The sequence below is a fragment of the Sinohyriopsis cumingii genome, chromosome 2, assembly GCF_028554795.1.
Source record: "Sinohyriopsis cumingii isolate HCF-2022 chromosome 2, ASM2855479v2, whole genome shotgun sequence".
Lineage (NCBI taxonomy): Eukaryota > Metazoa > Mollusca > Bivalvia > Unionida > Unionidae > Sinohyriopsis > Sinohyriopsis cumingii.
Window position 1 is genome coordinate 38,177,573 of NC_142962.1, and position 203,513 is coordinate 38,381,085.

Sequence of the window (203,513 nt, forward strand, 5' to 3'; positions counted from 1 at the left end):
ACTTTTTCAATACGGAAGCCAATCAACACGCCGTTCTACCCCATTTGCCTGAGGCTCACTATTACGACCCCGACAACATGCGTACCGAACAACGAGAAGCTTTCTACGCTTGGTACCAGGCTCACGCCTCGGACCCTTTCGACTTTCAGGAAGAAATGTTAAAGTATTGTCGTTCCGACGTGGACATTTTACGGCGTTGCTGTGGAAAATTTCGAGAACTGTTCATGGAACACGGAGGGGTCGATCCTTTGAAAGAAGCTTGCACCATTGCCAAAGCGTGTTCCTTAGTGTATCGACAACGATTCATGCCTGAAAAGACCGTGGCTGTCATCAGTCCTCAAACGACCCACTTTGTCAAACGTCAATACTCGGTCAAAGCCCTACGCTGGTTACATTACTTGTGCGACAAGGAAGACAAGTGGATTCAGCATGCCCGCAACGGAGGAGGCGAAAAGACCATCGGAACGTATTCGGTCGATGGCTGGGACTTAGAAAACCCCAAGATCGTGTACGAGTTTAACGGTTGCTTATTTCACGGATGTCCCGTCTGTTACCCTGACCGTGGCACTAAAAATCAGTTTTTGCAACGAACCATGGAAGACTTGTACCAGGACACTTGTCAGCGACGCCTAAAGTTGGAACAGCAAGGATACCAAGTGGTGGAAATGTGGGAACACGAGTACGATCACCGTATGAAAACCGATCCCGAGTTTAAACGCCTCGTGGAAAGTTACCAGTTCATGGACCCGCTGAACCCGAGGGATAGTTTGTACGGAGGAAGGACCAATGCCACCTGTTTGTTGTACCAAGCCGACGAAGAGAAAGGAGAAGAAATCAAATACTTGGACGTGTGTTCGCTGTATCCCTACGTGTGCAAATATTGTCGCTTTCCTGTAGGGCACCCGCAATTGCTGACTGAACACATCGACCTGGTCAACATTCGACAATACGAAGGCTTGATCAAGTGCAAAGTTTTGCCTCCCACGAACCTATACCATCCCGTCTTACCTCACCATTGTCAAGGCAAACTGATGTTTCCCTTGTGCCGTACTTGTGCCGAAACGTGCAACCAAGACCAACCTTGCCATCACAGCCAGGAAGAACGTGCCTTGACGGGAACCTGGGTCAGCGTAGAATTGTTCAAAGCTCTGGACATGGGATACCAACTGTTAGAAGTGTACGAAATTTGCCACTTTCCCAAGACACAACAATACCACAAGGGTGACCCTACTCAGAAAGGCATTTTCGCCGACTACGTGGATGCCTTTTTGAAACTGAAGCAAGAAGCCAGCGGCTATCCTTCCTGGTGTCACACTCCCGAAGACCAAATACAATTCAAAGAGAAATACTACGAACAAGAAGGCATCACTTTGGACCACATCGAGAAAAACGAAGGCAGGCGATCGTTTGCCAAAGTGATGTTAAATTGCTTGTGGGGTAAAATGGCACAACGACCGTGTTTACCCAAGACGGAATATTTGACAGAACCTTCCCGCTACTTCCAGATGATTCACGACAAAACCAAATACATGAAACACGTGGACGTCGTTCGAGAGAATTTGATCTTGGTCAATTATGAAGAAGATCTGGACTTTGTGCAAGACGACCCTTTTGGAAATGTCATCATTGCGGCTTACGTGACAGCCCATGCTCGCTTAAAATTGTACGAAGCTTTAGAACTGTTAGAAGAACGCGTCCTGTACTTTGACACGGACAGTTGCATTTACATCCATCACCCGATTCAACATCACCCTAACATCGAAGGAGACCGTTTAGGAGCCTGGACAGACGAGCATCCCGACGACAAGATTCTAAGTTTCGTCAGTGGCGGTCCCAAAAATTACGGCTACGAATACCGGGACAAACAAGGAGAAGTGCACACGACGTGCAAAGTGAAAGGACTGACTCTGAATTATCGTACCAGTCGAGTGGTCAACTTTGGGGTATTGAAAGAAGCCTTGCAATCGGGAGAGGATGGAAACTTTAAAGTGACCACTCACCAACCGAACAAGATTGTACGTTTACCCACTCACCACATCGTCAGTCGACCCTTGGAAAAAGTCTATCAAATCGTGTACCAGAAGCGAGTTCGACTTCCCAATCATTTCACCTTACCGTATGGACACGTTGGTATAAAACATTGGTTGTAAGAGGATAGTTACCCCACCAGAAAGATGACTTCGCCACAGCAAGAATCGAGTGAGAAACCCGATGAGAACTCCAAGTTCAAACCCTACCATTTTCCAGTCTTCTTACCTGACTATTGTGATTGTGCCCGTCGATTGGACACGTTTCAGAAATGGCCTACGGATAGGGAAGGATTACCTTCTTCGCATGTTTTAGCTAGAACAGGATTTGTCTACTTGGGACCTGAGTCAGGATTGGGATACGAGGTACAGTGTTTTGCTTGCGGACTGAAGTTACGAATGGATCTATGTATCTATAAAGATTCAGCTATTCTGGAACATACTCGATGGTCTCCGCACTGCCCTTACCTTTCTATGGCCTTTCCACCCATCACACTACGGTACAATGTTGACGGTACCTTAGAGACGGTACCTTCCGAAACAAGACATAAAAAACGTAAAAAAGGAAAGATGTACAAGCTGGAGACTGCATTGAGACTAGTATAAAAAGGGGGCTATGGTCAAGATCGATAGTTCATTGTGACTACCAAGACCGAGCGAACAAGATGAATACTTTGAAAAAGACATCGTTCCAGTTTGGGGATTGTAAAAAAGTTGTATCTTCCTCTAGTGTGACTAATATTGGATGGATAAGACCCATGCATTGCGACGGAAAATGTCCGGAAGGAAACTGCGATTGTCCATGTGGTTACCATTGTAATTGCGTAACGGAGTTTGCAGACGAGTGCGATTGTGAGCCTTGCGATGGGACCGATGCTGTACCTTGTGACCTGAGCGATGCCGTAAAGCATCATGGGAACTTTAGTGCCCCTACCCCTGTCATGGAAAGTGATGCTGTGCGTGTCAAACCTGTGGGATGCGAAAGCGATGCTGCTCGTCCTCTTGAACATTTTACTGGGTTTCGTTTTAAAGGGGAATGTCCACCTTCACGTCTACCCCCCTACGGATGTCATCCAGCCCTGAGCAAACTCCTGTTCCTGTCACCCAACCCTCATCGAAACGAACCTGTGAAAAACGAATATTCGTTTCCTGTGCGTTCGTCGGAATACTGCGACTTTGAAAATCGTCTTCAATCGTTCAAAGGAAAATGGCCAAAGTATCTGGGAGGACCGACCCCCGAAGAATTAGCCAGAGCCGGATTTTTCTACTTGGGCGAAGGAGATAAAGTCAAGTGCTTCAGTTGCGGTGTGTCACTTCACCACTGGGAACCGCAAGATTCGGCCTACGTAGAACATGCTCGATGGTCACCGAATTGTCATTACTTACCTTTAGTGGGACCGAGACATTGAAGTAACTTCTTACCATAATCATCTGTTCATGGATACTTTACAAGAGAACATTTGTGCTTTGCCTGTGGAGTTGAGAGAACGCATTTACCGAGAGCTGGTCAAAATACAAGTGAAACGTAAAGAACAATTGCATCCGATACGTCACCGGTGTTTGAACCACTGGTACCTTCAGGCTATACAAGGACTGATTCAATTGAAAGTGTTCCATTGGACAGACATTGATCAACGATCTCCTGGTTATAAAAAGGATTGGTTTGGTATGGACGATTCTATCTACTACATTGTAAACGTATTGCATCGAATTCCAGAGGAAGAGTTAACGAATTACCAACATCTTGAACACAATGTCAACTTGGTGAAAGAGGAAACTTCTGAACGAATTGTAATGTGTAGATTAGTGACTCAACGATTTAAATTTGACACTGAAGTGAAACCATGTTTGTGCAAAGAGTACATTTCTTGTGTCAGACCAAAGAGGATTTAGTATGACCTATTCATGGATACTTTGCTAGAGAACATTCGTGCTTTGCCTGAGGAGTTGAGAGAAAGGATTTACCGAGAGCTGGTGAAAATACAAGTGAAACGTAAAGAACAATTGCATCCGTTACGTCACCAGATCTTTAACCACTGGTACCTGAATGGTATAAGAGAACTGATTCGTCAGAAATTCTTTCAATGGTCAGACATTGTTCAACACTTTGAGGTCGCTAATGATCGACATGTTCATAATTATGGTTACTTCGAGATTCACCTAGTACAACGCATTGAGGAAGACAAGTTAAAGGATTACAAACATATTTTACGTGGAATCTACTTAGAGGAAGAGGAAACACCTAAACGAACTCTGACGTTTCGGTTACAGTATGCAAGATTTAGATTCCCTACTGGAGAACGAAGATCTCTGGCTAGAAAGTACGTCTATTGCATCCGAAAAAAAGAGAATATAAAAACAGGCTGCCATGCTACGGTTTATGTCACATGTCATCCAACAGATTCCGTGGAAGGAACTCAATGACCATATTCAAACCGTGGATCATTACCATCAATTATTACAAGAACTGTATCCATTCAATTTGGGACGACAAGTGGTGTGTGTCTTAGTGACTTGTTTTTTGGGATTTCGTTTACCAGCCGATTCTTTGTGGACTCTTTACGATCAGTACTTACCACCTCCATGGCCTTAAATGGTCACGAAAAACTCCTCTTGCTCAAAGCCTTGCGTTTTCATCTGGATACTTCTCGACCTCTACGGGAAAAAAAGATTCGTCAACTTTTAGCTACCCAAGACGTGTATGACGATGTGTGTGTAGCTTGTGACTTACATCCCCATTGGACAGATGTCCGTGCCTGGAAAGAATGGGATTTTGAGGCTTGGACCCAAGAAGTGGCCCAGTATGCACGAGAGTTGTTCAAGGAAAAAAGTTACTTTTCAACCCGTGTTAGTGACGGTGCCAGAAGAACCCGTCACCCAGGACAGGACTGTCGTGGACAGACCTGAAAGACCCTTTCGGGAGGACACTTGTGTGACCTTACCCCCTGTTGAACTGGTTAGAACATTACCCAAAAGATGTGATTGTTGTACAGACACTTGTGTTTATTCCACGTTCATCGTTATCATGTGCCTTTTATCCTTGTACTTAAGCCTTTGGCTTTTATGTATTTTTGTCTTTCGTATTCATGTTTGAAAAAAAAACATTCAATAAACGTGTTCTGAAAAAGTATATAAACTCTTGTCTTGTTTGTTTTCGTGTCACAAGTGACATTTCTCACACCATGGCTACCTCTGCTGTCTCTGCTCCCTCTTCCTCTACTGTCAAAGTCATCGACGAACACTTAGATCGTGCCAGTTGGGAGGCTTTGTATCTTCGCCATCCCTTTAACATGCTCATTGCTGGACCTAGCGGTTCAGGCAAAACCGAATTCGTCAAACGTTTGATCGAACATAAACATCATTTGATCGATCGGCCCCCTCAACGGATCGTGTGGTGTTACAAAGAGTGGCAATCGGCGTACAGCCTCTTGCGTGAAAGTCAAGGCGATTCCATCGTGTTTGTGGAAGGCATTCCTAAAGAAGACGATGGCATCGTCTCTGACTCCCGTCTAACCCATTTGGTCATTTTCGACGACATGTTAGGAGAAGACGAAGAAGAAATTAAATTGTGGTTTACGCGCAAAGGGCATCACCGTAATGCCAGTGTCGTTTACATCACCCAAAATTTGTTTCAACAAAGTAAAGCCCATCGCACCATCAGTCTCAATGCGCATTACGTAGTCTTGTTTAAAAGCCCTCGAGATAAATCGCAAGTGCAAGTCTTAGCCAAACAGTTAGGAACGCCTTGGCTGACTCAGGCGTACGACGATGCCACTCAAACGCCACACGCCTATTTACTCGTCGATTTGAAACCTACGACCCCCGAGGATTTGCGATTTCGTACCCACTTGTTTCACCACTGGTGCCAAGACGGAGGGCCTGTCCTGTACACGTCTCCGTCCTCGACTTCATTTCACTCCTCCCATGAAAAAAATCTATAAAAACCTCAGACCCTTTTTCGTCTGTCTCACACAGTGTGAACATGACGTCCCTTCAGTCGCATCTTCCCGTCAAATTGATTCGTGCCTTGTATGGCATCAGTCGAGAAAAAGATCCACAAACACGAGCCCGTGTCTTAGAAGCTAGTCTCAAAGAAGTCTTACGATGGTTCACGGTGACGGCACGTCAATTACTCCAAGGAATCATTCAGATTCCTCATCAAACCCAACGCTTTTTCGATCGAAACAAAGTCGCTTTGGTCCAACTGGCCGATCCCCGCATCGACACTCAAACCAAAAAACAAATCATTTTGAAACCTGGAGGGAGCGGTACTCTAGGAGGGGTCATCATTCGCTCACTCTTAAGATGGGATCCTAATGCCCCCAAAGTTATCCCCAAGACAAAAGTCCAACGAAGCCCCAAGAAGAAAAAGAAAAAGACCAAGTCCCCAAGAAGAACTTCTCCAGTGGCGGGACCCTCCTCTTACCAGACACCACCACCATCACCCCGGAAAAAGAAAAGAAGCCCCAAGAAAAAGAAACAGAGAAAAAGTCCCCAGAAAAAGAAAAGTCCACAGAAGAAAACTAGTCGCAAGAGAGGCACTTCGGCCAGGACGCAACCTTACACTCGCAAGCCACGACCTGCCACAACGTCTCCGGCAGCCTCACGTTTGTCCACTTCTCCGTTGATGTCACCAGGAACTGAAGAGTACTTGGAGACGTTGATTACACCAAGAACTTCTCCGTTAATGACCCCCAAAAGAACTTCCCCAGTGGCAGGACCTTCCAATTTAGCGGCAGTGGCTGCTGCTCACAAAGTACCTTCTCCCAAAATCAAAGTTCAAGAAAGATCGGGCATGTTACAAAGTTTACTGGATTTGTCCAAGCAAGAACTGGCTCGATTTAGTCCGTTACGTACCCCTGTACGACGTGTCATGCCTGTCCTCAAACTGATAAAACGTAAAGACAATCAGTGGCGACGCGTTCCAGTATAAAAAAGGCCTGTGACCGAGTAGGGTATCAGTGTTTTTAGGTGCTCCTAAAGACTCAAAGATGTCACCCTCCAGAAAACCCCAAGGAAAGAAAAGAAAAGGACTACCACCACGTTTAGCCAAACATGGGGACCTGTTATCTGTCCTGTCCAAAGCTTCTCCACCCCTACGAAAAAAACTCATTCAAACAGCCTCCAAAGAGGTCATCGATACCGTGTGCGAATGTTGTTTGAACGTTTTGAAAGGCACGATCCCTTTGTCCAAACACCAGAAACAATGCTTAGGCAAACATCGTCACGTTCTTCGGAAAATGGTTCAAAAGAAAATTCCCATTCGTCAAAAAAAGAAGATGTTGGTCCAACGTGGAGGCATTTTACCTCTCTTGTTAGGCCCCATACTGAAAGGAGTCTTGGGAACCATGTTGGGAGGACTGATGGGAGCAAGATAAAAAGGCCTTCGGAAGTCCCAAGATCTCAGAATTCACCCCTGACAACCCCATGGAAGGACGAAAACTAGCTTTAGTGCCTTACAAACGATGGATGGAATACCATCGGTGGCAAGAACAACGCACCCCGCATTTACCTCCCAATCCCAATTTGAGCGAAATGTCCCAGTTATAACACGAATTGCAATCCTTGCTGGATCGCCAAGATTTGTCCGAAACAGAAAAATCGCAAAAGTACGGTCAACTCTTGCAAAGACTGCAACTCTTTCACCAGAAAGCTTTAGACGAAACAGCTTTACCCACTCTGAAAGATTTTAAGACTTTGATGAAAAGTCCAGCACCATCACCAGTACCAGTACCAGTACCAGTACCACCAGTACCCGTGACCAAGACAGAAAAAGGAAAAGAAGAAGAAGAAGAAGGGTTTCAAACTCCACCAGAAAAAGTACGCAAGTTAACAACACCACCTACCTCCAGAATTGGATGGATTAAAAAGATGATGGCGACCCCTTCTTCCTCACAAGAGAAAAAGAAAGTGAAGACAGAAGTGAAGACAGAAGTGAAACAAGAACCGATATCCCCTGCTCAGACATCCTCCTCCTCTTCGACACCTATTGCTGGCCGCACACGCAAAGCCTTGCAATCCAAGAAAATACCCCAAGAGAAAAAGAGTAGCCTCTTCCAAGAGTGGGTGCCTTATTAAGACACCAATCAACACAAAAAAAATGGAAAAAGTCTTAGCTAGCATTTACTACGATCCCTCCCATCCTGCAGGTTACGCAGGAGTTCAAAAATTGTATCGTGCTGCCAAAACGCGACTGAAAAGTCTCCGTTTACCTCAAGTGCAACGATGGTTACAAGAACAAGCTACCTACACTTTACACAAACCCATTCGACGCAAGTTTGCCAGAAGTCGCACCCGAGTGGAAGGCATCGATCATCAATGGCAAGCCGATTTAGCCGATGTCTCTCATTTGGCTAGCTACAATCGTGGCTACAAATATTTGTTTTGTGTCATCGACGTCTTTTCCAAATTTGCCTGGGTCGTGCCCTTGACTTCCAAATCGAGCAGCGAGTTAGTGCGAGCCCTGCAACGGGTGTTGAAACAAAGCGGTCGTCACCCTCTTCGATGGCAAACGGACAAAGGCACCGAATTTCTGAACCAAGCTTTCCAAAAAGAATTAAAGAAACGTGACATTCATTTTTTTACCACCGAGAATCCCGAAACCAAAGCCAGCATCGTGGAACGTTTTCAACGCACTTTGAAAGAACGCATGTGGAAATATTTTACGCATCACCACACTCTGAAGTACATCGACATCTTACCGCACCTGGTGCAAGCGTACAACCAATCTTACCATCGAAGCATCGGACGTGCCCCGCAAGACGTGACTCCCGACAACGAAGTGCTGGTGTTCGAGCGCCTGTTCGGTACGTCCCCGACGAGGGCTGTCCCCAAGAAAAGTGGAGAGTTGGCCGTAGGAGATTGGGTGCGCATTGGCAAAACCAAACGCACTTTCGACAAAGGTTACTTACCTAACTGGACGACCGAATTGTTTCGCGTCACTGGACGAGTGCATGGCCGTCATCCTGCCGTCTATAAATTGGAAGACATGAACGGAGAAGTACTCAAAGGAACGTTTTATTTGCCCGAGTTACAACGTGTCACCAAAAAAGAAGACGACGTGTACGACATCGAAAGCATTCTGGAACGCAGAACCCGTAAAGTGGGCAAACGACGTGTCAAAGAAGTCAAAGTACGTTGGAAAGGATATCCACCCAGTTTCGATTCTTGGATCGACGCTTCGCAAGTCATCGACTATAAAAAGAAGAAGTGACCATCATGCCCTTTCACACAGCAGACGCAGCTACGTCGACCAGTCCTTCTTCCCCTAGTTCTTCTGTGCAAGATTTACAAAAACAACCCTTGTGGGTGTGGTGTGGAGAACGTGTGCCTAAAACGCAAATCGTCTTTTTCTGCCAAATCTTCGTGGTGTATTGTGTCATCGGGGCAGCCATCGCCAATTTGAGTTTGCAACAAGGAGACAAACAATTGTGGACCATTTTATTGAGCAGTTGCATCGGTTACCTGCTTCCCAATCCCTCCCTGAAATTCTCCTCGAACGGGAACGTTGTGTCCAGTACCAGTGCCAGTCACCACTCCAACAACCACAACCAGAACCCCATTTTGGGTGGAGACACGCCTCTGACATCCAGTAATATCCCCTCGGACAGCCACAGAACTCTGGAATTATGAGTCACCAAAACCAATTTTACTTAACCTTACCCAGTGACAGTTCCATGGAGGTGTTTCCCAACAACACGTTGTGCTGTTACACGGCCAAATTACCTCAAGCCATCCCCTTAGATCACGAAGCCCATTGGGAAGTGGCTTTAGTGGAAATGATTCACCCAACCCAAGTCCACAATATCACTGCCCAGCAAAATTGGTTTAAGGTGGAAGTTCATGACAAACAATTGCAAGATGAGTTGGATAAGATTGGCACATATACCAATAAAACCTCTGATGACAGAACTAAAACAACCACCTACAACTTGTTCATTCTCCCAGGCTATTATTTCAGTGGTCATCATTTGGTCAGCGCCATAGCCTCCAGGTTTAATGGCGTGTTCCATAAAGCTTTGAGTAATGTCCAAAAAAGTGTCACCCTGGAATACCACAAAATAGCTCGTCGCTTTCTGATGAAATTTTCTGAGGGGTCCAAAAAATTCATGTCTTTCTTATTTTGTCCTGAATTGTTTGACATATTGGGCGGTGACGTGGAGCTGAGGAAGACAGGAGAACAAAAAAAAAGCCCCGAATTACCAGTCATTCATGACAACGACTCTTTTGCCAGGTATTTTCGTTTCCCGGTAGAACTGAACCAAGGACTGAATTTGATCTTCGTGTACTCCGATGTGGTGGAGTACAACGTGGTGGGACACACCTCCGTACCGTTACTACGTGTCATTCCTTTCAAAGTGGATTCTGCCACAAACGCTGACGAGGAAGGTGGAAACACTTATCACGTTCACCGCGAATTTGTCCATCCTCACTATTTGCCGGTCAGCAAGTCGTATTTGGACACGGTCAACATTACTATAAAAGGAGATTTGGGACAAAATATTCCATTCACCAAAGGAAAAGTCACGGTGAAACTCCATTTTCGAAAACGGTTCTCTCACGACTCGTAAGCAAGTCATGTATCCAGTGTACCAAGGGGTGGCTCGACAGCGAGGACACGGTTTAGGAGACATGTTAAAATCGGCCTTTCGTTCGGTGGCCCCAGTGTTGAAACCGATGGTGACACGAGGATTGCACGCCTTGAAAGATGCGGCACTGACGCAAGGCAAAGAATTTCTCCAAAATGTCATCATCGACAAACAAAACCCTAAAGAAGCCTTCATGAGGGCAGGCAAAAATGTCTTGCTGCAAACGGGAAAAGACATTTTGGGCCGACGAGACACACCTATAAATGCCCTGCACGCTACCGAGTCAGGCATTCAGCAAGGACAAGGCAGAAAGAGACGAAGAAGAAGAAAACACCCTTTCACCAGACTTCAAGCGAGAAAGGCCAAGAAAAGAAGAACCGTTCGAGACTTAGACGTTTTCGATTATTGAGACACAGAACAAAAAAATGATGCACCGAGAGTCTTGCGCTTGTTCCAAGACGGAACTGGATCTGTTTGCCATGCCCCCCACCATGATGACCATGCAAGAATCTCAGTGGGTGGAATTTCACCCCGTCTCCTCATTGACCGATTCCGCTCCCATCGAGTTTGAAATCAAAGGACAGCCCGAAGATTACATCGATCTGAATAGCAGTTACTTGTACCTGAAAGTCAAAATTCTAGATAAGACTGGAGGTCCTATAGACACTGAAGCAGTAGCTCCCGTCAACAATTTCATGCATTCCTTGTTCAGTGGAGTGGACTTGTACTTGAATAACAAACTGGTCAGTAGCAGCATGGATACTTACCCTTATCGTGCCTACCTGGAAAATCTCTTGACGTACGGAATAGATGCCAAGAACACTCATCTCAATTCCTGTGTGGTATGGGAAGCTGACGAAGCAGGCGAGTTTGAAACATTCGAAACTGATACAACAGCCAAAAAAAACAATGCGGGATTTATAGAACGAAGAGACAGAATCAAAGATGGACAGAGTTTAGAACTGATGGACCGTTTGCATTTGGACATGTGGTTGCAAGAGAAATATTTGCTAAACGGAGTGAATGTTCGCCTGAGACTGAATCGGAGCAGTACCGCTTTCCATTTATTGGGTAATGCTGACGAGTACAAAACCAAAATCCTAGAAGCCAGACTCTACGTACGCCGTGTGGAAGTGTTACCTAAAGTGGGAAACGACATCAGTCAGACGTTGAGCAGAACGACCGCCAAATATCCCATACGACGCGTGGAAGTGAAAACCTTCACCATTCCCAAGGGACAGCGATCCATGATCGAAGATCATCTGTTTCAAGGACAGTTACCCAAACGTTTGATCGTTGGTATGGTCGAGAATACAGCCTTCAACGGAGCTGCCGATAAAAATCCTTTCAACTTTGAACACTTTGACGTGTCTAAGATCGAAGTCAGTCGCGATGGTAAGACCTTGTGTACCCGACCTTTTGAACCTGACTTTAAAGAGAAGAATTATTTGAGATCGTACTTGTCCTTGTACGAAGCCACCGGTCAGTTAGGAACCAACACCAGTCACGGTATTACGTACGAAGATTATGCAGGAGGCTATGCTTTGTGGGCGTTTGATTTCACTCCAGACCAAGGCAGCGACGAGGGACATTTCCACCCTATAAAATCCGGCCAGATTCGTGTGGAACTTCAGTTTGCAAATCCTCTGCCAGAGACAGTGAACGTCATCCTGTATGCAGAATTCGATAATACCATAGAAATCAACAGTTTGAGAGAAGTCATTCTAGATTATTAGAAGCCATGGAAGACTGTTATCCCTCTTTACAAAGTGAAGAAACTTTGGACATGAAATGTGAGGAGACCGTGGAAGGAGAATCCCAAGACGAAGAAATTGTCATGATGAAGTCGAGATGGCCAGAACAAGAAGCCCATTTAGTCTCCTGTTTTGCCAAACACTTGGTCGACAAAATGACGGAATTGATCAAGAAAAATTGCTATGGATGTCAAAACGATCATCCCAGTCAAATTCAACACGATAAATGCCTGATGTTAAGTCAAGAAGAAAAATTGGACGAGTATCTGGACGAAGCTTGGAGTCTCATCTCGAACGAAGACGTGTTGCACCAGTGGTATAAAGACTTGCGTGAACATTCTTGTCCACCATTAACCACTCAAGAGATCCATCGTATCGAAGCTCTCCTGAATCAGAGTGAGGAAACAGAACGAATAACCGTTTATTCCTCAGACATTTTCAAGCAAAAAGTCAGGATCGAATTGACAACGTATTATTACCTGTGAAGAAGAAAAAAACAAACACAAAACAATGGATACCTGGGAACTTTATTACCTTTTGAACCACAGTTCGTATACGTCTTCTTGGAATCCCGTCGTCTGTGCTAAAGATGAACTCCCTCATCGCAAACCTAAAGACCATCAAGCTTACGTGATCAACACGGACGACAGTCATCTCCCAGGAACCCACTGGGTAGCCGTCTACTTTCCTCAAGAAGGATGTGTGGAATATTTCGATTCGTATGGATTGCCCCCTTTGGAAGACGATATCATCGACTTTATGAGAAGAAATGCTCAAACCACCCGATTCAATAATGTGAAATTACAAGGCACAGATTCCTTGGTGTGTGGACAGTACTGTGTGTATTTTCTGCATCATCGGAGCCTGGGCTATTCCTTAGAACATTTAGTGACTCATTTCGATCCTCGTTCTTCTGCTAGAAATGATGTGAAAGTAGATCGATGGTTTTGTGACCATTATGTTTATCTTTTGTCTCAAGCTAGGAAACGTAGTGTCCATCAATGGCCTAATGATTTCCAACAGTGGAAATCACAATTTCATTCACAACGTTGTCAGCCCTGTTTAAAGTAGATTGTGAATTGAGAAAAAAATGTTTGTGATTTGAAAAAATTGTTTGATGTTATAGTGTTGGATTATTGTTAAAAATGTTAGAGTTGTTGTTTAGTGTTAAGTGATTTTTGAATAAAAAATGTTGTGTTTTGAAAAAATGCTTTTGTCTTTTGTTTAGCTATAAGAATGTTGAATTGATGCTCTTTCATTTCTTACTATCCCTCTCATGACAATCACTGAACGTTGCGAATCGAAAACCGTGTGGGGGATGTTTTCCTTCACGTCCGCGCTTTCACTTTAAGAACCGGGGTTGTTTCCAGTCTAACCATCCATTGTCGACTCATCCTCCTACGAAGATGTGCTCCAAACTAGCTAAGCTCAACGAAGCCTACGTGAATTTGCATAGGGTCAGACACAGTCTGATACCGAAGCCAGAAGAAATAGAGAATGTGAGAATGTTAAAAATCACTGAAGACCTGATAGAAGAGCTCTTCAGAGAAGAAATGAACAAGGAGAAAGAAGAATGGACAGAGAAGTACAGACTTCAGAGACAGCAGCAACAGCAGCAACAACAACAGCAGCAGCAGCAACAACCTGAAGCTGACAGAGGCTTTGTCGATTGTCGTATCGACACCAAAGAATTCTTCTTCTCTTTCCGAAGAAGCAGACCTATTGCCAGAAAGTCTATCCTCAGAGGACATCGCATTCTTAGAAACTAAAAAAGAATGCCATAGCAAAAAAAAAAACAAAAAAACCAGCCCTTTTCAGGGCTACCCAATACTCTAGAAAAGAAATAACTATTAATTTGCCAATGTGTGTAGGTAGAGTAGTGTGAAAATAAACACTAACTCTTTCTTTAAAAATTTTGAGGGTATGTGTTGGTGTGTTATTGTGTGTGTAAGTGATAAAGTAGGTTGGTGTGGATAGTAGATTAAAATGATGTTAGTTTGTTTTTTTGGGCTGCTTGAGGTGTATATTTGGGGTTAGATTGGATTGCTTTGAGTATGTGGATAGTCTATTGAAGTGATGGGTAGCATAAAAAAGTGAGCGAGTGTTTCTTTTAGGTCCGCGCGTTGTTGTTTTTTTTTTTTTTTTTTGGTCATGATCTAGGTAAGATGAATTTTATGTTTTTAGGGGATGTTTTCCTTCACGTTCGCGCTTTCAGTATAAATTGAAACTCGTTCGGCAGTCAAGCTACCCTTGTTGATTGATCAACACAGCCAGAAGAATGACTAGCAGAATAGTGAAACTGTTAGAACTCCAGATGCACCTGGAATATGCCAGGCGCATAGTAAACGAACTATCAGCGGAGGCTATAGTAGAAGAAGCAAGAGTAAAGAAGGAAGAGGAGGAGAGAAGAGAGAGGGAAGAAGAGGAAAAGAAAAGAGAAGAGAGGATGTCGTTCAATATTCCCGAGACAGAGGATTGGGGTGTTGAAGCGAATCATCCTCCCTCTGCGCTTCCCAGAAGAAAGGTGAAAGAAGACTGGGGAAGAAGATGCGTGTGTGGCGCCAGGCCAGGAAGGTGCAACCATTAGATAGGTGCATCTGGAGTTTAAAAAAAACAGCCCTTTTCAGGGCTACCCAATACTCTAGAAAAGAAATAACGATCAATTTGCCAATGTGAGTAGGTAGAGTAGTGTGTATATAAACACTAACTCTTTTTTAAGATAGTGTGAGGGTATGAGTTTGTGTGTTTGTGTGTTTGTGTTTGTAAGAGCTCAGGTATGTTTGTGTGAATAGTAGATTATGGGTTTCTTAGCGTATGTGAAGAGTATAGTTAGGGTTTGATTATATGAAATGAGAAAGTAGGGGGATGTTTTCCTTCACGTCCGCGCGATGTTTGATCATCATCTAGGTAAGATCAATTTTATGTTTTTAGGGGGATGTTTTCCTTCACGTTCGCGCTTTAAGTATAAAACTAACAGTGTTAGCCATTGGAGCCCATTCTACGGAATAAGCAAACAAGAAGATGCCAGCAGCTTCAGCTTTGTACAACAACCTTATGGGAAGTTGGTATTGGATGGTGGATGGATTGAATGTAGCAGAAAGGCTTGAACAGGAATGGAGGCATGCAGTGACAAAAGACTTCGTCTCAAGACAAGTAACCAGCCTCCACTTAGCCATCGATATAGTAAAAGAAATGATAGAGGATGAGGAGAAGAGAATCAGAGGTTTAATTAACCCACCGTATGTGAAAGTGGGTAAGTTGAAAGAAGCGATAGTTTATGTGACAAGTGTAAGGTGTTTTTTAGAAGACATTGTGGAATGGACAGATTGGTCTTTTGTGAAGTGGGGCTTAGACAAGCTTAAGAAAGCGGAAGAAGTAATGAGGAATGTGCTGACCGAAGAGGTCAAGAAGATCAAAGAAAAGTGGTCAAAGGAAAGAAAAGAAGAAGAAAATAGAAAGAAAAAGGAAGAACTAGAGAAACTAAATGCAAACTGGATGAAAATCCAAGAGAAGTTCCGAGCCATGGGTCACCCGGACTGGTTGCCGGAAACAGAAAAGAAAAAGAAGAAAGGAATGATGGACAAAATAAGAGGATGGTGGAAGAAGTTAAGAAGTTAAAAGAAGAAGAAAAAACCCAAAGGCCCTTTTCAGGGCCCCCATATTTCTCGAAAAGAGATAGCCTTTCCATTGCCTACCCCTTTTTTAAAAAAATTTTTTTAAATTTTTTTTTTAAAAAAATCCCATGTTAAATTCCCCTTGTCCGTAGAGTGACCCACGATTTATTCCCATGTTCAATTCCCCTTGTCCGTAAAGTGACCCACGATTTATTCCCATGTTAAATCCCGTTGTCCGTACAGTGCCCCACGATTTTTCTCCATGTTAATTTTCCCTTGTCCGTAAAGTGCCCCAAGGGTGTTTTTAATGCTAATTCCCATTGTCCGTAAAGTGCCCCCATTCACTACTCACAATTATTTACTTACGCGCGCATATACATTCGGAAGAGGAGCGTAAGTTTCTAGATGAGGTATTCACATGGATGAGGTCAGATATGTAGCATAGTGAACAGATTTAGTGTTTGATTCTGGATCGAAAAGGGTAGCCAGTGAGGGTTAAGTAGCAGGGGTAAGGTGTGCTCAGTTCTTCGTATTCTAAGGCTGATCCGAACAGCTGTGTTTTGAACTTTTTGAAGATTCTGTAGTAGATACAGAGACAAACCAGATAGAAGGGAATTACAATAGCCCAGTCTTGAAAGTACTAAGGAACACATTAGTGTTTTAGTATCATCAATTGAAAGAAAATTGCTCATCTCCTGATATGATACCTGAGAGACAGAGAGACGAGTGTCATAAATAAATGAAGAAATAAAGCTCTTCGTTAATTAGTTACTTAATCTCTAATAACATTAAAAAATTGGGCTTTTGTAACATTTGGCACTATTAGTTTGTTGTTATCTAAGTTATATCACCTATTATAAACACTTCGTCAATTTTGTTCGACTTCTCATCACGTGGTTTTTAAGACGAAGACGTCAATAATAAAACGACGTCACGTCAGTAGTTACTTCTCCTCATATCATCTTAGCAGTAACAACGAAGGCATGTCCTGCTTAATCAATGTGAAGAAAAATATTGACATGAATGTTGAGTTTGACATCACAACGAACCTTTCCTTCGGTGACACTCTACTTTCAATATGCTGTCAAGGCACCGAGAGTACTTTGGAAGGTTTATTTTTCGTATTATTTTGCCTTTTATTTTCTGCATTTCGTAAAAATGTTTTTCAGCTTCGAATACTCCTACCGCCTCTTAGAAACTCACATACTAAATTTGCATTTTGTTCCTATGATCCAAAGAGAAGAAATCTAAGAACCACGAGACACCGCACTCAAGCTGAAACATTCTTATATTATTTTTATCGATGGAAACAACGGTCTTCCAAATGAACCTCCTCTGTGGGAATGGGGTTGAGATGGATAGCGCTGTGGGGCGTGGAGGGAAATTCCTCAGAAAGGAATGGGAATACGCTTCTTTCCAGCAAATTATAAGTGTTTGCTTGCTTTCAAACATCTGTCGTATTGACTTCTACAAATTGGTAATTTTCGGATCTGATCGTAAGCCTATGATATCTAAATCAACCGTAGTTTGTTTACCAAGGGAATGAAAATCTTGAAAATGTGCTGAGGTATTAAACTTAAATGTTTGGCATAAATGAAAAGGAATCAGTCTGTAAGGATTGTCATAAATAAAGACAACTACCTGCCTTTAAATAAAAGTTGCTGGAAAGCACACGTCATTTGCAATTGACATAATTTGATGAATATCTACTTGGATGGTATACATTTGCATTGTAATTATAGCAAATAATGAAACAGGCTTTTGTAGTTATATTTTGGTATTCAACTCTGTACTAAATTACATATTTAATAGTTTAACCAAATCATCATTATCTACAACCTCCACGAACAAGTATGAGTACTCTAATATATAGGTATTTAACCCTTTCACCTAAACTTCACTTAGCACTACCGTGCATAAGTATGAATATTCAAAATATCAATATTAACCCCCTCCCCAATCATTTATTCCCCAATCTCAAAATCGATATCAACCTTTCTATCATGTAACTGGGTCTATGTTTTATTTCTAATAACGAGCTTTTTTAGGCTGTATGCCACAATATATTTATTATTTATTTTTGTTATTTTTTATTTACGAATTTTCTTATAAAACGTTTAATGGCAATCGAAAACATATTAAAATAAAAGTTTTGAATTTTTTTTTGGTAGGTGTCCAACAACGTGAAGACCTTCACCGAGAGGCTGCACCATACAATTTCAATACAATCAACGAAATAAAATATGAACAGTCTGCAGACCGAGAGTATTCAGTTGACGATGTATGGAACTTATCTTCAAGCAAAAGTGATTCAGCAGCTTCTGTTAATAACACTGAGAGGTTTTCTGATAAGAAAGTTATCGAACTTGAGCACAAACAACAATCAAAGGGTGATGACGGCTCCCATACCGAGGCTTATTATAACTCAGGAGAAAGTCGGAGAGTACTTCATGCTGGAGATATCAGTCCAGTACTTCTCAAAACTTTTGGGTCTGATGTAGAAATTACGCCGACACAAACAAAATTGGATCAAAAACTTCATGAGAACACCATAGCGTGTCACAGCTTGCTAAACTTGCCCACGAGAACAAACGACAGGAAAAGAAAATCTGTCAAAGACACTGACAATTACATTTCAGAGAAACGCAGACTTGAAGGCGCTACGCACATAACAGCTATTAGCTCTTATGTTCGACAACACGCTCACCACAGTGGTGCTCAGAAGATGGATATACCACAAGAATCAACAACATCATGTGATGTTGCTCAAGAAAACCGTTTAGTTACGTATGAACAAACCCAGGAAAATGTTTCTAAAACATTAGAAGAATGTGGACAGGAGGTTCAACCCGACCCATTCTATGAAGCGAGTAATGTGAAAATTAATGATTTTGGTTTTGATCCTGAAAGTGATGGAAATATGCTGTCTACCCTTAAAGCAAAAGAGTATGACATTAGCGAAGAGAAAGATAAACTAGAATCTATCTATTCTGATCCTCACAGAAATATTGATCTTCAAGCTGACCTTGCGCTCTCGTCATCCTCATCCTCAGAATCGGATGGCGAAAACAACAATGTACGAAATAGATGCCGCAGAAAGAGGAAACGCAAGTATGAACAAGATGAAGCTGGTCAACCTGAACAAAAAGCAAGATGCTTCAGCATCAGATCAAAGTTTCCAACACAAAGATCAAGACTACAGCCCCATTTCCTCGAAGATAATGATATCCTTATAGGCAATCTCTTTGGTAGACCAGCTAAGAAAGAAAACAGTGGCGCGGATGAGGAGTACTCCAATCCATACTGTCATAGCCAAGAGTTGGGGAGTTCCTGTAGCAAAGAATTTCTATTTGCTGGAGCAAGGGTTGACGATCCTGGAGAAAATGTCGGGTGTCCTAGAGATACAAATCCAAATGAGAACCATGAGTCAAGCACCGATACTTATTCAGATTCATATTTTGAATCTGATTCCAGTTTAGACAATGCTGATACCAGCTTTGAAGAGGTGCAGGATCCAGACTTGTTTCCAATGAAGATCACTCCCATTGAGAGGAAGAAGAGAGTGCTTCCATCCCTCAGAATAACTCTGCTTACATACAGAACACTGAGGAAGGCGTGTGAAAACGGTTTTACGTGTTGTGAGGAGTACTGTTGGCTCGACTGGCCCACTGCTTCATTAATAAGAGCCATGTCTGATTTCAAATGAATACAGAACCCTTTCTACCTGTTCTTATGCAAAATAATTTCGATATTTAATACAGTGTACATTGACTAATGCATTCTACTGTACTTCTCTTTTCTAATAGGCTTATCTTTAGGGTCTGTTTTATTGTTTTAAGGATTTTTAAGAAATCTACAATTATTCGCTTTGTAAATATGACACAATTAAAATAGATACATGTGTAAATAAATATTCGACATTTTACAACTAGGTGCTTTCCTTATTATTATAATTATATATTTATCGCAAGACGCTCAGTGTTACGAAATACCTGATATGGCAAGGCTAGACCACCATAGATTCCAGTATTTATCAGGTGACGTGTTTGGCGCACCCTAGTATTTTTGTAAATATACCTTTTCCTTGCATCGCGTGACGCAAACATTGCTTGTGCGTCACGTGCGTAATACATGTTACCTCGCGCGATTATATGTATTACTTAGACATCTAGATTTGGACAGCTATTAGAGGGAAGGTCTTTGTACGTTTTGCTATCTGGACCCGATCGCTATTATATGTTGCCTAGTTCGAGCCAACAAGTTGGGTGGGTTACATTCTTTTTAGTTCAAATTAATGTTCAGTTTCGCAAAACACGTTCAATGTTATATTATATGCTTGCGAGTTTTATCAGACTTTTAGTTTAATTGGCCAAGAGGTGTATGGCTTATGTAATTTGGTAGCGAGAGCTGGTACGATTCAGATTATTCACAGGAATATGAGCATATATGCAGTACTCCTGTTTGCATGCTATTTTGTCACTTTTATAACTAATATTGAAGACGTTTCAGCATATCGTATTTTTTAGCCAATCGATGGTATGTCATTCGTATATTACAGGAAGTTGTACAGAAGAAACTATTTCGGGTGAGTTAATATTGGTTCATTTGAAACGCTCAGATGTTATTAATCTGAATGATAATAATCAGAAAACAGATTATTTGGAAAGTTGTTTTCTCATATTCGACTAACTAGGGGTGAGTGACTAGGTGTGGATAACTGGGTGCGGACTAACTAGATTATAGCTAGAGGCCGCTGTAGTAAGGAGAGATGAAAGACCGCCATGAAAGTGCCAACTTGTGTGCGCATGGAAAACCTGGTTGGTTAAAGTGACCGAACCGGGAGCATCATATGAAATGTCAAGTAAACATTGGTCATATGTATGAGAAATGTCATTATAGTTTGACTATAAGAGAAATGTAATTCTAGCGTTTGACTATGAAGAGAAATGTTTGTATAGTGGTTGACTATAGAGACGAGAGGCACGGTAGTGTTCGACTACCTAAGACAACGTCATTGAGTTATTGAATATTCCGAATAATTATTTAGTTCATCATTGTTTTTCATTGGATCCAAACTATGTACCTTTGTTTTTATTTTAGTGTCCTGTTTATTTTATATTTTATTAGTGCGAGAGGATAATACATTATTTTCATTGTCACTCACATACGTGTTTGTTATTTCTTAAACCCCATTCAGTCTGAAAGGGTGATAGCTCGATTACGTTACGCTGATCACCAGATGACATGTTTGAAGAAGAAAAAAAACTTGAAAAATTGTTTAAAATCTTTTAGGGGCTGAATACAAATGTCAGTCAGGAATAAGAGACTATTCCACTTGATCCAGTAATATGCTTACATGCGATTGACTGTTGGTATGCTAACCTTAAAGTTTGGCATGTATCGTATGGAAGGCGTATATTGCTATATGGCAATGTATAATTTAGGATGTCTTTATGGAACATCTGATCAGACAACAACAAAGCCCTGAATCCAGAGGATCAAAAAACATATTCATCTAATGAAGGTCAATTCAAACTCCTCAAAACGAGTTATACTGTCAGACAAAATCTAAGGCAACTTGATGCACTTAATGGTAAAACCCGTAATTTCAAAAGACTGTTAAGAATATTCAAAGAAACCTTTGGAAAAACCCATTTCATTTTTTTTTTTCAGTCTTCCTGATCCAGTGCGTTGATCAGAAGACCAGGCTCTTCATAATGTAAAGATGTCGAGTACAAAATTCAGACTCCAACTTTAAAATCGCAAGTCAGTTATTATACCAAAGTTGAGCAGATCTTCATCGTCGAAAATTTGCATGCACGAGTAACACTAACACAGTATATCGGCGAACAGGAAGCACTTACTTGAAAAAGGTAAAACCCGAAATTTCTTAAGAGTGATACAAAAATATTCCATGCCGTCTATGGTAACTCTGTTCTCCAAATTTGTTGATCAAAAACTTACTCAAATTTGAAAATCCGAAATAAAATATTATTTAATAGTTGAGTAGATCTACATCGTGGCAAATTAGCATGTCCATACAGAAATCACATTTTCCTGAAAGCTTTGTTTTTCACTATTCAGATTTGAATTACTGAAAGTACAAGTTACTCAGCCGTTCAGCTTGAGATTTAAAGTTTTATGCTCATACACGTTTGATAATGACAAGTTTTCCCAATGGTTATGAAACCTGAAATGCAATACACATATGTAAAGCAAGTCTGTTACGGGTTAATTGACCACCGCAACTTAAAGTCTATATTAACAATTTTAGCTGTGTTGACATGAGCAATCGAGGTTCTGCCGCGTACAATATTGCGAGTAATGCTGGTGGAAAGTATTATGGCTATGTATGCTCCAAATTTTTTAAATTAAAAATCGAGATTCAAGACTTTTACAAATGCAAAAAATAAAATCTTATGCAACGAATAACTTACCAACTCTGGTACAAGTCGAATCAAACTGCAAAGATCCATCAGTACTGTCCAATAATACGCTGGCAGATTTGGGTCTATGCTTTTTGTAAGTTGAAATCAACAGATAAAACATTGACCCTGAAAATTTGTCCTCTCGTTTCTCTGTCAGTCGACTGGGGAACACACTACACAAAACCGTTTATTTAGGCAATTAGAAGTAGACCCAAACAACATAAATATCAAAACAACAAGATGTAATTTTATACATTCCTCTGCATGTAGTTCGTCAAATAAAATCATACTTGGTGCCTGTGATAGATGACCAGGCTGTGATATCTGAGATGTTGAAAAGTTGAGCTTAGATTAAAATTTCCCAGGTCACAAATATGAAGTAAATTTCAGCCTGTACGCATAATAAAAGCTCCAAGCATCTGAGAACTCCTCGCTGTAAATCGATACGTTTGTGAATATAAAAATAATAAAATATGCTACAGTTCACCACTTCGGTCGTCCATAATTTCATAAGTACCTGTAGTTTTTAAAATGAAATTTTGCATGAAGCCATCATTTACATAGATGTACATTGGGGGAAAAAAAACATTCATGGAAATCGGAGATAGACACTCTGGTATCCCTGGGTGACTTGGCATGGAATGACCCAAGCGTATTGAAGGCTTCTTAGTGAAAAGCGTGTGACCCTTCAAATCATCACGCCCCCCCCCCCCCCCAGGTTTCTGGTGACTGTTGGAACAATGATACTATGACTATAGATTTGAGTACATAAGTACTCAATATTTATTGGAAAAAGTGCACTCGGGTAATCCCAACACCATACCAGACAATGAAAATGTTTTTGTCCATATGTCAAAAGGAATTTAATGCTTCAGCAAGGGGTTTTCTGACCATGGAATTGAAAATTCTTCGCTTGGATTTATATTATCACAAGTCGGAAGATTTTCGCGCAAAGTAGAGTAACATGTCGTACAAAATCATCCAAAGTAGAAGTTCTCATCTAGTACACGCAGCAGTGCAAAAATCCCCCGTACCCGTAGACTGTTATCCTTTGGCGAAATTGGCATATATTAAAAATATGGAGTGGAGATATGGAATGGAGTGGCTGAGTGGGAGGTTTCGTTAATGCCTTGAATTTATTAATGAAGTGATTGACTTTTTGCTTCCAGCTTATGCACGCGTCATTTTTTTTAATTACAGGCACTGTGTTTTAAATTTAAATATGTATACATAGACCGTGGAACTATATAGCAGCTAAATTAATGAGAGAAAAAAAACCATCTGAAATGATCTTTAACAAAGTTGATTGGCGAGTTGACATAGAATTCATTTTTAACAAAATCAGAAGATTAAATTTGATGCGTTCCATTTAGTATTTTTTTAAAATATATACTGCAACCTGAGGCTTGTTTTTAGTTTTGGGATAAAAATGCCCTACCGAATGAAGAAAATGTCATTCCATTAGAGTGAAACAGAATTTTCCAGAATGAATCAGCCCTTGTTCTCTTTGTAAATTTCCAGGGCACCAGTAAAGGCCCTCTTATTATATTTTTCAGTCGCCACGTTGCAAGGTCGGCATTGTCGCCGCTTACGCTAGCCAGCACGGGAATTATTGTCTTCTGTGTTAAATAGTCCTCCTGAACGCCATGACTATATGTTAATCGATATTTATCACCGTTTAATTTTTGTTGTTGCAGAAAATTGTTCCGTACACCTGGTGTTTGCCTTGATATTTTATTTCTCCCTTCTTAGGGTGAAAGTATGTGAAGTTTGTTGTATTAATTCCATATCCTTATTGTATTGCAGTCTAAGGACTCGCCTGCCAATCATTTATTCACTTATCTATATCGTAAATTGCGACGCATTCCATTTCATCTATCGTATTCGCGTCCTTTTTATTTTGTTTCGGATAGACGTCCCAAAATTGTTCCCAATAATTAGCACTGGTAACTTACTTTTTGGTTGTTGTTGTAGGGTTTAACGCCATTTTTCAGCACACGATAGGCTATACATGGCCCCAGTATTAGGTGGCGCTATACAGTTTCGCATTTTGCACTGGCTATTTAAAAAAGACCTTGTATATCTTAGGTATAATGCAAAGAACCTTTAATTCCCTTTATTTTGGTGTATGATTGATGGGTGTACTATGGGTTATAGAGTATACAGCTTGGCCTTACTTCAAATGTGCACCTTTCAAAAAAGTGCTAGCTCTACTTGGTCATTTTCACTTCCTGAACTTCAGAGGTAAATTGTATAAAAAAGAGCCGATAACTTTTTTTACATTTTATATATTTGGTAATTCATTCATTGCACTTTCAGAAGCTGGTATTGTCTAGTCTGGCAAAGTTCATTTTCCCTATTTTAATAGCTGCTATGTATAGTGTACTTTAGACTAATTCAGACTGATTTTTTAACATAAGGGAGCAGTCATTTTAGTTAGCAGTGTGCTTAAATCATGTAAAATTTCCAAAAGTACAATATCCAAAAGAAATATCATCCACATTACATTAATGTAGCATAGAGGTATGCAAACATTCTCTCCACTGTGCATGTTTTAAATGCGAACTACTTCACCTTACATACGTCACTCTTTCAAAAGTACATATTACCTGGTGAGCGCCACCTTAATGGTAGAAGAAGAACCCCGGAAAGAACCACCGACCCACGAGACGCTACTGGCAAGCTTTCTCACATAAACACATTGGCTGAATTCGAGACTCGAACCCACGCAGACAGAGGTGAGATGAGTGATCCGTAACGGAGAGCGCTTTAGACCACTCGCGGCCCCCTTACTATTTTGTCTTAAATTATGAGTCCTGTCTGCATTTTAAGGCTGGTTTACTTGTGTGTTTTTTTTCTTTCTGTCCCGAAAGCTTGTCATTGCTTCCTTTTCAACGTTTAGTCTTAGTTAAACACCCTTGTAAAGTGTCTTTTCGCTGAATAGTTATATTAGCATAGGTTTAGTCCACTCTACATCTGCTGCGTAATAACTTCGAAGTTTTGTTGCTTATCTAAAATCTTTCAGAAGATTTCAAGGTAAAATAAAATGTCTAGGTAAGGTGTGGACAAGTGTGGCAATAACAAATCTCCCTGGTACACTAACCCAACCTGTTCATTCTGTACGCACTCTAAGAAGACAGCTGTCCATTTTGTAGCCTTTGGTTTGACGAAATATGAGATCTCGCGAAGAGTGCACGAGCCAACCAAGCGAGGAAGAAGGTATTCTCGTCTTCGTCAGTTCTCTTCCTCAGGGTCCCATAGAAAGATTATACAAGTCTCCTCAGAGACTCCTAGGATTAGTGGTCTACATTCGAAAAGAATGTATAAACGAGTGGAGAGCGAGTCTCATCCTCCTGAGTGGGAGAATCAGCACCGTCACCATTCTGTGATGGCAGAGAGTAAGTCGCGCCATTTCGAGATGGAGGATCAGGCCATTTCTGTACCACTAAAGAGCGAGTTGAGCACTCCCGTCGGGGAGGAGTACCAACCTTTTGCGTCCAAAGGGTAGAGAGCACGTGGCGCTACCTCCACAAGGGGGCCCATCACCCAATACTGACCCAAAGCTCAGTAAGGGCTGATTGTGAGTTGCGTCCTCCCTTCCATAATGAAGAATCGTCAACCGTTCAGGCCCAGGGACCCGTTGTTAGCTACGCGATACAGTCCCTTGGGAAAGGGAGTGCTCAGATCAAAGTCAATCCGATCCGAGTAGTCTGCATAGGCCTTGCCCGACGAAGGAGGATTCAGCCGATCAGTAAAGCTGTGAATGAGAGTCACCGCCTTTTGCCAGATGTGTCCTAAACCTTCAGGTTCTCGCGACTCCAGAATTCGTTCTACTTCGGAGAAACGTTCTGGGGCAAACTCTCGACTAGATCTCATGCTCTTTTCATATTCCTAAGAGTCCTTCCTGGCCCACTAAATAACCTTGTCAGTGAAGCTATTCAATCTCTGCATGAATGTGTCAATGGATACTTCCACGGTCTTACTAGAATAAGAACGTTAAGAACCTTCTGAGAGCTGCCCCCATGGAGACTAGAGATTGACTCTTCTTTCAGAGGGTTTATCCCCTCTGAAGGAAGAGGGCTTATCCCCTCTATGGCTACTCAGGACTTTAGAAACCATCAGTACGGGTTCCTTGAATCCACTTAAGACTCTTCCAAATCAACCAAGAAGCGGAATCATCCTGACAACTCTTAGGCTAAATTCGGTAACACTGCGCAATCCTTGTGTACCCCCTCCCACCGGCAGGCGGTCCCTACAAACATGCGCCGCAAGGGCACAAGAAAGAAGTTCGCAGGTCCTACCCCCTTTCCTCTTTTTTTGGTTACCGTTGGCGCCAGACTAAGCCTCTTTTCTGAGTCTTGGTTAAGCATGACGGTCGATTGTTGAGTCATTTCTATTGTAAGAGATAGTTACCGGTTTAGGTTTCCTGATCCCCCTACAACAGTATGTGTGTGTGATATGAATTTGTAACGTAGCTTTAAACATTTTTCAGTCATATCACAACGATATCGGCAGTGTGGCAGTTTATAGTGATGTATAACAATGGGGCACCATACCGAAGACATGTAGCACGATGTCCCACCCAGTCACACATTATCCCGACACCAGGCCGACCAGTCCTAACACTGACTTCTTAATGCTGAGCGCCTAGCGAGGCAGCTGCTAGTAACATTTTTATAAGTCTTTGGTACGACTCGGCCAGGGTTCGAACCCACGACCTCCCGTATCCGAGGCGGACGCTCTAACTATTAGGCCACTGGAGCGGTCCCCTACAATAGTAATGTATCCCAATTACTTCCGCCAGTTAAATCTGGTTCAGTTAAAAGAAGAGTCCATTCTCTTCTTTGGAAGGACGCAGTAGAGAGGACGTTTAAAGGCCAATCTCGAACCTATTCCCGGATTTTCCTGGTTTAAAAAAAAAGCGGGTCAAGTCTCATCTAAATATCGACTTTTCCTCCCTAACATATTTCTGATGGAGGAACCATACAAGATGGAAACCACAGTCTCAGTCAGGAATGCCATAATACATGACGATTGGGCAGTTTCCATTGCTCTTCAGGATGCATACCTTCACATCCCTATCTTTCCTCCACACAGGAAGTACCTCCAATTTTTTTCTATGGGAAGGTCTTAAACTAATGAGGCCTGCCATGTGGCAGCATTGAGGTCATCAACAGAAAGTAAAGCTTGTCAGTACATGCACAATCTTAATTAAAACAGAGTTGAAAACACTGCTGAAATACAAATTGGCTGTTTACCATATTAGAGGTATTATGCAAACCTTTTCTTTTTTTCTGAACTGGAAAGCTACTAGAACAGCAATGCAAAATTATGTGGTAAATATTTATTTGGAAAGTAACACAATTTACATACCTTGCATATTAATAAGAAGGTTCTACTTTAGTCGAGCTGCTAAAACAAGGAAAACTTAATTTACAAAAAAAACCACATCATCAACATCAGTTTTGTTATTTATGGCTGATGTTACCAATTATCCTCTCTGTTGTCCTGTAGGCTAATGAAAAAAAAAAAATGGATGCAAGAATGTACCACCAATACTTTCAAACAAAAATTCCAAGTTTAATGAAAAGGAAACTACAACTGGCAAGCAATCATCAGACGTAAACACTAAAAATAAGAAAAGGAGTATAAACAAATTCAGAATGCTTGTTACTTGGCTACAAATATTTAAAGAAATCTTTGACCTACAAATATAGAGTACTATATTAAATTTTAAAGATGAGATGTTACAAAAAAACCCACAGCTAAATAAAAAACAACATTGCAATTTTCTCATGAGAAAATGTAATAATATAACTTGCATGATTTTAGTGTTCTCAGCAGAGAAAGGATATGTATTAATTTCAATATAAAACAAAGTAATACAAGTATCCAATAGCTCAACTTTTAAATTCACAAGCAAATTTTAAACAACACCTTTAACAAGAGTTTCTTGAAGTGATTAATGCTCTACTGAATGAAAAGAATTTCCAGGAATCCAAGACAATTTCTCCTTTTTAACTGTCTAGTTTTCAAACCATCTTCGATATTCTTAAGCAATAACAAGATTTTCACTACAGCTGCTATATCAACAATACTGGAGGTTGGATTGGCACCATTTTCATTCACTAGATCAATTAAAATAACATTTCAATTTAGGATCAGCTAGGTCTCACAAGAAATGTATTTGTGAGAACCCCATACTGATATAGCCATCCATTTTGGGAGGCAAGGAGATAATAGTTTTGCAATATCACTTTCTACTTTGGAAGAATAGAAATAACAAGAATTTAAAGATAGCTGCTGTGGTGGCTATACTGGATGTCAGATTGGCATAATTTACAATTAAGACCAACGAGATATCATAACAAGTCTTATAGTAAAAACCTCATGCTGATATGACCATATAATCTGGAGTAGTGACAACAAGATTTTCATGATGGCCACCCAGTGTTGGCCATGTTGGATATCAGATCAGCATCATTTTCATTTACAACAAACTGGACCTCACAAGGTCTTCTGGTGAACACTTGTCAGCATGACTATCTGTTAAAATATGATAAGATTTATAAGATGTTCTATGTCATATTCTATGTGAAATCAGCACCATTTTTAGTTCAGGCCAACTTGACATCATAAGAAGCCTTTTAAGTGAAAACAATGTCGACATGACCATTCATTCAGGAGAAATAGCAATAACAAAATTTTCAAGAGGGCTGCCATGGTGGTCATAATGGATATCTGAGCAGCACCATTTCATTAAGGAGCTAGTAGACCATGTGATAAATGTGTTAAAAATTTCACGGCAATCCTGCAAGTTGTTTATGTGGAGTAGCGGTAACAAACTTGTACTAATGGACAGATGGATGATGCATAGCAGACCATCCATTAAGTTCTTTTGACCTATGACTGGAACCAAAAAATAAAGAGTCTCTTGTTCACAATCAAGCCGTTCAATGTCTTAAAATGTTAAGTTCCAGTAAAGCCTGAATTTGTGGTCAAGAGTTTCATGGCTTTCACACAAATTGATTTAGTATTGCCAAGTTAATGTACCAGAAACACCTGCCCTATTTTATTCACATATATTATTGATTATTTTATGACATTTTATATTTATCATGCCATTTTTCAACATTTTCATGAAATTTTAATTTTAATTCTAAGCTTTTAAGTACAAGAAATATTCCAGTTGGTAACATGCTCATTCACTCTCATTTTTATGCACTGTTCTTGCTCTTTAATGAACTGCTCCATGACCTTCACAAGTTCAATAAAAATTAGATATGAAATATGGCAGAGCACTAACAAGGTAATCAAATCACATGGTTATGCTTGGGTTCTGCTCATTACCAAACTTCTCCAAGATCTTGATGATATAAAGCACATTTTCCAAGTTGTATTAAAATCAGATCAGAAGTTAAATCAGATCAGAAATATGGCTTCCAGAATGGTAACATGCTAGACCAATCAGATGCAAGGATCTCACTCTTTATCGAACTCTTCTGATTTCTTGATGATATAACCATATATGCCAAGCTTGAAGAACTCTGAACAGAAATGTGGCCTCCAGAATCGTATGAAATCATCCAATCAGATGCAAAATCATCTCATTAATATGCATGGATCATGCTCATTATCAAACATGTCCAAGATCTTTATGATATAAGCTCATAAACCAAGTCTGATTGAAAGAGGATCAGCAATGTGGATTCAAGAGTGGTAACAAATAATTGTTGACAGACAACACAAGATACAAGATGCAAGACACGTGTGGGCCATACCATAATCTCACTTGTTATTACAGCCAGATGAGCTTATAATTCTGGTAAATTCTTATATAATTTGCAGTTTCGTCAGAAAAAATCTTGTCACCTACTCTAAAGAAGCCAAATCAAAATCCTCAACAGAACATGAATCTTAAGGGTAGTTTTATACATACTTGAACGATACAAGATGCTGGAAAATTGGTCAAAATATTCAGATTTTTCTTCTTTATTCCATAAAATTTGGCTTCTTGCATGAATTTCCAATAGCCCAAGCACGATTTATAGCTGCTGGTTGGGCTAGAGAATTGTCATTATATATGTTAAGTTCACTTATGAAAGTTAATTTATCAAAAAAGTAAATTTATTATTATTACAGCTTTAGGTCTAAGAGTGTAATCTACACATTCTAGTTTATCACAAAATTCTGCACTGATAATTGTTTTTTTATATTATTTAATGACTGGAAATACAAGGGTTCACAGTGCATTATGCTCCAGTGAAATACTCATGAATTTAATGGTCTAATTATTTCTCTCCCCTCCCTCCATTCAGTAAATAAGACACCATTAAAAGAATTGTCAAGCAACAACAATTTTATAAAATGGCTTTAAAAACAATACATTCTATTAAATACAAAACACACATAATTCAAACTTCCAACCAAAAGGTTAACATTTGCTACATCCAGCTAAATGTGGACTTTCAAACTTCTCAACTTTTACATCATTTCTGATAGCTTGAACAATAATATATTTGACTGAAAATATAATGAATCACTATACCTCAAGATCATAGTTTCATACAACAATCAGGATATAAACCTTTTATTTTTTTAAATTAATAATTCTCATCAATGAAAAATAAAAGGATGCTACTGTCATCAATCATGACATTTTATTAAAGCAAAGTTCTTCAATTCTTTTGCACAGAATAACTAAACTTAAATCAATAATGGTAGTTGTTTATTACAAAAAGTATGGAGTAGAAATGCACAGTTATTTCATAGCAACATAAAGGTGATTCTGAATTAATGCAACACAACAGATGGGAGGCTCATGTAGCAACTGAATATGGACTAAAGGCCAAATCCATATCTATTCTAAGTAGTGTTCCAGCTAGAAAGAAATGAAGGTGTGCTTTGCCCCTAAAAAACCTAGTCCTTCTTCCCCCAGTGTACATCCATTTGCCTTCTGGAATTGCAAATTTAACAGCTTTATTAATTAAACTGGTTCTTATTGCTTAATTGACTGCAAATCACATTATACTCAGATTAAATACCGAGTATCAGGTATTATATTCTTGCCAGAGTTCAATGTTAAGACCAAACTGTGTTACTACATGCCGTTGGGCTTAGAAATGTCCATCTCATTAAAGTTCCCTAGCTTATTAAAGACTTGGACAGTTAGTTCTGCCACATTGAGAAATAAGTGTCAAAGCATCAATATTACAGGTATGGGCAATTTTGTAATATACATTTATATTTTTAAAATAACTCCAATGCAACTATTAAAATTTTACCATGGTTGTTCTAGGGATTACCACCTATGGCACAAAAATGCATTGTGAATAATGTTGCCTTTTCCAGCTTGAAAATCAGAAAAGGTGGTTTTATCTTCATTTCTTTTTTAAATAAATACTGTCACTGTTTATCACTATGTGTTATATTACCTGAAATATGACTATGTCCAGTTTTGTTTTTATGTGTAATTAATAATTAATGAGTGGCTATACATGTACTTATCAAGTACAATCTACATTATAATACACAGATAACCAAATTACATATACCTAACTATAAAGCAGAGGTTATATGAAGTCGAAAAGTGGCTTCATATTATCTGTCATTCTCTGTAAGCACAAAACAATAAAACCTGTTACTTTATTAATTACAAAGTTATTTTTTCCCCACCTTTCTCTTGGAGCTGGGATCCTATCTAGTACAAGTTAATGGTCTGAAAATTGTAATATAAATGTGAGGTGGGGGTCACTTGTAAAGTGTGCTTACCTGGTAAATATAATTTACTGGGAAATGTGGCTCTTTTTCATAAGTGACACTGTGTACTGGAGGAGGTATAAATTTAATCAGGTCTATGATATTTGCTTTGTTCCATAATAAATGGTATTTATTAATTTATAATGATTGTTGTTTTGCATGTATACTGCTGACATGTTATCAGCTAAAGATGGTATTTATTAATTTATAATGATTGTTGTTTTGCATGTATACTGCTGACATGTTATCAGCTAAAGATGGTATTTATTAATTTATAATGATTGTTGTTTTGCATGTATACTGCTGACATGTTATCAGCTAAAGATGGTATTTATTAATTTATAATGATTGTTGTTTTGCATGTATACTGCTGACATGTTATCAGCTAAAGATGGTATTTATTAATTTATAATGATTGTTGTTTTGCATGTATACTGCTGACATGTTATCAGCTAAAGATGTGTATTTATTAATTTATAATGATTGTTGTTTTGCATGTATACTGCTGACATGTTATCAGCTAAAGATGTGTATTTATTAATTTATAATGATTGTTGTTTTGCATGTATACTGCTGACATGTTATCAGCTAAAGATGGTATTTATTAATTTATAATGATTGTTGTTTTGCATGTATACTGCTGACATGTTATCAGCTGAAGATGGTATTTATTAATTTATAATGATTGTTGTTTTGCATGTATACTGCTGACATGTTATCAGCTAAAGATGGTATTTATTAATTTATAATGATTGTTGTTTTGCATGTATACTGCTGACATGTTATCAGCTAAAGATGGTATTTATTAATTTATAATGATTGTTGTTTTGCATGTATACTGCTGACATGTTATCAGCTAAAGATGTGTATTTATTAATTTATAATGATTGTTGTTTTGCATGTATACTGCTGACATGTTATCAGCTAAAGATGGTATTTATTAATTTATAATGATTGTTGTTTTGCATGTATACTGCTGACATGTTATCAGCTAAAGATGGTATTTATTAATTTATAATGATTGTTGTTTTGCATGTATACTGCTGACATGTTATCAGCTAAAGATGTGTATTTATTAATTTATAATGATTGTTGTTTTGCATGTATACTGCTGACATGTTATCAGCTAAAGATGGTATTTATTAATTTATAATGATTGTTGTTTTGCATGTATACTGCTGACATGTTATCAGCTAAAGATGGTATTTATTAATTTATAATGATTGTTGTTTTGCATGTATACTGCTGACATGTTATCAGCTAAAGATGTGTATTTATTAATTTATAATGATTGTTGTTTTGCATGTATACTGCTGACATGTTATCAGCTAAAGATGTGTATTTATTAATTTATAATGATTGTTGTTTTGCATGTATACTGCTGACATGTTATCAGCTAAAGATGTGTATTTATTAATTTATAATGATTGTTGTTTTGCATGTATACTGCTGACATGTTATCAGCTAAAGATGTGTATAAATCAGCCCAATAATTAAAATGTAAGTTATCACATTTTTTATCTTCATTCTTTATTCTAAAAGACCTGCTCCCCACCCCCACAAAAAACCCTTATCTGTTCATACTGTTAGCTTTGATTAGTTTTATTTTTCTCAAAAATACTACTCATTTTATTACAATTTGAGAAGAAAATTTCAACGTAAATTTTAACTCTGACAAAGAAATACAGCATTGTGACTCTTGGCAAAAATCCCTTCTTACAAAAAAAACGTCTTTTGTCAAGAAGCACCCTTATCTCAGTTCTTAGTGTAAGAAATTTCTGGCTGGAACCCTGCTATGGATACATGATAAATGAATTAATGAATTTGATGTTGGACATAATTTAAAAAAGTTATTCTAGTCCTTCATGGTTTTCAATCCAAAAAGGCACACTGACAGTTGGCAAAGATTAAATAAATGTTTAGGTCTGTATTTCTCCCTTTTACAAATAACTGCATTGTAAACATTTGATCTTTCAATAATAATACTGGTGAAATTAAAATATCTGTAACAGCTTTATATTCCAATAACAATAGAGCATATTGTGAATTATTTCAGTTTTTAGATATACATCAAAGAAATGGGAATGTTTGATCAGTTCTTTTCAATGTTGATGTAGACACATTAATTACTGCCTGATTTTTTGATACACTAAAATCAAATGGTTCAACTTTCATACAGATTTTATAAAGTGAGTGAAGAAGAATATCCTTGTTAAAAAAAGAGACAAAAGCTGTTTGGATCTCTGGTGGTGGTCTCATTAATGATGATGTTATAATTCATCTTTCTTTCTGTCAATCCAAGTCTTGACAGAATCAATATCTTGGTCTACCTCATCTTTATTATAGCTTGGCAAAGAGCTGAAAAAGGGATAAAGGCATTAAACTTTCAGTATTTTCTTATCATGTATTTATTTACAGTAAATACATTCCATTCTGAAATAAATTAAATGTGCAAGGGGAGACAATTAAATTTGGTACTGTTATGGTCACCTAACGAGAAAGTGAGAGTTACTTTAATAATAGAAATCCCATTCATACAAGATATGAGAATGTTTAAGTTTTTAAAAAAAATGTTTTTTTTCTTTTTTCTTTCTATATTAATAATGGATTCATTTCATTGTGTGGTCCCAAAAAAATGAATGAACAGGGAAGCCATGAGATAAAATATATTGCTTTGGGTACCACAAGATGAAATATATTCCGTATTTATGCAGGAAAAGAGTTTCCTTATTATTATATACCAGAATTGATGCTTAGAAGATTAAATTCACTCTTTAACACCCCCATTATTATCCCATGTTCAAGGGCTGATCATTTAAATATCAGCAAATACAGCAGTAGGATTTGATGACCTAATCTGTCTTATTAATTACATTTTTTGACATTGTATAAACTATTTGACCCTATCATACTACAAGACTAGTTTGGATTCTGCAACACATCACTGTGGAGTTATCATTGTTGTCAAGTAAAGGGAAATAACTTCACAGAGATGCACATGGCATCAAGTAGATTTCTTCATAAAACATTAAATGATATGCTTCAGATGTAATGTAGGTACCATGTATTTGTTCTAGCTCACAAAGTGCTTGTTTTGTTGCTGCATGTAAAACTTTATATTGGAAGAAAATATGAAAATTATTCCAACAATACTTTTCTCTGCTGCACACTTAACAGAGGATTTTAAAACTAGGAGTCCAGGACTCCCATTTTGGTAAAAATAGGAGTCCCACCATCAAAAGTTGCAGTCCCTTCTTTCCTACAGAATCAACACAGAGTGAGTGCATCTATTTTTAGATGGAGAGGTTTTCGTAATGTAATCATTCGCTATAATATAGCTTCATTACAACAATCCATTGACAGGATTGCAAATTTATGGTTTATTTATATGTATACGTACTTATAGTAATTTTAAGCAAATAAATAATTTTTTCCTGTATTGTTACAAATATGTGTCAAGTCAGAAAACAGCTTAGACCTTAAAGCGCATCTGGCGAATTCCACAACATAGCATTGTCCCATATGTTACTGACCTATATCATTTGCATTTTAAAGTTAAATCTTTAATAAAAAAATACCTAGGCTTTGGTTTCAATGATTTGTATATTTTTTCTGAATATATTTTACCGGTGATTTAAGAAAACAGACAATTTAATAAACTGGTACATCCCAGACTTAGCGAAGTCCGCCATTACTTCCCATTAGGCCTACTGGTTCACTTACAGTTTCAAACTAATTTTAATGACGAAATAGTGTATAACAGGCAGTTAATAAATATCCAGATCACCGATTCTGATCTTAAAACACAAGTTTGTATGTTTTTTCATCAAAGGATATCATGCAGGAAATTGATAGTTGCTACCTTACTCGGAAAAGAGTTAATGGTCAATCAGCTATCAACACATAATGCTTGTGAATGGGCAAGAGTTTGTTTGTCAAAGTAATTAATATAAAAACTAGGCCTAGCTACTGATGCCTTGATGAATACATGTCGCTACAACACTAGAACTAACCGGGCTAAGGTGAGGGGCATTTAAAAAAAATATGGTATGGGCAGTCAATATACCTCTTAAATAATCTCTGGGCAAAGTCGTTTTCGCTTACTGAACAGAAGAAGGCGAAGTTTACATTTTTAGGCGACTTGTCACCCACTTATGAATAGTCTCAACATGTCTTGATTCTGAGGTCACATGCACTGTGCAGTTTATTCCGCTACATTTGGAAATGAACGCAATAACGAAAGCTAAAGTTGTTTATTTGATGTACTTTTATAAATGACCACATGTACATCTCTGGGTCTTTCTGCCTCTGAATTCAATCACTGTAAATATCAGTACACTTTACCATCCGCCCGCCAGTCAAAGCCTTTGAACTTGCCGCCCAGCTATTGCATCATGTTCTTTTTTATGTACTCTTATAAAATGGCAACATGTATGTACATCAAGGGGTCTATCAGTCACTGAATTCTGTCACTGTAAATATCAGCACAGCTAACTGAACAACACATTTTCCCACAAAGCAGGTGGCTGAAGCAGGACTTGCAAGTCTTTGAACTTTGCCACACACCCATTACATGCGTATGGAGGACTCCCGCCTCAGTGATTTTCCGTGTTGCAGATCAAAAATTGGCGTCCAAATACACGTAAATAAGCATTTCTGAGATCTCTGCTTAAGTATATAAAAGTATGAATGAATACCTAGGTAATAATGTAAAATATGAGGTAATCTATCCAGTGTTTAAAGCTCAACTAAACATCTGGCTCAAACTAATCCAGAGACAATAGCTATGAGAAATATATGTAGATACGATGAAAAATATTGACAGAAAACAAATAAAGTGGAGATTGTTATTTGTCAAAGGTGTTAAATACATTTCCATGAAATATTACACAGCAAGATTTTCCACAAAAGTCAAAGCTTATAAATAAAGAAAGAAAAACTAATAATAACTAGAAATTGTGTTGGTAAAAGATATATTTCCCAATTTTTTGTGATATTTGAAAAGTTCTCTGCAGACGAAGAAACTTCCAAAAATTAAAAAATGTAGAAGAATTGGAAAATTGCAATAATTGCATGAAAATCTAATCATATCATGTACATGTATAATGATGCATACAATTTAATTAGTATACCTGAAGTGTTTATTTCTAAATTACAGTAACAAGGTTTTTGCCTAAAAAAGTATAGTTATAAAATATTCCAAAATTTTGCAAATAAAATGGAAAAATAGGTGTCATGACCTGAACTGGGGCATCAAATTATGACTATGATAAAATGCATACAGTTTTCAAGATTTATAACCTTAATATGGTAGTTTATTTAAGGTTGCTCTAAAATATTCAGGATGGGCATACATATTCACAGAAGGACAGCAGAAAAACAATATGCCCCTTTATGGTAGTTTATTTAAGGTTGCTCTAAAATATTCAGGATGGGCATACATATTCACAGAAGAACAGCAGAAAAACAATATGCCCCCTTTTTTTTTATTGCAGTGAGGGAATAAAAGCTTTAATTTACAAGAGGACTAAAATCTGAAGATTCTCAGAAAGAGTCCAACATCAAAATTTTCACACATACAGAACTATAGATGTACTGGTATATATTTGGAAGGTAAACACTGCTTCTACAATAAAATTTACTCCAACCAAAATTCCCAAAATTTACCTATACAAGTATTAATGATGAATCAGATTTTCCAAAAGTACTTACTATATTACCTCCTTTTATTAATGCTCAATTTGCAGTTTGCTGTTGTGGATGAAAACATCTCTTTAGAACAAATCAACAGGTGACTAATTTGAAAGTGTACTGATTGCATAGTCATTTCAAGTAAAAGTGATGGATTTTGTGCAGTAATACAGTGACAAATTGTAATAAAACTCAAACAAGTGCTACTTGAAGAAAGACAAGTAAAATAGGCTTTACAAATTATGTGGTGCCAAACTAAGAAGTATTACGAAATTATTTCAGAGTAGGCTATATTGTTCATTCTACGTTTTACCAATCATATGACACTGTGTGAGAAATCATATCATCACAAATCCTCAAAATATTGATTTTATTTAGACATAACCTTTTGGCAATCAAGGGGGAAAATTGAGTGCAGTGCATGTGCAACTGAGAGAGAAAGAATATTAAAAAATAAGTTAATTCCTATCCACAGGGTACAGAAATTGAACAGCATTTATCTTCATTAAAGCACTGATTTGCTGATTTATGATGGAGAAATTATCAAGTACAACATAGCAAAATATAATATTATGAAATGAAGGTTTACATTAAAGGGAAGGAGGTCAAGCATGTACCATTAGAAAGAATTGCCATGTTCAATGAATTCTTGTTCATAATTTTAAATAAAAATAGGGATCTAGTGCATTCATGTTGTCAGTATGGCACACATAATATAAAAGTTAAAAATACACCCAGACCATACTTCTGCATCTGAATGCACAATATTTTCTACAATTCATTCCTATAATTCTCACCATTAGTTTCCTTTTTTCTCTAGATGTATCAGTGACCACACTGACTATTAGCGAAGCATTAGTTGTTTAAATTTTTAAAATTTTCTACCATATTCACTATTATTTCATAACCTATCACACATTACTTACAGTATATTATATATATGCTATCAAGTTGTTTGTTTCAGTGATAGGTCACTTTCTCTTACATCTTTGGGGAAGGTAATACCTGCACAAACATTTGTGAGGGTCATGTTTTTAAAGACAGTTATTCATACAAAATGCAGCATCAGATATTGACAATAACAATGAATATAGAGTCTTCAGGCATGGAAGATTCTAAAATAAATTTAAATATATTTGACCTTTTTAAAATCACAATGTTATACTTACTTTACTATTGTTCCAGAAACCCTGTCTAGTATACCTCCTGTAGGAGAAAAGATAAAACACAAGATTATTGTATGCTATGTAAATTTCATAGAAGAAAATAAAATATAAAGTGATTTGCCATTTCATCTGGATAATTTACATTTAGTAAAACAAACTACAATAAAGAAATGAAAATGGACTTTACGAGGTATATCAGAATGATTACATAGCTGGCTTCTATGTCACTTTTAGCAGTCACCAGCAGCCATTATAAAACGGTAATTATAATGCAAAAAATTCTGACTAAAGTGCTCCTTACAACAGAATATTTACCTCGTTTCCAACTAAAGTGAACTTTCGGAATTTTTTCATCTTTACATTTATAAATCAATTTTTGATTAGCACTATATAGCCAGTATTGTGCTGATATAATTTTAAACTACATGCATATATATTGTGTGGCAAAGCATAGGAGAAATGACATAAAAAAGAACACACCTTTTATTGATATAAAAACAGAGATTCTATAATGAGTTGATAATAGCCAGGACCAAGAATTTAAAAAAACCATCAATGTTCTAAAAATCTCCTTTAGAAGTTATTATTGTTATCAACCCCAAAAGTCAAATTATTCTAAGTCATTGAGTAACCCTGGAGTGAAAGCCTGGATTAAATGCATAGCTCATGCAGCGATAACTAGCATGATTAGCTATTACAACTGGAATCTCTTGTGAAGAAGCATTCACCTAATTTTTATATTCATGTAGATGTACAATACAAACCATATGTGGTCATGAGCTTGTTGTTCTTGTTGTTTAGTGGTTTAATGTCATTTCCAAGTGCATGATAGGCTATATATGGCAGCCAGTATAGGTGGTGAAGGAAGAACCCAGGAAAACCCCGGTAAGAACCACGAACCCATGGGAAGCTAATGGTGGCTTTCTCACATATCCACATTGGTCGAGCCAAGACTCAAACCCATGTAGACAGAGGTGAGGGTGCCAGTAAATGTAAGTGCATTAGAACACTTGGCCACCTGGGGCCCAGGTCATGAGCTAAGCACAAAAACAAAACCTAAACAAGTAGACTGTGAAGTGTAGGTCACAATGATGTTTTAAATATGGATTTAGTACTAACAGAGATACAGTCATCTAGCTGAAAGATTCTAGTATGAACAGTTAAAAATCATACTTTAAAGTCAGTGATGCATAAAATATGGGTCACAGTGACTTACTATGGTAATGCATCCCATCACCAACTTTCATGATTCCAGTTATAAGATTTGGTATAGTGCAAAATGCCTGTGAGCTACATGTAAAAACTTAACGAGAGTCAGTAAAATGTGATGCAAAATTTTAAGGGTGTGGTACTCAAAGAGATGCATATGTTTATCTACATTGAACAGAACTTTGAGAAAGAAACCTAAACTGCAAAATTTAACCAAAGTCACAGGAACATGAAATATAGGTCACAGTGACCTATTTTTGTGAAAAGTATGTTGCACTTGTCAAGCTGTATCTTTTACCAAGTTTCATGATTCCAGACATAACAGGGTGCAAAAAGAAAAATGAAATAACACATAAATCTGCTCCAAATCCCACTCCAAAATGCTGAATTCAACTTAGGAAAAAAAAACCAACAATGTTCTGGATGCACTAAAGCTGTTCATATAAATGTATTGACTTTACATGTGTGGACACTGGAGCAGTACCCAGCTTCCACTCTAATTCTTAAAAATAAGCAAAAAGTTCTAAAAAGTATCACATTTCTGAAGCCATATTCTGTAACTTTTCATTGGCTTTCATCTTTAAAAGTTAAAGAACACCACTATCCATACAGTTCCCTTTTCACATTCAAGAAACATCACATGGATTATTTTTTATTATTATACATTCTAACTATAACAAAACATTTAAATACATATACTATAGTAAAGCTCACTACATTTTTTGTTTTTTCAAGCACTGCAGTGGCAGTATATAAAATGTCAAGAGGATAAGAAAAATGCCTCCACTGTCTCTCCACGTAGTCTGATGGCTTCATAAAGAGAATACCTCTGCACACCATACTTATGTGTTAATTTGCATCAAAACATTATCATTATGTAATGTCAACTCTCAAACAGTTACTCAGCAAATATTCTCCTACTATGGAAGAAATACATATCTGTCATTGTAAAAATGGGGATCAGTCTGCTTCTGCTTTCTGACAATGCATACATGGTGGAGAATCCCAATAATTGCAAGGTCCATGGTGGTAATGGCTGTGGTGGTAGGGGGTTCAAAATAGTTACCTTAGAACAGTTCCCAATCTTTTTGGACCACATCCCTAAAAAAACTGTATAAGCCTCACAACCCATTTTCCACTTTAAAATTTTGCCACCCTCAAAAAAAAAAACCTGGCGGCCCTCCAGAAGGTCTATTAGACAATTATTTGGTTTGCGACCTGGAGTTGGGAACCAATGCCTTAGAGTCTGCCATTTCACATACACAGGTCTAAAATGAATTGATTTCATATCATTACACTGACCCAATTTCGTTTCAATAAAATGCATTGATCAAGGTAAAACATTAGCTTTAGTATAAATTTTCTCCTTTCAAAAGGATGGCAGACAGAATGACAATGAAGAATTATTGTTAATTATGTTCTGTAGTCAAAGTTTGTATTAATGTGATGATAATAAATAGCAGAAATTACTTTGCTATCTACATAATTCCCACAGAATATTTCAGATAGAAGTGACAAATTCAATTTTGTTGCCCATTCTGAAGCAAATTAATTATGGATCAGTTATCCAGGATTTATTCTCTGGAAGCTGTTGACAATTTTTTTTACCATAACTGATTTTTTTATGTTGCTGTTTTATATTATACCACAACATTTCATCATCACTGAAATAATCAGATATGAAAATATTCAACAACATTATTTTATACCCATTTTTATCTATTTTCAAAAACTTGACTTATTCTGGCCAGAGAGATTATATTGTTTAGATATTAGGGTCCAACTTGGACTCTGACTTATTATAATTAAATGTACTCAAAAGAAATATCAAGCTTTTGTATGATTGTGATAACCTAAAGTATGGAAAAATGTACAATTATGGTTCTGATCTTGTAACACATGCAAGGGACATGATGGAATGAGAGTAGAGATGTAGCAAGCAAGATTTATGAACTTCTGATTGCGATATTTCAAAATAAAAATTATGGTGACCCAAATTACATGTAATATAGCTGGGATCTGGAAATTGTTTATACGTGAATTAGTCATACATAGATATGATTCTTTTTTACTTACCAGGTGTACAAATGGTATCACATAAAGCTGAGCACAGATAACAAAACTTGCAATACTGAAAAAGAGGAGTAAGAAGAACTATGATTTAGTTACACCATGATTTTTGTTTTGAATGAAAATCTTAAGCTGGGTAATATGCAATTTTACTATCTTCAAAGTACTATGTCATCAGCAGATACAAACTAAGCCCACCTGCCCCCATCTCTTCTCAAACTCATCCTTACATCTATATGTATTCCTGCATACCAGTGGATTATTTATCTTTGTAGGGGGAGACAACTCTGTTGACCTACCAATCAAAGATACATTATCCTTCATTACTGCAATACTCTGGCAGTTGTTTATAGACAAGTTCTAAATCTAAGATATCATACAATATATACCTGCATACAAGTCGAGTCCAACTGTAAATAACACAGACTCAGATCTACCATCACATAATGTGCCAGCAAATTTGAGTATGTTGTTTGTTTTACTCATTATTCATAAAAAAACTGCATAGACCCGGATCTGCAAGTGCATCACGTAATGGCATACATATATCATGTCTAGACAGTAGATAGTGTCTCATATACCACATCACATCCAGGAAAAATGTAATTTCTTTCAATTGTATTTTCATTTGGAGTTTAATTTTTGAACTAATGAAGATATTTAAATGGAAATTTGTACAAGAATATGTTTTGATTAGATGGTGTATGGCTTCCTTAGCCATTCTCCCTGTCTGGAGAATACCTTCTGAGCTACTGAGGACATTTTAATGCAACTTATGCCAGTAATACAGCATGTAAAGGTGGTGTGTCACATAACTTAGTTATGCACACCTCCCTCAAGGTGACTGCTACATCAAGGGAAAATGCAATAATGTCAAGGATCCAATAATGTCATGCAGTGTGCCTCAAGGCTAAGGTCATAACAAGAAAAATTATAAATAGGTGTCCTCTATTTATATTTAGGTATAACTTTTGAACTCATTTAAGATATTTGAATGAAACTGTAGCCTATAAAGTTCGACTTGATAGTGTTTCACATATTCATAATCCTACTGCCTGCTATAATGCCAAGGTAGCGATAAAGGACTATTTAATTGGCCTGTGCCTTATACCACAATATATATAATGACAAAGTTTTATAATAATCTGAAGTTTCAAATTTAGTCAAAATCTGTCATGCTATTTTTGTGAAGTTGTCTAAACAGTCACACCATCACTAAAAATTTAAACAGTCTTTATGACAGGATTCTTTCTGTCAGTCAGGGATCGTCCTGGGCTTCGCCAATGTCGCAAATTGCGATTTTTTTTCCTTATTGGCGACAAAAATATCCCATCTGGCGATTTTTTTGGCGACATACTTTTTGGTTATTTAATTTGTACATACAATCATGGATTTGGACTGGATAAATTAAAAGGCAGAAGGAAAGGAAGCCATAAACTTGACTAAAAAATGCATTGGAATCAGTCTGTTACACAAACGATCCATTGTTCTTATTGACAACCACATCTTTACAGTGCATTGTTACATCATAATCTGCTTATGCTGACATCTGGGCTGAGTACTGTATGCTGCGATACAGTCAATCATGCTACCGCACTATACCTACAACTGACCGACTTCTGAAGACGCGAATAGAACAGATACAATTAATTGTATGGCTAATCCTTCTGTTTTTTTTTATACATATACCAATACAATAGTTTTGCTGAACCTTCATAGAAAATTGATAACCTTTGAAGTACCGACTACTGTGTATAAATACAAAGCAAATGGAAAAAATCTCAATCACAATTACATCTGTCGCCAGTGCAGCATTTTACTCGTTGATCTTTTCCTTTTGCCATCAGTCCCGTGTTACGGCTGCAGAGGCTTAAACTCCGCAACAAGAAATAGCAACAAAAAAAAAACAGTTTTGCATAATTAATAATAATTATTTATTTCTCAAAATACAGGAGTGAAAGAATCCCTAACTTGGGTGTGAATTTATGCTTATATATATGGTCCAGTATTGCCAGGTGTTGACTCGTGTAAGTTTCATTCGTGGGAATGGAGATCCTATTTTTCTTGTCGAGAAAATTTATACAGCATTGAGTGATCATTCTTGGGATTTAGGAAGCAATTCGCTACAAGCTTTGTGAAGCTAGCCATAAAAAGGGGGGGGTGGCTGCTGAGAGACTACTGGTGTCACCAGTCAGCACTGTAGACTGTGAACGTGGATTCCGTAAGATGAACCTCATAAAAACTGACATCAGAAATAAGCTCTGCATCTCATCTCTCGAGAATTTAATGAGAATCAGCATGTACAGATGTGAAAAATTAGACTTTGAAACTGCATTCAACAAGTGGGCAGCCCTAAAATCGCGACGGATCTTCATGTAACACTTTGTAACATTTTGTTAATGCTTGATGTAATTAAAGTATTAACTAACCCATCTTTTGTAATTTTCATTGCCTGTTACATTAATAGACTAAATTAACACTTGGAAAAATGTACACTACTTGTTTTGGCGACACTTTTTGAAAATTGGCGACAAAATATTGAGGTTGGCGATTTTTTTGCGACAGCTTTTTAAAAGCCAGGACCATCCCTGGTCAGTACTGATTAAAGTCTGTTAAGGCACACAAAAATATGTGTATCTAGTTGTCCAATCATCCCTGTTTTTCATTGCCAACCCTATCACACCCCTGGTGAAAAAAATTTAAATTATGTTTACAAAAATTCCCAGCATTGATCTATTCATCAAACTAAGCTGGTTTTGCCAGTACTTGAAGTGCTAAGTACATTATATATACTAATTATTATAATATATATAATGTTTAAAAAACCTATCTACCTATTTTAAAACCAGTGCAATAGGAAAAACACATTTTTGGCATGAGTGTTTTTTTTTCTTCTCAAAGCACTTTATGACATGAGGTTTTCAGTCAAAATTGGCTCAATTCTATTAAGTAGTTGGTACAACTAATTTGTTCAAAGGTTTTTCTAGCATTAAAACTGGTGGACATATTTAACATTAGACTGGCATTATGAGTATAAAGTTCAGTGCCGTTTTTGCAAGGATTCTTTCTGTAAAATTCTGTTTACTGGCATTTGAGAAAGATGTCTGAAGGTTTTTCTGTTATTAGTAATAGTGACAATATTTTATGTAGATTTGTATCATCTGCATAAATTAAAAAGGCTTTTCCTGCTAAATTTATTTTAAATGTCTACTTGTAAATAGATATAGCTGATTGATGAATGTAAAAAAGATAACATGTGACACACAGCAGATACAGGCCATACCATAAACTAAGTTCGCTGTCTCGATTTTTTAAATTAAAAAAAGGGTCAGTGCAGTAAATTTGCTGTTGTAAACAGTATTTGCATCAATAGATTTCCCAGTTTGATGCACTTATTACCCTGCTTTTCATATCATAGCTGGAACACTAATTAAATTTTTAGATTAAAGTGAAACAAACATGCTTTACTGTGATGGACTTGAACTAAACTTACCTTGCACATTTTACAGTTAGGTTTTGTTGGACTAGTCTCACAGGGGCAGTCTTCATCACATAGCTTGCAAAACTGTAAGAGAGCAGGAGAGGTAAATTTTTTAAAGTTTATAAGCTTGCAATAAAATAGTTAAAAGTATTTAATTAAACATGTTCAATTGATTATTTAGTTTAATTACTGTATATATCAGTTTAATTATGAATATAAAAAGCAACTTTCTACTAAGCAAGGAAAAGATAACACAATCCCAATAATGACAAGAGTTACTATTCTTAGTATGATGCTATTTCGTATCACTCTTCATTCAGCACTTACCATAAAATCATGTAACCAAGACTCCAAGAATCGTCTCTCACATACTCACACTGGCCGAGCACAAGACTCAAAAACATGCAGACAGAGGTGAGGTGGCAGTGATCTGTGATGGTGAGTGCTTTAGACCACTCAGGGCCCCCTTCACAGTGGTAACAACCACTGTCAGCAAATATTTTAAAAGTGGCTTGCATTTTAGCAGAGAAATCAGTTACAAATGGGTTTATTAGTTTATAAATCCTTACATGGTATGGCTCCTGATTATCTTCAATTAACTTTAAATGTGTAAAAATGTACATATGTATGAACATTATACATCTATAAGAGTTTTATAAGAAGAGTTTTGCTTTTTCTGAAGCCAAACTTTGGAATTCTATACCACCTTATATAAAGTCAGCTGATTCACACCAAGCTTTGAAAAAAATCCTTAGTCAACATCTATAGAAACAGTCATTTGTATGATTTTGTTTAATTCAGTACTATTACTTTTTACAACATTGTTATCATGTAGTCACCTATATTGTATACATTACAACAATTACTATAATTATTATTATCTGTATGAATCCTCTATGTACTCATCCTTAAAGCCTTGTGCATATTTTATTGTAGCAGTAGATCAATTGTCTAGTTTTTAATAGCGTTTGTCGTCTAAAGACTCATCTTGTAAAAATGTATCAGTGAATCAAATAAATTTCTTCTTTAAAAAAAGTTATTATTATTATTATTATTATTAAGCTCAGCAAATCATATACAAGATTACCTCATACATACATACATATATATATATATATATATATATATATATATATATATATATATATATATATATATATATATATATATATATATATATATATATAAGGCATCTTCCTATGATATCACTGGTTCTTTAGTATTGTTTTATTTGAGGTTTTCTGTAATTTTCTACATAGTACTCCCTATTGTGTGTATTATCTTGTGTACAGTGGAAGACCATAAGTTACTAGCTCTGTATCACCAGTTTTATTTTCGGAAAATGTCAGAACTGCTGGTGAGTACACTATTTTAAAACTGCACCCATGAATTTCACTTGTTTGAAACATGGCCATACCCCATTTTCTCAAATAAAATCTATATCTTCTTAAAAATTGATATCACTGTAATGAATTGGTTACCAATTTGTCATTTATTATGTCCAATGATGTTATGCAAGAGACAGATCACATGACTACCACATTTGTCAGGAGCAAGAGATCAAATATATGGTAGCTAATAAGTGTCAAAATAAGAAGCATGTTAATGTTGTTTTCTGGTGGCTTTTGCAAATGATAGGAGTTGACTTAAAAACTTTGTTGTACATGATTACTTTTCACTGTAACACTTTGTTTTGTTTAAACAGTTTGTAGCTGACATGTACTTTCATGCTCATGTTGGTGTGCCCATTCTCACCAACAATCATGGTGCCACCCATCACAAGTGGTTACATATGAATTGTTTTAATTCTCTCTGATAAATTTATGTGCTCCGAAGGTACAGGTGACAGAATGAGAGCTATTGAAGTACAATTCAATTTTCAAACTGATTTCCAATTTAGGCAGCATATACATCAAGATCCTAACATTTGGGCAAATATATGGCATTGTAAAAAATATATTTTTCTATCTTACCATGATATCAGAGTAACACCCCTTGCACAACTTGGAATCTACATGGCATCTGTTTATTGATATTTCCCACAATCATCTGATTTAAACTGGAAATTAATGTTAATACAGAGCAAAGAACAAATATACATATATAATACCTTGAGGGTCTGTGTCTTTATTTACTTATTTGCTGATCACTACATTTAATACCTGCAATACCATAACGTGCGCGCGCACACACACACACACACACACACACAGAGTTAAATTAGCCTTGAAAACATGCCAAACATGAGAGTGAGCCTAAAACTTTAGGGGTACTATTTATTAAGGTGAAGTGTGGGTTAAGAAGGTGTCTGGGGTTCAGTGCAACTAACAGAAAGTTATAGACTCCCCTTACAGCTTACTGACATGCAGAGATAAAACAAACTGCACTGTATAAAACTGCATGCCAAATCTGAATGAAAAAGTTGCCGTTCCTCAGTTAAGTGACAATACATTGTAGAATCATACAGAATAACACTTCATTATTGTTGCTCCAAGCTGGCTGTAATAAAGAGCATGCACAAAGGTTAATGACTGAGGTAGCCCCTGCAGTTGCAGAACTTTTTTCACAAGACTATAAATTCTATGTGATTTTGGGAGCATCCACCAGAGCGTATGATCATGCTGCATGTTAGGTGTCTTTTGCATTTTTCAAATAATTTTACTTGAATAGTATACCTTGTACATGGACATGTATCAGAAAATTGTTCCCATGTTCTGGGATGATGTCTCTCAATACACTGTCCCTGCTGCGCAACTCAATATATGGTGTTCATTTAACATAGATCAGAGCATTGTAGTGTTTTTCATGTAATTCTAAATTCCAAGTCTGATCAACATCAGATAAAAAAAAAAGATACTGCCTCCAGAATGGTAACAAGCTCAGCCAATCAAATACAAAATCACCTCATTAATATTACTGGATCTGGTGAATTGTTGAACCCATCCAAGATCATAATGATAGAAGTTTACATTTCAAGTTTGATAAAAATCAGATATGGCCTCCAGAGTGGTATGGTTAGCCCATCAGCAAGATAAACTCATTAACATGCATGGATCTGCTGATTATCAAGCCTGCTGAAGATTTTGATTTCAATAGAATGGCGCTTGTACTTTTGACCTCTGTGAAACGTCACATGCAGTGATATCAGTTTCTAAAAATAGCCATTTGGACAAGGCGAACCAGTGTAACAGCATTCACTGTTCTCATCCATGTTAGTGTTCTTACTGAAAACCATGTACCAGGCGTTAAATTTTGTTAATATGAATATGGATGTGCATTCCAGTATTTAGTTACAGTGGTGCTTAAGCCTGCAGACTGTATAAAACATAAATTTTGATGAATCTTTCCAGAACAGTATAATAAATAAAGTGCTTGCATTTCATCACCAATAGATATACCCTGAATATTTTGATATGAAAATTCCAATGGAACTGTCAGCCCCTCCCCCTTTAAATAATGTCGATGAAGTTTTCTTATATGCATTTCATCACCGATTGATATACATGTACCCTGAATATTTTGAGATGAAAATTCCAATGGAACTGTCAGCCCCCACCCCCATTAAATAATGTCAGTGAAGTATTCTTATATGTGATCCATGTTTTAAATAGAGAGGGGTGTATGTAGGAAAGTGACTATTTCTTATATTTTGTTTTTTGATGTGATATTATGCAAGTATTATCTAGATATGGTGCATATCTATTCTATATATTTAAAAACAATGCATCACTGTTTTTGTTTGTTTTGTTTGATATTATGCATTAGTGATTTTGTTTACCTATTCTGATTATGATGTGTTAATCGATAACAAGGTTAAAAAAAAGAGAAAAATGATATGTTTATCTCAATGTCTCTTTTTACAAACAAATCATAATTTTGAATATTTGTTTAGAACATAAAAGAATGCATTATGTTCATTAGAGTTACGGTGTTGAAAAGAGCAGCACTGGTTGATTATATTTATACAATGTGAATAATACATTTACTTAATTAAAAGATATATACAATTACAGTTTGTAGGGAGGTATTATTTTATACATGTATTGATGGAAACAGCCATCAAAAACTGCTGTCCCTGATGATGACAACCACCTTTAAAATGATACACATTTTACACACAAAAACTAACTGAAAAGGAAATAAAGTAGATATAAATGAATGTTATTGATATTATTGGTTTCAACACATTCATTTGGGACACACACACACACATATATTCCTTTAATGTGCACATACAAGAGTTTTACTAAGCGTAGATTTGAAAACAATACGAAAGGATGACATAGAAATAAAATTTAAAAATTATTACTATACACTCATGTATTATAGTTGAATATATCAAAACATTACATAGTGAGGGAAGTGCAAATAAAAACAACTTTATTTTTGTGTGTATGTTGTGAATTACTAATTGTTACTAAGCGTCTATCTGTGCTTTGTCCGAAAACAATATGGCGGGAGCCGGGCACAGTGATGTCATGATCTATTTTTAACACAAGGTAGATTTAAGTACAAGTGCCATTAGAAATACCACCTCAAAGTACAGTAACAGGAATTTGATGCATGACAGATGACACATGATGTATACAGGGTCAAACCATAAGCTTACTGACATAAAGGTCAGATGAACTAATAATGGATTATGTGACCTGTGTACTATTGAGCAAGATATTTCAGCGGATCACCTATTTTTTTTTTTGATGTACCTTCTATATATATATATATATATATATATATATATATATATATATATATATATATATATATATATGCACGGAAACAAACCAGAAATTTTACAAATTTTAGAATTTGTTATGTAGGCAGTACACTAAAAAATCTTACAAAATCTACCAGTATATTGATTAAAAGAACTAAAGATAGGTAGACAATCTAATCTCGCAATATTTTCAGTATGTCTTTTCATAAGCAAAGTGTAAGTACTATGAACACGTGATTGGTCATTTGGTACACAGTTGGTAGAGTCAAGCTTATTTAGAGCTGAACGGCAGATATTTGATTATTTTCTATCAAAACCAGCAAGCCTGTCATCAATTCTCTAATGCATTCAAATGCTGATAAAGCTTTCCAATCTAACATTAGGAATGCAACTATACAAAATATTACACCAGTTTTTATATTTATTTTCATTTATTCTTCACTACCCATCAGGGCTTCAATATTGTTTGCCATCTATCAAGTATTTGCAGTGATGTCACTGGACTAATTGTGAAAACCCAAAGAGATGTAAATAAAAAATATACAGAATTACTGCTTTTTCTTAATACTTTTTCTTCTTAATTTATTCAAATATTAATAATTGAAAGAATAAGGTAAATACTGGGCATAGGGTCGATTACAGGTGCTCAATTACAATTAAGATTACAGGTTGTTTTTGCACTGATGATTATGATTACAATTACATTTTATCTTGAAACCAAAATTATGATTAAGATTACATGCGGATGATTATGATTGCTATGTATTTGCTTATATTTTTTGGTTCAGGGAAAATATCATACATTGTATAAATTACCCATTACTTATTGTAATAGCCAATAATCCTGGTCTTTTGTTATAAAAACTTTCATTATTCTTACAATTATTAAGAATATAATTTGTGATTTTTTGGTTGTAGTCATTTGCAATCATGATTACACTTTGCAGTTACTCTGCCAATGAAAGACAATTACAGAGCTTCTGAAATCAATGACTGCGATTACAATTATGATTCCAGCTCACACTGTATTTGATTACAATTACAATAGTAATCAGCTCCATGCTTGGTAAATACCCTATAACTTAGTTCATACACTTCAATACAGGCCTCTGCTTTACAACGTAATGTTTACATTATACAATTCTTCTTCATTTGTATTGCAGTAGTTGAGGTACATAAACACAGACCACATTAAGTACCGCAATGTAGTATAGTAAGAACATCATTATGTATTGAAATATTGTATATACCGTGCATGTACTAATTTACCACAGTACTGCACATGTACTAATTTACCGCAGTACTGCAGGAATTATTGAATTTCATTACGTTTAACCCATATCACTGCACATTTAAAAACCAATTGGAAATTAAAGATTTAAGTTTGGTCACTGGGTCTACAGTATTATCATATTATATCCATAATTCCATTACAATGAAGCATGTTTTAATGAAAAGACAGATTGTCGATTTTTAATTTTTTTTACATACATCAGACATGTCGTTAACTTTAGTGGCTAACTAGCCCACAGGTAGTGGCTAACTAGCCCAAAGAGGTTAATCAAACACTAACTAGTGGCTAACCAGCCCAATGGTAAAGGCTAATCATGTGCTAACTATAACAGCTAACTAGTCCACAATTAAAGATTAACTATCTGCTAACCATAGTGGCTAACTAGCCCACTGAGGTTAATCATGCATGAACTGTAGTGGCTAACTAGCCCACTGGTAAAGGCAAATCATCTGCTAACCATTAGTGGTTAACTAACCCACAATTAAAGGTTAACTATCTGCTAACCATAGTGGCTAACTAGCCCACTGGTAAAGGTTAATCATCTGGTAACTGTAATAGCTAACTAGTTCACAATTAAAGGTTAACTATCTGCTAATCATAGTGACTAACTAGCCCACAAAGGTTAATCATCTGGTAACTGTAATGGCAAACTAGCCCAAAATTAAAGGTTAACCATTCGCATGGTAAAATTTGTACATGCACATTCGTATGCATTCAGCCTCCAAATATGGAAAAATAACTCTCCTAACTGCTCGCTACATAACAACTTCCAACTATGACAGTAAATAGCCTATCTTGCTAATACAAGCTGTGTCAATCAATAGCCTATCTTACTAATACAAACTATGTCAATCAATAGCCCATCTTGCTCACTCCACTAGATGGCACTTTATACTAATGTCATCTATGTTGCATTTGTTAGGAGAGAGAGAGAGAAAGAGTGAGAGAGATCCATACAGGATCGACCCTTGAACTGGAGGGTGGGGGGACACTCAAGAATACTTGAAGGAAATAATTATTACCATTATATTAGCTGACAAAAAATTATTCTCAAAAGAAAAAAATATTTTGGTTAGAAATAACTACCTTACCAACACAAAAATTAGATGGTTTGTCCCTAAACAGTCACCTGAATTTGCCTCTGAAAATCATCTTAGTTGGCGATCACCTTCTCTTCCAGTGAAATATGTTACCATATTTCTCAAGTCACATGTCAAGTACATTGCTAATGCCACATGTACTTCTCTTTCCTCCAAACTTTATCACTGGGTCAAGATCTTGCTTCCCTATGGAAGCATACTAAAATGGCAGACACAATACTGCAGTATAATTGCAAAAAGTTTACAGAAAGTCAAATTATAGAACAATAATGTGTGACAAGTCTTTATTCTCAATTTTCTGTATGGTATAAAAAGATGTGTGCTTAAGTTTTTATCTTAACTTTCTGTTCACAATAAAGAATTATTCAGCATTTACTGTCAACTACGGTATTTGTATACATTCCTATTTGTTTGTCCCCCTCATCACCATTTTAAAAACGAAAGGTATCATGGATATGAAATTATGCACAGAACTTAAGTCATTTTATTTATCAATATATCATTCTAACATGTCACCAAGGTGTCCCTAATATTGTTGAAATTATTGGTATTTCAACACAAATGGAAGATCACACTGCTCCGGTGGCCTAGTGGTTAGAGCATCTGCCTTAGATGCGGGAGGTCGTGGGTTCGAAACCCAGCGGAGTCATACCAAAGACTTACAAAAATGGTACTAACAGCTGCCTCACTTGGCGTTCAGCATTAATAGTGTTAGGACTGGTTGGCCTGGTGTCAGGATAATGTGACTGGGTGGGACATCATGCTATGTGTCTACGGCATGATGCCCCAGTGCTAGACATCACTATAAACTGCCACAATGCAGACATCGTAGCGATATGACTGAATTTTTTTATAAAGCTACGTTAAAAATCCTAATCACATACACACACACAAATGGAAGATCCTGATGAAAACAAGCAAATAGACCGCTCGCTGTTCATTTCTGGTTTCTAGAATAGTGTATTTCAGTAAAATCTGTGTCATCTGCATACAATATTTGCAATGTCTAGTTTTAATATTTCTACAACAAACTGAACAAATAAATAGAAGCAACTCTTCTATACTTGTGTTCAAAGAGATGTATGTGTGTGTATTGGATTTTTATGGTAGCTTCATAAAAAAATCAGTCATATTGCTACAATGTCTGCAGTGTGACAGTTTATATAGTGATGTCTAGCAATGGGGCATCATGCCCCAGACATGTTGTTGTTGTGGGGTTTAATGCCATTTTTCAGCACATGATAGGCTATGCAAGGCAGCCAGTATTAATGGTGGAGGAAGAACCTGGGAAAACACCGGGAAGAACCACCAACCCACGAGAAGCAACTGGCAAGCTTTCTGATATACCCACATTGGCCGAATCCTAGACTCGAACCCATGCAGGCTGAGGTGAGATGGCAGTGATCCGTAACGGAGAGCGCTTTAGACCACTTGGCCGACATGTAGCATCAGGTTTCACCAGTCACATTATCCTGACACCAGGCTGACCAGTACTAACACTAACCTCTTAATGCTGAGCAGCAATCGAGGCAGCTGTTACTACCATTTTTGTAAGTCTCTTATATGACTGTCCAAAGAGATGTAAATAAAAAATATACAGAATTACTGAGATTTTTATAGATGGTAAACTACATCCCATCTGCTGCTTGAAAATACAAACTGGCCAAAACAAATATGGTGACTATTGCCAAAGAAACCCTTTTGATTTGAAATGCCAACAAGCTGACAGTGTTTGGGACCCTCTGGTGACAATCCGGTTAAAACTTATGTCATGTGAGAGAGTAGGAGAGAAATCATTGACAAATTCTTACAGTTAGCCAAATCTCTCAACTTGTTTCAAACAACTTTTTGTAAGCAGCTGGTTAACAACTCATTAGCTGATAACTATTCCTTCTTTACAAGTACCCTTACATTGATCTCCTTCCTTGTAAAAGTCTAGTCCCAACCTTTTGTGCTTGCAGGAATTTAGATCATTATTCACGTGTATATCATCTGACTGCTAAAGCCAAATAAAAATATGTTTGTTTCTGGGTATCTGACTTAACCTATTTCAAACAGCAGACCCTACATTTAAAAGAAGAAACAATTAACTAAGGGATGTAAATACAAAGTTAAATTCAGGATACAAATGACACTTTTTTTCAAGCTAATGCTTCATTTAATTCTGTCCAGACAAGAATAGTGTACCAACCAACCTACCATATTTTTTAACAATGTCACCAGAATCACATTTTTTGTTTGGCCTAATTCTTATTTACTGTGAAACAATTAGTATTCTCAGAGCTCTTTCATTGACATTATCTTTGTCCCTATCCTAAAATATTTTAACAAACTGTATTAGAATGGTGGGGAAAATGTATGCTTATTTTGGTAATGATATAAGCACAACATTACTTCAGATTAATAATGAAAAAAAAAGGAAAAGCAGAACATATAAATTACAATCCAGAGAAAACTGCAAAACCTAACTTCAACTTGTAATATGGTAAGCACAGACAGGTTTATAACATGATCAGCGTAAATTCACCATGCTGTGAACAAATGACCAATGAGAATCACCTTTTCAAAGCAGTGTTTTATCTAAAAATGGCTGCATGCAAGTCATTTGATTTGTCAAGGCAAAAACAGTGTCAAAATCCAAATCTATGAGTATTATTCAAGCCAATGATAAGTCTTCAGTAGTTTTTAAAAATAATTATAGTTTAAATGCATGAAAAAAATATTAGTTAGATAAAGTAACTAAAGTAAAGCAAAGGCATGTTTTCTAAATAAAGAAACATTACACTAGGTAGTAGTGGCTAGAATGTATTAATCGAACTAGCAGGCAGAGAAGAGCTTATCCCACACATCATGCCATGTTTTCAATGAGGAAGTCTTCTGAATGTAACTCTGACTCAGTAAACTGTTCACAATTTAACAAATCATGTTTTTAAGTTCATAGATTTTTCTCTCTTCTGTTTTCTTTCATGTCTTCATTGCTTCTTCAAAACTGAAGGTACTTTTGTATTCCCCAGCAATCTTGATAAGCATAAAATTTCTGTTTCTCAATCCCAAGCCTATTCCTAAAAGTGGTTAAGATTATGTTCTGGACAGAGAATCGACTTGACTTCCTTTTGAAAATGTAGCCAGCTGTTTGTTTTCAACCACTGCTGAATAAAATTATGTTTCATCTTATGAGTAACCATTATTTCATCTTTGGATGATGATGGGTCCACTGGTTTGATAACATTACTGTTATCATTGATCAGTCGTAAAGATATATAAAATTTCAATTGTTTCACATCTATTTTAATTTCTTTCTGCCTTTGATGCTGTTTTCAGTCAAACATTGATGGTATCTTGGAACAATGCAAGACATACAATTGAGCAAACGGAAATTGTTTCATTGCATGACAGGGTGCGCATCAAATAATAGTTTCTTGTGAGAATCACTTTAAAACCACATGTTTATTTTCTGACTCTTTCTTCGGTGTGGTATTATACGATTCTAACATTATGTTTCTACAAATGATCAGGTCACATAAAGTCAACTATAGGCTCTACATTCAGGTATAACCCTGTGTCTTATGATAACATTAACATAAGAAACTGGTGTGCACATGTTTTCTCTGCTTTTGAGAATTGTGACCTAGCCATTGAAGTAGTTAGACCAAACCTCTGTTTTGTATTAATCTGAGAAACAACAAGGAGGTGCATCAATTTATGTACCGGTGACAATTTTTGTGTGTCAAATCAGAAAAGTTTTCATATGTGACGCATGACACATGGGTAGATAAAACACTGCATAGGGAAGGATATCTGTGCATTAGCATTTCTGTGTTAAATATAACCTGCCACCCCTACATGTACCATACAAACAAATAAATTACTTGACTTGGAAGAAGCAAGAATATAATTTAATAAAAACATATGCCCAAAATAAAAACACTGTATCAATGATATTCTTCCACGGTTCTCAGTAAAATGAAGAGAATATATCCCATACCCGCTATTATCAGAACCAATCAGCTCTTTACACCTGACCAAATTAAAGTCACGTGCACCGTTCAAAACGTGCCTCCACCACTGGACAATTACATTAAATCATTTAATGTTGAAATTTATATTTCTTGCGAAAAGTTAAAAACATTTACTTTCCAAGTGCCTCAGGTGTTTGCGCTATTTGATAACGAGCCGGTTGTTTTTCATTTTGGCTTAAAATGATATGCCCAGCTGACGAGTCTCTTGCACACCGAGTCCTACCTTACAATAACTGCAATAGCCACAGACGGAACCTTTGGCGTATTCGAGTTTTTCTTCGTCTATTTTCTCCTCCTTTGTATCTACATTAGATGAAGGCTCTTCCGCCGAAAGAACAACACTTAAAAACACCAGTAACGCCCAAACTATGAGGAGGATCAGCTTCCGTGTCTCCATCGTTGTTACTATACCAATACTATCTCTAACGTGAAGAGCTTACTGATTAAGAAATAACCTCCCGTGGAAGATTTAGGCAGTTATCCGTTCAAAATAATCTCTGCATTTCCATTAAATGCTAGAAGGAACCTCTGGTGTAAATTATGGCTATTTTTATAAGCCCTTAAGTGCGGGGTTGATTTTATCAGTGATAGACCATTTAAATTTTGGCAGGGTGCTTGGTGTGTAAGTGGTATCAGTTGTGAATATCAGTATTTGAAAAACAAATCTCTGGTACCCAGAATACTTTTATTATAATTTAGCTGAAGTAAACAAATTTATCTTGATGTGAAGGAAATAATATAGCCAGGTCAGAATACTAAAGGCCAACCCCATCCCAATTAAATGGTTGGTTAAAAGTGTGGATATTTAAATGGTTGGTTAAAAGTGGAAATATTTATTTAATTATTGACATGTGATTTTCATCCTATCATTTTATAAGATATGGATGTTTTGTTTATCAGTAACAGTTATTCCTGTAGCAATTTAAATTGAGTTTACTTGTGTGTGTGAATGTAAAAGAGCATTCTGTTTCATTCCCTTAATAATAATAATAATAATAATAATAATATATTTCAAGATGGCAAGTTAACACAATCAAATGTGCTGCTCTGTTTTGCAGTTTGGAAACAGAATAAATTCTTTACATTTCCCCAAATAGAATAAGTCGTTCATAGCTAGGATTATAGCATAATTCTCTTGCCTTTTAGTGGAAGATGGGCCTTGATTCTAGCAAGCCAAGCAAGGCAGGATGAAATACTTGAACATACATTTTTGTATAAAAATAAACCAATATAAATTTTTATCCACAGTTTAATTGCACATATAGTCTAAAAAACTCCATTAATTGACATTTACTCTGACAGCATTGATATTAAAATAATCTTTGTACCAATTAACATTATTTATTATTTTTTAAGGTTGACTGTCAGACACCAATTATTCACATTTTTCAGGCTGGCATTGAATTCAGCTTCATTATCTTAAAATTTGCTCCGGAGTATCAAAGTGATAATAAACTTGTGGTAACAGACGGCTGGATGAATGACAATGGACCATCCCATAAGCTCTTCTGGTCCATAACCATTAGAGCTAAAAATCAATAGAAAAATGTTTTTTTTTTCTGCAAAAATTACTTTGAGATTTACCAAGCAGATTCTCATGCAGAGATATTCCCACTGAGGCTAAGCAGCAGGAATATTGTGTATCCTGTCTGACCCTTTTAAAATCCTACAAACTTCATTATTTTTTGACAACGTATCTTTCAGTGAACTCTATTTCTGGCAAGTTTTACATCTGGTCTGTTCTGGAATTTGTTAGTAATTTTCGTATTTTGACCACTCTGAATAACTTTTAATTTTTATGGGTGCAATTAAGGGACAGTTTTTATGCACAAACTTGATGCTGCATCAACCTGCCTAAAACTATAAAAAATATCATAAAAATAAGGTACTTCACTTAGGTTAAAAAGCCTATGTTTCTGGATGTCTAAAATAAATAAATACATACAAATACAATTCATTTGACATGAAAGGTTTGTACAAGCTCAAAGAAAAGGTTTATGCACTTGAGCCAAAATTCACACATGCTGTTCAGTCATTTTGGAGGCACAGTAATGCTCTTGGTGCAAATGCAAGTTATTATTTTCAAAAATGTTATTTATGAAACAGATTGATTCAATTTAAAATAGTTGCCATCCAGGTTGCTTTTGAGATATTCTTTTTGCCTTGAACCTGGTGTGTCTACTGCTTCAGATGGCTATGTCTCCCTGGGTATTTCGGACTTCAAATACTGTCAAGTATCTGTGGGAGGTGTAAAATCAGTTTCTAGAACACAAGCCCAAAACATCTAATTATATGTAATTCTCTAATTGATCCATATCTTTAATAATTAAACAGTAATACTGGTAGCTGAAAAAAAATCATGACAGTTTTTAATTGAAAATTCACACAGGGGCCAGTTTACATAACTACTGATATCCCCTGTAACCTTTGTTTGACAAATGGAACCAATCAAAAATATCTGGCACATGAATTCGTATATAAAAATAAATATATAAAAACCAATAGTCCCTTAAACGTACTGACTTTCTCCTGGGCAAAAAGATTTTCCAGGAAATTAAGATAAGATCATTTCTTCATTTTAACTGTTGAGTGTTGAAACTATTTCTGATAATCTTCAACAATAACAAGATTTTCAAATTAGCTGCTGTGGTACACATATTGGATGTCATACTGGCGCCATTTTCATTTAGAACAAAGTGGAGACCATTATAAGTCTGTTGGTGTAAACTACGTCATAATGACTATACATTCAGGATGTGTAGTGACCAAAAGTTTTTTTAAGCCAGATGTCATAGCACATAGCAGCCTTACTGGATGTGCAATTGGCACCACTTTCATTTAGGACCAAATAGGCATCATAAGTAGTTCAGACATTTTCTGAAAACTCCACATTCATATAGCAATCCATTCTGAGAGGAGTACAGATAAAAATATTTCAGAATGTGCTTTCCATTCAGGAGTTAGTTTTGCCTGTCTCCCTTGCAGGGGTATAGGCCGCCCACAAAAGATTGCCAGAGGCTTCTCTCCTGTGCCATCACTTCAAGCTGATTCCAAGTGTGACCCATCTTAGTGATGTCCGCCTCAAGGTCGCGTTGCCAGGTGTTTCTTGGTCGCCCCCTTCTCCGCTCGCCTTGAGGGTTCCATTTCAATGCCTGTCTGGTAATGTTGGTTGGAGTCTTACATAAGGTGTGTCCTATCCAACCCCACCTTGTCTTCTTGATCTAGTCCTCTACTGGAAGCTGGGAGGTTCTCTGTTACAGGTTGGTGTTGCTGATGGTGTCTGGCCAGCGGATCTGGAGAATTCTTCTTAGGCAGCTGTTGATGAAGGTCTTAACTCTCTTTACGGTCGACTTGATGGTTCTCCAGGTCTCTGCTCCATACAGTAGGACTGACTTCACGTTGGAGTTGAACAGTCTGATCTTGGTAGTTAAGGAAATTTCTTTGGAGCTCCAGATGTTCTTGAGCTGTATGAAAGCTGCTCTCGCCTTTCCGATCCTTGCCTTGACATCTGCATCTGTGCCACCCTGCTGGTTGATAATGCTGCCCAGCTACATGAAGGACTTCACCTCTTCCAGGGGACTTCCCTGCAGTGTTTTTCTTCTGTTGGCGTTTTTGTAGCAAGTTGGGTTTTACAGGGTCGGGTTGCTAGCCCCACGCCCAACCCTCCTCCTTTTACACCCGGGCTTGGGACCGGCAATGGCGGAGTTCCATTCAGGAGTAGCAATTAAAAAATTAAAGATGGCTGCTATGGTTGCCATGTTGGATGTAAGATTGGGACCACTTTCTTTAGTACCAACTGGAAATAATGTCTCCTGGTAAAAATCCCATGTCAATATGACTTTCTGTTCAAGTAGAGTGTGGATAAGATTTTTAAGATGTAGATTATCATCATTTTTTATAGGGCAACAATAAGAAGTCTCTGAATGAAAACCCCATGCTGATATAACCATCCACTCAGGGGTATCAGTAAAAAGATTTTCAAGATTGCTGCCATAACAATAATATAATTTCAAGATGGTTGCTGTAATGGCCATATTGGACATAATATTGGCACAATTTTCATTTAAGACCAACTGGACACAATAATGTCTCCTGGTGAAAACTGCACATCAATATGACTTTCTGTCAAAGTAGAGTGGTGACAAGAATTTGAAGATGGCTGCATACTACCATTGGTACCATTTTCATTTAGTGTCAACTCAACACCACAAGAAGTCTTTTAGTGAAAACTCCATATGACCATCTATTTAGGAGTAGTGATAACAGGCTTTTCATATTGGATGTTCGAGTAGGACCATTTTCATCTTGGGCACACTTGACCATGGGATAAACATGAATGTAAAGTTTCATGGTAATCCTGTATGTAGTTTAGGAGGAGTAGCAATAAGAAATGTCATAATTGATGGATATATGTAGGATGACCAAGGACTGATGGCGGACAACATACTATCCCATAAGATCTTCTGATATTTGACCAGTAGAGCTAAAAATAATATAAACTTCCAACCAACCCCATTTTTTTTTCAAGTCAGTTACAAGAAAGTAAGATTTCTTAAACTTGGCCTTAGATGGTGAATAGTCATGGAGATACACCTGTAGTTATCAACACCTCTAGTATTCAAAATTCACCCCTTGCCAATGATATGAACTTTATTACCACCATAATACCAATTATAGACTGAATGAGTGTGTGAATAGCGACCCTTCCAGTAGCATAGGAGTAGTGACAACAAACTTGTGCAAATGGCCTGGATAACAGACCAGTCACTGTATATTAAGCTATTCTGGTTTATGGCATGGGCAAACACAGTACAAATCTTTTATGCCGATTTCGTCACACAATTCTTTGTACGTAAGACAAATCAAGAAGTAAATCTAAATCTTAAAGAGGAATTTCAGAAAATCTTTCTGATACAGGAATGATAGTCAATGCACCCTTTGACATTTCTTGCCAGTTACTTAAGAACAATAAGAACAAAAAATTAATAGAAATTGGATTGTTAGAATTGACACATCATCAGTGCCATAACAAAGTAAAGACAAACACTTTCCTTGATTCCTGTATCAATGAAAGAGTCAGAATTTACAATTTTATGTTCTTAAAACTCTGCAAGATCAAATTTAATACCCAAACTCCAGACCAAGAGGGTAATAACATCAAGTTACTAAAGAGAGCAAATGCTTTTCTTGTGCTTAGCATTTAATACCCAAACTCCAGACCAAGATAGTAATAACATCAAGTTACTACCGACAGCAAATGCTTTTCTTGTGCTTAGCATTTAATACCCAAACTCCAGACCAAGATAGTAATAACATCAAGTTACTACCGACAGCAAATGCTTTTCTTGTGCTTAGCATTTGAAATTGATGAGATTAACAGTCATATGTTGGGTTGAAAAAAATGACGAGACAAAATGGCTACATTACTATAAAATATTTTATTACCATAACCGTCTGGTATAGATTGTATACTTAATTACTGTAGCTGTTTATATGGGGCATCTGTCTTGTTAATTACATACTAGGGCTTCATGTAATATATACAGAATCGTAAATACCAAAATGTATTTTAACCCTTATCTACAACTATAATAGCACAGCCTTATTAAACCGTGCAGGTAAATATGTATCAGTGCATAGTGGTACATATATTAAAAAAATGTAGCACTGGAACATTAAATTATATGATGTAAGACATTTTAATACCTTAATGTTGTATTGCATGGAATGTGCAAACTTATACTTGCAATTAAGAGGTATATCAACATAATGCACCTACTTTTGTAACCATCATACTGAATACAGTTTTAATGCAAGTCTATTCCCACATGCATAAATTGTGTGAACTTCTTTTTTCTCCAAAAGAAGAAATTAAAATACGATTCAATTCCAGGGATCTTCACAAATTTACCAGTGCTTTGTTAGATCAATGGAAATATGGAAGCAAAAGAAAAATTTCCCAGTTAGATGTCAGTGGGAAGTATATACGAGACAAGCTACATCTGGATAATACATATTTGTTCGATATTTGGAGTGGTAATAGGCGAGTAGCCAAAATCAATGAGACTTGGTCTACTGAATTTCAGATGAAACATGTTTGTTTGTACAAGTCAATAGAGTGCATTGTGCAAAAGATACTGGAACTAGGACATTTAAAGTAAAGCTGAACACAAGCCTATTTGAAATGCAACATTTACAATGTTGGGAGTTGAGGGTTAAATCACATTTTGGTAAAGCTGGTTTGACAATCCAACTGATTATTTTACATATTTTTGTAAAAAGAGATATACATTTGTATTATTTACAACTAAGTATGAAAAAATATCAACATCTGTATGATTAGGTGGAAAGTAAACAGAAACATTTACATTTGTTATGATCTCATTGATAAGGAGTGAAAAGACAAACACAAATCTTTCCATAGCCTGTTATAGCCTGTTACAGTTAAGCTGCAAAAATGCAAGGATACAAATACTGATGAATATAACAATATGAAAACAGCTTCTATCTATATAGGAATGTTAATGTTCAAAGCTACATGCTGCAAATGAAAATACTCTAAAATATATATATACTTGCTTAGTTGTTAGGTCCAACTTCAAACAAAAACAGACCCTGATCTACCATGGCATAATTGTTTCGTAGATCAGTGTGTATGTAGTTTGTTCTAATGATTATTCCAGACAAACTGCATGGACTCATTAAGCTTATACTGGCAATAAAATTCATGTTCCTGTTTGATAATCAGGAAATGAAAGATACTATTATAGAGAAAAGACAAATTCCATGTTATAATGTAAATATACGGAAATAAAAGCTACACAGAAATAAATATTAGTCATTTCTAATCTTTGAGTCATAATTTTTTTTATAAAATGGGAAAGAGAAAATCGGTCAGTATATCCTACTCTTTTAAAACAGATTTCCACAAGATATACCCTTTATACCGAGTGAGTTATTTCTTTTTATTTATTCCTTGTGAATCTGACAGATTTTTGATGAAAGAGAAGTGTTCATCTGTAATAACACTTATTCCATGGTCTTTAAACAGCAAACCAAAGACATGAAAATGGACTTGTAAAAGCTTCTCATCGCTAGCATATATACATTTTTTTAGTCAAGTCCCCTATTCCCTTTTAGAAAAGACAAGTGTGTACATTCCATGTTAATGAATGTAAAAGTGAAAATAAGTAGAGGTTAAAACACTTTATTGTTCTTAAAGCTATGAACACTGGTGATTCAAGGTTTCAAACTCTGAGCAAAAGTGATCTGCTTAGCTAACAGAAAACTGGTGTCCTGAAAAATAAAATATTTAATTTTGTGTAGAAGCTCAATGGCTACTTTTTTCGTGATGATGTAAGTAGACTACCTCAAACACAAACGCCTAATAGGACTTGTAATTCACTAGATTTCTTTTTCAGCAAAATCCTGGTGCAGAATTCACAAAAGAGAAAATAATATCTGCACAAACCCTGGAGCATTAATCTGAAGGTGGTTAAAAAGAACTTTAATAAATAAATAAACAAAAAAACAAAAAAAAACAATCCCTGGTGAAATTAGCATCCTCAGCCATTTTACCTATTAAATTCACAACCTTTTAATCATTAAATAAGATGGATTATTTACAGTAATCGGAAACAAGTTTCTAACAAATCTATACAGAAACACTGACATTGTGAATTATCCTGAAACATCAAGATCCTTTTCCCATTTATGTTTTCATGCCATATTTATCTATTATATTAATATGGACTTGGAATCTTCCTAGTCATTTAGTAATTATTTTCACATCTGTCCATGAAAATGTGTAGTTTTTCTTGTCTAGTTAGTACTTGTGTAATCGGGAAAAGTCTGAAATAAGCAAGTGAAGCAAAATACAGTTTATATTTATCTGCCCGATTCTTGCAATCTAAAGCTGTATCCTTCAAGAGAATAAATGTTATTTAAAACTGGAAATATTAAGCACAAGTGTATACAGAATTTATGCTTCATCTTAAATTGTAGCTGATAAAATACTGACACAGAAACTGTATGGCAAAAATAAACCAATTTTTATATAAAAATAATTACGACAAATTAATCAACCCATCTAAAATTTAGATTATATGAGCCAATATTTCAAGTTTGTTCACAATTGGATAAAAAAAAATAATTTTAGGTGTGGTAACATGCTCAGCCAATCAGATGTAAGATCACCTGACAGTCATTACTGGACTTTTCTAATATCTTGATACAATCATATATTCTAAATTTGATCAAAACTGATCAGAAATATGGACACCAGGGTCCTAACAAGCTCAGTTGATGAGGTGCAAAATCACTTCATTAGGATGGTACTCACTCATGAAGTGTCCAAAATCTAGAAAATGAAAGCATATATTCCATGTCTTACCAAAATCAGTTTAAAAATTTGGCCGATTGGTAAAAAAGTCAAATAATAAGATGCAAGATTACCTCATTAATGTGTGTGGATCTCACTCATAACTGAAAATTCTCCAAGACCTTGATAATACAAGCAATAGTCGATGTTTGATAAAAATTGGATCAGAATATGGCTTTCACAGAGGAAACAAGTTTATCCAATCATTAATGTGTGTAAATCTCACTCATTATCAAAACTGATCAGAGACCTGTATGATTTAAGCATATATTTAAAGTTTGATCAAATTGGAGCAGAAATCTGGCCTCCAGAATGATAACAAGCACTGCCAATCAGATGTAAGATTATTAATATGTGTACATATCGCTCATTATCAAAACCACCCAAGATTTGGATGATGGATCATATTGCAACGCTGGACCAGAAATATGGCTTCTATATTTTTAATGAACTCAGCCAATCAGATGAAAAATTACCTGATTAATATGCATGGATTTCGCTCATTATCAAACTGATTCAAGATCATTATAAATAGTGTATTCTAATACTGATTAAAATCATATCAGAAATGTAGCTTCCAGAGTTGATACAGGTTCACCAATTATATGAATGATTGCCTGGTTAGTATGCATGGATCTCGTTATCTAATTCATCAAGAGGTTGATGATAAAATCCCATATTCCAGGTCTGAAATCTCATGGACTCGAGAATGATAAATGTAATTGTCTTGGAGGGGGGTGTCTGTGCGTGATAATTTAAATTACATAATACTTAGCTGCAATTTTTGTACTACTATTTCTTCCCTTGGCACTAGCCTCCATTCTCTCCTACAATTAGGAATTGGAGGCCTAGAATAAAAACATCATCTCAGTCTGACTCTTTAATCTACTTCTGATAATTGAAATATCACCCTTTTATTCACTTGGACCAAGAATAAAGGACATCAAAGCAGGGAGGGAGAAGGGAATTGGGCAATAATAGCAAGGAAGTAGTATATAATTATGATTAGTTTTACCCACTCATCCCCATCCAGCTACATTTTAATAACTGCAACACATTAAACGCTATTACTGAATTGCTAAATTTGCCAGACTAGGGGGAGACTAATCTTAGTTCAATACTGGAAGCTTGTGGGGCAAAGCATGTGAATGAACTATGTAGCTGAAGGCTGAAACCAGAACCTGAGGCACAGAAGAATGGATAGACCACCCATCTGTTGTCCGGCCATCTTTCAAATCAGCTCTCTCATGATTGCCGATGGACAACAGCAGGTCCAACTAAGACTGTACCTCACAAAGCCTCTTCAATCTAGTGGATCCCAGCTTTGATAAAACAGATCTGGTATAAGTAGGTGGTAAACCTGATTTATGTTGTTTTCTAGAAATCCTTTGATCTCTAGGGTGGGAAAAAAAAGAAACCCCAACAGATGAAAGGAACCAATGAGGCAAGTTCTTTATGGAACTCATCCATGTCAACAAAACTCTCAAGTCAATGTCCCATCTTGACTCTCAAGGTGTCTCATTTTTCACCTAACAGAAGGGAACTTTATGACTGGAGGTTCAGCACTGTATCTCCACTCATTTTATGGGTGCAGTGGGGTGGGTGAGGAAGTGTTGTGGGTTGTGATTGGGCAGGACCAACCCATTAATCCTGGAGAGATTGATACTTTCCTCATTATGTAGGTAGCAGCAAGTAGTAATTCCTCCCCTTTTTCCTTGATAATTAGGCTGGGGGATACAGGGAACATGCTTGACTCAAAAGTCCCCAAGCCTAATAGGAGTTGAAAAAGTCAAGGCGTGTCAACCCAATCCCTTACCTTAAATGGATAATTAAAACTTTCAACCCATTCCCCATTCGAACTGAACAGAAACAGAGAAAGGAGGTTACCAGTACATGAACTGATCCCTTTGTCTACACTGGTGTTAACAACCTGGCATCCAGTCTAAAGACCTATGTTCAATGCCCCGCACCCTTTGCCAGGTGCTCCGTGTTTGCTGACCTGTGATCTAAAATGGAAGCTCAGCACTAATCACCACAGATGTCCTGGGTGGCTGAGTTGTCTAAGGCATTTGCCTTTACAGATCACTCACATTTCACCGCTGCATGGTTTCAAGTCTCAGCTTGGCCAAGGTGGGCATTTGAGTAAGCTTGCCAGTAGCTTCCAATGCGTTGGTGGTTCATCCTTTGCCAAATATACTAACCACCTACAACAGCCTATCATCTGCTGAAAAATGGTGTTAAACCCACAAATTAAACCAACCAGCCATCCAATCGCCATACCCAGTACTCCACATGCAGTGATCAGCACATAGTGTTTGTTGCCTGGTGCCTGCTGACACTTGGTGACTGTCATTAGGAACACTACCCAGTGACCAGTGCCCAGTGACAGACCTTCTATAACTGTTACGGGACAGATTTCCCAGTGTACATCACCTGGTGCCAAGTGAAAGACCCTCAATGACTGTCACTTGACACACTACCTGCTTATGGATGCCAGGAAGACATAGTGTCCAGTCACCAGACACTGTACATCTTTTTGTGAAACTTGAAAACAAAAGAGATTTCCTTGACTTAATACCAAGTCTACTGAGTGAGATGATAGCCATTCTTCCCTTGCAACAGCAAGTCAAGACTTGCTGAAGGGTGCTGGTGACTTCTCTACATCAGGAATTGCCAAGAATCCCTTGTAAGCACGAGCTGACATTGTCCTACCAAGTGTCAGTAATCCCCAACTCCTGTGAATGGAGGGGTCTTCCAGTGTGGAAGAAGAAAGTCCTTTCTCCTTGGCCATGTACGACAACTTTCCACTATGCGTCACACCTTGTTTGGCCAAAGATTAAAAAATCAATCTGGCCAAAGATAACTGTCTGTGCATGCACATACAAAACATGCTTAGCAGGTGTATATATGTCCCATGCAGCCTTTTATGACTGCATTAACTCACACCTTAAAGCATTATTGAATGCTGAAAGAAAATACACCTTACACCAACAAACCAGAAGAACAAATGGGTAGAAAATAATTCAACTGAATAAAACCTGGTTACCAATAGTGGGATGAAATGCAAGACACATTGCTTCATCAGTGGGGTAATGAAAACCATTAAATTCAATGAAATGTGATATAGATAAAATAAAACAATTATTGGGTAGAAAATAACAAATATGACATGAAAAGGATATGATGGGCAGTATGAATTCCAACTGTGATGAAACCCAAGGAAAATAAAGATGATATTCTGACTTGGATCATGCTGCTTTTTAATCTAGACCTCCAATACTAACTGGGGTAAATAATCTTCTTGGACTGGGGACTAGCACCTGGAAAAGATGTATCAATGCAAAAACAGCTAGCAAATTAATGAAATGAATCAAGCAAGTGTAATCAGATGTGTTTTAATTTGCTCACTGTTCTCCCAGAATTAAACATTTATCATGTGATATTTACAAAGGAGGCAGGTTAGGAATCACCAACAGAATGTAATGTGTCTGTGTATATTCATATACACATATATACATACGTGTGAGTGTGTGTGTGTATGTGCATGTTGTTAAAAAAAGTCAAAACATTTCAGATATGTTACATTTTTACAAAAAGAGGTGTGCAATGACTAATGTTAACTCGTGCAACTGCTTTACAAATTTTATTTATATGATTGGATAATATGATTAATGCATACATGTAGTACATATGATAATAGAATGTTTGTGAACTAATGGACTTATAAATACAACATTGGAATTTATACAAAGTTTGCCAGCAAGCAAAAAGAAGAAAAAAAGTCAAATTAAAAGAGTTTACTCATCTACTTCAGTTTTCTGGGCTGAATAGTTATTTACCACCATTTAAGACAAGAATATTCTTTATTTTCATCAAAAGACAACTCTTATACTTACTGATAAGTGTACACCTAACATAACTTGGACATCATATCTTAGGAGTGTTCTTTTTATTGGTGACTCTAACTTTACAGCATTTAAAAATACATTTACCAAATAGTTTTCATTTTTTATGGTTATTTTTATCAGCATTTATAACACGTTATTGAATGTAACATGCAGAGGAAATGGGAGCTAAGTGCCTTACCAAGGACACACATAGGCAGCAAAGATGGACAGGCCAGCGAGGGTATCAAACCTGCACTAATGGATAAAAGTCCAACACTATACCAAATTAGCTACTATAGCTGCCTTGTTTACTAAAACCTGGACATTACATTCAACAATTCTTACTATTAAAATTAAAACTATTAACAATTAGTGTGCTACAAAGGAACCTACCAACTACAATTTGCTTGGTTGAGGAATGTATGTTAGGAAACAAAGGTAGGAGAATGTGCATTTGTGTTCCACAACTCCTACAACTGATGGCATGGAATTGTGGGAAATCAAACTCATTCAAGATATCATTAACATAAAGCTGCATGTCAAATTTAGTTCGAATCCAAAAAATCGATGGTCAAGTAATACTGTAGAAACCAAGGTCTGAAGAAGGTGGGGTTTAATGGCACATCAGCACAATCCTGGTTATATAGTACTGCGCAAATTTATGTATCACAAAAAAAGCAAACAAAACAAAGATGAAAACAAAAACAGTACAAGCCATAAATTACAAGTCAGATTTTTTTAAAAACAAACCACACTCTTTAAAATGTCACAAAAACCTTCCTGCTGGAACATCATCAATGCACACATCACAGGGCAAAAAGGATGCTTTAGTTTCCTCTTACAATATAGCGTGCATAGAACAGTCAATAAAGGGAGCGAATGTCGTGCAGTCTTGCTTATGATGTTGTGGAATGACAGAAATTAAATGTTCAATGTCTCACTAATAAACCAAAGTAAAATTATGCTGCATAAAATCAATGTAAGGAGGAGGATCATGGAGCATAACAACTGTCAAACCTGGTTTTTAATCCAACAAACCTAGAACATGTTATGCTGCACAAAGTCAGGAGGATCAGCAATCTGGAAGTACTACTCCAGCAAAAAATGCAGTGGAACACTGGTAATCAAAGTCCTTCAATATCTCATCAATATAAACCTGCATACCAAATTTGGTTAAAATTTATCAAACCTTGGTAAAGTTAGGCTACAGAAATAAAAGCTAGGAGGACAGGTAATCAGGGGCCATAACACCTTTAAACCATATCAAAGGAGGCTGGAAATCAAAAGTCTTTCAAGGTTTAATTATTGTTATAAATCTGTTCAAAATACAAAAATTACTTGTAAAATAATTATCTGCAGAAACCAAATTTTTGAAGGACAGACAAACAGAAAGATGTATTTACTACAAGCAGGCATAACATCAGGTGATAAGAGAAAAGGCTGAAAAATGTGAAACAGCCCAGAACCCAATTTCTGTGCTACAATTATGTGGGTTTTTTAAAAACTAAAAAAAATTAACAAAAAGTTGAAATCAGATAATTAGCTCACATTTTTCACATCATTATAGGGCTTCACAGACTTCATTTAACAGTATCATAATGATTTACATTTAAAAAATATTTGTCTACTATGTTGTTCTCCCTATGGCAACAAGAAATACATGTAAATATAATTATTGACAAATTACACAAGCAAGCACAGCATCAAAAATGAAAGCTACCTTTCAGTTACATGTTTACAACCCGACTTTTACCTGCATGGCTACAAATACATGTACACAATACTGACATTACCAGGCACACAAAAACACTTCAAAACCCTGTTTCACATTTGGAAAGATTATTTTAATGAACAGTACAAGTTAATCAATCAAACATTATCAGTTATTATTACAATATTTTCATCAAAAATCTTCATAACTACTATCAATGTATAAAACTTGGAAATGTGTAGTTTAAGAACAGAATTATAATGATCTTGCAATATTAATCATTCTTAAATATGCAAAATATAGACTTTCCAATAAGTCTGTACAAACTTTAAACATTATTGATATGATTTATGGTATCTGTGGATAGAATATTTAAGTTAAAATTATGAAGGCACAAATATAGTCATTCTGGTACAATAAAAAAAGTTTAATATATTTTGCAAATAGAGTTTTTAATAGCTGAAAATGAAAAACACACAAAAATCCAGCATCACACAGTAAAAAGTAATGCATATTATTTGTTCATAACTAAATCCCTGCTGAAACACAGATTCTTTCTTTACATCAAATACACAATTATCACAACCGAATATATTTCTTGATTAAAAACTTGGCCTCTAATTACATATCCCATCCACAGTTCAAAGGCTATATATACCATATATTCCCTAATTAATGCCCCCAGGGGCATTACATTTTCCAAACTGGGGGCACTTATTAGCACACAATAATGAAATTATATTTGTACCTATTTTTATAATGACCACATGTACATCTGGGGGTCTTTCTGCCATTGAATTCATCCATTGTAAACATCATCACAGTTGAAATGATCAATTTATCAATACATTTTCCACTCAGCAGCTGGATGAAGTAGTACTGGTAAGTCTTTGAACTTTCCGCCCAGTTACTGCATCATGTTTAACACTACATGTGTGTCTCTGACTTTAGTAATTTATACATTGATATATACATTGTAACAGTGTGATCAACTGCAAGCACTGCATCAGTTTGTTGTAATCATGGATCTACAGCAAATGGGTATTGAAAAGCATAGGTCTCATACTGCATCTATTACATTTTCCGTTCTTAGAAAAGGGGAGGGGGTGTTAATTAAGGAAAATATGGTATTCCAAGTGCCTGGTTTATTGGTATAACATTTATGTAATTACCCTTGTCCTGTATTACTTGACAATCTTGTTCATTTTAGAATAACCTGTTTCTACTGTAAAAAGTTTATTACTGGTTAAAAAAAAATTTGTACCCCAAATGACTGCCAATGAAAGTATTCTTGGCAAGTCTCAACAAACTATTGTGACACCTCTTAGAGGCTCCACCCATTTTTTAATATGCATTGTTCAAATAAATCTTCACAACTCACTCAAAGTAATGACATTGTCATAATGAGATTCAGGAGTGAATAAGATGTTTTCTTTCCAAACAACACTCATCCCCTGCAAGTACAAAAAAAAACCCCAAGACACAAACGAATATAAACTGTATTGTATGGCTAGTCATATTTTTTCTAAGGTGAACAGCTAGTGTTCAAGCACTCTGCCTTAGACAAAAGTCTTTCAAATACAAGGTACCCAATGTGGACCTGATATCATTCACCTGGATTGTAAAACAGTTGACCATTACTTTAAATTTTTTAAATTCCACTACAGTCTAATAAAAATTATTTGTAAAGATAAAGGCATAATTAATATGTAAAATCTCTTACTTGTTCTCAAACTCCTCATCCAGGATCTTGATGATATAAACCAATTTACCCAAAAAAATGTATTTTTAAAACTGGATGAGAAATATGGCCTTTAGATCTCTGTGGTAACAAACTCAGTCATTCTGATGCAAAATCACATCATTAATATGTCTCAAAACAGAATCTAAGCAAATAATCATACAAGCTTTACTTACCAACCTGGAGCAAATTCTGAATAAAATTTGGTCTATAGTGTGGGAAATATTCAATCAGATACAAAATTATTTCATAAATATATGTACATTTTATGCATAATTAAACTTGGCAAAAATTTGGATAATGATGGATTATATAAAGTTTGAACAAACCCTGAGTAAAAAATATAGTTTTTAGCAAGTCCAAACAATTAAATGCAAGATCAAGTCATTGTGTTTGGATCTCACTCAAAATCACACTTTACAGTGGTCCTGGTGATAAAAACTATTTACCAAGTCTGATGAAAATCCCATAAATATTATGCACGCATTAGCATTAGCATGTCAGCACAATAATGGCAGTATGGTGCCAATTGAAAGTAAAGTTCGAAAAATGTAAATATGACAAAAAATTTTACCAAATTTACCAAAAATCCCACACAATCATTAAAAAATCCCATCAGAACTAGTCTCAAGTATGTTAAAAAAATCCAAGCCAATAAAATACAATGCTGAATGATAAATATGTGTCACTAGTTTCACTGAAGTTTAACAAAATTGGATCAAAACTATGATCTCTATAGTGACAACAAGCTCAACCACTATCACCATACTAATAAGAGTGGATCTCATTATATAATTTTGGGGAGATACTGTGAAACAGTTGAAATAAGTGGGGTTCCAATTTTTGTGGTTTCTGTGGGTGAATCAAACCACAAAAATTTCAAGTCACTAAAAATATCAATGAAGCCAACATTCACCTGTCCTTCATATGCAATGGAAAAACATCACCTGTTTCATCATGACTATCTATAGTGCTGAGAATGTTAAATATAATAAACATAAGTGCATGCTGGAAGAGGAACACTGAAACTGACTGATTACAATTCAAATGAAAAGTTACATGAACATGAAAACTTGTGTAAGACTGTAATGTCTCCACCTGATGTACATTATAGTAATAAAAGCAGATTGAATCACTATGTCCTAATTTATTTCCTAAAGCACATAACAGTCCCAGTTAAAACTACATATCTGCACAACCAATTGCTATCTAAATAATCAGAAGATTAGTCCCACTTTCTAAAAAACCATTTCAATTATATCTCACTGAAGTACTGCTTTGTCAAGTTTGCAGATAAGCTACTTTGCATGAATTGGCTTAAGAGTAGATGTTTTCAGGTCATATTAAACCCGATTCTGAATGTACATCTCTACTGTCCTCCAGTTCATTTAACTGATTAATGACCTGTTTTGAATACCCCAAATGAGGTCATTTAATTTTAACACTTAATCTGCACCAGTCATCAAAATATATGCATTAATAAAACTGCCATTCACCTGAACTTGCCAGATTCAATATTGTACAAGGTCAAGGTCACCCAGCCAAAAGGGGTTCCCACATGATGATGATGATGGCAAGTTTGTCAGGTTTACAGTCATTGGCTTTGTTCAAGTGCATAATTCCTAATTGCTGAGAACTTCATGCATTGACAGTTGGTTTTAAAAACACCTGAGAACCAAATTACTCAAGATTACAGCAGTGGTATTAAATGTGTTACTGTAGCTCAAACGTGTGGAAAAAGAAACTGGCATTTTATTTCAGCTGTCCTTATTTACATCAGATGTTACAAATATGTATTTTTTACCCAAATCATGAAATTTAAAACCCACGATAGGAAAATGTTTTATAGTATTTATAGTATATGCCAACATTCCAAGTCTGATCAAAACTGCCTAAGAATTATGGCCACCAAAATTGTCAAAAACTCAAGTAATCATGCAAGAGCACCTAATTAATACATAAGCATCTCATTAATTAGCAAACACATGCAATATCCAGAACATAAGTCTATATTACAAGTTTTATCAAATTCAGATAACAAAATATGGCTTCAGTAGTGGTAACTAGCTCAGCCCATCAGATGCAAGATCACCTCATTAGTATGCTGAGATCATGCTCATTAGCAAACTACAGTGAGCAAGCTCTGCTAACATAGTCTATTCCAAGTTTTATTAAAATTAAATCAGAAATATGGCTTCCAAAATGATACAAAGCTCAGCCTATCAAATGCAAGATCACTTAATTTATATGCATGGATCTCAATTATTACTGAGATCATGATGCTATAGCTCATTATTCCAATTTTTATAGAGATCTTATCAGAAATATGGTCTCCAGAGGGGTAACAAGGTCAGCCCATCAGATGCAAGCTCACCTCATTATTATACATAGATCTCACTCAAATTTACACTTGTTTGAGATGACAATAATATGACTCTATGTTCATAGTTTAAGTAAATCAGTTCAGAAACATGGCCTCCCAATTGGTAACAAGCAAATGTTGATGGAAAGACCATGGACAATGGACACAGGGCTATTTCCATAAGCTCATTTGGCCTTATGTATGGAAATGTGATACACTCTAGGTGTACATATAATGACTAGTTTATATTAATAGGCTTTTTGATATAAGAATTAATACATTTTTAATTTTATTTAACATTGTATGGATACATAATATCTACATAATGTATGAGTTTCCCTGCATTTTACAAGATCATTCAACTGCACAGGTGCTTGTTTAAAATCTACCTTTGAAATCTTCATGTCATTTTTTCTAAAAAAGTATCCCCCCAGTCATACACAACCATATGTATTTACAAGTATCACAACTAACTTCAGTTAAATATTTACAAACTAATATCAGAAAAGCACCCCACCCCCCAAATAAAGTTCTGTGGAATACCAGTGTTTCACCTATATCCTTATGGTTGTCATTATCTGCTACTGTCAAAAACTTTAATGCAAAACTTAATACTACTGATGATAAAGTCATTACCAGAAACATGGCTGCTATATCTCACCAAGCTTACACAGGTAAGAAAAAGTCCCAAGAAGTTGACTTGTTTATAGCAAGTAGAAAGAGATATAAACTTGTACTGCCTTCAAGTTTCAAATTCAGCATATGATTCTCTGTGTGAAAATTTCCGGTCAAGTATCATGTACAGGAGCTCATAAATCCAATGTCATATTTGTAATGAACTTCTTGAATTTTTTAAGAACAGAATAAGATTTTTAGGAAGAAATCTTTTGATTAACAAAAAGAAATCACAGTTCACACAGTACCTGAAAGCTGTTTTACAATGACATTTTAAGTTCTTAAAAGTTTTCAAAGGAATTTTTTCTTACATGGAAATTTAATTGTTTCCACTGTTTCCAGAGGTTACCTTGTTTACCACTGTATAAATGTGTACAAGTGAAGAAAATTAAAAAGACATGAAAATTAATTTGTGCACCATTACAGCAATTGGGTGCACTCATTCTGGCATCTACCTATGTAATCCAATTTTATTTACTTATTTATTATTTTTGGAAACTAAGTATAGAACATAAATTCTGAATTTATAATCTGATATATTTTATTCAGTTTTACTGTTTTGTATTCCCTTTGATAAATTTGGGAAGAATTACCGGAGTTTTTACTGTCAAATTCAATATAAACCATGTAAATTAAGGTAGAATTCCAAGCACGATTCAATTTTTTTTTTTTAAATGTGAAAATGTTTCAAGAAGTTTTATAAAAGAAGAAAAGCAGTAAAAAATTGATTAAGTTATGTGCATTTTAACCTTCAGACACAACTAAGCACCCATTGCAACTTTCATAGAATACAAACTTACGGTGCTATGATGAAAATGTAACATTAATGGAATAATTAAATAAAAGTTTTATTTCCTGCTTAACAATCTAATGTAAAGGGCAAGTGTATTGCATAGGTGCTACATGAATAAGAATCCAGATCTCCTTCATCACAGTTAAGCATATATATGACTAAAAGGTCCACACTTGCTAGGCAACCTAGCAACTGGCTTCACATACCACTAGAAAGGCAAGATACAAAACAGCATGAAAACAAACAGGTTCCAAATTATAAGATGCAACAGCAGCACCTTCTGGTTCCTGTAGTTATAAAATCTGCTTTTAGCTACATTCTTGCAAATAATAAGCAGTAAATCATCTAGTCCAGTGTTGTTTTAAGTATCTCAGATAATGACAATACAAAGGAAAAATAAGCCTAAAAACAAACTTGAATGATACCATTAAGCGTACCTTATTGTAAGGCATGTTTATATTTCTGTACACATACCGGACCATAACAAGTAACATGATTATATTCAGGATACCATTACTGACCACAGTTGCTTTAAAAAATGGGAAATATTATTCGAACTTAAACCATCATTATTTCCTGAGGGTGGAAGGTTTAATGCATATTTTGATTTTCCATCAACAAACATACTACATAAACAAGTTGATGCCAGATTACAATTTCTGTAAATGAAACAATGATGGACATTTTATTACACCCAAACGACAGACTGTATGTACAGAAATGTTCTAAAAAGTGGATGGATATAAAAGCATGGATGCATGAAATTCTGTAAAATCTGATATGATGCCTTTTGTCTTTACATCACACTGACAGTATCCAAGGTAGCATGTATATCTAGAATTGATTCAATCATTAAGGTTCAACTCTGGACACCTTCAGAATATTGTTGTTGTTGTTGTTGTAGGGTTTAACACCATTTTTCAGCACACGATAGGCTATATATGGCAGCCAGTATTAATGGTGGAGGAAGAACCCGGGAAAACCCTGGAAAGAACCACCAACCCACGAGAAGCTACTGGCAAGCTTTCTCACACCCACACTGGCTGAATCCAAGACTCGAACCCACGCAGACAGAGGTGAGATGGCAGTGATCCGTAATGGAGAGTGCGGTAGTAGAAATGTAAACTGGATACATTATAATAAGTTTGGTGAATGTCAAAATAAATTTCACTGAAAATGTCATTGCTGCCTAGCAAATATAATACATTCTGGCAAAGAAAATGTTTGTCAGAAGGAAAGGAAAGTCATGTGAATATGAAGTCCAAACGAGTCTAATGCTGCCCACCTCAGTATTTGACATGTCAGCTGGTGAATGCAAATTCATACAAATACTGAATCTAGACAGGGTATAGAAAAGATTGGAGCACATAGTTGATAAATTGGCTATAAATGATGGTATAATTTAATGTCTTTCCAAGACTGTATACATGCAAGATAAATTTCTCAGCATGAAAAGTTAAAGTCACTTATATAATAAGCGTTCTCCTTTTGATCTCTTCGTGCCCATAGGAAAGAGGCCCTTTTCATAACCTCCCCATTGAAGTATATACTCTTGGCATTTTATGGGAGTTAATCTGTGCAGTCAGCATAAATTCCTAGTTTTGTCCCTACCCCCATGAAAATCCACCCTTAGGGTAAAAACTTGGAGACCACTGGGATCTCCACCCACAGGAAATGTGTTGGCTCAATGGTAAAGGCATGGGACTCATGACGAGAAGGTTTCAGGTTCAATTCCCACTATGTGATCAGCCTGAATACTCATTAATATGCATGGATCTTACTCAAAATGGGACTCACAGGAGATCTTGATGATGCAAACTTACATACCAAATCTGGTTCAAGACTGATTCAGATATGTGCCTTTAGAGTGTTCACAATATCAGCCAATCCAATGCAAGATAACCTCGTTAACAAGTGTGGATGTTGCTCATAATCAATCTCACTTGAGATCTTGATAGTACAAGCTTACATTCCTAAATCTGTTCAAATCTAATCAGAAACCAATTTTTCCTAGCAAAATATGTTTCTTTTGCCCCAGCCTCCAATGATGATGAAGGCATGGGGCATAGATCTGGGGGAAGTAGATGGGTTACTGCCTTTTCAAAAGTCCACACATCTTTCCCTCTTCCCTCCACTTTTTCAACTGACCCAAGGTGAACATAGATGAATTGGACCCATTGTGATACTTACCCAATCAAAATACCTTAGGTGAACCAGCTCACAAATCCAAATCCAGCCCTTCCAGATACTACTTTTTAGCTTAAGGGTGCTAAAAGTTTTCTGTTAACTTATGTGGTGGTTGGGTACAGTGATCTCCCTTAGGTATAAGGATGGCAGCAAACACCAAGAACCTCTCAGTTACTAATGGAGCGGAAGGCACGCTCTCTAAGGATGTAACTGCAGGGAGGTTTAGAGGGTGTAAGTGTATTATGATTGGGTAAGTATTCTCAAAGAAACATTTTACTGGGAAAAGTTGGTTTCTTGTTTAAATACTTTACCCAATCATATTATCTTAGGCAAACTGGTTAAGAGGTAGAAGGATGTACATCCCCTTACCCAAGAGATACGATCTCTGGTCCCCTAAGGTATGTGAGACAGCTTCTAGGTAACCTGACTGGAGGGGACTCTGTCAGGGCACAGCTTCAAATATGGAAATCCCTCCCCCCCTGCAAATTTAGTGGAAGTAGTGAAGCTGTATCTTCAGAAGCTGTCGATCAATATGGAAGGGAGACCTGTTCAGTTGCAAATATAGGTCCCACCAGACCTATCTGGGCCCTTTGAGATGACAGATATTGAAGATAAAAGCTAGAGAATGTGGACTCCAATCTCGATCCCACTGCTTGAAAGTCGTCGGCTAGAGAACAGTTCTGAATGAATGTCATGCTGTTGGCAACTGCTCAAACCTCATGAGCCAAAATGTGTAAGAAGTTCATTTGAGCTGGAGTTATTTCTTGATAAGCAGAGCATATACCCCACTTGAACCAGGATGAGACAATCAGTGTTGATAATATCTTTCTGTTTTTCTTGAGGTAAAAATAGGCCCAATCTACATCAATTCAGTGGCTCTGTTCTATTAAAGTACCACTTCAAAGCCTGAACTTGGTCTTGTAGGTGGTCTTGAGCTGATGTGTCCAGACTAGACAGAAGTTTCATGATGAAACTCTGGTTACCCATGGAAGGCAGTCTGTTCTTGGTGATGAAAAAGAATGCCATCATGAGTAAGACTTACCTGTCTTGTTGGAACTGCATGTAATTTGGGTCTGCTGGTAGGGTATGTATTTGCTAATTCTGCCTGTCGTTGCTAATGCCATGAGGAAGCAGGTCTTGAATGAAAGGTGTGCCAGAGATGCCTTTAAGAATGGTTTAAAAGGTGTCTTGTTCAGCAAGGTACTTGGTGTTAACTTTCTCTCACAAAGAGCCAGAGGAAATTAGCTATTTGTGGTATAGATGCCTGGAAAGCTATGATGTGTTCATTTGTGCACCAATGGGTGAAATCATACCATTTGCCTTTATAAGTTTTCAGAGCCTTATTGCTAGAGTGATTCTTTCCATGACCGGTTGTGAGAATTGTTTATTTCTGAGGACCTGTTGAATATAATCCAGACTTGCAGGTTTGAGAAGGAATTAAATAACTTCTGTCACGATTATTTGAGTAGACAGGGAAAATCTGAATTTTCCAAGGAGTTTCCATCATGAGATTGACAAGGTCATTGATCTACAGCTTTCCCATCTGAGTGGTACAATGAAGAGAAGGCCACACTCTGATTATCTTGCTTTCTGTATCACTTTGGAATCAGAGGTATTGAGGGTAGGCATATGCATCCAGGCTGTTCCAATCTATGGATAGAGCACTGACTGCCCAGGCAATCGAGTCCCGGACTGGAGATGTAAAAGCTGGGAGTTTGATATTCCACCTTGATGCAAGCAGGTCCACTAATGGTCGGTCCAATCAAGTACATATCTGAGTGAAAACTGAGGGATGAAGCGATCATTCTGTCTGTTGGTTGATCTGGGACAAAGATTTGTCTAGTATGTTAGGCATCCCAGGATATGGCAAACTTGTACACCATTGTAGGAAGTCCTACACCAGGATGCAAAGGTCTGGCGAATTGGTTCCTCCTTATCAATCGAGACAAGCCCACAGTGACAAGTTGTCAGAATGAGAACTCCCTTGCCATTTAAATATTCCTGCCACCAGTAACAGGCTTCCACAACAGCCATCATCTCCTGGACAGACCATGCAACATTGACTTCCCGAAAGGATGGTAGTAGGTGGACTCCCCAGCCTTCTGTACTTGCCTTGGTACAGACTGTAATCATGAGCAGTTGTACTTGCAGAGGTATACCTGATGTGATTCAAGTCTGGATGCCCCAATTCAGCAGATGGTACCTCAACTGTGTGCAGATGGAAAGAGGTTGGTCCAGTGCGAAGACTTTTGGTCTCCACTGGTTCAGAAGAATCATCTGTATCAAAAGTAGTATCTGGGAGGTAGGGATTTACGAGAAAATAAAGTGTTATGACTGAGTAATGCATCTGAAGAAGAAATATGTCTTTAGAGTGTATACAAGCTCAGTCAATTAGATGCAAGGTCACTTCATTACTACACATAGAAGTTGTTCATTTCTTTAATAATATATTTTGGCATGCATGGGATTCATACTCATTTAAAAAAAATCAGTTGACTCTATGCATTATTCAAGTTTATTAAATAATTTCTAAAGTAGTGATTACCAACCATTATGAGCCTTAAGCCAGAGTGGATATAATTATTATTATTTCCAGATTAGCTGAATAAAAATAATGGTATTAGATATGTTCAGAGAACACAAATGCCCCACCACACTTTTTTCTATGACCATGCAGTAAAATATGTAGGAAAAACAGACCCAAAATCAAAAACTTCAGCTGAGTTTTATGAAATTTAGGTTACAATCACCAGTGTTTGGTAAGATGGTGTTGTACTCAAAAGGATGGATCTAAATACCAAAAATCATGCCTCAGTGGCCAATAACACCTAAGAAACTAACCTAAACAAAAAACCTAAACCTAAAAATAGTGAGAACTTATGTCAAAGTGACCTATATTTGGTAGAATGGACCCAACTAAGTACCATGCTGCATGATTCTTGAGCTAACAATGCCCAAGAAACTGATGCAAATTAAAACTTATGGTAACTGAATCATGAAATTTAGGTCAGTGACTTGCGTTTGTAATGATTGTTTTGTACTCTACAAGACATGTCTACATACTGAGCTCCATGACCTAGCGATGCCTGATTAACTGGCATAAATTTAAAACTTAACCTAAATCACTGACTGTGAAATTTTATTAACAGTGATCTACTTCTGAAACCATGGTATTGTATTCACCAAGAAGCATCTACATATTAAGTTACACAAGTCTCTGGGTAACAATGCCCAAGGAACCGACTTAGATACAAAATGTAACCAAGGTATGATAGACAGATGGAAGACAACATAATATGCCCCTTTCACATTCATTGCAGATCATACAATTCTATCAAACGTTCACCTGGGTGGACATTTTCTATATATAAAAAATTGGGTTTGGATCTTTCCTATAACTACATTCTGCTCACAATGGATATTGCCAAGTCCTATTATTTCTTGATATGCCATAAGAACTTGATGTCTAAATTACATTTCACCTTTATTTATTTGGAATGAATATGTAGTTTGATTATTTTAAATGTCAAACAATACATACGGCCTTGTAATATAATTGTTATTATCAAAATAAAATCTGAATGACAATGATATATTTCTTTCTGGATGGAATGGACATCATTGTGAATGTGAATGGATATCACTGTGAATGTAAAAAGGTTAATCCTCTGATCTACATTAGACACGTTAATCAATTACAAATATATTCATTAAACTACTGACCATAAATGCACATGGACACAGTTAATCACATGGCCTAATTCAAAAGAAATAATGTTCATAATGAAGCTATATATACCTTTGTTAAAAAAACTGGATCACAATCACAGACATTATAACACTGTCGACAACAGAGTATGCTTGAAGACAAGAGAACAACTCCTGCACAAGACTTGTAAATGCTGGGGAATGATGACTATACATTTCAGGAAAGAGGGGCAAGCTTTGATTGATATATATCAGCATGGGCTGTGTCTGAAACTTCTCATCAATGGTACCAAACAGCTGGGTTTATCAGCTCCTCGTAAAAATGGATGCTGTAGCAACTCAAATGCAGTGGCTCGTTGTGCTGGATCTCTCACCAACATTCGGTCCAGAAAACCTTGAAGTCTTGGCGACACCTGCAAATAGAATATGTAGAGCTAGTGGTTTTTTTCTTCAAATTAAATTCAGAATCTTGCAGTAGATTTTGCAACAGTAAATTTTGCAAATATGCATAGTCATGATGGAATGCAAATTTTTAAGTAAATTGTGTTTCTCTGAGAATCCTTACCAATTCACATTAACATAGGCGATACAAGCCCGTTACCTTGCAGATCCAGCCCTGCTTAAAGATGACATTTTTTTATCCTGTCTATCTCTTTTAGACAAAGGACAATAACTCTTGCCCATTACCTTGCCTTGCCACCACCAGGTGTCACTGGTTTTTAAGCTAAGCAATGTACTGATGAGGCTGCTCGCATGGCAGGGTGATTAGAAGGGTTTTTAAGCGATGTGATTTGGTAAATGTTCTCAGAGAAACACAATCTACTTTACAATTTGCTTTCTCTCCAAATACATTCCCCAATCATATGAACAGTAGGAGAATAGGTAATAGGAGGAGTGAATGCTGAGCATCCAACCTCTACCTCGGGAATTCTTCTAGGGATCGATGACTGGATTCCACATTCTAACAATAACCCATTCTTCTAATTACATAAGCAACACAGCCTAGGTTTATTTGATCTGTGACTCCTACATACGTTTAAAAAGAAAATTAATGAAATCTTCTTACCTACAAAATTTCACTGGCAAATCTAATGAATCTGATAGGCTGTTTTGATTGTTGTTGAGAATAAAAGGTAGGACTTTGAACTGATAAACCATGTTGTGGTAAGCAAAAAGGAGAAATTAACATGATGCGGAGTAGACAGAGATGTGAAAATATGCACCAGTCAGATTGAGACTGATGGCATACTCATCCCATTGGATAGAGAAATGGATTGATCTTGCCATCTCCATCTTGAATTTTGGTGGTGAAATGTATTGGTTTAGGCGAGAACTTACTATGCATCTTCCAAATAAGAACAGCCCTGAATAAAGCACCAGCAATTGTGGTTTTCGAACAATCTCCACCCCCTGTTTTTCTATGAGTGTTCATATCTCCTGTTGTATAAAGGCATCCTTCTCCTGATCTGATTGTATGTTAGAACCAGAATACAAACACAAAATATACTGGCAGTATAGAAGATGGTCCAGCTATCACTGGTACCTGGACAAACAGATTGGCACCAAATTGGAGTTGAATGCTCGGCAGGGGAGGTTGAGAGGTGTACATGTAATATGAACTGGAAAATATTATCAAAGAAACGTATTTTACTACAAAAATTGGTTTCTTCATTAAATATGTTATTCAATCACAATACTTTAGAAGAATAGGTTGGAGGTGGAGGGAGATACATTCCATGACCCTGGATAAGACCTAACTTGGGTCCCAAAAGGTAAATAAGGCATCGTGAACTCTTTAAGTATAAATAGGCTGGAGTATTCATTCCATATACTGGATGCAGCAGTTCTGGAAAAAATCACCACTCCCCCAATACTCAGGTATATTCAGTCCCAGAGTTGCATCACTGAGAAGGAAGCTGATGTATTGCTGCTAGTTTCCACCCAGCCAAACTGAGCCCTTGGGATACAAGTTCATGATGGTAAGTAGGAAAAAGTCATCTCTGCCCTCCATTCTGTGGCTTGTATTATGTCCTTTAGGGAACAGTGGCACTGGAATGTTAAGCTCATTGTGGCTGTATGTTAAACAATTAACCCATCTTATGAATAGAGAATGCTCTTGCTTTTCCAATTTCAAAGATATGGATAAAATAGATTGTTGACTGGATTCATAGCCCTCACTGAGCCCTATAGATGCCCCTCAGGTGAAGGGTTGAATGAAAATGAGGTTTCCTAATAAAAGACTGATTGCCTATGAGGGGGAGCATGATCTTAGCCATGAAAGCAGAGGCCACAATCAGTGAAATCAAAACATCACAACAGAATGATGATGAAATAGTCTTATACTGTGGAATCGATGCAAATTTTTCACCTAAAAAAATCACAGGAGAAAGCCAGCTCAATGATGCTTTAAATGAACTTTGATGTTTACCCACTTGCATCACTTTAAGAAAGCTCTTCACTTCCACTTGAATGCTTTCAGATAGGAAGACCATCCTGCATGAGTGATTCTGTCCACTGCTTATTCTGAGAAATGTTTACCCCAAGGGATTGTTCGATATGATCCAAGGGAGCCCAGGTGGCAGACTGGTCTGAGGCACTTGCTTTTACAGGTAACTAAAACATCTCACTGATGTCCATGTGAGTTTGAGTCTTGGCTCAACTGACTTTGGTATACCAGTAACTTCCCATGGATCCATGATTCTTCCTGGGTTCTTTCTCCACCAAATATATTGGCTGCCATTTATAGCCTATCATGTACTCAAAAATGGCATTATACCCCACAAAACCATTCCAATAATATGATTCAAATGTGCATCAAGACCTTTGGGATCAGAGCATTTGGAAGACAAGTCAACAGGATGAGCCACGAAATCCAAACTGTTCAAAGAGATTAAAAAAACAGTACTGATTGATCAGGTCTGGGACTGTAGCAACAAGTTTAGGCGCTTTACATTCCACAATGTCACCACAAGATCCACAAGTAGGTGGCCCCCTGCAAGTATAGATATGACTGAATGCTTAGGTATGACTTGATTATATGGTTTGGATTAGTCGATTCCATCAGGAAAATGCCTCTGCTGATACATGTACCTGCCTGGAGTGTGAAGGACATCAACATGGATTTGTTGTTGGTGACAACACCAGAAAAATTGTAAACTAGAAAGCAGAGGATCAGCCCCCCCCCCCAATCCCGATATTACACCACAGTGGCTTTGTTTGGAAAGAATGATTCACTTCCCATATAGAGACTACTGCCAGCAATGGATATTTATATGGTATTGTTGGTCCTGATAATGCCACAATGTGCTAGTTTCTGAGAATGATGGTAGCTCCAACTGCAATGATGGAATCAGTTCAAAAAATCATGATCCCCATTGGCTGGATCAGCTAGGGAACACCTTTTGTAAGCCAGCTGAGGTTCTCCTATTAGCTGAGATGTGATTTCACTGAGATTTCAAGATGTCAATATGATTTCAAAGTATGTTCGTCAGGGAGAGATGAGTTTTGAACTATCTAACCATAAGGGTAAAATGTTGAGATGGTACCATAATGGATCTGTCCTCATTGACAATGATTCCAAGGTAGACAAAAGCTGCATATTTTGATCTAGACCAAGACAAACCTGGTACTTATGTTCAAACCAGTATATTGTTTATGCATCACAACTGTTAAACAGTATTCACTGTCTCTGCTGTTCTATGTTTTCTCCAGCCTGTCTGTTTCTCAGCATTTGAAATAACCTGATGTTTAGATTTCTATATCACAAAGTAGAAATCCTACATTTTGTTTGGTTTGATTTCAAAGTTTAATTCTGAAAGATTCTTTCATACACTGCTTTAGTTAAATTAAAATCAAACCATTCATACCCGATGGGCATTCTTCAGCTTGGGAGGTGGCATATCTCGTATCCTTCTCATTGCCTGGAGGGGAGGTTCATTGAAGAATGGTGGTTCTCCATCAATCATTTCAATTACCATAATACCAAGGGACCAGACATCAACCTGAAAAAAATAAATGGAACCTATCTTATGACTTTACAAGTTATTTTATCTAGCTTCAAGCTGCTTATAACCTCAAGAGTTCCTCATAAATTCTCCTGCCCTACTAGAATGCACAAAGTACCAACATTTTAGAAAAGGGTCTTGCGAGTCTCATTCAAAAGACTCTCTTGTGACTCCATGACATCTCTGACATAAAGAGGGTTTGGTAAAATGCTTCAATGACCATTGTTACAGATAAAAAATGCTACTGTTAAACCTTTTATAAGCAAAACTTATCTGGAAATAATTTTTTGATTATTCAATCAAATATTTTGTTGTAGGCTTAAAAGTATATCATTAAGCATAATAAATAAAAAAAATTTCAAACAAATATTATCACAGGAAGCATGTCTCAACAATCCAAAAATATGTGTCAATGTTCATGTGAAATATAGCATCATGTCATTATCATAATGTCATCTTACCTCACCTCATTCCATCAGCCAATCAAAACAATTTTCCAGATTTTTTTAAAATCCTTGCCCTTTCATTACAAATAAAAGTTTTTTTCTGTATCAGACCCTTATTTTTGGCACTTAAGTCTAGTTGAACATGCCTAGGATTCCAGGGATTATGGTATCTCACCTGCTAATTGTGCTGTGATTGAAACCCTGCCCTCCCCCCACCAAAAAAAAACACAGTATCATGTATGTGGAAGAAAATAATACTTATACCCTCATACATGCATGTATAAGATTGCAAAAAAAAAACTTAACATATGACAGTCGATAAAAGATGAATAGAAATACATTTATCTCAAGATGGTTTCTAAAGTGTTTATGATGAATCTCTATCTTAATGGTAATGACCCTAGCCTTTTAGTTTTAAATCAGTGCCAAACCCTGCCCTCTATGGGGTTTACCTTGTTCTCCAAAGGGCATTCTGTCTTAAATTTTCTAAGGTATAATAAAACTGTGCATGGTAGTGCTCTCTCTTCAAGTGCTTTCTGAGCATCACATTTATCACTGTCCCCTATTTACAACTTTAGTGAAGTGCATAAAATCCTCCCATCTATCAAAATGAGTTCCCTCCACCCAGACTTTACTCTGCTTGAAATGTGGAGGAAAGCAACCAGCACGCTGCTCTGACTAGTGCTCTGGAGACAACACTGTTTAATTCTGACAGGTTCTTTACATAACAAAATTCATATAAGCATTTGTTTCCTGTATTTTTTTTTATACAACAAAATCTAAAATGCTTTTTAAATTATAGATGTAATTCTATTCTCAATCTACTTTAGAAAACTTTCATGATTGTCTAAATCATCATATTCTGTTATTAGACTTTATTAGAGAGGACAACATCTCAACAAAGTTTAAATTATAATGTTGCAGCGTTGCATGTCTATTTGCTCTTCAGTTACTGGTCCCCCTCCCAAGCCATGATGTCTCTACATACCTTGAATCACACTATTCTCAAACCACTGTGGACATAATCAATATTCTCACACAATATCTACAGTCCACTCAAAGTTTAATGTTTCTGTCCTTTGCAGTATAGGAGAAGTGGTCCAGCCTTAAACATTTATGATACACTCGTGCCTGCAGATTGCAAGCACCAATGCATCCACAGAATAGGTGGCCAAGAAATTATCCTCTAGGATCTTGCAAAAGCATAGGGACAAAAGTGATGGTCAAATAATACTAGACAACCAAAAACGCAACAAGAGCATAATAATGTCAGTATACAAACCTCTGGCCCATAAGGTAACCGTGATATTACTTCAGGGGCCATCCAGTATGGAGTTCCCACTAATGACTTTCTCTTGGGAAGTTCTTGGGATACTTGGGCACAGAACCCAAAGTCAGACAATTTCACCTGTAATTACAAGAACTTCTACATGTATATACCAGTTGTCCAGTTCATTGATACATAGAGGAAAACAAGTTTATTAAAAATTATAAGGAAATATTTCAAAAGTGTTCTATCATGAGTGGCAAAGCCAAAAGTGACAATACAGTGTTGCCACTTTACAAGTGAAATAATTCATTTCAAATACAATAAAAACGCACAGATTTTCTTTTTATTACATATCTTTTTTAAGGCAAACAATGTTGATTTGAAATAGCATTTCCTCCATTCTGTGTCAATGTGATTAATGGCTGCATTACTACATTGATAAAAAATTCCAAAATTGTACTATAATTTAAGTTTTATATTCAGCTTCTTACATGTGATACTTCATTATTTTGTATACTGTCAAATGAATGTTTCCATATGAAAATAAAGAAATTCTGATCTTTGCTAACACATTTCTTGTGTGGACTGATACAGTTACCAATGTTGTAGGGGTCGTGTAGAAACAGCACAGAGTCATCATATCTGACAGACTCAAGAGTATAATGTCTTTAAGCAAAAGCTTTTTATTGTGAATGATTGGGAATATACCTATAAGGACATTAGTTCTTTATTTTGTTTATTTATGCCTCCAAATGTCAACTGTGTGACCCTGGCATGTTTGCAGTCTAATTTGAAAATGGGTGCTGCACCCAAATGTTGACTGTCACTTGATTTCAGTTAATCAACCCTTACTGGTCCCCGACTTCTCCCTCATTTTCAAACATAATTATGATTGTAAGGAGAGGTAAAATCGCCACATGAACAATTTTATTACTGTGTGTGTGATCTGGATTTTTAAAATAGCTTTTAAAAAATTTCAGTCATATTGCTACAATGTATGCAACGTGTCAGTTTATAGTGCCACAGACTTGTAGCATGATGTACTACCCAGTCACATTCTCATGACACCAGGCCGACCAGTCCTAACACTAACCTCTTAATGCTGAGCACCTAGTGAGGTAGCTGTTAGTACCATTTTTTAAGGTCTTTGGTATGACTTGGCCGGGGTTGGAACCCGTGGCCTCCTGCATCCGAGGTGGATGCTCTAACCACTAGGCCACAGGAGTGGTCAATTGTAATACTATATTTAATGAGTTTTCCCACAACATTTTTTAAAATTGGTCCCAGTGTGTAACAGGTATTGTATTGGCAACAGAGTACTAAATTTAAAATAGATTAACTAAGTTCAGTCACTGACAATCTTCATGTGGAAAACTATTTTAAAAATATTACATAAATCCATGAAGCATATATTTTGTTGTCTAGAGTTTGATTTGTGGGCATTATTTTCAAAGAATCTCCACCATAGTTACAAATATGTATCCTACTGAGTTGCTTTGTTTTAAAGGATCATGTTGTACTTTTTTTAGACAGAAGAAACAATCTTCTTTGACAGGGAATTAGTGCCAGGAAAAGATACACCAGCACAATAACAGCATGTAATCTATTACTGCTTTTAAAAATACAAGTTTAGGCAGAAATTAACCCATTCAGTGAAACTTCATGGTGACAACAATAATAAATTCTTTAATCATGCAATAAGTCTTAATTTGTAAAATTAGTAGTCCATCTTTACAATTTTGGTACATGTTCTTACCTTTCCTTCATGTGACAAAAGTATAGAATCAGACTTAATATCCCTGTGGATTACCCCATTGGAATGAAGAAATGCCAGTGCCTTCAAACAAGCCTTACACACTGTAGCTATTTGTGTCTCATCCATTCTGATTGAGAAAAAGAGAGATGGAAAGAGAAATTAATTATCACTGATCATCAACATACAGATACAAACTTATTACTATGAACCATATGCCTGATTGGTTTTGGCAGTTTTGAGTTTTATATGCATGAAAAACTTTTGGCAAATTATTACAGTTGTCCCACTCTTAAAAAGTGACACCTTTCTTCAGTAGGAAAGTGGCCTTATAAGTGGGGTGGCCTTACTAGACTGTGGCTCACAGATGAAAACAATAATTACCTATAAAGTAAGAAAGGTTTAACTAAGTTTTAATCTTTAATATTGTCATTTAAAAATCATGTACATGTTATGGAATCAATGTGAGAAAACTTCTATTATTGTTATTTAAAGTTAAACCACCTTACCTTTAAAATGGTACCATATATCCACTACTGTGTTGATAATACTGTAAAATGCTACTGACACATACAATGTCGATTAAATTAAGGAACAAACATTTATCCATCCATTCAATTTTCCCACTACTGTAGAATGTATATAAAACTTTGTTTATGAATCTTTCTGACATCAAATATCTGAGTAGTTATCAAAGACTCTTCTTCTTTTCATAGTCAAATTGCTTTCACTGTTCCATTTAAGCTAAGATTTTGTGACAACATTTTGCACTTTTTTTTAACAACTTGTTTCTTTATCAGAAATTTGTAATTACTGTATTACACAAAATCCTCCATGTACGCAATAGACTGAGCTTGTCATATGATCAAATAGTTTTAGAATGGTACACTTTCAAGTACATTTTGTAATAAATGAGAAATAGTCACAATGGTAACATACTATTCTTTCTTTCTGACAATCAGATCTTGCACTGACTTGAGTTGAAGAATACTGTTTCTCAGCATTTAGCTATTTGTCATCAAGAAGATTCATGATGTCAGGTATAACAAAATATACATGATGCAAAAAATATGTGGTTATGAGCTGCGCATAAAAAATTAACCCAAGTGAGTAAAATATGAAATGTAGGTCATAGTGAACTTTTTAAGTGTCTGGTACTAATACAAATGCATGCAATCATCTTGTTTGATGTTGTCAGCAGGCCAAGTAATTGAGAAACTTATGTAAAACACAAATATAAACACAAGTCAGCAAAGTCTGAAATGTGGGGTCACAGTGACCAACTTTTGTGATAGAGTATAGGGGTGTAACACTCAACAAGATGCATTCCTTTATCAGATTTCATGATTCTATTTATACGAGTGCAAATAGCTTCTGGCATGGAAGGTCAGATTTAAAAATTCTGCAAGTGAGAGTGAATTCCTCTGACGATATGCAACCCCACAATTGTGGCCATACTGGGTAAGCACTCTTCTCATTTAGGACCAATCTCTCATCACAAGAAGCCTTTTATTCAAAACCCTATCCCACTAGCCATCCATTTAGGCGAAGTGGCCATAACAATATTTTCAACATGGTCACTATAACAGCCATGTGTGCTATCAGATCAACATAATTTTTACTGAATAACAACCAGATATGATGAAAAGCCTTTTGGTGAAAACCATATGTAGATGTTGCCATCTGTTTAGGACAAGCAGCGACAAGAAGATTTAGTGGCTATGTTGGAAATCTGATGAGCAACACCTAAGTTTAGTATCAAGTAAACATCCAAAGTCTTTTTGTGGAAATCTGATGTCAATATGACAATTTACGCAGAAGAAGTAACAAAACGTTTCAAGAAGCCTGCTGAAGTGGCCACACTGGACGTCAGATAGAAAACGCTGTTATTTAGGACAAACCAAACATCACAAGAAGTTGTAGCAAAAACCCCATTTCAATATGATCACTCATTTGGAAGGAACAACAAAAACAAGAATTCCAAGACGGCTGCTGAAGTGGCCATATTGGATGTCAGATTGGTATTATTTTCGTTTAGGACCAACCTGACATCACCTAAAATCTTGTAGTATAAACAGACCTGCCAACCCTGATGAACCCGTCTCAGTAAAGCAGTTGATTTTTTCCTGTATAACTGACCAGTTTTCAGTTAAGTGTAACAAAATATCATAAACTGCTATTGTAAAGCTGGAAAATGTAATTAAAAATTCAGTATTCGAAACATGCAGCGATGATAAACATTATGCTCAACTGAAAAGTTTATAAAGTACAAGAAGACTTTATTTACCACTAGTACAGTTGCACAAACCACAGTTCCAAACCCTATGCAGTTCAATGGCTTGTTGCTATCTCTAACTGACTTAATTCTTGGAAATTCTTTTTCCATTTCCCATAACGATGGCAATCATATCTCTTGCTACGAGACATACTCAAATTGGCACGTTATGTCCAATAAGAATAATTGTATTAGTTCATTTTTCTTTTAAAGTCGTACTTTTAACACTCCTTATAATCAATATGAAGCAATATTATAGCCCAACACAGTACATACAAGCCAATACAAAAAGCCAAATAAATCTTTTCAACAAAATGGCAGTCAAACTACTGCCTTTCATAAAATGTGTACTATCATCGGTTTCACTGTACTTTGTCCTAGAACATATTTATCCAAATATCAAGGAGGATAATGATTCATCTTCTTTCTAATAAGTTAACCTGAACTTTAAGATCGCTCTTTTATTGCAGCAAAGTTAAAAACCAACAAAATCTGCAATGACCTGCTGACTCTGTAATCCAAATAACGCAATTGTCTCTGCAAGTTTATTGATTTCTTTGTCGTGAAAGAATGTCTTGAGTTATAATGTGTTCTCCACATATCTTGTGGTGAACGAGGGCAGATTTTTTAAAATTCTAAAACCCTGTCAAGAAAGGATTATTCAATTTTGCAGTCTTCGCAATCACACGATCATAAGTCACACTGGTAATCCTAACGTATGAACACTGTATTCCAGTCAAGGGCATTATTTTCTCCATTTTTCATTAAAGTTAGAGCCACAGTTACTCTTTTGTATTCTGCTTCTTTTAATTTCTTTGCTAATGATTTTTAGTGCACGATGTTTTAATTTGAAGACCACTTTCTAGTGCAACAAGTACTGAGATTAAACATCTAGATGACAGCTTGCTGAGCTCGATGGAAATCGCATGAGAGCTCGTGAGATTAGGGGAAGCTACTCCGCCATAACATTGCCTATGCTAGTCTGGTTCATTGTTTTGAATGTTCCCTGCGTTGCACTCTGCTATACAAATACAGGAGCGCAAGGCAAGGAACAAACAAAGCGGGGAACCAGTCAATGCTCGAAGTATATACGATGCCATCCATCGTCCAATGCATTGGGTATTAAATAAATCCTGATCACATTATGAAAATCCTTCGCATCAAAAAAAAAAACGCACGGCAACAAAATGTGTGCATCAATTTTCTCCAGTGTGCGTCCCTGATGCACAAATGTGCGTAAAGGGAAACACTGGTCTGGGGTGCTGCTGTAAAGTTAGTCAGGTTCCCTGACTAATGTCACTAGTTCTAATATGAAACCCAGATCAAAATTAAACATGGATGAATCAATTATCCTGATTTTTTGGCAACGATAACTTTTCTGTAGTTTTTGCTTTTATGCCGTAAGTCTGTATTTTAAGGGTAATTTTCGTAAGACATACGTCAAATTTATAAGGGCTGGCAGGTCTGTAAAAAGCCCAGGTCAATACCCTTTAGGATTAGTAGTGTTAATAAACTTTTTAATGGCTACCATGATGGTGGCAATAATGAACATCCATGAGCATGATGGAGGGACACTATTTTCAGGAAGGACCAAGCAGACATCATAAGAAGTCTTGATGTGAAAACCCAATGTTGATGTGACCATCTGTTCAGGAAGAGTCACTATAACAAGATTTTTCAAGAATGATGCAATGGTGGCCATACTACCATTATTTTCGTTGATGATCAACTGGGCAACTTTTACTGAAAACCAAATGTTTTTTGACCATCAATGTAATATAACCACCCACTCTTGGATTTTCATTGATAGTCTATGTCTAAGTGCATGTTTGATGGCTACAAATTTCATTCACAACCAACCACACAAGTTTTAAGTGTAATTCCTTTGTCTAGATGACCATCCATTTCTGAGAAGTAGCAACAAGATTTTAAAGATGGATACTTCGGAGGTCATGCTATAAGTCAGATAGGCACCAATATCATGTAGGACGCGTTTCACACTTTAAGTCTGTTAGTGAAGACTCTCATGTTGATATGAACATTCCTTCAGTAAGAGTCATGACAAGCTGAACATGATTTTCATTTAGGACCAACATGATATTATAAGAAGTCTTATAATGAAAAGGTCATGTCAATACAAACATCTGTTCAGGAGTAGCATTAACAAAATTGTTACAATGGCCACCATTCTTGATATCTGAGAGGACCATTTTTAATATAAAGTTTCATGGCAATCATCCTTGTGGTTTAGGACACGTAGTGACAACAAACTTGTGCTAATGATGCCAGACAGGAAAAAAGCCTCTGCATAAGCTGTTTTGGTCTGTGACCATTAAAACAAAGAACATATCAACAGAGTTAGGTAATCTTAGCACTCAGAATACAGGCACTTGAGTAAAAATTCCAACTTCTGAATGAGTAATATCAATCCAATGACTAATAGAATTTTGAGTTGAGTATGATTATTAGTGTGGGAATTGTTTTTAATATTGGGATTTATGTAATTACACACAAATGTACACAAGGCCTTGCTTGAGACTGGTTGATGCCTAATGGAATTAAACAAAGACTGACAGCTGGTTGAAGATATATCAATTTAAACTTGAGTGTGTTCATTTACTTGTAATTTACCTGTTGTGTGTGACAATATCTGTTAATGCACCTCCTTCCAAGAACTCCATCACAACCCATAGTTCGTCTGCAACCAAGAAACTGTCGTACATGTCTACAATATGTGGGTGGTGATAGTCACGCATAATCACAACCTGAAAAGATGAATTATATCTATGTGAAAACTCAACAAAAGTCAAATCAATTTCTTAAAATCTATCAAATTCTATTGTTCAATTATTCCTCTATCATTCTGAATTAACCATAAGGATGTTTAAAACTTTAAAATGTCAGTCAAAGTTACATAATGTGATTTTTGATAACAATTCTACCAAAGGTCATGCCATTAATAAAGATATTTAAAGCAGCTATATCAAAATTTTCAAGAGGTATGCCATAATGGCCATATTCGATGCCAGATGGACACCATTTCTATTTAGTGACAACCAGACATCATTAAAAGCTTTTTGGTGAAACCACAATGTCAATAAGGCTAGGATTTTTAATGACAACTAGAATTTTTTAAAAAAGTCAGATTGGCACCATTTTCATTTATGACTATCCAGACATCATACAAAGTCTTTCAGTGCTGATGTGACCGTTCATTCAGGACAAATAGGGATAACAAGATTTTCAAAATGGCCTCTGTGGCAGGGATATTAAATGTCTAAATGGCGCAATAGGACCAGCTAGACCTCATAAGTTGTTCAGTAAAATTCCAATGCTGATATAACCATTCATTCAGGTGGAGGAGTTGTAATAAAAACGTTTTCATTATGGACACTGTATCCATACTGGACATTGGATTCACATCATTTTCATTCTGGACCAAATATACATATATATATGAAGTCGTCTGGTGACAGCCCAAATAGCAATAGTACTTTTTATTAGGAGGATTAGCAATAGCAGGACATTGGATTGTCACTATTCTCATTTAATACCAACAATATACCAAAAGAAGTCTGTAGGTGAAATCCATATGGAAATTCTACTCTTTGTTTAATAGAAGTAGCAAAAACAAGATTTCAATATAGCAACTCTAGCTGCCATACTGGATATCAGATCAGCACAATTTACAATACAGGACCAACTAGACATCATACAAAGTCTTTGAATGAAAACTGAATGTTAATATGAACAAAAATTTAGGAGGAGTACCATTAACGAGATTTCCAAGATGGCCACTGTCATACTGTCCCTCACATCAGCACCGTTTTCAGCTAATTCCAACAAGACAATAAAAGAAATCTTCTCATATGAAAGCAATAGCAATAATTTCAAGATGGCCACAAAAGTGGCATATTGGATATCAGATCATTCCCATTTTCACTGAGGACAAAGTATGCATTATAAGAAGTCTTTCAGTGAAGACACCATGTTGATATGACCGTCCATTTAGAAGGAATAGCAATAACATGATTTTCATACTTGATTTCCAAGAAGTACCATTTTCTTTTAGGACAAACTAGACCATGGGATGAATGTGTGTGCAAAATTTCATGGCAATTTTCCAAATAGTTTAGGCGGAGTTGCGATAACAAACCTGTGGTAATGGATGGACGGATGGCAGATGACAGACAATAGACAACAGACCATCCCATATGCTCTTCTAGCCTATAACCAGTACAGCTAAAAACCCGACAAGTACCGACCCCTCTTTTATTAACAATTTTACATCTTCCCCAGTCCCCCCCCCCGTGAATTTAAGTATCAACAAAAATGAGAAAACAACAAAAATGTATATGTAATTAAATAAGATGACAGCATTCTGCATTGATTTATCAAGAAACAACTCGTTTAATTCTTGAATACATACACAACATTAGTCAACTAATTCTCTAGTACATAAAATAAAATGTTTTGGCTAGATTTTTGGTATATTTAGCTGACAGGTCCATGACTTTTAACATGTCTGGATTATAAGTCAATACCCCCATTCCAATTTTGTTTTTTAATTGTGACTAGGAAGTGAGTATATAAAGGTAATTAATATAGTGAATATCTGCCTTGAAAATCATCAAGAGCATATAATTGTGTAGTCTTTCAGTAAATGGCTAATATTTGTAGTGAAAATGCTCACCATTTAATTTCTAAAAAACCTTTGTAACATCCATAAATTCACAAAATTGATCTTACAAAATTTTCAAGAACAGTTTCACAAAAGTCACTACTTTGAAATATATTCTGAATGTGACTGTACAATTTCTAGGCAGACACATTTTAGAAATCTCTAACTAAATATCATATAGTTTGAACAATGCAATTCCTTTGCCTAGATGAAGTACCTCATTAAACAATAGTTCTCTTCTTTGCTGTTTTCTAAGGTCCATTTTTTTCACAGCCACTTGCCGCCTCGTGCTTTTCTCTGTAGCTATACACACAATACCTGTGGAGCCTTCACCAATTTTGATGAAATTATCAAGGTTGAGTCGTGGGTCACCAGGACTGACCACCATCTGTAATGCTGATCGGAACTATAAGAAAAAATGAGATAATTCTTCAATTGATGACCCTAAATGCATGATACATGTGGCTCTGTGTTTGGGGGGTGGGGGCTAATTTTGATGATATAATACTAGTCTGTGGCTACTGCATAACTTATTCATTTCTGGATGGAAGAATACCCTTCAATGTAACTGAATTTATCCTCCCAAAACGAACAAGGATCGGAAGTCCAATCTGCACAAATCTTCATTCTTTTTGAGGACATAGCCTGAACTAGTGGAATATCAGTTCACGGTGGGAGGGAGGAATCTGGCAATAACAGCAAATAAGTATTACATCATTAAAGTTAGTTTTACACCCACCCCCAACACATTTTAAGATCAAGTACATAACCTGTTGTTACTGCCTTGCTGACTTTGCCAGTTTGATTGGAGGCTGATTGTCCTGCAACTGGTTACAAAAAAAAAGAAAAAAAGAAAAGGAATACTCACCCTCACTGAAGAAGTATAAAATGCTGTTTCATGGTATATGCATGAGCCAATTTATGTGCTATGACTATTAGCCCCAAAGAAAATATGCCTTTGCTTTGGTGAGCTAATGAGAGAAAGTAAAAGAACATCACACAAGATTGCCAAAATGCAGCTTTCATCACATCCTCCAGAGATGAATGAGTTAGATACACCAGGAAGCAACAGCTGGAACCTCATCGGCTTTAATCTTCCTTAATAAAAGGTCCCTCTTGGTAAGTGACTGATAAGCTTCCTTTTAATTTGCTGAGTGCTGCAGCTATCTTCTCATATTCAAATTAGCTAATTGTGGTCAACATATTAGATAAAAGATTGGCACCATTATCATTTTGATCAAATCAGACAAAATTAGAAGTCTTTTGGTGAAAACCACATGTCATAATGATCATCCATTCTGAAGGAGTAGTGTCAAAAGATTTTCACGACAGCCGTCATGGCAGCCATACTGGATGTACGACTGGCAACATTTTCATTTATCACCAACTTCATCATCATAATAAGAATACTGGTGAAAACCCCATGTTAACCATTAATCTGGAAAGGAGCAAACAATATTTTCAAGATACATGTAGTCACCATGGTAGCCATGCTGAGGTTGTTTGTTTTCATTTAGGACCAAGCAGACACCACAAAACTCTTCTAATGAAAAATCTCAAGTCAAAATTGCTTTCCTTTGAAGAGGAGTAGCTAAAATGAGATTGTCAAGATGGCCACTGCAGTGGCCATATTAGACTCCAAATCTTTACTATTTTCATCTTTATCTATGCAGTCATCATAAAAGTCTTATAGTGAAAACCCCATGTCAATATGACTTTCCATTCAGGAATAGCAATAAAAAGATTTTCTATATGGCTACTGTGGTGGATATATGTGACATCAGATCAGCACTATTTTCATTTAGGACCACGCAGACATCTTTTAATGAAAACCACATGTTGATAAGACCATCCATTCTGGATTAGTAACAATAAAGATTTTGTTTATGATGGTCACTGTCTGGTGACAATACTGGATGTCAAATTGGCAGCATGTTCATTTAAGACCAATTGGGTATAAAAAGAAGTCTTTTGGTCAAATCACATATCAACAGAACTTTCTGTTCATGAGGAGATGTGATAAGATTTTTAAGATGGGTGCCTTAGTGGCCATAATGGAAATCAGATTGACATCTATTCATTTCTGACAACATAAGTCTTTTAGTGAAAACCCCATGTTGATACTACCTCCCATGTAGGAAGAGCAGTGATAACAAGTTTAAAATGGCTACCAGGGAAAACATAATGGATATGCATACAGCATCATTTCCTTTTACATGTAGGACCAACCAGAACATGTGATGTGTGTAAAGTTTTAAAAGAATCCTCCAAGTAGTTTAGGTCAAGTAGCAATAAAAAAAAATAAACTTGTGCTAATAGATGGGTGGACAACAGAGATCCTGTAAGTTCCTCTGGTATATGTCTAGTAGAGTTATAAACTAAAACAGTTCTTGTAAAGGTAGAAACTAGAATAAATTTAGTTTCACAAAAACTTTTTACATCTCTTTTAAAAAAATTATGGTTAAGTCATGAACCAATTTTATTCCTTCCAAATTTTCATAATTTTTGGGGGTCTTTAGGTGACATGCACTTGAATTTTACAAAGAGAAGGTAAATGTAAATTTCTGATATGCATTATGATTAGCTGATTTCATATGTTGTGGTTAGTGAGCAATAGGTATTTGATTTAAGTTCAACAGTTTTACAATAAACAATTGTTTTAGTTATTCTTTAAATTCTTGTTGTGCAATACTAAGCTAAACACTGTATGCGACTAAGCAATGGAGATGGGAAAATAAATCATGCTGCAGAATCTATTACCAGAAAATCATTAAGCGTCACTCTCATGCAATCAGCTGTAATGCTGTACACAAGCAAAAAACAATTTTGTAATTTCTCTTTCAACTGTACTTACAATGCAAGATAAACTGTCAATGTCTCACTGATATTCCAAACCCTTACCCATTAGTACCCATTCTAATACAACACCCCCTAAACAGAGAACCAAAAGTCATCATGCAAAATCCATGATATACATTATACTTTTTCCTGTTATATCTGTATATATAAAGTCTGTTAAGAAAATATCTGAAAATGTGATACATTTCACCATGGGCATGAGTTAATAATGGCACCTCTTTCAGAGATGGTTAGTATTTCACCCACCAGTTTAGAAGGTGCACTAACAGACTGATGGAGGGCATCACTGTATATCCTTTTAAATACATTTCCCTCAAAAGGACTGACACTCAACTCTTTGAAAAGAATTTCAAGGAATTCTAGATGAGACTATTTCTTCCTCTAAACTACATAGTGTTTCTCTGTGATTATACAGTAATAACAAAAGTTTACATTAGCTGCTATGGCAGCCATGTGGGATGTTTAATTGGCATCGTTTTCATTTAGGACCAGCTAAGTATCACAAGAAGTTTATGTGTGAAAACCCCCATGTTCATATAGCCCTGAATCTGGGAAGAGTAAAGAATAATATCAAGGGTCAGTTTGCATAATTTTAATTTAGGCCAAACCAGATACTACATAAACTCTTATGATGAAAACCACATGTCAAAATGAGATTCCATTTTAGAGAAGTAGCAATAAGAACATTGTCAAGATGGCTATCATTGTGGCCATTCTGGATATCAGATTAGCACCGTTTCCATTTAGGTCAAACTAGACAGCATAAAAAGCCTTTTGGTGCAAGCACAATGTTGATATGACCAGCCATCTAGAAGCAGTGATAAGATTTTCAAGATGGCTATTGTGATAACCATACTGGTCAGATCCGCACCAGTTTCATTTATGACCAATTAGACATCATACAAAGTATTTCAGTGAAAACCCATTTTAATATAACCATTCATTCAGGAAGAGTGATAACAAGATTTTCAAGATGGCCACTGCAGTAGCCATATTGGATGTCTGAGAAGCACCATTTTCATTAGAATCATCCAGACATTAAAAAAAACATTCAGTAAAATCCCCAAGATGATATGACCATCTATTCAATAGTCGTAATAATAACAGGAATTTCAAGATGGACACTTTGATGGATGCGCAACTGACACTATTTTCATTTAGGACCAACTATACATCAAATGAAGCCCTTTCAAGAAAACCCCATGTCACTATGACTTTTCATTTTGGAGGAGTGGAGAAAAATTTTCAAGATGGCTGTGGTGGAAACTCTACTGGATATCAGACTGGAACTATTTTCAGTTCAGTTCTTGACAATCTTTCAATTAGTTTAGGAGGAGTAGTGATAACAAACTTGTGCTAATGGATGGAAGGACAACAAAAAACTGATGATGGCAAACATCATCTCATGTTCTCTGTTATGAGAAAAAAAATCAAATCAACTGGGAGTCTCAAAGATTGCCCATACTAAAACAAACTGTTTACAAATCAAATCAGCTGAGTCTCACAGAGTACCCATACTAAAACAAACTGTTAATATATCAAATCAACTGGGAGTCTCAAAGAGTACCCATACTAAAACAAACTGTTTATAAATCCACTCAGTTGGGAGTCTCATAGAGCGCTCATACTAAAATAAACTGCTTGTAAATCAAATCAACTGGGAGTCTCACAGAGTACCAATACTAAAACAAAGTGTTTATAAATCAAATCAAGTGAGTGTCTCACAAAGTACCCATACTGAAACAAACTGTTTATTAATCAAATCAACTGGGAGTCTCACAGGGTACCCATACTAAAACAAACTGCTAAAAAAGGTCATAACCAGTGCATTTGCTGATCTTCATAACTTGTAGCCAATGCTGGCTGCTATGAAGTTCCAAAACAAAATATGAAGAATTAATGTTGACAGTCTGAACATCAGCATAGACATTCTTCATAACATTTGGAAGGTAACATGTGCTATCACTCTGTAGTGATTCTAAAAGCATAGTCATTTTGAAACCATTCTGAGGGTTAACTTGTAATGCTTTAGAGTAATGAAACTGTCATGTCACTTGTCTTTAAAGTCTCTGAAATAAATGCCTGCATCCTTAACATCAACAGACTGCCAAAATTGAGTAAACATTATCCTAATGTGGACATGTATCTAAATAAATACCTTTTTAAATATTAACTTTGTGAGCAAAACAAATCAATAGGCATTTCAATACGATGATCACAAAACACAGTACTGTAACTGTCAACAGGAGGATTAGTCTAAAAGTAATGTGTCAAAGGCAGAAAAGTATGATCAAGAGGCATCAATATTACTTTTTTTGTTGCTGAGGGAGTCCAAAATATTTTTGATCAGCTGACTGCTGAATGATTCTTAAGCTATGCTGGTTTGAAAGCAACATCCTGTGCAACCAGAGGAAATAAGTGGCAAGGGCCATAACTCCATCCTAACTGAAGTTTATGAGACAAAACCTACATCTAGGTCTTATAAGATGATGAACATGAAATTTCAACAAAGTATGTTAAATAGTATGTGTCTTATGTTACGTGTTCAGGCTCCAATTAACGTAACAAAAAAAGAGTGAAAACAACAAGCTTTGAAAATTTAACAAATAATTTATTTCCCGGAAAAAAACAATGTAAACATGAAGAAAAAAATTTAAGAAATTACGGTTTTAAGAATCAAATCCCAAAATAATCCAAGAATAATCCACGAATTAAATTTTATAAGTCCTAGTAATGAAATGTTTTATGAATTCAAGTTTGAGTCCCAACAAAAAATACAAAATGGAAGACGATGACGTACACTCTAGCCTTTATATTACGGATGTGTCTACATTTCTTTGTTGATCCATAAACAATATTCCCGTGTTTGAATTTCTGATAAAATTTAAATGTCTTTGTCCATGAATTCTGTATGAGCACTTAAATATTCCCAGAGAAACAAATTAATCTTTTAGAATCCAAATAGTTTGAAGAAAACTGAAAATATAACTTAACTGGTCACAACAGAAAAAACAAAACACCTTAATTTCCAGTGTTTAGAAGCCATTTACATGTCTAAGGTCACATATTCCAGTACAGCCTTGATCTCACTCTATGTATCCCACAATAAAAAAATAAATAAAAAAAAAAAGTTGTTTATTTGATTCTCAATCAAGGTCAAGAACTAGGTCAGCAAAAAGATACAAAAGTTCTATTTTTAGGTGTTTTTGACTAAACAGTCAGGTCAAACTAATTTCTGGAAAGTATCAAATTCCAGTAAACAAAATTAAATTACTTAACATGTAATGAAATAAAAAAACTTACAAACAATTAAATTAAATCAAATATAAATTAAATCAAATATATATAACATAAGCTACTATGGTTACTCAGATTTGAAGCAATTTAAAACTGACGCAAGAAACATACTACAAATAGCACATAATACCATGTCAACATTTGGCCAGATGTTTAAATTTAAGTTTCAGTGAAACTGGTTGAAGAGAACTGGAGTTGTGGTCCAGGAAGAAATGCATCTATACATGGCAAGGGGGGAACACAAGTACACAGTCTTGTACAAATGCATCGTGTAGTTACTGTTGAGAAATGAAATGCAATAGCCAAACCTATATTTAGTGACAGCGACCTTTGCCTTGAAGCTTGAAGCTAGTGATCCCCAAATCAACAGGATTTCTCTTTGGTTAATGGGAAGACATGCTCTAAGTTCTGTTGCAATTTACTGACTAGCACTTAAGTTTTCACTTGGAAAAAATGCAGAGGCAAAGTCAATTATTTTTTATACACAGAACTAGACCTACAGGCTAGTGACCTCCAATTCCCCAGGATTCTACTTTAACCTTATGGAAACATATGTACCAAATTCTTTTGAAATCTGTTCGCTAGAACATGAGTTATCATCTGGAAATAAAATGTGCTGGCAAAATCAATTATTTAGCATCAGTGACTTTGACCTTAAAGATACTAACTTCCAAAATCAATAGGGTTCTTCCTTGGCATAAGGGGAACATATGTATATGAAGATCTGTTCACTAAAACTTAATTTATCATCTGGAAATGAAATGCATAGGCTAAATCAACTTTTAGCATCAGTGACCTTGACCATGGAGCTAATGACCCCCAAATTAATAGGATTCTACTTAAAGCTTAATGCATATATCAAGTTGTGTTGAAATCTTTCCACTATAATCTCAGTTATCGCATAGAAATAAAATGTATAGGCAATATCAATTGTTAGCAATATTTTTTCTTAATTTTAAGATAATGGGTATTTATTGTATTTTCAATATAAATCTCAGTTCCACATAACAGTCAACATCCAGTTTAACAGTCAACATCCAGTTTGTCTAGCTTGTTTGTTTCCACTATATATTTTCTTATCAAAATATATTAGCATCTTAACATGATCGAAAGGAAATTAAGTGTTTCTTGTGAATGATATTTCCAAAAAAGTAAAATTATCCTTCCCAATGGAACAATATTTCCACAAAGTAAAATTATTTTTCCCAATGGAAATGAAATTTCTGTGACATATGGGTATTCTATTGCCATTTCCAATAGCTTTTGGATGTCAGTCCAAACTGTTGTTGTTGAAGGGTTTAATGCCATTTTTCAGCACAAGATAGGCTATACATGGCAGCGTATAAATGGTGGAGGAAGAACCTGGGAAAACCCCGCAAAGAACCACCGACCCACAAGAAGCTACTGGCATGCTCTCTCACATACCCACATTGGCCAAACCTGAGATTCAACCCCACGTAGGCAGAGGTGAGATAGCAATGATCCATAACAGCGAGTGCTTTAGACCACTAGGTCACTCGGGGCCCCGTCCAAATTGTCCTCCATCATGCAAGAATTGATTGTGATCTTGGAACTTAGTTTTATTAATGGTACTTATTAGTCTCCTCCTTGATGCAACTGCAGACATTGGATTCTCCAAGAAGAAAATACACCACAGAACATGAACAAATTGTGGATGATTTGTATGGAACATCATTAAATAATGTGAATTAACGCTGAGATTAAGGGAGTATGGAAGGGAATTCATTTTCCTAGAAATGTTGGGAATAATTACTCAGAGATATAAAGCTGACTGAATTGAATGAAAACACAATGGTAAAGTGGTAAATGATGTGTTAAACATGCTTTGGCATTTGCAAGTTTTCCTCATGGTATATTAAAAAATACGTGCAAAAATAATGAAGTTTTTTTCCAAGTTATAAACAGTGAATTTACCCTTAAACATGTAACAGAAAAATGTTTTCAAGCAGTTATAAAAAAATATTTGTATTCTTTGTTCTTAAACCTATTTTATAGTCATTTTTTATATGCTTTTTTCTTCAAAACACGATCTTTCCTAAACAGATTGATAATGGGATAGACCTATTGTTAGAAATATTGACTATAATTTGGAAGCTAGTAACCTCAAAATCAGTAGGGATTGTCTCTGATCAAAGAGGAAGATGTGTTGAAAACTTGTGTTATCTTCAAGAAATTACTTGCATAAATAAAATCTTTGTTTAACAACAGTGACCTTGAACATGGAGCTAATGATCCCCACATCAATACAATACTTTCTTGGGCTAAGGCAGGCATGTGCAACTTCCTCCAGGGCATGGGTCCAATAAGCAATTTGTAAAGTCACACCCTATATAAATAACCTGATAAAGTCAGGTTGCATGATTGCTGGCTGTAGGTTGCATGATTGCTGGCTGTAGGTTGCACATGCTGGCCTATGAGGAACATGTCCAAAAGTTGCACTAAAACTTTATAAACTAAAACTTAAGTTGTCATCTGGAAATAAAATGCACTGGCAAAACCTATTTTGAGCAATGCTGATCTTGAGGGTTCTTCTTTGGGCCAAGGGGAACATGTACTACAAATTTCACTGAAATCTGTCTACTTGAACTTGGGGTATCATCCACAAGTCAACTAATCACCAGCAATCAACATCATCTTGCAGGATGACAGTGAACAAAAATATCCCACAACTTTTGTTTTTAAAAAAACGCAAAACAATAGTTCCACCAAAATTGGATCTGACAAGACAAAACCTTTAAAAGAAACAGCTATATGTAGGAGGTAATTCATCTATTAAATAGCACCTAATTATGTGAAAGTGTTGTAGAGATATGGTGGATACAAGAAATGTGAAGACAGACAGGCAGTTTAACAAATGGAAAAGGTGATTATTTATTGGGGTACAACATCTAGATGTAGGGCCCTATAAAAAAAACAGAATAATGAATTAAGTTTCAGGTAAGACAAGTGTGAGGACTTGTCCTCTCTTTTACCAACAGAACTTACGTCTGGACTTAACCTCAAGTCCAGAATCCAGTAATACAGTTGTCTGGAATTTAAGTTCAAATTAAAAATGACCAATCTGAGCTTTGACTAACTTTAATACTTTATGTTGGTGAAACTGAGACCTGATAAAAAGAAAAAGGCACAATTTTCTCCAGTACCTTGGACAGAAGTTGTAGTGGCTTGGTGTTATGTATGTTTGAATACAAACAAGGTTGTGCGTTCAAATCTACGTTTGCACTAGCCTAGGCAAGCTATGATGGTGTGTCCTTGGGCAAGACAATTTACTCCAAGTGCCTTGGCACTTGATAACCTACTTTTGTTTCTGTGCTGCACAGCACCAAACCAAACCAAACTTTAGGCAGCTTTCATCTCTATCAAAATAAAAGCATCATACTGCTAAAAACTGGATGAAAATTACTCAGATCTTCAAAGTATTTGACATATTCCAGCAGAACTAGATAGAACTGCAAAAGATCTGGTATGTGAATTATTAAACCTTTCGTTTTATTTTTTTAATCATAAACTCACTGGACTATGTCTTTTCTTTCTAAACATCATCTCTGACTAAAATGACCAACAAGCAAGTCACAGTTTTATTAATGAAAGCAGTCAATATTTCGTTGTCTCTGTTTTATATGACTTACAAGTTTGCTGTATTCAGAGAGGCTAAACTGCTTATCCGCCACCTTCTATAAAATGTTATAGCACACTCATGTATATACATGACTGTACTATAAGATTCCAATAACTTACCTGGCATATTTATGCTATCTAGTCAGAACATACATTATTGTACTTTAAGATTCCAATAACTTACCTGGCATATTAATGCTATCTAGTCAGAGCATACATGGCTGTACTATAAGATTCCAGTAACTTACCTGGCATATTTATGCTATGAAGTCAGAACATACACTTCTGCTTTAGTGTGCATCATATCCTAATAGTCACTGATGGAATGTATTTTCCATTTGTCTGTCGATCTACCTTCCTTTTCACCCTTTTGCTCGTTCACATTTGCACTTGTCATGAAAGTTTAAAGATGACACTTAGCAGCAAAAAAAGTAACTAATATTTTTCCAAAACACTTCCTGTTGTTTTTCAAAAATCTTTTTCTAATACCGATCATTTAAATTTATAGTATTTTGCCTAATAAACTGACAAGTCCATTTTATTGCTGCCTTCATCTTTCGTATGTGCTAATTATAGAAAAATTTATCTAACTGAATCTCATTACATTAAGGCAAAGGAATATCAGAAAATTAAAAATCATATAATAATACAGTTCTTGACGTATGATTTCAGCTTCTACATGAATGATATTCCCAATGGTATGCAGCTTTAGTGAATATGACTGACCAAGATAATTATAAATTTTCTGGGGGTTGACAGAACTTTGCTGCAGTCTTATCATATGTTAATAATTGTACAATATCGTATAAACCAACTGAACTGAGACTGTAGTGTATTTCCAGTTCTGACAACATATTTAGCATAGCCACCCAACAAAAATATGCATTTTCCCTGTTACACAAGGAAGTTATATTATATTCATATGATGCAAGATGGTTATAAAACTTTCCCTAAGATGGCTCAGACCTGTTCATGTGATAGACGCTGTTGCTCTGGGAAGGGTCCCGGGGATGGCTTATTTTGCTGTGGAGATTTCGGCGGAGTTTGCGGAGATATGCTTGGTGAGGGCTGTGACTGGAAATGTGGCACTTGCTGTGTCTGTGATGTCGAGATTTTACCTGGCTGCTGCAGTGGTGGGGGTCCCTAATTTGAGCAAACAAAACAAAACTTGACATAAGCACATGCAAACACAAAATCTACATCAATGCCATGCACAATATTCTGGATACACATCATTTACAAAGATTCATTAAAAACAATGAATAAACAGAGAAGCGCAGGTCAAATGAAAGATATATTGTTACAGTAAAATTAATTACTAATAAAAGTTAAAAAGAGTACATCTGACATGCATTTTTAACCAAAACAGCTTAAAATACAATGCAAAAGTTTGCATTAAATAAGACTCAAAAAAATATAGGCAGCTGATGAAATTCTGGACACGCAAAAGTATAAGAAAAGGCCATGACATTCTGGTTTCTTTCTTATGATATAGATGGATGTTTATTTTATCCATCAGTTTGCTTTCTACCATACATGTGAAAAGCTGGAAAGCCTTCAAAATCTGAACTACAGTCTCTAAAATTGGGAATTTCATTTCCAGTAAACTGATCATGGTATAAATGTGACATAGTTGGATACTATTAAGTACTTTTATGTAAACAAACTTTATTAACTTAATAGTCTTGGAACAGGAAAGTATTATTTTTATTTCATTGAACACTTACATACACATAAAAAACATAACCTTTTCTGTCCCATCACTTACAGACATTAAAATCTGAAACGTAATCAGCAATAATTGCAATTCATTACACCAGAATTGACTGGTTCTTCTTCATCTATATCAAGTTTTAAACTGTTATTACTATTATGATTGCCTTTATTTTGTTATTTGATGTGTATATTTTCTGATTTTTCCAACATGAAAATTAAAATAAAGGTAATTAAATCCTGTCATATGCAAGGGCTCCATAGTAATAAGAGACTTAAAATAGACCTATATATAGCTTGTACCTAGTGCATATCATTCTTGGTTTCACTTATAGCCTTGTTTATTCTTGAAAATTTGCGATAAGCAAATTCACATTTATTCATTCTTTTACTTATCTCCTTCCTCCACAAATGCTGAATAAAAATCCACCTATATCATTAATGATCCATTTCAGTTTGGTATTCTTTTATAACTTGACACAAATTGTAATTTCCACATGCTATTCATTCACAATCAAGTCATTTTTAAAATTAACTTTTATAGTAATAACATAGATTATTTACAGAACACAATTCTCTGAAGTGCCAGAAGAGTGATTATTATCATTTAATGTACCAATAAAGATGTGCATAAGCCAAGGATGTCCAATTAAGAGCAGATAAGCCAGTATTGAAAACCAGAAGGTTGCAGTAGCTGTCTTCTTTGCCAACATACTTTTGTAAACACGAACATGATCATGGGTGACTATGACTGTCACCCACTTTTGACATCAGTGAGTAAAACCCCCAAATGGATGAATACATAAAAAATCTTGTAACAATGGTGCTTTTTGATTACAGTAAGCTGAGAATAATGCATCCCAAAGAAACATATTTGTACAATCAACAGAACCAACACTGAAGACCCTGAGCCATAATGGCAACACATATATCACATGGAATTTCCTTGACCTTGCTGTATATTTTCCAAATTTTAACTCATTAACCCCTGGCGATTTTTGTCATTTTCGCCTGAATCGAGTAGGAAACCTATTTTGGGGGCTATTTCTGAATACATCCTAATACATCGACTTGCAAGAGATTTCCCATTAACCTAATGGCTAGTTGTGTTAGAAACATCATTTTTCATTGGCTACTGCGCTCACGCATGAGCAGAAGGGTAAAAGTTGTAGTTCCTTTTTTTTGTGCTTAACAGACCCATCACTTCTGTATTGAGACCACTCTTTATTCCAAATGCCCATCTTATCCTACTTTTTGCAAAGGTTCTTTTTTCCTCTGTATTTTGTACAGAAAGTAGAACCTCCTGATTATTTGGTATCATTGTAGAGCTACATCTGTCTACCTTTCTGTAATACCACCCACTTTAGTGTATCATGCATGACCCTGACACTAAATAGTTCAGCAGTAGGCTACTACCTCCTGACGCGTAAACGTGATGCCAGAGATTAAGGAGTTAACAAGAAAAATCCCAAAAGTAAAGCTACATGCAGATAAAGAGATTCAGATAACAAGAATAATAATAAAATCTTTGTTCACTTCACGCATTTGGAATTTAAAAAAAAAAACAAATAAAAAACAAGAAGTAATATACAATGTAAATGGCATTTTACAGGTGTACATCCACACAGTTTTTGATAGTCTGTTATGTATATGTAGGCACCCATTCATCTCAATGACCATGACCATACCTTTTGCAAGGTATGTGGTCTTCAATTAAACTTAATTTGCAGTAACCATTTTTTGCTTGTCATATTTACCATGACCATGAACTTTGACCTTTAGACCACCAAATCTACAGGTTTCTTATTTACCCTGAGCATAATCCATCCAACACCCCCCAAGAAACCTATTATAGTATGAAAAGATTTCTGCAAAACCCATTGTGCTCCGAGTCACCATGACCTTTTTGACCACTCAATCAATACAGCGTGTTCAATAATTTTACAAGTACAAGGGTTTTCCACAAAAAAAGGGTTTTAAATTCTTTTTTACTTCACAAACATTTATTGATTTACTGAAGACAAGTGGGTGCTTGAGGAAAACTTTCCAGGGTGAATCCCCAGACCCTGGCACCTAATGACAGCACTGCAATATTCATCTTCCTTATCAGAGGTGCATCTGGTCCAGGTACATGGCCTGTTGAGTGTATTGACTTGCACAGTGATGTGAAACTAGACTGTTCATGCAAACTCAATAAGAGATTTTATGATGGAGTACATGTACAACTGGAAGCAATCTTCTACTTCTTCAGGGAATGCAGTTTATATTTTAAAAAACTGACATATTTTGCAGATTTAAAAAAATTAATGTTACCTTTTATACTTTAATTTATACACTATTTTAAATAATTTGACATGTTTACATCTCATATTTTACCTTACATTAACTGTTTAAGATTATCTGAATAGGATTATTTTCCATCAGTATTATGTTATTCTTCATCTTTACATTTGTAGAACTTAACTATTAATTGGCACTATACAGCCAATATTGTGTAGATAGGTAATTAAGCTGTATGCATACATACATAATACTAGATAAGTGTTCTAGAATTAAAGTTATTTTGCAAAAACCAGTTTGCTTCTTTTCAGTCAAAATGACCTTGACTCTTTAGACATAAAAATAAATAGGCCTTTTTTTATCCAAAGTGTCAGCTATCCACAAACTTTTGTGACATTACATTGTTGCTGTGGGTTTAATGCCATTTGTCAGCACATGACAGACTTTACATGGCAGCCAATATAGCTAGTGGAGGAAAAATCCATGAAAACCCCGGCAAGAACCACTGACCCACAGGAAGCTTATAGCAAGCTTTCTCAGGTACCCATATTAGGCTGCCAGACATTAACCCCTTAGGACATAGTTGAGATGGCAGTGATCGGTAAAGGCAAGTGTTTTTGACCACTTGGACATCTGGGGCCTGGTGATAGTACATGTACATAACTGAAAGCATAATTTTTTTGTGCAGAAATTATTTCTCAGACTTCCAGATCCCTTGACCATTGATCTTTTCATCCCAAAATTAAATCAGTTTCTTCCTTACTTCTAGTGCAAACCATCCACTTAGTTTAGATGGGTTTGTGATGCAGAACTAATGTTACTGTGCAGAAACCATTTTTCTTCTTTCAATCAATGACCTTGACCTTTTACGTTTGACCCTTAAACTCAACAGGCTCCTTCACTGCATGCAAGCATCCACACACTTTAGTAAAGGTAGATGGTGCAAAACTTAAGTTACTGTGCATAAACAAAAAGGTAAAAGACAAAACTAGTGCAGCTAGAAAGATGCATGGTATGTGGAAACAAGAGAGGACAGATCTGTATTTACTGCAATTTTTATATACATTCTGAGAAACTGTGCTGTTCTGAACTGAAAAACATAGCTTACTAAATCCTTTATGACAATTCACCCCCATTAACACATTAACCCCTGGAGGTTTTTGTCGTTTTTTTGTCTGAAATTTGAGTAGGAAACACATTTTGAAAGCTATTTCTGAATAAATCCTAATAAATCAACTTCCATGTGATTTTCCGATAACATAATGCCTAGTTGTGTTAGAAACATTGTTTTTCATTGGCTATTTGGCTTGTGCATGAGGAGAAGGGTAAAGGATGTTTTTTTTATATTAAAGGACCCATTATTTTCATATCAAGACCACTCTTTATTCCAAATGCCCATCTTATCCTACTTTTTGCAAAGGTTGATCTGTCTGTTTGCAGTTCATTCCAGTCTGCCTTAGATCTGAGACCAAAAAGTATAAAATCCAGACACAAAATCGGATTCCGACCACAAGCGAATTTTGGGTGAAAAAAAATCAGGTCCAAAAAATAAGGTTCTTCCCTCTGTATTTTGTAGTGCAACTAGAATTTCCAGATTATTTGGTATCATTGTAGAGCTACATCTGTCTACCTTTCTATAATACCACCCACTTTAGTGTATCATACACGACTTTGATGCTACAGAGCTTGGCAGTAGGCTACTACCTCCTGCCATGTAAACTCTTCACCAGGGGTTAAAGTGTTAACAGCAAGGTTTACCTACTACCTCTCAGCATTAAAAGCTTCCATACTTGGCTCACTACTAATCATGCAGTAGTTTCTTTGTTACTTTAAAAGTTTATAATTTAGTTTGTTTATGCACAATATTCTCAATTCCAAAAGCCAGGGGCTCCAATTTGGAAATGGAAGAAATTCCCTGGCCATTAGGCTTAGTATATATAGAGAGAGCCAGACAGAGAATAAGCAAACATATAGTATTTAGATATAACAATGACCAGAGTGAATCAATATTATGTGACAGACAATTCATGAGCATAAGCAACCACCTGCACAAAATATTATGAAAACATGACAGTTTGTATTGATGTGAACACCTGCTACTGACTTTAAAATAACTGACACTTATTTCCATGAATAACAATATGTGTAACTGCATGCATTAGCTTCAAAAATAAAATCAAGCATATTAAATATCAAATGGCTTGTCTAAACTCACTACATTTTATTCAACACATAATCAACATGTAAAATTACTTGATTTTTGCTGATTGAGCAAAATGGGACAAGTACCAGTTAAAGGAGGATTAAATGTACAAGCTGGATTTTTATCAACTTGATGCTCTATCATTCCTTCCAATTACACAGCAAATGGAGCACAGTACATTTTAACAAAGCCAAGTAGGCACATCCTTCCAAAAAATATTTCACTAAATTCAATTACAAACCTTAACAAGGCCACCCAAAAATTTTGGCAAGTGAACTTAAACAACTGTTAAGTATAATTTGCAACAGACACTGGTAAACTTGAGAAATTTTTGTACATAAGAATTCCACCTCATCTTTGCTAGCCAAGGTTCTAATATGTTAACCCTAGCTACACCTTGGCAGATCGATCATATATTTTTGTATTTCAGGTTTGTGAATTTCATAGGATATGGCAGCAAGCCACTGCACCCAATTAAAATCAAGTTGTTCAAATTTGAACACAGTTCCCACATGATCAAGACAAAGAGAGCAAAAAACTGGAACAGACTCACAAATAAGCAATTTTCCACTGACGGTGTGTAACGGCTTCTCTCTGGTACGTAGTCATACATTTGACCTTAAACTTACAAAAATATCCTTTTTTTAGTCAACTGCCTCCATTGTTTTCTACCAATGTACAATGCACCAGTGTTACATGCTGTTGGCTAATAGGCATTACATATTAAGAGAGTGTTATGTATAATTAATTTGCAATGTTTGTCACCTAGCTTTTTTTTAAAATTTCATTATATGCTATGGAAAATTGTTTGTTAGACTTGACCTTGTCCAAAATAAAATTCATTTTCTACTTCACCGTAATCATTGATTTTTGTTATATATTCTGTAAACAACTAATACATAGAAAAGTTTCCTATGAGTATGGGTTAACTATTAGGATTATTATCTTGGCCTGTGTCAAGGACATTATGTTTGCCACATTTTATATTCTAATTATAACTAAGATTGTATTTTGTAAACATTAAAAACCTTCTAGAAAGTTATTTTTCCATTAGGTAACAGTTTTGTTTTAGAAATGCTAATTGTGACCCAAGGTCAAGTACAGGGCTATATAATCTCGTTTTTCTAGAAATTATTCATTCATGCTTTAAGACCCATAGCAGAATTGTTTTTTTGTCTTGTTTGGAAGTTCATTTGGGCTGGAATTTTATTTATTCAAATTATTTGTTCATTGGAAACACAAAGTATACATAAAAATAACATTCTTGGAAACAAACGATTGTTGGTACATCAACACTACATGGGCCACCAGAGGCACATCAACACTTCCACTGTTGGGTTATTTAATTTGGATTTCCACTAAAGTTTACCCAGAACTTTAATCATTAGGACTTGTGTATGTAATTCTAAGATTGTTTAGCATTTAATTCACAAAACATAAGTTACATTTTTTTTACATTTTCTCTTTGCAATCTAGGGAAATAAGTTATTTGTTGAATTTCACAAAACTTGATACTTCTCACTCTTTTGTATTACTTACGATAAGAGTCGTAATAGGAGGCAACTCATGAAATCCAACAGGTGGCACTAGGACAAATCACTGAAATATCTGATTGATCGGCCAAGGTACAGATTGGGTTAACATATTGGAACCTTAACTAGCAACAAGACATTATGTGTGACTTGCTACAGGGAATCATGGGTATGACTTGCATCACATTAAGAATGTGTCGCTGATATAAAGAATTGGTTCCTAAACTTAAACATACTATCTACCGTACTGTATATACTTGCTTACAAGTCCAACTGTAAACTGCACAAATCCTGATCTGCCATTGCATAATACACTGGCAGATCTAGGTCAGTGCAGTTTCTTAGGAGTAATCAATACAACAAACATATATACCCTTTTCTGCAGGGGCATTATGCTGTGGCACATCAGGAGCTTTGTTATTTGCAATTTAACTCGACTTAAATGCAAATACATATGGTAATTTAACTTAAAGAATCAATGAATATATTTTCTTATTTCCCAACCACAAACTAAACTGAACATATAGCAAAAATAGTACTTCCAACCTCAATGCATTTGTGATTTGAAATGTATGCTTATAAACTCAACAGAATATTATATTTACTGTTGGCTACTCTGTTCCGTTCATAGAATTAGTGATTGGTCTTTTAGATTTTATTCAATTTTACAACAACCAGATTCTGTCAGAAGGAGTAGGCTAAATTCTACTTATCTGAAAGAAAAAGACTGGACAATGACTAGATGAAATAAACAAAATTGTAATTTTGTCATTGTCTTGTTTCATTACTCTTGTCTTGAATTAACACTGATACACATTATTTTATACTTGTATGGATATGTTTAGGAAAGTAAGATGATTGAAAAAAATGTCCCTCTAGAAAGACATTGTGCATAAGGATTCTCAAGGAAAATCATGTAAAGCCATAAACTGCAAATTTTGAAACCAAAATAATAAAGTTATTTCCATCCACAACATAACAGAGCACTAAATTTATAAATTCTTTTGTGGAAAAAAACAGTTCAACAAAAGTTAACTCACCCTTCCATATTGCACTGCTGCAGGATCTCTGGTCAGTGTGGAGAATCCATCTGGATGTGGAGGGCCTCCCTGAAATCCCCCTGGCTGCCTCTGAGGTGCACCAGGGTGCTGCACAGAATTATGTAACTGTTGTTGTGGAGGTTGGGGATAGCGAGGATCCTGCACAGACTGTGGGCTCCTCCCACCTGGGGGCATTTGACTGTGTCTGGGTGGGGACATGTCAGGTGGATAGTCCCTTGGTCGATCTCTTGATAATGTACTATCATATGAATCATTGTGTCGTCTGCTATACGAATCATCTGACCTTCTATCTTGTTCGAAACTGTGATCTCTACTACCAGGGTATCCACGCCCATCCTCTCGGAAATTTGGAGGGGCTAATCTACCATCTGGATAATCTCTAGGGTCTCTTTGATCACGCCTATAATCATTTGGATATCTTTGATCTGCATCATGTGGAAGCCTTGAGTCTCTGCCATTAGGATATCTTTGGTCCCTTTCATTGGGATACCTTAGGTCTCTATTTTTATCATTATATAGATTGAAATTTCTAGGGTCTCTGTTATTTGGATCTCCTCTTTGTGAGTCCATTTGGTCCCTATTGTAAGGAGGAGGTCCATGGTAATTAGGACCTGGACCATGGATCCCCATTTCATGAGGTGATCTGTCATCGTACATTTCATGTTCAGGAAGTGATGGGTGATTCAAATCAGGCTGGAATCTCCTGCGGGTTGGGGGTGGACTTTCCTTCCTCAATGAGTTTGAACGAGCGACTGTTATCTGACGAGCATCAGGATATGTTCCATTTACCTGGTTAGTAGATGACCCACGAATAATTGTCTGAAATGAGAAAATGTTTATGCAATTGGAATTAATTTCTCTCTCTACATTTTTGTGCAAGTGCCATCATTTTTTAATTTTTTATTATCTCAGACACACAGATAGAGATGCCAGCATTGGGACCTTTCTACATAGTTTGGATGCAAGTAAAACTATATAAATAGATAAATTAATTGATCATTCAAAAGATTGATTGTAATGTTTTAGCTGATTTGATCTTGCACTACTTATGTAAATTTATGTAAGTTGTCCACATAATCTGATACGTTTCACCTTCAAAACACTAAAAATCATTGTATTTTTATTAAATAAAAGTTGTTTAAAGCTTATAAAATAGGTGATATATGAGGATGGGTATTAAAAAAACTTGCATTTATCTGCCTCTTGCCTACTGTTGAAATCACACAACACCTTTATGTATAAATTATAATTTTGTGCATGAGTACAATTAGTAGTAATCAGTGACACAAAGTCTGCCTAAAACCTCTAAACTATAAGTACATTCCCAAAACAGATGGCAAATGGATTCAGGAAGCTGCCCATAAAAAAACATCACAAACTATCTATTATAGCAAAAAAAAATTACATTGCTTTTTTAGCAATAGTCTTTTTGTTTGTAATCTTTATCTGAAACCACCTTATATGTGGTCACTTTTTAAAAAATTTGGATGAAAGAGAATTTTGATCAGTCTCTTGTAAATAGTTATGCATAGTAATTTAATTTACAACTGAATAGATCTGTGAGTTTCTCTGTCCATCTAATTCCAACTTTTGTCTGATATTCGGTTACTGTTATTCTTAAGCCTAGGTATTTAACTATACAATTTAACTGATTTATACTAAGCCACTGTCCACCAGCATCCACTAAGTTGTCAATTCTTCTAATTCCATGTTCGATTCTTATTTAAAAAAAAAACAGATTTACCATCTACTCTAATACTGTGATTGTACCATATCAGATTATCTATAAAAAAATCAAGAAAAAGTATTTTCAAAATTGATCCATGCACAAAAACATCTCTTCATATAACATTATGTAACCTAATTTTTTTAAATTTAGGTAGTCTACCCCAAAAAATGTAAATTAGTGATATTTTGGCAAAATGCCTCTAAAATGCATTTCCATTTTGTAGACATAAATCATCTAACCCAAGAGATATTCAATGCTTCCACCAATGCAAATATATTTACCATCCTCAAATCTCCCAAGCTGTAATCATTTACAACTACTTTTCTTCTAATTTTATAAACTGAATTATTCCCCTTAAATTTATAAAATATATAATTTCGATTAGAATTTTTGTTGACGGAGATGGTAAGGATAGAACTAGACGGCTTAAACTTTTTATAACTGATTCTACCAAATGGTGTCAGGGCTCTTTTGATCATTGGCATAATGCTTTTTATCTCTTTAATTTTATTTTCATAATTTATTCTAACCATTTTTTCAAGCTTAGATGAAAACATTACACCTAGTTACGCCAACTCAGTGTCATCCAATTTATCTGATTTTTAACAGACATAACTGATCCTTACTTCCAACATTACTTCCAAACCAGATAATATTAAATTATCAATTCTGATGGCAAGTCCAGAGAATTTTGAATAATAAAATAAAAGATCAAATGCAGATTTCAAGGATTAACTATTCCCATTAAGCACAAACAAGTTTCATCTGCATATATAGAGATCAAATATTTTCTATTACTTATTTGTATTCCTTTAATATCTGGACTTCCTCTTATCATGTGTGTCAGTATCTCTTAAAGTGACATACTTGCATCTACTGAAATCTTAAATTTAAAATACCATACTCTGTGAAGCTTTGATCTACCTATATATTACAATTCTTTAAATGTTGGCATCCAGAGAGCTGATGCAAGGTCATGGTCAAAATGTACAACTAACCATGAGGAAATTAATTTTTCGATGATTTCGTAACTTGTGAATTCTACATCGCAAATGCCTGTTTCAACTTCAGAAGTATTAACTGATGTTTGTTCTATGACCCCTGCCCACCTTTAATTGAACATCAAATAAAAACATGTAAAAGATGCACAGAATATGATATTGTAAAAGATGCACCTCTTCCTACATAACTTTGCGCACAACAGGGTCTAAACCATAGATCTATATATACTTCAGAAGTTGTTGTTGTTATTGTTGTAGGGTTTAACGCCATTTTTCAGCACACGATAGGCTATACATGGCGGCCAGTATTAATGGTGGAGGAAGAACTTTGGGAAAACCCCGGAAAGAACCACCGACCCACGAGAAGCTACTGGCAAGCTTTCTCACATACCCACATTGGCTGAATCCAAGACTCGAACCCACGCAGACAGAGGTGAGATGGCAATGATCCGTAACGGAGAGCGCTTTAGACCACTCGGCCACTCGGGGCCCCTATTTCAGAAGTATTAAATATTATAACTAAAAATTATATTATAATATTATAAACCTTATTATCTTGATTATCTTGGGGGGTGTAAAAAAATTTAAAAAACTGTCAGCATAACTGGGTCCTGAGGTATCAGGGTCAGGTTGCCAGATGTATTGCAGAAAAATTATTATGTATCTGAAACACCAAAAATGAGGAGTTTTGTTTCTAAAAACAAACGGCATTTCTAATGCACAATAAAAATAATAATTCAGTCATGTTCAGGTTGCAGGAAAAAAAGACTGGAGGTCTTTTAAATGAGGTTAAGTAACAAGTCACACATTTTTACAACACAAGTTACTGTAATAATGTCAGTGGTTTAAAGTTATTTTAATTTCCTGTGATAGCCTAAGCAAGGCAATGGTTGTCTCACTCTGACCAATATCTTGGCCAAATTAGGTACATGTACATGTATGACTACTTTAAAAAAAAATATTTTAGTACTCTTCACATATGTACTGCTGAACACACTGTGTGTTAAGGCACTGACTTTCATGTTGAATTAGGTCTGTTCTAGTTTCACTGCTCATTAAAATTAAATAAGATTTCTATTTTTCAAAACTGCAAACATTAATTTAAAAAAACAATGTCAAAACTTGTATTGCTTCAATTTTTTATTTTTCTATCTATCTAATGATTGATCGATTAATCGATCAATAGATAGACAGACAGACAGACAGATAGATAGATAGATAGATAGATAGATAGATAGATAGACAGACAGACAGATATTAATACAACCATCTACTCAGGATTAGTAATAAAACAATTTTCAAGATGTTTCAATATCTAATTTTCTGCAGGAAACCATTCAGTGGTAAATATGTGCCCTGTACATGAAAATTGTCTATCGAAAAGCATTAATACTTAAAAGTACATGTACTGGGCTTAAACAAAATTTAGTTGGCTGCTTGTCCTACATCAGTTTTACTCCCATTATAATACTGTACATACTGGTCAATCTGCTTAAAATGTGACTTGTCCAGTTGTGAGAGCAGCTTTACAAAATAATCATTTGCCCTTACTTGGTCACCATGTCCAAAAAAATCACTTGCGCTTTCTCAGCAATAGCTTATAAATATTATAAAACAAGTGAAATTCTCAAGCCATGATGTACTTAACAGATAATCTAACTGCATCCATAAGGGTGAATCCACAATAATTCCATCAAAAATGTGCAAAAAAAGTATAATTTTTAAGCAACCCAGAAAGTATAATGATCTGTCTGAATTCATCTAAAATCTAAGAATAACTGAGGAAAGAGAAAGCATAATTCAGTTTCTGTATGCATGTGTCAAGGTCACTAAGCATTATCTATATAAATTTCAAATCTCTTGAATTTTCTCTGCTAAATTCCAGTTTTTAAATCTGAACACTTAATTACATGCTAATAAACTCTCACAAACTTATGAAACACTCTATAAGAACATACACATATCTTGTACCACTTATTAAGATACAGACATCAGGTACAAAGTTTATTGTTTCCAAAAAACTGACTGATTTTCAGTTGTTGGTCAAATGATCACATCATGAGTGTTGACAGCATGATCAAGCCAAATGTGCATAAAGGCAACGTTAATTTTGTCATTTTTGTTAATTTTTAGCAGCAATATTTGCAACAACCTTCTGCTGTGGGATTAACTTTAATAATTTGCAATTACTAACTAAATTGGTAAATTAATGGATTTATCAATTCCTATTAATAAACTTATTTCAACAATACTGGGGCATAGGAGTATTTGCCAGTTCACTGAGCAAGCATCAGTGGGATTAAGTGGGATATTGTTTTTCCTGAACTGATCAACAATTCAATTATACATAATGTCATTGAAGATGTACACACTTTTTTTTACATTTTTATTGTGGATAGTTCAATTAAAATTGTATTAGATTAAGTAGGGATATTAGAAATTGATGCACAGTAAAGCGCCTCACACACTAATATCTAATCCTTAGGATCTTAAACAGGTGAACTTGGTTTGATTAACCAAGTCAGATGGGCATTCAGCGGACAATATTCCTTAAATAATGATGTGGAATGCCTGAAATTTAGATCCTTCAAAGACTCATCAATACAAGCAAATTTCGGTTCAATACATGAGACAATTTACAAGTGTCCAAAAATGGAGTTAAGGAAAATGAAACCCATAAAAGATAAATCTGTATCTATCAAACAATACCAAATTCCCTCATAATATGTTGACTGGTTCTTGTGCTATGCTGATTACAAGCAACATCCCATGTAAAGATACAAGAGATAAAAGCACAAGTTTACTGACAAGGACAATAACTCTGTTCAAAAATCCACATGTAGACACCTATAAATCAAGGAGATAATATTCAAGGCAAATAACATCAGAATACGCTGAATGCTTCTTGAAATATACTGGTTACAGGAAATATCCCATCTGAAAAAATTTGACGGAGTAACAGGTGTAAGGTGGAGCTGTTTATATTGGCACTATGCACAATGGAGAATATTGGCATACCCCTAAAAAAATGTCATGTACTGTCATTAAAATTTCATCACATGATGAAGTTGTGGAAACTGTGCATGATCTAAGCACACATCTGATCAAAATGGCTTCCCCATGTCTTTGAAAATCAACCTGAACTAGTCCAAAGTATACTACCTTTAGCATGTATTAAAATACGGAAAATGAAATTAGCCAGATTAGGCAATACATGTACCAACTTCGGAAAGTGTAATAAATGAATTACAAAATATATCAAAAGTAAAAAAATTATCAGCTCCTTTTTTCTCAAAATTTACCTTTAAAGTCACAGAAGCAAAAATGATGATGCATTGTTTAGCAGTATTTTTTTTATAGGTGCATATCATAACTAAACCCAAGCTGTATACTCTATAAGTCAAACTACACCTGTTAACCCTTTGCTTCCCATATCAAAATGTAACCCTCTTACCTGTGCCTCCCATATGACATTCATGATGTCATACTCTTGCTCCCCATTAAAAAACCCCACTTAAACCGTAAAGCAAGTTCATTTTCAAAAAATTATATTCTTGCATTGCTGGAATAGCCTCTAAATAACCTAATCATTTCCACCACAAGTCGGCATTTGTTATTAATACCTGATTACTTAAGTTATTATTTGTCACCATTTTGTGATAAAAACAACTACTGATGAACAAATTGCTTTGCTTTAATCACTGCAACTTGTGCTTCGAACATGTATTTAATCAGCATACTTGGTGACATTTTTTGAAAATATTTAACTAAAACTTTTCACTGCTGATTTCGTATTATATTCTTTGTAATATCAGTTATAAGTCACAAGTAAACCTGACAAGATGCAGAAACATAATAATGGTGGACATCGCAGTATCTAGACAGTACCTGTTAATTAGACAGGCTGTAATTGTAATTCATTTGGCATATACATTAAGGAATATATAAAAGTCATAAGAAACATGATATAAACATTCTGTGATTAAATATTTAGCTATTTAAAAAAATAACAGTTCAAAATACATTACACACTGTGACACTGGATAAATTAATGTGGTATATAAGGTCATGGTTGTTTTCTTACATAACTCATTTTGTAATGAAAATAACATAATATAGCCAAGAAAATCATATCTAACAAATAGAAAATAATACTACCAGTACAGACTGATTATTACAACCTATAATTATCAATAATTTTTTTAAACATAATTAAAACATGAATGGTCATATTAAGAAAATCCCTCTTTCTTAAAATAGATGCATCCACATGGCATGCATGTTGTCATTTTATTCTTGGCCTTAGTGTGATACAGTTAGATATAGGACTCTATTTCATGCAAGGATGGACTTTAATGATTCATTTCATCATCGATGAAAAACTCGGCAATGTTTTGTCGGCAACAATGAATTTAAGAATCAAAGTTTTGATGTTATTATATCTTTGGAGCTTGAAATTATTCATACTTTATGTGTGACTAATATTCTAGATTTTTCAAGCGCAATTCAATGGCCTTCACAGAAATCTCATTCACTTGACCTGCTTTCCATACATGGGCTTATTAAAGGTTATTAAAAATATTTCATACTGAGTTCTTGTTATTTGTCATTAGTGATGTGGTTAAGGATATGCAAATTTATCTGGTAGGCCTATACATGTGAGAGAAAACAAAATGATCTTACCTAATGATGTTTCATTTCACTGAAGAGCTGATCTCAAATATAAATATGAACTATTTAGCAAATCACTTGTTCTCAGACTTTCATGTTGATGAACAAAACAAACAAACATGACAATAGGAAAAAACTATCTACAATTGTATTAAAGCACATCACAGCTACTCCTCTACCATGACCATGCTTTAATGAAACAGGCTGTGACATTCTATACAGCAATGATGGATGTTGCAAATGTAACAGCCAAGTTTGGTTTCATTACATCATCTTTCTCCATGCTTGGTACAGTATTTGCAGGTGGATTTTTTCCTTTTAAGTGTATGCAGTCTGTGTGTCTCAATATAATCCAGTGTCACTGGGGCTACAGATTTTTGATGGATGGCAACCTTCCTGCACTTGAAACTTCCTATGAGATGCTTCACCAAATTATTTCAAAAACATTTAATGAAGTATTGTATGAAATTTTAACCAAAACTTAAAACAGGATCAGTGAATGAAAAGTTATTTTTTATATTTGTATTTTAATTTTATTATTATGAAAAGATATGGAATAAAATAGCAGATAGTCAAGAGTCTAATCCTTAGATTTATGTATGGAGATGTGACAGATTGTAGTTGTGTGGTTATGGATATCTAATATGTTTTTAATTTTTAAGTTATCACATTAATGTAAAGATGAAAGACAAGAAAATATGTATGCATGCTTGTATGTATGTGTATAGCTTTTATGATGTCTATATGTGAGAGTGTGTCTGCTGTGCAATTTACTATTGGAAAGAAATACATTATTTGTAATGAATGTAGAAATGTATAAAAACCTTCATCAATGGTTTGATATTGGCGAGGCTTGTATGTTTTTTCAATGTTTGCCAGAACTTCATCCAGTATTGGACGTATTTTATAAAGTTTGTCATGGTTAGGGTGATCTGCAGGAAAACTGGTGTTGTCATGATTTAGGTGAAGGTACTGGAGGAGTTTTTCAAACCTTCTGCGTGGCATTATATTTCTGATTCCTTCATTGGATAAAAAATTGTCATTTGACCAATAAAAACTATAGTCAGGAGCTTTGATTATCCCCATGAAGATCAACATGCCAATAGAGGCAGACATCTCAGGCACACTGGTCTCTATCCAGTTTGCATCACTGATTTCATGATCCACATGTTCAGCTACAAATTTATTTGTTTCACTTGCAATCTTTTCAAACAGTCCAACTGGAAAATATAATTGGAAATAGTCTAGTTCTGGTGTTGTTTCCTGCAAATTATGTGATGGTCCTGACTGATGAGTAAATGTTCTTCTGTCAATATCTTGCATGTCTGCAAACCAATTTGGCTGATCATCATCAGTGTCACTCGAGTCTGACGACATTCAATGTCAATATCTGATGACAGAATTTCAGATCCTTCATCATTAAAGGCATCATTGTTTATAAAATCTGGTTAATTCATTGGAAATGAATCCAGAAAAATCATTTTCACTTCCAGACAAATCACTGTATTCAACAGACAAGGAGGACATCGCCATGATGAGATTAGGGAATTCCTTTCGTAAATAAACAATTTCACTTCTGGTAATGTCTGTTATATAATTTTATTTAAACTTTGCATATTGAAATGAATGGAAGAAATGAACGACATAAACATTTTTAATTTTGCTACTTTATTTTATATGCCAAGCAATTATGGCAGACTTCGTGTTTTAAACACATTAAAGCTATGTTATACATTACAATGTATGGAAGAAGACTTGCCATATTTACAGCGCATTCTAAGAATGTGATTTTCCACATAAAGAACATGATGACATTATGAATTTATACTAGTAAAGTAAACTTCAGCATTATTTTTGGAAAAATTACAATTTTGAGTAACATACATATGTTGAAAAGGCCATAATATTTACATTGAATTGAGGTAATACAATCGGCAAATGATACCATTTTGGATGCAGCCATGGACCACCCCATGTATAATTGGTTGTTTAAATTTAGATTTATATCTTCTAATGTTAGGAAATACGTCATTAAAATCGAATGATAGTAAAGATGGCATTTCTCTGTATTCATTAGGTGCCTATTTTAAGCAAAATTTTCCAACACTTCACTGCTTAAGCTTTGCCATAAACAAAAACATTCTAAGCATGAAGACATCTTTAATCCTTCACACTACTGTACAATCCTTATTTCTTTCCTTAGCTCAGTTATAACAAAAAGACTTGTGACTAATTTCAAAATAAGTAAAAAAAGTGAAGAAAATGAAATTCAAATAAAATTTAAGGTCAGTATAAAAGGTGGTTTTAATACTATGACTGCAAACGAGTTTAACACAAAATCTTAGTTTTGTTAATACTGTCACTATATGCACAAGTGATACAAGTGTCTCTGCTAACCTCAGAATATGACTGCTGTCTTTGCACCATGTTATAATGTGCTGATGCTGCGTTTGAATTGTAAAAAAGCTGGCTGCTGTTGCAGCTTGAGAAATAACACCCATGTTTTTACATTATGCTCACACTGACAAGACAAAATAGTTGTTTACCTTTAGAGGTGCAATATCCATTTGGGTGATGGTCGATGGATCCACAATAGGTTTCCGTCGATCCCTATCCTCATCCCCAATAATTCCAGCCCATTGTTTTGGCAATCCAACATAGCGACCAACTTGGTGGTCAAAGCCAGTGTGGACTCGATGTTCAAAGTTTGAGGGGCCAGAGATCTGTGGCTTATTTTTCTTTTTCTTGAACATAGCTGGTATTTCTGGGTCTGAAAGATTGAAAGACAATGCTAAAAACACAACAAGAGGTCAGTGTGGGCATGATATCACTCACCAGGCTTAAGTAACTTCACAGCTCACTATATCATTTAACAGGCTTTACACAATATCAATTTTACCAATTATACCAATAGTCTGATAAAAATTCTTTACAAAGGTATAATTAGTAGGAAGTCTCTTGCTCATAATCAAAATGGATGAAATTACAAGTCACATGTTTGTTTTTGTTTTACTCTTTGCAATTATGGAAGTGTTTTGTGAGAAAACAATATCTGGAAATTGTATTTTAGTAAGAGCTAGAATTACAAAACAAATCCCAATCAGTCTGGGAGTAATGGCATTGATGGTCTGGCATAAATGCTACAAAATAAAGCATAATACATTTGATAACAAAAACTGAAAATGTTTCAGGCATCTCAACACTAGCAAATGCCAAACTCTTAGTCCATTCCAACATACATATTAAACTTGCTTCAAAATATTTAAGAATTTCAAATGTGGCAAAAGTTTTGGGAATAATTATTAGCAAATTAATTTATAAACATTGACATGGTTTTTACAAGAAATATGTTCTCATTGCAGCAAACATTAGAAGAAAATAATTACTTGCAAGCAAATATCTGTAACTGTGAAAATAAATTCTGACCTCTAGTTACACTATTATCCACTGTAATCCCCAACGTATATTATTTTGCCAACATTCTGTAAACTGTTTTAATGAAATTACACACTTTGCATTCTGCAATTTATTTCTTCTCTGGTTTTCATAAGATTTATGTGTGTGGGGGGGAATTATGTAACATAACAATTGTGATTCTCAAAAGTTAATGTTGTGGGTTATTCTTCTTGATTTAATTTTGAGAGAGAGAACATGTATTTTAAAAGCAAACAACTGTTTAAACTGGTTAAGATTTGAGAACCATTTAAAGCTTGAATTTCATTAACATGTGAAGAACATGCACATTATAAAATTCATGGGACATCTTGCTTATTGCAAACCCTATCAAAGATACAGTCTCTACAGTGGTAACAATTTCAGCCAATCAAATTAAAGATTACCACATTAATATGAGTGGATCTTGCTCATTATGTAACCTGTCAGATCCTATGCACTTGTGACAGAGCTACAGGTCTATGATAAAGTTATCTGCATTTATACAATGTAGAGAATGTTGGTATACCTCTATGATACTTTCATGGACTGTGGGTGAAATTTCTTTATGCAATGTACTTGTGCAAACTTCATATGATCTAAGCACACTGCTGACCAAAATGGCTGCTTCCATGTCATAAAAAAAATCAGCTTGAAGTAGTCCAAAGTACACTAACTTTAGCAGTCATTAAAATATGAAAATCAAATTTTGCCTAAGTAGGCAATACCAACATCTGGTTTTACAATGAATGAATCATAAAATACAAAACACATATATTTTAACAAGTTATTGGGTCATTTATTACAATTTAACTTTGAAGTTCTGAAAGTGCAAATGACCAAATGAAGCTAGCAGAACTTTTTTATAGGTGTACATCTAAAATAAGGCCATACTGTCTGTATACTCTATAACCCAAACTACATCCATCAATCATACACCGAAATAAAGGGAATTATAAGTTCTTTTAACAATACCCAAGATAAATCTTGTCTTTTTTAAATAGCCATGATAACCAGTAAGGAAAACCTGGGAAATTATTTTTCTTTAAAAAAATGAACCATATGCAAAGTATAAAACTGCAGAACACAACCAAACTAGTTCAAGATCTTGATCATATAATCCTATACTATTAGTTGTATCAAAATTGGATCAGAAATAACAGCTTAAAGATTGGTAACAAGCTCAGTTAATCAGCCAATGAGAAGCAAGATCACATCATTAATAATATGTGTGAATCTTGCTCATTATCAAACTCATGCAAGAGCTTCATGATACAAGCCTATATTCCAAGTTTGATCAAATCAGAAACAAAATATGGCTTCCAGGAGTGTAACAAGCTCATTCAATCAGATGCAAATGACCTCATTACAATAAAATAATCTTGTTCATTATCAACTTGTTTGAGACCTTTATGATATAAGCATCCATATATCCAAATTTATTCAAAATCAGATCAGAAATATGGCCTCCAGAGTGGTAACAAGCTCATGCAAACAGACACACAATCACCTTAGTAATATGCATAAATCTCGTTCATATTGTAACCAGTCTGTAATGGCCTCCAGAGTGGGAACAATCAAATGCTGACAAATGGACAATGACTGATGGACATATGACCATACTACCAGCTATCTAGGTCTTATTGTAAGCTAGTAAACCAACATTAACTCTGATGACAATTATCCGAACTTTTCAATCAGACTAGAAAACATGTCCCTCAGATTCATAAAAATTTATACTTCATTAATTCGAATTTTCTCCCTCTGTTATTTGATTAAAAATATTCAAAAACATCAGCAAGTTTTTAAACTAATAACGTTCAGACATTTAAAAACTTACCTTCTTTACTTCCTGTAAATGTTCACAAAATTGGTAAACAGGTAAATGAACATGCATGTGATAACAACTGGTGTTGTTGCATTGTCAATGTTGTGATAGATACATATAAGCAGTAGTATGAAACAAAATAACAATGATCCTAAAGATGTTTTACTTAAATTGTCAGAATCTGTTATATTTAAACAAATGTCATAAGATGACCAAAAAAAGTGAAATGATTGCAAGATGAGTGATATACGGTGTGCAGTGTTGATGGCTCACATAGATGTAAGCTGTAAATCTTATGTACACACTGGAATGAAGTTTGAGCTTCAAACTGGTTTGATTAAACAACATTTTAATTATTGCATATTGTAAATATTGTACCCCTAATTATATACCCATTTAATCAGACGTGGTTCATCTGGTGTTCAATACACATGTTCAATTTGTATCTTTGTATCAGACAACCAAACTGGAATTATTTAGGTGTTTTAACTGCATTGAATCAAGTTTTACTAATCTCAATTTGTTTTGAATCCCATTCCCTCTTTATAGCCCAATGCAAACCATCAAAATTGCTTCATTATGGTCTGTACCCCGCGACTTGACTTGCATTTTGTGGAAATCATTTTCACTCTTTAAGTTGCTCTGACCTTATCTTTTGACCCGTTTGAGATCAGAAACATTTATTAAGCAAAACTGGGGTATGTATTAAAAATAAAACCACATTAATTTTGCATTTTTTCCAATAAAGGGGAATTAACTCATTTTAAATGTCATATCAAAACATGTCTTACAGCATCCACATATCCAGAAGGCATATCAAACTGATTTCTCCTTCTACCAACAAAGAAAAAAAAACATCCAGTTTTGTATATCACTTATAAATACTATGTTGGACAAGATATGCAAATTAGAACCATGTACTTAATTTTCTTTCACTTTGTAAAATATTTAAAGAGGCCATCTTTATATCCCAAGTAAAGCTCTACTAAATATATCTTTAATTCTTTATTAAACACAATGAACACAGGATATTACTGTACATGTAGGACTATAATGTTACTGCTCCCCCACCCCACCTAGTTCTAATAAGGTATACAGCACATTCTTCTAGCAACTACTCACATACTGGATAAACTACAACCCCTCAAAAGTTAGCTGTAACATCTATAAAAAAAAACCTAAACAAACTGTTTCCATGTGTTTCAGGAAATGCTGTACTCATAAACATATGCAGACAATGCACATGTGCTTTATGAGGGTTGAATGCAATTGGGATTGGTGGAGGTACATTCCAATGTAAATATCTAGAATGTAATCTGGCTTTCAGGTCAAAAAATATGTATCTATGCATCATGAACATATTAAAATAAGGCAAGCTAAAATTGCCTGATCCATTCTAATGTTCCTGATGTGTGTATGAGTCTCTATATATATATACATCTCTCTCTCTCTCATATATATATATATATATATATATATATATATATATATATATATATATATATATATATATATATAAAGAGATTCCATTAAATTGATATTTTATGGAGTATTGAGGACCCCTAAATTTGAATTTTATAGGGTCCTTACAAGATTTTAAAGGGTCCCACTTCATAGTTTCTACAGTATGGGTGTGAGGGAGAGATTATAATTTTTTTGAAAATAGGACAAGGTTCTTGCAATCATGGAAATCCTAGAAAGTTTGTAAATTACAGAAAAGCAATTCAAGGGCCTTGAAAGTTTTAAAATTTTTAACAGCCATTAAAAGTTTTGGAAAAGTCATGGAATTTAATTATTTTGCACTATCCAGATGCATTTTTGATTGTCGACGCAAAAGTTTCAGCAATCTGCCTAATTTCAACAATGGATTTGTTAGAGTAGGTTTCTCTGGTAAACTTCATTGTCAGACTACATCCATGGATCTTACCACCATTCAAAATCATTCTACTTATGGTACTCAAAAGAGAATGACCTATCCAACAGATGAAGTATGCCCAAAGTCAGCTGTAAAATAATGATTTTTGTGTTAAATTTATGTGTAATGTAAGTATTAGAGGTCATAAATTTACGTAGTATGTACTCCTGAAATTGGTAGAAAAGGTCTTGGAAAAGTTTTGGAAAAGTCATGGTGTTACATTCTTTAAAGATTGCAGGAACTCAAATAGGAGTTCCACCAGCAAAAGTTGCAGTCCCCTCTCAGAAGCATGTTGGGTATACATGAAGTGGATAAATGTCCATTATAATGCCAGGAATAAAGAGACACAAAATCTTGTCAGTTTTAATTATTCATAATTCTTTAAATATTCACATATTAAAACAGATATCCCATCAGTCGACTTGGGAACATGCTACACAAGGCCATTATTTAGACAGTAATACATCATGCCCTCCAAAACAAAAATATCAGGCAAGGCATCTTAATTACAGAACTGGATGAACGTGAATTTAATTTTAAATTTTGCAATGAGCATTCATGAGCTCAATCTCGAGTGCTGTTATTACATTTTGTCCTTTTTTCTGATCTGCCATGTTTTAAGTTTGCAAAGATCCATCTGCTCAAACATTTTTCATCGTATAACATCCACAGGTCACAATGTCAAGCCTCTTGCTTATATCTGGTGCCACTATCTAAAAATCCATAGACTGGTACGCTACCCATTTTTTAAAAGAAAATAATGAATCTGTGAGGATAAGTTCAAATTAATGAAACCTGTTTTCTTGGAAATTAAATGGGTCATAGTCAATTGCTATAAATAGAAAACAAGGAAAATTCTTATACAGCAGTGATGTTTTAAAAGCAAATTCTTAAATTTATACGAGTGGAATTAAAGTGATGATACTAAAAATGATAAATGTTTTACGGATTTTTTTTCTTCTTTATTTACCAAGACAGTGTAAAACATTTATTGGAGAACATAAAACATAATTTGTTGAAGAAAAAAAGGCTGATTACGACAAAAGCATAATGGCTGGCATGTATGTATTTAACCTCCAAAATACTTATCCCAATTTGCAAACGACATTTTGTCCCAGTCTCGAACTGAAAGCAACAATATTTATTGTAGGGTCTATCTTCCAATATATCCTTAGTGTGTCATCCTTTCAAGATCATGTGCACAATACTTACTTGGCTACACTCGGAAATAAACACAATGCATAAATTAATGAGCATGACCTCAACAGACAGTGTACAAAATCCTTGTGACCTCTGTTTTGAGAAACCTTGACCTTTTCTGTAAGCTGGAAATTGACTTGGTCAGCAATTTATATCGCGTCCTATGGTACTATTTCGGCTGGGGTTTGAATGCGTCTTTTTAATTTTATTGCATCAGGGACACACATTTGTGCATTACTGGAAGCCATGATTATATATATATATATATATATATATATATATATATATATATATATATATATATAACTTCTATGTTCCTGGCAGCCTGTACAAGAGTGGCAGACAGAAATCTGTATGGACAAGTACAAAAGAGAGATTTCATTGTTGTTATAGGGTTTAACGCCATTTTTCAGCACAAGATAGTTTATACATGGCAGCCAGTATAAATGGTGGAGGAAGAGCCCTGGAAGACCCCCAGAATGAACCACCAACCCATGAGAAGCTACCAGCAAGCTTTCTCACATACCCACACTGGCTGGACCCAAGACTCTAACCGATGCAGACAGAGGTGAGATGGCAGTGATCTGTAATGGTGAGTGCTTTATAGGGCATAACCGACTTTTGATCCGGAAATCGGATTCCACCGGATAGTATGAACTTCCGATTAATCGGAGTCGGACAAGGCAGGAACGACCGATTCGGATAATAAAAATAATAAAGTTGAATTTCTATAGCACCATGTCTAACACTGCGTGTCATTCGATAGTGCGTTAATAAAGTTAAATAAGAAGTCAGAAAAGTCCAATATGGTCAACACAACGGGGTGAAACGATAATACTTGAGTTAGACCGAAAGATTTAAATTTATTAAAATATATAATACAGTCCTACCCGTTTATGTCAACATCCTCAATAATGAAGACATAATATTGAATACAATGACACATGCTAATGAGGTATTAAAAGAAAATGATTCCGCAAGAGGCTAACTTTATAGGACCAAACAAAAGCCTGTTTTATTTTTATTTGACCGCGACATTAAAGCATGGCGGCAAGATCAACTAATTGTTGAATAAAGTACTGGATGGAACTGGCCGCTTGCCGACATAAATGATTAAGGCGGGAAAATAAAAGCCTGGCGGCAAGATCAACTAATTGTTGAACAAAGAATGGGATGGAACTGGCAAAAAAATAAAAAATTTCATGGATTCTTTGTGGCTTTGAACATCGTTGCATTTTGCTATAGTCCTGCCATATCCTTCCCCTTGTGACATCGGTGTGATATGCAAAACGTGTGTAACACGGTTTAAAAAGTTAATTTGAAAAACCTTTTAATTTAGCATTTCCGATTAATTGAATTGTATCCGGAATCGGAAAAATTTCATGCCCAAAATCCGGAATCGGAAATCAGTAGAAAAATGCTAATCGGTTATGCCCTAGTGCTCTATACCACTTGGCCACCCGAGAGATAGAGAGAAGTTCTACAGTCAAAATTATCACCACTATTGTGTGTGTGTATATATATATATATATATATATATATATATATATATATATATATATATATATATATATATATATACACACACATACATGTATATATATATATATGGAAGCACCTGCACATCAAGGATCACAAATACACAATACGAATTTAGTTCCCTCATTTCATTGCATATATTTATAATAAAATCCTGATAAAAAGTTTCAAAATCACTAAACATCACTCATTATAATTGCTTTTAAATCATTGAAAACATGATGGGAAACATAGAAAAACTATTTTTTGACAATATAAACAAAGGTATGGTACAGATAAGACCATTTCTTCCTTTTTTTAACTGCTGAGTGCTAAAACCATCTCTGATATTCTTCAGCAATAATATGTTCAAATTAACTGCTGTGGTGGACAGACTGGATGTCAGATTGGCACCATTTTCATTTTGGAAAAAATCATGTCATAATGATATCTGCTATTGTTGTTGTTATGTGGTTTAATGCCATTTTTCAGCACAAGATAGGCTATACATGACAGCCAGTGGAACTGGTAGAAGAACCGAGGAAAACCCCCAGAAATAACCATGGACCCACAGTTAGCTAATGACAAGCTTTCTCACATACCCGCACTGGCCAAGCCCGAGACCTGAACCCACAGACAGAGGTGAGATGGCAGTGATCCATAATGGTGAGTGTTTTAAACCACTCGGACACTCTTTTCCCCCCAATGTCATAATGATGATCCATTCAGGGGGAGTTAAGTGACAAGAAGATTTTCATAACAGTTGTCACGGCAGTCATATTGGTTGTATGACTTGCACCATTTTCATCCAGGGCTAACTACTGTAGGTATCATAATCAGTCTTAGTGAAAACCCAATGTTGATATAGCCATCTACAGTATTTGGGAGCAGAGATAATATTTCCAAGATAACCAACATGGTGGCCATATTGAGAGTTAGTAATTTTCATTTAGGACCATGTGGATACCATTAGAACTCTTCTGGTGAAAACCATGTCAAAAAGGACTATCCATTTGAGAGGAGTAGTTAAAAAAAGAGTTTCAAGATTGCCACATACTGGATGTCAGAGCCACACAATTTTAATACAATCAATGTTATAAGAAGCCTTTTGGGTGCTGTGTGTGTGTGTGTGAAAATCTAATGATAATACGACCGTCCATTCAGTAGAACTTAGTGAAAGCAAGATATTGAAGCTGGCCATTGTGGCAGCCGTATTTGACCCTTTTCAATTAGGACCAAGTAGACATCATAAGAAGGCAAAATGATGAAAACTCTATGCCAATATGACTTTCTGTTCAGGAGTAGCAATGATTGTCTATCTGGCTGCCATGGTGGCCATATTATACTTCAGATCAGCATCATTTTTATATACATAAGAAATCTTTTAGTCAAAACCCAAGCTGATATGACCATCCCTTAGGAGAAGTAGAAATAACAGGATTTTTTAATTGGAGCCCAGATCAGTGTCATTTCAATTTAGGACTAGCTAGACATCATACATCTTTTAATGAAAAACTTTAATGAAAACTTTATGTTCAGAAAACCATCCAAGAATAGTGAAACAATTTCAAGATGGCTGCCATTGTGGAAATAATGAACATCAGATCAGCACCAATTTCATTTAGGATTAAGAAAGCAGTGATAAGATTTCAATGGTGACCATGTCTTTAGTCAGAACAGCTCCATTTGCATTTATGACCAGCTGGATATTACAAGAAATCTTTTAGTGAGAACCCCATGCTTATATGCCATTCATTCAAAGATTTTCTATATACTGGATGTGTGAGCACCACTACTGTCATCTAGAGGCAACTAGACAATGGGATGAATGTGTGTAAGGTTTCATGGCAATCCTCTGAGTAGTCTAGAAGAAGCAGCAATGACAATGTTGTCCTAACAGACGGATGAACAACATATGACGTATAACAGACCATCCCATAGGATCTTCTGGGTTATGACCAGTAAAGCTGAAAAAGGTGTTTTTGATGTATCATCATATACTCTGTCTCTGTCCTGATTATGAGACTGGTTGCATGTTTTAGTTACTGAATGCTGTGTTAGTGTGGTACTAGATGATGTTCAATAATGGATGTATATATAAAATGGAAGCAATTTGGGCCCTGGAAGCAGCACTGTAACCAGGGTGCAAGACTGGGGATTGGGCTTCCCCTAAAATAAAAAGCAGATATTTTTGATGGCCCTAAACTCAGTTTTATTTTATTTTTGCTTTGCTTTCAAAATGAATTAATTTTCCTTTAACTAAGTTATGTGAATCTGAAGTTCTTCGTTAACTGAAACATAATTATTACTATAATGAATCTGACTAATGGCCATGAATTATGGTGCTATTTGATGATGATCTGTTAAACTAGACCATCAATAACCATCAATATTGATAAGGCCAAGAAAACAAATGATTCTATTTTTTCTTAACACAAGGGACATTATAAAATCCTGATATTTTTTATTTTCCTACATATTTTCGAACTATGGTACATGTAACTTTATTTAATAATTTTTCACATTTTATATGTTCCCAATTTTGTTGTTTGGTATTTTGCATTAAGTACTCTTAATACTTGGTAGTTATTTTTAAACTCATCTAAAATATATAAATTAATAAATGTGTATTAAACAAAATGTATGCATACTTTCCCATACTCCATCAAGTACATGTAATAATACATGTATGACTATTTTTATTGAAAAAGTACCTTCTATACCTGACTATAAATCAAGTCCAATTGCAAACTGCATAAATCTAGATCTGCTGTGCCAAAATTTATCTGCAGTTGAACCAGCTACATATACCCTGATCTATCAGAGCATTATGTGACAACATATCAGAGTCTATGCTGTTTGCAGTTGCACTCAACTTATTGGCAAGAATATAAATTTTATTCTTCTTGAACCTGGCAACTAATCTGAAATATGTCACTTATGAACTGAATAGATCCTGAGGATCTAGAACAGTTTAATTTTGAACCCTTCCTGTTCACACCAAATAAGGTATATTAATTTGCTCTATAAAAGTGATAAATACCAATGTACTGTAAAATAAAGTCAATATAAAAGTGTAAGTACCAACATACACAGGAATGGTAGTATGTTTCAAAATAACAAGTTCCTTCAAAAACTTAACCCTGACTAGGGATAATAAATCTAATTCATAATCGATCACTCAAGGTAACATAAATGGGGGGGGGGGGCAAAAGGCAAAGGAAAATCCTCTACCGTGCCTGAAAAATAATGCCAATGCAGAAGATAACTACATAAAGGACATATAAGACTAACATAATTTTCCCTAAAAACACCAATGTGTACATGCAAAATAGAAAACTTGCCTCATTACCTATGTCAAAAAGTCTGAAAGCCTCCATAACCTATGGGATTGATCCAAAAAATACAACTTTTTACAATATCACTGTATAATCCAATGTTCAACCTCTGTTCATTAACATGTAATAGGCCCTGTACAGAACAAACAAAACCATAAAGAAGCAAAGAAGTCCAAGTTTATACAAAGTGGTTGACTTGACATAAGCCATCCCCTTGACAAGACCAGATAGCCATACAGTTCAAACAGCCAGAGCCATGTTAACTATTAACTCATACCAATGGAACAGACCCTGATTGACTTTACATCCTCTATTAGGTCAAAATCTATTCTTCTTTCATCTATTAATCACAGAGAGAGAGAGAGAGACTCATTAAAACTGGTCTGGCCACCACATATATGATGGTAGAGTGGGTTTATATTGTTTCAGTGGACCTTGCAGGTAAAATGTATAATACCCAGATGAGAGATAGAAGGCATCATGTTTCCAAACTGTGGACCTTCATAATCAATGGAGGTTGTATTGTGTTTACTAAAACATGTACACTCTGATGCTGTATTAATTTGCTGAACTAGAAAATATGCTTATATTGAGATGTAGACTGAAAAGGCGAGAGACAGACAAAAATCACTATATTTAATGCATAAGGTGATGAGAACATTCTGAACATGCTCAGCAGAAATTTGTCAGAAAAAAGTAATTCCTGATAGTGATACAATAATAAATACTTATTGCAAAGTTCACCATAAAGGAGACACATACGAAATCCCTAAACTGACCATTTCCAACATTTCATAATTTGTTGGACACTACCTAACATTTCAAATTTTCAATCTTTACTAGTGAAAAACCAGCAATGATAAAAAAACATGAATCAATCGATGAGAATGCTTGATTATTTTTTAACATTAACAAGAATGCAGAAACGGAGGATTAAACCAATCAAGTATAATTAAGACTTCATGTTAAATGCCTTTTTGCTGATATTTAATAAATATTGCAATCACTAACAAGAGTTCCTTGAAGGGACCTATGCTCTACTGACCAACAAAGAGCAACTGTCCCTGTCAGACATGATGATGAAGGCAAACGGAAATGGTAAATTGCATATGCATGCACTCACCACATAACTGATGCTGCACGTTACCTCAAAAACCAGTTGGCAAGCTCTTTCAATTCTATGTAATATTTTTATCTCCAATTACCACTGTTGTAACCAATGTCAAGCCATGCCAATTTGGACATCAATGTTCATTAAAAGTTAACTACATTCCTAAAGAAGATGGATGTGATATAGGATATGACAAGCAAGAAAGTCATTCTGAAAATCTGGGAGGCTGCTGCAGTTGAAAGAATAAGTTATCAAGACCAGGTGATAATGTATAGGAGACAGCCTTGTAATTGCTGTCCTTCCATACCCAAGTACTGAGTTAAATATATTCTCTGCTGCTTCTCCCAAGAGTGATTTGGAATTGCAACCAAATTGTATTCAATCATTAATTATTATTTCTGAATGTTTTAATTATGTTCATTCCTCACTTATTTATATTCGAAAACGAAATGGCGTACCACAGTACTATGGTTACTGGACCAGGCAGTGATTACACCCAATTGTTTAAGAAGCTGATCCGGTGGTTCTTCCCTGGGTTTTCCAGGGTTCTTCCTCCACCAGTTATACTGGCCGCCATGTATAGCCTATCTTGTGCTGAAAAATGGCGTTAAACCCTAGAACAACAACAACAAAATTAAGAAGCTGATCAGTGGGCAACCCAAATGCTTGACATCTCTCCTTACAATTTGGGATTGGGTATTTTGGTGATGGACCTAGATCTTGCCATAAATTATATGTCGATTAAACATCTCTGCAAACATAATAAAGTTGGGGGGGCGGGGTCCTCTGGCATTTCCAAGAAAGACAACTGAAGCAATGATGGTCAGAGGTCCACTATGTAATGTGCTACCATACTTTTGGTCAAGCTATCTATTTAAAATCTACGAAGCAAAACCAGTGATATGCCACAATAAGGGCGCAGAAGAACTCACTGCTGCAAAGGCCGAGTGATCTGCCAAAGAATGGATGTGATCAGTGAGGAAAGCATACATTTTACCATGTTGGTGAAGTACTGGCTAAAACTCCAGGTACAACGGCCTTTGTTTGTCCATATGGTAGATCTTCCTTCCTGCCTTTAAATGTGTGTCAAACTATCAAATGAGGTACCCAATAAGGTCAACTTCAAGACATCTAGGTACATGTTGATCATGGCTGATGTTACCAAGTCTTCAATGGTTACCAACAACTAAACTGAAAAGACATTACATGCGTCCAGTACTTTTAAATGTATGTATAAATGGTAACATGTGCAATGGGGGATCATTTTGCCATGGTTAACACAGCATATCACCAGATAGCCTCTCAGCTACAGAAAGTTGAGAAAGATCTTCAAAATGGGTTGTGGCTGACCACCTTAGGGATACTTTTCTCATAAGCTCGTGCAGCCACTCATTTTGGTCACTCAAGTGAAAAGAAATCGTGCAATGTCTGCATGTATACATTATGTTTATCATGGAGCTTGCTGCAAGTTGGTAGTTTGATGCAAACACAACAGAATGCTTGTTGCAAATGAACTCAATCACCCAGGTGTTTCCTGACTTGCCACAACTGCTGAGCAAGCTAATTTTATGTATTGCCATTGGATTGCTTGTCCATGTGGCAGTAGTCTAGAACATCTTGCTTGCCTCACAGTATTCCAACTTGTGCATCTAGGCTGCATACTTCCAACAAAAAAAAAACAGAGCAGCTTGCCCTGTCATGCCAATGAGACAAAGTGACAGGTGGCTAAATATCTTTTCCCAAGAGATAAGGTACACACAAGATCCTCACAATCACAAACCATTCTGCCAACAAAACAATCTGCATGGTCAAGCTTGTGTTTACAGTGCTCAAAGAAAATGTTTTTAGACACAGGCCCAGGACTGTTGATTTTAAAAATAGCATGGGCCCTGACACAAATTCCACGAGCCCTAACTCCAATTTCCATATGCCCGCTGTGAAGTCTCGAATTTCGAAGTACAGAAAATTTAAAGTTGAGTGCATTTAGCAATTAAAGTTGTCACAGTTAAGCCAGAGAAGTTCATCTCCCCCCATGTCAGTGTAAATTTCAAAGGAACAATATTTCCAACAGAGTGAAATTGACTGGGGTATCTTAAAACGGTCTTTAGAAGTAAACATTTAAGCTACCAACCCTAACCGCTTTGTAGGAACCTATGTCAACTTATCATATTTTCAAAGGGAAAATTGTCACACGCTGTCATACACAGATTCTGAGCTGTTTAAATCTGATGAAAAATTATTTCTTTGGGAAAGATTTGGGACCCTTGCCAACGATTGGGTAGAATAAATTAGGGCATACACTTTAGAGCAATCTGACTTTAAAGTGACAACCCGAGGGTAAATTCCTTTGTCTGGAAATTTCCTAGGAGGGGAAATTTTGTCTCGACTCCATGGAAGCCTAAAAATTAGTGCTCGTGAAACAAGAAAGGGACCAGTGGTCGTCGTGTATAAGGAAAGGTATGTTTAGTGCTAGGATGCAGAAGTCCTGAAAATACAGCGACAAGGTACGCAATTTTAGTTTCACGTAATATTATATTATTCGATTGCTTGTTTTATGCAAATGTGTTTGCTATGACTAGGTTTCTATACAATGTATCGTTTATTCAATTCATGGCAATGTGTTGATGGTAGAGTTGTTATGCAACTTAACTTTATTTAATTTCATGGAGTGTTGATGCTAGAGTTATTATGCAATATATTTTATTAAATTTCATGTTAAGTGTTGATGATAGAATTGTTATGCAATTTACCTTTTTAATTATACAATTATTAGTTCATTGGTAGAAATGACTGCATGTGATCCAAATGTTCATATTTGTAAGATTTCATATGGTTATATGAAATAACTTCTTTTGTTGTTAGGACGATACAGATCATCATGAGTTAACAATAATTACCTAATTATATCTGATTCTGTAATGCTTGGATAATCTTGTAGTTAATGAATGCCGTGAATTCCATTTCTTTTGAATTTCATGCAATAGTGATCGAACATGTATTAGCATATGTAAATTAATACAGTAATACTTAGTAGTCACATGGTAATTTAAGACTTGCCGCAGGAAAGCGAAGTCAATGTTGACCGTACTAAGTCAGAATTTACGCGGTGTGTGGATAGCCACGGGTTCTGAATAACGATTAAGTGAATTGTAGTATGCGCCTCTGAACAGAAAGTATACAGTCTTATGGGGTAAATTTGTCCTTTAAGGAACAGCTTTCGGAGAGGAGGAGGAGACAGTCCGAAGACAGGAGTACGGCAAAAGAAAGAAAGAAGGACGAGGTCAGAGAAAAGGACCAGAAGTCCATGAAGGGACAGAACCTAGAGTTTGGAAGGATGAACTAGGAGACGTTGATATACAGTCAAAGTGAATGAAGATGATGCAATCAATCATGGATATTGCGCTCTTTCACCTCTTGTTATGATGATGTAATAAATCCAAATTGGACCCACTTGTTAAATTCTACTTATATAATCTAACTTGAATTTGAATTACTGTTTTAATTTGTTCTGATTAAATTTGTTATTTTCTTGTCAAAGGGGGCTCGTATTGTTTATTTCTTACCAGTATTTTCGCTCAGTTCTCTGTTGAAATTCCATTTTTCTTTCACTTCCACCGGGCTATAATATCGAGGGAGGTCATACTCTGGATAACGCAGCCAAACCCAATTAAACACCCCTCTTTATAAGAGGACAACGTTACACCCGCAATGTTGCAATTGCTACACTTCAAATATAACATGATAACTAGTTTTTATTGTTATCTCAACATACTTCATGTAAACCAATGCTTTCCTGCAGATCTTGAGGTCAGCCCTAGTCTAACTGCTCCATCAACAGCCTCCTTACTCAGTGAATCAACAGTGTTTCTGTTTATTAACTTCTTGAGTGTGTCTTGAGTTATACAATTTCTGTTTACACTTTGTATGTTGTTCATAGGTGCTGGTTAATACATTTAACCAGTGTTGCATTACACTAGTGTAAGAAAGAGAATGGACAGATTCATTATTATTCATTAAATTTTAACCTGAAACATCATGAACAATGTAACAACAGTCAATCAAGACCATTTAAAATTACTTGTTTTTGCCAATATCATTTCTGAGTGGATTTTCCTCTTTTCTCAACTTGCCAATGGGCAGCCAATTTTTAATCAAAGATTCAAAAGCTGTCATGACCACATCTGATACCTTTATTACTTATACCCGATAGTACCTAAAAAAATATCCTGTACATGGTCTAAACTCTTGAGATTACAAGAGTAATCAGTAATAATAATAATAATAATAATAATTTAAATAATGAAAATAATGATAATAATAAAGACTTTATTTAAAGGAGGTGACTCAGTTAGTTACAGAACTAATCTACCATGAGGCCTTCTATATGTGATGTACAATATATACAGTATATACAACATGATGTGAAGAATCTGGCTTGACACTAAATAATTAAGTGATTTTAAAAATCAAAGTATCAAGCCCCAAACATATGCACAGGCATCTGTGAAAACATAAACATATATAAAATATAAAATATCATCCTGCAGTGAAAAAATTCAACTGTGAAAATGATGCAAAATTACAGAAAAGTAGGTGGTATTTATTGTACTAGAACTGTTCAATTATCTAAAAATTTCATCCATTTGAGACATTGATTATGACAGCCAACGCTTGGAGCCTGCCTTATGTCACTGTGACATACCAGTGGACCAATATATTGAAAACTCTTTTAAACAATTCCTTCTTGGCCTTGGTATAATGTAATTTTTACTTTTTATGGACCTTACATTTGGAATACTATCAGTATCTCTTTGGTGAAAGATATTGCTTACCATCTATACTCGCATATAAGCCGAATAATTTAGGAAAATATAAGGGCCTGGAAGAAGGGAGGGTCGGCTTATTTGCGGGCCAATGTGTAAACTTGACTGTTTTTAGTCTTTTTGTTGACTACTGTAATGGCTGTAAATCTTGGGACATGAAACAATAATTTTTTATGTATGTAAAGAAACTTTCGGTGACCTGACAATTATTAAACTGTTATAAATTACTATGCGATTTTGTTATTATTTTGCATGTGCATATTTTCTGATTTCTCCAACACGAAATTAAAAAAAGGTAATACAGACTTCATAATTCATGGGCCGGTTGAGTTTACATGGCAGACCAGGCTGAACTATAATGTACAGTACTTACACAGTGCAAAGCATGCATAGCATTACTTAAATCCTTATTTATTCCCAAACATATTAGATGCAGATTTTGCTTTATTCATTGTTTCGACCAAATTGCATTCTTCCAGATAACATTTCAGCTAGTACATAATAGCCATTTCATTTATGTTCAATCACGTGCTCTGAGTTATTCATTTTCAATGATACAAGCAATCCTACAAATGGAGGTAATATTTTTAAAAAGATACGCAGGTTTAATTGTATAAGGCATATAACCAGCAAAAATCGGAAGATATGAAATCGGGAGGTAGGGGTGGAACACCCCCAAAATCCCGAGTTTTTTTTTCCCCCCTCCCCCGGCGTGAATATTGACAGGTATGGTGTAAGGTCGCTTACATCAAAGCAAACTACAATTCAGCTTTTACGGTATTAGCATAATTTTTAAAGCATTATTTCTGAAACATTATTGTATTTTGGATATATCATTAAAGTTTAGCACAATGGTGCCCATGATTCGACTCCAAAGGATGTATTTAATTCAACGCCTAATCAAACCTATAATCTACATATGGTGGTGCCATTATGTAAATACGTTCAGTTGCCTAACTGCAAGCATTTAACTGAACCGTATTGTTGTTCGCTGTGTTGTCATACTGGGATTAGATTTTAATGAGGTAGGTATTTACAATTTCAAAGCAAAGTAAAAATGTTATTACTGGTGCACTGATATAAAATGTCCAATGCAATAATGCATAAACAATTGAGTCAAAAGGGAGAGGTAGTATTACAGCAACTTGCACTTGCTAAATTCTTGTCATGGTTGGATCAAATTATACACAAATCTAAATTAGGCAGAAACAATAAGAAAACAGAAAATTAAATAAATTACTTTTCAAACAAGTTTATACCATTTCTTTTTAAAAATCATGCACGCTAACTGAGATAAGTATACATGTGTTTTTTTTTAAATACAAGTTTGCCTAAATAAATGCATTTGGAACTTACCTCATGCATCTTAAGATGTCTTGGAGATGTGAGTCGGCTTATATGTGGGTCATGTACTTGTTAGTGTTTATACCTGTTCAGTTTTGGGGGGGGGTTGGCTTATACACGAACGGGCTTATATGTGAGTATATACGGTAGATAGACAGGAATTGCTTTTTCTGGATACTTTATACATCAATTTGGCCTTTCTAGGAAATATTCTTTCATGTACTGTTAAAATCTTTATATTATTCATTGCATCCTGGAAATTGTCTATACATTGATCTAGAATGAAATGGCAAGTCCTCTTTTGGAGTCTTAAAAGTGTTGTTAGTTTTGAATTAGAGGTATTACCCCAAATTACTTAACAGCTTGTTGTGTATACATGCAAGCATTAATCCCATAATGTGACCACACATTACGACACTGGCTGCCATAATTGATGGACAGTTCAGGTACCCACCTGACTGATTCTGGCTGATTTCTTTACTGCACATAAATATCCAAAACAGTATTTTGTGCTACCTGCAGTACAATAATATTGATGTTAAAGCCAACTTTGCACTAATTATACCTAATCCATCACTAATTATAGGTAATCCAGTACTAATTATAGGTAATCCAGTTCCCAATTCATAGGTCACATGCTTCACTTTGTACACAAAGTTTACACTTATTTACTGAAGTACAAGTCAATGATCCTCATAAGGGTAAGGGGCATACATTGGAATAAAAAAATAATTTAAACATCTTGACAGCAAATTTCTGCATTTCATCAGTGCAATAAAAGTTTTCTCAGGCAAATTATTTACATGTACCAGTTATGGAAATAAGCATGCACAGTCCATCTTTAATGGTTAATTATACATGTCCTGTTTTCGCAGTCAATAACAGTGGAGACGGAACATGTCTACAGCCAAAAACAGAAATTGGTTGACTTCAAGTGTTGACATTTATCAATTATAGATTAAATACTTTTTTACATATAAATGTACCTCTTTACATATATTTAATGCATAGATCTGAGTGTATTTGAGTAAAAAAGACATGCCTATTTTTGGTCTGAGAGTTCCCAGTGTGTATGAACACTTTGTACAAATACTAGAGTTTGAGCTACTAACAAAAAGCAATGCTGCCCCCTCAGTTTATCTGTTGAGGGTCATTATATGCACCTCTGTCCCTTTGAAATGATGAAGATATTGGGATTTATTAAAGTTATGGGGAACAGTGGCAGTTCTGTATGGAATACTATCCTCATGACATGCTCAAGGTACAGCAGTGTAGGACTCATGGTATTAATTCAGTTCCCATAGTAAACCTATGCAAACTCCATGATATTGAAAATTCAGTAACTTACATTTTTTTAGTGCTCATGATCAAACCTGTATTTATAAGTATAGATCAAACCTATATGTCAGCTTCTGTGTTGAGGAAATGATATGAGCCATGGCATTTTCTGGACCTGCATGTGCTTTCAATTCCTCACCAAAGTCTGGTGCTAATTTTAGTAATGAGTGTTCCAAACTCAAGACTATTAAAGGACTGAAATTCCATCAATAAAGCAATCTCTTTATTTTTTTTCACTTACAACTAGATAAGCTCTCAAGAGAGTCTTTTTCCTAAAAACATAACTTACATTATTAACCAATCCTGGTCAGCCAAACCGATATATACCCTATTTTATGTTCACCCATTTCCAAGCTGGTTCCCATTTTTCCATATCATTAGTACCGTGTGTCCTGAATAGGGATTACAGTCTGACATTTTTTTTTGGGGGGGGGTTAGTAGATGTAATAGATTCCATTATATGTTTCTTCCACAGTATATGTTACCTCTAAACAATCAAAGGCTCCATGCATAATTCAGACGACTCACTTCTGTGAAATTCAAGAAATCAAGTCATACATGTACACATTAATATATGGTGCAAAGGCAGAGAAAAAAAACCCAAAACATCATGCTGGAAATTTTTGCAGGTAAATGGGAAATGAGGGCCTGGGTCCATCATTTCTGGTAAAGAATTAGATCAAGTGGGAAGAAAGTTTTCGAATGTAAATTGCTCAAACGTGGAATTCTGCATGATTTTGATACATTCCTTACTGGGACAGGGTTGGAAGCCCCCATGAGGACCCATTAAAAAAAATACCTGGCCTGGCCTAGATACAAGAAAGAAAATAAGATGGCATATACTTAAGAGAATAGTTAAAAAATAAAACGTATCGCATTTTGATTCGTTCAAACTAAAAAATGCACTGTCCTTTTGAAAAGGTAGGCATACCAAACCACACCTGTAGGTAGGCATTTGTCATCAACTGACAGGTAAGGGGAGCAAACTATGAAAATGACCGAGTTTTAAACACATAACCATTTGGCAAAAACTGAGCATGCACATACACTTCTTGTGCAATATTCTGTGAATTCAAAATATAAATGTTGATATGAATTACAAAAAATGTATTCATAAATTATAATTACACCTGTAACAAAACTTTTGAAGCGTGTAAAGGTGTTTATAAATATCGGAACTTTTGGGGGTATATCATAGACACAGGTATCCAAATGATGCGGAAACTGTCTGCAAACAATTGCGTTCATAAATGTTTCAGTAAAGAGTTTGTTTTAGTGAAACTTAGTGGTATATTACATAAATATCTTACCTTTATAATGGCAAAAACTGTTACTTTCTGACCTAGTTTCCTCCTAAGATCGACGCCATATTCATAATATTAACATCCGGGGTTTCAGTATTTATTTTAGAATGCCACTAGAGGGCGTTTGAAACGGGTTCTTTAAAACTCTTGGACGAACGCATGTAAGCATCACGCACCTTTTTATGTTAAACAATAACAGTTCTTGAAGTGTTTTATGGTCTGTTTTTAGCCTAAATGATATAAATTGCACACTGGAATGATGCGTTGACTTGTACATTTTTTTTTAAAAACCTGCTTTTTGTGGGTTGGTTTCATCTAGTAAAAAGGTTACGTTACGCAATATAGGTGAACATCCACAGACATTGTATTTGTACTGGGGAAGATTTTATACTTGGACATTTGGTCCGGTTGTTTATGAAATATGAGATTATCGCTTTCAAACAAACCTAATGTTTGTGTTTTCAGTGTCAAATAAGCACGTAAAACAACAGATACTTTTGTATTCAAATAAAAGAAAAGGTACAATTACTGATTAAGCAAAACAGACGGTTTATCATCAGAAATTTATTACCACCATATTGGCCAACCATACGACATTCCCGTAAACATTAGATCACATGTTGTTGTTTTGGCCAGTATCCAGTCTGTATCAAGAAAGAACGACCGTCCATCTGTTAAACTTTACTTATTTCTGCCTTGCATATCAGTACTCTTCTGACTGACCTATCACTGCCATCCTTATATTTTACCAGGCACCACCTGTTGCTTAATAGTCAAGTGTGACTGCGTCAACGTAGTTATAGATATATTATAGAAGTGATATTCATAAAATGTACAAAAATATCCCACATTTCTCCCCAAATTGCATATGTAAATGTGATTTCTAATTGTCAACATGAAGATCTACTTCATGACTACTGAACTTGTAACCCAGAAAATCCTATTTACTATGTATATTTTAGAATCTTTAAATAAATACATTATATAAAAGATGGAAATGTATACCTTAAAACAATACTGCATTGTTATTAATTGTGCAAGTTGTCCCACACATTTTATCGTCTGCCATGCAACATGTCAACTTGCCACCAGAATGGGATTCTCAAGAAATTCCCTGACGTATAGTCTGTTCCTAAATTCTTTAACATTAATATTAAATTTATGAAACTTGTTGAATGATGTCCAGCTTTTGCGAGGCTGGACATTATTCAGCTTGTTTCATTAATTCAGTATATTAAATCATTACCCATTTGAGATCCTCTATACATTAAATATATAGATGCCTGAAGCCATCCTATATTAAATATGTAGATGCATGTAGTCATCCAATATTAAATATGTAGATGCCTGTAGTCATATTATATTAAGTATTTAGATGCCTGTAGTCATTCTGTATTAAGTATGTAGATGCCTGTAGTCATTCTGTATTAAGTACGTAGATGCTTCTATTCGTTTTATATTAAATATGTAGATGCCTGTAGTCATCCTGTATTATGTAGATGCCTGTAGTTATCCAATATTAAATAGATAGATGCATGTAGTCCTCCAGTATTAAATAGGTAGATGCCTGTAGTAATCCTATATTAAGTATGTTGATGCCTGTAGTCATTCTATATTAAATAGGTAGATACCTGTAGTCATCCTATATTGAGTATGTAGATGCCTGTACTCATTCTATATTAAACAGGTAGATGCCTGTAGTCATCCTATATTAAGCATGTAGATGCCTGTAGTCATCCAATATTAAATATGTAGATGCCTGTAGTCATCCTATATTAAGTATGTAGATGCGTGTATCCATCCTATATTAAATATGTAGATGTCTGTCTGTAGTCATCCAATATTAAATATGTAGATGCCTGTAGTCATCCTATATTAAGCATGTAGATGCCTGTATCCATCCTATATTAAATATGTAGATGTCTGTCTGTAGTCATCCAATATTAAATATGTAGATGCCTGTAGTCATCCTATATTAAGTATGTAGATGCCTGTATCCATCCTATATTAAATATGTAGATGCCTGTAGTCATCCAGTATTAAATATGTAGATGCCTGTAGTCATCCTATATTATGTAGATGCCTGTAGTCATCCTGTATTAAGTATGTAGATGCCTGTAGTCATCCAATATTAAATATGTAGATGCCTGTAGTCATCCTATATTAAATATGTAGATGCCTGTAGCCATCCTTTATTATATGCTCATTTTTTTCCCCCGTTGACTTTACATTGTCAGAATCGTTCAGTATTCCCCGATACTGAATGCGCGACAATACACATATAGCATTCACATGCATAAAGGAACTACTTTCTATTGTAAACAAACAATGGATGCAGATGCCAGCACTTTTGATTTGTAAACAAATCCTGTACACTCGCGTAAGAGGCTCTTTATGTTGTGGTTGTTTTAATTTGTTTCTGAATGAACTAAAACATGTTTCGTGGACTGCAAAAAAAACCCAGCTGTTTTGGCACATTCCGCGTTGATACAATGTTACGGATTTAGGCTAGCTACATTATATAAAAGACGGAAAATAATGTCCTTACAAATAACATACAAGTGACAAGGCATATACTGTCTTCTTTAGCTGGTGATAAGAATGGCAAAATAAAATATACTTACAGTTTTACATCCTGAATTTCCTCAAAATGTATTTAAATTAATTTTGCAAATCCGAATTACATGAGCCATGTCATAGGTTTTCAATCTGGGTTACACATTTCGAAATTGTGCTGTAATTTTGATGATAAGTGCAATTGCATCCTCCTTACAGTACTCAAAATGAAATAAGCATTAAATTCCATAGCATCTTTTTGATAATTGCAATTGAAAGACTTCATATTTGTTTCAAACATTCAATGACAGAAACGCATTTGCAGACGTAAACATGCTTCTCCCGCGCCACTTCAGTCCGATGTATTTCATGTATAATTTGCACAGATGAATCCAGTCCAAAATCACAAACTTTCGTCGAATCGAAACAAAATACAAAAATTTATTCATTCCAGATCAAATGAAAAAGTTGTTGCAATGCGCTTTCATTCACAATATGACTGCAAATTTCAATTTTAACTAGACACGTCATTTTCTTTCGAAAGTTATGTCGAGCGTGTGACTAAGTTTAAATTTATCTGGGCGGAGTTGTGTGCACATTGATAATGATGTCATTGTGTAATGACAAATCTGCGCTTGTGTATTTAGGTTGGAATATGGTATTCATTCATTTACGTTGTTTCTTGTAGTGTATTTTGTTTATATAATTAAACTTTAGGTAGAATTAAAAAAATGAGCATATAATAAAAAGGTTACTGCATTTGTATAGGAAAATATGAACTCATTTTGTCAGAAGGATATACTGCACTCCCAAGGTCGTGCAGTATTCCATCCCAAAACTTGCTGATATTTTCCCATACAAATGCAGTAACCTATAAATATTAAATATATAGATGCCTGTAGTCATCCTATATTAAATAAATAGATGCCTGTATTTATCCTATATTATATATGTAGATGCATCATAACGAGTAATACACTATTTGGAAAATTGGGTTGCTGAATTAAATGCTAGTACCATTTTTATAAGTCTGGTATGACTTGACCAGGGTTTGAACCTGCTATCTCCCACATCTAAGATGGGCGCTTTAACCACTTAGGCCACTGGAGTGATAGGTGTTACATTTGTGTTTCTCTGAAAATTTCTCAGAAATTTTCCAAAAGTCATATAACTTAATGATTAAATGTTTTCATTAGAAGTACCACAGTGATATTTTAGACAAAATCATGCTCAGTCTGATTCAAAACCAGAGCTTCGACATAATGGAGATCTGATCAAACATCGATACAAAGTCATGGTCTTTTGACCTTTTAATGAAATCATATTACAGCTTTCACATTTATGAAAGTGACCAGTGTTATTCAGAACATATTGTTTCTACCATTAAAAGTAGATCTTGGTTTTAAATTATGCATTCAATCTGACAATACTGCCATTACAGAATATATCAGTGTACACTGTAAGGAAAGACAAGTTTTCAAAAAATAATGACCACTATATAACCAGCCTTAAAAATATGGTTTCCCAGCAAAATCGGGATTTTCTGATCACCCTAAGACTCTTGAAAAAACACAAAGATACCTCTAATTATGTTTAATAGTTGAATATTTTTCTCATTTGAACAGAAATCATTTAATTTGATCTTAAATACCAAATAAATTAGAATTAAAAATTCAAGAAATGTTTTTAAGCTGATTACCTAGTCCTGCACAGAAATGAAAGAATATCGTTTGTTCATATGTTTCTTAGTCTTGAATAAGAGTGTTCTGTATCATATGAATAATGAATATGAAATGTGCTGCAAAGTAATTGAATACATGTACTAGCTTTTTCATTTGTCCTCATGTAGCCAGGCCACACCATGAGGTGGTGCTTATTCCACGGCTTTTTTTAATTGTTCTTTTTGGGGGGGGGTTTGTGCTTTATTTTTCTTCCTTTTTTATTATAAATAAATATACACCATTTTTTATATACAGATTTTGTAAAGAATTTTTAGAAGTATCAAAATATAGTCAATATAGTGTAACAGAGATTAAATTTAGTCTTTTAGGTTTAGTAAATAAAATAAAATGAAAATAAATGAAAAATTTATTATTTTTAAATGATTTTGTTTTGTTTAGTATACTGCTTTTAATCATATAAAAATATGTATTATATTCTGTAAAGATTTTAAGAAATATAAATAAATTTCTCTTAGGTTCTGACTTATTCAGTATTCCACTCTTTGTCATATTAAAGATTATAAAAGAGCTTTAGAAGAATTTCCTTAACATTTTTCATTATGTTGTAGTAAATTTATCAGACATGAACATTGATCATATTTCTTTGTGATTTTAAAAAAAGTGTTATTTCTTTAAATTACTTGTATCTCTTGCCTGGCCTTTATTAAGTGCAGCAAGATTACTGACAAGAATTTGTACCAATCGTATTAATAATTAAATGCTGAATTTTACTAATTTGTCAACAAAAACTGATGATTGGTTTGTTTTGTGGGTTGTTTTGTTTGATTTTATTTAATTGTATAGATGTATCCTGGGTAGCTGAGGGTGTTTTGGGGATAACCTTGGGGTCTTTATTTTGGACTGCAGCAAAATCATTTAGTTGTCCAATTGCAATTTTTTACAGAAATTCCAGTTGTAACAGATAATTACTCTGATATTCTAACTTGCATGTAACAATAGAATATTTTGCAGATTATGTGTAGATGAGTGCCAAAATATACATTTTCGTCTGTTGGCTCATTTTTTGTTGCATCATGGAATATTTTATTTTAAACCATTGCCTTTAAAAGCTGGTTACCCAATCGTGGCATTTATGTTTTAATCATTTGGTTGCCATGCTTTCATTTTATGTTGTCCCAAACAATTTGGCAATAGATTTGTCTATCCCTGTGATAAACTGGCTATATTAGATATCTATGTCTGAACAAGTTTGCAGCTTCTACTTCTTTTTTCAATACGCTCATTATGGATGAAATGTAAATTCAATATTATATGTGTTTCAGTGTACCAACATATATTTTAAAAGATGAATAAATCCCAGGTATTTAAATAAAGCAGTTTAAAGTTAGATCTTAACAATAAGTTTACTGGTGCAATGTTATTACATCATAATATTTTGACAAATAAACTTTTGTGTGTCAAAGGGTATTACTGTAACTGTTGGGGAATGATTTTATTTCTCTGCTGTTTTGCTAATGTTTCCAAGACCTACATATCAATTTCACATTGGCTTTCTATTTTCAGAGTTGATCCATTAAGAAAATGGCAATAGTACAACAGTACAGACTTGGTGATCTATCCAAACTGATATCTTCAGGTTCTGATAAACCAGAATCAAAGAAAAAGAAGACTGACAAGAAGTTAGAATCATTATTTGGTGGGAATACTCCGAATCTCCACTTCAGCATAGTGCCAGCAGTGTTACCTACAAAGAAGATTGTAAGTCACCCTCCATTTTTCCCAGTTATTGATAGCTTGTTAATCATAAATGCTGTTCCGTGCAGATATAATTGCAACTTGTACAGATGTCTCAAAATGTATTTAATTAGGCTAGCAACTGTGGTAAATCAAAAGACAATCTAATGTTGAACCACTGCAAAAAAAAAGACCAGAAAAAAAGGTTAAGTTCATATTAAAGTGTATGGCCAAACTGTAAAACTTGATAGAGAAATGCAGCTCCCCATGTTTTACACTTCTTTTTCAGAAGTAGACCACTATGTACATTTGAGTGGTCAGTAAAATGTGATTGCTTCAATCAATATTGCCGTAGTCCAAGACCTCTGTTTGTAAACATACATTTCTCATTTGGATATTGGTGATACATACATTTTTGCACAATGCAGAAACTGCCAGATAACTCAAAATAATTCACTTTGAGAAGAAGCACATGGATTCATTGAACCTTCCTGAATTGGATATGTTTGATTTGAACTGGTTGGATGCAGGGTTACAGAAAGATTGAGCTAGAGAAGTTCCATTCTTTCGTTATTTGCCATTTTGAGCATATAATTATCATATCAACATGTACATTTGACATTAATATACCATAGCACTGCTTTCTTTGCAGAAATCAAATAATGCAGGATCTAACAGTATCTCAGAACCTGACAGCCCAGAAAGAAAAGGTGGCACAAAGATGAAAGCGAAAAGAAAACATAAAATAGATGATAATGATGATGAAGTACTAAGCACAAAGTTCAGAAAGTTAGAGGGGAAGGAAGAAGCCATTAAGCCAAGAAAAGAGAATGTGTCTCATTCACCTGGTTATTGCCCACCATCAGGCATTGTTCATGAAGCCGTACTGAAACAGATGAAGACAGAGTATGATAATATACTTGCCAGATCATTAGCCTTTGACCACTTTTTTGAAAATAAGTTGATGCTAAACTGCTTGAAGTATTTACATAATGAAAACACCATCATGATGATGATCTATCTATATAATTTTAATAATGCTATAAAATTTTGTAATTTCATGGGAGTTTTAAGTAACTCGCTTTATAGGAGTCTTAGCAGAGTTCAGGGATGCAGAAACCTGGACTCTTCACTCATGGAACTCATGAGTCGACAGTTTATTTCTGAGAGTCCCTGGTATGAACTTGCGAGTTACTCACTTTCAGAAGGATAGAAAGGAAAAGGAAAAAGCACATGCTCATTATTTTGTTATGTAACAGAATTAATTCTATCTTTTATATTATAACACCTAAAAGAAAATATTTTCATAAAATAGAATGTTAAGTTTAAACATTATACATGTAAATTTAGAATATTTGTTATCACTACAACAACGCTATATATAAGCCACAGCAGTAAAATATCCAGTTTGTTTCAGTCCCAAGAATGATCACTTAGTATGCTGTTTAGGTCTCTTTGCAAGTGAAATAGCATTCTCCATTCCTACCACGGAAATTTATTGGCATACATGCCTGGCATGACACTGTACCTTGTATATAAACTTCACATTATTAAAGAAAGAATGAATAAATATACCATGCAACATGTGTATAAAAGCTAATTCAGAATAGATGTTAATTAATAAACTTTGTTAACACATTAACCCCTGGTGACAAGTTTACTTGGCAGGAGGTAGTAGCCTACTGCCGAGCTCTGTAGCGTCAAGGTCATGTTTGATACACTAAAGTGGGTGGTATCATAGAAAGTTAGACACATGTAGCTCTACAATGATACCAGATAATCTGGAAGTTCTAGTTGCAATACAAAATACAGAGGGAAAAACCTCATTTTTTGGACCTGACTTTTTTCCACCTAAATTCGCCAGTGGTCGGAATCCGATTGTGTGACTTTCTGGTCTCGGATCTAAGGCAGACTGGTATGAACTGCAAACAGACATATGAACCTTTGCAAAAAGTAGGATAAGATAGGCATTTGGAATAAAGAGTGGTCTCGATACGAAAAAATAATGGGTCTGTTAAGCACAAAGGAAAACGTTTACCCTTCTGTTCATGCGCGAGCCAAATAGCCAATGAAACACGATGTTTCTAACACAACTAGGCATTATGTTATTGGAAAATCACATGGAAGTTGGTTTATTGGGATTTATTCAGAAATGGCTTTCAAAATGTGTTTCCTACTCGAATTTCAGGCGAAAACGACAAAAACTTCCATGGTTAAATGTGTTAAATGTCATAAGGGATGGCCCTACAAAATAAAAAGGGGAGGGGATATAAAGTGGGCTCTGTAGAAAAGATGAATTAATCTTTGTATTTATACAGTACCTAAATGTATGTAGCTGTAGCTTGAGATGGCAGATTTGAACTGTTTTCTAGATTATTCATACTGGTTTTAGGTACTGATATTCAAATATCATCTGTCAAAATGGAATTTTTGCATAATTTATCTTTCCTTTTTGTTGGCATTAACATCATTTTAATCCTAAGTTCATTTACAAAAAAAATGAAAATAGATTTTTCCTACTCAATTGTATGAGTCAAAAAACTTTCTGCACTTTCTTATAAAGTCTACTGATACTGTTGTACTCTAAAGAAATCACATGAACCAAGCTCTTTGATATCAGCACCACCTTCTTATGAGCATAGGGTTAGCACTTTCATGTTAGAAGAATGGTTATCCTTCATATAAGGAATCCAACCATTCTTCCCTTGACTGTTTTTTGTAGCCAGTGTTGGATTCTCGGCATTTTACTCCTCCTTTGACCTATTCTCCCAATGTAAATGTTATCGGGGGAATGTATTTAAGGATAAGCACATTTTTCAGTATATTATTTTTCTGAGAATTCTTATCTCATATTAATATTAAACCCTTCTACATCTCCCCACAAATGTGAGTATTTTTGTTTGTATTGGCTTAAAGTGATTTACTTTTGGCACCACTTAGTGATGGCAGGGGGAGGTAATGGTTAAGAGTTTCAACCCTGTCTACGTGGTATATAGATGGGAAAGACATATTTTCATCAGTAGGGGATGTAGTTGCATTTATTTCTCCTTCAGATAGGTTTCCCAATCACAATATGTTAGGAATATTAGCCTGCTACCTTGCAAATCCACCCCTACTAAAATCATCTTTTCCTGTCTATGTCAGTAGACATAAGGTAAGAACTCTTGTCCATTACCTCCTCTAGGCACCACCAGGTGTCACTAGAGTTTAGCTTTGCTGCTGTACTGGATAACATCATACAGTTTATCCTCCAATGTTGGGCATTGACTATGGGCCTATAAGTCTTGATGCATGGGGTTTGTATGGATCTAATGCATAATAAAAGCACATTGTCGTTAACTGTCCAGCCGTTCCAACATGGAAACCTTTTTGTTGAATCGGCCCTGCTAACTATGATTTATGGCAGTGTTTCTCAAACTTTTTTGTCTTGCGGCGCACCAAAAAGGTCTAAAAATTTCACGACACACCTGAAAAGATTTAACAATTTTTGTGGTGAAGAACTTATTTATTTTTACATATATATTTAATTTTAAATTTAATGTGAAGGATGTGCCTGCTTTCGAGAACAAATCAGATTGAAGCGAGGCTCCAACGTCAACAAACAAGCACACATTTCATTGTCAATTTCAAGAAGTCTCTCTCTCTTTTTCGATCTGATTTCAGTCAATGCTGAAAATCCAATCTCACAAAACCACGAAGACACAAACAGCAGAATTACTTTGATTGCCTTTGAACTGATTGCACTGTATATGTTACTTTTTTAACTTTTGCAACATTGATTTACCATTTAATTTTTCGATATGTTCAAGGTTTCAAAACACTAGCAATTTTAAATATTTTTCAAAACTCCCACAGCACACCTGCAGATCTCTCACGGCACACAGTTTGAGAATCACTGATTTATGGGGATCATAGTGACATCCATCCATCTAACCGCACCATCAGTGACATACCCTTATTATGACGGAGATTTCAGTGAGAAATCTGTCTGTCCAGCCAAGCCATTGAAGCGGCTGATACTAGCGATAGCTGGACCATCTTTGGTACTGCCAACTTCCAGGCTGGCCACTTGCCGGGCAAACCAGCCATTAGTTCCAGCTGTGCTGGACTTCCTTATGTTCACTGCTTGTCCACAATGGAGAGCTTGTGACCTGGTATTTCTTGTCCAGAGCTGCAATTAGACCCAAATTGGGCCTCAGTGCACAGTGAGTGTGATGAAACTCTTTCAAATAAACCATCCTTCACATCATGCTCAGATCCTGCCTTAGAACAGACTGAAGTTTAGCTTTCAAGCTGCCATTGAGGACATGTATAGGGTGGTGGCTACTTCAGAATGTTCTTCTCCCCTACTGCTACTCAGGACTATAATGCTAAAGTATCAGTAGATCTCACTGATGAGGAAGAGACAATGTCCTTCTAGTTCCTTCCCCAACCATCTAGACTTAAGGCAACAGACATCTTCAGTACTGATCTCCTGGAACTTGACAATAATCATGCAGCTGTTCATATATCTGCTGATTTAAAAGGAAGACAAAATGAGCTCCATGCCATGTCAGAGCTGGTTCAGGATGTTGTTGCTCTTTCTTCAATGTTGGATTTGGCCCCAATGGCACATTTCAGACTTGATGGAGACACCTAGCAATAGTCAGAATTGGATGGTGATGGCCAGGATTGCTAGGGTCTTTGACCAGAGCTGCTCACTATACCATGTCCAATACTTTGACGGCTTTGGCCAATTTACACCTGATTTGACGTGTCGAATGACTGCAATCTACTTTGCTTCACCTCATCATATCCTCCCTCACAGAACGACCCTGTCTGGGTCACCATTGCTCTTGGAGAAAGAATAGAGAAAATTGGGGTCAGGCAGCTCATGAACTGCTCTGCTACCTCACTGCCCAACCCACACAGGCATTTGGAACCACTCAGGCCTCACCAGTGTGAAGAGACTTTAAGCGGCCTCAGGACAGGTGATCTTCTCAGTTACATGTACCAGTATCAATTCCTAGGAAACAATCATAAGAGCTCACTGGAGCTCGCTATTCCCTTAGAATGGGGGATGGAGTGATCCAGATCATTTCAGAGGGTCTTTGGGTTTCAGTCATCAACACCCCCTCCTCTTTTCACAGATGCACCATCAGATCAGAAGAAGGATACCTTTCTACAACAGGAGATACAGTAGCTCATCAAGAAAAACCCTTAAATGGTGGAGCTTGTGCAAAGACCACAATCCTTGGGGTTTTAATCAAGGCTGTTTTTTTATTGGAAAGTAAACAGCAAGTTGAGACCCGTCAACTGGTTGAGTCACCCCAATCAATTTATTGTGCCTCCAGAATTGAAGCTGGAGATGGTGCGATCAGTCCTCCTCTGTGTTTGATGGAACAAAAATGTCATCGATCTCGATGACTGGCACATATTTTCACTTCCCTCGTCCCCCCATGTCATGAAAATATTTCCATATTGCTTACAACAACACATTTTATCAGTTCAGAGTTCTTTCCTTGGGTCTTACGATCAGCCCATGGGCTTTTACCAAGATAATGGATTGTGTTGTCACCCTGTTTTGATCGATGTCATCTCCAAAGACAACAGCATACCTGGATGACACTCTCCAGAAACACATGATAAGTCTATCCTACCCCAAGGCAGTAACAATCTTCTCTCCCTTTTAGATCATCTGGGCTTTCTAGTGAACTGGGAAAAGTCAGATCTCCATCTGTCCCAGAGTTTTGTCTCTCTGGGCATGGAGATTTTACTGAACTGGAATGTGGTGCAACTTCCTCATGTTCATGTAATCAAAATCGTCAAACCTGTCGAGTCTGTTTCCAGCGAGACATGGATTTCAGTGAGAGAGTTTTTGCAACTCCTTGGTTTATTCAATGTGGTTGTGATTTTGTGCACCCTTAGAAATAACAATGCAAACACAATGGTGCCCCTTTTCATGTCTCCTTGATCAACAGACATCACACCCGAGTTTTGATCAGCATTCCTGTGTCAGTGACACAACCCAGATTGGCTGACCATGGGAATCCCACTGGAGAAGCCCCAAATGGACATAATGGTAGATACTGACACCAGTGCACATGGTTGGGGTGCCTTCACTACAGATAGTGACACATGGGAGCCAGGAGAATGGCCTCTGCACATCAGCATCCTAGAAATGAAATCTGCCATCAATGTCTTTCACTTCTAAAAGATCGAATCTCAGTCAAAAACGATCCTCAATATGACTGACAACTCTGGTGGTGACCTGTCTCCTCTTACAGGGAGGCACCAAATCACCCAACGCGTATGTTCTGATTTGGCAGTTTCTACGCTGGTGCAACAATCTCCAATTCAAGGTACATATCAGACACAATCCAGGCAGACTCATTGTCTTGACTGACACTCTGTCCAGGAAAGGTCCAGTGATTCACACGGAATTGTCTCGCCATCAATTGGTCTTCGCTCTGAATTGTGCACTTTGAGGGTGATTGATCTTTTTTGACAAGGCTGCTTCACAAGTTACTCACCTTCATCACTCCAGTCCCGGACCCAGAAGCTTGAGCAGTGGATGCAATGTCAATTAGTTGGGAGGGTTGTGGGCATTTGACTATCCTCACGCAGTCTTGAAAACAAAAATAATACAGAATTTACAGGTTCAGAAATGCAGGATGATTCTGATAGGCCCTCTCAGATGCAACAAGTTCTGAGTCACCTCATGAAGATTATGGCTCAGAAACTTCAAACCATCTCTATAAGCCTTGCATTTGAACATACCCGGTACTGTTTCGATCCGGGAAATAATAGAAGTTGTTGGCTGGCATGCAGAGTCAATCTACTCAAGTTTTTATCTCAAAGATTTAGCGTTGCAGAGAAAAATCTTACATCTTGTTGGTCTGGTGGCAGCAGCACAGATGGCCACCAGACCAAACTAGATCAATCAATTCAGCCTTTTAGCTTCGCTGGATTCATCAGTGAAATTTTGGTAGGCAAGAAGGTTTCAATATTCGTCTTCTTTATCGTATGTTAGGGTCCCATGTCAAGTGACCCCAGGCTGTGTTGCTTATGTAATTAGGAGAATGGTTTATCATTCACATGGGGAATACAACTATTCTTCCCTGGAAGGATACCTCAAGGTAGAGGTTGGATGCTCAGCATCCCCTTTTTCTTTTACTTCCAGAAAGCAAATTTTTAACTAAATTATGTTTCTCTGTGAGTACTTACCCAATCGCATTACTTAAAACCCCTCCCAACCACCCCACCATATGAGCATCCTCATTAGTATCTCGCTCAGCTATAAACTATCAACACCTGGCAGTGCCATGGGTAAGTAATGTGCAAGAGTTACTGCCCTTTGTCTATTGAAATAGACAGGAAAAGATGAATTTCATCTTTTTGTAGGACTGGATTTGCATTGTAGCAGGCAAATACTCCTAACCTAATATGATTGGATAAGTATTCTTGGACAAACATAATTTACTTAAAAATGAGCTTTTTTTCAAACATTAATGCAATCAGTTTAGTTTTCTCAGAGAAACATAGAGTATTGGTCCCCAATACTTAATATTCCAGTTTTAGTCCAAGTAGGGTTGTAAAAGCAATGTCTCTTGAGTTGCTGATTTTTGTATGTATATATTTCTTTTAAGGAGACTTAAATTGTGATGATGGCAACAATGATGGTAATGACCCACAAAGCATATTGATGGGGGCATTCATTGTTTCCCATGTTAGCCCATCAATCTGTCTTTGTAAATTTTGCATTTAGGTCAGTTTCTTAGAAATTATGGCAAGAGTATTCTTGTTTAATGAAAGCAATTTTTAGGTTAAGACATTTTAATGCTAAATGATACCCTGTAATCATCTGTGCCTAATTGCCTGCATTAGCACAGATCTATATATTTCTTTCTAGGATTTGCAGGTGTAAAACTGGCACTTTGCCTGCATGCCATGGCAACATTTGAGACCATTTGGGCAAGTAGAACATTAGCTGTATTTGCCCAGTTATGGCAAATGCTCCGAACCATCAAAAGTCGTATTAAATGTGTCTATTTTATATTTTGGCAATTTGGTTCAAACCATGGTTCATACACTTCTTTGAAATACATGAAGTACTGGATTTTTGCTTCTTAAAATCAAGGCCTTGAAATACTAGAAAATTGACTTCTTAGTTTTAAAGTGTTGAAAATGATATTTGCTTCCTCTAAAACTATTTTGACAGTTTTTCACAATTTGGTTCCTGGGATATTGGCTTTATTGGTTCATCAACACTTTTGCTTTGTTGTGCTGCTATCTGTTGATTTTCGCTTTTTGGGTTTTATATCAGTTATTGCTGTATGTGTGATTTTTACATTTACTATTTATATTTAAGGTTCTGGAAATTTAATTTTGAGGATCTAAAATATCCTTGAACTTCACTTGAATAGAAATCTATCCTTAATACAGGGATTGGGGCCAAATCCCATTAATAGTATAGTTGCTACTCTTGAGTAAAAATACTCTCTACAGACAGAGAAGAGTGTTCTCTTCCAACTTTTCTCTTCTTTCTTTAACGACAAGGTTTCTAGCTTTTCAGTTTATTCACTTTGCCATCCTCACATGCTTAGGTGCCCTTGGTAAACACCTGCACAGGTTGCTAATGTGTCCCATCACATTGCTATAGCTATATATAAATAGTTGTTGGTCTGGTGGTGTGATATAGAAAACTTTATCATATGATCAGATACAGGTAAATTTTCTGGATTGATCTAATCTTAGATTCCAATTCATAGTTATAGATGTGACGCTTTACTGATTTTGCCTATATAGGCCATCATTTTTCCTTTCCTGTAGTAATATTTTCTGATTGATATTATAGTGTCTACTTCGTAAGTATCAATAGTGACACTTAAGTGCATTTTTGTGTGCATGTATTATGTGTACTATATAAAACTCAGTTGGGCTTGTGATTATCTTGGGCAAGGCACTTTTCTTCAGTTGCCTCGGCACTTAATAACCTACATGTGTTGCTTTACCATAAAGCACCATACCAAACCAAAACAGACTTTCATTTTGAAAATGATAGAATTTGTCCCAAATTACAAATTTATGGTTTGTTGATTTCAGATTTATTGAGGGTTGGCACCTTAGTACAATCATTGATTTAACACGAGGAACTTTCTTTAGTAAGTCATTGGTAAATATGTGGATGTTCATTTCAGGGGCTAAAGCTTCTGTTGCAAAAACAAAAAATGCTGAAAAGCATGATACAAGAGCTAAAGAATATGAAAAGAACAAACAAGGATATTGTTTCCCAAATTGGCAATAGCAAGTAGGTCAGTCATGGTTTCTCAATAGTGACCAGGGCATTATTTGTTACTGATGCACGTAACACAAGGAGACTTTACAGTATTTTCATTGTTTCACTCTTTGGGCAAGGGTGAAATTAATCTGGGCAAGTGCATTTTACAAGTCACTTGCCTGAATACTCTAGTACTCAGAAAATTAGTTTTAATTCCCTGGCATCCAGTTATAAAAATTGCAACTATCTACAGACTTAACTTAGTCATATCAGTGGAAAACCTCCAGATAATCTTTAAAATTTGTCCTTGCAGAAAGAAGAAAAATGACATTGATGTTGATGAAGATGACCCTAAAAAGGACAGGGAACAACAGAGATTGAAACGGAAATTGAAATTAAAAAGAATAAAGGATACAGACCCTCGAACAATATTTATCGGAAACTTACCACTCTCTGTCACAAAAAAGGTAAAAGTTGACACTATGAATTATTCTTTAGGGCTGTTCCATTGAAACAAACAAAATTGGGACCTGGGGAAGGCACTTTGAACATGAAGTAGTCACCCATATATGTAATTTACAAAGGTACCCCCCCCCCCTTTGGTACCATATATGTTTAAATGGAACATTTCTTATATAGCACATTAACAAAATTCAACATTTTTAACACTTTTCACTATTTTGTTAAAATTGAGACATGTTGATAAATTGAAATAATTTGCATCATTTGGCTCGTGATCTCAATTTTTAGCAGTGCTGTTCAGGAGGTGTTAGTAAGGGAGATTGAAATTAAATGATGGGTCAAACACAAATCGGGCAGGTTAAGCTGTTTTGAACAAGGTTGCATAAGGAGTAATCCAGTTTTAGTAAAACATACTTGGGACCCAGAGAAGGCACTTTTAATGTGGAGCAGTCACCCATAGTTGCAGTTTGGAATTTTGTTTCATTTTCATAATGAACTTTTTGAAAAACCAGAATTGGCATCAGTTTTTAAAAAATTTCCTTTACTGGTTACCATGTACATTTAAATGGAACAGATCTAATATATAGATTATTATATGTGTATATAATTGGCCAGTTAAAAGTTTGAATAAGTACCACTTGATTGTACATTGGAAAATAATAATGTGTGGTTGAAAGCAGAAATATCCAGAAAATTTTATATTTCATGTAAGGAAACCTGTATATTTCCATTGTGTTTTGATGTTGCAGGTGGAATTGACACCTTTATCACAGTAGTATTAACTTGCAGAGATGCATTTGATATTGGGTTTTGAATGTTATCCATGAATATCAACAATTTTGGGTAAAGGCAAATTCCTAGTTCACTAAAGATAAATAGAGATGTTCAAAAGACGCTGTCCCCAACATGAAAGACAGCTAGAGTAATTTATACTGACCAAGAGCAAATATCAATCACAATTCAACCTCTTGAATCAGAGATCACATGTTCACTGTTGTAATAAAAGTAATGAGTCATGTTATTTTTGTCAATAAGAGACATACATTTTGCTTAGAAAGATTGCCATTAAAAAAAACGACTGGGATTGAATGTAACTTTTGGTTGACCAATCAGGATGCATTATTCTATTCAGCATCATCAAGACTGGCCAGCATGTTCGTGGGTCAGTTAAATGTAGCAAACTGGGTTGCATTGTTCATTGGTATAAAATTAAGCAGACTGCTCTGTAGGTATCAAATAGTATTGGTACATTTTATAGTTGATAGGAGACACAGATTTTGTTCATTGCTTAGTACATGCAGGCAAAGAAGGTAAGTTAGAATCATTGCCTTAAAAATTGAGATTGCATGTCATTTTGGGTTGGCCAATCCAAAAAATATTAATTATAGATTTATCCAAACTTAGTGTGGAGGTTTACCTTAATATTATCAGAGAGATTTAATGATTCTTCTATGATAATCAAGGTCAAAGGACATGCTAAAGAATTTTGTATTGCATTTATATTTATTATGTGAACATGTTAACTCAAACATGTAAGAATATATTTTGGTTACTAAATTGGTATTATGGAGTTTTTCAAGAATACCACAGATGCTTGCAATACTCAGCAGTTAAAAAGAAATAAAAGAACAAAGGAAACAAACTTGTTTTGGATTCTAAGAAATGTGTATGGTCAGGACAGCATCATTCCCACTAAAAAACATTTGTTTCACTGATATTAACATGACATACTTTCTTCTCCAACATTAATAATTTTAGTTTCAGTCATTCTAATAGGTTATAGTAAATCTGATCAATTCATTATGTAATAAATTTGGCAATCATTTACACAGAAATTGCTGAAGCTTTTCAAGAAGTATGGTGAGATAGAAAATATCAGGTACAGATGCCTGGTAAGTATTATGTTTGCATACTTTTACATTTGTATGTATCATCATCAGCATTTTAGATTTGCTATTAGATTTTTGGTCAGGAACCTCCTCACTGCATAATAACCCAATATTATTATCACAGGTCAAGGAGAGCCAATGACTTTGCATGTTAAGTAAAGTTGTTATTCTAGCCATGAATACTTGGAATTTTTAAGGGACCAGATTCACTGATGTTGAATTTTCAAACCGTATCTAAAATGCTATAAAATGTAAATTCTAACTATTCCCTGCTTTGGTGGAGATATTGAGCAGAGCAGTTCATGAGCTGCCTGACCCACAGTTTTGCACACTGAGCATGGGCTTGTTGGCTTCCAGCAATTTTTCTTCCTGTGTTGAAGAATTACCCCTGGTGTAGTTGCATAAGAAAAAAAAAAAGAAAAAAATATGCTTACAACTTTTCATTAGTGGATGACCATAGATGCCTTTGCAAACATTGATAATTGATAAAAGCTGTAAGATGCCAGTGAATGCATGATTTAAACTGATGTATTTGACAATGAAAACATTCAAGGCTTGTGGTCGTTGGTTGAGTTGCATTGTAAAATGTTTGACAGCTGTTTGTATAACCTATTTTGTAATTAAAATTACCCCCATGGCAATGAAGATTAAATTTCTTTGAGATTGAAATAATGACAAAATAGACACAATTAGTGCAAATATACAATTTGCCATTTGGAAAGAAAAGTAATATGCAGAATACAGTTATATATTATAACAAATGAATGTACACTTAAGTTAAATGAGAGCAGGATTAGGGATGGAAAATTCCATGGTTTAGCTCATTTCAGGTTAATCACATATTAAAACATGTTAACATTTTCATGAATTACTTCAGCACTTGAATAAACTTAAATTGCAGTAATGTAATTGTCCAAGGAAAATATGATAGTACAGGACAGACCCAAACGTTCAGGTGACAAAACTGTTGAAACTAATAAGATTATCATATATTTTAACTTTATTCATGTATTATGTACTGACATTTTCCTTTCGTCCTGTAAAATGTGTGCCCTCCGAATTTGGAAGGTTGGGGACACAGTTTCCCCTACTCCAGGTATCCTATGTGCAACACTGAGTGCTTATTGGCATGAGCAGTATTTATTGTTTATTGGTTTGATATTGAAAAATATTGTGACTGAGGTATTTTCCTTAACATGATATGACCAAAAACAAGTTCACAATAGCTCGTAGTATCAAATCATTAACCTCTTTATTGTATACTTCTGAAATATAATATCTTTAAACTGAACAATGTTTATGGTTCATAAAATGTATTCTTGCTGTAAAAAAGACAGTTTCAACAGCAGAAAAAATATTTAAGTAAAATGTTAAGTGCTAACAACAAACTGTATTTGGTATTACACTGACATACATTTACAAAAATATCTCATCCTTGCCCACTAAATTTCCCTGCATCTAAAAATAGCACAGTCTTTGACATCACTGAGACATGAATACTGATAGTAATGTTATGATACACACAGAGTTTATGACTTATATTTATTTGTAGTAAGGTTCAGTGTAGGGTTATATGTGACGTTTATGTAGAGTGGACCCAGGATGGATGAGTGGTCTTAGGCGCTGACCATTGCAGATCACTGACATCTTACCTCTGACTGTAGGGGTTCATGTCTCAGCTAGGACAATGCTGGTATGTGAGAGAGCTTGCTAGAACTTCCAGTGTGTTGGTAGTTCTTCTAGGAGTTTTCCTGGTTTCTTCCTTCACAAAAATATACTGGCTGCCATGTATAACCTATGATGTGCTAAAAAATGGCATTAAATCCAAATAAAGCCAGACCCAAAACATTTTTGTTTTTTATGTTTCTCCTTGAAATAAGTGAAAACATAAAACAAGGTTGGCAAGATGGCACACTCATTGTCATGACTGGACATTGTACAATATTCAGGGCATTTGTTGTTCCACTAATGATACTTTTTAGTTTTACATGTTCCTACTTGGAAAAATTAGTCATATGCTGAAAGGAGAATATGGTTTACAGTAAGTCCTTATAGTGGGCAGGGCTTGCAATCCATTTACAAAAAGCATTTTCTTACAAGGAAAGTATTTATTATCAAAATGTGTGCCATATTGAAAGTGTTAATATTGCAGGATCTTGCATATTTTGAATATAACAAAGAATGAAGAATTAGTTTTTGAGTACATAATAAATTCTGTAACAAGAGGCTGGATTAATATCTGTACTATCAACTCATATTACATTGCTAGTGCAACAATACATTGGTGCATTAGCATTTGAAAGTGACATGTGATCCAATAGCACTTGAAGGTGAAATTTTATGATCCAATAGCACATTTTGTGGTCCAATAGCACTTGAAAGTGATAATATTTTGTAATATACTTGAATAAAAGCTGAGAAAAGAAAGAAAACAATTCCTGTGATACAAAAGTTTTACAGATTTAGATGTTTATTTGTATTATTATTGCCTGCTAGACCAGAGATGTCCACAGGTTCCCCTTTTCAGCAAGGAAGTGTAGAAATATGGAAAAAATTTGAATCTCTTTTCACCAGATATGATGATGTAAAATAATCAATCTGTTACACTGTATTACTTGTTTTATTACAAATTCAGGTTTGAAAGATAATATGTAGATTTTATATCAATACACAAAGTAACTTTTGATCGAAAAATGCTTTACTAAAACTGAAATGGTAGATGAAACTTTGAATGTACACACCCCACCCCTAACCTTCATTTATTTAGGGTGCCAGTCTGGAAATAATTCAGACAAATTAGAGGCATTGTACAACTGTTGATATTTACAGGAAATGCTAAAAGCATTGCTGCATACTTATAATGTCACTAGAGTGACAGAGACGTTACATACAAAAGACAGTCTGAGCGGGTACGAGTCTATATATTGATACATAAAGTATAGTCACACATCAGTTGCAATATGTATTGTATTGTGAGCTCATCTATCATGATTCATATTGTATAGTCATCAGTTGCAATATATATGACATTGTGAGCTATTGAATCATGATCTCTATTATAAAGTCACTCTTCTATTGCAATATGTATTGTATTGTGAGCTAATATATCATGATTCATACTGTATATCACTCTTCTATTGCAGTATGTATGATATTGCAAGGTAACATATCGTGACATGTATTTTGTCACCAAGAAGTAAGCAGTACACAGTTCTAGTCTGTCTGTCCAATTTGTTTCACTAACATGTCCTTCTAGGCTGCATGATGTAAATTAATGGAGTTTGCTAGTGATCTTGCTTGTATGGTAAACATCAGCAAGGATGGTAAATTACTTTTGGCTTCCTTCCAGGGTGTCACTGGGATTAGTGCAAAGGCACTTAAGGTATGAACAGATCATGGGTTAATGACTTGAATCTTGTTCCATGGAGATGAGGTAGGATATGGGAAATAATATATGCATGTACATTTAATAAAAATGTTTGAAGATTTGTTATGGTGAGTGCTGGAATTAGCCCTGTTTCTGATGTATCCCTCTCTTTCTAGCCACCAGCAGATCCCAAGATTCCCAAGAAAGTGGTTGCTATAAAGTAAGAACATTTTTTGCACTTATAATTTATTACCTCATTTTTTTAAGCTCTTTTGATCATAAACCATGAGAGGTTGTGGGATGGTCTAATGTTTGTCCATAAATTAGTTAGCACAAGTTTGTTATTTCTACTACTAAACTATATGGAGGATTGACATGAAACTTTACAGATGCATTCATCCCATGGATTAGTTGGTCCTTAGTGAAAATGGTGGATCTCAGACATACAAAATTGCTGCAACAGTGGTCATCTTGATAATATTGTTATCACCACTCATGAATGGATGGTCATATTGACATAGGGATTTTACCGAAAGACTTATTATGATGTCTAGTTAGTTCTAAATGAAAATAGTGTTAACCTGATGTCTAATACATGTACATACATGACAACCATTGTACTATTAATGTAATCAATATGCTTGCTTTTTATTCACTAAATTATAATTTACACTTGCCTGTATTTGAATCACACTTTTTTGGTGCAATCAAAAAAATTAAATAAAAATAAAGCAATAATGATTGTTGTTTCTTTTTCATTTATATCATCATCTCTTTAATTCCACTCATATAAATTTGAGAATATTCTTAAACAGATGACTGCTGTGTAAGAATAATGTTAGAGTCCCTTTCTTGTTTGCTATTTATAGCAAATCTATATGACCTATTTCCAAGAAAACATGTGTTCCTTTAAATTTGAACTCTGCCTCACAGATTCATTATATTAATAGGAGCAATTAGTTTGTGGACCAGTCTATACTTCTAAAGAAAATGGTGCCACATGTTAAGCAAGGCACTTTATGGTGCAAGTTTTGGATGTTATATGATGGAAAATGTTAGAGCAGATGGATCTTTTCAAACTTCAAACTGTGTCAGATTAGAAAATAAGGACAAATCAATGCCACTTGACAAACTTAAGAAGAATATGAGAGTAATATAATACAGCATGCTGGGTACATGATCATGCTCATTGTAAAATTACAGTTCATAATCATTCATTGAAAGTTACATATATAAACTAGTTGAAGTGAGTACTGAATATAATTAATATTTCTTTGTATTTTAGCTATGTTAAAAATCCAAATCACACACCAAAGTTTTATATTTTGTTTTTGTATTCTGGTTCTATGAATGGCCATATTTGAATAGGGTTTGGTCTGAAAGATGTATGATGTTTAGTTGGTAATGAATGAAAATAGTGCAAGTCTGACCTACATTATGGCTGCCACAGTGGGCATGTTGAAACTCTTTTTTATTATTACTTCTCCCAGTGGCTGATGATAATAATAGTGAGCTTCCACTAGAATGTCTTCTTCTGATGTCTAGCTGGTCCTAAGATGGAACAAGGGTACCATACAGGAATTATGTTGTTCCTTATTCTAGACCATCAGTTACTAATTTGAGGATGGAATAATAACCCTGGAATGGTTATAGAACATGGGAGAGAATGATCAATACAACAATAGCAAGCATAACATAATTAAAAACCCATAAAACTGAATTGTCATTAATTAATTTTAATATTTTCAAACAGATATTCACCATTTGGAAAATGCTGTACTAATGAATAATCAGGGGTAACATACTTCATGTAATTTCACTAATGTTGAGAAAGAATGCACCGTCTGTTTATCTTACAAATGAAACACCAATCCATTAAAAAAAAGTGATGAGTTAACATTATAAATTTTACATATTAATTTGCAAGGTTCTGTAGAAATAATTAGCATATGTTATGAATATTTATAACAGAAAGACTGAATCAGATTTTGAATAGTTATTTTGATTTGCTTACAGGAAGGATTTCCATTCACAAAGACACAACTGTGTTGCTTACATTTGCTTTACTACAAAAGAAGGAGCACAGAAGGCTTTGGAAAGGTTGGCATACACATTTATGAACACACTTTCTGACTTACATATATGCATGAATCCATTATACTTAGACTGAGCATTAGTGTTGTAAACATTTCAGTGTAAGTCACATAATATCATTGTAAGTTTTGGGTTTTCAACAGTGACAAATGTCTTTTAGTGTCTGACACAGATATCAAAATGAGTAGATCGTTTATTCTTTAGCTGTCTGTGGTATTACATAAAAGAACATATGGTATATATTCAGACATTCAATACAACCATTAATGTTCCAGATCTCATGATGGTCCACTACATTTAAATTATTGTTTGGTTTGGAAAGAAATAAAGCAACTATTAAAAAAGTAATTATATATGCAGTAGACAGAAGAAATAAGCCAGGTAAAGTATAAAGCATGAATATAGAGACAATTTATTTTCCTAAGTTAATATCAGATATATTTCAACGTGTGGTACAAAAACATATTTCATTTTTGGTACCACAAGATGAAATATGCCAGGTATTAATTCAGGAAAAGAACAGTTTCTCAATATTACATTACCAGACTTGTTCCAGAGTCGAAAGTTAGAATATTAAACTCACTCTTTGGCACATCACCCTCCCTCCCATTTCATAAATTCACCTCACTTTCGTTGACTGATCATGTAAATATACTTAAGAGAGCAGTAGGATTGGGTTGACTTAATCATTTGCAGTAAATTACATTTTTAACACTTTGTACACTATTTGACCCTATCTGAAAACAAAACAAGTCAAATTCAGCAAGAGTTTATCATTGTTGTCAATGAAGTATGGGGAAATAACTTTATAGAGACAAGTCTGTTCAGTTTTCTTCATCAAAGCTTAATTTCCATGTCTGAAATGTAAAGCAGTTTCTATTTATTTGTTGTAGCTTTCAAAGTACTTGTTCTTTTTATTGCTACAGGTACACCTTTTCTTTTCACATAATATCAAGTGTTGCATGGCATAATGGAAAATCTTATTATTTTCACATGTGAACAAATTTTCACCTTTGAAAATATAAGGATATATTTTTCACATTTGAAATTATAGAAATGAAAAAAGATTAAAATTATTTGCCAACAAGTCTCTACATTTCACACTAAAGTATTTAATACATATTTATACTGTTTGAGCACATGTTGGATATTGACTTTGAAAGATTACTTTTTGCTTTCGACACTAATTATCATGGGTACATTTTTATATGCCAACCACAAGGCTAGAGTTTATGATGTTATTAGGCTGTCCATCGGCCCATTACAAATTTGGTTTCCACAACATCATCTAGAGTTACCAAACTTTGTGGATGGCTTGTGTTTGAGGTAATTTCTTGCTCAGAAGCTCAAAGGCAAAGGGGGGCACCGAGTGGCCGAGTGGTCTAAAGCGCTCTCCATTACGGATCACTGCCATCTCACCTGTCTGCGTGGGTTCAAGTCTAGGATTCGGCCAATGTGAGTATGTGAGAAAGCTTGCCAGTAGCTTCTCATGGGTCAGTGGTTCTTCCCGGGGTTTTCCCGGGTTCTTCAACCATTAATACCAGCCGCCATGCATAGCCTATCATGTGCTGAAAAATGGCGTTAAAGCCCGCAACAACAAGAACAACAACAAATCAAAGGCAAAGGTCACTGTGACCGAAAGAAGAAAAATGGTTTCCTCACAAAACTTACACTCTCCCCCATTTACAGTTTCCAAAGTTTGTGGATAGTTTGGACTTGCTGTGAGGAAGAACCACTGATGGGTGGCAAAGGTCAAGGTCACTGACTGAAAGAACAGTTCTACACCTTTTACAGTTACAAAACTTTTTTGATGGCTTGTTGATTTTGGGCTTAAAAGATCATGGTCAGGGTCACTCTGACAAGGAATAAAACGGGTTTCTGCACAACAAGAAGACTTCTGCAACATGTGCAGTTTGCAAACTTTGTAGATGGTTTCCACATGGGGTGGGGAAGAGCCTTATTGATTTTGGGAAAAAGAGATCAAAGGTCAAGAACAATGTGACCTAAAGAACAAACTGGTTTCTGCTGCACAATAGTATTCATTCCACATCACAGACTTGGATAAAATGTTGTGGATGGCTTGCACTTGGGTAATGATGAATCCTATTAATTTTGGGGTCAAAAGTCAAGTTAGGGTTACTGCGACTAAAAGAAGAAAAATGGTTTCTGCCAAAAAATCTAGGTTATCTCTGTAGATGATTATTAAACACAGTGTATGCATGTAATGTGCTATTCAGTAAGTGTCTTGCCCAGGCTTGATATTTTAGTATTAATGTAGGACTACCCTCACATGCCAATTGAACAAATATCTGATTGAAGAAGGTCTTAAGTGTCTAATGCCTTGCTATTGAAGTTATTGCCAAATTTTCATCAATACAGATCCTTTGCATTTAAAATCATAAATAATCTTGTTACCAAAGACTTTTGAAATTTCTTAATGCAGTGCAGATTGACATGAGATGGATGCATGAATATTTTAGGATATAAGCTCTATTGGTATGTTCAAAAATGACACAAGTCATTTAACAATTTAATTCTTAACCCATCAGTGAATGACACCTTCTAATTGAACTGAAACTGCTGTAAGACTGCATGCCCTGTCTACAAAACACATGACAGTAATTTAGCATTGAACCCATGTTTTGTCTGTAACTTATGCCATTCAGATTCTGCTTTCTTTTATGGATTTCAGGTACATTTATATATGTTTTGAAAAGAAAGGAGCCAAGTTCCTTCCAAATGATTATAATCAGCACCATGACATTGAGTTATAAATCATACATTTACAATAGTATATATTTTCTATAGTTTTATGATCAATACAATAAAAGGAACATTTCCAGTACAGTTACTCCCCAAGATACATAAACTGTGACATAAATTCACAGATACATAATGAACCATAAACATATGCACAGACTGATTTTCAGTCTTCGAGTCAAGTACACCAGCAGCATATGGTTGAGGTTCTCTTGTACACATGTGTAAATCATTTCTGTTACATTTTTTCATAATCTTAAGGATTTTTATTGTATTTTTTAAAGTTGCCCTTCATCATGGTGTGTAAGTCATGTAGCCTAGTAAAAACCGATACATGTAGAGGTTCCAGAGATGTAACCCTTATATCATGGGGAGTGCCAGTAATGGTGATTACACCTTGCTATGATTGTGTTTTCTTATGATGTCTGAATAGTCCTAAATGAAAATGGTACCAAGCTGATATCCATTATGGCCACCATGGCAGCCATAATGAAAATCTTGTTATTGCTATTTGTCCTGAATAGAAAGTCATATTGACATGTGACTTTCAGCAGAAGATATATTATGATGTCTTGTTGCTCCTAAAGGCATATCATATCCAGTATGGCCACCACAATGACTGTGTTGAAAATCTTGTAACTGCTCCAGAATATCAGATGGTTTCAACACTTAGCAGCTAAAAAAAAGAAATGTCTTCCTGAAAATTCATTCTGGCCATTAGAGCATCAGTCCCTTTGGGGGATTTTTGGTAATGGGTATATAGATACTAAAAGTTGTTTTTGTAAACAGTGATTGTAAAACCTCTTAAATAGATCTCTTGCCAAATTATTAATTCATGATTCTCTTGTCATAACAATAATTTTCTTCACATTCATTATTTTCCTTACTAGGACAGACATACAGTATATCATTGTTAGCAAAAATCTTAGGATTCGTTGATCAACAATATGCAAAATAAAATATTTATGAAATTGCATTTATGCCCTAAATAAATATATGTAAATACCACTAAAATTGAGGTAATTTACACATATTGCTTTTATGCTTTTCTAATAGGCATTGTGTAGCTACAATAAAATATTATAATTGACACTTTTAACACATTATTGTCGATATAATGTTGAGAAAATGGGAGCTAAGTTCCTTTCCCAAAGACATACCAAGGTAGCCAACCCAGACTGTCGTGGGTGGGTATTGAACCCTCTACCCCTTGAGTATGAGTCAAACACTCTACTAGCTTAGCCACTGCCACTCCAGTATGTGTATATATGTTACATATAGCTGATATTTAGTTTTATAAAAATGAAATAGCTTGTGAAAAATTATTACATCATGCAGGTATCCACATTATGGTGGCAGATGTATGGACCCCATATGCATCCCCCCATCTGTATTCTGATTCTGTGTCTTATTGTTGATTAAATTTTTCTATTATTTGTTGTATCATTTGTATCATTTCTAATGTGCCTTTACATGAAAATTTATCAAGATTTGTTGAGTAAATATGATTGCTGAGATACTGTCACACACATCAACATCCTTATGCCAATGTCAACCCTGGTTGACCATGATCACCACACATTATCACAGCAGTATTTTTTATCAACAACTAATCAAGAAATATTTTTTATGTCTCCAGCAACACCGTACATATTTAATCCAAGATAATAATCTTTGGAATATATTTTCACCTGTTTGTTCAGGAGTACATGTATCTCCCTTCCATCAGAAGAAGCTGTGATAAGTATGAGATTTTACTCCTTGTTTGTTCATTTCTCTGGCAAGCCTGTGTGTAGGGGTTTTTAACACAATTATATCAAGTCCACAAAATAATTTGATCACTCATGTTGTTTTACCACAACCTCCCATTCCATTGAGATAAACAGTCTTTTGTCTGGTTACAGGATTATATACCGATGGCGCTGATGACAGTTTTGATATTTGATTATTTCTTAAATAAATATCTTTGATTTCAACGTCTGCAGATTCAGAATAACTAAGTATCTTTTCTTGTTTTATTCTCCATTTGTCCCATGATGCATCAGCATAAATATGTAGTTGTTTTAACAGATCTGCATGTTTCTTATTGATATAAAATGAATCTGTGGCAACTCTAACTGCGGTATCAGAAAATCTATTTATCATTGATAATAGATTTATCGAAACATACACAAGCATTGAAGATCATAAATGAGTAAACTGCGGTGACTCACTATCAGTATAACTCACACTTGTGCCTAATTTAATTCCGTCCAATAAGTTAATATTACTTCAACTTATAAATGTCTTTCTCATCGTTGTATCAGCAATTATAAAATCAAGTTCATTATCATCTATAATTAATCATGTACAGTATCGTTTATGATCATATGATCCTCCTTCCGTTAATTTACCAATCATTTTTCTGCCAAGCTCTTTTACAAGCTTATTCTCAAAATCAGTTATATCAGGATTTTCATCATATTTATTTTGATGTGGTAACCAAACTTGTTTCTACGGACGATATGATAAAATTGCTTCACTTACAACCAATGATATCACAATTTTTACGTCAGGCATATATCGTAATAAAACAATTGGTGCCCACATTTTCTTTGAAAAGTGTTTGCCAAACTGGACATAACAAATTGGATGAAAATTTTCAGCAAACTTAATTGATCTGTTTAGTGCAACTCTGGTCATTTTGTGTGTTGGATGACCAAATCTCTTAAAATATGCAGAACATTCTCCATTCCAAGAAAACGTCCAGGATAACATGCAACCATATCAACTGAGATAACATCCTTATAATTGTATCTGGTATTCCACGATCCACCATGTTCATATTCAACACAACTGTGTTGTATTTCTTCAAGAAATTCCAAATGTGTTGGTTTCCATGAATTTTCCTTCTGACCAAAATGAGCAGCAACTGATGGAATGGTAAAACAATTACTCAGTAATTGTTCAGCATCATCATGGGTATATTTCAGTGCAAGATTTTTCATTTCTTTATGGAGAGATTCTGTACGATAAATATATCCATTAGACCATACAAACTGATTGTAATTTCCACCATCAGAACTTTGAAACAGCCACACAGGATTGTTTTTACTGATATTTCTGATAAAATCAAACATATCGCCATTATAGAACTTAACAATTCGATTTAATGAAAATATTGTTTTAGCCGAAGTCCATGCATGTGCATTATGATAAATAATATGTATCGGATCTCCTTTTGATTTATATTTTGATTCGTACAAAATCTCTCTGGTTATTGTTTTTACTATTATTGGAAATTTCAGCAACATGTTTGATAGACACTCAAGTATCTTTAACTGTTTCTACCCACTCATTTATTTTTTTATGTCTTAGATCTTATAAACTGTTTCCACTTATCACATTTGTAAAATGTTCTGTAATTCGCTTGGTTACACAATTTATTTTCGAATATTTCATTGGTTTGAGAACATGAATGCTAGGTTTATTATTCAGCAGATATATTACATAAATAACTGCAACACAGGATAGCTCATTCATAATACGGTTTGTCAATACCAGTCAACATTCCTGGTTTGGAATTTATATATAATGTAACAATATTTCCAGTGTGAAGACAGACAGAGTCACAGATAATCCAAGTATCGTCCAGCTTCGCAATAAATTTTACTCTAAAAAAATACCTTTGATTGTCGAGATAATTAATAATCATTGCTTTTTGTTGGTCATTATTTGTAGCATTGATAACACCTTTGGTATTGCGCATAATGCAGAAATATTGACCACACATGAGCTGCACCATCATCGCGAAATTCTTTCTTGGCGTCATGAATACTTCTAATCAGTTTTCCTCAGATCAACCAGAGCTCTCCTTGTCAAGTCAGGGGTTCTTCTGTCAAGATCGCGAATCTAGCTTTAGAAGATTCGATTGTAGATAATCTGTCAAACTCTTCCACATTAAATTAAGACAAATATATATTTAAATTGAAATATAATTATATAATGATTCAAACAAAGAATAAGTTTAAATGACTAATGATAGGTTCTGCAACTCCTTGTAACAAAACTTGCATAAATGAATTTTGAGGACTTCACCTACAAAGCTTACGAAGAGGGAGTCTAGAACCAAAACTCTGTTTGAAGTGTGGTGTTGGGGTTAAAGGAGAAACGCAGTTGTGTCTGCACTGTGGTGGTAAAAAATGCAGAGAGCTGAAATGATATTATGATAAAAAAATAATGCCGTCAATGAGAAGGTCATAAAAAAATGCCAAAGACTATCTCTACAGATTTTCAAAATAAATATTTAGACCAATAATATTATTATACAGATGGAGCAAATTGAATTTGTAAAACATCCCATCATCAAGAATTATGAAGCATCTTGCAATGGTATCATCAGGAACTGTCAGTTTTGTCACTGATACTGGTTATCTCAAATTTACTATTGGGGGAAGAAACATTATTTCTGTCATAAATGCATATATGAGTGTTTTCATTGATTAATCAAAAAGGGTCTTGTGATCGATCACATTATTTTCAGATCCGAAAGATAATTCCTTGAGTAATTTTTGAGTCATTACACAAAGTCAGAATTGCAAATTTGTTGAAATTGGTTTGCACAAAATAAATTGCAAGGAGGGTTATTAAATCTGTGAATGTGGAGACTGGTGAAGAAATAATATTTCAGTCAATGAATACAGCTGTCAGATATTTTGATATTTGCATACCTTTGGTTCAACATATCACAGATATTACCAGATCAGCATTTTCGAAGAAATATAAACAAAAAATAATATTTCAGTCTCCCATTGTTAGATATAAACACTCCAGATGAAGGGAGATAACTCTCAGGTAAAATATAAAGCGAGTAAAAAGTTATCTTGCCTGTATTTTACAATAGTATTCGCTTATAAATAAATTATTTTTTGTTTAATTTTTTTCCCATTGTGTTGCAAATTAAATAACCAAATTGGTATTTTCAAAGAAATACGAACAAAGGTATCTTACTTCACAGTATAATTCTATTGTAAGACAGAGAAATTCAATGTCAATGGCTTTGTCATTGGACTAAGTCAAGGGATATAATTCTTTCATATAAAGGTAGAGCCTGTATCATATAAATTTTTATTTACTGATGAATAATGTATATTTGGTTGGGTTTTTTAAGAAACATTATCCTTATTTTTCTGAGTCTGTCCGGTTTCTTGCTTCCTCTAGATTTTGTCAGAGATAATAATTAAGAAAAAGAATGAAAAATACAAACAATGAATAAGCCACGCCCATTGCTTGGGCTGCTTTTGGATTTCTATGTATTGGTTAGCTTATATAGCATAGGACCAGTTTTATCATTGGGGTCCAGCCCATTGCTCGATTATCAACAGAAAAAGTACACCCTCTCACCATGTGTTGGGTGCTCTTTTGCACTCCCCGGGGTTGATTATGGGGAAGGTTTGCAGAAATCTGTTAAACGTAGAGAAGGCCCTGTATATATATTGTACCGTCCTTAGAAATAAGTTATAAAATAAGTTAGTGTTGTGCCGTCCTTAGAATTAAGTTAGATAAGATTATATGTTGTGCCGTCCTTAGAATTAATTTAGATAAGATTATAAGTTGTGCCTTCCATAGAATTTAGTTAGATAAGATTGTATGTTGTGCTGTCCATAAAATTAAGATTATATATGTATCCTCTGAACCTGCTAGAATGTTGTTTGGCAATGTAAGGGTTCACATGAGGTTGTGCTGTCCATATAATTAAGTTATATTTTTACACTCTGAACTTACTAGAATGTTGTTTGGCAGTCTAGTTCACATGGGTTTGTGCTGTCTATAGAATTAAGTTAGTGTTGTGTAAATATTTTTTTTTATTTTAAACATATTTATTATATAATGAATTTCAGAAATATTAATGCTATTTTTATGAAATGAAAGAAATTACATAATAATGGTATAAAAATTACTGATCCTGAGAAAATTATTTGTGATTTTGAATCATTACAACAATGATAATTTGAAGATAGATATACACTACCAGCAGAATACAGATTCATTAAGCTGATTCAGCATTCTATGTTAATTCCTTGGAAACAGTCAAGGATACAGAAGTTGAGCAATTCGTATCTCTCGCATGCGCAATTTAAAAAATTAGATCAGAATTAGCTCATGAATATGAAACAGAAAAGATTGCAAATACACATGTAAGACAATTGAAAAGGATTATGTCAGCAAGTAACTCTGTTACTGGTGAAAATGAAAGCGCTGTCACCAGTGACCATAATGATTGTGAACGTGAAAGTAGTAAAAACATCACAAAAGGTTATTGTGAAAGTAAAAGTAGTGAAAATGTCACTGATGAAATTGAAAGTTTTGGCAACAGCGAGCATTTCAGCTTTGCCTGAGGTAACGGATTGTGATAGTGAAAACAATGACAAAGTGACTAGTGACTGTGATAACAGCTAAACAGATTAATTCATTTCTGACTATGGTAAAAAAAATATTTATTCAGATTATAATATTTGTTCTGATTCTATAATATTTATTCTGTTGTGTACAAATACTCTCATGTGTTGATACATTATATAATACTCCTTGATTAAATCAAGGAATAATTATTTGTAAAATGCAAACTTCAACTCAGAAACAGATTTTACGAAATCCTCTACGTACATGAAGATCTGTGTTCTTACATACAGATTTAAATTCAAAACTTTATGCCTCAAATGAAGAAGGTGACCGGTATGGTCAGTAAGCTTGAAATGCATCCTTGATAATAACGGATTATGACATCACAGATGAACCGGATTAATGGGTTCTTGTATGATCAAATGTCCAGGAGGTACTTGAGGTGTAAATGTATATGAAATATATCCCTGCTGAGCCTGTCTGGATTTTTCAAGATCTACTTGATAGCTGCCATCAATTGCATCACATACAAGATTGACTGTGATCATTGATTTTATTAACAATACCTGGCGCAATATGACGACCTCCACCGTACGGATCATTATTGTACCTAAGAAAACCTGCTGGTGGGGCTATTTTTCCCCGTGCTTCAAATACTGTGGGAGAATATTCATTGATAATATCATTTCAGTTTTCTTTAGTTTTTCACTGTCAAATCTGGGTAATATAAATTTTGGTAAATCTGCCTCAGTTATTTTACAATGAGTAGTAGATAATTGTTTCAGGGTTGTTTGATTATCCACGCTATACGGTCCGATGATTACCATTCCAATAATAACTAAATTGACTTACTCAAGATCTGATGCAACCTGGTTTAGATGTTATCTTTTCAATGATTTGCTTTTTTAGATCGTTGTTTGGATAATCATCAATGTAACTCTGGAATAACCGTTATAAAGTCACGGATACAGTTTGATGTTCAATTTTCATTTTATCAGAATATGGTCTGAAACCATTTTCATAAACATATAGAATACAGGTTTCATGATCAATATCGAATAATGAGGCTAATGGTACAGGAAGTTTTATACCATCACATATAATATGATCAAGGATATATTCCTCTCCCTTATTTTCTTTAAATTGATGCCGTAAATTATCCTTTTGATATTTTGGAAGTTTTATAAATATTTTTTTATCCATGATAAAGTCACTCCATTGAGGTTCTGGTGGACCTTGATAAACAGGTGGTATCTCTGGCTATCCTAACACACTTTGGATTGACGATATATATCAATGGCATAATCTAGTGAATTTGTATTTGTCACTGCTGATAATGTTGGTTCATGAACAGAGATAGTAATTTTGGATTCTTTTCCTCTGATAGATTTAATTCTGATAGATTTAATTCTGCGCTGAAAGTCGTCATTGATTTGTTCGATCTGATAACTACCCGTAGGTGTACTCACAACATTCCAGTCTAGGGTTCCATCTGGTTTATTTTTATGTTCAAATACCAGTGAATTATTTGCTTGCAACCCACTGAATGAATTTGATCTAATATTTGGCCAGCTATGATCTACTCATAATTGTGCTAGTGCTATTTCTTTCGCTGGAATTGCAGTTGGAAAATTAATGCTAAATTAAGGATTGGTTGAGCCTGCTGATATCATCGTGGTTTGTGACGGGAGTTATATTAGTGATGATCTGTTGTAGTAATTCTTGCAATGATGACAGTATTGTTAAATCCTGATTCTAAATCCTGATTTTCTAAATCTAACATAGATTCTGACACAGTCATTGCCTCATTGTAAATCTTATTCATTTCTGTAAACACAGGATCTGATATTATTCCATTGCTATGGCCTGATGATATCAAGGAAGATAATTTAGAGTATGCTATCGTCGCTGTATGCAATTTCAGATTTGTACATGTAGATATTTTTTGTGTGATGATATTAAGAACACCAGCAATTGTTATTGCAGCTGAAACACAAATTGTTACAACTGCTGGTGATGTCATTGTTATTGTTGATAACAATACACTGGTTCCAGCGATAACAGCAGACAGCTGAATACACAGTTATGTCAACGAAAACTATACGTCTGATATTTGTTTACTTTTACTGTATACTCATCAGTGGTATCTTTAGTTTGCCACTCACATACTTGATTGTATCTGTAATGTTGAACGTCGATTGGGGAGTTTATTATATAGTAGGTGGTATTTTAGCGACTAATTCAAGACACCAAAAATACAACAAACCTAAAAAATATTCTTCTGGTTCCAGCATGAATGTTTCCTCATCGTTTTGCTCCAACATCACTAACATAGATCCAGAGGATCCCGTTAGTGGATAACGCCGTGAAATTGTGGTAGATATCATAAATGTCATAGTACCAAGTACTGAGAACCGATAACCTCAGTGCAATGTTTGATGGATTTTTTAAGTGGTGTCCATAATATTGATCCAGATGTTACCGTATATACTGCACTGTTGGTAATTATTTTATGTCAGAGTTTAATGTCGATGACTGGTGGACTACCAAAAAAAATCATTAATGGCTCTATTTATGTTTCTACGAAAATTTTAAAATGTTTGTATATGATTAGAATATTCAGATCTAAATGTGGTCTTTCCATCATTAATTGTTCATCATCGGAATGTTGCAGTCATCGACATATTTCTTCATTAAAGCGTCATCACTTGTTTCTGGTTCTTCAAGACCAATAATTTTATTATTAGTCTTATTGAGAGAACCAGTAATTGTATCACCTGCGGTTTATAAACGATCTTTGATCTCAGTTCTGATCGTGTTGTTGTTGCTGTCTGCATATCTTTTTGTTACCACATCATCATGTGATTTTGGTTCTCTCACATTAATAATTGTATTTTTACTCATATTGAGATTGCCATACATAATATCTTCTGACACGTCCAGCAATTTCTCCCATGATGGATAAAACTGATTCCTCCGAGTTTTTAATTTTACCATTTTTTTTAGCAAACACCACTAAGTTTTCTTCGGTTGCATCTGGAACTCACAGAATAATATCTGTCAGTGGAATATTATGTCTTTAATTGTCCTTGTTTATCTTGAAAAACAACGACTTTATTTTTGTCCACATTTGCAAGACTCAAAAGATTAGTGAGTTCATCCATGACCATGTCAAGGGTTGCATATTTAGACAAATTGCCTTGCTGAGTTTTGCTTTGAGTAAGACTCAGAGAAGCTCTTCCATAAATATCTACCATTATACTGTAAGATCTGTTTAAAACGACAGTGGATGGCTATACTGTCTACTTGTATACTCATGCATGTCTTATTGAGGTGGTATTGTTGATGATGACAGCATCTAGTACAACGAGTACGTCACAGCCACATACTGGTGGATCAGTTATTGTCTGTGTTGGCAATGTTGAATACCAGACTGGAATATTGTTCACTCTGCTGACATATTTTAAAAATTCTTTTGGTGGTGCCACCCCATACAAATCTAAATAAACAATTCCACATGGATCAATCGCGTATGTAACCCAATGAGTAACTGGACCAGAACTTCCATTGAGATTAATGATACCGGTTACAACACTGTTTGGTTGTTTTGGTAATTGGCTATGCATTAAAACACCTCCAAAGTTTTTGATGTTTAATTTTTTAGCAGCATCAAGTAAATCAAAATTTAACATAGGAAGGAGACGATTTGCATCTAATGAAGTGTCCTGGAAAATCTCAGACCTTTTCTGTACCAATAAGGAGTTCCTGGTAGTCTTAGACCCTTTCCCTTTATTTTTAGAAGTCTTTATTCCTTTTCCTGTTGCTTTCTTTAATGCCATTCAAGCGGCAGTTCCAACAGCACCAAGTGCAGCTGCTTTTGCAACAGCTGGGGCTGCAGAGGCTATTAACACTGGTATAGCTGCAACAAGTGGAAATATACCATCCATCTTGACTGCATCTTTAATGGCACCTGCAGAAAGATTAAGTCTAACACCAGTTTTTAATTCTTTAGCTTTATTGAAGTGCCCAAGTTGACGTTCTGACAATGATAGTTTATTTTGACCACCTTCGATTTGTTCTATTTTAAGTGATATTTTTATTCCATGATTCTTTGCTGATTTCGATTGAGGTTTTTTAATCTGACCAGGAGTCAGACTGACACTAAAATGATGATATGACATAATATCATGAGCAATTTAATTACATGTTTTCTACTGGGGCATCAATAACTCTCATTCATCCACCAAAACCTTCATGTAGCATTGTTTTGTCTGAGAGTGTGACAGCAACTGCTCTGTACTCAGCAATAGCTCCTCTTGTCACGAGCTCGAAAGTGTATATCAGCAACAGATTGTCTAAATAAATCCAGGTGTTCCAGCGAAAAGTAATAAATTGGATACAGTGTTGTAAAATCTGGTTGTGATATTTGTAGACCGGAATCAGCATTTTGATTACGTCCCACGAATGTCATCAAACAATGATATACATGTGCAAGATGATTATTCTCAAAATTTAATAACACTTCTTCAGATGGCTTTTGATGTCCATTTATTTTAAGTTTGTCAAATTTCATTGGACTGTGTTCTTGAGAGTTTAGTCATTTAGTATCTTGGAAAGCAATAAATATATGTCTTGGTGCAGAAACACCTTGTTGTGATCCTATTTGCCATGTGAATAAACCACTAACTACACTTTGAGTACTGTCTGTGATCATAATCAACCATGACAATGTTGATTTACCACCCTGACTCATAAAAGAAAGTAACCGTTGTTCTTTTTCGATCGATGGAGTCATTACTGGCATCCACAATGAAAGTTTAAATAATACAGTGTCACCTTCACGCCAGATAGCATCATTATCATTACCCTTTCTTACAAGTACATTTGTATGCTTGCCTCTGAAAATGACTTTTCTGACATTTCTGCAAAATCCAAAGATATGTGACAATGGAATTATGCACGACAATCTTGTATGTTCACCCATTAATGTTAATTAATGTGTTTTGAACCCTAAGTTGAAATTTGGGTTGGCTCCATGAACCATCGGCCACACATCGGTGTCAGCGTTGTTGGCATTGTTTATTGGTCATCTTATATTATACGGTCTGCCATCAGGTTGGTCAAAATTATCCTTGGCAAACATCATTGACGGACCAGCTGATCTTGTATAATCATGTGAATATCTTGCTAGACCCAATATCATTGTGGCAACATCAACATTGTCTTGAACTGATTCAATCTCTTTTCCATCACTCATGTATATAGCACTTCTGAATAATGCCATGATGCCATTATTAACAAAACCAACTCTGATATTAGCTCCGTATGGTGTTTTACCGATGACGTCTGTTACAAGTTGTCCTTCTACTTCATTAAATGCTTCAGCGAGTAAGAAATATCTGCTTGTATCCAGAAATTGCAGCTCAAATCAACCATGCTGATTTGGCTGTCGTGCTTCATAAGAATAATACTGATAATCACGCACAGATTCAGCTTTGAGAACTGGTGTGTCCATGTCAAATGCTGGATCAGATACACATTTAAACATTTTATTATATTTATTATCATCTAAAACGATCACTTCCTGCTATCGGACTTGTATTTATATTTTTTTCTTTTTCTGATAGTGGTACACCAGCCAACTCTGCTAGATTTTGATTTGCAGCCTGATTTATTATTTTACCAACATTTGCAAGCATAACTTCAGTACTGGGCAATTTTACTGACTGGATTTCATCATATTAATCATGCTAGTCTATCCTTGATTGCTGAGAATGCTTTACTAGCAACATCACCATGAGCACCAATACCTTTATCACGAAAGTCAATAGTTTTCATTGATAATTGTTTTGCAATCGGTATTGCTTTTGGGACTATTCTTCTAAATAGATCCTGAACAACATCACCGAGTCCATCACCGTAGATCGCTTTTTAGGTTAGTAATCACGAATTCATCACCTTGACCATGATCGGTCTGTGTTAAGCATTATGTATATTCATCTTATTTTAGTCATTGTATCTAATTGTATACCCTCAATCACTGATAATCATCAAGAATTTCATCAATAAGAGACCGTTAAACATTAATGTCCATGATACCACCTGTAGGTAATCATTGACAAATATCATCTGCTTCATTCATGATTTCTGGGGAATTATTACCAGCTTGTTTTCCACCAATGAGGATTTCTAATCTATGTCGGCAAGGACATTGCTAGGACATGGAGTAATAAGACCAATTCCTCAAATAACAAGACCACTTCCAGTTGTTTCTTTTGCTTCTTTCTTCCTTGGTGAACATAATTCATCTAATTTCTTCAAATTCCAAATCTTCTTCTTCTCTTTCTTTTCTTGCTCGTTCAACCTCTTTAAATTTCAACTTCATTTCTTTTCATTTCCTTTCTGCCTTTGCTGTTTCAAGCTGCTGCTTCATTTCTTTGTATCTTTGTCCCCTTTCCTGCATTGCTTTTCTAATATGCTTATCTACTGCCTGGTTAAAAATATTTAACTGATTAACATATCTTTCAGATCTGATCTGCAGAGTATTAGTAGCAATGCGATATACATCCTTAATCCAATCAGCAGCTTTTAGAGTTTTAACATATTCTGGTTTTACATACTTAATCTCTATCATGATATCCAAATGCGGCAATAATAATTGTTTGGTCTGGGTCATAGATAGCGGCAATACCTTTGGGCATATATTTATCTGTAATGTTAATTCTGACTCTTGGCAGAGGTTGTGGTTGAACTTTAGGTTGTGGTTGAGGAGGTTGCTGATGTGGTGGTTGAGCTGCTTGAAGACAACCGACAATATCAACAGGTAATGTCTCAAGAGCTTTTTGAGCCACCTCAGTTTTGCTATAAAACATTTTTGTTGTTGGTTCGACAATTGGTTTAAATTACTGTTGTGTATTCTCTGCAAATTCCACCTGAGACTCCTGATGCACTTGTAGTTGCTGCTTGACAGCATCATGAACAGGGATATATTTCTTAATTGCCTCTAGTGACTCTTGAGCTAATCTAGCTGTGTGAGATTCCATTATTGATATAATAATGATTTAATTACACACAAATGAGTGTCCTGGTGGGTAAACAAACATACATACAAATTTGAAAATACAAGCGACAAAGGTAAAGGAACAAAAATGAGCTAACCCAATTAGAAAAATTTTCGGTCAGTTAGATTCTTCGGTTTGATGTTATTGACCTTGTATTTTCATTTTTTTTTATTATGTAGCTTTACTTTTCAAAGAATTGCTCCAAAATTGGTCTGTTCACCTTCCCTGCTGCTAATACTTTGATTGCATGGTGCAAGCAATATGGTAAAGGAGCATGGTAAAATTACCTGTAGCCAGTAATTTAATTGCACAGTGCAAGGAATATGATACAAGGAGCATGGTAAAATTACCTGTAACCAATATTGTGATTGCACAGTGGAAGGAATCTGATACAAGGAGTATGGTACAATTATCCATTTTGAGTACTATGATTGCACAGTACAAGTAATATGATACAAGGAGCTTGGAAAATTACCTGTATCCTATACTTTCATGCATAGTAATATTATCAGTAACCAATACTTTGATTGCCTAGTGTAAGAATACAATAAAATGAGCATGGTAAAATTTTCTGTAGCCCATAATTTGATTGCAAAGTCTAAAGAATATTTTACTAGAAGCTGGTACAATTATCTTTAGCCAATTCTTTGATTGCACAGTATAAAGAATACAATAAAATAAACATGGTACAATTGACTTTAGCCATACTTTGATTGCACAGTATAAAGAATACAATAAAATAAAGATGGTAAATTTATCTGTAGCCATACTTTGATTACACAGTATAAAGAATACAATAAAATAAAGATGGTAAATTTATCTGTAGCCATATTTTGATTGCACAGTATAAAGAATGCAATAAAATAAAGATGGTAAATTTATCTGTAGCCATACTTTGCACGGTATAAAGAATGTAATAAAATAAAGAAGGTAAATTTATCTGTAGCCATACTTTGATCACACAGTATAAAGAATGTAGTAAAATAAACATGGTAAATTTATCTGTAGCCGTACTTTGATCACACAGTATAAAGAATGTAATAAAATAAACATGGTAAATTTATCTGTAGCCAAACTTTGCACAGTATAAAGAATACAGTTAAAAAGTCAGTTTCGTACTTCTTGCAAGAAAATAAATTAATCATGATATTAGACACTAATACAGGATAATGAATTTATTTCAATGTTGTCTTTCACCTTCATTAAGGAAGAGAATTATCTTCATTTTTGTATGATTGCGTGTATGTAAAAATCCATTTTTTTTAATTTAGTCAAGTGCTATTCAAATGTAGATTTGAAGAAAAAAAATAAAACATCCATACCAGGTGTTTAATGTTATGTATATTTAATCTGCATTATTTGTTACATTTTTATTCATTATATGCTATGGGTTATGTAAAATTGTATTTTGTAGCTGACCTTGTCCAGATTCAAAATTCATTGTTTACCTGACCGGAATCATTGACTTTTTCTTTATTCTGTAAACAACTGATACATAGTGTATACTACTTTGTGAATGTAGATTAAATATTAGGATCATTATCTTGATCTGAGTCAAGGACATTAAGTTGCCATGTTCTTTATTATCATTTTAGTAACAGACCATGTCTAATTATAGCTCAGATTGTTCTAGAAATGAACTTTTGTCTTACATCCTGGCTCATATTTTAGGTTTATTTTATATAATCTTGTTTATCAAGAAATTATTCATTCCTGTGATAAAATTTATATTGTTGTATTCAGATTTTGATATGGTTGAAATTATTTATTATTCTCTGGAAGTACAAAGTGCTCTCAAATACTCTTGTAAAGAGACATTAACTTGCAATTATAGAGAATTCAGACAAGGAAACCTTGGATTATATTACTGTGATTCAACAAAAGACTGCACTCATTACAATTTAGTACATTAGTACATCAGACACTACATGTTATAACAGGCACATCAGCACCTTCAGCATTGGAAATTTGGAATACCACAGAAGTGTATTTAGAACTTTATTCATTAGGACTTGTGTTATTAATTCTAGGATTATTTGTGAATTAATTTGCAATTGCCTAAGTTCTTTTAAAATTTTCACTTTGTATTCTATTAAAATAAATTATTTGTTGAAGTTTACAATTCTTGTTGCTTCTCACTCTTTTCTATTATTTTTTAAGACCATAGAGTCATGATAATAAGAAACAGTCTGCCTGATAATTGAATAAAAAAACAAAACCAAAGTTTCAGATGGATACAAACATTGTGTCCCAGTTTCATGCAATTTTGCATCTTAAGCATTAAAACAAAAGCTTCTGACACATTAGAATTGAATAGGATATTACGCCATTTGCCTGAAATAATAATAATAATAATAATAATAATAATAATAATAATAATAATAAAAATAATTTTATTCAATGTATTTGTTCAAGAACAAATTTTGAAAGGTGACCGTTTGTTCAACCTGTCAGTTTGTCTTTTCCATGTGTGACTTATTGACAGGTTTGACTGCTGAAAATGAGAACGAATTTAAAATAATACTGGCTCAATCATAACAACTTCAAGGTGGAGTCAGAGACCAGTTAATATTGCTTGAAAGTTGCACAAATTTCCTTAAAAGGTGAGTGAGTTTCTAAAATGGAATAACAGTATGAACCATGTTCTGGATTTGATATTTGGAAATAAATAAGGACCTTTGTATTTTAGGACAGGTCTCACAATGAGATCCTGAGCATGTTGTCTTAGTATTGGCTCCATCAAGCTGAGTATTGTGTCTATGCTTGGTATCAATATCTTTTAATATTCTCTCGTAACTATGAGAACTAGACATTTTGAAAGACAATAATTTACTATAGTAGCCTCATATCAGTTCCATCAAATTCATTATTTTAGTATCTTCTTGATACATGTTATCAAAGTATTGCAGTATTCTATGGCAACAATAATTTTGAGAACTAGACATTTTGAAAGATAATAACTTTTTTTTTTTTCAGCAATGGAATGCAAGTTGAAGATTTACATATTCATGTTGATTTAGCTTCACAGTCGACAGAGGTAAGTCTGTAGTCATTGTATGTACTAATCAATAAAACAAACAACATAGACCCTAATATGCTGGTGCATTATGCATTGACAGATAAGGGTCTGTATTGTTTCAACTAAGATCTGGACATATGAATAAGTATATACATTATTCTTGTGTTTCCTAATATTTCTATGAGCATACTGTGAGTATCTTGTACAAAAAGGGTTTACTAACACAACAGCTATTGAAGAGGAGTCTTCATTAATAGTAGTTGATTAAAAATGACAAAAATGGTGTTGGGCATTGTTACTTTACATAGAGTTACTTATACAGGGATAGACAGAAGTTCTAATTTCAGAAGAGAAACATTACTATTGGCTTATTTTCATTCATGACTTAATAGTATCATAAAAACAATTATAGAAGAGTATATTAGATTTAGTCTTACAGAAGAGATACTTTGCTGGAGTAAATGAATGCAACTTTTATTTTGTGTCTGGATTACGCCCACTTGACTGTTGTTTTATGTCTGGATTATGCCCACTTAGCTGTTAGTTTGTGTTTGGATTATGCCCACTTTGTGTCTGGATTATGCCCACTTATTTTGTGTCTGGATTATGCCCACTTGACTATTAGTTTGTGTCTGGTAAATGCTCGCTTAACTGTTAGTTTGTGTCTGGATTATGCATACTTGACTGTTAGTTTATGTCTGGATTATGCATGCTTGACTGTTTGTGTGTGGATTATGCACACTTGATTGTTAGTTTGTGTCTGGATTATGCACATTTAACTTATTCTGCATTGGCCATGTTAAATGTGTGATTGCATTTGTTAATGCATGTATATGAACATAGTTGTGTATGTGTGTCACTGATCATATTTTAATGGAAGAGAATAGAAAGTACAGATTGAAGCACAAATATTCTAACCAACCATAATTCTATTGTGACACTGTCAATCATATAAAATCCTTTTGATTCTTTTTTGTATCTCTTTTGTCATTATTGGCAGGACTGACATTGTTGGAAGTCTCACTTCCCAACAAACTTTAACATTGTGCTCTGACTCTAACAAGACCTCACAGCTTTTGATCATGGAAATGTAGACATGCCCACCTTAATGACCTATGTAACCTTTGACCCCAGGGTCTGTCCTTTTTGGGATGGGTATGATAGAAATATATACATTGAGGAAAGAATTTAATCAGAACTTTAACCGTTTCAAGTAACTTGATTTTGAATGCAATTATTTGGATGAAGTTTTAACACAAGGTAACTAGCAACAAAATGTGACCTACAATCCAACAATACCAGGATTTCCACAAGTTTTGTCAAGGTGGGATACGATGAAGTGGAGTGCTGCAGTTATGTTTTAATGACACAGGGAACATTGTTTGAGAACTGTAACAGTTTTCTGTAGATATTCACGCAACTTTACCGCAGTTGATTTTTCTTTGTGTTGACCTTTTGTATCAAGGAGTGCTTAATATGTGACAATGTGCATACACAGTTGATACATGTTTCAGGAAAAATCCAGTCCTATTAACAGGTAGATCTTACAAGGAAATTATAAATACAAGTCCTGTTTGCCTGTTACTTTGACAAAAATGTGTCATATCATGATGAACATATAGAGAAATTAATTATTATTCATTTAGGTGCATTTATGGTCTCAATTTTTTCTTCATTTTTTTTTTTTTGCAGAAGGACAAGAACAGATCAATTTTTGTAGGCAATGTTCCATTTGGTAAGGCTCAAATAATTAGTATCATATCATTGTTGATGGATAAATAGTATCAGATCAGTGTTGACAGGTAAATCATATCAGTGGTGATAGGTAATTAGTATCATATCAATGTTGACAGGTAATCTTGTATATAAACACCCAAATTTGTCTGTCTTTCTTTCTTTCTGTGTCCCAGCTGCCAAACAAGAGGTCACAAGTTTGAAGCTTTTGGCAGCATCCCAATTTTTAAAAATACTTTTTTGTAATTTTTTGTTCAAACTCACTTATTTCAATTTTTTAAAATACTTTTTTTTACTTCCTGTCCTTGGATTGGCAAGTAACCTAGTTAGTATCATATTGATGTTGACAGGTAAATAGTATCATATCAGTGTTTACAGATAATTTAGTATCATATTGATGTTGACAGGTAATTAGTATGATATTGATATTGGCAGGTAATTAGTATCAATCAGTGTTGACAGGTGAATAGTATCGTATCAGTGTTGACAGGTAAATCATATCAGTGTTGATCGGGGCCCTGAGTGGCGAAGTGGTCTAAAGCACTCTCCATTACAGATCATTGCCATCTCACCTCTGTCTGCGTGGGTTCGAGTCTAGGATTCAGCCAATGTGGGTATGTGAGAAAGCTTGACAGTAGCTTCTTGTGGGTCGGTGGTTCTTCTTGGGGTTTTCCCGGGTTCTTCCTCCACCATTTATACAAGCTGCCATGCATAGCCTATCGTGTGCTGAAAAATGGCGTTAAACCCCACAACAACAACAATCAATGCTGATCAGTAATTAGTATTATATTGATGTTGACAGGTAAATAGTATCATATCAATGTTTACAGATCAATACTATCATATCCATTTTGACAAGTAAATAGTATCATATTGATGTTGACAGGTAAATAGTATCATATCAGTGTAGACAGGTAAATAATATCAAATTTGATAGGTAATTAGTATCATATTGATGTTGATGGGTGATTAGTATTGAATTGATGTTGACAGGTAAATAGTTTCATATCGATGTTACTAGGTAAATAGTATCATATCAGTGTTGACAGGTAAAGTATCATATCAATGTAGACAGGTAAATCATCTCAGATTTAATAGGTAATCAGAATCCTGAATGATGCCCTGTCCCTTGCTGCATGGTCTCACTCATATGGTGTAAGAAATAGCCTTGCCTCTTCTAAAACATAAATCTTTTAGTTACAGATACTGTTTGATATTGTTTGACTACATATATACCCAAAGTAGAAGTGATGGGTGGTTACATATGTCAGTGTTTGTTAATCATAGAGGAAGGTTGGTGCCAAGTATTGTGTCTTTGGACTTGATGCAAGATGATACAACAAAGGGATCATTCCCCTCCCATCTTGTGGAGCGATCACCAAGTCTGAGATGCATCTTTGTTGCCCATGTGGTATTAACAAAGAGCACATTAAGTCTGTTGATGCAGGGATTTGGGTCAGGAGACAGTTACTGTTGTGATAATCAGCTTGTAGAGGTCCAATCTCCGTAAGAGATATATCTGACAAAAGCTGTGCCCACAAGGATGGAACCTGTGGATGAAGTATAATATATACATGAGCTGCATCATAAAGATGATATCAGCAACCAGGCTCATGTAGTAGAGCTAATGAGCTTCATGGGTTGTCGGTCCAGCTTTACACACAGTGGCAGGGTCCATGACCATGATTAAAAGAGCCAACAGATGGCTTCATGGGTCATCGGTCCCACCTTTACACACATGGCAGGGTCCATGACCATGATTAAAACAGCCAACAGATGGCTTCATGGGTTGTCGGTCCCAGCTTTACACACAGTGGCAGGGTCCATGACCATGATTAAAAGAGCTAACAGATGGCTTCATGGGTCATCGGTCCCAGCTTTACACACAGTAGTATTGAGATCACTCTCAAGAAAAATTACCAAAGAATTTGGACAACGCCATAACACTTGAGAATTGGTATGAGTGGTAACATATGATTGCCCCTGTTCTGTTGGTCTCAAAAGCCATTGAGCTAAATGAAATCTAATTGGATACTGTAAATCCCTTTGCATTCACAGGTATCAAATTTCATAGTTTGGAAAAAAATATTCCTGGATACTTAATTTCATGGATTTGTCATTTAGAGAGGGAAAGATAAAATATTGTGCAGTGATGTAAAACATAATGATATTCACTTTCAAGCAGCTTAGAGTGAAAAAAGCCTAATCAATCTTACTGGCATAATTGGTTGTTTAGGTAAGCTGTTCTTTACTAACACTAATATAGATGCATTGGCCCCAATTAAAAAAGATGCAAACCCAATTAAAAAAGATGCAAACAACCTCATTTTCCATTGCCGTAATTTAAGATTACAATTAGGTTTTTCAGTGTTCTTAAAGACTGCCATCAAAACACAAAGCTCTCAGCAATTAGGGATTGGGTCTTAAAACAAAGCTAATGATATCAAACTAAGCTTTTCAAAACAAAAGTTATATCTTTGTCATATCAAAAAAGTTATGTCAAAATTAAGTTTCACTTTTTTATCTATCTTAATGTGGCTGACACACAGGTCAAAGAGTAGGATACTTGAGTTAAATTCTTCAACTATTGCAAACTAGCCCGAGTCAAAGGAGTCTTGTTTAATGAAATAAGAATGTTTTCCAAGCACATTGCAGGAGAGGCTTGCCTGATTCAAAGGAGTCCTTTGTTTAATGGAATCTGAATGTTTTCCAGGCACATTGCAGGAGATGCTTGCCTGATTCAAAGGAGTCCTTTGTTTTATGGAATCTGAATGTTTTCCAAGCACATTGCAGGAGATGCTTGCCTGATTCAAAGGAGTCCTTTGTTTCATGGAATCTGAATGTTTTCAAGCACACTGCAAGTCCTTTGTTTCATGGAATCTGAATGTTTTCCAAGCTCATTGCATGAGATGCTTGCCTGATTCAGAGGAGTCATTTGTTTCATGGAATCTGAATGTTTTTCAAGCACATTGCAGAGAGTGGCTTGCCTGATTCAGAGGAGTCCTTTGTTTAATGGAATGTGAATGTTTTTCAAGCACATTGCAGGAGAGGCTTGCCTGATTTAAAGGAGTCTTGTTTACTTGAATCTGAATGTTTTTCAAGCACATTGCAGGAGAGGCTTCTGTAACATTTAGAGGAATGGATAAGTTGCAACCCTCAGATTTATGTCACCCACCCCCCAGTGATTGCTTAATTAAGTAGTTGGAGGGTTAGTAGATATGTTGTTGTTGTTGTTCTTGGGTTTAACGCCATTTTTCAGCACAAGATAGGCTATACATGGCGGCCAGTATAACTGGTGGAGGAAGAACCCTGGAAAATCCAGGGAAGAACCACCGACCCACGAGAAGCTACTGGCAGGCTTTCCCACGTACCCACACTAGCCGAGCCTTGGACTCGAACCCACGCAGACAGAGGTGAGATGGCAGTGATCCAGAACGGTGAGCGCTTTAGACCACTCGGCCACTCGGGGCCCCAGTAGATATGTTCTCTTAAATAATATTCAGTCTTCCTGAAATCATGTAATGTAAAGCCATTTGAGGCAAAGTGGATTATCTCCATATTTGACAGTGTCACTTCAGATGGATGTGATTAAAATGAACTTGCAAGTGATCTGATGATTGTTATTCAGCAAATAGTTATACCTGTGAAATGTATTTAATAATAACAAAGTGCTCACATGATCTGTTTGCTCAGTGGAATAGCAACTAGTTATACCTGTGAAATGTATTTAGTAATAACAAAGTGCTTACATGATCTGTTTACTCATTGGAATAGCAAATAGTACTTGTAATCAACAGAATAAAAAGTGCAGTGAAAACGTCTCTTTATTCATGAAACAGCATTTTGAGTTAGACATGATAATTACTTTCATATTAATAAAGGTACAAACTGTGATTAGAATTTCATTTTCTCCATCTTAATGCTGTCACATTTCTCATGTCTCAAATTTCATCAAATTATAGGTTTTAGTGAATATTAATTATCATTAATGAGTATTATAATATGTGCTTTTGAAAGCAACGAAAACACAAATCATAAGTTACTTTGCCTGTACTTCTTTAGTATCACAGACACATCATCATTATACAGCTTTGACACAGTATGTGTGCCAATCTTTTTTCTTCTTCTAGTAATCTGTGTGTAAACCAGTAATCAGTGCAGATGGTTTAATCTTATTTTGGTACATTGTTCACGTTTGGGTGTTTTCCATTAATTTTCTGCAACATTCATCATTTTTTTTCCTTCTGATTGTCATAAACACTGTTTATAATTCATACAGATCTACCAGAAATAAGAGAATCCAATCACACAGGTTCCAGTTTTGCATTCATGTTTATGAAGATGTGGCTTTTTATCATGATTAATTTCCTTTGTTCCTCATCTTTCATAAATGCATCATTATATTAAGAAAGCAGCCTATTGATTTGGGGTTTAAATAGTCATTGTCATTGTGACTGTATAATAATGTCAGTTCTAGACCACGTACTTTATCAAAGTTTGTTGATGGTTTGCACTTAGGATTTGGAAGAGGCTTAATGATTTTGAGGTTGAAAAGTCAAGATAAAGAACATTGTGGCTCAAAGGGGAAAAAGGGTTTTGTAGAAACACTGTTGTCGTAGAGTAAGTTCCTTATCCAAAATTGGTGGATAGGTTTCCCTTACTGTAATACAGATTCTGAGGTCTAAAGATCAGAGGCTATGGTCAGGGAAATTCAGTAATTGACCATGCCTTACTAGTGGCATAATAGAGGACTTCTGAACTTGGGGTGGGTGTATTTGTGCCATTCATACCACTCATATTCTATCACTTATGAAAGATTTTACTGAAAAAATATTTGTGCTTTTATTTAAAGTTTGTTCCAGCTTCTGAAAATGAAGTCAGTCACTAGATTTTTTTATGACTCTTTCACCGTATTCTGATGGAAACACATTTGTAACCTTATGAACTAACTCTGAAAGATCACATCCCTGACATGATACAAGTAATTGAAATAATTAATTATTTGTGTCATGCCTGTGACAGCATGATGAGACAAAGATATCATTTTCACCTTGGCATCAAGGTTAGGATTTAATGTTAAATGTTTTGTATATACAGCAACTGCATCATTGCATCACTTAAGGTGAGATACTGTTTCACAAAACCTTCGTTCCATAAAGAATGAAAAATGCAAATAATTACACCAAAACAAATTCATATAAGATATTCCATGATATATCCCAATAATGTATAATGTCATATGGCCTAAACAATCCTAAAATGAGAAGCATATTGAGCAAAGACCACCTCAGATTTATCTTGTGCTTGAGATTAATCATATTTAAATGATGATGAAATTGTTGAACCTTAATTTGTATTGTCATGGGTCAATTATTTGTATTTATTTCTTTTGCAGATATAGAAGAGGAAGCAATAAGGAATCATTTCCATGACTGTGGCATGATAGAGAACATACGAGTCATCAGAGATAGAAAGACTGGAGTTGGAAAAGGTTTCTGTTACGTTTTATTTCAGGTAAGTTGTAAAAGACAGCTTCACTCTACAGTACTACAGATTGTATTTATTTTAAACATTGATCTGTCCTTTTTTACTTTTTTGATCTAGTTTCTAGTGAGAATTGCTAATATGATACTCCAGCTTGAGTATATTTAGGAAATGTTGATTACTCTTGATCTATGAAAGGTCACAGTGACCCAGTTTTGATTAATGATGCACCTTCATCCCAAGATGCACCAGTATAACTTAATGGAAATGAAAGGAACTAGAAATGTGTTAGTGATGTTCCACTCCAGTCTGACATGAACAAAATGCAAAGGATGGACAGATGGACTATCATGGTGAGGCATCATAGCGTTGAATTTGAGGCCAGATATAATTTGGTAGCAGTTTTGAATACATTTCTGAAATTATTCCACTTTTGTTGCACAGAACAAAAATCCTTAAAAACGGGAGATATTTAACATCTTTATGCTAAAATGCACCCACACTGCAAGTTTGGTCACAACAAGCAAAGATTTGGACACATTTATTAAGTAATATCAAAAAAACTGAAGGAGGTAGGTCACAGAAACCTGGTTTGGTGTGCAGCATCTTCATTCTTAGATGCAACCATACTGTAAGTTTTATCATAGTTTAGTAGGTATAAAAGTTATGGCCCTTGACAGGGAGGACTCCTAATATGCAAACATGGATGAATACTGTAGACTGCTTGCATAGTCTAGTGGAGGTATGATAAAAGCTATTCTCTTCTTTCCAGAAAGTTGGCATGATAAGTTGGATCTGGAATGGTATTTACATTAACTTTGACAGCAAGTTGTTATTATAATAATGCACTGTTAAACACCAATAAAACCCATTTGATTGACTGGGCTTGTTACTTCTGTACATCTGAAGACTTTATTTCTCATCTGATTTCGTAAAACTTGGTAAAAATAACAGGTCTGTATCATCAAGATCTTGGAGGAGTTTGGTTTTGAGCAAGAAACTGTGCATAATAATTAGGCCTTTATCTTTGGAAAAACTTTTGTGGGACTATAGAAAAATATATAGAAATTGACAACATGATATAAAGTAAAGGAGATAATTCAAATAGGTTTGTGTTCTTACAGTAGTGTGATAACCTGCTTTAGTGAAGTGGACAACTGTTAAGTTATACAAGACAGGTGAGATTACAGACATACTTGTGACTCTTGTTTTAGATGGACTTAATTATACCAGTTTGCTTGTCAGAAGTTTGTTTTTACTATTAAATGCTGACAGATAAGTTCTAAACTTTCATCTAGAACAGTAACAGTTCTGACAACAACAAAACATTATTTCAGATCTTTCATTTCATCATATATATTCAGAATCATCTTGCAAAAACTATGTACCATTTCTACATTGTCTTTTGATCATTTTTATCATATCATATAGATTATGATATAATGGTATTATATATTACTGTTTATCTTTACAGTCCAAAGACTCAGTAAGCTTAGCGCTTAAACTGAATAACTCACAGCTGCAGAAGAGACAACTTCGAGTCATGAGGTGTACAAACAACTCTTCCCAGTTAGGAAAAGATGTCAAGAAAATATCCTTTCTAATAATTATTCTGTTATCAGAAGCTATAATGTGACTGTTGGTTTGGATATGCATGCATTAAGTGATATCTAAATCTTAAAAAAATGGAATTATGAATAGAAAAATACCAGAATCAAACATGTATCTCAATATCTCATCATCTGTAATGGGGAAAATATAAATTTGAATGTATGCACAAAGGTTTATCAGTGAATAATGACTTTCAGATAAAACACACTAACCTTCACCAAAATTTCAGTAAATTGTCATACCCAGTGTTGGTATTTTAAGTAGCTCTTGCAGAGTCAAAAAACTGCTAATTTTGGTGGTAAAAACCCACCTGGACCAGAATGTAAATTATGTTTCCCCTTGCCTGCCCATCTGACTAGTATGGTCATTAAACCAATTTTGTAGAATGTAAAATCTGATTATTTTTCATATTTGTATTTTATATTGCTGGTGTCATCACAATCAAAGCAGCATATTCTATTTGCACATGCACATCTGTTTTGGGGGGAAAGAGCATGGCAGTTTTCCTTGCAATGAAAACTCCTGTTGCTCTTTGCAAATTTCCTGAAATTTTTTTTATATAGCGATTTAAGATATCTGCTAGATCACACCACTTTCTTTAGTTTGTGTCATTCTTTGCAGATTGCCATAGGTATGGGTTTAATCTTTAAACCTTACCTTTCTTTATTAGTCACACACAGGCTGGGTATATTCCAATGACCAGTTGGCTGCACAGTAGGCATTTTGAAACTTTTATTATTGAGGTTTGACTTCATGAAGGAGAGAACTAAACCTTGTGGATCAGGTGGCAGTTGCCCACACAACAGCTAGGCCTTGTTTAGACCAACATAACCTTGTCACATGCATTGATTTAAGTCTTTTGATTGATCTGCCTGGGAGGTTTTATTCTTGGTAAGGAAATGGCTTATGTTTTCAATTACTTTTCATCTTAGGCTTCATAGTAATCACATGTTGCTAGTTATTACTCCTTGTTTGTAATGCCACTTTGTGCAGGTGGTTTTATGCATCACATGAGAACTCATACCATAATGTCCTCCAAACAGTAACTAAAGTGGAGTCGCCCATGCATTTCCTTCTCTGACTTATTCTTCTTATATTAATGGATATTGTATTTGATGGAGAGAGGAAATTTTTATAGCAAATTATGTTTCTCCAAGAATACTTAGTCACATTATGATTAATCCCATCCATACCTTGTACAAACTACCAGCATCTGGAACAATGCATCACTCAACCTTACAATGAAGAACATCTGGTATTATGTGTAGCACCTTGCAGTGACAAGTGAAAGTGATTGTGCTAGTTATGCAAGTATCTTGTAAGAGTTATTTCCCAGATACTAATTACATTGCACTGTCCTCCTTATTTAATCCATACATAGTCTCAGTGAACACATTTTATTCTGTAGAATTTCACCATATATTTTTTTATGCAGCTGAATTCATTCATTGTCATCACTTTGGAAAGGAAAATGTGAATTGAACTCCAACCCATACTGAAATGTATCACCACTCTAAACTGAAATGACTGATCTGATCTACAGAATTAAAGTAATTTCTTATGACTTTATGCCAATTTTATATTTTAAATTTTAATTTTGACATTCACTGACAGATTGAAAAATCTGGTTATAATTGAATTTCCCTATTTGTCAAGTCGCTTTTGAGAAAAGGATTTTCTGTGATTCCTTTCATGCAGTTTCACTTGTGTCCTCAGATAACTGTACTCTGTATAGGTAACTTGCCACACAGGAATTAACTTCATGTAACAGTTTAATCTGTATGTCCTGGCAACTTCTCTACTTGAAATGTCCAGCTTTTGCCTAACTGACCTTTGCATTTACCACTGACCTAAAGGCTCTTAAGCCAACTTGGGACACATTTACATCTAACACTGCTTCAATTTTTTGGCAGATCTCATTGCTTTGTAAACCTTGGTTAGTAACTGAAATATTACCAGCGTCCATCTCTGAGGCTCAGTTGGCTTAGTGGTCTAAAGCACTTCTCTTTACCAATCACTGCGATCTTACCTCTGTCTGCATGAGTTAAAGTCTTGGGCTCGGCCAATGAGAGTATGAGAGAAAAGATGCCAATAGCTTCCTGTGTGGTGGTGGTCCCTATTTTGGTTTTCCTGGATTCTTCCTCCACCATTATATATTGTATATATAATGTATATTTTCTCAATAATTACATCATTATTGCTTTCCTGCTAACTTGGAAAGGTAGATAATTTTCATTTATGGATTATCTACAAATATAATAACAGTTATCTATAGATAATTATATTAATATATACATGTTGAATAGAATAAAATAAAATGTGAACTGTTACGAATATTAAATGGCAGTAAAGCACAAAGTGAACAAGCAATTTATGCACAAAAACTGTTGAATTCTAATAGCGTATAATGAATATGACAAAAAATCTTGCAATATGATGTATATATCCGTGTTTATAAGCCAATTAAATTTTATAAAACCGTTCCCTTAAATTTGTTGATGCTTTTCGTATTGAAGCATATACTGTATATAGTCATTGTAAAATTCAAATGTTGTTATGAATACTCTTAGATTGCAGCCTATGGTAACTTCTCTTAGTAAACCATATTTTCCACAGAATAAAATCTTTCCAATTTCCCTTTGGTATTAAAATTTTGTATTTAGACATTATTGTTATTGAATTAGTTTCTGTGGTCCTAAAGAAAAAGATGAATCCATGTCCCAACATTTGGTAGTATTTTCACACATTAATATATACTTGCACCTAAGTTCCGTCCAACTGCAGATGACAGACCATGATCTGCTGTCACATAATACGTTGGCAGATCAGAGTCTGTAGTGTTTACTGATTAGCCCTTAAAAACTACATAGATGTAGATTAGCTGTAGCATAATGCAGTGGCAGATCATGGTCTATGCAGTTTGCAGTTAGACTTGATTTATAGGCAGATATATATGGTATGTGTTATTTGTGTATAAAAAGTTTATATCTCTAGGATAAATTGATTGCTGCTGTCTGGAGTGGAAAGAGAGGGAGAACAATATTAAATGAATATAACTAATACCACTCATGCACCATATGAAAATAATCTTTGTTTAAGATATGGTATACACATCTTTTCTCTTTCAGTGCCCTGTTTTTCATTTTAGACAAAATTATTTCTCCTTATATGTAGCTGGGTTTCAAAATCGTGGTCAGGAAAGGGGAAGCAAACTTTTTTTAATGTGGCCCTATGTGATTATTTACTTTTTCTTCAGTTAGGTTTTTCTAAGCAAAAGATTTCATAAATCTGATAATATTGAGGCATTATTTAAATTTTAGATGGTTGATACCCAAGAAAGTTGCTGGGAACATTCTTTTAAATTCATGAATGAAAAAAATATGTCATTGGAACTCTTTCTGGCACACATATATTTAGTATGTGTAATTATTTGCCACAATGAGTATTGTTTTGAAAATAAACAAAACTGTATAAATTGACAATAATCATCATTGTTATCATAACAATAACAACAGTACTAGATAATATCTTAAGCTACATTCCTTGGTAAGGTGAATGTAATAAGTAATTGTATATTATCCTTTCAGAAACATGTATTATCTATGCTGGTTAACACATTGGACTTGAAAAACAATGATATAAATTTGTTTCCTTGACCATGCCTACATAGACTCAGTGAAATCCAAAGGAAAGAATGAAAGAACTGCAAAGCAAGGAGAGAATAGAGAAAAAAGAAAGAGAGGAGACTGGCCAAAAGTAAAAACATTTACACCATCTAATATGAAAAGAAGTCCATTTCAAGAATTGAAAGCCAAATCTTCAAAATTCAAGAAAAGAAATAAAGATAAGAAGAAGAGACAGAAAAAAATTAGTAAATTTCCGTAGTTTGATACCAAAACATCAACTTATACTCCAATTGGAAAATATGGACTTTGATGCTGATTCAGGAGTTAATACAAAGGAAAATGTGAAATAAAAGAAGAAAACATCAACAACCAAATAAATTTTCCATGCATGTACTTGGATGTGTGTGTGTTTATCTTGTTTTGTTTCAGTTATAAACACCAGTTTATTTAGACACAAAGGGAATATATTTGGCATCTGTAATGTATATTCACGTTATTAAAATACCTTAGTCTTGTAGCTCATAAGGCTTGAACTGACTCTGTGTACTGTTACAAAAAATGGATGATTTCACTTGACAGGATGCATTTAAAATTGTTTTGCTCTATTATAATTGTCATAGTGACGGGAAGAGATCAGGAAAAGTATCCTACTTGTAGTAGTTCAGAACGAATAAATATTACTACAAGTCTCAAGTTCTAACTACTTTACTGCACATCGTACACATTACAAATATTTGGTTCAAGTGCCAAGTAAATTATGGCACGTCTGAGCCGGATTTTGTCTAATCACATTGTGTGTGTGTGTGTGTGTGTGTGTGTGTTATTTTGATCCTTTTTTATTAATTTTTTAAGCATATTCCTGCAGTTAACCCCATATATCATCTTCAGTGTTAACTCTGTGGATGGCAAAATATATGGAGTTTGTAATAGGAATTGGTGTATAAAGTTTTGCATATTTACTATCTTAGTCTTAAATTTGAAAACTTTCCTGTAGTAAATAATTGACAGAATGATTAGTTTTGATAAAAATATGCAAATATCTCCATGCTGAAACTAAGTATTTTATTCTGTCATCTAGACTATGATCCATATTATTAGTCATGTGATCATTGAACATAGTGTCTGCAAGGGCTGATTGGAGAACACAATGAGATCTGATTATCTGCATTTCTTTATTTCCCTTAAGCAATAAATATTTTTAAAGATTATTGACTGTATTGCCTATCTAAAGAAGTCTACATTTATCCAATTTTTGGTTTGCTTCAGTGCATATATTTATGGTACATAACATCCTTGTGTATGCAAGGGCTGATGGAGAAAACAATGAGAGCTGATTATCTGCATTTCTTTATTTCCCTTAAGCGGTAAAGATTTTTACAGATTATTGACTGTATTGCCTATCTAAAGAAGTCTACACTTATCAAATTTTTGGTTTGCTTCAGTGCATGTATTTATGGTACAGAACATCCTGAGAAATATGTGATTCTCAGGAATGATGTAGTACACTGGGCAGATATGCCATGGCCATAAGGTTATTATGTGAGCTTAAGGTAAAGTATGTTCTCTGGGACATCCATCAGTGTTTGTTACCATGCTGGAGACCTATTTTTATCTGATTTTGAACAAACTTGGAATCTAGGTTTATATCGTCATAGTATGCTATAGTCTGAATATACCTCCCCATTTGCTTGTATCCCCCTATGAATTTAAAAAACAAAAAGCATACTTTAGTATCATCAATTTTCGTGGTTTTCATTGCTGCCTAGAACCATGAATTTAAACCCCAACTCCCATGACCCATGTAGGATTATTACCCCCCCCCCCCATTTTCTTAGTGTTTCATTCCTAGAGATTAACACAGCTACTAGTATTTGATAAATCAAGGTCAATACTGTAATCTGGTGATTAAATGTTAGCTTTTACATGTGTTTTATTTTTTATTTTAACCTTTTGAAACAAGAATTATAAATCATTTTATATTGTTTCAATGCACATGTTCGATAAGGTATCTGATAGACGAAATTTTACACTCACTGCCTTAAATCGATATGTGAGGTAAAATAAGGATAAAGAGAAAATAGAGAAAAAATCATAAGGTATTCAAACAAAAGTAATACTGAAAATGAAAGAAAAAAATAATTCAGAATAACAGTATATGAAAATTAAATTTAATACTTATTCAAATCGATCCTTCATTAGAGTACAGGAGCCCTGAGTGGCCGAGTGGTCTAAAGCGCTCTTCGTTACGGATCACTGCCATCTCACCTCTGTCTGCGGCGGTTCGAGTCTAGGATTCAGCCAATGTGGGTATGTGAGAAAGCTTGCCAGTAGCTTCTCGTGGGTCGGTGGTTCTTTCCGGCATTTTCCCGGGTTCTTCCTCCACCATTAATGCTGGCCACCATGTATAGCCTATCGCGTGCTGAAAAATGGCGTTAAACCCCACAACAACAACAACAACATCATTAGAGTACAAATGTTGTTGAAACTTTTAAGTCCTTCTGAAAGCACATTTCATTTTATCCATGCATTTTTAATCCAAAAGAACAACAATCAAGTAAAATACTAAACTATTTTTTGAAACACTATTATTAATGAAACAATATGTTATCTACACTAATTACAGCAGAGTATTAAAGCTCACACTTCACATTTTTTGGACAAAGCCACTGTATCAACATCGTGTCAGTCAAGTCTCATGGTACTCACAAATGCTTTTCAGGTAAATAATCCCCAAATTGCTGAATTAAACAAGTCCAGCTTTCTCAAAACCACTGATAACTAGGTCCAATCTTTCACTCATTGTCACGTGAGCTGCAATTATCCATTCAGCGTAGGGGGTCTAAGTTGAATTTTACCACTCTTAAGCCA

At 35.3% G+C, this 203,513-nt stretch overlaps 3 protein-coding genes across 3 annotated transcripts; 1 reads left to right on the plus strand and 2 right to left on the minus strand.

The window, feature by feature from the left end:
- Nucleotides 1-31,052: 31,052 nt before the first annotated feature.
- Nucleotides 31,053-57,349, minus strand: LOC149804673 (uncharacterized). Its single transcript, XM_089942925.1, has 5 exons — nt 57,141-57,349; nt 45,800-45,871; nt 42,313-42,367; nt 39,031-39,067; nt 31,053-34,528 (listed from the first exon to the last, which is right to left on the minus strand). The coding sequence occupies exons 1-5, from the start codon at nt 57,312-57,314 to the stop codon at nt 34,441-34,443; spliced, it is 426 nt and encodes a 141-aa protein (XP_089799051.1). The 5' UTR covers nt 57,315-57,349; the 3' UTR covers nt 31,053-34,440.
- Nucleotides 57,350-81,120: 23,771 nt separating this feature from the next.
- Nucleotides 81,121-146,013, minus strand: LOC149804674 (serine/threonine-protein kinase PAK 4-like). Its single transcript, XM_089942926.1, has 10 exons — nt 145,933-146,013; nt 125,322-125,545; nt 115,354-116,193; nt 107,552-107,728; nt 97,008-97,196; nt 94,741-94,874; nt 89,838-89,964; nt 88,094-88,219; nt 86,228-86,362; nt 81,121-82,774 (listed from the first exon to the last, which is right to left on the minus strand). Exons 2-10 carry the CDS (start codon nt 125,526-125,528, stop codon nt 82,613-82,615), a joined length of 2,097 nt encoding a protein of 698 aa, XP_089799052.1. The 5' UTR covers nt 125,529-125,545; nt 145,933-146,013; the 3' UTR covers nt 81,121-82,612.
- A 9-nt stretch (nt 146,014-146,022) lies between these two features.
- On the plus strand, nt 146,023-202,567 carry LOC149804675 (RNA-binding protein 34-like). Its single transcript, XM_089942927.1, has 12 exons — nt 146,023-146,087; nt 151,728-151,922; nt 152,551-152,804; nt 161,471-161,624; nt 163,452-163,511; nt 167,052-167,095; nt 168,892-168,975; nt 188,148-188,208; nt 189,883-189,925; nt 195,320-195,438; nt 196,883-196,999; nt 200,686-202,567. Exons 2-12 carry the CDS (start codon nt 151,746-151,748, stop codon nt 200,902-200,904), a joined length of 1,332 nt encoding a protein of 443 aa, XP_089799053.1. The 5' UTR covers nt 146,023-146,087; nt 151,728-151,745; the 3' UTR covers nt 200,905-202,567.
- Nucleotides 202,568-203,513: the final 946 nt, after the last annotated feature.

Bases quoted from the DNA above. Each gene is read 5' to 3' on its own strand.
- LOC149804675 (XM_089942927.1), top strand. From the start codon at position 151,746: ATGGCAATAGTACAACAGTACAGACTTGGTGATCTATCCAAACTGATA. The intron at 161,625-163,451 runs GTAAAAGTTGAC...TCATTTACACAG, and splicing joins CACTCTCTGTCACAAAAAAG to AAATTGCTGAAGCTTTTCAA. The intron at 197,000-200,685 runs ATATCCTTTCTA...GACCATGCCTAC, and splicing joins TAGGAAAAGATGTCAAGAAA to ATAGACTCAGTGAAATCCAA.
- LOC149804673 (XM_089942925.1), bottom strand. From the start codon at position 57,314: ATGGAGACACGGAAGCTGATCCTCCTCATAGTTTGGGCGTTACTGGTG. The intron at 45,872-57,140 runs GTAGGACTCGGT...GCTCTCTTACAG, and splicing joins GCTATTGCAGTTATTGTAAG to TTTTGCAAGCTATGTGATGA. The intron at 39,068-42,312 runs GTAAGTAAAAAA...TTTCTCCTACAG, and splicing joins TGATACCATTTGTACACCTG to GAGGTATACTAGACAGGGTT.
- LOC149804674 (XM_089942926.1), bottom strand. From the start codon at position 125,528: ATGTTCAAGAAAAAGAAAAATAAGCCACAGATCTCTGGCCCCTCAAAC. The intron at 94,875-97,007 runs GTACTTCATCTA...TCATCTTTTCAG, and splicing joins GAGAACTATTGTTTAATGAG to GTTGTGATTATGCGTGACTA. The intron at 89,965-94,740 runs GTAAATTACAAG...TTTCTCAATCAG, and splicing joins GATATTGTCACACACAACAG to AATGGATGAGACACAAATAG.